The sequence below is a fragment of the Mauremys mutica genome, chromosome 9 (genome assembly GCF_020497125.1).
Source record: "Mauremys mutica isolate MM-2020 ecotype Southern chromosome 9, ASM2049712v1, whole genome shotgun sequence".
NCBI lineage: Eukaryota > Metazoa > Chordata > Testudines > Geoemydidae > Mauremys > Mauremys mutica.
In genome coordinates, this window is record NC_059080.1 from 47,908,898 (window position 1) to 48,150,777 (window position 241,880).

The 241,880-nt window shown below is 49.7% G+C and overlaps 1 protein-coding gene across 6 annotated transcripts; it reads right to left on the reverse strand.

The window, feature by feature from the left end:
- Positions 1–6,233: 6,233 nt before the first annotated feature.
- KIF1A (kinesin family member 1A) lies at positions 6,234–198,373 on the reverse strand. Of its 6 annotated transcripts, XM_045029647.1 has the most exons (49): positions 198,309–198,373; positions 166,570–166,738; positions 128,080–128,156; positions 125,439–125,618; positions 123,980–124,045; positions 122,893–123,071; positions 122,117–122,228; positions 120,985–121,062; positions 120,516–120,581; positions 119,394–119,411; positions 118,045–118,120; positions 117,587–117,665; positions 116,869–117,011; positions 106,632–106,765; positions 98,959–99,038; positions 96,732–96,807; positions 90,691–90,770; positions 89,868–89,974; positions 87,003–87,086; positions 86,511–86,691; positions 86,289–86,361; positions 85,859–85,952; positions 80,145–80,293; positions 79,407–79,585; positions 78,634–78,771; positions 77,371–77,625; positions 70,846–70,964; positions 68,943–69,028; positions 68,108–68,246; positions 67,702–67,870; positions 67,015–67,105; positions 64,796–64,914; positions 64,238–64,293; positions 55,169–55,277; positions 51,201–51,267; positions 50,987–51,071; positions 49,852–49,957; positions 46,566–46,592; positions 28,819–28,933; positions 22,168–22,301; positions 20,261–20,322; positions 19,554–19,699; positions 13,055–13,267; positions 12,515–12,592; positions 10,957–11,081; positions 10,427–10,573; positions 9,845–10,037; positions 9,102–9,220; positions 6,234–7,571 (listed from the first exon to the last, which is right to left on the reverse strand). In XM_045029647.1, the coding sequence occupies exons 2-49, from the start codon at positions 166,673–166,675 to the stop codon at positions 7,529–7,531; spliced, it is 5,358 nt and encodes a 1,785-aa protein (XP_044885582.1). In that variant the 5' UTR covers positions 166,676–166,738; positions 198,309–198,373; the 3' UTR covers positions 6,234–7,528. The 6 variants fall into 6 exon arrangements, with proteins under 6 accessions (XP_044885582.1, XP_044885578.1, XP_044885579.1 ...); XM_045029643.1 differs by lacking the exon at positions 77,371–77,625 and having other exon boundaries at positions 68,919–69,028; positions 87,003–87,083; XM_045029644.1 differs by lacking the exon at positions 77,371–77,625.
- Positions 198,374–241,880: the final 43,507 nt, after the last annotated feature.

The following is a 241,880-nucleotide window of genomic DNA, read 5'->3' on the forward strand; positions in this document are numbered from 1 at the left end:
CTCCAGAGCTCAGCTGCCAAGGCCCATCCCAACCCACACACTTGCACCCGCTCCCCACCAGAGTCCAGCTGCGGGGTGCACCGCAGCCCAGACTCCTACACCCCCTTCCCACCAGAATCCAGCTGTGGGGCACACCCCAGCCCAGACTGGGAGGAGGGGTAGCTCAGCGGTTTGAGCATTGGCCTACTAAACCCAGGGTTATGAGTTCAATCCTTGAGGAGGCCACTTAGGGATGTGGGGCAAAAATTGGTCCTGCTAGTGAAGGCAGGGGTCTGGACTCAATGACCTTTCAAGGTCCCTTCCAGTTCTAGGAGATTGGTATATCTCCAATTATTACCTATTATTACCAGACACCTACACCCTCTAGCCCCCAGGGATCCAGAGGGAGAAACAGCCTGATGCTGGGTCCTGAGCTTGTGTGGAGATTCCTGCAGGCTGCCTCCTTCCTTCAGGATGTGCAGGAACTGCAGCTTCCAGGAACCCTCCAGCTCCTTCCCCCTCTCCCCAGCACTGTCTTTTATTTGTGAGCTGTGCTCTGCTGGGTCCAGTGACTCCTAATAGCAGCTAGCAGCTCTGCAGCCTATTTCTGTGGGAGAAAAAGGAAATTCTGCATTCACATTAATTTCTGCGCAAATTCTGCATTTGCAATGGTGCAAATTCCCCCAGGAGTAATGTGCTGAGCACTCTGGTCCCAATCTAACAAAGCACTTAAGCTTGTAACCATTGATGTCAGTGGACTACTCACATCCTTAAATGTTTTGCTGTGTTGTGGCCAGAGATCTGAGCATTTTGTGTAAGTGAGCACTAAATGAGAGGGCAATTGAACCCATTGTGATTATCACCTTAAGTGCTACTGTTCTTTTACTATATACTAGTATGACAAAGCTCAAATGGTATAAAATATCTGAACATACATATAGGCATCCCCTTGAAGCTACAGCAACATAGAATCATAGGATTAGAAGGGACTGCAAGGGTCATCTAGTTTAACCCCCTGCCAAGATGCAGGATTTGTTGTGGTTAAACCATCCAAGACTGGTGGCTATCTAGCCTCCTTTTAAAAATCTCCTGTAAAGGAGCTTCCACAACCTCCTGAGGCAGTTTTTCCATTGTCCTACTGTTCTTCAAGTTAGGAAGTTTTTCCTGAGATTTAATCTAATAGACCACCCTTTATTGGGTTGAGAAGAGAATTCATTTGTCACACTAATTTATCTCTAGAGATATGTTGAGTTAAAACCTTATTTCATTTTATTAAACCTGACCTCACCTATTTCTTTAAGAAAAAAAAAGACCAAGGAGCCATTGTCCGGTATTTGCATAAATGCCACATTTATTTCTTAACCGAACAATGCCTTAAGTATACACAAACAGTTTAAGACCCTAAATTCCAACACTCATAGTTTAAGACATCGAGAAAACTAGACTCATGACTTCAGTAGTTTCGTTATTATACAGTAGTACAGGATGTGCCCACAGCAATCACATATATACAAAGCAAGAGAAACGGTCTCCCAGCACTTGGGGATGGCATCACAGGAAGAACTCATGTGGACAAACTAGATAATGGAAGCACAGGCAAAAACAAACAAAACAAAACCCTTAAAACAAAACAAAAAAACCCCAACCAAACTAAAATAAAATTAACCACAATCGCCTTCATTTTACAGTAAGGTCTTAATAACAAGTTGAATCTCATGAAGAGTTCCTTCATACAGCTCACTGATTACCAGACAGAAAGAGAGACAGTAAGAGCATCTTAGAAATCTGTTAGACTTATGGGCTGCTGATGCTGCTGTTTATGACATGCAGTAGCACGTTTCCTTCATCATTAGCAACAGCTGGAAATGTTTATGTGAGCTTCTCCAGTTCTCAGTCAGGTGCCACCTCCTTTCCCACTGTAAAAACTCAGTAATTTCTTGCTTGTTTCTTTTGAGGTCAATTTGGGAAATCTTTCTCTCTGGTTACCAGAACAGCAGTTCTCTGAGGGCCCTTTGAGGGCTGGTATTTTTCTTTTGAGTGAGCACCTCATTGTTGGCTGAAGATCTTTAGGATGGGTGCTTCATACAAAAAACTTAATGTAGACAAATGACTGCCCCTTGCATGATTACAAGAGACCAGGCAAAGAGAGTCAATTGATTTTGAAGCTGTTTCCCCATGACAAATTTGTTCCATGAAATTATCTTATCCTAACTTCCTGTTAAGTCATGATTAACTTTGATGACATCATTGTATCTCACTGACCTCTGTTACACCAAGGAAACAGTATGATTCTATTACAGTACAACTGCTGTTACTTCTGAGTGACCAGTCTACATCTCAGCTGTTTAACACTGAATTCAATTAGTTTTCAAATTCATCTACACATATTGAAACATACTAGATGATTTATCCAAATACACCCATTTTGGATTCTTTCTTCATTATAAGGACTATATGGGTCTTTTCCTATGCCATTCTTACCCTCACAACAAAGTTTCTATGCCTCAGCTTTGACCGAAGCTAAAAGATTTACCCATTCTTTAATGTTTAAATCTTGAAGACCCTTTTCATCATCTAGGCATTTTGCCGCCCCAAGCACGGCAGGCAGGCTGCCTTTGGCGGCTTGCCTGCTGCCCTCGCGGCCACCGGCAGACACCCCCAGTGGCTTGCAGCCCCAAGCACGCGCTCGGCGTGCTGGTGCCTGGAGCCGCCCCTGCTTTTCATCCTCAAATCCAATGGAAAGAACAATGAATAGAATTTAATCTCAGCTACTCTAAGGGCTGGTAAATGTATCCTCTATTTAAATTTTTGAGAATGCATGTCTCTCTCAGTGGGACTCTCAACAGCAGGGATGCTAAGTGAGGAAGGGTGTGGGGTGTCAGATATAGAAGAGGACTCTCCAGATATAGAAGATATAGAATTAGGACTCTCCTGCCATTCCTCAGATGGTACTAAAGAAAATAACCCTTTGTGGGAATCCACATGAACAGCAGATGGCTACTATTTGGATATTTTATTGGGAGCCAGTATAAGTCCCATAAGCAGTCATTACTCCTCAACTCTAGATCTTTATATTTGCGGCCTGATCCAAGCCCACTGGTGTCAATGGAAAGACTCCCACTGACTTTGGATCAGATCTCAGTCTCTAACTCAGAAAAGTAGTGTGCTCTGCAGATTTGCTGGCCTCAGGCACACAGCACTGACTGAGTGAAACTAGATGTCTTCTCCATAACCAAACCATCAAGACCATGCTCTTCAGGATCGCTGACCTAAGGCATGACCCATAACCGTATCACCCACAAGCCATCCTTCCTCTCTGACCTGACAGGGATTCCCAGAGGACCCAACACTGGCATTTGTATCCCTTCCTCATTTTTCTCCTGTGATTCTGTGTCTAGTCCAAAACAAATACAGGCATGTATATAAGGAAGCATGGTGATATACTTTTATAACCTAGCTACCTCCACTCTAGACTGCTCTAACCAGGGGAAATCTCTGAGAAGACTGAATAGATTAAAAAAACCCAGAAGACCAAGAATGTCTTGATTTACCCTTAAAATCCAGAGTTCAGTTGGGATGAGAATGGAAATTTAATAAGCCTGTTTTACCAAATGAAGGGGCTTAAAATTTCATATGCTTCCTAAGATTGGCTCCAGAAGACTTTGGTTTACACTAGCTCTTGATAGAACTGTACTAGCCATTCAGGAATTTTCTTAGAAACTGCATCTAAACAACAAGTCTTTGACTATGAATTATGTTAAAATAAATACTCAAGCTAAGTGGTCTTTACCAAGGGCCTGATTCAAAATGCACTGAAGCTGATGGGAGACTTTCCATTGGCCATCATCAGGGCCTCAGTGGAAGGATCTATTTGCTGCCAGAGCAGAGATTACTGAAATGTATTTTCACCAGCTGACAATCAGTTCTTTGAGTTGAGGTTTAGCAGTTAGAATGAGCCCTAGTCCTTTCTATGAAAGCTCCCCTATACAGTCAAGCAAAGCTGAGAGATAGAACAAAGAATTAAGAATTAAAAAACCCTAGAATTTAAGACTGATTAATATGGATATATACACAAGGGGAGGAGCGCGCTAACTGTTCTAAGTTTTGATTCAGCAGTCAGCAAAAAACTGCGGCATGTACTAAACATTAAATATGTGCTTCATTCCATTCAGTGTGATTTAAGCACATGCTTAATTGCTTTGCTGGATAGGGATGGACATAAGCATGTGCTTACGTGCTTTTCTAAACTGGGGACATAGTTTGGAGTTTCTCTCTTGCAGATTCTCATTGAGGGCAAAGCATCTCTCTCTGTGTATATAACAACACATAAGATTTATTTGTATGTATAAAGCGCTTATCCCAGGCATTAGGCATTTAATCTAATTATGAAAATTTAGTCCTGGATTTAAAAAAATAATTCTAAGGCCATAAGGAATAGCTGTAAAAACAAGAGACCTTCACCTGGGTCAGCAAGTTGCTGTCTAACCCATCTACCCATGTAGGACTGGCACAAAGAAGAAAAGCCCACTGAAAGGAACAAGCACTGGCACCTGCAGGAACCCACAGTGCCATCCAGGTCAGAGAGATAGAATGAAATTCCCTGGGAATGGGAGTGATGCCGTGGAGCTGGTCAAAAGCAAATTGGGGTCCAGAGGGGAAAAAAAAGCACTGGTCATGCAGCATGAGAGCTGAGCTAAATAGTGGCTCAATACAAATGTGCTGTCTCTGTGCAGACAGGAGGCAGAGGCTGGGGAATGAAATCTTTCTTCACACTGCAGCATCGTGATGGGCAATTGCTGGGAACTTTTGTGTGTGTGTGACATATCTACCAGCCCGCTGAGGTTGCATGGAGGCTTTGTTGGGCTCCCCACATGTCCCCTTATCCCATGCCCTAGCCTCCCCAAAACAAGAAAAAGCGAAAGAAGAAATACAGTGCATAGACCATCTCCACTGGAGCCACATATACAATACTCAACAAGCACAACAGAGAGGATGGAAAAGTGCCGAAGAGAACCAAGGCACAGCCGTGCTGTGCAAATTAAAGTCAGCATGAAGTGTGACGATGAAGCATGGACCAGTGATGGTCCTGGGAGATGTATGGAGGGAGGGGGAGCTCCCCATGTTTCTGCCTGGAGTTGGGTGCATACAACCAACTGGAAATCTTAATTAAACAATCTGGGTAATTAAAAATTAATAAAGATCTTTGCTGCTGAAGTTACTTTAAAAAGCTTATAGCAAGGTCAGCACCAGCTGACCAGGTCCTTCCCATGGGAAGAGGGATTATTAATGATGCCATATCTCTACTTTGGTATGCTTCCCCCACCAACTTAGCTGTTCTATGTAGACAGTCTAAGCCCAATAGAGAGGTGGGGCAAGGGGAAGGAGGATGAAATTAATGTTTTAAATGGGAGAGGGGAATAAGAAAATGTCATCATATATAAAAGTAAAAAGTCTCAATTTCTCTCATCCTTGCCCATCTTCATGCCATTCTCTCTGCTTCCCATTCAGGTGCTGCAAACAGATTCTTCCCATAAGAAAGAGAAGGGAAGTAAAAGCCCTTTCAGAAAAGGACAGTGAAACTCAGCCATCTGGTTCGAGACAACTGTTCTGAATTTAGACTCCAGTATAATTTTAAGATCTAGCTTTAACCCCCACCAGTAACAACCCTTTATTAACTCTGACCATCTGCACAGATGTAACTATACAGGCACCTCCCCAAGATTCACTAATGAACCAGCATTTGGGTGTAGTAGCCAGTAGCCACCTGATAGCCCAGAACAAGCTATTGCTAGTTAAACACAACGCAGGTCTGCAGTAATGCACACGTCAGGTCTGTCATCTCTCTCCGTATTACACTTGCTGGCAGGATGCAATCCCTCCTGACCTCTCCCCACTTCCCAACTGGGTGGGTTTGATCAGAGAGGATTCTTGAGCTCCATCTACAGTGAGTCCCTGTGACACTGATTAATCCTTTTGGAGGTTTCCCAGCTAGAGATTAGTACAGAACAGTATAGATGGACTGCATACTTACTAGAACAGGGGTACGCAACCTATGGCATGCGTGCCAAAGGCGGCACACGAGCTGATTTTCAGTGGCACTCACACTGCCCGGGTCCTGGCCACCGCTTCGGGGGGCTCTGCATTTTAATTTAATTTTAAATGAAGCTTCTTAAACATTTTAAAAACCTTATTTACTTTACAAACAACAATAGTTTAGTTCTATATTATAGACATAGAAAGAGACCTTCTAAAAACGTTAAAATGTATTACTGGCACGCAAAACCTTAAATTAGAGTGAATAAATGAAGACTCGGCACAGCACTTCTGAAAGGTTGCCAACCCCTGTACTAGGTGACTGAGGATATTGAGAGACAGGCTGCATTGTACTCATTTGGAGCATTCAAACAGCACCCCACCCCAAAAGCGAACTGGCAGAACCATCTGCCTTCCAGAACTTCAGATCCCCTTTCCATCCCTTTCACCCCATTTGAAGTTGGGCCCTGAAAACAGACAGACTAGAGGGTAGAACCAACCAGAACCTGTCGTCATTGCATTCTACCTGTCCAGTCACTGAACCCTACATTGCTGGGTTTCAAGCACTTGGGGGAATGGAGGGGATGGGATACACACACACGCACACACACACAAAGTGCTTTGATAAGTGCGGTGACTTGTCCGTGTGCATGTCTTTGCTGTGCTATGTGTGGATTGCCTCGTTTGGGAGGGCACAGTGCACTATCCAATCACCACGTGGAGGAAAAGTGGTTTGAGCTCTGGAGACAAGGCTAAGGAGATAGGGTAGGGGCAGGAGAGTGAGAGTTCTGAAGTCAGTGTGTATGTGTTTGCACAGAGGTGGGAGCATGACCTCCTGAATCCATCCAGACCTCCCAGTGCTGGGATAGAGAAAGAAGACAAAGATGGCATCACAAAACGGCCTGACAACCCCCTCCCCACTGGCCCACCGTCCAAGGCCCTGCCTTCCCTTGGGGAGGCTTTATGTATGCAGACATGAGCAACAAATCGGGATAAACTCAATGTACAGATTTCAGCGAAGTAAACAGAAATAAATACTTTATAAATATAATCTCAAACTACCATAACTTAATCTATCTTCTTTTAAAACGTCAATAAGTTAAGAAGTATCAGTACTTAAATCTATCACTTTCTCTTCACATGGAAGCAATTCCTCATGACTAGTAATCTCTGATCTTTCAAATGCTCCTGCCTCCTTAAATTGAAGCCTTGCTTTAAAATAAAAAACACAGCTCCTGCTTTTGAGAGTTACAGGTCATGTGATACCAAGGTCACTCAATGAGGAGATGGGCAGAAGATCACATACGCACAAGAAATCATGACCAGGCTGTACCAGGCTTTTGCAGATACAACAGAAATTTTCCCAGTGAAGGTAAATCAAGATGGATCCATTTGTGGAGCAGGCAGCTAGGGTGGTGGATGGCATGAAAGATTTGACGTTAAGATAAGGACTCTTGTATAGAACCAGCAATCTTGATCCTGCTGGCAGGCAGATGAGGTGGAGAATGGTTTTAGGTTAGATTCTCATCTGGGCTGTTCTCCTTCTGGACAGCTTGGATCTGTTTTGGAAACCAGGAGACAAAAGGAGTCAAAGGACTAGAAAAGGAATGCGGAGAGAAAGAAAGGGAGGCAGACACTCTCCTTGTGAGAGACCCTGTCATGGAGGTAGAAAGGTGCCAGACAGACAGAAACTATGGGGTGAATTAACATCGGCACAGACCAGACAAGACCAGACCCATCCACAGCCCATCTAATCCATTTGTACCTGACGGGTCAGCATCAGCATTAATCAAAGAGAGGGTGGGTAGGTATGTTTCTTTATACAATGACTACAGGGAATTTCTGTTTATTTATTTATCTTCTTTTAATTCTACTACTGAAATGATGATGATTTGTTCTAGGGATTAGGGATCAGATCCTCAACTGATGTAAAACTGGGTTCAAAAAAGAACTAGATATGTTCACGGAGGATAGGCGCATCAATGGCTATTAGCCAGGATGGGCAGGAATGCAAAACCATGCTCTGAAGTGTCCCTAGCCTCTGTTTGCCAGAAGCTGGGAATGGGCGACAGGGCATGGATCACTTGATGATTAACTGTTCTGTTCATTCCCTCTGGGGCATCTGGCATTGGCAACTGTCGGAAGACAGAATACTGGGCTAGATGGACCTTTGGTCTGACCTAGTATGGCTGTTCTTATGTTCTTATAAATAGTGTCACTCCATTGACTTCAATAGACTGATGCCTAGTTACACCAGCTGAGGATCTATCCCTGAAATTCTGTGTTTATTTCAGTGGGGGGGGAGGGGACGACAGTGTCCTTGTAACATTAAGGTGGCACAGTTGGAATCACAGTTAAAATGAACTCCTAAATGCTGCACAAAACAATGAGGCCACCAGAGAAGTGCTTGTACAGCCTACCCCATGGTGTACCCCAATCCAGCTGGACTAAACCATCATCATTAAGGTTCAGAGTTGTGGAGAAACCCAGCTGTTCTGGGATTTGGAGCAAAATTTTGTATTGTCAGTGGAGATAGAATAGAGCACCACCATGTTGCCCGCCCGTAATTTTAACCCCTTATGATGCAGTGTCTGCATCTGCATAGAGTCCGTGAAGCAGATTGGGCTATATAAAGGCAGCATTTGAATTTTATAAGCAATGGTGCTGAGAGCAAGGAAGAAGATTTCAACATCCAATTTGAAATACAAATGGAAGGGACCAAAAGTAGCACCATCTCTTTGATAGAAAAAAATTAAACCAAGAGCCCTTCTCACAAGGCTACTGAGCTGAAGTGGATGGAGGGGAAAGAGTGTCTGGAAATTGCCCTATTTTGCTCATTTGATGCTGCCAACCCCTTGCAATAATGTTACAACCACCAGACAGCAGGCCTTGCTCCCTGCAGCTCCACCTTCAAAAATACATGGAAGATGCTTGATAACTGGGTAGGAAAAGGCATCACAGAGCAGATTTGGGGAGCAAGAAACCAAGCTGGAGGATCAAAACCAAGCTTCTGCTATAGCAGCCTAGAGTGTTACTAACAGGTTACCATGCTGTCTCCTTATGGAATGGTTTAAAATGTCCCCAGGTACCTTATGGATCCAGCTAGCAGAGGGTTAAATGCATACAGCCAGTCGTGCATATCCTTGTCGCTGCTCGCCTGCAGCAGGATTCCACGATGCTCGGTGCATACTGCAAATGTGTTGGGGGTCTGAAACAGAACAATGCCATGAATGAGTCCACAGGGCTACCTGAGATGACACTGAGCAACATGCAGCACAACTTGGAGCGTGAAGGGACATAGAACAGGACCCAGACGATGCCAGAGAAGACACTATCACAGTAGGCTACGTTTCCTTGAATGTGAAATTTCTCTGCTTTTCTGAACAGTCACAGATCAGAGCTCTGTTGTGGCTTCTCTGCAGAGGGGAGAGTGGATTCTGACACCATGAGAACATGTCTCATTTTTAAAGGTGCAATTTCATCCTTTGGCACCCTGTGCCGACATGGAAACTAGGTGTGAGCCGTCGAGCAGCACAGGATCTCCCTAAAGCTGGCTCTGTGGGGAGTATTAGCACACCACTGTGCTCCTAGACTCTCTTCTCCCTTCACCACCATGTTGTGAACGTCGCTGTTCCTTTCACGTTCCAGTTTCTGATCCCTATGGTTTTTCCCCATCCTCGGCCCAAAGCCATCACTGTAGCCCCTCCCTTTTACTTTTAACATGGTTTCAGACGTGCTGCCGTTCTGGTTCCCCCCCTTGCACTTGCAGCACAGCCTTGGACACAAGCTGTGCTTCCCCTGTTTTGTCCGTGTCACGACCTCCAGCAATTACCTTGAGCATGGCCTGCTGGTCCTCACTGTACTCCACCTGAGCGGAGGAGAGGTTGAGGATGGCTCTCTCCACAGAATCCTTGTCCGTGTTGTAGATGTAGACATAGGGGCGCCTCACCACCACATAGCGCTTCACCCAGCCATTGGTGTGAGGCTCGAGGAAGTGCAGGTAGCCTTTCTTTGAGACAATGGGACTGCAAAGGGCAAGACAGGGCAGCCTTATGCTTAGTGACTGCAGAAAACCACCCAGCGAAAGGGTTAAAACCCCAAGGACTTGTCCCTACTCTTGCTGTTTTGCAGATTGTCCCTCACCTCCTTCCTGCAAATCCCGCCCCCTCTCCTGATGCAGACTGCCAGCCTTAAACCTCTTGCCCTGTGACCTTCTTGTCACTTGGCAGCAGCTACTATGAACACCTTCCATCTTCCTGTGTCCCCAGCGAGGCTTCCAGCCATTTGAGAAGGGAGCTGTATGTGGCTGTACTGAGACAGGAACACCTGCCCACTCCAGCAGGGAGAGCTCCAGCCATGAGGGCATTCAGAGCACACTGACACCTCCTGCTTCAAATAAACCAACAGCTCATACCTCACTCGGATCTCCTGAATATCGGGGACCAGTAAGCGCTGGGTCTCTTTCTCATCTTCAGGCCCATGTGTAGGAGACTTCTTCTGTTCTCCCTCCACTACAGGTTCTGGCTCAGGGCTTTCTGCCCTGGAAGAGAGATGGGAGGTTCTGGAAGGGGAAGAAAGGTATTTAATCACAGTGATGCCTTCACAGTGACTTTTGCCAATAGCCATCTCTGATTTTCTTCTGAAAACTGGCTAAATTGGTGCACATGAAAGTGACCTACTGATAGCAGTGGCTAGACCCAGGTATAGCTATATCCCTGTGGACATCCCCCCTCCCCCCCCAAATCACTGTCCATGCTCGTCACTTCTGGCCTTCAAACCTCCCGTGATGTTGGCACTGTTCCTCTTTTGCACAGAGACTGATGGTCAGGCCAATCTCATGGTGGGTTGGTGTCTGGACTAGCGATCAGGCTGACCCTGTCCATGTTTGTTTGGGCCTCAGTTTGCATTTCTCGGCCCTCAGTGGTCTGGCTGCATCTCTCTTACCTGACCTCAGTGGCATTATACCGTCCTTCTAGCAGTGATGGACAGGTGGAAGAGGGAGTCAGGGTGGTGACACCAAGAGCTGGCATAGAGGAGTCTCTCAGCAGGGTCACAGACATTTCTGACAGCTGCAGGAGGAAAGGAATCATTTCCTGGAGTCACAATCTAATCTGAGCTATAGGACATGGGCCTGAAGGGCAAAGGCCAAAGTTCGGTCTGGTGAACTGAAGACAATGGAGTTTCACCTGCTTATTCATAGTATGAATTTGGCTCTAGCTGGGTAACGAGAGCTCTCCCGTGCTGCAGAGACAATTCCTATTCCATATTTGCATGGTTACTGGGGTCTTTTAAAGGTCACAGTGAACAGATGAGGGACAGCTTCTCAAAGTCAGTGTGATCCCTAGAGGAAAAGGGAGCTAGGCCGATATGACACAGTTGAGGGTGCTATATTTTATAGCTCTTGCCCTTTGGTTAGAGAAGATATTTGATATACTAATGCCCTTGATTCCCCCCCCCCACCCCCACGTTTACCAGCTAGGGAAAGTTGTACAGCCCCGCTAGCAGAGGCAGACTCCAGGGACGGGGCAGGTCACCAGACCTTCCTTCTCCCCACATAGGTAATCTTCAGGGCAGGTCATCTGCTCTTTCCCATACCTTGCCTACATCTCCCTCCATCTTCCTTTCCCTTCCACTCCTGGGTGCTCCCAATGGAAAAGACATCAGGGACTGGAAGGGTCAGACCCACTGGCCCCTGCCCTCCTGTGCTCTGCTCTGGAGAAGTAAGTGGGAGCCAAAGTGGGAAGCTTTGTCACAGTGCTGACACTGGCCTCCTTCTGGAGCTGGCCCTAGTCCTGAGGTCCCAGAGCACCGGTGTTTCTAGGCTGGTAGCTGGGGGGTGGGTTTCTGGAAGCCGCTAGATTAACAAGACTGATCCCACTCCAGTCCCATAAGGGAGGAACTGCAGTCAGGCCAGGAGACAGATATTAGGAGAGGCAACTTCTCCTCCCATCCTTCTCTGCTCAGCCAAAGCAGAGAGAGACGTGGAGGTGGTAATCTCGTGGAATGCAGCACCATGAACCTCTCTAGTAGTGATGACTGTGGCATGCCATCAACGTTAGCACACAAAGCATGCTTAAAGTGGAGTGAAATGGCACCCTGAGGCCTTGTTCACATACCAGCGGGAATCTCCTTCTAAGACAGGGGTTCTCAAACTGGGGGTCGGGACCCCTCAGGGAGTCATGAGGTTATTACATGGGGGGGGGTCACGAGCTGTCAATCTCCACCCTAAACCCCGCTTTGCCTCTAGTATTTATAATGGTGTTAAATATATTAAAAAGTGTTTTTAATTTATAAGGGGAGGTCGGACTCAGAGGCTTGCTATGTGAAGGGGTCACCAGTAAAAAAAATTGAGAGCCACTGTGCTAAGATTCCTGATGCAGGACAGGCCAGGAGCTTACTATCAGCAGGTGTCACTGTCTGAGCAGAACCTGCACTTCCATACTGCTTATCACATCATTGTCAGAGGCAGGGAGTGCTAATGGTGCTGGGAAGCTGATCCTACCTTGCTCTCGCTGGCGCTGATGCAGACATGGCTGTGACTGTACTCCCTGTTAAATGTATGTGTGAGGAGACGCAAGCACTGCAGGGGAAACAAAAGGCAACATCCAGTTGGCAAGCAAGACCTCTCCCCATGAACACGTAAACATCTTCCAGTCCCGCCAGTGACTCTCCCCATCTGCCCTTCTCTGCCAGTCCTGAAACGCACGGCTCTGTCTCAGCTTCCTCAGGATAAATATTTCAAAGGCAACATTCTGCTGATCAGGAGGAACAGCTGTGAGCACCAAATCCATCTAATGGATTTCCCTGCTTGCCTCAGACCTTCCATGAATTCTCCTTCCACATCTCCTGCCCACTGCCTCCTCCCCTAATCACTGCCCCTGCTGAAACCCTCCTCCATGCTGTCACCTCCTTGCACCTTGATGAGGGCCACTCCCTTCTCTGTGGCCTCCCACGCTTCACTGCAGCCTATGTAGGATGCTGCTGCTCATTTGCTCCCCAACGTCTAGCCTTCTAGAGGGGCTGGCTTGCTGCAATACAATACCTTGACGGCAAGCTCTTTCTGCCTCTCGCTGGGGGTCTCCAAGGGCGAGTTCCTGCCCTCTGAGGCACCATCTGCTGAGAGTGGAGAGGAGACACAGGAAGTGCTATGGGAGTCGGAATCCTCACTGGAACATGGGGACAGGGACTCCAGGCCTGATCGTTGGGTCGTCTCCAGTTTCTCACGTAGGAGCAGGTAATGTCTCGTCTTCTCAACCTGGACAAAGACATTCACTTTCCAGTTCAAGTGTCTGGCACTTAACTTCACTTGCATTATTCCCTTCCCACTGCATTGCCTTGTTCAAACACACGGTGATGAGTACCTTGGAGAGAACGAATGTCACAGATCCTACATGGGCTACTATGGGAACACTTTAAGAGGACGTTATACCACAACTATCATAAACTCAATAAAATGCCTACTAGTGGCCTACCAAAAAAACTCAGTTACCTAGCTTTCGTAACTGTTGTTCTTTGAGACGTGTTACTCCTGTCCGTTCCATGCTAGGACTGTGCACACTTACGTGCACGGCTTCCAAAGATTTTTCTTAGTGGTATCCGTAGGGCCAACTCTGGCACCTTCTCAGTTCTTTCGTGCCATTGACTCTGACAGTGGGGTAGGAGGGCAAGTCATGGAATGGACATGAGCAACACATCTCAAAGAATAACAGTTACAAAAGGTAGGTGACCATTTTTACTTCTTCGTGTGCTTGCTCATGTTGATTCCATGTTAGGTGACTCACAAACAATATCCCCGGAGGTGGGTTCGGCATTCATGCTTGTGCTGCTTGCAACACTGCTCTGCTGAAGCTGGCATCATCCCAGGCCATGATGGTGTAGTGGGACACAAAAGTATGCAGTGAAGACCAGATGGTGGCTCTACAGATATCCTGGATCAGTACCTGCGCAAGGAAGGCCTGCTGACGAAGCTTGCACTCTGGTGGAATGGGCAGTCACAATGGCTGGGGGCGACACCCCTGCTCTCTCATAGCAGAATCTGATGCACGCGATTATCCACAAGAAGATTCTCTGAGTGGACATGGGCAGACCTTTCATCCTGCCCGCCACTGTGATGAAGAGCTGCGTTGACTCAGTGAAGAGTTTGGTCCTCTTGATATAGAAGGCTAAGGCCTGCCTAACATACAAAGAGTTTAACTGACACTCCTTGTTCATCTTGTGAGGCTTCAGAAAGAAAACCAGTAGAAAGATGTCCTGATTATTGTGGAACTGTGACACCACCTTAGGTAAGAAGGCTGGGTGGGGATGCAGCTGGACCTTTTCCTTGTAGAACATTGTATAAGGGGGTTCAGATGTCAACGCTCTAATCTTGGAGGCCCTGAGAGCCAAAGTGGTAGCCACCAGGAAGGAGACCTTCCATGAGAGGAGCAGCAGAGAACACGAAGCCAGAGGCTCGAAAGGCGGGCCCATGAGCCTCGCTAGCACCAGGTTTAGGTCCCAAGGAGGAACTGGATCATGAACCTGCAGGTATAGCCTCTCCAGACCTTTCAGGAACCTAATTGTCATGTCATAAGCAAAGACTGATCTGCCCTGGACCGGAAGGTGAAAGGCTGATATGGCTGACAAGGAGCCTTGGTGCTTGAGATGGAGCAGGCAGTCCAAGGTGAATTGTAGTGATGACCAGGAGGGAGAGAGACCTGAGCCCGTGGCCCAATAGGTGAAGCACTTCCACTTGGCCAGATAAGTTGCCCTGATGGAGGGCTTCCTCCTACCCAACAGGATATGCTGGACTTGGTCCAAGCAGGCCTCTTCCTCTGCATTCAGCCATGCAGAAGCCATGCCGTCAGATGCAGTGATGCTAGGTTCAGATGGAGCAGATGGCCTCAGTTCTGTGAGAGCAAGTCCAGTCGAAGCGGGAGCTCTAGCAGGGTTGCTACCAAGAGGTCCAAAAGTGCTGGCGAGGCCACACTGGAGCTACCAGGATGCCTTTTGCTTTGTTCCTCTTGACCTTCAGTAGGACCTTGTGAACCAGGGGTATCGGCGGGAAGGCGTAGAGCAGTGTTCCCATCCAAATGAGCAGGAAAGCGTTGGACAGGGAGCCTCTGGCTAGCCCGCGAAACAAGCACAACTACTGACACTTCCTATTATGACTGAACGCGAATTGGTCCACCTGGGGAGTCCCCCACTTTCGGAAGATCATGCTGATGATCTCTGGGTGGTGACCACTTGTGGAGAGAGAAGAAGGACCTGCTGAGGAGATCCGCCCATGCATTTCAGGTGCTCAGGAGGGTCAAAGCATAGGCATTGACTCCGTGGGAGCTCTGGGGCTGGAGCACCCACGGGGAAAAATTAGTGGGTGCACCGCACCCACCAGCAGCCAAGCTCCCCACTCCTCCCTCTTCCTCCCAGTGCTTCCTGCCCCACAGCTGCCTAACAGCTGTTTGGCAGCAATTAGGACTTTCCAGGAGGGAGGGAGGGAGGGAGGGGGAGGAGCACGGACATGGTGTGCTATGGGGAGGGGGTGGAGAAGAGGCAGGGCAGGGGCAGGGACTTGGGGGAAGGGGGTGGAATGGGGGTGGGGCGATGGCAGTGCAGGGGCGGGAAGAGGTGGGGTGGGGCGGGGTGGGGGTTAAGCACCCACCAGGCAGAGGGGAAGTTGACGCCTATGGTGCAAAGCCTCGAGATGAATGACATGATGCTCACAGAAGTCCCACAGGTGAAGAGTCTCTTGACACAGGCCAATGAGTGGGCTCTGTCTTGCGTGTTGATGTAAAACATTACAGCTGTATTGTTCATTAAGATCTGTACCACTCTGGTCCTTAGATAGGGGAGGAATACCCGGTAAGCCAGGCGTATCACCTTGAGTTCCCTGACATTTATGTGGCGGGAACAATCCTCCTGAGACCAGAGGCCTTGGCCATCCCGGATCTGATTTGTTGGAGACCAACATTACCGATGGGAGTGGAACTACGAAGGGGACCCCATCCAAAACAGCTTGCGGTTCCATCCACCAAGACAGAGATGACAGGACATTTGACCACTAAGTCCAAATTGTGTCTGTTGGGAGAGAAGACCGACACCAGCCATGTCTGTAGAGATCTGAGCCATAGCTGCGCGTCAAGCCATGTAGGTATAGACTGCCATGTGACCTAGCAGCTTGAGGCATACCTGGGTAGTCATGAGTGGGTGGGCTCTGACCTGCTCGATGAGATCCAACATAACTCAAAATTGGGACTCCGGCAGGTAGGCTCTGGCATGGGTGGAGTTAAATACTGCTCCTATAAACTCTATTCTTAGAACGGGAGTCTGAGTCAATTTTTGTTTGTTGATAAGCAGGCCTAGATCCTGACATGTGGCTTGTATGAAAGAAAGGCCACACTGCACCTGGTCCTGTGACCCGCCTCTGACAAACCAGTCACTGAGGTATGGGTAGATCTGAATGCCTCAGTGCCTCAGGTAAGTGGCCACCACCACCATGCACTTCCTGTATCAGACGGGAGGCGCTGAAGTCTGCTCTCCCAGTTAGGCTGTGGATAACAGCCGGGAGTACAGTCCTGGCATCATAGGGAGCCCTCATGGGTTCCAGTTTGGCCAATGTAGTGGCCATTGACCTTGCAGCCAGACACTCGCTGCAGGGCCGGTACCGCAGTCATGGGCCAAATGGAACAAAATCCCCTTCTGATTCTGAGGAGGAGTTCTCTCTTGGGGACCACGGTGGCACTAACGGTGCCTCTCACTGCTGGCTATGGTGCAGGGCTGAGCGGTACTGAGGGGAAGGTGACCGGAGGCAGGGATACAAAGATTGGTGCCGCATCGGAGACTGGTGTCAAGTTGGTGGTGAGACACGTGGAGAAGGAAACCGAGGCATCGGAGATCAGGAACAGGGCATCAGTGAGCGGCGGTGCGATGACGGTGATCAGTGCTGGGAGGAGGGCAGCCAGTACCTGGGAGATTGGGACTGATGCTGTGAGGTTGGTGATCTGTGTCTCAGAGCTCGGGATCGGGAACGTGGGGCTGGGAACCAGGGACATGGGGTCAGAGACCACAGACGCGGTGCTGGAGACCAGAGACTTGGAGTTGTGCATTGGTGTCAGGACTGTTGCGAATGGTGATGACCAAGCAACACTGGGGCAACCCCATGGAAGGCTTTCCTTTGGGATGGGGAGGTCTTCACTGGCTCCACCGATGGAGGGAAGTTCCGTGGTGTATGCGGCACCAGTAGGGCCATGAGGTCCCTGGCCACTTGAAAGACCTGCGGCACTGAGGGCACCATAAGGCATATGGGACCCCTGCCGCTGCCTGGAGTCAGAGGCAGTTCCTGTACTGGGCTCGGAGCCCTGGGCAGAGAGGCTGCACCTTTCAGTCCTGACAAAGGCAGATGGGCCAACATGGGTCCTTTGCCTGCTGCCTTTCCCGTCCTTCTTCGAGACCAGGGAGCGCCCATGTTCAGCGTGCTGCTTCCTGTGGTGCTTCTATGGCAACGGCAATGGTGAGCAGTGCCGAGCTGAAGCCAGTGTCGGTGGGGCGCTCCGGACCAAGGCTGAGGTACTAGGCGCTGAGTCGGAGCAGGGGGGTTCCAAGGCTGGTCTAAGTGCTGCCTCCATCAGAAGGGCTTGGAGACAAATATCTCTGTCTTTTTGAATAACAAGGAGTCCGGTGGCACCTTAAAGACTAACAGATTTATCTGGGCATAAGCTTTTGTGGGTAAAAAACCCACTTCTTCAGATGCATCAAAAGCTTATGACCAAATAAATCTGTTAGTCTTTAAGGTGCCACTGGAATCCTTATTGTTTTTGTGGCCACAGACTAACATGGCTACCCCTCTGATGCTTGACACCATGCAAGGCTCTCTTTTTGAGTGCATGCTGTAGAACCCTTACAAATTTTGCACTTCTCTTTAACATGCGATTCCTCCAGACACTTCAGACAGCTTGTGTGGGGGTCACTGAATGGCATGAGACTTGTGGCAAACGGCACATGGGGACTGGGGCATGCCTAAGGGGACTAATGACTATTCTAACTTAACTAACTCTACTTAAGGTAATTATACAAAACTATATACAAAAACTATGAAAGGTAAATCATTAAGAGCACTTTGCGAATCACAAAGGGAGAAAGTCGTTCCAGCAACCATCATGGGCGGTAAGAAGGGACTGAGATGGCACAATGCCAGCGGTGCCTCATATACCAGCGCATGAGCACAGGGCTCCGGGGGGCGCCAGAGCCAACCCTACAGATACCACTAAGGGAAAAATCTCTGGCAGTTGTGTACGTGGGTGCGCACACACCTAGCCTGGAATCGACATGAACCATAGAAGATTAGGGTTGGAAGAGACCTCAGGAGGTCATCTAGTCCAACCCCCTGCTCAAAGCAGGACCAACACCAACTAAATTATCCCAGCCAGGGTTTTGTCAAGCCGGGCCTTAAAAACCTCTAAGGATGGAGACTACACCACCTCCCTAGGTAACCCATTCCACCCAACTAGTGAAATAGTTTTTCCTAATATCCAACCTAGACCTCCCCCACTGCAACTTGAGACAATTGCTTCTTGTTTTGTCATCTGCTACCACTGAGAACAGCCTAGCTCCATCCTCTGTGGGAACCCCCCTTCAGGTAGTTAAAGGCTGCTATCAAATCCCCTCTCACTCTTCTCTTCTGCAAACTAAATAAGCCCAATTCCCTCAGTCTCTCCTCGTAAGTCATGTATCTCAGCACCCTAATCATTTTCATTGCCCTCTGCTGGACTCTCTCCAATTTGTCCAAATCCTTTCTGTAATGGAGGCCCCAAAACTGGATGCAATACTCCAGATGTGGCCTCACAGGTGCCCAATAGAGGGGAATAATCACTTCCCTTCATCTGCTGGCAACGCTCCTACTAATGTATCCCAGTATGCCATTAGCCTTCTTGGCAACAAAGGCACATTGTTGACTCATATCCAGTTTCTTGTCCACTGTAGTCCCCAGGTCCTTTTCTGCAGAACTGCCACTTAGCCAGTTGGTCCCCAGTCTGTAGCAGTGCATGGGAGTCTTCCGTCTTAAGTGCAGGACTCTGCACTTGTCCTTGTTGAACCTCATCAAATTTCTTTTGGCCCAATTCTCCAATTTGTCTAGGTCACTCTGGACCCTAACCCTACCCTCCAGCATATCTACCTCTCCTCCCAGCTTAGTCTGATCTGCGAATTTGCTGAGGGTACAATCCATCCCACTTGGATTAATGAAGCAAGCACTCGAAGAACGTAAGAGACCTCTGCACAGCCCTCCCTGCTAAAGCTTCATAGGTCCTAACTGCCACAAAACAGTGCTTGATCTCTGCAAGAGAAGCCATGGGGATGGAGTCAAATGGCAGGAAAGTAGCACCAGCAGTTGCATGTTGTATCCGCTTCTAGTGTATCTCAAAGGCAAAGCATCAGACACACCTTAGTGGACATGGGTAGGAGAAGCTGCCAGTTAAACAGGATGTTTGACCTTGTATTTGGCCATTACAAGTCAAGGTCCATTGGTTGACTGAAGTTCCTGGCAATAGGTTTCTAGGGTGCAGTCTTACCTCTTGAAGGAGGCTGAGTTTCTCCAGTTCCCACTGATGATCCAGGATGAGGCTATCACTTCGAGGTCTCCACCCAGCCAGGTTCTCCTCACCCCGCACGTATGCAACAGAGGTGTCCAGCACACGCCTGCGTCGTCTCTGCATACCTGAAGGAGAGAAGCTCTCCACTTTAGAGATCATTGTTCATGCCTTTAGATTGGAGGCTGGGGCTGGCAAGATGGAGAATGGCCTAAGGTGATGCACATCTAATTGCAGACATGCTCCATATACCTGCACTGCAGCATGGTAGTGTGTGTGTGTGTGTGTGTGTGTGTGTGTGTGTGTGTGTGTGTGTGTGTGTGTGAGTGAGTGAGAGAGAGAGAGAGATATTTTGGGGAGATAACAACATGCATAGACTAGCCATTCTCCGACTCCCACACACCCACCATGGGACTGGATATGCTGGGTTGCTGCAGGTGCTGACCTTCACAACCTGTCATCTAATGAAGACAGAAAGGGCCACACATATTAATTCCCTTAAGCCAATGGCATTACACCAGGGATGGATTTAGCCCCCAAAGTTTAAGTCCTTTTTAAAAATAAGCAGCCAAAACTATCCAACCCCAAAATGAATCCCAGGGGTTTTGGTCCCCTTTAAGTTCCAGCAATGGAGTCCCCATGGGGAAAATAACCCTAAAGCAACCCAGAGGTAGAGATGAACTTCCCACCTGGACTGCCGGCATCAGCCACACGGCAAAGGCTGAGCTCATACACCCCAGTCACACGGTTACTGCAAGCAAACGGAAGGCAAAAGGTTACACACTGCTGAGGGCAGATGCTTCTCACACAGCCCCTCTTCTGAGGGAGGCAGTGGCTGAGAGGTGGCATCTAGGGAAATGGGGCTCAGGTCCCAGCTGTGACAATGGTGGGTGTGCCCTAGTTCTCATTACAAAGCGACTAGCCAGCAATAACAATGTGGTACATAATTTATTAGAAGAGCGTTGAACAAGCTCTTGCTCTGGCAATGTCCTTCAAATTCTCCTGAATGTTCATACTCATGTGGTGGGGCCTGCAGTCCTGGGACCGAGTCCACTTCTTGCTCTCTAGCACATTGCAACAAAGGGTTAGTAGTGCATTAAACACCCTCAAGTGATTCTTCTTTTCTCCCAGGGAAAATCCCTGGGAGCCCTATGCCTGCCTTCCAGCTGATCTCCTTTACTCTCCCACTCTCAGGTCAATGCCGGATGGACTAGTCTAGCTGAAAAGGACTGGACATTGGTCCCTTCAGAGCCCATCAGTGTTGCCTCTGTGCTGGCTGAGTGGCTAGGTGGGGATCATGAGGTACTTCCTTGCCAGCTTGAGAACAGCAATCCTACAGCCCCAGCACACTGTGCCACTACTAGATAACCAGGTTAGCCAGCATCCTCCCATGGAACACAGTATCTGGATCCTGGGGCTGTTATAATGCACTGACTTCTCTGTTTCCGGACAAGGGAGGAAGGAAAGGAGAGAAAGATAATTATAGACCATTCCAGAACCTCAGCATTAGTCCCTGTTCTCATGTCCCTTCTAGCAGAGAACAATGCATGTGAACACGCAGCACTGCACAATCACCAGGAAACACAGGGCCTGATTCTTCATGACTTTGCACTTTGTATAATCATTTTCCCCTATGCAGTGAGTACAATCATTTGCCCCATCCAGATCAGAACGGAAGCATTTCACACTCCCCCACTGTGCACAGATTTCACTGTCTACACAAGGTGTGAGGCTGTGGGGAACCAGGTGCATGATTTCTAGCTGTGCCAGACAGAATATATTTCCTGTGATACCCTTGTTAGAGGACTGCACTTGATGCAGTTTGTTCAAGGCTATGTTACCAATCCAACCCCTCAGAACAGGCTATGGCATTTAGTTTCTTACAAACATAACAAAGCCCTCACCCCATGCTCTGGGTGGCCCAGCAGAGTTTCATTCCACAGTGCAATAGCATGATAGAACAGACTGCTCTTTCAACCCTAATCAATACACACCAGCAAACAAAATAAATTTTTCCAGCCCTGAATCGCACCCTCAAGACATTTTCACAAAAAGAAATTCTGTTTTAGTTAATAAAGTTCAGGTTTTTGTCAAAAAAAACCAAACAAACTTTTGTTTGGTATTTGGTAACAGTTTTAAACCAAAACACTTTCTTGATAAAAACCTGAAAACTTTCAACAACAATGAACAAATCTTTTCCATCAACCTTTTTTGCAGGAGAAAATAATCATTTCCTGGCCAGCTCTGGTTATCCCGCCCTCTGCATGACAAACACAGAGCTCCTCTGGAATCAATTACATCAATAAATCAGGATCCTCTGATCAGGAACCTGCAGTGTGTGGAACTAGTTTATTCACTTAATAGAGTGGTAAGGGACAGATTTGCAAAAGTATTTGATGCAGATAGAAGCCTAGTGGGATATTTAAAAGCTGCTAGGTACCTAAGTACCTTTGAGGACTTGGGCCTAAGTGCCTTGGGAAGGTTTGGGGTGACCAGCACTATGGACAGCTAAGACATTGTCACTGTTAATAACCATTGCTAATTATTCTTCAGTGTCTTCCTTCCTCCTTTTGAAAAGGAAAGGAGATTCCTCTACCTCTCCGAGGCTCGCAGGCTCCCGCTGCCAAAGAGATTGCGGATGGAGCGAGATGCTGGAAGTTTGGCATCTCTGGAGTAGAAGACCATGCAGAAATCTTTGGTGATCACAGCTGGCTGGGTGCAGTTCTCCATCTGCAGTAGGGTGGAGAAAGAGGATGAAGGGAGAATTATGGAGACGGCTCGTAATGAGGCTAACGTCAACTCCTCCCCATCAGTTTGAGTGAGGGATGACAGCGTCTGTAATGTTAGTAAAGACCACTGTGTCTGAGTGGGCCATATTCAGAGAGAAGAGCACACTGTGACTAGACAATGCCGATTCCCTGGCTTTATCATATGTCATTTCCTAATATACATGCCTCAAACTATGAGGCCGGCCATTCTAGAATGACTCAAGCATGCCCAGGGAAAGTGGATATCAACTGGGGGATTACTTCTTTCCTGCTTTACACTTGGGACGTCGCAAAGGCCAAACTGCCTACTGTATAAAGAATATTCAGCAGAGGGGTGTGGGCTTGATTCTCCACTGCGCCAAGCCATTCTGCTCCCTTGGTCCTGGGTTTTTGCAAGAAGATTTCCCCACCACTCTGATAAAATGCTTTTGGTTGGGGAGGGACAACCTTAGAGAAAATGCCTGTCCTCACAGAGTTAATAGCCTTGAGAAAAACTAGGCCTAAACCAAGCAAGGGCACTTTAAAATGGGCACTGCCTTTTCAGGAACATGCTCAATGAATGTTAAGTAGCCCCCTGCCTTTCCCCTGCTGCTGATTATAACCAGCCCTTTCTTCTCTGTTACATGCAGTGACCTTCTTCTTTGTGTTCCTAACACCAGCTGTCTAGTTTTCAGCGTTTCTCCTTCCAGATGCTGCCCGGAGCTAAACTTTCCACCTACCTCCAAGCTGCACTGTTTATTTTGTCTGTTAGCACTGGGCCCCATCCCACCAGGTGCTGAGCACCCTTGACTCCCATTGATCTTGCAGGAGGCACTCTGCTCCGCACAGGACCACTCCTGCTGACTGAAGACCGGGCCCAGCCCAACAGCCCTACCCCGATGACAGCACTCTGGCACTGGAAAACAATCATCCGTGACACTGCAGGGAACTGCTGACCATCTGGAGGAGAACACAAGCTCAAAGAGATGGATACAGCATGCAGAGAAACACCATGTGCTGGACTGTCACCTGACAATGCAGCCTGAGGAAGGGCTTGTGTGTAGCTGTGCTGCTCTACAAGCAGGGCATAACTTAGGCCTGGTCTATACTAGGACTTTAATTCGAATTTAGCAGCGTTAATTCGAATTAAGCGTGCACCCGTCCACACCACGAAGCTATTTAATTCGACATAGAGGGCTCTTTAGTTCGACTTCTGTACTCCTCCCCGACGAGGGGAGTAGCGCTAAATTCGACATGGCTATGTTGAATTAGGCTAGGTGTGGATGCAAATCGACTTTAGTAGCTCCGGGAGCTATCCCACAGTGCACCACTCTGTTGACGCTCTGGACAGCAGTCCGAGCTTGGATGCTCTGACCAGCCACACAGGAAATGCCCCGGGAAAATTTGAATTCCTTTTCCTGTCTGGCCAGTTTGAATCTCATTTTCTGTGTGGACGTCGTGGCGAGCTCAGCAGCACTGGCAACGATGCAGAGCTCTCCAGCAGAGGAGTCCAGGGAATCTCAGAGTAGAAAGAGGGCCCCAGCATGGACTGACCAGGAAGTCTTGGATCTCATTGCTGTGTGGAGCGATGAGTCTGTGATTTTGGAGCTGAGCTCCAAAAAACGGAATGCAAAGACCTACGAGAAGGTCTCCAAAGCCATGGCACTCAGAGGATACAGCCGGGATGCAATGCAGTGCCGTGTGAAAGTCAAGAAGCTGAGACAAGGCTACCAAAAAATCAAAGCGGCAAACGGACGCTCCGGAGCCCAGCCCCAGACATGCCGCTTCTACGAGGCACTGCATGCCATTCTCGGTGGGTCTGCCACCACTGCCCCACCAGTGACCGTGGGCTCTGAGGATGGGATAGTGTCGACGGCCAGTTCCTCGGCGATGTTCACAGACGGGGAAGATGAGGAAGGAGATGAGGAGGGGGGGCAGTCGACAGCGCTTACAACGCTGATTTTCCAGACAGCCAGGATCTCTTCATCACCCTCACTGAGATCCCCTACCAACCCTCCCCAGCCGTTACCCCGGACCCTGAATCAGGGGAAGGATCAGTCTGTAAGTGCTTTAAACATGTTAACATTTATTTTTAATGGAGCAGGAATAGTTACTAGTTGAAAAGAAGGTCAATATATATGGGGATAGAACAGAAATCCTCTTGGGAGATCTCCGAGAAGCTCTCCTGGAGGTAATCGAAAAGCCTCTGCATGAGGTTCCTGGGGAGAGCTGCCTTATTGGGTGCTCTGAAGTAGCACACTTTTCCGCACCAGGCTTTCATCTGGTACTCCGGGACCATTGCCTCAACGAGCATGGCAGCATAGGCCCCTGGTTTGTGCTCGCTTTCATGCAGCATGCGCTCTCTATCTCTTTCTGTGACCCTCCTCAGGGTGATCTCGCTCGGAGACTCCTGCATTTAATTAGAGTAATTTGTTTACTATTAGTATTGGGAGTGCTTCACTGTTCCTTTGCATAACAAGAAGCGTCACTTTACAGCCACGTGGTGGAGGCTGCAGAGTGGCAGCATACAGGGATCTTTCCCATGGAACAGACGCGAGGGGGTGGAACAGGGGCAGAGTTTATGCTTTCAGGATTGCCTGCAGCAAGAGGACAGTGGTATACATTCACTTTTAAGCAGCCAAAAGTCTTTGGCTTACCATGCCTGGCTGCTCCACGGATTCTGCTGTCCTGCCCCACTTGTCTGATCTGCAGTGCAATCCCCCAGGCAATGAAAGCGAATTCCGAAAATTCAAACTTTCCCTGAGTGAGTGCGCATGAGATAGGTGCTGTGCATGGTCTTGTTCACAGAGACTGACTAGACTATGTTTCTTCTTTGCAAAAATGTATCTTTGTAAGGAATTCACTCCCTTTTTCCCATCACACAGCTGCAACTGTATCCCGACCTGCTCCAGCATGCCCCTCACAGAGGCTGGCGCAGATTAGGCGGTGCAAGAAAAAGACACGGGACGAGATGTTCGCAGAACTTATGGGCTGCTCCCGAGCCGAGGCGGCCCAGCAGAGCCAGTGGAGGGAGAATCTCTCTCAGCAGCAGCGCTCACACAGCAAACGGGAGGACAGATGGCGTCTGGAGGACCAGCAGGCGACTCAAACGCTGCTTGGGCTAATGAGGGAGCAAATGGACACGCTCAGGCGCCTTGTGGATGTTCTGCAGGACCGCAGGCAGGAGGACAGAGCCCCCCTGCACTGTATCTGCAACCGCCCTCCCCCGCCACAAAGTCCAATATCCCCCTCACCCAAAATAACAAGAAGGAGGTGCGCCAAGGGCCGGAACACTGTCATTCCACCCCAGCAGAGTGCTCAAGTACCAAAAAGCTCTCATTCGCTAAATTTTGAGAAGTCCTTCCCTTTCTGGGTCACCCAAGGCCAAATCCCAGTTTCATCCACTAACTGTGTAGTTGATTATTAAAAATAGTTTGCTGTTCATTACTGTTTCCGTCATTTTTCTTTACAGAAGACTTTGTGTGAAGTGGGGGGGAGGGGTTTGGTAATTGCATAGGACAGTCACCATTACCAGGGTACAGACACGGGGGCAGGATCTACAGCAGGTCACACACACAGTGCAGTCACTAGGTACCCTGGTCAGTCTGGGAGGTGTTTTTCATGTTCTGTGCATAGGCGGCAGGTGCCCTGCTCCAGCTATATTTGGAGCTGGGTCTCTCCCCCAGCCCTGCCTGGATCAGGCCCTGGCCCCCACGGGTCTCCCCCCGCCCCACCGCGCTGCATCCCTGCCTGACAGTAGAGCGGCTCCCCGCAGAAATGCTGTCTGCTGCCCCAGGGTCCTAGCGCCTGCCATCCACAAATGGCAAGGCAGGCTGCCCTTACCCTGCCCTTCCACCATAGCCCTGAGTCTCTCCAATGCCCCAAACCCTCAGCCCCAGCCAGAGCCCTCATCCCCCTACACCTCCTCCCCCTTCCCACACACCCCTCACCCCTTCCTACGCCCCCACCCCCAGCCCAGAGCCTGCACCCCTCACCCCTTCCTGCACACCCACCTGTAACCGTCCTCCCCCCAGTCCTCCCCCGCCACAAGGCCACATAGCCCCCGCACACAGAGTCCCGAAAAGGAGGGATGGCAGGCTCTGTTGAAACAACCAGTCCGGCACTGCAGACCGCTCTAGGAGCAGGAGCCTGTCATTCCTTGAGTGTAGAAGTGGTCTGTACATCACTGCACACCCTACCCACCACAGTCTGCGTCCCTGTTTCAACCCTTTAACGCGAATTCATTAGTAAAGAAAACGTTGTTAATTAACAATATTCCATTAGCTTTATTTTTAAACGTGTGTTGGAAGGGGGGATACGTGGTGAATGGGATATGTAACCGCAAAAGAAAGTCAACAGTAACTGAAACAGGGGCAGGTTCAGCTTCTCTGTAAATAAACTGAACAGTCACAGGTTACCCTGCAACCTGAGGAATCTATCTTTCAAAGCCTCTCGGATGCACAGCGCTTCCTGCTGGGCTCTTCTAATCGCACGGGTGTCTGGCTGAGCGTAATCAGCAGCCAGGCGATTTGCCTCAACCTCCCATCCTGCCATAAAGGTCTCCCCCTTGCTCTCACGGAGATTGTGGAGCACACAGCAAGCAGCAATAACAATGGGGATATTGGTTTCGCTGAGATCCGAGCGAGTCAGTAAGCTCCTCCATCTCCCCTTGAGACGTCCGAAAGCACACTCCACCACCATTCTGCACTTGCTCAGCCGGTAGTTGAAGAGTTCCTTGTCACTGTCCAAGGCGCCTGTACAGGGCTTCATGAGCCAGGGCATTAGCGGGTAGGCTGGGTCCCCGAGGATCACTGTAGGCATCTGCACATCCCCAACAGTTATTTTGTGGTCCGGGAAGAAACTACCTTCCTGCAGGCGTCTAAACAGACCAGAGTTCCTGAACACACGCGCGTCATGAACCTTGCCCGGCCACCCGACGTTGATGTTGGTAAAGCGTCCCCTATGGTCCACCAGTGCTTGCTGCACCATTGAAAAGTAGCCCTTTCTGTTAATATACTGGCTGGCCTGGTGGGCCGGTCCCAGGATAGGGATAGCCCCACCGCAGTTTGGAAATCCCATCGCGGTGAAGCCATCTATGATGACCTGGACGTTTCCCAGGGCCACTACCTTTGAGAGCAGGAGCTCAACAATTGCGTGGGCTACTTGCATCACAGCAAGCCCCACGGTAGATTTGCCCACGCCAAAGTGGTTTGCTTCTGACCGGTAGCTGTCTGGCGTGGCAAGTTTCCAGAGGGCTATGGCCACTCGCTTCTGCACACTCAGGGCTGCTTGCATCCGGGTGTCCTTGCGCTTCAGGGCAGGGGACAGCAAGTCACACAGTTCAAGGAAAGTGCCCTTACGCATGCGGAAGTTTCGCAGCCACTGTGATTCATCCCAGACCTGCAGCACTATGCGGTCCCACCAGTCCGTGCTTGTTTCCCGGGCCCAGAATCGCCGTTCCATAGCATGAACATGACCCATTGCCACCATGATCTCCACGGCGCTGCGTACCGTGCTTTCTGAGAGGTCTGTGCCACTCTGTGACTTCATGTCCTCACCGCGCTGCCAGAGCCTCCTCGACCGATTTCTCAGCATCTGACTGTTGAAGAGGTGTACAATAAGGTGCGAGGAGTTGACAACGGCCATAAGTGCAGCGATGATCACAGTGGGCTCCATGATCGCAGTGGAGTGCTGTGGCGTCCGCGCTGTCACTAACAGGAAAAGTGTGCGAACTGATTTCCCGCCGGCGGGAGTGACGGTTCAATGATGACAGTTACCCAAAAGCACCCTCAACACATTTTTTCCCCCAGCAGGCATTGGGGGCTCTACCCAGCATTCCAATGGGCAGCGGGGACGGCGGGAACTGTGGGATAGCTGCCCACAGTGCACCGCTTCTAAAGTCGACGCTTGCCCCGTTAGTGTGGACTCACAAAGTCGAATTAGTGTCCTTAGTGTGGACACACAAATTCGACTTTGTAAGGTCGATTCCACAAATTCGACTTAAGTTGAATCGAACTACTCTTGTAGTGTAGACATACCCTTAGATTCTAACTTTCTCCCAAGCATTGGTTCTGGTGTGCAGGCTGGCAAGTGGTGCACTCACTCCCTGCCCACCTGCACAGGGTGTGGAGTAGCAGCCTGTATGGGCTTTGGCAATGAGCACCCCTTACGCCCTGTTACTGCCAGAGGTGTAGCAATGTTCCCACCCAATGGTTCTAATTCTGCACTGCACTGATTTCAGTGGAGCTACTCTACTGTAAAACTGGCATGCTGGAGTGGGGACTTAGACCCCGCAGCTCTGGGTTGTCTAACAGTGTAAGAACTGTCTGCACATGAGGGATAGTGTACATTGCACAAACATCTTGAGTTACTTGGAAGAACTGGAGTAGCTCATGCAAGGGACTGGAGTAGAGGGGAGGTGGAAGAACCTTGCTCTCACAGACCATATTGCCTACTCTGTGTGCTGATGGGCAGGTTAAGGAACACGGGAAGGTTCTTGCCTCAATGTAAGCAGACAGGGTAATGAAGATTTTCTCTCTGTAAGGCGTGACTCGGTTCAACAGCAGGGAGTTATGCATGGAGCTGTCCCACGCTGCTTCAAACTGGTAAAATGTTCTGGAAGGAAACAGCAGAGGCTTGGTAAAAACACAACTACACCTTAAGTTAGAGCTGCAGAAACATGTAACATGCACACACAACACCACATTTGTGACAGATGGGCAGCCATTCTGGAGTTCTCAGGTTCAAGTCAACTCTCACAAGGGGCAGGCTGAGGGGAACCCCCCCTCCCCTCCCCCAGCTCTGAAAGATATTGTAACATTTCCGTGAGAAAGCTTCATTTGAGGGGTTTGCATTGCAAATTTGAGGAAGAATCTTCTGTGTGGATTAAACATGGACAGAGAAGATTTGAAAGCAGTGGGATGCAGCCTACTGGCAATACTATGGAAATGGGAGAAGTGCGAGAAAGAGGTGAAGAGAGAGCAAGAGAAGGACAGAAAGAAAGCTAGAGGAGGAGATGGAGAAAAGGAAATAGCTGTATCAGCACCAGGTACTGTCTCTAGCCAAAAGAAATGTGCAGCACTCCAGGACCACATCTGTGCAGTTAAACATGGATAACAAACAGGCTTCCTTCCACGTGAAGGAAGAATGACTTTCTGTGAGCATGGTCAGAACGGAAAAGAGTGAGGATGCTTAGTAGAGTTATTGCTGTCATCTCTCTCAGGCACTTTATGCTCTCTGTGATTTTTTTTTTTTTTTACCTTTTACCTGACACCAAATCCCACCACTTCCCTCCAAGATTAAGCTGTGAGCTCAAAGTGTCCATCAAAGCTTGGCAGTTAATTCCTTCCTACTGTTCATCTCTGGCACACAGCCACAGGCTCTGAGCCAATTCAGCATTGGCCTAAGCGAGTTCAACTCCAGTGAAGTCAATGGAGCTCCATAGTGCCAGGGTGAATTTGACCCTCCATGTTCATTGTCCCCTTGCTCTCCCTCATTTAATGTCTGTGCTAAATTAAGGGGGGCTGGGCTGACAGAGGAATTTAATATCCATGGCCCCAAAGCATTTAAACATGGGCTTAACTAAAGTACTGCTTAGGTGGCTTAGAAGTCAAGGGGATGTAAGCATGTGCCTAACATTAAGCATATATTTCCATGCTTTGCTGAATAGAGATGGATTTCTGAATCAGGGCCCAGGCTCATTCTTTCTAAACACCTCCACTCTGGCCACCAACATATCCACTGATTGTCCCTTTCTCCTGTGAAATTAGCTGCACTGATCTCAAGAAGTAAATATGTGCACATACTGGAATACAGAGCTAGGCTTTTGAGAAGTTTGCCTGCCAAATTAATGCAGTTTTGGGAGAGACAAGCTGGTACCATAAAATATATCAATCCTGCCCACAGGTAATCAGAACTGGTAGCAACTGTGCTCTGCTGCACTTCCTGGAAACACCTCTTCTAAAGACAGGACTCCCATGAAGGACATCACAGCCTCACACTTCTTGTCCTATCATTTTTAGGGTCAATATTTTCTGGCTGGAACAAATTAAGCTCAGGTCCCAAAATCCCGGACCTGTCCTGTGTCATTAGAAAAGCCCACTATGCTGACAGTCTCTTTGTTGAGCCCATCTGGCTCTCAGCTCTATTGTTTAGGGTTTACCTTCCAGCATACTGAAGACTACTTTTGAAAGCCACACTCAGAAGCCAATCAAAGATGACATCTACTCAGGACTCCCCCATATTTCCGTTTGAGCATACTCGAGAAGACATGATTCAAAATCATTTCCACACAGACAATCCATCATCACAGCTCACCAACACTCAGTGTCAAGACAGTCAAACATCTCTTTTACAAGATCCCAGGACTGTTCTTAGAAAACAATGTGTTGGATTGGATCCCACTTTGGGGAGCAGGGAAAGACTCTTGTCAAAGCACATTTGACCGTGTTTGTTGATACACTGTTATTATCTCATTTTAAGCACCACATTGTAAATAACATGAGATAATTGTCCTGGAACATGTCGCAAACACTGAAACTAAATGAGAAAGACCATCACCACTGTTAGAAACAAGTCACCGGAGGACAGGTAACTCCAAAGGGAAGGTTATAAGATAAGGAAAGGAGGATTATAAGAAAAAGGAGCAAAAAGCAGAGGAACAAGTCCGAGGAGAAAGAGAAAAGCAGAAGGGAACAGACCGAGCAAGTACACGTGAGAAAAGTGAGAGAGAAATACCTAGTGTAATTTCCCAGTGAAATGCTATAAGTGGAAGGCAACCCAAGACACAAACACAAACATACGCACACACAAAGAAATTTAAATGTCAGAAAGCATTGTTCATATGGGGTCTGGTAACAAGCTAACTCCACAGCTCCAGGAGGTGTGGGTGAGTGTGGAGAGGTGGCAGTCAGAGCTAGTTGTGAGTTTGCTGCTGGTGGGGAACCAGGAAGGAAACAAAGATCACATTCTCTCTCCATCCCCATGGTGGTAATGCAATAGGAGGAACCCTGGGCCAGACAGTTTCACAGAACCCTGGATATGCAAAGGATTCTCACACCCACCCTGCCCACAATAGGGGAATTTAGATTCTGTTCATTCAATTAATGGGCTTTCCTGCCCTGCTGTATCAATGGATCTCTGCCCTTGCCCGCAGAGAACACCCTCTTTTGTAACATGGGGCATGGACTACAGACCCTGCTGAAACTAGGTTCCATTGCCCCTCATGCGATCAGAGATGGGAAAGATTTTACCATGCATTTTCACTAATAGCACAACAGCCTTTCAGCTCCCTTCCAAGAAAGATGCCATTAGGAGTTCATCATTTCTATCACGCTAGTGGGCAACTGATATTATTAATGTCAAAGATGCGCCATCTCAAAGAGCCACAGACACAGCATGCTGTGTGGTTGAGAACTTGGGACTAAATATGCACCTTTTAAATGTAAGGGTGAGGAATGAGCAGTGCAGATCTTGTGAGAAACAAATGGACCCTCAGCATATATACCTGCTGCTGAGAGTGCTCTTTCATCTGGATGCCCCAAGGCAACCATTTGTTTTGAGAGCTCCTTCCCACCTGTTAGACCAAAAATCAACTTCAGCCCTATTCCCTCTGGAGAGGGGAAGGGTACCCAGTTTCCAGTTGTTCAGATTCAGAGTTTCTGCCAATGCACTTTGATCCTGAGCTGCAATCCCCTTGCTGTTCCAGTCCAGGGCCTCTCTTGAGTTGGGTCTCTCAATCCCAACAAACTGCACCGAGTAGTCGGGTGGTTTTGCAATATATCAAAATGTGGTGGATGAGGCCACCACACCCCCTTTTCACTTGTTAGCTGATCCAAAATTTGCACTCTGGTCCTTTGGCAGGGTAGTCACCTGCTCCCTGGTCTGGAAAAGGTTACAACCAGCCTGGAGAGAGGGCTGGGGCTGCGAGCTAAAATCTAGGCTGATTGGGGAAGCAGCCACAGCTGGGCCACACCCCAATCAGACCTCAGCTGACCCTGATAAAAGGGAGGGAGAAGGACCTGGCTGCTTGGAAGAGAAGGGTACTTGAGACATAGCAGTGCTGGGGAAAGGGAGGAGGAGCTGGGGAGCTCCAGCCTGGCAACTCCCCAGGTTGCAGGCCTTGATAGAGGCCTATGAAGGTACGGGGGCTGGGAGGAGCAGCCTGGGGTTAGGCAGAGACAGCTGGTCTGACCCCCACTTGCCAATGATGAGTGGCCTTTTACAGACTACAGTCTGCCCCAGTGAGTGGGGGCTAGATGATGACTGGCAGTAGCCACCGAGGCAAGGTGGGGATAGAGGGTTGGGGGTTCCCCTGGGAGGGGAGACCCAGACTGTGGGTTACTGCTGGGGCAGGATAAGGGGCACCGGGGTCCAGGAGGGACACGGGGGCCAGAGGCAGGCGAGACACCAGCCAACAGAGGGTGCTCCAAGCTGAACGAGAGCTAAATCCTGACATGACCAGCAGGAGGTGCCACACCAGTGAGTCGTCACATCGCTACAGGTCCCCAGACTAGTGAATTAGCCCAATGCACCGTGGAAGTTCTGTCATTGCTCATTCATGCATGCATCCTTTCAATCCTGAAGCCAACAGCTTTTTCATATCGCAGAACGAAGTTAAGGATAACTTGCAGTAGACTGAGCAAACTGTTAGTTCCAACAAAGAGAACAAGGGACTCTAGTGCAAATTGTTTTTAAAAGTAATATTTTGCAATGCGCTTCCCTAAAGAAACCAAATCAACCAGTCAAATGTTGTAAAGCACAAACCATGTCCCTTCTTGCCCCCCCCCCCCGCCAATACTGGAAAGACATTCTGATGTGCCTGCTCTGGTATGATCCCACTGGTTAGGGCCTGAGCAGGGCTGGCCTTACCATGAGGTGAACTGAGGCAACTGCCTCAGGTGCCAGACTGGGCGGGGCACCACTAGGACCCAGAGTGTAGAAAATAGTGTCTGCTGCTGGTGCGTATGTATTCTCTCTGCTCTAGATGCACAGAGATGGTGGAGTGCTGTGCTGGAGAAAGGAGGGCACAAGAAACATAATAGGCAGGCAGGAGAAAAGGTGAGAGGGAATAAGAGAAAGCAGCAGGAGCTGCAGGGACAGAGAGGAGGAGGAACCTCTTATGTACCTCTCTAGCACCCCCAGGAGCCTGGACTGATTAACACCAGCTCCTCAGGGAGCTTCCTGTTTCCTGCTGCTTCCCTGAACCCATTTGAGGAGAACAGGCAGTCAACTGAAGTAGTAGGAGCCACTTAGGCCCTTAAGACGCTGATCTCTTCCCTCATTCAGGCCCTACTACCACCAGCCTGCTTATTTGTCCCCTTCAACTGAGTGCTGCCACTGGGGCAGCATTCAGAAAAAGAAAGAAAGCAAAGGAAGCTTTTCTATCTAAGCAGGAAGGAGCTCTCCTGAGATACATAGACACAAATGTTCACGGTGAGCCTTCCAGCCCCAGTGAGGATGTGAGTGGTGAGAAGTGGTGAGAAGTGGGGAAAGTGATCAGGAACAGTCAGCATGGATTCACCAAGGGCAAGTCATGCCTGACTAACCTAATTGCCTTCTATGATGAGATAACCGGTTCTGTGGCTGAGGGGAAAGCAGTGGATGTGCTATTTCTGGACTTTAGCAAAGCTTTCGATATAGTCTCCCACAGTATTCTTGCCAGCAAGTTAAAGAAGTATGGGCTGGATGAATGGACAGTAAGGTGGATAGAAAACTGGCTAGATGGTCGGGCTCAACGGGTAGTGATCAATGGTTCCATGTCTAGTTGGCAGCCGGTATCAAGTGGAGTGCCCCAAGGGTCGGTGCTGGGGCCGGTTTTATTCAATATCTTCATTAACGATCTGGAGGATGGTGTGGACTGCACCCTTAGCAAGTTTGCAGATGACACTAAACTGGGAGGAGTGGTTGATACGCTGGAGGGTAGGGATAGGATACAGAGGGACCTAGACAAATTAGAGGATTGGGCCAAAAGAAACCTGATGAGGTTCAACAAGGACAAGTGCAGAGTCCTGCACTTAGGATGGAAGAATCCCATGCACTGCTACAGACTAGGGATCGAATAGCTGGGCAGTAGTTCTGCAGAAAGGGACCTAGGGGTTACGGTGGACGAAAAGCTGAATATGAGTCAACAGTGTGCCCTTGTTGCCAAGAAGGCTAATGGCATTTTGGGTTGTATAAGTAGCGGCATTTCCAGCAGATCGAGGGATGTGATCATTCCCCTCTATTCAGCACTGGTGAGGCCTCATTTGGAGTACTGTGTCCAGTTTTGGGCCCCACACTACAAGAAGGATGTGGATAAATTGGAGAGAGTCCAGCGGAGGGCAACAAAAATGATTAGGGGGCTGGAGCACATGACTTATGAGGAGAGGCTGAGGGAACTGGGATTGTTTAGCCTGCAGAAGAGAAGAATGAGGGGGGATTTGATAGCTGCTTTCAACTACCTGAAAGGGCGTTCCAAAGAGGATGGATCTAGACTGTTCTCAGTGGTAGAAGATGACAGAACAAGGAGTAATGGTCTCAAGTTGCAGAGCGGGAGGTTTAGGTTGGACATTAGGAAAAACTTTTTCACTAGTAGGGTGGTGAAGAACTGGAATGGGTTGCCTAGGGAGGTAGTGGAATCTCCTTCCTTGGAGGTTTTTAAGGTCAGGCTTGACAAAGCCCTGGCTGGGATGATTTAGTTGGGTTTGGTCCTGCTTTGAGCAGGGGGTTGGACTAGATGACCTCCTGAGGTCCTTTCCAACCCTGAGATTCTATGATTCTATGAAGATGGCCGATCTTCCAGTTAGTCAATGTGCAGGTGACCTGGCAGCTACTGCAGCATCCATATCTCCATCTCAAATTGATGCAACCAGGCAAGAAAAGTGTAGATCAGAGAAGAATATGGTGGAGGCACAAGAAACACTGCTGCTGAGTTTTGTTCCTTAAGTTTAGATGATCCAGGACTGTGGACCCACTTGAGCAGTAGCTTGAGGGACTTCCTTGTACTGCATGGGCCACAGCAAGTGAAAAACTTCATGTTCCCCAAAGACAATGAAAATAGAAGTTTCCATCCAACACATTACTGGCGTGAAATCCCCAATGGTGACAAAGTAGAGAGGCCATGGCTTATGTACTCAAAAACCCAGAATGCTGCATACTGTTTTTGTTGCAAACTCTTCCAGTCTAATGTTCCAGCCACATTGGGTTCTACAGGAACAAAGAACTGGAAAAATCTAGGCAGCAAATCACTAGAAAGCATTGCATAGGTGGAAAGAGCTTGAGATGAGTCTAAGTTAAAGGCCACCATAGATGATCAGCATCAAGAGAAGATTGCATCAGAGTCTCTTTACTGGAAAAATTTTCTGAAAAGGCTCATTGCCATTGTGAGAATGCTTGCTACTCAAAACCTAGCACTGCGTGGCACTTCAGATCAGCTGTATGTGCCAAACAATGGAAACTTCCTTAAAATTGTGGTGCTGATAGATGAGTTTGATGCTGTGCTCCAGGAGCAACTAAGAAGAGTCACCACCCAAGAAATGTACACACACCACTACCTTGGAAAAACAATTCAAAATGAGATCATACAGTTACTGGCAACAAAAGTCAAACAGAAGATTGCGGCAGATCTGAAGTCAGCAAGCTACTACTCTGTTATTCTGGACTGCACATCTGACATCAGCCATACGGAACAAATGACTTTAATGGTGCATTTTGTAACAACAACAGAACCTAGTGAAAATGTCCCTGCAATGGTGACTGTCAGAGAACATTTTCTAGAATGTATTCACATTGATGATACTACGGGAGTTGGTATGACAAATGTGCTTCTTAAAAAGCTGGAAGATATGGGAATTGTGATAGCTGACATGAGAGGTCAGGGCTACGATAATGTTGCCAGCATGAGAGGAAAGAACAGAGGAGTGCAGACACGGATCCGAGAGTTAAACCCTTGAGCTTTTTTTGTCCCATGCAGTTCTCATTCATTGAACTTGGTGGTCAGTGATGCAGCATCAGCGTCTAGTGAGGCTGCTGAATTTTTTAATGTAATTCAAAGCATCTATGTATTTTTCTCTGCATCAGCTCATCGATGGCAAATTTTGAAGCAACATCTGGGAACACCCTCTCTGACACTGAAACCACTGAGTGCCACATGATGGGAAAGTCGAGTGGAGGCGATAAAGCTTATCAAACACCAAATTGGGAAGATAGATGATGCCATAGTTGCCATTATGGAGTATAATGCTATGCAGGAACTGTTCATGGGAGAACAGTGGCAGAGGGAAATGGAATCACCAGAAACTTACATAACTTCACATTTCTGTGTGGCTTAGTGTTGTGGCATGACATACTGTTTGAAATAAATGTTGTAAGCAAGAGACTCCAAGGTGTTGACCTTGATCTATGTGGAGCAATGGAACAAATGGACAAAGCAAAGTCATACCTACAGTCTTACTGGTCAGATGAGGGATTTCAATACATTCTGAAGAGTGCACAGAAGATGGCAGAGGAACTTCACACTGAAGCTATTTTCCCACCCATTCAAGAATACAAGAGTCATCGAAGAAGACATTTTGATTACGAGGCACGGGATAATCCCATAAGACTCCAAAGAACAATTCAAAATTGAATTCTTTAACCAGGTGCTAGATTGTGCAATACAGTCAGTTGAGGAACATTTCATGCAGCTCAAGGAACACAGCAGTATATTTGGGATGTTGTATGATATTCCAAAACTCCTCACTATACCTGAAGAAGACCTACACCAGCAATGCAGGGCACTAGAGACAGTGTTAACACATGATGACATGTGCAATATTGATGCGAGTGATTTAGGTGATGAACTGAAAGCCCTTTCAAGATACATTTCAGCAGGATCAACTCCAAAGGCTGTTCTGGAATAAATGTGCACAAATAAGATGACCACCCTCTTTCCAAATTATTTTGTTGCTCTGCGCATACTTCTAACACTTCCTGTAACAGTTGCCAGTGGACAATGCAGCTTCTCCAAGCTGAAGTTAATAAAAATACATCTATGCTCCACAATGACACAGGAGAGGCTGGTCAGCCTTGCAAGCATCTCAATAGAGCATGAGCTAGCCCAGACTGTGGACCTTCAGGAAGCAGTTCAAATCTTTGCAACTAAGAATGCACGGAAAGCACCACTTTGATTATTCAAACAGATAAAAATGCCAGTGTTTACTATGCAGACAAGAAAAGTTATATTTGCTGTTCAGGTGTTTGAAAGTTAAGTGTTACTTAAAATTTTTGAACAAGGCATTTTAAGTTGTTAGTTCTCCTTTATTGGGGTAGGTAGCAGAGCAGTACCATGAGAGGAGTAGAACAGGAAGAAGGCAGAATTGAGACCTTTCAAAGTTTTGGCCCAAGCGAGGGGGTATGGGGGCGTCATTTGAGCTCCCTGCCTCAGGTGCCAAAATGTTATGGGCCGGCCCTGGGCCTGAGGTGCAGTTATGGGATAGGATTTCAACGCTTTCCCATAGCATGTGTTGAATTCCACCACAAGAGTCTGTGGCAAACCCCTTTGCAAAGACCTGAGAACCAGAAAGAGCTGGCATCTCCCACCCATGCTCTGGTTTGGTGACACAAAGGGGCTGTAAGATAGGCTTACCGAGCCAGCTGAGCATCCCAAGAGTGGGGAATCCCTGGGGGGCTAAAGCTATGTTGCCACTACACTAGCCACTCCCATAGTCCTCACTACAGGGGATGTTACCAGCGAGAGGCCTAGCCAGAGCATTCAGGAAAGGCCTGGCTGGCATGATGACACCCTAGAGGCCAAACTGTGGGTGGAAAGCCACCTTTGCCCCCCATGACCCTGGCAATGGGTCCTGCCCTGAGCACAAAGCTTGAGCAGACCAGACACCCAGATGTTACCTAGGCAATAATATTGTATTAGTCAAACAAAATACTGTGGGCCTGATTTTGATGTTAGTTTCACCTGTGTAAATCGGAAAACTGAATTCAGTGGCAGGGCACTGGGGTAAATGAGATCACAGTGATATCCAATATTTGAAAAACTCTTAAGAGTTGCAAATGCACAATGGCCATGTGACTTGTCTGTAATTAAAGAAGAGCTTACTTGGTAAAAAATATGAGCTGCATAGTAATTGCCTTGGAAGCAAATGCATGTTGATTTATGAGACAGAAATCATCATGTCATGTATTTAACAAGTAATGCAAAGCTCCACAAATGCCATGGAAAGCAAGAGCACTTGCATAATACAAATCCTGCTGGATTTTCAAAGTAGAATTAAAAACAAAACCTAAACCTAAACCCAAGTGGAATAGAGTGTCTCCTCTTTCTCCACTAAATAGAATGATGGCAAAGTTTCATTTCTAATTTAAAACTTGATTCTGAAACACTTCACTCATCAAAGGAAATCAGTCTCTAGTAGTTAGGAATACTTTAGATTCGGGGTTGGGGGTTTTTAGGCCATAGGAGAATTTGCTCTCAGTCCCTGTACTGGCTTCCACAGATCTCTTCCTAATGTTACTCCTGCCGTAAATGGGTAACTGCAAGATAAAGAATCAGACCAAAGACTAAGGATTCAGTAAAAGGCATCTCAGGTAGCTAGTCCATTACTCCTTTTCACAAATCTAGACTAGGGGTAGGAAAAAAACACTCCAAAATCAAGTTCCCAGGCTGCTGGTGCCCTTTACTCTGCCTCTGATGGCTAAAGAGTTAATTCGCCAAAGCCCACTGAAATCAATAGAAAAGCTCCCACCAACTTCAAGTTTTGGATCAGGCCCTTAGTGCTTAAATTCACTGCCCAAAACTTTTGTTGACCGAGAGTTACGGCTGAAGAGAAGTGCCTCGTATCCTTCCAGAACAGCAATTCTTAGGTCCCTGCACAGCAGGCAATTCAGAGTTAAAGTGCACACCAGCCCACTCCCCAACCTTAACTCTGCCCTCATTGAGTGATGCTCCAGTCTGCCCCATCACATATGATGACCTCTATCTTTCCAGGAGATACGGAGCACTGTGGGGACACTGGGAGAAACTGTCAGACCATGTCCTTACTAAGGCAAAAGAATAATGTAGGTCAGGTTTAGTGAGCAATAGCTGGCTATGCCTGGCCTGAACCATTTCACCTGCTCTGCACACACCACCCCATAGCTGCCAGATGTCACCACCCTTGATCCTTGTCTTAAGGAGTCCCTCTGGAAAATCATCTGTGTGACACTACACCCCATATTCATCATGGGATATTAAATGATTATGGCATAATTATGATGCATTTTGTACAAGATGGGTAATGTAAGGTGTCATTGGAAAAGTTATGATTTGCTGAATATGATTCCTATTTGTATGCATGTATCATTTTTGTATTTTAAGGTATGAATATTGACTATGTATCAGTATTCCAGAGTAAGCACATTTGAGAACACCCACAGCTAGCATGTCAGGTACAACAATGAAGGTAAACAGTGCTGATGGCCCATCAGCAAAGACAATGGACCACGGTGGAGCTTAGCCTTCCTGAGAACGCTCCAGCCAGCCTGTAAGTATTGGCTGCTTTTATCAGCAGGACATGCAAGGGCATGTGACCAGACCACATGACACTGAACTCCATTTTGATACCTGTATTTTTCCACAAGCTGGTCTGGGAACTGAGTTTGGAACAAAGGGTTCCTGCCATATGGTAAAGCTATATAACGTGGGGTGAGACATCATCTAGTGGCCTCACTCCCCACACAAGAGAACTCCTGGAAACACACAAGGAAAAAAGACTGAACTGGGGGAAGTGCTGGTCCCAGGCTAAAAAGATTTCTAGCCAGTGTATGGAAACCTGGTGAACTGCTTGTATCATCAGCCAGGGTGAGAAACTGCTAATTCATATCCAATCTATCTAGTATGTTAGGCTTAGTTTGTGTTTTGTTTATTTGCTAGGAAACCTGCTTTGATCTGTTTGCTATCACTTATAATCACTTAAAATCTATCTTTTGTAATTAGTGAACGTGGGTGTTTTTCTTTATCTAAACCAGGGAGCCTTTGAGTGAAGTGTCTGGGGAAAAATCTCAGCTTGGTTAACACAGGCTTGTTGCATTTCCTTCCCACATCAAGCAGAAGGCGAACTTTATTAAGGAGCGTACATTGTACCCTGTATGACGGTATTGTGATGGTTGGTGCCCCCATAAGGCTTTATAAAAATATGCTTATGTGTGTGTATATATATATATAACATAACTAGACTGTGTTGTATGCTACATATGCCATGTAACATATCTCTGTAAAGGTTATGATCTACTAAATCTATTAATCCTATTTGTAGGCATGTATCATTTTTGTATTTGAAGTTATGAATATTGGCTGCATACTTGTTTAATTCTAAGTAGGCTGTAGTGAAGCAGTTGGTCAGCTTCCTGAGAAAAGACTATTCTCAGTAAGTGCCCAGTCAAGAAACACTTAACAATGAACTTGGAGACACCAATTCACATCTGGGCTTTCCCAGGATTGTGGCTTGGCTGGTAAGGAACTCAGTCATGCATGGACATGTGATTTGCCCAGGTGACTCCAAAACTCCATTTTGTAGCTGGACTTTGCATAAGAGAGAGGAGGGGGTCTCCACCCACAAGAGAAAGTCTATTTAAGCCCGTGGGAGCCCCCTCCATTTGGTCTTCAGCTGGCTAAAGAGAGGGCCTCTCCACCCCCAAAGATACCTGAAAGAAACTGGAACAAAGGACAGTGACTGCAAGGGGTGTGAGTGATTGCTGGACCCAGACTAAAAGGAGATTAGTCTGTAAAAGGGAGCATTTTGTAACTGGAAAGGATCTTATCTCTATTCAGTTCCTTACTGTATTAGACATAGACTTGCATGTTCTATTTTATTTTACTTGGTAATTCACTTTGTTCTGTCTGTTACTACTTGGAATAATTTAATCCTATTTTCTGTATTTAATAAAATAACTTTTTTACTTATTAATTAACCCAGAGTATGTATTAATACCCGGGGGGGCGGGGGGAACAGCTGTGCATACCTCTCTATCAGTGTTATAGAGGACAAACATTTATGAGTTTACCCTGTATAAGCTTTATACAGGGTAAAACGAATTTATTTCGGTTTTAGACCCCATTGGGAGTTGGGCATCTGAGTGTTAAAGACAAGCACACTTCTGTAAGCTGCTATGAGTTAAGTCTGCAGCTTTGGGGCAAGTAATTCAGACCCTGGGTCTTTGTTGGAGCAGACGGGTGTGTCTGGCTCAGCAAGACAGGGTGCTGGGGTTCCAAGCTGGCAGGGAAAGAAGGAGCAGAGGTAGTCTTGGCACGTCAGGTGGCAGCTCCCAAGGGGGTTCTGTGATTCAACCCGTCACAGTGGCATAGTCGGCAGGATCTGTGCACAGGTGATTGCTTAGAGTTAGGTAGTGAATTTAAGTGAGTTTTAAGTGTGGTGCCTGGAGAACAGACATAGTGGTTACTGGTTTGTTATTTTCTGTTTGCTTATTTTGGGCAAGGAAAGTAGGGACAAAAAAGGAAGCAAAATAAATAAGATTAAAGATCAGAAGAAGCTAAAACTATACAAGTTGCAAATTGCCCAGAAAAGCTGAACACTGGGCGCTGGGAAAGTCTCCGATAACTAAGAATCCCCTGAGTTGAGTGTATCCCAGTTTCAGTGAACTGCAGAGGGGGTGTGGACCAGCACAAGAAAGCAGGAAAATGACGACCAGTGAGGCAGCTACTAAACTAGAGCTGGCTAGGCTGGACGTAGAAAAGAAGGCAAAGGACCGGGAGTTTCAATTGAAACTCAAAGAGGCAGAGGAAGCCAGGGAGATGGCTGCCCATAAAAGAGCAAGGGGGGCAGAGAGACTGCCCACAAGAAAGCTATGGAGGCTGAAACAGCTAGGGCGGAAGCTGCCCACAAGAGAGCTATTGAGGCCCAAAAGCATGAACTGGCTGTTATGGGGTTGAGGGGACAAAACCCTTCAGCTGGTGGCTCAACTTCCCCAAATGGGAGCGACTATGTCCACAGTATTATGAATCCAGCAATATTGCTGAATATTTCATCACCTTTAAAAGACTGTGCATCCTCCATGCGATTCCTGAAGATCAAAAGATAACCACATTGATAGCAAAATTGACTGGCAGAGCTCTGGACATATTCAATAAGACGCCTATTAATGATGCTTCAAACTATGGCAAATTTAAGGAACTGGTTTTAAAACAGTTTCAGGTTACACCTGAAACCTACAGGGTTAAATTCAGAAGTTTTAAGAGGGGATCTGGATTAAGTAATGTGGTTTATGTAAATAAAACAAATGGTTTGGTAAATAAGTGGGTGAGGGGGAAATGCATTACAAGCTTGGAAGAAATGTGTGATTTGGTTACTCAGGAACAATTCCTGAATATCTTCAGTGATGATATAAAACAGTATTTGTGGAACAAAAAGGTGGATGCAGTAGGTGAATTAGCTGGGTAGGCAGACTCTTATGAGCAAGCACAAGCTGTAATCAAACATAAACCACTGGCAGAGGGGTACAGGGTTGGGGGAAAGCAGAATTACCGTTTTACCCCTGAGGGGAAAAGGAGGCTGGGTGTTCACCTCCCCATTCCCCTGTTACTCGTCCCAAATTTTCTGTGCAAGCAGAGAAGCCCAAGAGGTGCTATCACTGTAAGTCCACTGAGCACCTGAGGAATAAGTGTCCCTTGCTGAGTGGGAACAAGCAGCAAGTAACACATAAAACTGCTACTTCTCAGAGTACAGCTGCTGCCTCTTTCCACACAGGATTTGTAAAGCTTGCTTCCACACAACAAGCAGTGAGCATATGCATGTTGTTAAACTGAATGGAAAAGTGCTTCTTGGCCTAAGAGATACGAGTACTAAGATTTCTGTGGTCAGGAGGGACCTGATCCAGGAGAAGGATTTATTGCCTGGGAAACTAGCAGAATTGGAGCTGGTGGGGGGTTACAAAGTCCTTGCACCTTCACCTAAAGTACACATGCGAACTGGTGGTTTACAGGCTGAACTGACCGTTTCAATGGTGGCACACAATTGTGCACCGTTTCTACTGGGAAATGATTTTTTTAATGTGGCCGAATCTGTCCCAAGTTGGTTAGCAGTGAAAAGGAATCTTGTGCTAAAAGCCCCAGGGTGTGTGTGGGGGGTGAAGTCGCATGGACTGCTAGGGGAATAGAAAAGTGTCCTTTAGATTCCTCTATAGCAGCAAAGAATGCAGCTTTGGGGGCAGGGATGGCTGTAGCCAGTTCCTGTAGCCCCAGGGCTCAAGGCAAGTCCCAGAGAGAGGGGCTGGACAAAGCCAGCTCTCCTCCTGTAATCAGCTCCCTGCGGGAGGGGGATGTACCACCTTAAAGCAAGGGGGGCACCCCAGCTGCTGACTGCCAGAAATTTGCAGGTCAGCAGGGGGCAGGGCCTGCCCTGGGGTGCACAGAGACATGTGTCCCGAAGGTGGAAGTTGGGGTCCTGGTGATTGCTGACAAGCCCAACCTGAGTGAAGATGGGGGAATTTTGCTGGCCAGTGAAGGGTCTGTCATAGCAGGTAGCTGTGAGCCCACAGCTGGTCCAGGGTCACCTTCCCTTTTGGGGGGACACAGAAGTGTCTGGCCCAGAGGGGAGCCCAAAGAGGAAAGTCCAGATGGAAGCGGGGAGAGGTGAGGGGGGTGGAAAGTCCGCCCAACTTTTGTAGGGAGGATCTTTCCCAGGAGGAGGGTGAAAAGTCTGCATTTAAAATGTCAGACCCCTCTCCTGTGAATCAGGTTTTAGGAAAAACTGGGGGTCAGATCTCCGGGAGGGGGGAGTCCATCCAGCTGACCTGTTGGGAACAGAAAGTGGGGTTTTACCAAACCAAGGCACTCCATTGGAAGATGTTGTTCTTGCAACGCTTGTAAGGGATAAAACTCTCTCTCCAAGACAGGAGGGGGAAATCTCTGCATGGGTGAAACTTCACAAGGGAGTGGGGTCCAGCCCAGAGAAATTCCAGAGGGAGGGGCCAAGGGCAGGCATGGTTGCAGTACACCCTTTCCTTGCCAAAGCCAGCCTCAGACACATGCCTGAATTAAAAGCCTTCTCCAAAGAGGCAAAAAAATCCTTCTGTACTTAATAAACTTGTTCTATTGTTTTATCTACACCAGTGTGCTTGGACTGAAGTGTCTGGAAAACTCTATTTGGGAAAACAGGATTTGTATGTATCATTTTCTAATAATAAATGATGGACTTTATATGCGCTTGTGTTGTCCAGGCGTGTTCTGGGCAGCACAAGATGCACATTTCTGCGGGAAAGTCTGGGACTGAAAATTTGCTGGTGTTGCCCTGCACTGTAATTCAAGAGTGGCTGTCTACGGCACTCACCCTGGAGGCTCTGTGTAAGCAGACCAGAAGTCGTTGCTCACAGCGAGGCAGTGTAAAAGGCACCCCAGGCTGGGGAATTGAGGGGACACAGCTGTTCAACAGTCCGGACTGTACCCTGGGTAATGTCACAATCCCATCCTCCCCCGGGAAGTTTGTTGCGTTGTTGTAGTCATGCTGCTCCCAGCATATGATCGAGACAAGATACGCAAAGTGATATCTTTTATTGGACCAACTTCTGTTGGTGGAAGGTACAAGCTTCCAACCTTCACAGAGCTCTTCAGGGATATTACTTCACCCACCTTGTCTTTCTCAACATGGGAAGCATAAGACAGAGCAAGAAGGCCAATCAAAGGTCCCTTCTCCACAATTTTTTGGCTTTTAATAGTCTCATCTTTCCACTTCTCCCATCTCCTCTTTACCTCTTCCTAGTTTTTGTTGCCTGCTTTTGTATTTCCAGCACCCCCACCACAATGGTATATATAGCATCTACACATATCTATATCCCACCGTCTCCCCTGTGCACCTATTTCCCTATAGCCTCCCCTCTGCCTTTAGATTTCTGCTTTTCCTCTGCCCCTCCCCACAAGTGAGAAGTTTATTAATGATATTGACAGGCACCAGTTACCCTTTGCTGGCTGGTGCCCATTAGTTATGGAACTGGGAACTTTTCTTTAAACAAAATTAAATTACATGCAAAAACCCCACAATTATCTAACAATTATGCACAGTTAGGCATTCAAAAGTCCAGAGAACCATTGCTACGGTCGAACATACCTTAGCACTGCTTCTTGTGTGTATGCATGTACAGAGGGCCATATCCCTAAATGGTATAAATTGGCACAGCTCCATTGACTTCAATGGGCCAGATCCCCCTTGGTGTAAACTGGCACAGCTCCACTGAAGTCAACTCAATAGTAAAACTATTACACGGTAATAAGACCCCCCCAGGATCCCTGCAGGCTGCGATCGTATCAAGATTTGACTCTGAGAAGAGAGTGCATTAACTTACAGTTCCAAACACTTTCCTCTGGTAATGTCCAGGGTTGTGAGTTCATCCTTGAGGGGGCCATTTAGGGATCTGGGGCAAAAATCTGTCTAGGGGTTGGACTAGATGACCTCCTGAGGTCCCTTCCAATGCTGATATTGTATGATGATAATCCTTTCTGACCTTAAAAACCTTGGAGCCTGATTTTCAGCTATGCCAAGGCCCAGTTATACTGATCTGGCAGTGGAAAGGGGCCTTAAAATGGGTGTTCACTTTGAGGTCCATTAAATTTGCAGAGGGATGCTAAGGGGCCTTAGCAAAACTGAGAATTCAAGCCAGTGAATCTGACTCCACAGAGGTTTCTTAGGTGGAAATTCTGTCAAGCAGGCCAGAGACTAACAAGCTTGGGTGAAATCCTGCCTCATTGGAGTCAATGGCAAAACTCCCACCAAATTCAGTGGAGCCAGGATTTCGCCTGTTATGTCCCTTCCTTCTACATGCAGCTTGTACATTGCTCCCAAGCTCAGCTACATTGCTTCCATTTCTCTCCCCTTTCTATCTTTCATACGGTATCTTTTCCAAAGTGCCCTCCCCATCCACGCACTGCAGTCCAGCCTTTCACGCAGCCTGGGTCAGCTCCCAGCTCCCCAAAACGCTCCTGGGCCGAAGCTGGGAGAGGGTACAAGAGGGGGAAGGATGGTCTTTGCCAAATGTCACAAAGTTACAACAGCAGCAAAATCGAAGGAAAAGCCAGCCAGAGGAACAGAGGCTAACGAGAGAGCGATCCAAACAAACAGGGAAGCCCAAGGGACAGAACAGAACAAAAGAGCAGCCCAGAGATGTGGAAGAGAAAGGGAAGCCCGTGGATGGAGTGTCTGGAAATTTCAGTTCTGTCTCTGAAGGGGAGGAAGAGTGCCAAGGAGGGGAGAGGAAGTGAAGAAAAAAACCCAAGGGAAACAAATACTACCTAGGCATATCCGAATCAAGAAACTGCCTGCAAAAACACAAAACAATCACATGGTTAGTGTGGGTTCAAATGGACGGCAGCAGCAGCAGCATTGTAAGGAAGTGATTCAGATGCCTAATGCCTCCACGCAGCCCCTGCTGCCCTTCCTTGCCTCATGCAGGGCAGCAGGGTTGCAGCGAAGGGGCCAGACACCTTGTAGGCATGCGTGCATGTGTGAGCAGCGTTGCGTGTGGCTTGGGTTGTTGTCTGGGGAGTTGTAAAGGGGAAGAGACCAGATCCCCTTCCTGAGGGTGGTGACAGAGTGTGAACAAGAAACATCCTTATCTCGGCTGGCTAGGGTGAGGAGGAGGAGAGACAATCCTAGCTACAGGGGCTATTTGCAGTGGAAACCTAAAGCATGCCTGAGCCTGTGGGGGAAGAGTCTGGGGCTGCTAGCGCTACAGGCTAAAGCCAACTCCTTGAGGGCCTAGCTAACACCTCCAGAGTGAGGCCTTTCCTGGTTCTCATCAGGAACAACTTACATTGAAACATCCGTGGTGGGGGAGAAGGGCAGCCCAGGGGGTGGGCCCAGGGCCTGCTTGCTGCAGTGAGGGCTGAAGGACATACAAGAGCAAAGCAGGGAGCAAAAGCAGTTCAGAAAGAGGGTTAGATGCATCCCATTCCATTGGCTCTCATCCCTTTGTCCCTACATGCAGGGTCTCCCCATGACTAAGGCCAAACCAAGCAAAAAGCCCATGCAGGGTTGAAGCAAAGGGAATTTGTGAAGATGTTTCCTTCCATTGTCCTGTGGAAATTCAATCCTCTTTCCCTTTTCACATGTTCCAGTTACCCCTTCTCCTCCCTGCACCACCCCTTCTGCCCATGCTCCTGAGGGCTTCTGGTCCCAGTTGTGGAGAGAAGCAGTGATCCAAGGTTTCCGTCCCTGGGAGAGAGCACTGCATTTTCACACACCCAGTTGAGATTCTGGGACAGAAAGCTAGATACAAACCTGATGCCCTGGGTCCCTCAAGTTGTAAGCAACACCTCCCCTTTGCATGGTAAACAGTCTTGTGACAAGCAACTCTGCAAACAAGCACCTCTCCACTCTCTGGAGAACTCCATGCCAGGGCTGAAATCCCCTGCCCAGAATGACCTCTTCCAGCGTGCAGTGCTCAAACGGGGAGGAAGAAGAGGGAGAGATTCCCAAGGTGCCACAGCATTGCTTTCGTGTGTGGAGTAGGGCAAAAGAACGAGCACTGTAGAACGGGCCCAGTCACACTGTGCTATGTCAGATTTAACGGGCCAGATCCCCAGCTGGTGCAAATCAGCCCTGGCTCCACTGGAGTCACTGAGTCAGATCCCCAGCTGGTGTAAATTGATGTGGCTCCTGATTTATACTAGTTCAGGATCTAGCCCTAATTCTTCCAGCTGTCGGTTACACTGTTTCTCAATGACCGGTCTGTGGACTGGCGCCGGCTCTGAGATTTCCCTGATACAGTTTAGGAAGGCAGCAAGCTGGTCCTTGATAGCGAAAGGTTGAGAAACGCTGCGTCTATTACGCTTTGTTTGTATCAATTTCTGTCTTGCTCAGGACAGGCAGGAACAAATGATCTGAGCTACCCAGAGAGGTGCTGAAGTGCAGCTGTTCTGAGTCCCTGCTACCTTTGAACACTGCTGCTGTCAGCCTCACGCAGCGTCACCTGCATGGTATCTGACAGCACACAGTGGAGCCTGCCCTACTGCCCTGATCCAATCCTTTCCTCAGGGTCACTCACTGCACAGTGACTCTTCAGATGCAACTGCTTGTCGTGTGACTCACGTTACGCCTGGACCACCCTTGCCCTTCCCCACTCCACTCATGTACTCACTCCAGCAACCTGCTGTCTTGCTCTTGCCCCCTCGGTCAGCCACCCAGCTGGCGAGGGGCTCTGCTGGCCTGGGGCAGAGTGCTGGCCTGTGGGCATTGCTGGGTGAGGCAGATTATGTAAGTGAGCACACAGGTCACAGTGGGACTGACCATTTCTCCTGCACTGAGCTTTCTGGATTTTAAACTGTATTCCCTCATTTATACCATGTGCCCATAGGCAGGGCAGCCCTGGCAGGAGGAAGGAAGAGGAGATGTCCCCAAGGATACAAGGAAGGAAGCTGTAACAGAGACCAGCTCAGTTTCCTTCCTGCCATGTTCCAAGGACAGGCAGTGCAATGCTTCACGATGGCCACACACAATGCGGATGTCCCCTGCATTGCCAGTGATGATCTCTCATCTCCTCTATGCGAATTACAAGCAAGCTCTGTGACTAGTGACTGCTCCCACTTCCTGCTGGATGTGCTCCCAATCTTCTCCTAAAACACACTGTGCAACCACTTCCACCCAGAATCCATCCCAGCGTGGACCCGTGACAGCTCTCCAGGCTAGACATCTTGCTGGGGCTGCCCTGAGATGCAGCAGAGACCTGGAGCTCTGCTCTGTGGTGCCAGTAGCAGTCGCTCCACAGCCGCTACTGACCTACTGACTGGTTATTTATTCCCAGGTTGCTGCTAGGGTTCCGAGTTCTGGTGTTTGCTGCCACCCCCTTACGACTTAGCCAAAAGCATCACCACTAGCAGAGCCCCTATAAGCATCTGACTGACACTGCAGCACACAGCTATACTGGGTCTCAGAGAAGCATAGGTGACAGTCTCAGCATCTAAAGGGAGGTGCATACAACATTGCCTATCAGTTGAATGTAGGGCCATGGGGCCTCACCACCCTGGGTCAATGCTGCTACAACACATGGACGGGGGATGGCATCTTAAAATCTACAGGTGGGTGAAAATCCAAAGACTCCTTTGATGTTGGTGTAATATTTTGAAAATGTCACTGGGAAGTGAGGCCCCCTTTGGCACATGCCCATGGCAGCCCTGGGTGGTGCAAGGAAGACCTGCCTCAGCAGCCTCGGGTGAAAGCTGTCAGCCAGATAATGATCTGAGACGCCATCAGTGTGTGTGTTTGTGTGTGGCGGGATTTGGGGAAGCCCACCTCGAATCCCTGGGCTTCTGTGGATTCTCCACTGTTCCTGCCTTGTGGTGCAGCCATGTCGCCATCCCGCCAGTGCCCTCTGAAATGCAGACTCAGCACAACCACGCCCCCCCCCCAAGTGGTCCTGCAGCAGCAAGAAGGCCCTGATGGGCATGACCTTGGGGGCAGGAGGGAGAGAAGCCCCCATAAACACAGACAGCCCTTGTCAACCTAACTGGACCAGACATTGCCTAGCGCCCCAGGACAGCAGGGCAAAGTGAAGAGATGGCAAAGCCAGGCCAGACCCACCGATCATCCTGGGAGGGGTTGACGTATCCAGACGACAGGATGTTCAGAGACAAGATGTTGGGGTCAATCAGAGACTCGTCCCCTTCTGGGGTGTTTCGGATCCGACCTGCCAACACACGTCAGAACACATTGTTTGGAGGCTGGGCAGTGGGGGGTGAGGGGGGGAAGGGGGCACAGGTCAATGGGGATGGTTCACAGTTCCAAGCTGCATAGCAAGGTAAATGGTAAAGGTGAGACTTGGGGAAGATGCTTAATGTCAGCATCATATCCTCCTTCAGCCCCTTGGGACAGGCCCCTATATCCATCGCCTCCTGCTAGAGCCTAGAGACCAAACTGCCCAGGCTCATCTCCATGGGTGGGAGGGTGCATGGCTCCAGGGGGACCACTAGGAGGAGCTCTGTGAGCCTGCTACCACACCCCTGTGCACGTCTGGCTCACTCCCTTCCACGTGGCCGGCCAGCCCCAAAGGCCAGTAGCTTCCAAAGGCCATGGAGAGGGGGAGGCATGTCCTTCCACCTTGTCCCCTCCCCTACCTGTAAGGACATATGGATGGAGCCACCCCTGAGCTCCCCAAAGCAGCCTGGCCTTTACATGGGCTATGCAATGAAAGAGGTTCCTTGCCCCTTCTCCTCCACTATGCCCTGGGTAGAGAGCAGGCACCGAGAGGGCCCCAATTCCCCAAATGGGGGCTCAAAGAGCTGGCAGAGGTCCCCCAGTCTAATCCGGAGTGTTAACAAGAATAATGGGGGCACAGCCTCAGCTGGTGGCAATTTCCATTAAAGTAAATGGAACTCTGACCATTGACAGCAGCTGAGGATCTGCCCCAGGACCCCTGCTGCAGCAGTAAGGGCCTAGCAGTGCAGCCTTGGCTCCTGGGGGTAGCCGGTACTCAAGGAGGGGGTGCCTTGCTGAGTGATGTGCTGCTGAGCATGAGTAAAGGGGTGCCAGCTGGCCCCCAGCGATCATCTGCCTTATTTCCCACAACAGGCCTGACAGAGTAGGAGGAATGGGAGCCCGGACAAAGCATGAGGGAGAAGAGATTATGGGAGAGAAGGGAATGGGAGGGAGCACACAGGTGTGAGGATGCAGGAGTGAGGCATCTGCTCAGACCCTGCCAACCAGCAACTCTACTTACCTACAACCAGCTCTCGCACTTCTTTCCAGCGGACGAGGCTGCTGTTTTCATGCACTAACGTCACGGTGATCCTCCTCTGGATTCCCTGTCAGCACCATGCCAGAGAGAAAAGGGCAGTGGTGAAAACCAACAGCCCAACACTCAGTTGTTATGGGGATTAGGAAGATGGGCCAGTGGAGCGGCACAGGGACAAGGAGCAGGGCAAGGACCATACCTGGTGGAGCAGGAAGGTTCCGAGGCACGGCATCCCTCCGCGGTGATCAACAATGGCAGGAATGTAACTGAAAAAGGGAAACTCAGTGAGATGTGATCTGAGATGGAGGTGCTCCTCCCCATGCCAGGGCCTGGACGATCTCACACATGCACCCCCCAAGTCCCTGGGGATCTCACACACGCTCCCCCCAGGGGATCTCACAAACGCACCCCCCTGGGCCCAGGGGATCTCACACACCAATCCCCCAGGGACCAGGGGATCTCACCCATGCAACCCCCAGGGCCTGGGGGATCTCACATTCGCATCCTCCAAGGGCCAAGGGGATCTCGAACTCGCATCCCCTGAGGGCATCGGGAAACTCACACTCGCATCCCCTGAGGTCCTGAGGGATCTGACACACCCACCCACAGATCCTGGGGGATCTCACACATGTCCCACTCAGAGCCCAGGGGATCTCACACTCGCAGCCCCCATTGCCTGGGGATCTCACCCATGCACTCCCCAAAGCCCAGGGAATCTCCCAAGGGATCTCACACATGTACACCAGAGAGCCCGGGGGATCTCACACATGCACCCCAGAGGTCCTGGGGGATCTCATGCCTCCTCACAGGGCTGGGGGATCTCACACACGCACCCCCCAGGGCCTGGGGGAATCTCACACATGCACCCCCCAGGGCCCGGGGGATCATACACGCACTCCCTAAGGCCCTGAGTATCTCAAATATCCACCCCCAAGGGCCAGGGATCTCTCACAAGCACCCCCCAGTCACTGGGGGATCTCACACGGACACCCAACAGGTCCCAGGGGATCTCACATACGGACACCCCCAAGGCTCGGGGGATCTCACCCTCCCACCCCCCAGCATAGGTGACGACTTCCCCTGTTCCCGGTGGGTGCTCGACCTCCCCTACACCCCTGGCCCTGCCTCTACACCACCCTCACACCGCCCCCATTCCACCCCCTTACCTCAAGTCCCTGCCCTTGCCCCACCTCTTCTCCGCCTCCTCCCCTGAGCATGCCGCGTTCCCGCTCCTCCCCCTCCATCCCAGAAAGTCATAAGCACCGCCAAACAGCTGTTAGGTGGCAGTGCAGCAGGAAGCGCTGGGAGGGAGGGGGCGGAATGAGGCTGTGGCGCGCTCGGGGGGGGGGGAGGAGTGGGGAGCTTGGCTGCCGGTGGGTGCAGCGCACCCACTAACTTTTCCCTGTGGGTGCTCCAGCCCCAGAGCATCCAGGGAGTCAGCACCTGTGTCCCACAGGGCCCGGGGGATCTCACATACGCATCCTCCCAGGGTCTGGGGGATCTGACAGACGTACCCTCCAGGACCCAGGGGATCTGACACACGGACCCCCCAGGGTCTGGGAAATTTGAGACAGGCACCCCCCAGGACCCATGGGATTGGACACATGCACGCCCCCAGGGTATGGGGGATCTCACACATGCACCCCCAAAGCCCAGGGGATCTCAGACATTTGCACCCCATAGGTCCTGGGGGATCTCACTAATGCACTCCATAGGTCCTTGGGGATCTCACACACGCATCCCCCAAGGGTCTGGAGGATGAGACTCATGCCCTCCCCAGGGCCCAGAGGATCTGACACACGCATCCCCCCAGGGCCTGGTGGATCTGACACATGCAACTCACAGGGTCTGGGGGATCTCACACATGCAACCCATAGGTCCTGGGGGATCTCACTATGCACCCACCAGGCCCTAGGGATCTCACACACGCACCCCACATGGCCCGGGGAATCTCACACACGCACCCCACAAGGCCCAGGGGATCTCACACATGCACGCCTAAGGGCCTGGGGGATGTCATACACGTATCCCCAGGGCCTGGGGAATCTCATACACGTATCCTCAGGGCCTGGGGAATCTCACGCACCCCACATGGCCCAAGTGATCTCACACAAGCACCCCACAGGGCCTGGGGGATCTGACACCCACCCCCAGGGCCCGGGGGATCTCACACTTGCACCCCCAGGGCCCGGAGGATGTCACACACACACCCCTCAGGGCCTAGGGATCTGATATACGTACCCCCAGGGCCCAGGGAATTTGACACAGGCACGCCTCAAGACCTGTGGGATCTCACACATGCACACCCTAGGACCTGGGGGATCTCACCCACCCACCTCCCAGGGCCAGGGGGAACTCACACACGCACCCCACAGAGTCCGGCGGATCTCACACACGCAATGCACCCCCCATGGCCTAGGGGAATCTCAGACTCGCACCCCAGAGGTCCTGGGGTATCTCACACACGCACCCCCCAGGACACGATGGCTCTCACACACGCACACCCCAGGACACGATGGCTCTCACACATGCACCCCCAAGGACACAAGGGTTCTCACACATGCACTTCCCAGGGCACAAGGTCTCACACACACATGCACATCATAGGACCCTAGAGCTCTCTCTCGTGATTCCCATTTGTGTTGCCAGTGCCATGCATGGAGGGTCCTGATGACTGGAAGAGATTCGGGCTCAGCCTTTCAGCTGGCAAAAGGGCATTCCAATGTCCTGAGCCCAGCCCAGCACACTGGAGACCAGACACAGGTGGGACAAGCCCAGACTCCATAGGGGCCATGCCTACGAGCGAACAGACTTTCTCCCGGAAGTAGCAGCAGGTGACTGGATGTCTCCGATCATCAGTGGAGCCCTTAGAGCATCCCAGACTCAGAGGTGCTTGAATCCTTTATTGGCTGAGTTTTGCCTGTTGGTCCTGGTTGTGAATTACCCACAACCAGACTGTGATTTTAGACATTTATTTGTTATGCCCAATTGCCCGACCAAGACTTTGTGCCAACATTTCTTTAACCTGTGGTTTGGTTTTCCAATGGATGCCTGTGAGAATTCCCTTTGGCACCATCTGACTGCTCCCCCAACTCCCATGGTGTTGTGTCTGCCTCCTGCATGGGTCACCTAAAAGCAGCCACATTTGCAAATTATCGATGAACCACCAACACCGAATCTCTTGTGTGAATCCCAAAAAGAGTCTGCTGTGGGAGCAGGGCAGATGTGAGACGTCTTCACTACCGGTGTGACACCAAACAGATGGGGAATAAAAAACTCCTTCAATTGAAAACTCTATGCTGGAGGTGAGAGTCTAGACGAGCCATTGCAAGCACTAGCCCAAGGAATTGTGGTTGGTTTGCAACTGCTTTTTTGCTACATTTGTCCCATGCTCCCCAGCTGCATGCTAGCACCAGTCCCATGTCCCTCATTTGTTTACTTGTGGCAAGCTATTTTTTGGCATCACTTATTGCCCCAACTCCCAACATCTTGTCAATCTTTCACCAGCAAATCCCACCTGGAATGCATAGGGAGGCCCACACACCTTCCGCTGTGGCAGTTCTGAAGACCCCTGTAAGATCCCTTAGCTGCACATAGGCTCATTAATGAGTGTGCTTTGGAAAGATTCTTCCCAGGCTCTTCCTACAGCTTCCAAGCAATTCAAAGCCTGCTGCTGATAGTGCAGGGCCCCCTACATGTGCCCTGTACCTGGCACTGGGGCAGCTGCTCCCACATACAGTAGACCTTTCATCTGGAAGAGCTGTAATTAAATCAACAGCTGTGGCTGGCTGCTGGGGTGGGGAGAAGGTAATTGTATTACTGTCTGATTTCCTTTTCTCATTGTTCTGCATGAGGCAGCTACATCAGCACAATTCTCATAGCTCTTTGGACCACACTGTGCTTTGGGGAGAAACTTGTTCCACTTTGCAAGGAACATCTCAAAAAGTGACATTGTGGTTTGGCACAGAATCATAGGCCTGGAAGGGACCTCAAGAGGTCATCTAGTCCAGTCCCCTGCACTCATGGCAGGACTAAGAATTATCTAGACCTTCCCTGACAGCTGAGCTCCCCAGAGTAGGATTCCCCCTACAGCTTCCCAGGATGGGATCCCCCGACAGTAGGACACTCTGGTTCCCTTGTCAGCCCTCAGCAGAGGACGGTACTTACTCGCCATTGGCCTCCAGCTCGCAGATCTCAAAGAAGACCATCAGATCGTATTTGCACTGGCAGGGCCCGGCGCTGGGGCGTGCCAGGGTGCTCAGCTTCGTCGCTGGCACTACGGCGGGCAGAAAATAAGACTTACAAACAGGAAACGAGAAGCTGCTGAAGTGTGAGCTGGACTCACTGCACCACTCAGAAGATGAGTGTCAGCCAGAGCCAGGACCACTGGCAGTGACTGTCTAAGAGAGCAGCTAGCTGAGATCTAGCCCCAGCTGGAGATGACCTCTGACCTCCAACATGCCAAAAGAAGGGGGGAGAACATGCACAAACACATGCACCCACTCAGATTCTGTGAATCCTTACTCCCATTGTGGTGCATACTCCTGTCCGTAGTCCCACTGAAGCCAGTCGGCCGATGTGGGGAGCAAGGGTACGAAGGATCAGGCCCACACAGTGTATATGAGAGACGAGACACATACAGAAGAAGTGACTGCTGCTTTTGCTAAGCTCTGGCTGAGCATCGCCCTCTGACAGGCCACCCCCCTCAGGCACTTCCAGCCAGAGGCCTGACCCCAAATCACAGAACGAGGAGGCACGACACACAGAGGCAACAGCAAACCAAGACACTAGGCTGCGAGGAAAACCACTGGGACTTGGGTGTCAGATGCTAAAATATTTGGTGCCCAATACGCTAGCCGGCTCACTGCTGGATGCGCTCTCTGGGCATGCTCTCTCTGCTGCTAGCTCAGGCACCTCGTTCCTTCCGCGAGAGAGGGAGGAGTCCAGCCCTGTCCCGTCCCCCCCGCCCCCATAATGAACTGTGCTGAAATGAAAAATGCAAGTACCCTCAGAAAGGTGTGCATTGCTTTGGGAACAGGCATGGCAATGCCATTCAGTACTGAGCTCTGTGGGTGTCCCCCAGGCATTACATGGACACATTCCCCAGGGGAGGCATGGCTAGAAACCCAAGGAGCAGTTGGATCTTCCACAGTGGTGTCCAGAAACCAACCAGGTTGCGGAGCCTTTCTCACAGCACAGTTCATTACAGGTGGGAGAGGAGGGGGGTACACAGGGCTGGACTCTCGCGGAAGGAACGAGGTGGCTGAGCTAGCAGCAGAGAGCGCATCCAGCAGTGAGCCAGCTAGCACACCAGGCACCAAATATTTTATCAGCTGGAGGGATTTTTCATGCTCTTCAGGGTGGAGGGAAGGGAAACAAACAGAAACCCCAAAACAAAGCAAAACAGTTGAGACACGGAGTGGGAGTGAATGGACATCGTGGGGACGGGGATGCAGTCTGCTTTGCCAATGCTGCACACTTCAGCCCTCTTTAACCACCCCCGAGCCCTCTGAGCCACTGCTTTAAACAGGTGTCCCACTCAAATCAATGTGTGTCAGGACAGAGCTGGTAGCATGTCTCTGCCCAACAAGGGGGAGGGGAGATGTAAGAGTGAAGGAAGGGGAGACACCCCGGGATGGGTATTCTGCAGTCTGGATGTGCACGCTGACGGGAGGCAATTTAATTTCAGTGCAGGAACCCTTTCCTATAACAAGTGGAATCAGGGCCATCCTTACCCATACACAAAATATGCAGCTTTTCCGGGCACCAGGAAATTTGGAGCACCAAATTTCCTGGTGCCCTGCGCAGCTGTGTGCTGCTCCAGCCCCTGCTACGACTCTTCTCCAGGGCCCCTGCCCTGCTCCGCCTCTTCCCCACCCCAGCCCTGCCTCTTCCCACCCCTGCTCTGCCCTTTCCCCACCTCTGTTCTACCCCAGCCCCGCCCCCACTCCCCTGAGCTCTGCAGCAGGGCTGGGTCTGTACTCACCAGCGGTGGGACACGCAGACCCGGCTCCAGCCACACCGCCGGTGAGTGCTGGGAGGTGGTTCCCCCCTACCCCACAACCCAGCCCCCCCCAGAGACCTGGGGCCTGCCCCCCCACCCCCACGGAGGCCTGGGGACAGCCCCCCTGGTCTCCCTCGCAGAGGCCTGGCAGCGGGGGGGTGGGGAGCTGCATAGGGCCCCAGAAAAGACAGTTACTCACCGTTGTAACTGTTGTTCTTCGAGATGTGTTGCTCCTATCCATTCCAGTTAGGTGTGCGCGCCGCGCGTGCACGGCTCTTCGGAAGATTTTTACCCTAGCAACTCCGGCGGGTCGGCCGGGCGCCCCCTGGAGTGGCGCCGCTATAGCGCTAGATATATACCCTTGCCGACCCATCCGCCTCTCAGTTCCTTCTTGCCGGCTACTCCGACAGTGGGGAAGGAGGGCGGGTCTGGAATGGATAGGAGCAACACATCTCGAAGAACAACAGTTACAACGGTGAGTAACCGTCTTTTCTTCTTCGAGTGATTGCCCCTATGCATTCCAGTTAGGTGATTCCCAAGCCTTACCTAGGCGGTGGGGTCGGAGTGAGACGCGGCAGAGTGTAAGACTGCTGAGCCGAAGGCTGCATCGTCTCTAGATTGTTGCACCAACGCGTAGTGGGAAGCGAAGGTGTGGACAGAAGACCAGGTGGCCGCTCTACAGATGTCCTGGATGGGAACCTGAGCTAGGAAGGCGGCAGACGAGGCTTGCGCTCTCATAGAATGAGCGGTGAGGCGGCTAGCTGGCACACGAGCAAGCTCGTAACATGTCCGGATACATGATGTTACCCAGGAGGAAATCCTCTGAGAGGAAACCGGCTTGCCTTTCATGCGATCAGCAACCGCTACGAACAGCTGGGGCGAACGCCGGAAGGGTTTTGTTCGCTCTATGTAAAATGCGAGGGCCCTGCGGACGTCAAGGGTGTGAAGGTGTTGTTTACGACTTGAGGCATGCGGCTTCGGGAAAAAGACCGGGAGGAAAATGTCCTGGTTCAAATGGAAGGCCGACACCACCTTAGGGAGGAAGGCTGGGTGTGGCCGAAGCTGTACCTTGTCCGCATGGAAGATGGTATACGGCGGACCAGCCGTTAGGGCGTGCAGCTCGGAAACTCGTCTTGCTGATGTTATAGCAACGAGAAAGGCCGTTTTCCATGATAAATAAAGAAGGGAACATGTGGCCAAGGACTCAAATGGGGCTCCCATAAGCTTAGCGAGAACTAAGTTCAAATCCCAAGAGGGTGCAGGGCGCCGTATCGGCGGGTACAAGCGATCTAGTCCCTTAAGGAAGCGGGAAACCATCTGGTTGGAAAAGATGGACCGTTCTCCTTCCCCAGGTCGGAAGGCAGAAATTGCCGCCAGGTGCACCTTCAAGGAGGAGACCGCGAGGCCTTGCTGCTTGAGAGACCAGAGGTAGTCCAGGATCGTAGGAATAGGGACTGTGAAAGGATTGAGACCCTTCTGGTCACACCAGAGTGCGAAACGCTTCCACTTCGCGAGGTAGGTCGCTCGAGTGGAAGGCTTCCTGCTTTCCATCAGGACTTGTTGCACCGCCACGGAGCAGTCACGTTCCGCTCGGGTCAGCCACGTAGGAACCAAGCTGTAAGATGTAGGGACTGCAGGTCCGGGTGGCGAAGCCTGCCGAAGTCCTGTGTTATCAGGTCCGGCCATAAGGGGAGAGGGATGGGATCTCGTACCGAGAGCTCGAGCAGCAGGGTGTATCAGTGCTGTCTCGGCCAGGCCGGAGCGACGAGTATGAGGCGGGCCCTGTCCCTCTGAAGCTTGAGTAGCACCCGGTGTACGAGGGGGAACGGAGGGAAGGCATACAGCAGGTGATCCGTCCAGGAGCGGAGAAATGCGTCCGATAGGGAGCCCTGGGAGCGACCCTGGTAAGAGCAGAACTGGTGGCATTTCCTGTTCTCTTTGGAGGCAAACAGGTCTATTTGGGGAAACCCACACCTTCGGAAAATTGTGTGCACCACATCAGGACGAAGGGACCACTCGTGGGAGAGGAATGACCTGCTGAGATGGTCGGCCAGCGTGTTCTGCACTCCTGGAAGAAACGACGCTACCAGGTGAATGGAGTGGGTTATGCAGAAGTCCCAAAGGAGCATCGCTTCCGTGCAAAGCAGGGAGGAGTGAGCCCCGCCCTGCCTGTTGACGTAAAACATCGCTGTCGTGTTGTCCGTGAAAACAGCCACACATCACCCTTGGAGATGGGCGTGGAAGGTGTGACACGCCAAGCGGATCGCCCGCAGCTCCCTGACATTGATATGGAGGGAGAGCTCTCGGGGCGACCAGAGACCCTGGGTGTGTAGGTCGCCGAGGTGTGCCCCCCACCCCAATGCCGAGGCATCCGTTGTCAGGGTGATCGACGGGCGAGGAGGGCGGAATGGGACTCCGGCACACACGACCTCTGGGTCCAGCCACCAGTTGAGCGCATCGAGTCGGCTTTGTGACTGTGACTATCATGTCTATGGAGTCGCGGTGCGGGCGGTACACCGACACAAGCCAAGTTTGAAATGTGCGAAGACGCAGCCTCGCGTACATGGTCACGAATGTGCATGACGCCATGTGGCCCAGGAGTCGGAGGCAGGACCACACCGTTGCCGTGGGAAAGGATTGTAGGTCCCGGACGAAGGAAACCATAGTCTGGTGCCGAGGTCGAGGGAGGCAGGCCCTGGCCAAATTGGAATCCAGGACCGCTCCGATGAACTCCACCCTCTGTGATGGAGCCAAGGTGGACTTCTCGGCGTTTATCATAAGACCTAGGCGCTGAAATAGGGCTAGGATCTCAGCCAGCTGACATGCTACCAGTTGGCGGGATGGTCCGCGGACCAGCCAGTCGTCGAGATACGGGTACACATGTATGCGACGACGTCGGAGGGCTGCGGCAACCACTGCCATGCACTTGGTGAAGACCCTCGGCGCGGTGGAGAGGCCGAAGGGTAGCACCGTAAACTGGTAGTGCATGTTGTTGACGACGAAACGCAGGTAGCGGCGATGAGGAGGGTAAATCGCGATATGGAAATACGCGTCCTTCATGTCGAGGGCGGCAAACCAGTCTCCCGGATCCAGGGAAGGAATAATGGTCCCCAGGGCTACCATGCGAAACTTGAGCTTGAGTAGGTATCTGTTGAGCTCTCGGAGGTCTAGTATAGGTCGTAGACCTCCCTTCGCCTTGGGGATTAGGAAATATCGGGAATAAAATCCCCTGCCTCGCCTGTCGGTCGGCACCTCCTCTATGGCACCCAAACTCAACAGAGTCTCGACCTCCTGCAGGAGGAATTGCTCGTGAGAGGGGTCCCTGAAGAGGGACGGGGAGGGAGCGAAACAAACTGAAGGCAGTAACCATACTCCACCGTGCGAAGTACCCAGTTGTCCGTTGTTATCTGGGACCACGCCGGGAGGAAGTGGGAAAGACAGTCGAAAAATAACGGGGAAGGATCCGGTGAATACACTGATGGGCCGTCCTCGGGCGTCCCATCAAAAGGCTTGCTTAGGCCCCTGAGGGGGCTTGGAGGGCGCTTGGGACTGATTACCCCGGTTGCCCGACGGTCTACGGCGGTTCATCCTGCCTCTGCACCTATTATCAGGTCGTGGCCTGACCTGATTAAACTGGCGGTATGGCTACCGGAAGGACCTCCGCTGGGTAGCCGGCGTGTGCATGCCCAGGGTACGTATGGCGATTCGGCCATCTTTGAGAGTCTGAATCCTCGAGTCCGTTTTTTCAGAGAAGAGGCCCTTGGTGTCGAATGGAAGGTCCTGAAGAGTGTACTGGACCTCGGGCGGCAAGGTGGAGGATTGCAGCCAGGAGATTCTCCTCATGGTCACTCCCGCAGCCAAAGTTCTGGCTCCTGAGTCTGCCGAGTCCAGAGCGGCCTGGAGGGATGACCGGGAGGCTTTCTTGCCCTCTTCAATAAGGGCTGAGAATTCAGGTCGGGAGTCTGTTGGTACCAGCTCCGTAAACTTTGAGAGTGACACCAAGGTATCGTAAGTGTAGCGACCGAGGAGAGCCAGTTGATTGGCAATCCTTAGCTGGAGGCCACCGGCCGAATAGACCTTCCGGCCCAACAGATCCATCCTCCGCGCTTCTTTTGATTTTGGCGCTGGAGCTGGCTGTCCATGTCGCTCCCGGTCATTAACGGACTGCACTACTAAGGAGTCTGGGGCTGGGTGCGTGTATAAATACTCATACCCGTTGGGTGGAACGGAGTATTTCCTTTCCATGCCACGAGCGGTGGGAGGAATGGAAGCTGGTGACTGCCACACCGTATTGGCATTTCTTTGTATGGTCCGAATGAAGGGCAAGGCCACCCGCAGCGGGGCCTCAGCTCCAATTTTGGTGGTCACCGGGTCATCGTCCTCCGCAACCTCTTCGACAGGGAGGTTAATGCTCTGGGCCACCCGTCGAAGCAGGTCCTGGTGGGCCCGCAGGTCAGTCGGTGGAGGGCCCGACGTCGACGCCCCCGCCACCACCTCATCTGGTGAGGAAGACGATGACAGGCCCTGGGTCAGGGCTGCCGGCGGGGGCTCGTCCATATGCTGCGAGGCCTCCGCGTCTGTGGGATGTTCTCCCCCTACAGGTGGCGGCGGTTCCTCCACCAACGGTGATGGAGGAGGTCCGCTGACTGTGGCTTCCGGCGCCCTGTGGTCGGAAGTCCTGGGCCGCTGAGTGAAGGGGACCCCTTGAGCCTCGTGGTAGGCCCAGGGGGTCCAGAAGCCCCATTGTTGGGGGCCGTGGTCCTGCCCTTGGGGGTCGGCGCGCCGATCGCCCACACTGCCCGCTTGGGAAGAGACTGAAGGCTGGCGGGAAGGCCACGGGGGGGGGCAGAGGCACTGTTGGACTGTGCTGTTGATGCCGCCGGTCTGTCCCTGGACAGTGCCGGGGAACGGTGCCGGTCGTCGCGGTGCCGGGAGCAAGAACGGGACCATCGACGGTGCCGGGAGGTCGACCGAGATCTCGACTGACGTCGGTGGGAGCGGCTGCGAGATGACCGGTAGTGGGAGCGGTACCGGGATCCGGACCTTCGTCGGTACCGACGGTCAGGTGACCGGGACCGGGATCTTCTCCGGGAGTGCGACCGGTACCGCGATGTGGAGCGGTACCGGGACTGCGACCGGTGCCGAGATGGAGAACGGTACCGGGATTGCGACCGGTGCCAGGATCTGGATCGGCGAGAAGGCGAACGTCTCCGGGATCGTGACCGGGACCTGGAATGCCTTCTATCTTGTCTGTCAGGGGAAGGAGGCGTCATGATGGCCGGTTTGCCCACTGACTTCACAGCCCGCGCCGGTGGTGCCTGGGGCTGTTGACACGGTGGCTCTGTGAGCTCAATCAGCTCTCTCGCCGTCGAGAAAGTCTCAGGCGTCGACGGGAGAGGCAGCTCGACCACGGTTTGCACCGGGGAGCAGGGCGGTACCGGACTCAACGGCTCTTGCGGCACCGGAGTCGACGGTACTGTGCACGGTTTGTGCACCACCACAGTCGGTGCCGGAGGTGGCTGGGTGAGCGGTCCCGATGCAGGAGGTTTGGAGGCCGTCTGCGCCGGCTTACGCTTCCTCGCCGGAGAGAGGGAACGGTGCCGGGACGCTGGTGCCGGCTGTTGTTTTTTCAAAGTCTCGGTACCGGACCAGCTCGGGACCGCTGGTGCGCTCCGCACCGAAGAGGACTGCTGAGTTGTTGGTATCGGCACCGTAGGGCTAAGTGCCGACTCCATCAATAGCTGCTTTAACCGAAAGTCTCTCTCTTTCTTTGTCCTCGGCTTGAATGACTTGCAAATAGGGCACTTATCTGCACGATGGGACTCTCCTAAGCAGCGCAGGCAGGAGCCGTGAGGGTCTCCAATCGGCATTGGCCGCTGGCAAGCCGAACAGGGCTTAAACCCCGGTGCCTTGGGCATGAGCCCGCACCGGTTCGGGAAAAAGAGGGGCTAAGCCCCCCCGATTCCCCTTAATCCACTAACGAACTAACTAAACTAACTATTTTAAACAACTATATACACTAAATACAACAAGAACCAGAGATAAGCTAGGGATGTGGAGGTCAAAGGAGCACTCCACTGTTCCAACGGCCGTCACGGGCGGTAAGAAGGAACTGAGGAGCGGATGGGTCGGCTGGGGTATATATCTAGCACTATAGCGGCGCCACTCCAGGGGGCGCCCGGCCGACCCGCCGGAGTTGCTAGGGTAAAAATCTTCCGAAGAGCCGTGCACGCGCAGCGCGCACACCTAACTGGAATGCATAGGAGCAATCACTCGAAGAAGAATAGCTAGGGATGGCCCTGAGTGGAATATCGACACTGAGGTTACAGTGCTAGTGAGACACCAAGGAATAGCTCTTCATGGATGACAACAGCTAGTGAAAGGATGAGAGCATCCCTGCAGGAAGGGAAAGGGATGAGGAAGGATTGCTGGAGTGCAGGAGGTACTCAGCATGCCAGTGGATAGGCCTACTTCCGAGCTAACCAGATCCTAATGAGCAGACTTGGAAGATTTAGAGCGCTGTGAATTATCCTGCGCTGATTTCTTGATACTGTCAAGATTTTCTGAGGTCCTGTTCTCTGCTACCGAGTTACCACAGGGCAGTAACCCTGGTCCAGTAAAAAACCAAACCGCCTGTGCTATCTATCACTTTACTGTGCGGCCCACGGGCCGCTCCAGCCAGCACCCTGCTTTACACTCAGCCATTGCCATCTGGGCTCCTTTCTGCGGCAAATGCAAAAGGGAAGGTGGCTAGCATCATCAGGCCTACCTGTTCATCTCACCACCAGGACTGCTCTCTGCTGAACATTCCCACAGAAATAGCTCCCCCCACCTGCAACACCCAGGAGTTCCCCAGACAAATGGTTTCTCTGTAGAGCTACACACCATGGCTGGCTCTATGGACATGTCAAAAAACCAATACGCCACGAATACCGGCTAGCCTGGAAAGGTCTCCTTCCCCCACTGGAGTGGCTTGATTTACAGAAGCCATCTTAAGAACGTTATGCAATGCATCAAGCAAAACAGCACGAGAACCCACAGACAATTCAATCTGTTATCAAAACACCATCTCCCATCACGCAGATCCTTACTGTGTACAAAACCAGGTGACTATGGTGTTATTGCAGAGCAGTCCAATGAGGAATGACCAATTCTCCCCCAATTCCCACATGCTTCCAAGTTGTGGCTTCTGAAGCCTAATGTACTTTAGAAGGGGAAAAACAATGGCCTACCTGGCTTGGACAATGGCATGACCCGGGGGAAGTGGCGTCGAGATGGTCTCAGTGGGCTATGGAGAGAAGAGACTCAGATGAAAGAATGCATGCAAAATAGATGACTGGTTCTCCCCATCTCACAACACAAGAACAAGGGGACACTCTATGAAGTTGGAAGATACCAACAAAAGGATATACTTTTGCAGGCAACATCTCATTTGACTGTGGAACTCACTAACACATGATGTTGAGGCCAAGAATTTAGTAAGATTCATCTTTATTTTCATACATGTTAGAGGAATGGAAAACTCTGGCTTCTTAGCTAACGCTTCAAGATGCTGCAGAATTTAGTACTGCTAAGCTGTAGATACCAGAGAGTGTTTGCACAGAATTTATAGACCTGATCCATAGCTCACAGAAACCAATGAAACAACTCCCATTGATTTGGATAGGTTTTATCAGATCCTAGGTCCACATTATATGAGGCTGCGGTTACAGCATTAAAAAATAAGTCTGAGTCAACAAGAGGGGTGAGCCCATCCTCTGGATGTTACCCCTTCCCTACACCACACTGACCTGAGCACGTCCTTGCAGAGAGGAGGGAAGGGATGTTGCTGATAATGCCCAAACACCTCAAACACAATCGGTTGGCTCTTGATGTACTCAATGAATGACTTGGTCACCTCCACCGCAATCTGAGAGAGGGGAGCAGGGGACAAGCAACAACGCTTTAAAATGACATACAGCAGAAATCCATTCGTCTAGGCCCCTATCCAGCAAAGGATTTAAGCATGTGACTTCCACGGGATTTCTCACACTCTAAAAATTAGACATGTGATGGACACAATACTTTGCTTACTAGTAAATGGTATTTCTCCAAGGAAACAGGCTCAGCTCACCCCTCTGATGGGTTTTTGCTTATGTCACACTTACACAATGATGGCATAATGCTGCTGGTTTAATTTCCCCAAAGCTAAGGCAGCCCTTTGATCTCTGCAGGAGGAAGCGGGGTGAATATTTCTGCATGGGAGTGGTTGGTCTTCCAGAGCAAAATGGTGAGACTGGTCTAGAGGCTCCACATAGAGACACTCAGTGTCAGAAAAATCTGGACCCATATTGCCAGGGGCTCCTACAGAGGTCTAGAGCTTTTCTACACCAGGTCCTTGAAGGAGAGGCTAATAATGTCAAAATAAATATGAAAAGCAGGAACCTCAGGATTAGGAGCCATGACCTTCACCGGAAGGACCGAAGGAACCTTAACAATGGCCTTTCTTCTTCTCTCTGGAGCTGGCTTTCCAGGCTTCACCTTTAAGCCGGTCCCAGGCTGTGACAGTGTTTGTGGTCATGTGAGAGTGGACACAGGGAAGAGAAGGGGGAAGGATAACAACCCCTAATGACCTGGTCTGCTGGCTCTTAGGCCGGAGGTGGCCTGCTATCAGCCTGTGCTGCTTCAGAGAGAGATGATGGTTCAGGGGCACGGCATGTTAGACACAATGGTCTAGAAAGTCTGGGCTCCTTGTCCCAAGAGAGTCTTTTGTTGGTTTTCTTTGTAGCACTCTTTGGTTTCTCTGCCATTCTCCTCTCACACAGATACCCTCTTGTCTAGAAGAGACTTAACTCGCTGACAAAAACCTACCCTGGGAAAGTTCAACAAGGAGGGTGTGACAGAGTGCTGGCTGTAGCACACTGGTCACTGAAGGCTGCAGGCGTAATTGGAGCATACCAACCTGTTACTGGTGGGGATTACTGACACTTGGGAGCCAGTGCTGAGCTAACAGATAACCGGCTTAGTTCCTGGGAGGATATACAATTGGGAGGACCAGGAAGTAAAAGGGGGAGCTTGGGGGACGGGGTGGGGGGGGAGGGAGAGGGCTGAGTGGACGAGAGAAGCTGTGTGCTCCTCCCACTCTGTAACTGTGCTGTGACCTGTCCTGTTTGGAAACAGAGGGCTACAGGGGCCTGTAGTGGGCCAGAAACGGATAGTTGGTGTTTGTGACGAAGAACCATGAACACAGGCGAGGCTGTGCTACTCACTGGGTAGCTGAAGAAGTGCCCTGTGACAGAGGAGAATGCCTGTGACAGTCAGAAGGACACACACATGGTTTTTTCCCCCACCAAAATGCAATCAATGCATTTTTTTCCAGCCGCTGATCAAGTGTGATATAAGTGACAACCTGTTAACTTGTGAGCTGAGCCGGTTCACTCAGAGGAGCACCCTGTATGGTCTCTGATCACGTGACAGCAACGGACACTGTAACGAGAAGGAAGTTCTCAGATCTCCAGTATAAAGCAGCAGCCCACTGCAGAGTGTGAAGTGTATTACCCCATGGGCAGAGAGGAGAGCACATTGCCATGCGACTGGGAGGTGGTGCAATTACTGCTGTCAAACTGGCAGTGGTAGAGTGGGATTAGACCAGTGGTTCCCAAACCGTAGGGCATGCCCCTTTCGGGGGGCACAGAGGAATGTTCAGGGGGATATGGTGGGGGTCTGAACCAGGCCCCATGGGGGGCAGGGTGGAAGTGCCACCCAGTCCCACTCTGCATCCAGCTCCACTCTGCTCCCACCTCCAGCCCCAGCAGCAGCTCCACTCCCAGGCCTGGCCCCAGCACTGGTTGCGGCTCCACTTCCGGCCCCAGTCCCTGAGCCCCGACAGGGCACGGACAGATTCCATTATAGGTAAGGAGAGGCACAACAGAAAACATTTGGGGAGCACTGGATTTGAAGGTTTCTATGCTCTGGGCAGACCCTGAATATTGCGGGGCAGAGCGAAAACAGCCTGGGCAGTGATACTAACGTTCTGGACATGATAGAACCCTAGAGGTGGTCCTCGTCCTGTGTTCTTCAAGGGCTCCGTTGAAAAGGCCTCATCGTGACGATGGATAAAGCTGCAAAGGGGGGAAGATTGTTACAGCGGCAGTGTGGTCGGCAGGGTGAACCGAGAATGACAGAGCTAGGTGGGAGCCAGCGTAGACTACCCCAGGTCTGAATGAAGATGACTCATTTCCCCTCCCCCCAGGGGGCTGCACTCTATAGGTTCAGATAGGCTGCTACAGAAAGCCAGCTCTCCATGGGCCTGATCTGCCGCACACTGCCGTCCATGGAAAGACGCCCACTAACTTTAGCAGGCTTTGGATCAGGCCTCATGTGAATGAACAGACTCATTTTGCACTGCGTGACTCTCTCTCGGTTCTTTCCCTCTTTCATGAGGCATTGGACAAAAATTCAGAAGTGAAGAGGACAGTGTGGCCAATCTAGGTCTGGGCACTTGCCCTTTCCCATCTCAGGGCTGCCCAGGGACCCCCTGCCATGTAGCTGAGATCCCATTTCATTTAGGAATCCAGCAAGGGCAGGGCGGTTGCATGCCCCTGCTATCTGTTCATGACGCTCCTTGGGGAGTGCAACCTTCTGACTGAGGCAAAGGCAGAGTGGGAGGAAGAGGGAACAAACACCAGCAGCGCAGAGGGATCTGAGGACATCTCACTTAAACTGGCAGAAGATATCTGCATATTCTGCAGAGATGCTGGAGGCTTGCAGAACTGTCACTCGGAAGGTGAAGATGCTGCCCAGTGTCAGATGGTCCAGAACTGCTTCCAATGGGTCGTCTAGAGCAACTTTCTCTGGACTGTCAAGGAGGAGATCATCTGGAGTCACTGGGGGAGGAGGAGAGCCATTAGAAAAACTCCAGACAGCATCCGTCAAGGCCTAGTGAACATCCAGCATGTCTCACACCAACACAAGCATTCCTTTCAATGGAGCTGGCAGTTCACACCCTGCTGAGACTCTGGCCCTTTGCAATCCAGTGAGCAGTGAAACATTCTTTTGCTTTCTACTAGGTACACAGCTCCCGCCCAATGCCACTTCCCCCTGGACTAAAACAACCCTTTCACCTGCACAGGTGTTGTTGTTGACTTCATCTGCAGAAGGTCCAATGTCAGTTATCTGCCCCTGGCCTTCAACAATCCGCAGTTCCTCCTGCGAGGTCCCTGAACGAGACATCCCCGCCATGGGACAGGCCTCAGACTGGAACTGTCAGGCACAAGGGGAAATGGAACAAAGAGGCTGTGTGTGTAGGGAGGCCGCAGTCCTGACAGCACGCTCACCCTGCTAATGGCCATGAGCAGCCTTTTCATCTCTTGCCTGGCATGCCTTCCCCTCTGTACTGCGTGGCAGACACCCAGTCAGGCATGAGAGGCTGCAGCTTTGATCTCCTCTACCACAGCAACATCTGAAGCCTCAACGTTAACATATGGCACACAGATTGGCCGAAGGGACAGGGTCAAGCAGCCCAGGGAATCCGTAATGAGAGAGGGAACCTTTGGCTGCTAAGACATTGTTCCAACCTGACCTAGGTCTGTACTGAGTGACCGTCATCTACCAGCTGTTCACTGGCCTGCATGAAATGAACCAGAGGCTCCAGTTCCATTCAGCAAGGGTAGTGCCCATGCCACTCTGCTAGCAGGCCACTGCAGTCACGGTGTTTGTACTGGTGTGGCTGAGGCCAACCTTCAGGCCCACGAGGGATGTGGTCATCACTCCCTCTCCCAACCCAAAGCGCATCATATCTAGGGCACTCCTAGTCTTCTGCCGTCTGAGACCAATAGGATAAAATACTAGGAACGGATTTGTTATCAGGGTATGAATAATAGCAGGACCCAATACGCTCCCCAGCAAGCTAAGGTCACAGAAAGATATTCTCACCTGGGGCTGGCTGCCATACTGTACCTTCTCAAAGTGCTGATCATCAAAGGATATTTTGGCTGTCCCTGACTGCCGTACTCCTGAACCATAATCCGGGGCTTCTTCATCCGCTGAAAGAGGACACATTACAGGAAGGCAAGACATTACAGGAAGGCAGAAAAAACTCACTCCCAAAGCAGATCGCAGCCAGAGTCAAGGTCTCTGGAATTGTGACCTTTCATACACGGCTCCCTGAGTTTCTTCTTCAAGGAATGCTTGAGTGGTCACTGGCTGCAGAATTTGATGAAAACCAGTGAATTCCAAAAGGCAATCATGGAAATGTTGCAAGAAGTGCTTTCCAGCCTCTGTTTCAGAGAGATGGTCAACAATTCTGCATTAGCTAACAGCCAACTATGTGCACACTCATCTATAAATTGGTACCAACAGCACCACACTAATGCCCTTGCTAGTTAAGCAGATGATGGTCCAGATCATAAAACCATGACATGACATGGCAGAGTTTTCAGTTCTTTGCAAGACCATCCTATTAGAATAGCTGTGTGTGCATGTGTGCGTTAGGGATAGTGGTTGTACTTGCAGAGCAGAATACGTACCTGAAATGAACAGTACCAGAAAAAAGTATTGCTATTAATTTTTCTCAGCCCTAGATTTATCATGAATAGAGCCAGATCCTGGTGGAATTGACCCCATCTGTGAATCACCTTGTTCAAGATGACTGATAATTCACATTTGTGTCAGTTCCACCAGGATCAGGTTCTATTCATGATAAATCTATGACAGGCCCCACTTCTCCTCGAATGCCATGAGTGAGAGGTCCTTCCGGATCAGGTTGGATCCAATTGATGGGGAAGCCTGGGACTGAATGAATTGGACAAAATAATTTCCTTCTCACCCCAGGAGACAGCAATTTGTCCCAGTAAGGCATGGATCTTGGAACATATTGACGCATGCACATGGGAACTGATGCTGAATTGATTTACACCATGTGTAACCCACTGAAATCAGGCGAGTTGCATGGGGTGGGAGCAGCACACAATATAACCCACAGCCTGATGAGTGCCCTCTTGTGGCACTTCTAATGACAGTACAGGAGATGCCTATTGGACTACAGCACCCACAATTCCTACCACAGGAAGCTTGATGTCCCTGTATTACTAGAGCAGGAAAACATTGCATGGTGGCCTGTGAGTGGCATACCTCCTGGCAAATCCTGTGTGTGTGCAATACTCCACTGGCCCACTTTGGGGAGGTGTGGGGGGAAGAGTCTTATGCACAATGCAACAGGGAGAGCAAAGTCTAAAGCTGGGGTGGCCAACCTGAGCCTGAGAAGGAGCCAGAATTTACCAATGTACATTGCCAAAGAGCCACAATAATATGTCAGCAGCCCCCCATCAGCTCCCTGCTCCCAGCGCCTCCCACCCACTGACAGTCCCGCTGATCAGTGCCTCCCCCTCTCTCCCCACACCTCCGGATCAGCTGTTTCGTGGTGTGCAGGAGGCTCTGGGAGGAAGGGGAGAGGAGTGAGGGCATGGCAGGCTCGGGAGGGGGCGAGAAGGGGTGGAGTGGCGGCAGGGCCTGTGTCAGAGCCAGGGGTTGAGCAGCAAGCACCCCCTGGCACATCCTGACACCCCCAGAGTCAGTGCCTATACAAGGAGCCACATATTAACTTCTCAAGAACTGCATGTGGCTCCGGAGCCACAGGTTGGCCACCCCGGTCTAAAGAAACGCTTAGACTGTGGACTAATGGATTAGTGCCACCAGCCTGAGCACACAGCATGGGACTCATCACACTCAGGAAAGGGCATATGTCCCCATGAAATGTAATGGCCCTGAGAACTGGCTCTCCAGACTCACTATGGCACTGGGGCAAGGCCAGTTCAGAGCATCTGCCTGCCACTGGAAACCCATTGCTGCTCACCCAATGTACCTGAAATGGCCTGGACTGCCACGCGCAGGAAGCCTTTCACCTCGCCCTTCTCGCTGACGATGGCAACGCGGTGCACGAGTGGCACTGGGTACAGCAGGTTGCTGAGATACACAAATGCCCTGAAAGAGTCAAGTAACACAGGAGAGGGGTCACTGTGCCCCCAGCCTGGGGTTTCCAAACACGCTCCGTGGCCAGATGGCAGCTGGGCTCACAGTTCACCGCTCACATCACAACATGGTGCTGCAAAGCAAAACTAAAGAAAGGCAGCCAGGGTCAGCCGGAAGTGTGTGTGGGGGGGGACTCAGCGTGCTTAGGACAGGCTGGTGGGAGGCAGAGCTACAGTAACGTCAGGTTCCTGCGAAAGTGGCAGCGAGTTAGTGAGCACCAGCATACCTCTCGGCCTGTCATCTCCCTTGGGCGCGACAGCGTCGTGGGGAGGGCTGAGGAGGGGGCTGTGTCGGTGCAACAAGGAAGCTAGAAAGAGGACCTCTTGCTGTGGAGAACTGGAGAACTAGGACGGAAGGTGCTGTGAAACAACCACGGGTCTGCTGCAGATTAAAGGGTATGGGGGGGGGGGACCGACAAGAGGGGACCAGGGTGGGTGCGGGGGAGAAAAGGCAGAGGAAAAGAGAGGCAGGAAGGAAAAGGGAAAAAGAAGAGGAGGAAGGGGAGGAGAGAGAGTGAAGGAAAGGAAGTTCTTGGTTAGAGCACAGAGCCTCCTGCAGACAGGCTGGGAAATGCAGACACCTGTCCAGAGTCTGAGACCGAGAAGCTATTGCAATGGTGGGTTTTCAGCCTGCTTTAAGAAAGGCCCGGCACATCCTCAGGATAGTGTACGAAAACCTATCCCCAAGAGACGCAAGCCTGCCTTCAACCAGGGGTCTGTGTCTGCACCAAGTACAGGGGCCTGCTCAGTCACTGCCCAGCTGGTAGAGCCTCCATGCAACAGCCAGGGGGAGGGGTTCAAGCTCCCCCCGGGCTGAGCCCCAGAAAGCACCCACCTTGTGAACACAGCTGGCTCTTCCGAATCAATCACCCTGTTGCATGCTGAGTAGTACCCTACTGCCATGGAAATCAGCACGGCTGCCTGCGGAGTAAGGACTACTCGAGGGGCCCTATGCAGCCGTGACACCAGACAGGGAGTGGACAATGCTCAGTGAGTCACACCCAGGAACCACAGGCCAGAACCTCAGCTGGTGTAAATCAGTGGGGCCCCACTTACTATGCCATTTACCCCAGCTGAGAATCTGGCCCTGCGAGTTCAATGCCCAGGCAGCAGGGCAGATGTGGGATGCCTGAATGCATGAGTGATGATGCTGACACCTCACTGTACCAGTTATAAACAGGGGCCAGCAGGAGGCAAACCTAGACCTGGAGCCCGCCCCTGAGCACTCCCAGAAGGAGAAGCTGCCTGTCAGGCTGGCGGGGAAAGCCCCTTTCCTTGGCCAGACTAGCGCCAGTTCCATCCCCCCACCCAGAAATCAGACACTAGCTCTAACAGGGCTTTCTTTATGCAAACGTGGTCCTCATGGAGGGTTCGGTTGTGCCCTGGTGCCACACAGCCATTTGGAGAGCACATGGGAATGGGGGCTGCCATCCCACTGCACGGCCACATCGGGCCCTTTTGGGTGCTGGGGCTGCCTGGCCACCAGCAGCCAGGGGACCCGGAGGAGGGGTGGCGAGTGAACACTGGCTCCACCCCCTATGCGTTGGCTGGCTGATGCAAGAGGAGGAGTGTGCTACATTGTCAATGGTTGCAGCAAATCACTCCCCCCCCACCCGCCCAGGGCAATCACATCTGCCTGAGTCGTGGGTGCCTTCCCTCTGTCCCCTGGGCTCAGCCTAGGGCTCAGTCTCACCCTAACTAAGCGAGCAAGCAGCGCAATGACTATGTTCATGTACACGGAGAAGCTGGAGGATGCCTGGAACCCCGAGATTTCCAGACAAGTGATCTGCTCCTGCTTCCCAGTCCGTGAGACCCCATCTGTGCTCAGCACTTGGGAGGCATCAGCTTTGGATGGCAAGTGGCTTCAATCCCTCGCTGCTATTGCCTCTGTACGGTGAGCCAGGACAACATTTTCAAGAGTGGCCAGTGCCTTGGAGCACTTCGGTTTCTGGTCGTCCAAGCTGGGGATCTGGTGCTGGCGAGAGTCACAAATGGTTACCTACTCCAATGCACCAGGAAGAACTGGATCAGTGGTGGAATGGAGTACATCTGGTCTGCACTGTAACACCTGAGTGAAACTGTACTCTGATGAGAACATTAATCCTGGACAGTAACTGAATCTTCACCTGGCACTGGTGCTGACTGAAGACTGCATCCCTACTCTCTGGCCCTTTACCTTGGGAAAGTACAAAAAGTTCTGAGAGAGAAAGGCAGCCAAAGAGAGAGGAAGACAGCTGCAGTTTGTGCTGTCTCTTTGGTGGTACTCACATCATGTAGGCAACCCCCATCCAATCTGAACGCATCCAGGACAAGAGAGGACACTGGGGTGGAGACAGGGCTGTAGGTGATCTTAATTCTGGGGGATCAGTTTTGCCTTGTGCAGGGCACACTCTGGAGCACACTATTGATATGTGTAACAGGTGACTTTTAACGTTGAAAACTTGCACATTTAAACTTCATCCTTAAAACCGTAGGCCTGGCATCATCACACTTCCCCTTTCAACGAGGTCATCGGAAGGCTATTACCAATTTACCGTCTCTTCTTGACTGAGGATTAAACTGCTAAGATTCTACCTGTAATTAGACCAGAATTTCGGAATGCAGCCCAGAGTCCAGTCTCAGCCAGATGCACCATCCCCTCTTTGCTGTTGAAAGGACAATTTCAGATGGCCATTACTGGAGCTAGAATCAGAACCTTGAAAAGGATTTGGAAGCCAAGGCAGAATGTGGTACACCCATCGGTCTGGGCTACCCAGAAGAGTCTGAAGAGTTTGAAGCCTCTCTGTGGTCTCCCTAGAACCACAGAAATATAGGGCTGGAAGGGACCCCAAGAGGCCATCTCGTCCTTCCCTCTGTGCTGAGATAATGTCGCAGGAAGCCTAGCCTTGCACTGGTGTAAACAAGTATCCCCATGACTAGGCCCACACTGCAGTCTGCTGGTCAGTCAAAACTGGGATAGGTTCTTGCTGGCCACTGCCTCTATTTAGGAGCAGCAAACTGTTCACCAGCGTCTCAGGACTGCACCTCCCCTTGACGACCAGAGGGCAGGTGCTCTCAAACAGTGGGCAAGGCCATGGATCACATCAGCTCCTCAAAATGCTTCCCCCTTTCTTATCCACATCACCTCTGACTCGTAGTGAGCCTGCTCAGCTGCCTTCCATCCAGGGGCTGAGTTCTTTCACAAAGCTGCAGCATGCCTTTGTCCAGGGTGATGAGAACAGGCAACAGAAGTGGGAGGTTCCTTTCAGCAGGAGTTTTGTAATGACCTCAGTCCATAGTGGCATTGTGTGTGGTCAGAATATTCCATCATCAGCACTAAACTTGGTACTGGTTGTACAAAATTCCTCCCCCCATAACTTTTACTGTTGTTTGTAGCTGGTCTCCAGATTGGAAAAGCAGACTGATAGGCATCCATCCCCAACCCGAGTCTGAAGGAGTGCAGTGTGCAGCTTCTACAGGACTGCATCATACTTAGGCTCTGATGAATGGAGTGGCATAGGTTTGAAGAAAGCAAAGCCACTATATTAACAATGTCTCACCATACAGAGTAGCTAGGGCGCTTCTTCAGAGGGAGGCAACCAAGAATCGGTGACTATCCCTATGTGAACAGCTTTGTTATCTGTACATTTGGCTCCAGCGCCCTCCCTCAGAGCAGAAGTTTGACTGCTGAGCTGAAATATCATCGTAAAGCCTGGGTGATTCCTGCAGAAAGGGCTCAATCCTGCACCCGGGGAAGTCAATGACAGTGATCCCATTGAATGCAATAGGTGCAGGGGGATCAGGCCTCAAATGTCCAGAGGAATTTATGCATCTTGGGGCCTGAGTCAGCTCCCTCTGGAGTCAATGGGAATCTTTCCACTGACTTCAGCGGCAGTTGAATTCGATCATTAAAGCACAAGGCAAGAACCAGCTTTAAACCCCAATCCTACAAGGTGCTGAGCCCTTCCTGGGAGATGCAGAGTATCTTCCGTTCCCAGTGAATCACCTCATAAGATGGAACTGTGGGGTCAGAGGATCAGAATCCTCTTGAGTGTTCTGGATCAGATAAGGTGCCATGCTCGGGGGAAGGAAGGAATTGAGTCTGGCGCCCACCTGATGCCCTGTATTGGAGATGGCTTTACTTTGGTGTCTGTGAATACAGATCTGACTTTGGGCATCTTGCAGAAGGAACATAAGCCTGTTAAGCTTCCATCATAACAGTATGAAAAAACAGGTGAGCACATCTTGAAGCAGACTGAAACCAGAAAGGTTGAAGAGGGAGGAAGAGGAAGAGAGGAATAGGGAGAGGGAGGGAATATGTCACTAAAGGAAAAGGAAGGAGGGCAGAGACACTAACCACAAGATTGGTGAGGTGCAAAGATGGCATGCTCAGACCAAAGAAAAGCCTTTCAAAAAGAAGACAAAAGTGAAATAACCCCCAATTTTTGCTCAAGCTTTGGAGAGAGAGACAGCAGCTAAAAAAGAAAAAGGACAAAAAAGAAAAAAGAATAAAGAAAATAGGGGGAAAACTAATCAAAGACAAGGATCCAATCATATACCAATCCAAGCACACTTCATGAGAAATGTGATCGGCACAGCTGCTGCGCAGGGAAAGCCAATTCTGTGTCTGACTCAAAAGAATTGGGAAGATTCAAATGGAATCCCAGGAACATCCCACAGGATGGGGGGTTCGGTTCATCTGGTAGTTTGTTTTGTTTTTAAAATCTGATTCCCCCAAGAGAAAAAAAAAGTGGAAGAACCCAGCTCTTTCAGTCTGAGGCTGCAGTGACTCTTATCCCATCTTCCTCTCTCTCTTTTCTGGTCCCTTCTCCTCCCCTTCTCGGTTCCATTGCCCAAGTCCCATTGGCTGGAAAGGAGAACTCAGCTTCTTGCCTAGGCTTCTTGCTTTCACAAACATATTCGCAGCTCACAGGCCAAACTACGACCCAGTGTAAATGGAAGCAATTCCACTGACTACAGTGAAGCTGCAGCTGCTTGCACCAAGTCTGAATTTGATCCAATTTTTAAAGGACAGGAGTCCCTGAGACAACTATGGGCAAAACCTCTTTTTTCCCCTTGGAAAAGTCTAAGCAGAACTGGGCTATCTGGTGCCGTGCTTGGCGATTTCAGGTGTTTTTCTCTGATTGAATCAAACATGTCACCAATTTCACAAAATCTGGAGTTCTTTTCCAGAATGAGCCATTGAAACATTCTGTTTTCACTAGCAAAAGAAAAAAAAACAATTCTCTTTCCCTTTGGGCAGAGTCCACCCCCAGCACTGCAGGGCAGAGAAGCTCTCCTCACTCCAGAGCTTTTCTCCAAACCACCTGAGAACTTCTGGCAGCTCTTCTTCCCACACTACACTTTTCTGCATGGCTCTAGTTCGAACCACTGCAGAAAACAGTTTCCATCCATGTGCTAGCCAAAAGCAGCAAGTGGAAATGTCACCACTTCACAGTAGTGGTGGCTTAAAAATATATGGCTTTTATAAAAAAAAAAAAAAAAAGATACAATCCTCTCCCTCCACAGCCTTTGGTTTTAGCTTTTGAAGCCAACCTTATTCCCCACAGCTCTTCCCTGAGTCATCTGGGGAAATCCCACTTGCTACCAGCTGGACCTGCCTGCCTTGTAGTACTGTGCTCACTTTCTGCACCTCCCATCTCTTCCTCACACACCGCTCAGGGCCACTGGCTGCCTCTAAATCCCTCTCCTAACGACCAGAACCAATGGGCCTTCTCTTACAGTTCACTGTGCTTGAGTTACACCTTGGTCTCTGGCCATTCCACCACTCCCCAGAAGCCTGTACATTCTCCTCTTGCTGGTGAGGATCTATGTCAGAGTCATGCATGGGATTTCCACTCCATGACTGCAAAGATGTGACTCTCACAATCCATGCAGGAGCAGAAGGCCACCCATTCTGCAGACATTTCATCATAAATGTTTCCAGCAGTAAATTAGAACTGAAACCCAATGCGTTAAAGCTAGGGGAATACTTTGGGTCAGTTCTGTGTTCCTCTGTGTCATCACCACACAATTCTCTATCACATGAAACTCTTCTCGTTAAAGAGACCATATGAATCCAGTGGCTACTCAATCCTGGTCCCCGTTGACTCTGTGATACCTGTCTTGAAGCTCACTCTTTAAAGATGAGCTGGCTAGAGTAGCCTCTCCCTTCTTTGTTTCCTACCGACACTTGCCTTACTATCACACTGACCAGTACACCTGCCCTGCTGGCCATCTCTTTAAGGACACTATTCAGCTAACCCATCCCGAGTGCCTGTGGAACGCATGCCCTCAACATGGGAACAGTGTCAGAAAGCAGTTCTCTCATACGAAAGAGCTAGTTCCTTCCCAGCATGCTCTCCTAAAACCTCACCAACCTTCCTACTAAACTGAACAGGGGGGAGCGGTCGTAAAATGGATCCCGGCCATCATACAGCGGGTACTCCGGAAAGATGTCTTCCTCCAGGTCCTCCTCCTCCTCCTCCTCCTCCTTCCCCACGTGCTGCTCGTCAGCAGGCTCGGTGATGTCGGAGTCGGGGTTCGAGAAGGTGGGGGAGGGGGTGAGATCAGCCATGCGCTCGCTCATGCATGTGTTGAAAAGAGGAGAGCTGTTGCAGCCAGAGATATCTGAACTAAGGTTAGTACAACAAGATAGAAGACAGGTTAACACCAGCTATTCCAAACAGAAGAGAGAGAAAGAATAGGCTTTTTCTTTTACACCAAGGACTATCGCTATTCAGGAGGGGAGTGGGAAATAAGACCTGCCTGTCCAAAGTGTATTACAAAGAAGCCCCCAGAGTCACCAGCTAACAACTGGTGTGAAAGATGGGAACTGCCACCTCAGACTTTGCAGAGGATTCAGCAAAGCAGGAACGTAGCTCTGCCAACTAAGGCCCCTGTAGAGTGCCCACTGGCATCAAGGAGAGTCCTTCCACTGCTGTTAGCTGGCAAGGATCAGGCCTTGACTGCACCAAGGTTGGTCACGTTCGGCGGCACCCTACTGACAGGTCCGGTCCCTTCAGCACCTCCAACTGACAGCACTGTGCCCTTCCAACTGGCAGGTGGGAAGCACATGAGGCGACATGGCACGTACAGTACAGCACACCGAGATGTTCAGATGCCAATGAGCACACCTGCGTGTGCGCACACAAACACACATTGATGGACGTGGAAACCTGAAAGCAGGGTTCTCAACCTGTCCCCTTCCACAGCTCTCTTTCCATCATGGGGCCACACACAACCCACCCAGAATCTCCCTCCCACGCTGCAGGATGGGAAGGGCAGGGGGCTGCCATCCCCAGGTTGAGAGCTCGTGCCTTGTGGTTATTAGGCACAGCTTCAAAGAAGGTGATGGGAAGTTCACCACCAACTCACTGTAGCAGGGCACCGAATGGCTGGCAGTAGTAGGGGTCCCAGAAAATCATTCCTGAGTACCCATGCAGAGAGCAGAGCAAAGTGATTGCGGAAAATAGCGCTCCTTGGATATTGGCTTGCTGCCTGGTGCAACCCTTTCACCCACAGCAGCCACTATGGTCTCTCTGCACCACACCAGTTGTCCCCATCAAACCAAGCAACATTTCCTTCTATGGGCATGTTTGGATTGCAGATGGATTTAGAAAAAGGAGGAGCAAGGCTCTCACCTGCCAACCAGTCTGAACCAGGGGAAGCGGTCATAGAAGGGATCTCCACCGGTCACGACATTGTCACAGTCCTCAAGGATGCTAGAAGGCACTTCTGCTGCCCTGTCGTACATTTCACGCATCAGGTCCAGCCGCTGTCTGCAAGAAGAAACAGAGAGAAACAGATGTACACAATGAGGTTTAAGGATCTAGATCAGCTTCCAGGCCCTTGAGCACTGAGTCAGAGACACACACACCAGCCCCGTAACACTGTACTTCTAAGGTATCCAATACATCACAGCCACACATACCATCCTCGTACCACTGTACTTCCGGGGTAGACAACACACAAACAACCTGAACTACAGGAACTGAATTCCTGCCCCCATGGTGCAGTTACCCTATGAAGGGAAAACCTCTCCGTCCATGCATGGTGTGGAGTGGGGAGAGCTGTAACAATAGAGCTAATGGAACCATGGGGATCATATGAGTGAGGAGGTAATCAGTTTAGCTTCATAATGGAATACAGATCTATGCTATTTTGCCATGTATTATTGCTCACTGATCGTTCTTGTTTATTTGTGAAGGCAGTGGTAATAAATGTGCAAGGGATAAACGCTCAGTGATAGGCATGTGCATGCAACTTCAAACCAAGGGGCTAGGACCACAAGACAGGAGACTCCACAACTCTACTCTTCTTGTCCTGAACGTGGCAGCCGAGCAGGGCTGCTCTCAGCCCCACCCGCCCACTACAATACATGTGGCTGTGTCCCAGTACCTCTGCTTCACTCTACCTGAGTTTCTCCAGAGTCCAGTAATGTGTTGCTCCATTCTTCTGGTCCTGCACCTCCACAGCCACAATGGTTCGTGGGAAGGGCCGTTTCTCTCGGTCTTTGGCAGCATTGGGGGGCAGCAGGTCAGGAGGCAGAGGGGAGTAAAGAGTGTCTGTGAGGAGGACGAACTGGAACTGGACCTGGGAATGGACAGAGGGTTGGAGAGTCAGTATGTGTGTGGAAGGCTCATGGTGAATGGGGATCCCCAGCCAGTGCCTTTGGACTGTTGGCATCCATCCACTCTGTGTAACTCCTGAAATGCACAAGGGGCCACCCCTGACCTCGGGGTAAGTGGGTGTCAGTGACTTCCATGGAGTTACACGTGCTTACGCCAGGTTCAAATCTGACCCATTATTTTTGGTAGAACCTGTAATATGGCTCATCTAGGAGCACGTTTTCTGGTCTTTGAGAGCCCCAGCCCTTGACCTCATTCACAGCTTCGCCATCTTGCTGGTATATGCAAGCTGATGAGACTCTACTGAAGCAGAGGGCTGCAGTTTCTGTCCCATGTGCTCACTGTTCGTGCACAAACACCTCTTGGTTTGGTAATCACTGGGAAATGCACGTGCTTAGCTCTGCAATCAGCAACCATGAGGAAGTGGAGGCATCCAATTTCCTCCAAAAAAATGGAAAGAAAATTCAGTTACATAACTCAGGGGTAAAATCCCAGAGATCCTGAGTGTGACAGAAGGTGCTTACTTTCTTCTTCAGCTCCACACTAATGGCATTGGCCTCCTTTAAGAAAATTGCATTGCCCCACAGCAGGTCCCTGAGAGAGGTGAATTGGTACCACTTCCACTTCCTGAAGGCCCAGAGGGCCAGCTCAAACTCCCGCTCAGTCCACTGTACTGTTGAGACAAAGAGACAAGGTCACTTTCTTCAAATGACACCTCCGACACTCCTCTGCCCACCACCACTAACACCAACACTCACCCAGCCTTGATTCCATCCAGGCTGTAGAGAGGTTTTCAGAGATTCCAAGGCAAGCAAGGACCACTGTGATCAGCTAGTCTGACCCCCTGTATAGCGCAGACCATAGACCTGCCCCAAATAATTCCTAGAGCAGAGCTTTTAGAAAAACACTTAGTCTTGATTGAAAACTTGCCAGTGATGGGGAATCCACCACGAGCCTTGGTAAATTGTCCCAATGGTTAAGTCCTCTCACTGTTAAAAAATCATGTCTTATTTCCAATCTGAGTCTGTCTAGCTTCAATTTCCAGCCATTGGCTTATGTTTGACTTTTTTCTGCTAGATTGAGGAGCCCATGATCATGTATTTGCTCCCCATATAAGTACTTATAGAATGTGATCAAGTAACCTCTCCACCTTCTCTCTGTTAAGCTAAATAGACTGAGCTCCTTGAGTCTGTCACTACAAGACTCTTCTCTGACACCGCTCCAAATTTATCAACATCCTTCTTGAATTGTGGGCACCGGATCTGGACACAGTGTTCTAGCAGCAGTCGCCCCAGTGCCAAAGACAGAGGTAAAATAACTTCGCTAATCCTACTAACGATTCCCCTGTTTATACATCCCAGGAGCACACTAGCTCTTTTGGCCACAGCATCACACTGAGAGATTGTGGCCAGCTGATTATTCACCACAACCCCCAAATCTTTTTCAGAGTCCCTGCTTCCCAGGACAGAGCCCCCGTCCTGCAAGTGTGGCCTGCATTCTTTGTTCCTAGATGTATACAGTTACATTTAGCTGTGTTAAAACACGTTTGCTTGTCTCGTTTACCAAGCAATCCAGATCTCTCTGAATCAGTGACCTGCCCTCATCATTATTTACCACTCCCCCACTTTTTGCGTCACGTGCAAACTTTACCAGTGATAATTTTATGTGATCGGCTCTGAACATGAGGAAATACAGTTTTCTCTTCTTGCCCTAGTAACTGTTCCACCCACAAGTCAGGAAGGCACCACAGTGCTAGGTCCAACAGAAATACCCCAGATACACAGGGTGGGCAACGTCCCCCATAAACCAAAACTAATTCCACTCTGTCAGCAGCCAAGGTAAATGAGGGATGGGAAAGGTTATTATGTGTATGAAACAGCAATACCAGCTCCCAAACATGGCTAAAGGTTCCCACCTCACTGCTAGAGGTGGGGGAAATAATTAATTACAATAACAGCACTGATTGTTTTAAATTGTAATGGCCTTATTCTCATTGACACTAATGCCCTTTGGCTGCCTTAAAGTGGGGTAATGTAATTTATATCCACTTTAATGCCCCTTTACAGTACCAGTGGGGTGTAAAGAGTCCTGGGTATAAAGGAGAATCAGGCCCTCTGGGTTATGCTGATACCCTTTCTCTGTTCTAGAAGTGTGACTTTCCCATCTGCCTTCCTTTAAAACAAAACAAAGAACCCACATTTTACCAGGGAACAACTGATTAATTTTCAATTAATGAATTCCCCACTGATTTATGCCAACCTTTCAACTACAGAAATTTTGCAATCTGACCTCATGCTTATTTCTTCATCTCTATGCCTTATTCATTTGTATGCTGCTTCTTGTTAACTGCACATCAAGAAGCAGTCGGCAGTACTACCATGAACGCAAGGAGTATGGAGAAGGGGGTATGTGGGTGCAGTATGAATATCTGCTATAACCATTATAACAGCTGTGTTTGAATTAGAGTTACAGTATCCAAAGCAGATACTGAAAATGCCAGCAAATGAGTAGACCTCCGGCCCCTGAATTCAGACGAGTGATTTAACAAGCAACAATCTTGACCCCCTGCCTCCTTCATTCAGCATTATTATCGTCCCCTTTGTGGCATTACACACACAGTGATACCACAGCTTTAGACACCTACAGTTATTTGATACTTTGATACTTAAATAGGGAAACTTTGGGGAAAGGGTGAGCCTATACAGGAAGGATGGGCTCCACCTAAACCAAAATGGAACCAGATTGCTGGCACTTAAAATTAAAAGGGTCATTGAGCAGTTTTTAAATTAAGGGCTGGGGGAAAGCCGACAGGTGCAGAGGAGCATGTGGTTCAGACAGAGACATCCCTTACGGGAGGATCTATTAATGGAGAATCTCTATGTCCTAGTGAGGAGCAGAGGATGGAAAATGATAAAATACAGGCAGGGTCTGATCAGAAACAGTCAAATAAAAGAGTCCCATTCAATGACATCGTGTAATGGCAGACAGCTAAAAGGAGACAAGTTTTTCAAGTGTTTATATACCAATGCTAGAAGTCTAAGTAATAAAATTGGTGAACTAGAGTGCCTCGTATTAAATGAGGATACTGATACAATAGGCATCATAGAAACTTGGTGGAATGAGGATAATCAATGGGATACAGTAATACCAGGGTACAAAATATATCGGAAGGACAGAACAGATTGTGCTGGTGGGGGAGTGGCATTATATGTGAAAGAAAGCGTAGAATCAAATGAAGTAAAAATCATAAATGAATCAAACTGTACCACAGAATCTCTATGGATAGAAATTCCATGCTCTAATAATAAGAATATAGCAGTAGGGATATATTACCGACCACCTGACCAGGATGGTGATAGTGACTGTGAAATGCTGAGGGAGATTAGAGGGCTATTAAAATAAAAAGCTTAGTAATAATAATGGGGGATTTCAATTATCCCCATATTGACTAGGTACATGTCACCTCAGGGAAGGGATGCAGAGATCAAGTTTCTTGACACCTTAAATGACTGCTTCTTGGAGCAGCTGGTCCTGGAACCCACCAGAGGAGAATATAGCTGGACTGCTTGATAATAGTGACCATAATATAATTAAATTTAATATTCCTGTGGCAGGAAAAACACCACAGTGGCCCAACACTGTAGCATTTAATTTCAGAAAGGGGAACTACACAATAATGAGGAGGTTAGTTAAACAGAAATTAAAGGGTATAGTGCCAAAAGTGAAAGCTCTGCAAGTTTTGTGGAAACTTTTAAAAGTCACCATAATAGAGGCTCAATTTAAATTTATACCCAAAATTAAAAAAAACATATAATTTTTTAAATTATAAATTAAAAAAAAAAAAGAGCCACTGTGGCTAAACAACAAAGTAAAGAAGCAGTGAGAGGCAAAAAGGCATCCTTTAAAAAGTGGAAGTTAAATCCTAGTGAGGAAAATAAAAAGGAGCATAAACACTAGCAAATGAAGTGTAAAAATACAATTAGGAAGGACAAAAAAGAATCTGAGGAACAGTTAACCAAAGATTAAAAAAAAATAGCATTTTTTTTAAAGTATATCAGAAGCAGGAAGCCTGCTAAACAACCAGTGGACAATCTAGGTGCTAAAGGAGCACTCAAGGATGATAAGGCCATTGCGGAGAAACTAAATGAATTCTTTGCATCGGTCTTCACGGCTGAGGCTGTGAGGGAGATTCTCAAACCTGAGCCATTCTTTTTAGGTGACAGATCTGAGGAACTGTCCCAGATTGAGGTGTCATTAGAGGAGGTTTTGGAACAAACTGATAAATTAAACAGCAATAAGTCATTAGGACCAGATGGTATTCACCCAAGAGTTCTGAAGGAACTCAAATGTCAAATTGCAGAACTACTAACTGTAGTCTGTAACCAATCATTTAAATCAGCTTCTGTACCAGATGAGTAGAGGATAGCTAATGTAGCACCAATTTTTAAAAAGGGCTCCAGAGGTGATCCCAGCAATTACAGGCCCATAAACCTGACTTCAGTACCGGGCAAACTGGTTGAAGCTATAATAAAGAACAATATTGTCATACATATAGATGTACATAATTTGTGGAGGAAGAGTCAACATAGTTTCAGTAAAGGGAAATCATGCCTCGCTAATCTACTAGAATTCTTTGAGGGGGGTCAACAAGCATGTGGAACAAGGGGATCCAGTGGACATAGTTTACTTAGATTTTCAGAAAGCCTTTGACAAGTTCCCTCAATAAAGGCTCTTATGCAAGGTAAGCTGCCACGGGATAAGAGGGAAGGTACTGTCATGGATTGGTAGCTGGTTAAAAGATAGGAAACAAAGGGTAGGTATAAATGGTCACTTTTCAGAATGGAGAGAGGTAAATAGTGGTGTCCCCCAGGGGTCTGTTGTAGGACCAGTCCTATTCAACATATTCATAAATGATCTGGAAAAAGGGGTAAACAGTGAGGTGGCAAAATTTGCCGATGGCACAAAATTACTATCAAGTATCAGAGGGGTAGACGAAGTGGGTATTCACCCACGAAAGCTCATGCTCCAAAACGTCTGTTAGTCTATAAGGTGCCATAGGACTCGTTGCTGCTTTTACAAAATTACTAAAGATAGTTAAGACCCAGGCAGATTGCGAAAAGCTACAAAGGATCTCTCAAAACTGGGTGACTGGGCAACAAAATGGCAGATGAAATTTAATGTTGATAAATACAAAGTAATGCACATTGAAAAGCATAATCCCAACTATACATATAAAATGATGGGGTCTAAATTAGCTGTTACCACTCAAGAAACAGATCTTGGAGTCATTGTGGATAGTTCTCTGAAAACATCCACTCAATGTACAGCGGTAGTCAAAAAAGCGAACAGAATGTTGGGAATAATTAAGAAAGGGATAGATTCTAGGACAGAAATATCATGTTGCCGCTATATAAATCCATGGTATGCCCACATCTTGAATACTGTGTGCAGATATGATCGCCCCGTCTCAAAAAGGATATATTGGAATTGGAAAAGGTTCAGAAAAGGGCAACAAAAATGATTAGGGGTTTGGAACGGCTTCTGTATGAGGAGAGATTAATAAGACTGGGACTTTTCAGCTTGGAAAAGAGACAGCTAAAGGGAGATATGATTGAGGTCTATAAAATCATGACTGGTGTAGAGAAAGTAGATAAAGGAAGTGTTGTTTACTACTTCTCATAACACAAGAACTAGGGGTCACCTAATGAAAATAACAGGCAGCAGGTTTAAAACAAATAAAAGGAAGTATTTCTTCACACAATGCAGAGTCAACCTGTGGAACTCCTTGCCAGAGGATCCTGTGAAGGCCAAGACCATAACAGGGTTCAAAAAAGAACTAGATAAATTCATGGAGGATAGGTACATCAATGGCTTTTAGCCAGGATGGGTGGGGATGGTGTCCCTAGCCTCTGTTTGCCAGAAGCTGGGAATGAGTGACAGGGGATGGATCACTTGATGATTACCTGTTCTGTTCATTCCCTCTGGGGTACCTGGCATTGGTCACTGTTGGAAGACAGGATACTGGGCTAGACAGACCTTTGGTCTGACTCACTAGGGCCATTCTTATAAGAGAGAGTCTCCTGCCGATACACCTGGATCTTCCGGACTTTCATCGTAACAGACCAGATCCCCGCTCCCCGGGCCATCAGGAAGTGTCATTGGCCAGCAAAACTGGAAAAGGCTCGTTCTCTCATGCACAATTTATTTCAGTCGCTCTCTGCTTTCACTGATCTTTTACCTTCATCTTCGGGTTCTTCCTCTTCCTCATTGGCCTCAGGATAATACCTGGAGTCCATCTGCTTCTGTAAAGCCTCCAGTTTACTCTCATAGTCCTGCGGGAAAGGGGGGAAGATAAGGAAATAATCCACAAACAACTGTCTTCTTTATTTTGACCACCCCCTTCCTGTACCAGGTCTCTCTTGATCCCCATAAAACTGAAAAATGGCTCCACTCCCTGTAGAAAACCAACCTACCCCCAGCTGTGTTCACTGGTCTAAAAGGCCCTGTGAGACGTGGACACACATGACATTTCCAGTCTAGGTAGCATCTTCAGAGGATGCAGATCCACCCTACTCATGTCAGCGCGCTATCCATTGTTCAGACTACAGACTCAATCCCAGTCTTGCTCTGATGAACGAGATAAGAAGCAGAATGTGTGTGCCACCTACCAGCCTCTGCTGCTCAAGAAGATAGTTGGCCTCTTCTCTCTCTTTGCGGTATTGGTCCTCCAGTTCCTGAAGCCTGGGAAGAATTAGGAAGGACAAAATGACAAACCTGGACAGATCCAGTTACTGGCTGACACCCCATTTCCTTCCCTTCTGCTCCACCTCTCCATATTCCCCCTCCCTCCATGATCCCTCATCTCCTCTGCCTCCCCCATGCCTACTCACCTCTGCTCCATCTCCTGCTTCATGTCAATGCCTTGTTTCTCCAGCAGCTCTCGCTGCGCGAAGGCCCAGTCCACTGGCTCCGCAGGGGTCTCTGCACATGGGGTCCGCTCCCGCTCCTGGCGAGCCTGCTCAGGGTGGTTGAATCGGAACACGTGGCTCTTCCCCATGATGATGCGGTTTCCTTGGGGAGGGCAGTTTAATAGTTAACCAATGAGGTCTCCAGTATACGCAGGAACCCCAACTCAGTGGCAAGAGTTGCACAGCAGGATTTCCACCAACAAGGCCTCTCGTGTCCCATGACTTATGCCCTGATTCAACAGAGGACTTGAGCATGAGTAGCCCACTGACTATCCCCCACTGTCACTGCACTGATGCCGCTAGACTAGAACCACCATCTGCCCTGGTATGCTTCTATAAGGGGATCGATGTGGGTCAGTGGTTAAAGCAGTCTGTCAGTGCTGAGTCAATCACCCCCTCTGAAGCACGACCTACCAGATCGCAGGACACTGGGTTCCATCACTTTTTTGCCATTGACGTAGGTGTCGGCCCCTTCGCAAGGTTCTAGTGTCACCACTACTGCGGGAAAGGCATAGGAGAGAGAAAGAGACAGGAGAAGACATGTGAAGGACAGCAGAGGCCTGAAGGGCTGCTGGTCTCTTGATCTCATTGGAAATGTTGGCTGTGCAGGCCCTATGGGCTGCGATAGGCAGGGAGGGCTGTTTGTTTAGCATCTTGATGCCAGTGGACACCCTGCTCCAGACGTGGAGCTGGGCCCAACAAATACAACAAGGTTGTATTTCAAAAGTGCCAGTGGAATTTAGGAGTGCGTCTTTCTGAAAATCAATGGGGCTGGTGCTCCTAAACCCCTGAGGTGCTTTTGAAGATCTCCCCCTCTATCTATATTTTAGTTATAAATATCAGGTTACTTTCCATATGTTCCCACAGAGCAGGCCTACACCACCTTCTTACCCCCATTATTTCACTGGCATTGATTGTCTCTTCCATGCCAAAGTCCAGCCTGGATCTGCACACTGCAAACTACCTGCCATCAGTCCTTGAGCATTAATCACGAGAGCCAGAATATGCCCCGCTCCCTCCCATGTCACAACTAGTCCCAGACAGCCTGGGGGCTGCTCACAGAACAAAGCACTATGTAGCACGTGTAAGAGGGGACAGCACATGATGCTGAGTAAACAGAGGGACCCTAGGATGCCCAGGGATCTGTGAGTTGCATTATTTGTTCTCTAGTCACTCGGTGAGAAGTACCCTCCAAACTGGACGTTATATTGTGATACTGCCACCTGCTGGCCAATTTGTCAAGCTAGGCTGCATGAGATTCCTCGACAGAGTGAAACAGGGATTGGGCCACTCCAGACTTTAACAATCCATTGCTTTTGCATGCCAGTGGGTTGCCCACCTCATTGCTGCTGCAGGTGGGAGGAGGGGCAGGAAAGCAGTCTCTATCCCTAAACCTGTAGTGATTTTATAGGACACTGCCAGCAAACCTGTATTATGTTGAGTCAGCCAGGCTGCCACTCTTCTTGGCGTCATCAATTTTATATTAGTAACAACCTCCCGTCACAGCACTGAGGAAACACCCACCAGTAACCTGAACCCGAACCCTGCTGCCTGCCTGTCTTCTCTCCTCTTGAGACTGCCCACTGGGTGCAGCAGGCTAAGGAATCTCTGTCTGCCGCACCACATGATTTACAATGTTTACATGAACTACAACCGTTCTGACTGGGCAAAGGGAAATGATCGTGCCTGAGCCAGACACATAGGTGCTGTAACTAGGGATGCTGGGGTCTAAGTCCCCTCTAAGCTACGAGGCTGCCCAGCAAGCTATCAAGTGCCGTACACTTCAGGTGTCCCTTCCCCCACTGTTGCGCTACTCCTGCCCTTTGCCTCTGGCCAGCTCCCGGGAGCCTCCTGCTTGCTGTGCAGAGCGTGGGGGAGGAGAGGAGACTGCTGATGTCAGGGTGTCCCCCGCCCCTGTACCCCATCTCCACAGAGCAAGGGGGGGACACGACAGGGCTCAGGACAATGCTGGCTGGCAACTGTTGCTGTGTCTGAACAAGCAGGGAGCAGGCTTCAGACTGCTGAGTGCCAATCTACTTAAAGGGGCAGCGTGTCTCTCTCTGTGTGTGGTTCAATGGCTCTCAGCACCCCCACTACACCAATTGTTCCCGCACCCCAGGCATAGTGTGGAGGGAGCCACAATTCAAATCTCCAGCCTCACTCCTACTCTACCAACACAGCTCCTGACCTAAAGCAGCCTCCACTGTTTCAGTCCTGAGCCCCCGGCCCCCCAACTCTGACAAAGCAGAGCAGAGCCCTGACCTGCAGTTTCACTTGCTGACTCATTTCAACCAATAGAATTGAAGTACTGAAATGAACTAGAGGGAGGGAGTGATGACTGGCTGTGCTACCTCTGATGTCACCACTGCTCCACTGCCTGAGTACCAAATGGGCACAAGGTGAAAATCAGGCCTAGTCGCCAGTCACCATATTGAACAATATGCTTCCCTGTGCATCTCAGACTGCGAACAGCAAAATGCCACTGAGCTGAGTGCTAGGCCTCACTCTGCTTGGCTAGTGACATCTACCACTGATTCTAGGGGTTGGACCATGCTCCCATCAAAGCTACAAAACACGTTCTGAAAGACTGTGCACAGGCACAGATTTGACAAGGAAGAGATTAAGAAAAAAACAGAGCCTGAGTCTCTGGCCTTTCCGCAAATCAATCCCAGAGATTTACCCCCCCGCTTCCTGTGAGCAGGCAAGTTTGCACTCGTTTTGCAGGAGGGATAGCCTCAGACAATGCAGAATGTCTTCAGCAAGGGATTCAGCCTCCCTTTCTTTTCTTTTCTTTTCTTTCACACCCATCTTCTCTTCTTCCTGATTTGCCTTACAGAATAGCCTCTATTAGCAATTCCCTTCACTTCTGACAGTGGTGCGGCTATGGAAGGCAACAGTGCCGTACCAATGCTCCGCACTGCTAGCTGCCTTTCAAGGGGTGTGACTGGGGAAGCTGGCACAGCCAGGAGATTGGTCTGACTGTGCTTCAACAAGTGCAAGAAAGGAAATAGGAATGACCCAACCCAGGAGACAGGTGGCGATATCACAGCACATCCTGCGAAGGCTGTATTCCCACACACCCCACCTTGACAAGTAGATAGAGAGGAGCTACTCCATGCCTCTTGACAGGCATCAGTGCCCCAGTCCTCCTGGATGTAAGTAGAAGCTGGGGTGCCCTGGCTGCAAACACTAAGAAGGAGCTGCAGGTAGCCAGGTATGTGACTGAACTGGGGAGAGAGCACAGAGTGTGGACGTGTGAGGCTGTCTGTCCGAGGGTACCTTCGCCACCGGCTTTGGTGTTGCTGCGGAAAATGCAATGCTCTTCCTTAATGAAGTGTCCGCTCAGCACGATGTCCTGCCTCCTCTCTGCGTCCTCTCGGCCGACCCTGCGGGCAGACACAGACTTAATGGAGTTCCCTGGCAACAATGCACCAGGTTTCAGGCCGCTGGCAGCAGCGCACTCAAAGGGCCTGATCCAAAGCCCACTGGTCATTCCATCTACTTAAATGGGCTTTGGATCCAGTCCTGGGAGATCCTCAGTGGGCAGCCAGGCCAACATCTTAATTGGAAGCTGTCATGGGGAAACATGACTTTTCACATGCCAGTATACACTAGCTAACGCATCCCTTCCAAGTGGTGGAATTAGACTCTGCATCTGCTCTCTCCCCCTGCCCACCCAGGGTCTGTTCCCCCTTCACAGTACGCCTGGGTAGTGTAGGGCCATGGCTTCTGCAGATCCCCAAGATGGGACATTCTTCCACAAGGATAGGCTGCCCAGCTCCCCTTCACAGGGCAGCACATTAAATCCATGGGAACACATCAATTAGATTCCCCTTCAGTTCACTTCTCTGGGAAGGCCAGCCTGACCCAGGGACCACGCAGAGGGCAGGTCTGCAATTGTTCTGTAGTATGAGGTCCCTTTGCCACTGGTGACCTGAGTTTGATAGCAACAGAGCACCAATACCTGGTTCAGCAGTGAATGAGGAGGAGAGGGCGATCCCATGCCCTGGGGCTGCCCTGCACTCATACAACCAGAGTCTGATGCTGTTCATTTCAGCAGACACACTGGTGCTACATGATTCTGTGGCGGTTACACCCTCACCTGGTTATCCCATCCTTAATGTAGTACAGAAGGCATTCAGACATCAGCGGGTCCTCATTGAGATTGACCAGGTGAGGCGTCTGGGAGGGAAAGAGACAACGGGTGTCAAAGGCATCCTCGGTATACATGCCAGACACAGAGCCATGTCCCAGGACAGCCCTGCCCTTGAAAACACACCCACCTGACAGGCTGCTCCACTGCCTTGAGCCCCCACTCCTGCCCCAGCATAATTCCGGGAGAGAACATTTGGGGTAGGGTGTGACACTGTGTACCTCGGGGGAACATCCAACACCCCATGTTCATCCTTGTAAAATGATTGTGTGGTATCCAATACAAAGTTTGTTATGTTGAGTGTCTTCAGAAGGCTCATGATGCACTGAGCATGGTTGTTATAGTGATGTTATAGTAGTTGTTCTAGTAATGTTATAGGTTATAATTTCATGTATATAGTTATGAGGCTGAAAATGTGTCCTCATGGTTTAAAATAAGCCCAGGCAAAAACTCTCCAAGAGGTGAGAGGCAGTTCAGACCTCATCACATCTGTATGGGACAAACCCAGCCCTAAAGGATGCTGACCTAGACAGCAACAAAAGAATCTGTTGGACTCTCGAGGGAGTCACCCTGCTGGGAGCAGCTTACATGCCAGAGGCTGTGCGTGAACAGCCCAGGAGTGGGGGTTCTCACAGCAGTGCAGGGTAAGGCTGGCTCCCAGAGCCAAGGATTGGAGTGGCCTAGCAGATCACCGGTCCAGATAACACCAGAGGGGAATGTCAATAAGGATTTTCAAAGGTGGAAAAAGAGAGTCAGATGCCCAACACCCACTGACATTCACTGGGCTTCTAACTCCTTTGACAGTCCCTGCCTCCCTGAACAGTGCCTCACAAGCTGATTAAAAATCAAAACAGAAGCAGGAACAGCAGAGCTGGGGCCTGGCTCCCCTGTGCCCTGCATCTCACCAGGCCATTTACTTTCATGCCAAGGAGGCATATCAGGCTTTCTATTCACAGCAAGCTACATTCACACCCGCTTTGCACAGGTGCCAGTGACGGTGCCACATGGGGGTGCAGGAAATCAGGTCTGTTCAGCATTGACATTGCTTCTCTAATTGGCTTGGAAAATGTTAAGAAATTTGCCTCAGCTGTCTAATACCACCCTGCATTTGAGTAAAAGTCAAGTGGGTCGTGTGAGCCAAGGGGCATGGACGTACTACTGTAACACAGGAGGGCCTACTACATCCTGGAGCCGAGATTCCTGAATTCACCAGCACATGGTACAGCAGCTTCTTTATTCAATTACAGCCAGCCAAGTCCTCCCATGGCACAACTAACGCACCCCCAAATGGCCAAGGAGCAACCGTACTGCTAGGAGGAAGCGCTCAGTGCTGGCATTTTAGCTGCCCGAAGCAGAGTACTTCTGAGAGTAGGCTCACACTGTTATAATCTTACACCTGATTGATCCCTTGTGGGAGATCCTCTAAAATCACAACCATAAAACCAGTCTAAATAGCATGCAAAGAGGATCGGAAACTGACCCTCATGCAAGGACAAACAGTTAATACACACTGAGGAGTGGAAGGGTTGTTTATTAAAAGATGAAGATCACAGACCTCAAGCAATTCCTGATTTATAGGATTAGGTGATTCCTGAGTTGGGTTCCTAGACCCTCAGTCCCTGCCTCACAGGAAGAGAGCCCCGAGATGCATAAGTAGAAAGAATCAGTTACTGAGAGCTTGGCTACACTTGCAAGTTAGAGCGCATTAAATCAGCCCCGAGCACCCTAACTCCTGAGGTGTCCACACTGGCAAAGCACTTAGAGCGCCTGGACCCCGCAGCTGGAGCGCCCCTGGTAATCCACCTCCATGAAAAGCATAGAGCTTGCTGCGCCCTGGCTGAAACACCGGAGTGTCAGTGTGGATGACGTGTTGTATTATTGCACTGTGATTGGCCACGAGAAATGTCCCATAATCCCTTGAAGTCAAGTGGCCACTTTGGTCATTGTTTTGAACTTGGCTGCAGGCATGTGGATATCCCCTTTCAAAGCTCCATTTCTGACAGCCGGCATGCTTATCTGCTCCGGGACACAAAGCAAACCATTACTGTGGAATGCTGCTTCTGCAGAGGCAGGCGTTTGTGCTTGTGTGTGAGAGAGAGGTGGGGGGGGGGGCTGATGTCAGGGTTTCCCCCTGCCACTGTCTGAATTTGCAAGACAGCATGCTGACACACTGCCCCCCAAAACACACTGTCTCTCCCCCCACATACCCACAACACAAACTCTGTCACATTCCACCCCCCCATTTGAAAAGCACACTGCAGTCACCTGCACACTGGGATAGCTACCACAATGCACTGCTCTCTGTGGCATTGCAAGAGCTGCTAATGTGGCCACACCCCTGTGCTTGCACCTGACAGTGTGAACACACTGTAGTGCTCTCTCTGCAGCTGTCTCCAAGGGCTGGTTTAACTCCCAGCATCTACATCTGCAAATGTAGCCAGAGCCTAGGTCTATCTGACAATTGGGAGTAGCCAAAATGTCTCTTCTGCATCCTCCACCCAATCTACTAAAGCCTGGTCGCAACAGATGATGAGGTCGCTTCTTTCCTCCTCCCCCTCACTGAGCTGGCTTCTTCCACTTCTTCCTCTCACTTTCTCATCTAGATCTTCCTGCTTTGCAGCCTGTGTTAAGCTAACCCTTGCAGCTTTGGCTTCGCCCTGGGACATCAGGTCTAACTTGGGGAGGACTGCTAAGGTGGTTTTTGTTAGGATATTGCACAAGTGTCTGTGGACAAGAATCTCTAACGCCTACATAAAATTCATCTCCTCATGCTGTATTGGGCATCTGAATAAGTGGCTTGATTTTCAGAGTTCTGAGCTCTGATTAACTACCCCACAACTCAACAGGAGTTGCGAGGTGCACAGCACTTTCTGATTTATCCAGATGCCCAAATATGGAGTTAAGTGCTTTGTTATAGGGATCCATTTTTGTAAAAGGCCTTGCTTTCTCTCTTTACCCATCTAGTTAAGTGTTAAATTAGACACCTGTTGCCTGGGTATCTAATGGTACTTATATGGCCCCTTTATTATAGCACCTAAGCACTCCACCATTTCTAGTGTATTTACCCTCCAAACACTGCAGGAGATAGATGTGACACTGTACCTCGGAGGAATACCCAGCACCCCCATGTTCATCCTTACAATATGCTTGTGTGGTATCTAATATGAAGTTTGTCATGTCAAGTGTCTTCGGAAGGCTCATGATCATAGAGAATCACAGTATACTGGGGTTGGAAGGGACCTCAGGAGGTCATCTAGTCCAATCCCCTGCTCAAAGCAGGACCAATCCCCCGACAGATTTTTGCCCCAGATCCCTAAATGGCCCCCTCAAGGATTGAACTCACAACCCTGGGTTTAGCAGGCCAATGCTCAAATCACTGAGCTATCCCTCCACTGAGCATTGTTGTTATGGTAATGTTATAGTAATGTTATAGGTTGTAATTTCATGTATATAGTTATGAGGCTGAAAATGTGTCCTCATGGCTTAAAACAAGCCCAGGCAAAAACCCTCCAGGATCAGAGGGGCAGTTCACACTTCATCAGGGCATGTATGGGACAAACCCAGCCCAGCCTCACAGGAACAAAGGACACTGGCCTAGGCAACAACAAAGGATCTGTTGGACTCTCGAGTGAGTCACCCCCCCGCCCTTTGGTCAGTTTGGCATTGCGATGAGGTAATGTTCACCTGACTCTGAAGGGTGGGGGGGCAAAGCCAAGAGGGAAGAAAGGACATGATAAAGGGAGAGACGTTTGCCATGCTCTTCCTCTCTCTTCCACCTCCATCTACAGACATCACCACCAAGCAACTGAAGCGCTGATCAAAGGGGAGAGCCTGGCTGAAGAGCAACCAGCCAGCCTGTGGTGAGAAGCATCTAAGTTTGTAAGGGCATTGAAAGTGTTAAGATCAGTTTAGGATGCATTTTGCTTTTATTTCATTTGACCAAATCTGACTTGTTATGCTTTGACTTATAACCACTTAAAATTTATCTTTGTAGTTAATAAATCTGTTTGTTTATTCTACCTGAAGCAGTTAATTTGGTTTAAAGCATGTCAGAGACTCCCCTTGGGATAACAAGCCTGGTACATATCCATTTCTTTGTGAAACTGACGAACTCATATAAGCTTGCAGAGTCCAGCAGGCATAACTGGCCACTGCAAGACGGAGGTTCCTAGGGTTGTGTCTGGGACCAGAGATATTGGCTAGTGTCATTCGGCTGCACAATCCAATCCAAGGAGCAGCTTAGATGCCAGAGGCTGTGTGTGACCAGCCCAGGAGTGGGGGTTCTCACAGCAGAGCAGGGTAAGGCTGGCTCCCAGAGTCGAGGACTGGAGTGACCTAGCAGATCACTGGTCCGGATAACACCAGAGGGATAACATCACAGTAGGAAAGTGCTGCTCCCCCATTTTAGACATGGCAACTGAGCCTAAATGAGCTACTTGCCCATGGTCACACAGGTGATCTGATGGAGCATGAAATTGAACCGGGTTTCCTGCATCCCAGGTTAGTGTTCTAACTCATCCTTCATCTCTGACCTCCCACCTCTCCTTTCCCCCCCGATTCTACAGAACCGTTATGTTGTAATTTCGAGGGGAGCCTCTTTCCTGTCTCACCCCATGCCAGCCACAGCTGGGTGGGCACAGCGTTAGTACACAGGAAAAGTGGGTGTCCTCTAGAACTTGAGAAGAGACCCTATAAGAAACATCTCATCCACCTGCCAGAGCTGCCTGTCGGGCCCCCACTCTGCCCCCGACCCTGGTTGAAGCATGAAGGGACATATGAATTGTTAGCGCATCAGGCATGTAAATCTCTTGTGACACCGGCTACAACAATCCCATGCAAATGCCTGTTCTCAATTTCAGATGACATTGTAAACAAGAAGCGGGCAGCATTATCTCCTGCAAATGTAAACAAACTTGTTTGTCTGTGCGATTGGCTGAACAAGAAGCAGGACTGAGTGTACTTGTAGGCGCTAAAGTTTTACATTGGTTTATTTTTGAATGCAGTTATTTTATGTACATAATTCTATATTTGTACAACTTTCATGATAAAGAGATTGCACTACAGTACTTGTAGTGGTGGAATTGAAAAATACAATTTCTTTTGTTTTTTACAGTGCAAGTATTTGTAATAAAAAATAAATATAACGTGAGCACTGTACACTTTGTATTCTGTGTTGTAACTGAAATCAATATATTTGAAAATGTAAAAAAAATCCTAAAATATTTAAATAGTATTCTATTATTGTTTAACAGCGTGATTAATCATGATTAATTTTTTAATCGCACAATTAATTGCGATTAAGTTTTTTAATCATTTGACAGCCCTAATAACAACAATAATGTATAATATATAGTGCCCAACCACAGCTCCTGAGTATGCAAGCGATTGGGGGCAGGAACAGAGGTTTCCTAGAAAGCCTGGCACACTTTGGGACACTTCTACGGCATTAATAATAATTCAGCATCTTAAACCCACGATTAAGGCCTTGCATACTCCATGGCAAATTGGACTTAAATCCTGCACTAAGGAATCCCTGGATTTTACATCAACCTGGTGTGCCAGACAGCTAATTCAGGGGCTACTTCATTTACACTGGAAAATTGAGGTTTTTAATAAGCTGCATCGAAAAAGAAATCATACAATCAATCATTCCAGGAACCCCAGGTTATTTTATTTTGACAGTAAATTCTCCATCTGGAGAAGTGTGGCAGGCATTTTAGGACTGGGAAGGGAAAATCAGCTGGATGTTTCTATTAAAACAATCAGCAGTGAAACAGTGAACAGGGTTGATGTTTAAAGTGTAATTTTTATATTTCAGAGTCAACTGAGCTAGAGGGGGCAGTTCACACGTCTCAGAGCTTTTCAGAAATGAGCTGGACTAATAGGAATTTAGCAGGGAGGTATTTTCCAAGTGCTGCTGCTGGGCAGTAGGCATATTTTTAGAAGGATCTGATTGGCCTGGTGGAAGAGATTAAAGGAATCCTACCTACCTTTTTAGGAGAGAACACACCCAGTGTGCCTCCATCTTCTCTCATGGCGACGCCCATTTCTGCCAGCAAAGCTTCCCTGAGCAACAGCAAAAGCAAAAGTCTGTCAAAATAGCCTGTGTTGTTAGTTTTTTGCATCAAAGCAGCCCCTAGAGAAGCCAACTGAGATCAGGATCCCACTGTGCTAAGGGCTGCACAGACACAGACCCTGCCTCGAAGCGCTCACAGTCCAACTGGAAACAAGGTGAATCTAGTGCATGGAACAAACCAACGGAAGGAGGAGGGTGAAGGTGGAGGAGGGTAAGCATGAGAGGAACATGTGTTTACACAGACTAGCTATGGGCTTTGCTAAATATTTGTATAGTGCTTAGGAAAATGACCCCCATTATGAGAGTTCAATTAAACAATTAAATCAATAAAGAATATTAATGATTTCAGTAATGCCAGTTCTTTGAAGCCCTCTAAATTAAGGCAGACATTCCATTTATAATATTTAGTTAGTACCAGCTATTTGAGGATCTGAAAGCACCTTATAAACATTAATGAAGTAAGACTCAGCTGTGAAGCAGGATAGTACTATTAGCTCCATGTTACAGATGGGGGAAAATCAAGGCAGAGAGAGATTAAATAACTTGTAGGAGGTCATGAAGAAAGCTTGTAGACTGATTTGGTGCCTTACCAACAGGACCATCCACCTCTTCCTTTTGGAGGGTTGATCACTGTATTGAAATGGTTGTACGGGGACTTTATCTTCTCTTTCTCTCATCTCATTCACTTCTAAAATGTACCTGTCCCCTCACCCCTGACTGCCTCTGGAAAAGGGGCTGTGGGCATTGTGACGTTGCACTTCATAATGTTTTATGGAAATATGCTTATGAGTGTGAATATAATATAACTGGAATATGCTTTATGCAAAAGGTCTCTTGTAAGGTATCATTACAAAGCTTATAATGTACTGAGTGTGTTCATTCTATTTGTATGAATGTATCATTCTTGTATCTGAAACTAGGAATATGAAGTGTAACTCTGAGGTCCTATTGTAATTATGCGAAGTGTGAGCCATTAATGGTGGTTTGGAAGCTTGATTGCTCCCATTGACTAGGACAATTGGTTGTAAATGGTCTGTTTACTTGCAAACCTTCCTGTGCATGTGTGGGCCAGCCCAGGAAGAATGGAGGCTGGGGTTTCAGAGGACATGTGACCATGTCACATGATGCTGGAATCCATTTTAAACCTGGTGCTTTTCCATTTAGGAGGAGGGGTGGGGACCCAGAGAAACAAAAGGTTCCCATCTTGTGCCAAAGCCATAAAAGGGGGAGGAACAGAACAAAGGGGGCTGCCAGTCATTAGAAAACCCCTAGTTTCCACCTAAGATGTCTGCTGAAACTAACAAGGGGAAGGGATTGGACCCAGACTAGGAAGGAGTCTAATCTGTGAAAGAAGCTTATTGGAGCATCTCTGAGGGTGAGATTTTACCTGTATCAGTCTCTTAATGTATTAGGCTTAGACTTGCGTGTTTTTGCTTGGTGACTTACTTTATTCGGTCTGTCATTACTTGAAACCACTTAAATACTACTTTTTATACTAAATAAAATCACTTTTGTTTATTAATTAACCCAGAGTAAGTGATTAATACCTGGGGGAGCAAACAGCTGTGCATTTCTCTCTATCAGTGTTATAGAGGGTGGACAATTTATGAGTTTACCCTGTATAAGCTTCAGACAGAGTAACTGGTTGTCTGGGTGCTGGAGACAGGTGACCTGCTCAGCAGTTTTTGGTTAAAGTCTGCAGCTTTGGGGGCATGGACCAGACCTGGGTCTGTGTTGCAGCAGACTAGTATGTCTACCTCAACAAGGCAGGGTTCTGGAGTCCCAAGCTGGCAGGGAAAACAGGCTCAGAGGTAATCTCAGCACATCAGGTGACAGTCCCAATGGGGTCTCTGACCTAACACGTCACAGGCATGTGTTGTGTCAGCATAGCTGGGTCTATGCAAAGCCCCCTACAGGAGTCATCAGTAGAGGAGGAGTGCCAGCCATGCTTTTGACAAAACTGGGGCATGGCCCGATGGTCTCACTATCCTGGCTCTTCCTGGCTGCTGACGTCACTACAACCAGCACAGGCAGATGAACTGACCCCAGGAAACCCCCATGAAGGGAAGGTACAAAGGTGACATAAAGTGAACTGGACACTGAGTGAATGGGTCTTGCAGACATCACTACTGTACACTCACCTCTCCATGCGGATTGCTTCTGTCCTCCGCAACTTTTCTTCCCAGGTCTCGTTCAGCTCAGCAATGATCTTCTCTGTTTCCTGGTGAGCAGAGTTTAAATGTTAGTATTTTGTGACTGCTGTCACCTTTGGTAACAGAACTGCAAATGCTCTTTTAGGCTTTGCTCCGGAATCTCTGTTCTACGGAAGTCACAGTCACAGCGGCATTTATTAAGTCACACCACACAATGATCTTGCATAACGGACACAAATGAGACAGCTCTGTTTCCTGGCTGCAGAATGTGAATCCCAGTTCCAGGCTGGTTTCAATGTAAAGCACCCCTCAGGGAAAAGGCAGGATAAGAGGTTTTTCAACAAACCCTTACACCAGTCACAGTGTTTGAAGACAACATGTTAGGAAAGCAGATGACCCTCGGGCCTGCCATTCAGCGCTGGGCAGGACTGGGCCCACACTGTGTCCTGATGGCTCTACTGTTAAACCAGCATCAGTGATGGCTTCAGCAAAACTCTCCCAATAGTGAGTTTGTTAGCTACCTGTCACTACCAAGCCATGAGGGGAAGTACAACCTCTCACCTTTTGGGAGTGCATCGCTAGACTCAAGATGGTCTTTTTAGCCTTCCAGCAGAGTAGCGAATAAAATACGTACATAAAACATCAGGCCAAGATTTTCAGAAGCGCCCACTGATTTTGGGTGCCTTGATTTTGAGTTGCAACACTTTAGAGGAGCCTGATTTTTAGACAGCATTAAGCACACTCCCTCTGAAAATCTCTAAATTCAAATTTAACTGTAAGAGGTCCAAAATTGGGCAATGAAAATCATGGGTTGCTTTTGAAACTTTTGGCCTAGAAAAAGACAGTTACTAAACTTTTTGTGACTGTTGTTCTTCGAGATGGGGGGTTGCACATGTCCATTTCGAGTTAGGTGTGTGCGCGCCCTGAGCATCGCTGTCAGAATTTTTTCCCTTAGTGGTATCCATCGAGCTGGCTCCAGTGCCCCCTGGTGCCACAAGCTCATAGCACTGGTACAAGGGGCCCTGCTGAGCTCTGCCGAGCCTGTGTCCCTCAGTTTCTTCTTACTGACCACTCTGAGAGCAGGGACGGTGGGTGGGTCTTGCTTGCACATGTCCAGTCCAAGTTAAGTGACTCACAAGCAGTTGCATCGGAGGTGGACTCGGAGTTCAAGGACTGCAACACCACTTGGCGAAAGCGTGCATCGTCTCTGGCCTGCTGGGTGAGGGCATAGTGCAATGAGAACGTGTGCACTGAAGACCAGGTTGCTGCCTTACAGATATCCAGAATGGGAACCTGCACTAGAAAGGCCGCGGAACTGGCCTGGAACCTCCTGGAGTGAGCAGTGAGATTCGGCGGAGGAGGAATGCCTGCGAGATCATAACAAGTTTGGATACATGATGTAATCCAAAATGAAATCCTCTGAGTGGGGATGGGGAGCCCCTTCATTCTTTCAGCTATCGCTATGAAGAGCCGCGGTGACCTGGGGAACGGTTTTGTCCTCTGCATATAAAACACCAGAGCCCGTCTAACACCCAAAGAGTGCACGCATTGTTCCTCCCTATATGTATGAGGCTTTGGATAAAAGGCAGGCAGAAAAATAGTTTGGTTGCAGTGGAACTGAGACACCACCTTTTGCAAGAACCTTGGGTGAGGCCATAGTTGCACCTTGTCCTTAAAGAAGATAGTGCATGGGGGCTTTGATACCCTCCTGGCCGAAATAATTGCCACTAGAAAGGCTACCTTCCATGACAGGTGAAGCAACAAACATGTCGCTAGTGGCTCGAAGGGTGGCCCTGTCAATCTGGAGAGAACCAGGTTCAAATCCCATGACACAATTGGCTTCCTCATCTATGGGAATACCCTCTCTGGACCTCTGAGGAAACAGATCATCTCCTCATAGGAGAATACCGGCTTGTTGTTGATCTTTGAATGGAATGCTGAGATGGCGCCAGGTGGACCTTAATCAAGGAGAGGGCCAGCCCCTGCTCTTTCAGGGACAGAAGGTAGTCAAGGATGAGTTGCAACATAGATTGCATTAGTGGGACTCCCCATTCAGAAGATCAGAGGGAGAAACGCTTCCACTTCAACTAGTACATTGCCCTTGTGGATGGCTTCCTACTGCCCAGGAGAACTTTATGGATCTGCTCCGAACAAGCCAGTTCATCAGGATTTAGCCATAAAGATTCCAGGTCCTCAGGTGCAAAGAGCTGAGGTTTGGGTGAAGCAAATGTCCATGGTCTTGCGAGATTAAGTCCAGATGAAGCGGAAGCTCGATCAGTGTCTCCCAGGAAAGATGGAGAAGCATGGTGTAACAGTGTTGTCTGGGCCACTGTGGCAGGGCAACGACTCATTGGCATGGCACCTCCTGCTGGTCGTCCATGGAATTAGCTCTTTCCAGCCCGGAGTGCTCTCTGCGGGCTGGCGTCTCACCTGCCGCTGGCCCCCGTGTCCATCTCGGACCCAGGTGCCCTTCTATGTCAGGGTTCTGCTCCCGCTGTAACCCACAAGCTGGGTCTCCCCACCCAGGGGAAACCCCAACCCTCTATCCCCACCTTGCCTCCGTGGCTACTGCCAGTCATCAACTAGCCCCTGCTCCCTGGGGCAGACTGCAGTCTGTAAACCACTCATCATCGGCAAGGGGGTCGGACCAGCTGCCTCTGCCTATATCTGGGCTGCCCCTCTGCAGCCCTAGTACCCTTTTGTGGGCCCTTAACTTGGCCTGCAGCCTGGGGCTTTGCTCTGCTGGAGCTCCCCAGCTCCCTCTGCCCTTCCCCAGCACTGCTCCACCCTAGGTACCCTCCTCAGCTTCCCAGGCAGCCAGGTCCTTCTCTCTCTAGAGCCAAAGAGAGAGTGTCTCCTTTGTCCTTCTGGCCCACTGCCCTCTTATAAGGGTCGGCTGGGCTCTGATTGCACTGACTACAGCTGTGGCTGGTTTCCCAATCAGCCCAGCTTTTCCCCTGCCACAGCCCTCTCCCAGGGCTGTTTTAAACCGCTCAGGGCAGAAGCAGGTTAACCACCCCGTTACAGCCACGCTGGAGCTATCAGTATGACTCGAGCTTGGTCCCGCTTGATCTTTGTCAGCACCCTGTAGATCAGCGAGATGGGTGGAAAGGCGTAGAGCAGATGAGATGACCAGGGCAGCAGAAAAGCATCTGTGATTGACCCAGGACTGTGACCTCTCAGGGAGCAGAACTGCTGGCACTTCCTGTTCATGTGGGTGGCAAATAGGTCTATATGGGGAAACCCCCATTTGCGGAAGATATCCATTGTGACATCTGGGTGCAGTGACCACTCATGGTGAGTGGAGAAGGACTTGCTGAGGTGATCCACGATATGGTTTTGAACCCCTGGCAGATATAAAACTTTGAGCTCGATGGTGTGGGCGATACAAAATTCCCATAGATCAGCTGCCTCTTGACATGGGAGGAAGAACGAGTCCCGCCCTGCTTGTTGATGTAATACATGGCTGATGTATTGTCCATGAGAACTGATGCTGTCAAGGTCATAATGTGGGGCAAGAACGCTTGGCAAGCAAGCCAGACTGCCCTGAGCAACTTGATGCTGATATGGAGAGAAAGTTCCTCCCTGGATCACAGACCTTGAGTCCTAAGGTGTCCCAGGTGGGCTCCCCAGCCCAGAGCCAAGGCATTGGAAAGCAGATGAAAAGATGGCTGGGGTCTTGTGAAGGGAATCCCTTCGCAGACCGTCCGGTGATCCAACCACCATGTCAAGGAGCGGAGGATGGGGGGTGGCACCAGGATTGCCCTGTTCAAGTGGTGCCTGGGAGGGCAGTACACCGTGGCCAGCCAGGCTTGGAGAGGTCTGAGTCTCAGCCTCACGTGTCGCGCTACATAAGTGCACAAAGTGTCTGAGGAGGCTCAAGCAAAGCCAGATGGTTGTGATCGGTTGTGATTGCAGGGAATGAATTAGCATTAAAATTGCCCGAAAACATTCCTCCAGGAGGAGGGCTCTTGCCAGCGGGGAGTTGAGCACAGCCCCGATGAACTCTATTCTCTGGATAGTTGTCAGGGTTGACTTCTGCACATTAATGAGACAACCCAACACTTGGCAGATCGACCGTATTAGGTCGATGTCAGACTCCACTTGTGCTTGAGACCAGTCCTTGATGAGCCAGTCGATAAATGGGAACACATGGACACCTCTTTTCCTCAGAAACGCTGTCACAACTGCCATGCACTTGGTGAAGACTCATGGGGTGGCCTAGAGACCAAAAGGCAAGGCCATGAATTGATAATGATCCTGGTTCACCACAAACCTCAGAAATCTTCTGTGGCCATGGAAAATCGAGATGTGGACGTAGGAGTCTTTTAAATTGAGGGTGGCATACCAATCCCCTGGTTCCAGTGACAGAATGATGGATGCCAAGGAGACCATGTGGAACTTCAGCTTCCTGAGATAGTGGTTGAGAGTTGACACATCTACAATGGGTCTGAGTCCTCCCTTGGCCTTGGGTACCATAAAATACCAGGAACTGAATCCTTTCCCCCTTCACGGCAGTGGAACCACCTCTATAGCTCCCACCCAAAGGAGAAACTGCACCTCCTGCTCTAGCAGAACAACATGAGAAGGGTCCCTGAAGGGAACGGGGAAGGTGAGTGGGAAGATGGGGTAGAAATAAAGTGAAGGTTCTAACAAAACTCTGTTGTGCTCAAAACCCAGCAGCTGAAAGTGAACCACACCAGGCCCTCAGAAAAGAGAGGGGTGACTGGATCCTGAGTAGGAATTGACAGGCTGTCCTCGATCAATTCATCAAAACAAGTATTTTGAGAATACCACGTGACATGGGGCTTTCTGAGAGGGTCCTCTAAAGGAAGAAGATGGCGGAGGTGGCCTGCGCCCAAACCCCTTATTCCTCTTTCTCCGCTGATCATGCCTGGCTAGCTGGGCATAGAAATGCCCATAATACTGAGGCCTATACGGTCTCCTGGGTTGTGCTGGAAAATGCAGGCCCAGGGATTTCAGAGTCACCCTACAATCTTTTAGGCCATGCAGTCTGGCATCAGTTTGCTCTGAAAAGAGTGATGGCCCCTCAAAAGGCAGGTCTTGCAAGGTCTGCTGTACTTCCTGCAGGCACCATGTAACCATGAGATCCTGTGCATGGTAACTGCTGTGGCCATAGATGTAGCTGCAGAGTCCATGGCATCCAGTGCTGCCTGCAGAGAGGACCCCATCTTGCCCTCCTCCACAAGGGTGGAGAACTCCTGCTGGCTGTCATGGAGAAGTCTGTTTTTGAACTTGTTCATTGCTTCCCACATGTTAAAGTCATAGTGGCCCAGCAGTGCCTGCTGGTTTGCTATGCGAAGTTGAAGCCCCCCTGGTGGAGTTGGCTTTCCTGTCCAGTAGGTCGAGCTTCAGGGGTTCCTTCATTTTCAGTGCAGACCCTGGCTGGCCCTGATAGTCCCTCTTGTTGGCAGCCACCACAACAAGTGATCCGGGGGTGGAGGGTGAGAAAATAAAAACCTCACAACCCTTGGCTAGCACAAAGTACTTCCACTCCATTCTCTTAGCAGTAGGAGGCTGGGTTCTGCCAGAGAGTCTTAATAGGTCCCATAATGGCCTCATGTAGGAGGAGAGCAACCTTTACACAAAATCGCTGCTGATAAATTGTCCAAGAAGCTGTCAGAAGGCTCCTTGGCAACTTCTGCCTGCAGACCCAGATTGGACGCCACCCGATTAATAAGTCCTGGGGGGTCCTCAGATTATCCTGAAGCAGGGATGTCCCCTTCACCATTAGTTTATCATCAGGTGAAGACAAAGAGGAGGCATGCACTGCCATAGCCGCCACTATATCCTCCCCTTGGGAAGCCTGCTTGCGCTCATCAGTACCAGCCTTGATACTGGCTTTGGTACTGGGATGTGCTCCAGATTTGGTGCCAAGTGCAGAGCTCAGGCCAGTCCCACTATCGATACCAGTGACAGGCGCCGATGTGGTACCAGTGGCATCCTACTCTCAGAGTATACTGAGTAGGAGTGTCTACAGCTAGTGCCGTGATCCAGGGAAAACCCCCACAGGTTCCAAAAAGGCCACTGTACCAGTGCCGGACTCCATGGGCCAAGTGTTCTAGGGCATCATGGCTTTCAGAGCTCCCGACAATGCCGGTGGGCGATGGGTGTGGCCTCGGCAGTGGCAGCGAGGTGAGGAGCCGGAACCAGAGTCTGATTCCAAAGGGGAAGAGGAGGAGGAGGAGCATGGGGACCAAGGCGGTGCCAATCCTCCCAGAGCTGGGAAACAAGGCTGTGGCGATGCCTCAGGAGAGGTGATTAGGGAAGGCTCTCCCCTAGAAAGCGGCCTCAGTACCGACCTGAAGCTGGTCGATGCTTCAGAGCTGGCAAGCGGTGCCTGCAATGCCGCTTCTTGTGCCCCTGGTGAACCCAGTACTGGCAGAGTTAGCAAGTCGCTAGCCATTGCGTAAGCCTCCTAATCTGTATGCTAGTGGGAAGGGGGTTGCACCTCCCTTCATAGGGTTTGTGGTGCTGGCGCAGGTGACAGTTTCAGCAGCTGCTACGGTGCCAGAAAGTGGGAGTGATGCGGTGCAGGTCTTGCCCTATCCCTGTCTGCAGATCTTGACTTGTCTACCCTTCTGTCTCCCTTTGGTGCGGAAGAACAGCTCTTCTCATCGTGCCCGCAATGCTTCTTCTTGGGCACTGGGGATGAGGAGCAATGCTGCGAGCTCCTAGCAGCGAGAGGTGCACTGCACTCCAAAGCTGATGTGCTCAATGCTGAGTCAAGCGCCAGCTCCGAGGCGGGTCTCAATACTGCCTCCATCAGGAGGACTTTCAGTCTCGCTCCCCAGACTTTTTGAGTGTGTGGGATTAAACTCGCGACAAATCTGGCAGCGACCTTTTCTGTATCCTTCTCACAATCCCAAACACTTGAGACAGCTCAAGAGAGGGTTGCTGTTGGGCACAGGCTTCCCACAGGTGGGGCCAGGCTTAAACCCTGGAGACTAAGGCATGCCCCAGCAACCAGAAGGAGGAACACCTCTCCAGACAAGGAGAGGTGTCCTAATTCCTATACTAAACTTACTAAAACTACATGAACTACTTAACTAACAACTATTTACAATAAAAACTACGCAAAAAAACACTATGAAAAACTTTGCCAAGACAGAGAGGAGAGTTCCAACAGCAGTCACGGGCAGTAAGAAGGAACTGAGGGACGCGGGCTCAGCACGGCCCCTTATACTGGCACTATGAGCGCGCAGCACCACGGAGCGCCAGAGCCAGCCCAACGGATACCACTAGGGAAAAAATTCCAACAGTGATGCTCAGTGTGTGCACACACCTAACTCGGAATGGCATGTACAAGCACTCGAAGAAGAACTGAGCTTCTGGAGGCTTTCTAAACCTGTGGGGAAATCTCCAAAAGGTCATCTTGGGGGCATGGACTCCACAAAGTGTCCCTGACAATAAAGTACTTGCTGTTCTCAATTGATTTCATTACTTCATAAGAAGCAGGAGGCTGCAGGAGATAATCTAGGAGGTGCACAAATAATAATAGCAGAGCATGGGCTGTTACAGTTGTTATCCGCAGGTTCAAATGCCACCATGGGGATATAAAATGGATGTTGCCAGATCAAGTGTGTTTCATCTTCCGCTAATCTCAATACAGCATGATGTCAGCATCGTCAGGCTCTTACCTTCAGCCTCTCAATGGCCTCTTCACTGCCTGGAGCAAACATGATGCGTTCGTGGAGGCTGGAGACAGAGGCAGCTCGGCTGGACAAGGCTGACAGCGAGGAGGACGGGCTCATCCCCACTAAGGCATTGGTCACTGTGGAGAGATTGTCAGGGCGTTGACTCAGTTCTGCCAGGCTACGGTTACCATTATTGTTCTCAAAGTCGGTCATGTCTATGGGGCAGGGAAGGGGGAAAGAGGGAGGGATGGACACGTGGACAGGAAGAAGGAAAAGGAAGATAGAGAAAAGAAAGGCAGTTGGGAAAAAGTGACATGATGTGGTGAGCAGAAAGCTAGAAATTAAAACACAGAAATACACACAGCATCATGTGCCAGTGACAGGGCTAGAGGCACTCACACCATCTCTCCGCCAGAAGGAGCATTCACACCACATCCAGAACAGCCGCGCTAACTGTTGCTACATGGTTCTTCGCCTCCCTTCCCTCCCATTATGTCCCCTGGCTTGTCAGGTAGAGAGCCAGGCAGAGGGCAGGAAAGCTTACTCATGACTGGGTTGGCTAATGGCTAAATGGGCATGTAGCAGGGTGGTTACCCGCTCCTGCCCTGCGGGGCTTGAAACAGCCCAGGAGAGGGGCTGTGACTGGGGCAAGAAGCCTGGGCTGATTGGGGGAAAGTAGGTTCAGCTGGGGCCATGCCCCAATCAGGCCCAGCTGGCCCCTATAGGAGGCTGTGAGCCAGAAGCCCAGTAAGTCTCCCTCTGGTTGTAGAGGGAGAAGGGCCTGGCTGCAGGGACCTAAGCAAGACATCTAGATTGGGAGCAGGGCTGGGGAAAGGCCAGAAGAGCTGGGAGCTTGGGCCTGGAAAGCCCCAGGCTGCAGGCCTGACTGTAGGCTGAATAGGTGCAGGGTTGCAACGGGGCAGCCCATGCGGAGGCAGAGGCAGCAGGTCCGAACCCCCTTGCCTGTGATGAGTGGCTTATACTGCAGTCTGTCCCAGTGAATGGGGGCTAGATGGAGACTGGGCAGTAGCCAAGACTGAGGCGAAGTGGGGATAGTGGGTGGGGGTTCCCCTGGGAGGGGGAGACCCAGAACTGTGGGGGTACTGCCAGGGGACAGCGCCCAATTAAAGGGGCACTGGGGTCCTGGGAGGGACACGGGGGCCAGCAGTGGTGGCGAGACACCGGACTGAAGAGGGTGCTCCGGAGGCTGGATGCTAATTCCCGAGGACAACCAGCAGGAGGCGCCGCAGGGGTGAGTCTGCACACACTTACAAGGCAGAAGACTCCAGTTGCCATTTTGGCCCCAATATGGCCTGATGTTCAGAAGAGCCTAGGGCACTGGGTGCTGCTCTCTTGTGAAAATCTGGCCATGAGTGTCACAATGGGAACTGCTGGATCTGTACAATGCTTAACATCACAGGATCCTGGGCCATGACTGGGGCTCCTAGGAGTTACCACAATCCAAAGATATTATCACAACAATGGTGGCTCTCCTCAAAACCTGACCCATGACTCAATCTTCCCTTGGCTGGGTTGGTTTGTGTTCATTTCCCCAAGAATATTTAAGTGACTGGTGTTTTGTTCCCTTGAGCATTAGTCTGAATATGGGAATCCAGGAAAGCATGAGATGATTCATGCTGGGGTAGCTCATGCAGCTGCCCCATATCTAACAGGTTTGTGTCTTTGAGCAGGAGGCTGTTGGGAGGCAGGAGGGAGAGCCTAAGGGAGTGAAAAAGCCAACCAAATGGAGTGATCATCACTCAGTGAGGGGCTGGAGAAGTAGAAGTAACGGAAAGTTACCTTTGCCTGGGGACCTGGTGCATGTGATCCAGCCCCAGAACAAGGAGTAAGGTGCCTGCTGTGCAGTCAGAGACTGAGGCTGAATAGTGGTGGGGTGACAGTACCTCAGGACATCTTCCCTATGGAACCACTACACATAGCACCGGCCACAATGGCACAGTGTTAGCGGGGAACCAAAGAGCTGCTGACATAGGGAGAGCCATCACCAGGGAGATATGGGGGAGCCAAGAAGCAACAATCACTTGATGCGATTGTGACAAAAGAAAATGAAATATCAGTCTGTTAGACAGCCCACAAATCTGCCGTTCTCCCTTAGCCAGGCAGGACCACAGCTATTTCTAAATCTGAGCCAAATGCTCTTTCTTGTACAAAAGAGGATGGGAAAAGGCCTTTAAAGTCTGAAAATGTCCCAATCTTGCACTTCTCCTGCTCTCTGCCTTTGTAGAGAGCTCCCTCCACTCTCTCTGAGACATGCAACACCCCAAAAGATTTTTTCTGCCACGGCTCCTCTTTATAAAGGTTACGTCATCCAATCAGAGAATAGAGCCCATGACCAGTGCCCAATCAAATGGAATTCCTCACATCAAGTGCTGATAAGTATGGCTCTACCAAATTCATGGTCCATTTTGATCAACTTCTCGGTCATAGGGTTTTAAAAATCATAAATTTCATTATTTCAGCTATTTAAATCTGAAATTTCATTGTGTTGTAATTGTAGGGGTCATGACCCAAAAAGGAGTTGTGAAGGAGGGGTCACAAGGTTATGGGGGGGAGGGGGTTGTAGTACTGCTACCCTTACTTCTGCACTGCTGCTGGCAGTGGCACTGCCTTCAGAGCTGGGTGGCTGGAGAGCAGCGGCTGTTGGCTGGGATCCCAGCTCTGAAGGCTGCACTGCCACCAGCAGCAGAGCAGAAGGATGGCATGGTATGGTATTGCCACCTTTACTTCTGCACTGCTGCCTGCAAAGTTGGGCCCTCAGTCAGCGGCCACCACTCTCTGGCTGCCCAGCTCTGAAGGCAGCAGAGCAGAAGTAAGAATGGCATGGTATGGTATTGCCACCCTTACTTCCACACTGCTGCTGGGAGGGCACTGCCTTCAGAGCTGGTCACCTAGACAACAGCCACCTCTCCCCAGTTGCCCAGCAATGAAGGCAGCTCAGAAGTAAGGGTGGCAATACTGTGACCCCCCGTTAAAATAACCTTGCAACCCCAATGAAATTCCCTTTGGGGTCAGGACCCCCAATTTGAGAAATGTTGGTCTTCCCCATGAAATCTGTATAGTATAGGGTAAAAGCACTCAAATGACCAGACTTAACGGTCTGTGACACGTTTTTCATGGCCGTGAATTTGGTAGGGCCCTACTGATAAAAGAACTGGGGACAGTTGGCAAACAGCCTGTAGGCGGATGTACGTTCATATAATTTACCTGTCCAACTATGATGCATAACAACCACCACATTTTTAGGAATCCTGGCCAGTTCATGGACAATGTGCAAACAGGAACGTGACGAGGGCCGACACAAACTGTCTCATGGGGGCATTCACACTGCAGCTGCGCTGTTTGTTCTAAGCATTAGTACCTTAATGCCACATCAGCATTGATACGTGATCCCCTTTCATGTGTTAGGATGAGGTTAATGTTAGTGACTACAGTTGTTTCTGATAATGGCCTGGTGTTGAGTCTGCATTGGGGTTAGTGCATACATCTACCTACATTTAGCATTTGGCCTGACACTTGGACTTCTAGGGGAGTTCTCATGGAAGCCTCCAAAGTCTCTTCCCTTCCGGTGGTGCACAGCAATGACTGCCATGGATCCAGGCCCCAGAGCCAAGAAAGTGATGGAGCGAGAGAGAGGGCCTGCCCAGGTGGGCTGTAAGAAAGGCAGCTCTGCAATGTTGGAGATCTGGCATTGTCCGGGGTCACTGAAAGCAGGGAAGGAATTATTGTGCTGCTAGTTTAAAAACTGCTCAGATGTACTGGACACCAGCTGTCTGATGAAATGCCTGAGGAAGAGGGCAGGCCAAAAGCCAGCTGAATGCACTGCCAGGCCTTTCCAGGACTGGCTGTAGGCAGGTACGGGGTCAGCGGTAGCTGCATACGAGAGTGGGCGGGAGTTTGCCAAAGCTGCGAGGTCTCATTGTCAGAGGTGCTGAGTTTGACCCCAGCTGAGGCTGTAGGTACTCTGCATCTCTGGAAGCCAGGCCCGGGGTGACTGACATGGGGCTGGCTTTCTGAGCTGGCTGTGGGGGCTTCTCTGTGGAGTCGCTATCTGCAAGTGTGCAGCGGCTACTGGTCTTGGCACTATGTGCCCCGCACTGACATTTGGAGGCTGGTCCTGACAACACCTGCTCTGATGGCAACCTGTTCAGGGGCCTGGCTAGAACACAGCACAGTCAGCCAGTTCCCTCTCCATTAAAACCCCATCTGCCTCATGATGCCCGGTTAGAAGTGACTCTGCTTCATCAAGCTGCTTGGCGCTTTTGCTGCGCCTTAACCTCTGCTTCCCCCACTCTGAACTACCTGAGGCACCAAGAGCAGGATGGTAGCCGCAGCCCCGCTCCAATCAGACACCCCCTTGTGGGCCGGGAGGTGCTGGCCAGCCCTTGCCCCCTTGCTCTCCACAACCACAGCCTGGCTGCTGCGGGGTGGGTGTATCAGGGAGGGTGGGATGGCCCTGCACACTCCCCCCACCCGCAGGGCACTCAGAATCTGGCCTTTCAGATTATGCCCACAAAGAGGACTCCGTGAGGGGCTAGGGCAAGGGCGGGCAAACTTTTTGGCCTGAGGGCCGCATCAGGTTTCGTAAATTGTATGGAGGGCTGGTTGGGGAGGGGGTTGTGGCCCAGCCCCCACCTCCTATCTGGCTCCCCCCCAGGGCCCCTGCCACATCCAACCACCCCTTCTCCCTGTCCTCTGAGTGCCCCCTGCCGCCCCATCCATCCCCCCTACCCCCTGACTGCCCTCCTGGGACCCCTGCCCCCATTCAACCCCCTGTTCCCCCTCCAACCGCCCTGCCCTCTATCCACACCCTGCCCCCTGACCACCAGCCTGAACTCCCCTGCCCTCTATCCAACCAGCCCTTTTCCCTGCCCCCTTACCGCGCTGCTTGGAGCACCAGTGGCTGGCGGTGCTACAGCTGTGGTGCCTGGCTGGAGCCGGGCCACGCTGCCGCTGCCACCACACAGCTCAGAGCACCAGGTCAAGCCGGGCTCTGCAGCTGTGCTGCCCCAGGAGCTCACAGCCCTGCTGCCCAGAGCATTGCGCCAGCGGCATAGCAAGTGTGCTGAGGCTGCGGGGGACGGGGGACAGCAGGGGAGGGCCCGGGGGCTAGCCTCCTGGGCCAGGAGCTCGGGGGCCAGGCAGGACTGTCCCACCGGCTGGATGTGGCCCATGGGCCATAGTTTGCCCACTCTGGGCTAGGGGCAGCAGCACAGTGCCTGGCAGGCCAAGAGGGGCCCCCTTAAAGCCACATGTTGGGGGCCCAGATTTTACTGACTTTTTTTTAATTTTTTTGCCCAGGATACTCATGGCTCCCCTCTCTCTACACTATGGCAAACCTCCAGCCCCCAGGAGGCATGCTGGCACTCACACACCCCATGGAGAAGGCGCAGAGACACATATGCAGCTTACGAAGAGGGCCTCCAACCTGGACACATTTGTTAGTAGCCCTCAGGTCCATAGGCACGGACTTTGTCCTTCCCCAGAGGTTCTTGACCCCTGCTCGGCCCCAGGCCCTACCCCCACTCCATTCCTTCCCCAAGCCCCCACCCCGCCCCACCCCACTTCTTCCCACCCCACTCCGCCCCATCCACCAAGTGCACCCCGCCATAGCTCCTTCCCCTTCCAGCGCCTCCTGCACACCGCTAAATAGCTGATCCACGGCGGGCGGGAGGCACTGGGAGTGAGGGGGAGGCACTGATCAGTAGACCCTTGCACAGATACAAAAATGTGCGGAGAAAAGGTGGAGGAGTTGTACTGTATGTAAGAGAGCAGTATGATTGCTCAGAGCTCCAATATGAAACTGGGGAAAAGCCTGTTGAGTCTTCGGGTTAAGTTTAGAGGCGAGAGCAACAAGGGTGATGTTGTGGCGTCTGCTATAGATCACCAGACCAGGACGATGAGGTAGATGAGGCTTTCTTCAGACACCTAACAGAAGTTTCCAGATCACAGCCCCTGGTTCTCATGGGGCACTTCAATCACCCTGACATCTGCTGGGAGAGCAATACAGCGATGCACAGACAATCCAGGAAGTTTTTGGGGAGTGTTGGGGACAACTTCCTGGTGCAAGTGCTAGGGGAAGCAACTAGGGGCCATGCTCCTCTTGACCATCTCACAAACAGGGAAGAATTGGTAGGGAAAGTAGAAGCAGTAACCATGGGCAGCAGTGACCATGAAATGGTCGAGTTCAGGATCCTGACAAAAGGAAGAAAGGAGAGCAGCATAATATGGACCCTGGACTTCAGAAAAGCAGACTTTGACTCCCTCGTGGAACTGATGGGCAGAATCCCCTGGGAGGCTAGTATGAGGGGGAAAGGAGTCCAGGAGAGCTGACTGTTTTTTAAAGAAGCTTCACTGAGGGCGCAGGAACAAACCATCCCGATGTGCAGAAAGAATAGCAAATATGGCAGGCGACCAGCTTGGCTTAACAGAAATCTTCGGAAACTTAAACACAAAAAGGCAGCTTACAAGAAGTGGAAACTTGGACAGATGACTAGGCAGGAGTATAAAAATATTGCTCAAGCATGCAGGGGTGTAATCAGGAAGGCTAAAGCACAATTAGAGTTGGAGCTAGCAAGGGATGTGAAGGGTAACAAGAAGGGTTTCTACAGGTATGTTAGCAACAAGAAGGTGGTCAGGGAAAGTGTGGGACCCTTGCTGAATGGGGGAGGCAACCTAGTGACAGATGATGTGGAAAAAGCTGAAGTACTCAATGCTTTTTGGCCTGGTCTTCACAGAGAAGGTCAGCTCCCACACTGCTGCACTGGGCAGCACAGCATGGAGAGGAGGTGAGCAGCCCTCAGTAGTGAAAGAACAGGTTAAGGACTATTTAGAAAAGCACAAGTCCATGGGGACAGATCTAATGCTGAGGGAACTGGCTGATGTGATTGCAGAGCCATTGGCCATTATCTTTGAAAATTCATGGTGATTCGGGGAGTCCCAGACAACTGCAAAAAGCAAATATAGTGGCCATCTTTAAAAAGAGGGAAGAAGGAGAATCTGGGTAACTATAGACCGATCAGCCTCACCTCAGCCCCTGGAAAAATCGTGCAGCAGGCCCTCAAGGAATCCATTTTGAAGCACTTGGAGAGGAAGGTGATTAGGAAGGTGATCAGCATGGATTCACCAAGGGCAAGTCATGCCTGACCAACCTGATTGCCTTCTATGATGAGATAACTGGCTCTGTGGATATGGGGAAAACGGTGGATGTGATATACCTTGACTTTAGCAAAACTTTCGATATGCTCTCCCACAGTATTCTTGCCAGCAAGTTAAAGTATGGATTGGATGACTGGACTATAACATGGATAGAAAGTTAGCTAGATCGTCGGGCTCAATGGGTAGCAATCAACGGCTCAATGTCTAGTTGGTAGCCAGTATCAAGCGGAGGGTCCCAGGGGTCAGTCCTGGTGCCCGTTTTGTTCAACATCTTCATTAATGATCTGGATAATGAGATGGATTGCATCCTCAACAAGTTTGCAGATGACACTGAACTGTGGGGGGAGGTCGATATGCTGGAGGGTAGGTATAGGGTCCAGAGTGACGTAGACAAGTTGCAGAATTGGGCCAGAATAATCTGATGAGGTTCAACAAGGATGAGTGCAGAGTCCTACACTTAGGATGGAAGAATCCCATGCACCGCTACAGGCTGGGGACTGACTGGCTAAGCAGCAGTTTTGCAGAAAAGGACCTGGGGATTATAGTGGATGAGAAGCTGGATATGAGTCAACAGTGTGCCCTTGTTGCCAAGAAGGCCAACGGCATATTGGGCTGCATTAGAAGGAGCATTGCCAGCAGATTGAGGGAAGTGATTATTCCCCTCTATTCAGCACTGGTGAGGCCACATCTGGAGTACTGCATCCAGTTTTGGGCCCCCCACTAAAACGATGTGGACAAATTGGAGAGAGTCCAGCAGAGGGCACAGAAAATAATTAGGGGGCTGAGGCACGTGACTTACGAGGAGAGGTTGAGGGAACTGGGTTTATTTAGTCTGCAGAAGAGAAGAGTGAGGGGGGATTTGATAGCAGCCTTCAACTATCTGAAGGGGGGTTCCAAAGAGGATGGAGTTTGGCTGTTCTCAGCGGTGGCAGATCACAGAACAAGGAGCAATGGTCTCAAGTTGCAGTGGGGGAGGTCTAGGTTGGATATTAGGAAAAACTATTTCACTAGGAGGGTGGTGAAGCACTGGAATTGGTTACCTAGGGAGGTGGTGGAATCTCCATCCTTAGACGTTTTTAAACCCTGGCTTCACAAAGCCCTGGCTGGGATGATTTAGTTGGGGTTGGTCCTGCTTTGAGCAGGGGGTTGGACTAGATGACCTCCTGAGCTCTAACCCTAATTTTCTATGAACTGAGACCAGAAATCCAGGCCAGCTTCTCACAAGGAAAGGAAATCTGACTCATAAGTATGTTCCCAATGGACCAAGGGACCCAGGAGTCAATGGGCTGAGATCATTCTACCTGCACTAGGTTCCCATCAGCTGTTAGTTCATCTGGGACCATAGCAGGGTAATTGTAGGCTGTTGCTCTGCCAAACTGACAGGGATTCTAGCTATGCCATTGACCAGGGATGTCAGCTGGACTGTTCACAGCTCTTTTACAAACAAGGCACAGACTGCAGGGCCTCCCAGCCTGCCAGCAAAAGCCAGTTCGCTTTGTCAAGTCTAGGAACACATGTTCAGAAGCCCTGCTGGTCCCAGTACAACCAGCAGCAGGATCAATGCTGGGTCACTGGGAACACTTGTGATTTTATATCAGTGGTGGGAAGCAGATAACTTAGTGCCCATAGTTAGGGTATTGCCAGCAGAACCAGTACTGGAATCGGTACTAGTCCCAAGCCCAGCAGAAGCAGCAACAGCACAGAAGCAGCAGAAACCATAGTTACAGCATGGAGAAAAGAGGCCCGGGAAGTTCACTTAGAAAATCAATTCCATCTCGCATGTTTTGGAGGAGAGCACAATGCAGGCAAATTCTTCAGCTAACCCCTGGCCCTCCAGTACATTGGCTCAAAGCCCAGCCAAGGCACTGACTGAGAAGCTGGCTAGCCTCAGTCTGACTTCCCCAGCTCAGCACCCAGGACCATATGGCTTGGGGCTGCACTACCTCTTGTGCAGAGCTGACAGAGTTTGATGGAGACTGGTGCATGGCCTCCCCAGCCCTTGCCATATGTCAATCCCCGCCCCTCTTCCCCCTCACAACAGACGGCACTGTGGAGGTCCCCTTGCTTGTGGATCTGGGAGAACCATCAAGCATGATAGCCGCACCTGAGGGCCAAGGATGAGCCTTCTAATGAGGAAAGGGAGCTCCCTGTGCAAAGAGGTTACTATGCCAATGCAGGCAGTTGCCCACCAATTCTCTTAAGTGATCTGTGCATCCCTTGGTCGCAGCAAAGTCCTGGCAGCTCTCAAGCTGAGCACTGTAGCAGGGCACTGCTGGGGAGGAGCAGATGACCACCTTAACACCTCCACAGCACAGCTGTGAGAGCACACAAGCTTCCCATAGCTGGGCCCTTGCTTATAGGCTATTGGACTCCTTTGCCATGCTGTATGTATGTTCCTTTGCTACAACCGAGTCTTGGAGAAGCAGTGAAGCACATAGAACACCCACAATGGGAAATACACACATTTAGGTCGTCCTGAAGCAGTGTTAGCTAAGAGAAAGAGAGGAGAGGGAGTGGGAAGAAAGACAAAGAAAACAGAACAAGAATAGGTTCATCTTTATAGGACTAAGGAACAGAGAAGCATGCCCCTCAGGTTGAGAAAAAAGGCCGTACATTGACCCAGCCTGGGGACATCTCCCTGAGGACAACACAGGGAGTGCTCACCACGCTGAGACTGGCTCTTTGTTGGGACAGGAGTCCTGGGACTGATAGCACAGAGGATGAGCCTGTACCCCTGGAGCCACCCTGGGGCTGGAGACTAGGGTTCATGGTCAGCATGAGGGGCATAGGCTAGAGTCCCCAGGATTATGGTGATCGCATGCATCTCCCTGATGTCGTAGGGGACTTTCCCAGCAGGCTGTGGCAGAGATGCAGTGTGAGGAACTACAAGGAGCAACAGGTCAGGGAATAGAGATGTCTTGGTGATGTAATGCCATTGAACAACATGGTGGGGATGAGGATGGCTGAGCCTGTCCTACCCCAGTAAACTGAGATTTTAGAGAGCTCTATCTTGCTTCTCCTAAGCAAATCCCGGTCCCAGCCAAGAGGCTGGAGAGGTACGTACTGTCAATGATGTCCCCAAGACCCTGGGAGTAGAGCAGATCTCTCAGACGAGCGACCTCATCCTTCAGCTCCCTGATCAGCTTATTGTTAGGATCCTCATTAATGACAGCGTTGCATCTGATCTGTTTGGCACGGTCAGCATACCTGCAGAAATGGGACACATGGCCAATCACCAGACTTCTTATCGCACTCACTCAGGTCTGAGACAGCATGGGCCAGGGGCTAGTGCATTGGACTGGCATTCAGGAGACCTGGGGTCTATTTGCATATAATAACATAAAGCATGGCTTCTGGCAGAGCCTTCCGGCCATGAGGCTCCCCATTCTACTCCCATCTGCAGGAACAGGCAGCAGGGGGGACGGGACAGAGCAAATCCAACAACACAAGGGAGAGCGTCACAGTGTAGTCTAGTGCCAAGCTGGGAGAGGGACTAGGAAGGCCAGTGGCTGGAGGTGGAGGAGAGTGCTCTGTAACGCTACGGACAGAACAAATGGTTAGGGACCCTCATCTGCTGCTTTGACATTGACACAGAGCAGTGATAAGCACTGCCCAGAGGGGAGCTCTCTATCAGTGAGGGGCTATGGGACAGTAGTGGAATGAAGGAACAGTGAAGGCAACAGGAGGGGAATGTCTAAGGCTGTGACTTCAGATGTCACACTCCATGTTCCCCAGCCCCTGTGCAGGGGACGTGGGGATGAACTGTTGTCACAAAGGCCTACCTTAAAGTACTGAGGGTCTCATCGTAGTTGATATCAGCAGGGCTGAGAGCAGCAACCATAGCAGTCCTGGAGTTACCACCTGCCAGAGAAAAAACCCCTTGGCTCCATGAAGTGGATCTGTTCCTGGGCCCTCTTTGTAACCCCCCTTCTCTCTGCTTTCCCCTTCCTGCCAGAGCATCCCTGTCATTCTGCCCACAGAGCACACATACCAAACAGTATCCCCACCCCGCAGCCCCCAGCTCACATGGTCACATAGAATTCCAGCACAGGAACATCCGGTGCTTTGAATGAGTTGGGAGGGTCCCTGACAGCCGGAGGGCAAAGGGAGGAGGAGGAGTTAAAGCAAGGAGACTACAAAAGTTCAGGAGACAGGGACCTCTGGAGGTCTGTTGCCTGGAAATTCAGTGAGTTAAGGCCAGAACCAGGGCAAACTAAGTGAACCAGACTCCTTCCCTCACCCAGGTTTTCCCGGAGAAGCCAGGTCAGCACGGAGTCCCGGTACGGGATGAAGTCTGTCTTTTTCTTCTTTTTGTTCTGGAGGAAGAGAGCACAGGAGGGAGATGAGACACCTCGTTCTCTTCAAAGGTAGTAGATTCTCAGTCAGTATCAACCAGGGTCATTTGCCTAGTGACTTCCAGCCACATCTGGCCAAAGGCACACTTTTGAGCTTCCCCTAGCCCAGAGCAAACCACCTACAGTTCAGAGGTTCGATAAGGACCCAAAGACTGTATGCTGTCCGAATTATCTACACCTAGTAATCCTGCAAGAAGAGTCTGTCTATGGAGATTTTCTGCTTTGGAGTGGACCAGAAACACATAAAGAACAACTCTGCCTCCCACTTCCAGCCCCCATCCTCCACAGCCAGGATGTGATGTCCAATGGATAGGACACTAGCCAAGGACTTGGGTCCAAGTCCCTGCTCTGCCCCAGACTCCTTGTGACACTTTGGCAAGTCACTTGGCCTCGGTACGCCCGACCTCACACAGGTGTTGTGAGGCGCCAGCTTCCATGGTAACAGGGGCCATACCAGCACCTGAGAGAGACAGAAGTGCAGGCAAGGCAGAGATGACTATAACAGACTGGAGGGAAGTGAACTGAATATTTTCAGACCTCAATAGAGGTGTTTGGTTTGGGTTCGGTTTGATTCTTATTGCAGCAGAACCAGTTTGTCCGTCCCTTACTCCCATCCAGCCCAGTTACACACCAGTGCCTAGGTCAGTGAACTATCCTCTTCATTCCCCCAAAAGATTTTACACAGAAGAATCAACAGTCCCCAGGTGACTTCCAGCTCTAGGCTGATCTTGCAACAATGGCAGCACAGTCCCAGGAGATGCCAATACACCTGAGAAACACTATGCTAAGCCTAATCTGCCTCGCTCCTCCCTCCATTTCCAGCTGACTCAGACTAGCAAAAGCCAGCCTGGCTCTCCTCTCCATCACAGCTGCTCCACTGAGATATTAATCTCAAACGCAGGGAGCTGAAGGGCCCCAAGGTTAAAAGATGCTCTGTGGGCAGTGAATAGGTACCATTTTGACTGGCTTTGCTGTTGGCCAGCTCTTTGGTGCACTGCTTCTGCTGTAGGTCACCAGTCAGTGGAGCCAAGGGTTTGCAGCACAGAACCTCATTGGAGGTCAAATTGTGCCTGAATTTCAGAGCAGAGCTGAAAACAATGGGGCACTCAGTTTAAAAATCCATGCAATAGCATGGTCCTGGGCTGCATCTCAGTAACCTCCCCCTTTCCATCCACAACACCCCTGCCCGTGTTTGATCACCCAAGCCAAGGAACAGAACCCTCAAAGCACATACCTTATTGGGCCCCGAATCCTGAAAGGAAACCAGAGACATTGTTTACCATCACATGAGCATGTGAGACAAAGAGAGGCCAAAGAGGACGACAGTTTGCTTCAGTCGGGACAAGGGGCTGTGGGTAACTGCAACTTCCCCTCCACCACCCGGGAGAAGCTTCTACCTCTCTGAGATGAAGAGCTCTCCACAGAGAGCAGGCTCTGAGCATGGGCACTGCCGTGCAGCTCCCAATGGAGGGATGAGCGTGGGGGGGGGAACCCACACAAAGGCTCCTCCCACCCCGCTCGCCCCTCTGCTAAGAGGAAGTGCAGGCTGTGGCACAGGACTTGTGACAGGGAGTTATTATTTAGATTGCCATAGCACCCTAAACACAGAGGGAAACAACCCCTCTCCTGGAGAGCATATACTGAGAAAAATCAAAGTCAGACAGAGGGCAGGGAAAGGGATCCCCATACCAACAAAGCGAACAAAGCGGTGAGAGACGCTCATGATCCTGGCTCCATTTCCTGTCCTGCCCAGCTGCCTAATGGCTCTAGCTCCTCTTAAAAACGTATCTGTTAATATATATCCATCAACGATCCCCAATCTCCATTCCCAGGAGATCCCAGCTCACCCTTCCCACCCACCAAGTGCCCCGCCCCACCAGGCGCATACAACCAACACTCCAGCCAGTCCCATGTAACATGGATCATTCTAAAGATTCCCCCACTCCAGACTGGGGGAGTCTGCCAGGCACCCACTGCTGCCAGAGTCCATCAGGAACACCTGCCATTCTATGCCAGCAAAGGGGTGTGCAAGAGGGAGTGAGCTCAGGGGCTGATGTCCTTGAGCCATGGGAAGAGAGGAATGTTTCCATCAAAAGCACCTTTGTTGGCTCGTTCCCGGAACGTTTGCCTCGGAGGATATTTCATAGTCACGGCACAAGGGACTACAAGGGCTGCTCATCCAACAGCATCACTGGGGCCTAGTGTGTGCCGCCCTAACTCATGGGGTGAGCACGGATTCATGTCAATGGGTCCATAAGTGTCAGTGGGACTACCTGTGAGTCAGTGCTTCAGGGCTGCACAGTGTGGTTCTATGTAATCAGCCCCACCTGTGGACAGACCTCCTTGGCCGACCTACCATTTCAGCCAGCGCAGAGATGACCTTCCCCAGTGTGGTCAGAGACTTGTTGATGTTCGCTCCCTCCTGTTGAAGGAAGACAGAAAATCTAGCCTCCAAAAGTCAACTGATAGAGAGGGTCCTGACACATGAATCAGCTTAAGGGCATGTGGGTGTCTGCAGCTCAGCACAATAGCCAGGCTCAGATCCACAGATGATAGCAAACATGGCCAACAGCCAGCTCCCTCCCTGCCAGGGTCCCCCTGGGGAGAGAAAAGACATGGCATGTGGCTGGTCCCCCAGAGAAAACCAGTGGGGAGCAGTGGTTGTGGTGGGTTTAGTGGCTGATGAGAGAGTTGTTACTGGCACTCCAGCTGTCTGAGAATCCACCAAAGAAATGAGCACACCCCTCCGTGGTTGGGGTGCACCAACAGCACCTCAAAAAGCACCCAGCACTGAGTGCAGCTCCTGACTCATGCTCTTCTCTTACCTTTAGCCTTGTGCCCTTGGCCCCTGTAGAGTCAGCCCGTTCACTCCCAGCCAGGTCAACCAGGCTGATTTTGCTGACCTATAAGCAAAGAGGGATGCCTGCCATTGAGGGCACAGCTATGACTTGCACCTATCCAGAAGTGTCCCCAAGCACTTGACACATTGCTATGCAAATGGTGCAAACAGGAATCACAATTCACCACTGAAATGCAACCACCTCTGGTGTGAAATGCAACAGCTGTTTAACAGTGTGCAGTCATGCTGCACAGCCGTTTGGAGGAGAAGTAAATACTTGGTTCAACTGAAACTGTTAGGGGTGGAGAGGTGGATTTGAGGGAGGAAGAATGTGCTTATCCAAATTGGAATAGGGCCTGGACACTACAGCTAACACGCCTACTCTTGCAAAGAGTAACTTGAGGTGCTTAGTGGCCATAAGTAGTCAGGACCTCATCAAAAGACAATCCTGGCAGCAGCACAGCACCCCTGGCACCAGAACAAGGGATTGGTTCAATATATGCCCTGATGGTCTCCACCGGGGTGAGCTTTATTTTTGCACTAACAGCAGTTTGGGTCCGAGTCCTGTTTTATCTAGAGTCAGGGAGAGCAGGTTTCCAGCTCTGCCCATTCAAGGAGAGATTGGCAAAATCAGGAGTTGGTCAACAAACAAAACTGCAGGGTGGTTGGGCTCCAAGTCCCTGTTTGTTTGAGAAGTCCGATAAGTGGCTCAAGCTGGGTCGGTCGCTCTGGCACTGACCCAGGGTCGGGCGTACACTAGGCTTTTGCGGGGAAAGCTGCCCGCAGTTACTGCCACTACAATGTGTAGCAAGGCTCAGAGGGGCCCCAATGTGCTGAAAACCCTGCCCAGAGTAGGACTGAAGGACCCAACATGGGGAGCGTACCTGGGGGTGCAGTATGGGAAGGGGACACTGAGAGTTGGGGTATGGCAGGCAAGGCTTGCAAAGCTCTCCAATAGCCTTCTCCATCTCACCTTCTAACAACGATGCTTATTATTTATCTACCTCTTATCTCAGCACCTTCAGCCCAACCGTCACACCCTCTCTCCACCAGCCAGAGCACAGGAACTGGGAAAGTGCTGCCCAGCCCCAATAAAGAAACATCCCCTTTGTGCTCACCTTCTCGGTGGTGACGTCGGTTTCTGCATCGTGCCGTTTCTGGGTGAAGATGATGTTGAAGACAGCGTGCGATCGGCTGCTGGTTTCATTCATGTTTGTGGCAGCGACTGTCCTGTGGAGGGAAGAGGGCAGGGAGGCATGGAATCCTGCAGCTTGGCAGCCACTAGCAGCACTTGCTCAGAGCACAGAGCTGGTGACGTCAGGCAGAGCTCGGTGACTCCGCAAGGCAGGACTGAGAAGAGTGTAAGCCAGTGGAGCTCACGCTGGAGCACCTCTTAATGCCCTGCTCTGGTTTGGACACCTCCGCCTCTAAGAAGCTCACACAAAGCCTGCTGCAGTCAATGAGGGTCTCCCCATTGAATTCAGTGGGTTCTGCGCCAGGTCCCACACGCCCAGTCCCACCTCCACAGCTCCCTGGGGTCAAGACTCAGGATTGGCTCCATCACAGGGCAATATCAGGCTAGTGGACAGCACTCAGGAGACAAGAGGAAAACAAACCTGGGTCGGTGAGTGGGTGCTGCAGTGTGGCTGCTCTCTCTGATCCTGTCTGCTTTGTGCTCGTTGAGATACAGAGGCAAGAGCACAACAGGGCTCTCACCAGCAGCCCACCTAGCCAGCTCAGGAAAGAAGCCGAGTGATTTCTGAGGCCCTCCCAGCCAGAAGACAGGGGCCTAAGATGTGGGGCACGCGCTGAGTGATGTAAAGCAGGGGATTCTCCGGACAGCAGGAGGGTGGGAAGGGAAGGAAAGGCAACCAAGACTGTGCCCCCCTCTCACCTGGCTTTATTCCCAGAGTCCATCAGGTCCTGGATGTCATTGTAGGAAGTGACGGCCAGCTTGGAGAGGTCCTCTACATAGGGACCCAGGAGGGGGTGCTCCCTTACCCTCAGGTTCCCCTTATTCTTGGGATTCAGCAGGTCCCGCACACGCTCACAATATATCTCCATGTAGCTCACCTAGGGGACAGAGCGCACAAGGTCCTTGTCTGACAATGGGGGGAGGGGCTCCCACATCACACAGAACACAGATCCAGTTGTCAACCACCGTGACACACCCAGTGTCTTGCTCTAGGAGCCGCCCCCTTCCAGGCAGTGATCCATTGATTTCAATGGCTGTGTTAGCGTGAATGAGGGCAGAGTCTGGCATAAGGGCCATGGGCAAACCCTGCCCAGCATGCAGCCAGCTTTCCACTGACCCTGCTGAGGCCCTGCACGCCTCATCTGCCAGTCTGCACAAGGGGCTATGGAAGAGCGAGTGACTTTGTCTACACACCAGAGTTGCTTAGTTAGCTAAACTGGATTCTAAATAGGTTTGTTACTGAATTAAGCTGAACTGATATAAGGCACTTTTAAATCAGTCAAAGTGTCACCAAGCTAATGTTGACTTCAACCCCATGTAGTTAAAGGGATGCCAGGGAAGGCAGGCTAGGCCTGGGTGAGATATGTATCTCGACAGCGATGTCAGATTCAGGCATGGGCCTGGAACCAGATCACAGCAGGACTCTCCCACTGTCCCATCCCAAGGGCTGCAGGCCAATGACTGCTGACCCATGAGAGCAGCTGTAGCTCATTAGACCTCCTCCCTTAAACCAGATGGGAGCAGGTCTCTGTGCAAGGGTACTAGGGCCTGGGAGTGACAGAGCAATGAAGGCAGGCCTCCTCAAGGGCCTGAGCCTGGAGCTGCAGGTAGTATTCCATGGGAGCTACTCTTTGGTTAATACACAGGGTAACTGACTCAGGAAAGTAGCAGGGCAGGCCCATGCAGTGGTGCTGGCAACGGCCCACCTTAACATATCGTCCCTGTCTCCTCAATAGGTGCTCTCCCCAGCAGAACACCCCCGCTGTCAGCGGGAAGGGCCCCGTACCTCCACAGAATAGGACATGTTGTCATTCGTGGTGTCGTTGATTCGGGAGAAGAGGTCCTCGCACAGCTGCAGCAGACAAGGAGAGACGGAGACATGGCTGCTCACATCCCCCATAATGCAGCCAGAGTCACTGGGGGGACGGCGCCAGGGAAACAAGGATTCTTCCTTGTACCCCAGAAATGGGAGCCGCAGAAAGGCAGGCAGGCAGAAGGGGAGCCTGTTCTCTGTGCTCACTCACACCCTGTTCTGAGTGACTCTGAGCGACATTTAGAGTAAGTGGCACAGTCAAAGGCACTGCCAGGACTGTGGATTTCAACTGCTTCAGCTCAGGGACGAATCAGACCTTTGTGGCCAGGTTAATGCCTGGTAGAACTCCCGCCTTGCGTGGAGTCAGAGCAGGGATCAGCCTGGCCAAAGCCTGCACTCGCTCACAGCCACTGGCTCTCGCAGGACTGGAGAGATGTATATGAGGACACAGTATGACTCAGTCATTCAGTCCAAAGGTTTCCCAGCCACTCAGGCATCTCTGCTTAGAGCCTCCACCTACTTCACCTCTAGGTTCTGTGGACTGATGCCAGGGCTGGCTTTAGGAACTGCGGGGCCCGATTTGAATACCTGGTGGCGGTACGGGTCTTCGGCGGCACTTCGGCGGCGACGGGTCTTTCACTCACTCCGGACCCCCTGCCGCCGAAATGCCGCCGAAGACCCAGAGCAAGTGAAGGACCCCCCGCCGCCGAAGTGCCGCCGAAGACCCGAACCGCCGCCGGGTATGTACAAAAAATTTAAAAGGCGCCTAAGGCGCGGGGCCCTCTTAGGTGTGGGGCCTGATTCCGGGGAATCGGTGGGATTGGCCTAAAGCCAGCCCTGACTGATGCTTTTACTGCCCCCTTTCTGTTCATGGCAGGTCTGGGATCTCCCTTGCTCTGCCCTGACCCTTTCCAGGTGACTCCCCAGATGCTTGATGGCCTGCAAGCAGCTCGTACCTTCTGCATTGATTCCCATCCCGGGCTCCTCGCTTCACATCCCCTCCCAACTGTAACTTTCCAGCTGCCCTGATTGGGAGAGAATCCAGGAGACCAGTAGCCATTCTTCCTCCCAGCCCTGCCCTTTGTCAAGTTCCAGGCAGCCAGTTCTGTGTTAATTTCCCATCTGGCTGGTAGCTCCTGTGCTCGCTGGTGCCACAGCCCTGTTGACTCCTCAGTCCTTGCTGCCGTCACCCTGCTCTCCCCTGGCAGGTAACTGCTCCCTGTCTCCTTGCTGGCACGCAGCAGCTATCAATGCCCCACATGCAGGGGGCGACAGCCTTTCACCCACATGGGAACTATTCATCTGCCCTGCCCTCCACCCCCCAGCAGCCTCCTTCTCCTTCACGCGCTTCCCCCCGCCCCAACCCAGCTATGAGTATTCTTTGTTCACACCAGCAGTGTGCTCTCCCCCAGGTGGTGATAGTCTCTGTTACCTGTGGGATGATGCCTTGCTGATCCTTCTCTTGCCTCCCCATCATGGTGTAGGATTTGCCAGCACCTGTCTGCCCATAGGCAAAGATACAGACGTTATAGCCCTCGAAGGCATGCTGCAACATTTCCTCCCCGATGTCCTGGTACACCTGCTTCTGAGATGCATAATTGATGTCTTCGGGCTGCGGGGAGGAGAAACCAGAGACAGAAGTCAGAAGGAAGGGAAGGTGTGAAAGAGAAAGTGGAAGGAAAAAAACCAAGAAAAATGGGAAACATCTGGCCCTCATTCTTCTCTCATTTGCACTGGTTTATCTGGGTGCAATTCCATTCATCTCAATGGAGCAAAGTTACTCCTGTTCCACCCTAGTGCAAGTCAGAGGAGTATCAGAGCCTGCATTATTTTCTCATACTACTGTTGCTGAGTCACTCGTGTATCAAGACCAGACGCACACTGGGGCATCCCTGGCAATGGTTCAGCAATTGGGGAGGGGATCCTTTAACTTCCATGGCATATGGCCACCAAGGAAAACCTCTCAGCACCAGTCTCTTGTGGCACTCCAATGCTGACACTGAGAGCTCTTGGCTTCCTGATCAAGGTACAGATAACGTGAATGGGGACGAGGGCTGCTCTGATGCACTTGGGGAATTGCTGGACAAGACTCCGCCTCACTATAATTGTGACACACCTGTCTGAGGATCTGAAAAGCTGCCCAGCTCTGGGCTACATCAGAGAGGGAGCTGCCAGTAGGGCATTCTCCACAAGAATCCCTGGACTTTGCCATTCAGACCTCTCTGGCTCTCAGAGCCTAGGCACAGTGCAAAGCCCCATCCTTTTGGGCAGTGTGATGGGGCATCCACCCCACACTGGCCAGTAAGGGGTTAATAGACCCCTAGGGAGGCTGTGTGAAAAGCAGCCAATGGGAAAGGGGCTGTGAGGAGCAGCCAATCAGGTCCCAGCAAGGAGCCTCAGGGCAAAGCAGGGCTCAGTAGCTGCCTGGAACTTGAGGAGGGAGGATTGTATCTGGAGTAGGCTGCAACCCGACAGCATCATGGACAGAGCAGTGCAGGAAGGAACCCAGGGAGAAGAGAAGGAGCTCCGGACAGGCTGCTGAGGCTAGGAAGGTCCATGGCCATGGGGAAGTGGCCCAAGGAAATGCAGCGATAGCAGAGGAAAAGGAGTTGCAGGTGGACTGTGGAGAAGGAGTGACGGTGCAGAAGGCAGACAGGAGTGTTGGCCTTCAGCTAATCCCTAGAGTGACCAGGGGGAGGCGCCAGTCTGGCGGTGAGTGACGCGCTCTGTGACAGGCAGGCATTTGGGAAGGGGTAAGATTTGTATTTGGGGGTTTAGGGCTGGAGGGGGAGATGGAAATTGCACTGCTGAGGGAAGCTGTTGGCTTGCTGCAGCCTAGCTGTGTCAGGTTGGATTGCACTAGTACCTATGCCTTTTCTGAGTTAGATGACTGAAACTGAAATAGATTGTTAAATAAGGAACTTGGCTCCAGCTGATGTGTCCTGGTAAAAAGCTTTCTCAGAAATGCTATCTGGTTTCTACCTCCAGTACAGCCCACGACCACTCCTTCCAGCCTTGTAGCTAACACATTTGAGGCTCTTTAGTGCCCACTGAGCACAGGGGACACAGTAAGGAGCCAGGAACACAGCTGGGCAAAGAATTCACAACAGCTAGTCAGATTTCATGGCTAGTTGTGTGTGAATTGTCTGGGAGCAGACTGTTACTGTGTCTCAGGCTGGTCTGTTATGTGAAATTACTGAAACACTTCCCATGAATTACTTTCAACCTGTAGCTTGTTTGGGAGCATTTTGTTGCAAGTAATGAAAATTCAAGCTGTGATTGGTCACCTATATTCCTACTTCACGCTGTGATTGGTCCCCGTGTTTCTGCTTTCTGAGTGGAGGAATGGAATGGATAGATGCCAGTTTCCTGGAAGCAATGCTCATAGACAGCCAGTAAAAAATGAGCTTCCAGACACTATTCATGTTTCAGTGAATACCCCAGTCAGTGAACTCCTTGGCTAAAACAATTGTGAAAAGCAAGTGCACAAAGGGCACAAACACAGCTGAAGAACAATTATTTAGTGAATGTATTCATGGCACAGGACTTTTCACTGCATTCCCTTGACCCCAGCTGTGCGGCTGGGCTACATTGTCATGGGATTACCACAGATTGTTTTTTAGCTTAGATCAGCAGTTCTCGACCTTTTCTACCCTGTGACCTTAGTCACAACAGAAAACAATATCAGGATGCTGCTGCTACCTATAGTTCTGGGAACCTGCTCCCATCTAGCCATAATGAAAGGGCTTGTGTCCCCGCCCTCGGACCTGTTTGCAAACCCACGGCTTGGGTTCTTTCACAGTGGCTGGAAGGGGGAAGGGTGACCAGCTCTGGTGCACCACCCAGTGGTTGATTTGGGACCAGATCAGCTAAGTCATCTCTAAGGAGGTGAATCCTAAAGTACAATGGTCAAAAAGATTGCCCCCTCTTTCACAGCTGGCAGCCTGTCTAGTCCTTATATCAAAACCTTTGGATCACTCCATCCCATCTAAGACCAGCTTCTTAACAAACTCCCCATTGCAAAAGGGCCTCAGGGCAGGAAAATCCACCTGGAACAGCAGGTTTCCACTTACCGTAGTGTGAGACCAATAGGAATAGTCAAAGCTGAAGCTTTTGGGCGTCTCTTTCGGCTGCTTTGGGTTAACAATGGCTAGAAAGAAACAGATAGATAAAAACACACTGTAGATGAGCTGTCAGCATTTGGCCACCCTCATTAGCAATCAAACCTTTCTGGAGACACCTGCCATAAAGAACTGGAAATGAACAGCACAGCAGGTCATGGAGATGGAGCTTGCTTGCCTCTAGATCACTGGCTTACACCAACATTGGAAGGCTGCTGCTGCCATCTGATGGCTGGGTGTGGTTAAAGGAGGTAGAATCATAGAATATCAGGGTTGGAAGGGTCCTCAGGAGGTCATCTAGTCCAACCCCCTGCTCAAAACAGGACCAATCCCCAGACAGATTTTTGCCCCAAATGGCCCCCTCAAGGATTGAACTCACAACCCTAGGTTTAGCAGGCCAATGCTCAAACCACTGAGCTATCCCTCCCCAAGTTGATGGTCTCAGTCCAGTTCTCAGTGTCCACATGACAAAACCGCCACCAAATCCCTTTTTGGCACTCTTAGCAGAGAGGCCAGGCACTGAACAGGCATGGAAACTGGACCACCTTTCCCCCTACAGATGGTCCCTACTAGCAAGGAGTGAGATGCAGGGGAAAGACAGGCAAATAGACAGTCCAATCTTCATCTGACTAGGCTATGTTACAGGCTTATCTCTTTGCCGAGGTAAGCACTCAGCAGGGAGGCGGGTAGGCTGCTGAGTCACAAGGAGAAAAAGCCTGGGTGTTCTTGGCTGGCTAGTTTGTTTCAAGTGCAATAGGACTGGGAGGGGGGAGCAGGGATTTATTTTGATAGTACGGAAATAATGGGGTAATCGTATATAATCAAATAATGGGGCATCATTTCAACCAGGAGTCCTGCTCAGGACAAGGTTTATTAATCGGTAATGGCTTCACTTAGCAAAGGCGTAGATGGTGGTATCTGCAGCTCCAGCAGGTATGGGATAGTTCCCTGAAGCTGTGGCTGATGGGAGGGGGTTAGAGCCAGACCTCCGTAAGCAGTCTGATGCAATTCCTGTGCACGTTGTCCACACCCCTGCCAGTTGGACGGGGAAAATGCTGGCATATACCGGGCTGCAGATGCATGGAAATCCAAACACTGCCTCCTGCTGTGAATCTCCAACACGCAGCTGAGAAATGCCATGAAGAGCCCATGTAGCCTGGGGCCCTCCAAATATGCCCAGAACCCCTCATTCATCTCATACTGCACAAAGGCCTGCGGATCACAGCAGCCACCTGGCTGACTAGAACTGCCTCCAGAGTCCATAACCGCTGCTTGTGAGCCGGCCGGAGCTGGGGCTGCAGAGCAACGCAAACATCAGCTGCACCACTGGTGCTGGACATGCTGCTGCAGAGCACTCCCTCCTCCCTGCCCCATGCCCCTGCCAGCCAATGGAGCAAGAAAACAACCCCGTCGCTTCTGGGTGGCTGGGTAGAGCACTATGGTCCCAGCAGCACAGAGAAGTCTAAAGGACACGGGTGTGATCTGGGCTCCTCAGAGCCTAGAGTGAGAGGATAGGAGCCCACCTTTAACCCTTTGCCATCGGCCGCTGTGACCCCCAAGCTGTTAAACATCATTAACAGATAGAAAAGGCAGGGTCGGGGAATGCATCTGTTACCAGGGACAGCCATAGAGCCAGCTCTACTGAGTCAACCATCTGCCGGGGACAGTAAATCACATACTATCCTCAATGTAAGCCAGCCACCCTTCCCTACACACCATGCAGCAGCCATTCTGCCCGGTTCTGGCTTCCTACAACCCAGTAACCTGCCTTACCCATTGTGTGTGTCGCCGGTGCTATGATCACTCCAGCACATCACTTCAATGCAGCCAGCAGGCCTAGCAGGGCGTTCCAGCCCCAGCAACCATAGGGGTGTCACGGGCCCAAGGACTCCCTCCCTCAGGAGGTCCCATGGGGAGGCAATTTAGCATTGTATGTTGCTAACACGGTTACAAGCATTGCAAGGCATTTCGGGGGAGGGTCAAAGGTGTGTGAGTGTAAACTGGAAGATTCCTTTACAGGTTGCAAAAGGCCAAAGGGGGAGGGAAGATGAGAACAGAGAACGGGTTAACTAGACACTTCAGCTAGCTCCATCTGAAAATAAGATACTGACCTCGGTCCAAGGTCATGGGCTTGACGAGAAATCTGCAGCTGCCCAGCCGTGAGAAGAGGAGAACTAAGTTGAGCATGGCTGCAGAGATTGCAGTGAGAACAGTGAGAGCGAATAAGATGGTGAAGGCCAACCGGGGGAAAAACAAAGTCTCTGAAGCTGCTGTGTTTTGGGAAAGCCGAAGAGACCACAGCGAGCCAGTATGGACTGGTACAAAGAGCACCACAAACAGAGGGCCCTAAACAAAAACAGCCCCAAATAACCCAGGACTTAAAAACCCTCCCAAGAGCCAAAGCAAGTCAGAGATCACAGTGGACCCTGGACAACCCGTGCACGGGACAAGAACTTCCATCCACCCCCTCCCTCTTCTTCTTCCAAACACCCAGGCTTGGCCAGCCTCTTGTCGTGCGTTTGTGAGTATGAAAGTGGGTTAGGGCTGGGGTACTAATGCTTTCTTGCTTCCTTTGAGTGAGTGGGAGCAGTCCCAACACTCACCACTGTTATTTTATTAATATAGCTTTAAAACTTAGACACTTGGTGTGCTCCGTCATCTCCTCCCCTAAAGATCCTGTGGCCTCAGCCTGATCACCTTACACCTCAGGCAGATTGGTAACGTAAATCTGTCACAGTTTTGGTGGAGATTTGCGGAGGGGGGCCCTGTGGAGCGCACCAACTGCTTTGCCCTTGATATTTCATGTTTGCTCTGTCTGGCACTGTTAGTATTACATGTTGAGGATTTTATGATTAAAGGTGTGCCCACTCTCAGCCTTATTGGACCGATAGCTCTTATTAGGTCTGAGAACCGGAGAAAGGTTTGGCATTCCTCTCTCCACCCCAGTTGGCGGGAGTAGGGTGCGTGTGGGTATACCTCAGAGTTGTAGAAGTCCCGGGTAATGGGAGGAGGACTCAAGGAGTCTCGCTCCACGCATATAATCCTCGGTGCATACACCCTCAGCCGTAGCATGCTTGAGTTGAAGAGGAGAACATAGGGTGTCTCACTCTGCCCGGGACGGGTTTTTGGTGTATGGACTCTTGGTGGTATTGGACCGAGTAATATAGAGGGAGGCTTAGCGTTTCTCCCTCCAGCCCAGGGGGCGTGAACATTGTAAGCCCCGGATAAGCCCCGGATTGTGATAACATGTTCAGGAAACAGAAGGGTACAGCTGCGGACTCAGCAGTCGCGCAGTCATGGGCAATGGCATCAACGATGGGGTCAAGGCTGGACGCACGGGCATTATGGAGCGCGGACACGGTAGTCCGGCCACCTGGCCCGCTGGTGTCACAGGAGGCAGGTGAACCTGATGCCTGAGCCATGGGGGAGGCAGCAAAGAGGGACGGAACCCTGCAGCCTCTTTCAAAGGGGGGTGAGGACCTCTCATGGCTGGAGAAGGCTCTCACAAAGGTGGGATACAATCCCTGGGATTCCGTGTAAAAAAAGCAAAAGGGTAAAAACCTAGGGGCCTTTGTGGGAGTAATTTGAACTGCAGCAGCCATGTGGTATCAAATGTTGTCGGGACAGAAAGAGGAGTTGGGGAAAAGGTGTGTACCCGACAGCTGGTGTAAATTGAGCAACTGAAAGCGCAGATTACTAACCAGGCTGCAACCCAAGCCTATACCCAGGACAAGTTGCAAGCCTTGAAACAGGACTTCCAGGAAAAGGCAGAATGCACCCGCATGGAAGCACTGGCTAAGCAAGTACCAGTTTGTGCTCAGCATACGCCGCAAAGGCAGTGTGCTTGCCATGAAAAGGAAACTGAACAGTTAAAATGTCAATTGGCCGTGCGTTCGGTCCAGGTGGCAAGCCTCACGGGGAATGATTCGGGTGACTCTTGTGAGGATCCTACAATTTTGGGTGGAACCTGCACCAGCGGGTGAAGGAGGAGAAGGTCATATGTATGGCACCCCCAACCTTGAGGACAGCACCCCATGGGGTGATTATGAAGAGAAAAGGGACCAGGAGGGACGGGGGCTAGTTAAGGAGCCCACCCTCCTTGCTAACTTGGTAGTGGAACAAGCCTGTGCCCATGGAAAGGGACAGTTCAATGAGAAAAACAGGTTTGGGCCCAGATAAGCAGGCAGGCAACAAATAAAGAAACTGGAAAACAGGTTGGAAGCCTTGAGGGCATAGTGGCAGGAGTAAGCAAAGGAGTAAGTGCAGATATGGGGAATTTAAATCCCTGAAACAGTACTTGGAATGGTAAAATCTAAATTGATTAAGGTGTCATTTTGGAAGATAAGCAAGTGATTTAAGGAAAGAGAGTGAAAAGTTAACTCTGCAGAGGTTGGAGGGAATTAAGCAGTTAAATGTTGTAAAAGTGTTCGAGAAAAAGAGAATTCTTGGTTTCTTTGCAGCTATTCTGAAGGAAAATGGGCCCTTTTCCAAAGGAATGTCTGTAAATAATCCAGGCAAAAAAGCTATCTAATGGAAATCATTTGACTATGGACAATTTATTACTCAGATTTGCTAAAAGAACATAAGGGGGTTCTATTGGAATTTAACTGCCCAAAATGTATAACGGGGATGTAATCTATGTATAGCTATGTAAAAACAAAGCAATGTAAAAGGAATGTGCATTTTCCCCAGTATATATGCGGTATATATTATAAAAAAGGTAAAAAAAAATGCAAACCTACCATTACACTTAATTAAAATCCTATAAGGGCTCCAAAGGGAGCCACAAAAGGTTGTGTTTTCCTTTTTAAAATCACTGTGTTTTAAAAGCAAAAGTTAAAAGTAATCAGAACTCTGGTGAAAGTTGATTGTGTCCCTTTTAAGACAGAGTCTCTGAGCTGCTAATGGCTTTGAATCCAAAAGCAAGCCAGAAAGCGTTTGTGTTAATGCAAATTACCTAACTAATAAAGATAGAAGCCATTAAAACCTGGCCTGCCTATAGAACAAACACCAAAAAATATGGGGGTAATTCCTCTGTTTTGCCTGCAATCAGCAAGGGTATTTATATAAAAAAAAATATTTTAAGCAAAAATCTGCCACCCCCCAAAGGGGTAGAAAGATGGGAATGCTGGTTGAAGAAGTGTGTGCTACAGATAGCTCTAAAGTCAGTGTGGTCTGTGGCCACCCTGATATCTCTGGGAAGTGAGCTTCGTAGCCACATGGAGATTCCTGGCCTGCCCCCGAGCAAGGCCTGCTGTGTGTGCACATGGGGTTTCCCTCTGAAGGCTGGCAGGCCTATTGGCTGGGCAGAGCGAGGCTGTCATGGAGACTCATCATTATACAGGGTGGGGTAGTCCCTTGAGCCACTTGGCCCAGGGCCATGGAGGGCTCTCGAGAGAGGATGTGGTGGAGCCCTGGAGCAAAGCCTGCGTCACTGAGCACACACTCGGCTGTGTCCCCAACCCGCTGCAGTTATTCTGAGGTCAGCGGTTGCACACCTAGGTATGGAGGACCCCAGTCACCAGGCTCAGAGGGGGTGACTGTATGGATCACCAAGGCCAGCTCTCCATCTGGCAGGAGGAGGAGGAAGCAGAAGTCTCCCTGCCAGCTGCAGCTAGGGTAGGCTGGATTTTGCCGCTGGGGCTGTTGGGGTACCCAGAAGCAAAGAGGAATCGAGGTGGATACCCAAGCCACAGACTGACTTAGTGGTTATGCGGGGTGGGGGGGGAGGAAGTGTCTTAAAATTGCTCCTCCCTCGGTCAGCCCAGCTTCGGCTTCAGCCAGAACCCTGGGCAGTGGTGCTGTTGGTGTCTGATCCGGAGGGGATGCCCTGCTGGCAGCTTAGTCCACACTGTCTCTCACTCTCCCCTAGGGGCTACCAAGAGAGGCTGAACCAGGCAGGACACCCACTTCTTGAGCTCCAGCAACAACCTGGCCCATGGCAAATCAGCACAATGGTGATACCACACTGAAAACCCACTGGCTAATGCCAACAGTGTATCTGTCCTTCACCCACTCGCCATCGCCCTTGGGCTCCAATAATCACGGAGATCATTCCAAAGTGCCCTGCATTTAGAACACAAGCTCTTCAGTTTGGATGGCCATGTCCCCTGCACACGGAAGCCAGGCAGCTAGCAGCACATCCTGGATCTTGTGCCTCGCCTCAGGCCTGGTCTGTAGGAGTGAAATCACACAGCACACAATTGGTCTGATCTGGAGAAGCACTCAATGCCCAGACTCCCACTGACTTCACACATTAACCAAGGCAAGTGTCATTTCAAGCCCTGTTCTGGGATGTGTATCTGACACCAAGCAGGAGTTCTGCGTGTTGAGTGCTTCCAGGATCAGACTTTAGTCTGGGATTTTCAAAGAAGATTTTCACAGAGAGTTAGGTGGCCAATTCCCATGGATCTGCACACCTAACTAGCTTAGGGCTTGGCTACACTTGCAGATGTGCAGCACTGGGAGTTACAGCTGTCTTCGTACAGCTGTGTAGGGAAAGCGCTGGAATGTGGCCACACTGACAGCTACCAGCGCTGCAGTGTGGCCACATTTGCAGCGGTGTTGGGAGTGGTGCATTATGGGCAGCTATCCCAGCGTTCAAATGGCTGCAACGTACTTTTCAAAAGAGGGGGGTGGGGTGGAGTGTGACAGGGAGTGTGGGGGAGAGAGAGAGAGAGGATTTTTGGAGCTGACACTGTGTCAGCAAATTCTGACCATTTCCCCGATGCCTCATTCACTCTTAAATGCAAACAGCCTGCAGACCAGATAAGCAGCTGCTCCGAGGGACTCCCTTCCCCCCTCCCCCTCCCCGCCATGCTGTTTCTCTCCTAAAGCAAACACTAGCTATAGACATTCATCCCCCTGCCTGCCTCATTCACAGCAAACAGGAGCTGTGTTTGTTTTTTAGATAAGCAGCTCCGGGAGCCCTGAGTTCACAACAAAACAAAGAGAGGCATCATAACAAAACAAAGAGTTCTTTAGTTAAAAGCAGTATGGGGAAATTCTGCTGGAGGCCAATTACAGCGCTTTTGGTGGCCACACTGGCGGAGCAGCGCTGCATCACCAGCGCTGCAATAGTTATACCCGAGGCAGAGCAGGAGTACAGCCAGCGCTGCAGCCAGGGAGATGCAGCACTGTATGTGCCTTGCAAGTGTGGACGGTGTGTAAGTTGCAGCGCTGTAAACCCACCACCAGCGCTGCAACTCTCCAGTGTAGCCAAGCCCTTAGGCTCCTTTGTAAATCAAGCCTGATGTCTACAGGCTGGCAGTGCCTACTATTACTTATCTAGGTGTTAGAATCATAGAAGATTAGGGTTGGAAGAGACCTCAGGAGGCCATCTGGTCCAACCTCCTGCTCAAAGCAGGACCAACCCCAACTAAATCATCCCAGCCAGGCCTTTGTCAAGCTGGACCCTAAAAACCTCTAAAGATGGAGATTCCACCACTTTCCAAGGTAACCCATTCCAGTGCTTCACCACCCTCCTAGTGAAATAGTTTTTCCTAATATCCAACCTAGACCTAACCCACTGCAATTTGAGACCATTGCTTCTTGTTCTATCACCTGCCACCACTGGGAACAGCCTAGCTCCATCCTCTTTGGAACCCACCCCTTCAGATAGTTGAAGGCTGCTATCAAATCCCCCCTCACTCTTCTCTTCTGCAGACTAAATAAGCCCAGTTCCCTCAGCTGCTCCTCATAAGTCATGTGCCCCAGCTCCTTAATCATTTTTGTTGCCCTCTACTGGACTCTCGCCAATTTGTCCACATCCTTTCTGTAGTGAGGGACCCAAAACTGGACTCCAGATGTGGCCTCACCAGTGCCCAATAAAGGGAAATAATCACTTCCCTCAATCTGCTGGCAACATTCCTACTAATGCAGCCCAACATGCTGTTAGCCTTCTTGGCAACAAGGGCACACTGTTGACTCATATCCAGCTTCTCGTCCACTGTAATCCACAGGTCCTTTTCTGCACAACTGCCACTTAGCCAGTCAGTCCCCAGCCTGTAGCAGTGCCTGGGATTCTTCCATCCTAAGTGCAGGACTCTGCACTTGTCCTTGTTCAACCTCATCAGATTTCTTTAGACCAATCCTCCAATTTGTTTAGTTCACTATGGACCCTATCCCTACCCTCCAGCATACCTACCTCTCCCCGCAGCTTAGTGTCATCCGCAAACTTGCTGAGGGTGCAATCCATCCCATCATCCAGATCATTGTTCAAGATGTTGAACAAAACCAGCCCCAGGACAGACCCGTGGGGCACTCCGCTTGATATTCCAATCCACCTCCCAATGACTTCATAAATATCTCCAATTCAACAGGTTAATCAATATTTGGAGGATTTTTCTGCCATGCTGTATTGGGAGAGGAACATCACCAGACAGACATTTAAATTGTTTTATTTTACTAAAACAACAATGTTATGTGTTCTGGGGTTTTTTTTCTTCAACAGCAAACATAATATTTTAACAAAACAAGCATATGAATTTTTGAATTTAGTCAAACATTCAAGTTTTTTTTAAATCAGGTTTGTTTTTATTTAAATTGTTTTTAACTAAAATAGTTAAATGAAATTTAAAAAAAAACACAAAAATTAAATCAATTATGTCAGCCAGCTCAACATGAGAAACTTAAAATATTAGCTTCTGTAGGTTTCAGAGTAGCAGCCGTGTTAGTCTGTATCCGCAAAAAGAACAGGAGTACTTGTGGCACCTTAAAGACTAACAAATTTATTTTAGCATGAGCTTTCGTGAGCTGCAGCTCACTTCTTCGGATGCATAGAATCCCCTGTCTGTGTGTTCCATTCTATGCATCCGAAGAAGTGAGCTGCAGCTCACGAAAGCTCATGCTAAAATAAATTTGTTAGCTTCTGTAGCTAACTCAATCGTCTTCACCTTCCTTTTCCTGTTTGTTCATAATCTGGAAAAGAAAAACAAGCTTTCTTGCTTTTTCAGGTCCCAAACGATTTCTCAATTTGAGATGAATTAGTCCAAAGGAAGAAAATATTCCTTCTACACCAGCAGAAGAAGTTACTGCTGTTAAAAGTGAGATTATCACTTCAACAGTCTCTGAATCCAAGTGCTTACGTGACTTCCATCAGTTCACTGGTGTGACTTTCTTTAAAACATCATCAGCAAACATCTATTTCTTGAACGGTTCACCCTAGCTCTGAAGTTTATTATAGTTGGCATTATGGAGAGATGATTGCTGGATGTCCATGTCATGGCCAACTCCTCTGTTTCAGCAGTTAAGGTTTGACCCTGGTACCGAGCATTGAGAATATTTGCAAGAAAATGAGCTGGAGATAGTGCTTGTCCCATTCGTTTTTTAAGGCTTGTAATTTAACTCTGTCACTGCATATTTCTCTTTTTAAGATATCTCACTCAATTCCTTCCAAATTTCAACAGCATCAGCAATAAAACAGCTATTTCCCCTGCATTTTGTTCAAGGCTACAGAAATAGGCTTCAGGGTACTCAGTATGTGTTCAACATTTCTCTTAAGCCCAATGTTGAGAACTTTGGCTGAGACAGTGCCATCTATTTTTTCACGATTTTGTTCAGACTGTCATCAGATTAGGCCAGTTCTTGATTTAGTGCTCAAAACAGTCCACTACTGAGTTCCATCGCACGTCTTGTGGGAGAGTTAGTTTGGACACTTTTTTCAGAGCAGCTGGTTGTTACGGAAGTATTTTGCAATTTCAACAACATTAGCCTTTATTTCTGAAACACTGCAGTCTTTGGCTAAGAGGTGCATCAAATGAGCACTGCAACCGTATATTATTAGCTTGTGACTCTCTTCATTCTCTTCTAAACTTCTTCTCATCTTGGATACATTTGTGACCAAGCTGCGTATTAGACATTTTAATTTTTTTTTCAGTCTGTGATAGCTTTAACTGCTACTTCTTGTAAGTATTCTGCTGTCTGTGTATTTCCTGATGTATCAATTGTTTCTGTAAGGAAGACATTCCCTTCTTCTGTTGTCACACAAGCAACAGGATTATTGTAGACACTGCTCTACCCATCAACGCTCAGGTTAACAATTTCACCCTCTAGACCTTTTGCACACTGCTCAATTTCTCTTTCATACACTTTATCCAGCAATTTGCCTGTGACACCTGCTCTGTTGAGTGGACTGTATCCTGGTCTTAATGACTGAACCATGTTAATGAAGTGTGGGTTCTCAATCATACGGAAAGGAGAGTTTGTTGCATAAACAAACCAGGCAAGTTTTTAATCAATTATCTCTTTTTGTAATCTGCTGGTTCTTATCACAAACTTATGTATGGTTGTTTCTGGATGATAGAGATTTTTTTTCTTTTTTCTACAGGTGATATACTGTGGCTTTGTGCCATATATGATGTGACTGAAACACTGTCATTGGCAGATAACTCTGAAACTATAGAAAATGGTGGTGATCTTGAGGGTAGATAATCTTCAGAATCCTGTATGTTGAGGATGGATTCTCCTAAACAAAATAAGTCAATACAGTTATTTAATTATTATTACCATACTGCTCATTTAGTATTACTCATTGCATTCACCGACACTCAGTACTACTTTAAAGGTGAAATTGTAAAAGGAAGATCTGCCTATTTCAGCTATTTATTTTTTATCACAACTGCATCTAAAATGATAGTACCATAGAGTAACAACTATATTTTTTTCCTCAAACATGAGAATTCAAAAATAGTCCATAAGGAAGACTGGCAGTCCTTAAGAAAGAAGTATGAAATAAAAAAGTTGACCAACCTGAAGATCCTGCGTATTCAGACATGTTGCTTTCATTATCTTCAACGCAGCTTCCTCCTGAGAAGGAGCATGTCTCATGATGTTGTTTCATTCGGGCAGCCAGGTCTTGCACTTCTTTGTTGCACTGTCTGCATTTTGCACACATGCCTGTCTTACCCACAGGTAGAGGAACTTCATTAAAATATTCCCAAACTTGGTCTCTTACAGCCTGCTGCCATTACAGGTTTTCCCTTCTAGTGAAAGAATGGTATGGTAGATATCAAATCAATGAAGGCTACACTCAGAAAGAGCTCAAGACTTCTGGAATATGCTGCTCAAACAGTTTCACTTTTGTTTCAACTGCCTGTCCCTCCCTTCTAACATTTATCTCCAGACTTCTTCTCCTTGTCCAGTTCTGTTCCGCCCAAACAATCTTCTATTCATTGAACTTTTTGAAACTTTGCACTTTTAGAGAGAGGTAAGGGATTGACTCTGTGTACACAAATTTGCAGAGGGACAATAGGGTTGAGGTCTGTTATTTCTCACCTCTATTTATTTATTTTAAAATATTTTTGCTGTTAACAAGCATGTTATTTCTGGAGACACAAATCCACGGTTTGAGAACTGCAAAACTAAGCATCTCTGATGATATCTTCTAGATCGGTGGTTCTTAACCTGGGGTGCGAAATGCCCATTCCGGGGGTGCAAGACATGCTAGATTTTTTTACAAATTAAGCACAGGCACATAAGTACAACTACTTTGTTTCATCAAACCTATGTATTTATTAACATTACACTTTTTTTTACGATTACTGCGTTAAATTTTAACTGTGAAATTAAAATAAATATATAATTCTCTCTCTTTCATTCTATAGTTATGATATATCTAGGTTTAAAGAACTGACCTACTTCAACGATTTTTTATAAGGAATGCGAGAACATATTTTTGAGAACCAAAGGGATGCAGGCTGCAGTAAAGGTTAAGAACCACTGTTCTAGACTGAGCACTGAGTCCCATTGGGTAGACAGAAAAATTAACCTAAATAATCTATACAGAAGCCCCTGGAACCGCATAAGATTGGGTCCCTAATCCATGAACTATTGGAACTCATTTACAAAACTCTTCTTAAACATTACATGAATATATTGTCTCATACTATAGAATTAGAATTTATAATCCCTATTCCATGAAAAATTATCTTTGAGCTATAATGTATCTTTAGATAGGTTTTTCCCCCAAAAAGCATTTTTATCAAAAATTCAGATTTAAATAAAAAAAACTGTGTTTTTTTTTGTTTGTTTGTTTGTTTTAAATCATTGATTTTTATCCACCCTGGAGGTAACCAACACCCAGGTGGGTGTTAAACAGACATCACCAGCCATTGTCCAACAGAGGCATTACAATTCAATGACTCACCCACAGGAGACACACCTGGGTATTGCTTCACCTTGGGACTCAGCAATGCCCACCAGACATGCCTGGACTTGTATTCTTCAAGTACACAGTGGCCCCATGCTTGGCCTTTTCTCCTTCCCCCACCAATGCTGCAAGCAACAAGGACACTCTGAAGACTCCAGCAGAGGAGACTGGCCCAGGTTTCAAGGGTGAAACCTATGTACTATGAACTGCAATATCCAGTGGGGTGAGGAAAAAGTCCAGTTAAGTCAACGGAAAGGCTCCTATGGACTCCAATGGGCTTTGGATCAAGTCCCTATTGCCTATGTCTATGAATGACCCTTCTCTGAAATCTGCCCTCTCTCTAGCCATTCTGACCCTAAAGCAGCAATGGACTGAATCCCCAGGCCAGAGTTTCATATGACTCCTTTAACCTCCTTGCTGCCTGAGCCAGGATTCACCTTGGGCTTACCAACTTCATCAGCTTTACCAGTGGGAGTCACAGATCCACTAGCACCAGTGGCATACACAGTCTAAAAGGGGCAGAGAGAGAGAGGATATCCATGGAGACCGAGCTATGGAAACAGATGAGCCTGCAGGATTCATAAGAGGGGAGCACAGAGTTAGAAATAACCCTCCAATTTATGATGTCCCCAGAAATGTCATCCAAGAGTCTCAGCTGTGCTGCCGTAAGAGCCGCCAGCTTTCACTGATTTAAGCAGCAGGTGATAGCAGATTTGATGCATGCAGCTACTAATTACCAACAATTCTGTGCTGCATGCAGATGATGCCCTGCACAAACTCCTGCCAGGCTCTTTTCCAGCCAGACCAGTGAGCAAGCAATAGAGGGGCAGGAGCACCCCCTTCCCTTTGGTGGCACCCCTTCCAGTCCTCCTTCAGGGATCAGTACCCACAGGGGCTCTGCAGAAAGGAAGTCAGAATGCAGTATTTCTGGCCCCTCTGCTTCCCTGCCCTGCCATGAAAAGAGGCAGTACAATGTTGGTCAAACCTGCTTCCTTGGGCTTTTAGGGGAGGGAGATTTTTCAGATGCTCAAAACCACTTCTAAATATTATTTCAGGGTGGTCATGGGCTGAGGGTCCCCCAGGTTTAGGGTGACAGTATGTCTCTGAAAGCTGCAAATGTCCCTGTATCTCTGGTGGCTTTGCAAAAACTGGTTGTTTGTCCTGGCTTCTGTAACCCGCTGCAGAATGGCCAGTGAAACTGACAGCAGGCTGACATTCACCTCAAAGACTGCCTCCCAAGTGACCTGGAATACCCTGCCACCCTGCCCTTCCTCCCCAAGGCCTCCAAGTGAGTCCGCAAGCCAGCCAGTCAAATCCAGATGGAGGTCAGAGGCTCCCTGTGCCTCTGAGCTGTGATACAGACAGACAGGATACTGGGAGCCCAGCACACAAGATGCAGATGGCACCTGAGCAAGCCTGCACTGGTGTCTGCCCTTCTCCTTACCCTCCCATTGCCACTGGTCTGCACTAGGAGACTCGCTCAGAACAGCGCTTAGGCATGTGCTTAACGTTAAGCAGCTGGGTAGTCCCAGTGGAACTTGAAATTAAATATCTACTTAAGGGCTTTGCTGAAACGGATGGCATTTTCTCCAGGTGTGCTTTAAGACTCTGCTGAATAAGGGTCAAAATTCACTTGCTGGCAGGAATATATTAGTGTAGTAATTAAAAAACAAGCTCTGAATTTATTTAATGTCCATTTCCCCCCCAAATGGCAAAGAGAACAGGAGGTTGGGGGTGAGGACACAGACGTTGCAGGCTTTTCCATACACCAGTATGTGCACGTCGGGGCGTGTTGATAGGCAGCATTACTCAGTCAGCTTCTCATACACTGCAGAAGGATTTGGTGTTAATTAATAAACAAGCAGCTGCACTCACGGCAAAAAGGGTTCAGAAGTAATAGCTCCATAGCAACTACACATCATATATCAATCAGGCCACAAGCCGCTCATGAATTTAGTCCTGAGGGAATTCTGCGCCAAAAAAATAAAAATTCTGTGCACAATATTTTAAAATTCTGCATACAGTAAAACCTCAGAGTTACAAATACCTCAGGAATGAAGGTTGTTCATAATTGAACAAAACGTTATGGTTGTTCTTTCAAAACTTTACAAATGAACATTGACTTAATACAGCTTTGAAACTTTACTATGCAGAAGAAAAATGCTGCTTTCCCTTTATTTTTAGTAGTTTACGTTTAACACAGTACTGTATTTGCATTTTTTTCTTTTTTTTGGTCTCTTCTGCTGCCTGATTGCGTAATTCCGGTTCCAAATGAGGTATGCGGTTGACTGGCCAGTTTATAACTCTGAGGTTCTACTGTATTTTATTTCCCAATAAATAAATGTAGAGGCTCCAGCATGGCAATGGAGAGCCCAGGCCACTGGCTGCATGGAGGTGGGAGACACCCTGCAGCCCTCCCTTCTCTCCCACCCCAGAACACAAACTCAGCAGTAAGGCTGCACCTGACCCTGACACAGCCCAAGGGCCAGGCCTGCCCCAGAAACACCCCGGGGCCCTGCCCCTCCATCAGGTGCACCAACATAGCAAACGGGAAGGACAGTCTTGAATGCACGCCCAGTCCTGGCCTCCAATCCAGGTGTGGGGCAAGCAGGCTCAGCCTGGCAGGATCCAAATGTGTGTGGGGGGGTGGTTAATGTGAGGGGGATCCCGGTTGTGGGGTGAGAGGGTTCTTTCTGAGGCAATCTGGGTGCAGGCAGCTCAGTGGGGGGGTCCAGGTGTGGGGGAGTCCTGGATGCGCAGGGGCTTGTTGGGGGGGTTCCAGGTGCAGTAGGAATGGGACTCTGCAGGGGAGTCCATATGAAGGTGTTTGGGGCTGAGCAGGGGGGCCTCTGGTTCTGGGGGCTGGAGTTTGGGGGGGGCTGGGTGCGAGGGGCGGGTCCAGGTGCTGAAGGAGTGGGGCTTGGCGGGATGGAGGTCCAGGTGGAGCTGGTTGGAGCTCATTGGGGTGCTCCAGGTGCAGGGGAGGGTGCTCATCAGGGTGTGATCTAGGTGCAGGACTGGGGACCCAGATGCAGGGGGGGAGGGGCTCAGTAGGGGTCTGAAAGCAGATGAGCTGGGACTTGAGGGCTGAGTTCAGGTGCAGGGGGGCTCAGCAGGAGGGGGTACAAGGGGGCTCCAGGTTCAGGGGCTGAGGCTTGGTGGAGGGATCTGGGTGTGGGGGAGGTCCAGATGCACGGGGGTTGGGTGGACAGGGGAGCAGTTCCCCGCACAGTGACCTCTCCCCCTGCAGTTGAGGCTCAATGGGGGCAGGAAGTGGGGGGGTGCAGAGTTTCCTGCAACTGGGGAAGGTTTCCGAGGGTGGGTCTGACCCAGCCCCAGCCACCTTTTCCGGGGAAGAAGTCGTCCCATCCTCCTCCTCCAAACCCAGCTCAGCTGGGACTAGCAGCTGAACCCAGCACAGGGTAGCAGTCACCAGCCTATGCGTCCACAGCCCCGCCCTCCCAGTGATTTACTTCTATGCCGGCAGCTTCAGGCACCCAAACAACATGCCTGTGCTGCTGGGGAGGGGCGTATGACCACTCTTGCAGTTTCTCTTTGCTTCCCTGTCCAAAAGTCATTTTTCTGCAGGGAAGCAAAAAAATCGGCAGTGGACATGAATTGTGTGTGTGCACACACAGTGGCACAGAATTCCCCCAGGAGTTCTAAGGAACAGGTAAAATGTGTATCCTTGGTGAAATCCAAGATATAAACCCACAACACCTGTGTGTTCATTTGGGAGGTCTAACATTCAGTCTCGGTATTTCTGTATCTCTAACTATGTACAAACTTGAAGCATGTGCTTAGGTCCCAGTGACTTCACCAGGCCTTCTCAAGGGATACATACCTCACACATCAAAGCTGGAGTCAATGCAATGTTAAGATTACAGGTTTAAGCTCTCCCAGGTCAATGGGCTTGATTTTCAGCTGCTGTAAATCTGCACAGCTCAGCTGATTTCTGGCCAAGAAATGCAAATTGTTAGGTAACCATCGAAACTTGCCCACATTGCACATTCAATGTAGGGCCCAATTCTGCCCTCAGATACCAGTGACAGGTACTGCACATGCATATCTGAAGGCAGAACTGGGCCTTCTGTATACTAAAGTTCCAATTTAACTCACTGTGCTTAGCAATGCAAAACATCCCACATGTCCCATCGACCCTGTTTAGTTTATCCAAGTTCTTCTATACCTTCAGCATGACAGTAGCTGAGTGCCTCCTGAAATGGATATGTTCAGGTTGCCATGGTAACTTTCACTTCTGCATTTTCTGGCCTTTGAATGATCACAAATGAACGGACAGGGCGGTTTGTGACAGAGTGTGAACTGCCGTGCATTTGCCAACAGGGATGAAATGATTCAGGACACCATGATTTGGGACTAATGCATCCACAGTCTGCAGAAAGCTGATAAATCAGAGTGCTACGCTTGACTCTGATGAACAATTGACATCATGAGAATGTGTAAAATGGCTAAAGCTCAGCTAACATCAGTGACTAAGAAGAAGGGAGTGCATGGCATAGCAAAACCTCCCCATGCTTCAGGCAACCAACAAATCAAGATCTAGGGTGAAATCCTGGCCCCACTGAAGTCAGTGGGAGTTTTGCACAAATGTAGTGAACACAGAGGGTCTGCGGCAAAGGCAGGGAAAATGCACAGACCTGGGGAGCGGTCAGGACAAATGTCACACATATAAAAACCAGAGGTCGTGATGTAGCACTCAGCAAACCCAAAGGTGGCCATGGGGTGAATGAGTAGCCACAATGCAGCACAGAAGGTGCCTCAGAGGACGCCAGCAGTTGTACAATGGTTCCAGTGAGCACAATGGGCCATGAATAAACATAGGCTGGAAATCAGAAGGCAGCTCCCAACCATCAGAGTGCTGAGGTTCTGGCACTGCTTCCCGGGTGGGGGCAAACAAACTCAGTAGTTGAAAGATGGAGCTTGGTAAAGTAATGAAGGGGCAGAAAAGGGAGAAAAAGAAAATAATCTGATATTTCAAAAATTTGCATTTTGACAAAAAACAATTAAAATCAAACTAAAGCTTGTCACAAACATTTTCCCCTTGGAGCGAAGGAAGGCTTGTGCTGGGGACACCTGCAGTACAGGCAGGCAGCAGATACAAGCTGAGAGCATGGGTGGTGGTGGGAACCCCCCTTCGGGGAGGCTAGCCCGCAGCCCTGTCCCTTCTGCATGAGGTTCTGCCCCCCACGGCCGGAACCCCAAGCCACCACCTACCACCCGTGGAGCCCTGAGCTAGCCCCAGCCCAGCATCCCACAGCAGTGGCTGCAGCTAGGGAAGAGAGAGCCTTACCAGGCCTATTATACCCGCTGCTCATGGCTGGAAGTGATCTGGCAAAACATGTTAGCAAGGGGAAAGCCATGGCTCAGTCTGGCTTCTTTGGTGGCCTGGGATGGTGGCCTCTCTCTGACTGGATTCAAGATTAGTGGAAACAGCAGTGTGATGCTGTATGATTGAATATGACCATTTAGATCATTGATATTACAACAAATCTTGTACAAAGTATGTCATGTAAGGTGTCAGTGGAAAAATTACAGCCTGTCAAATAGGATTATCCTATTTATATAAATGTATCATCTTTGTATCTGAAGTTATAAATATTGGCTCTGCTCTGGCACCTTATTATATATTATTGCCCTTATATAAATCTATGGTACGCCCACATCTCGAATACTGTGTACAGATGTGGTCTCCTCACCTCAAAAAGGATATTCTAGCACTAGAAAAGGTTCAGAAAAGAGCAACTAAAATTATTAGGGGTTTAGAGAGGGTCCCATATGAGGAAAGATTAAAGAGGCTAGGACTCTTCAGTTTGGAAAAGAGAAGACTAAGGGGGGACATGATAGAGGTATATAAAATCATGAGTGATGTTGAGAAAGTGGATAAGGATAAGTTATTTACTTATTCCCATAATACAAGAACTAGGGGTCACCAAATGAAATTAATAGGCAGCAGGTTTAAAACAAATAAAAGGAAGTTCTTCTTCACGCAGCGCACAGTCAACTTGTGGAACTCCTTACCTGAGGAGGTTGTGAAGGCTAGGACTATAACAATGTTTAAAGGGGGACTGGATAAATTCATGGTGGCTAAGTCCATAAATGGCTATTAGCCAGGATGGGTAAGAATGGTGTCCCTAGCCTCTGTTCGTCAGAGGATGGAGATGGATGGCAGGAGAGAGATCACTTGATCATTGCCTGTTAGGTTCACTCCCTCGGGGCACCTGGCATTGGCCACTGTCGGTAGACAGATACTGGGCTAGATGGACCTTTGGTCTGACCCGGTACGGCCTTTCTTATGTTATGTTCTTATATACCGTATTGTCCCGAGTATAGGCCGCACTTTTTTCCCCTAATTTAAGTTTTTTAACTAGGGGTGCGGCCTATAAGCGGGATCTTGCTAAAAAAAAACCAATAAAAATACTTTCAATCCCAGCCGCGGCTGGGATTTAAAGAGCTCTGGGCTCCCCGCCGCAGCGGGCAGCCTAGAGCCCTCTGAGTCCCGGCCGCGGCTGGGATTGAAAGGGCTCTGGGCTCCCTGCCGCGGCGGGCAGCCCGGAGCCCTCTGATTCCCCGCCGCGGCTGGGATTTAAAGAGCTCTGGGCTCCCCGCCGCGGCGGGCAGCCCAGAGCGCTCTGATTCCCCGCCGCGGCTGGGATTGAAAGCGCTCTGGGCTCCCCGCCGCGGCGGGCAGCCTAGAGCCCTCTGAGTCCCGGCCGCGGCTGGGATTGAAAGGGCTCTGGGCTCCCCGCCGCGGCCGGCAGCCCGGAGCCCTCTGATTCCCCGCCGCGGCTGGGATTGAAAGCGCTCTGGGCTCCCCGCCGCGGCGGGCAGCCCAGAGCGCTCTGATTCCCCGCCGCGGCTGGGATTTAAAGGGCTCTGGGCTCCGCGCCGCCGCGGGCAGCCTAGAGCCCTCTGAGTCCCGGCCGCGGCTGGGATTTAAAGGGCTCTGGGCTCCCCGCCGCGGCGGGCAGCCCAGAGCGCTCTGATTCCCCGCCGCGGCTGGGATTTAAAGGGCTCTGGGCTCCCCGCCGCGGCAGACAGCCCAGAGCCCTCTGAGTCCCGGCCGCGGCTGAGATTTTCTTTAAGTTAAAAAAATTAAAAATTTAATTTTTTTAAAATAGCACCAAACTTTAAGGGTGCGGCTTATAATCAGGAGCGGCCCATACTCGGAACAATACGGTATGTATTGTATTCCAGGGTAACACCCACCGAACAGAATTTACGTTAGACACCTATGTGCTGATGGACCATTAAGGACACTTCACTGTTAAAATGGGCCATAGAAGAAACTTATCCACAGTAAGCCTTTCCTGTGGACACTTCAGAAAGAATATGGGCAATGGCTACCTCTGCAAGACATCAAAGCATGTAAAGACATGTGATGTGCTCATGTGACCCTGAACTCCATCTTGGGCCAGTAATTTTCCAGGCATCTGGGCTGCGGGCTTTGTTTGAGATAGTAAATTTCCAGGCACATGGCAGAGTATATAAAAGATCCCTGAGAGATCTCCATTTTGCCTCTTTCCTGCCCTGATTCTCTGGATTGTGGATTTACAACTAAAAGGAGCATTTTGAATTATGGACTAGATCTTCCAATCTTTTAGAAGTTACCAGAAAGACTTCACAAGACAGCAGTCTAAACCATCACTGCTACAAACCTGATCTAGGGATTTTGCAATTATTTGTATGTATATGATCTATTAACCATTATTAACTCTTCTTTTCTTTTGTTATCACAACTTTAGTTTTTAGTTACTAAAGGACTGGCATCAGTGTGATTATTGGGTAGGATCTGAGTTATATATTGACCCGGCTATGTGGCCGATCCCTTAGGATTAGAAGGACCCTATATTTGATTAAGTTGGTTTTCAGTAACCATTCATCACAGAGTCCAGTGTCTGAGTGATGAGCCAAGGGCTGGAATGCCTAAGGAGACTGCATCTTCGACTACCTATTAACCAATGTGATGAGACAGAAGTTCATTTTGTTACTGGCTCAGTATAATCTAATAACAGAATAACCACCAGTTTGGGGTGAGTCTACCCTATTTCTCAGCAATTTGTCCTAAATTTGGCCTCCTCAGCTGTAACGCACTGAGGCACGGTGACAGGCAGTTTGAGAGAACTCTCTGCCCGTATAGGGCAAATAACCCTGAGGGAAGACACGAAGAGGAGGTTACTCACCTTGTGCAGTAACTGACGTTCTTCGAGATGAGTGTCCCTGTGGGTGCTCCACTCCAGGTGGGTGCACCCCTGTGCCTTTGATCGGAGATTTCTGCAGCAGTACTTGTACCGGCCACGTATGCACAGAGCCTGCCCCCCTCCGCTCTGAGTATACCTCTTAGTGAGCATGCGCGGCCGGTTCCCTCAGTTCCTTCTCTACAACGGAGGCTACCCCAACTCCGAAGTAGAGGGGAGGAGGGTGGGTAGTGGAGCGCCCACAGGGACACTCATCTCGACGAACGTCAGTTACTGCACAAGGTGAGTAACCTCCTCTTCGAGAGAGAGATGTTCCTGTGGGTGCTCCACTCCAGGTGACTTAGAAGCAGTATATCTCAAGGAGGTAGGGACTTCGGATCTGGTAGGAATGCAGTAGACAATACTGCTCTGCCTAATCATGTGTCAGAGAGCGGGCCCTGAGTAAGGGCGTAGTGTTTAACAAATGTGTGTTTGGAGGACCAAGTGGCTGCTTTACAAATGTCAGTCAATGGCACTTTACATAAGAAGGCTACAGAGGTAGATAGATACAGATCTAGTGGAATGGGTTCTGATGGATGCTGGAGGTGTAACTTTTTTATCCGATAGCAGAGTCATATGCAATCGGAGATCCACTTTGAAAGTCTCTGGGTAGAGATAGGCATGCCTTTGGAGCGCTCCGCGATGGAGACAAAAAGTCTAGAAGAGTTTCTGAAGGGTTTGGTTCTGTCCAAATACAAGGACAAGGCCCTGCGCACATCAAGTGTGTGCACTGTGGCTTTGAAGGAGTTTGCATGTGGTTTTGGGAAGAAAGTTGGTAGATGTATTGACTCATTAATGTGGAATGAGGCATGAACTTTTGGAAGGAATTTGGGGTGTAGCTTCAGGGTAACCTTGTCCTTGAAAAAGAGTGTATATGGTGGATCTGCCATGAGGGCTGCTATTTCTCCTGCCCGTCTGGCGGAGCTAATCACCACCAAAAAAGCTGTTTTCATCGAGAGGTGCAATAGGGAGCAGGTGGCTAAGGGCTCAAAAGGTTGTTGAGTTAGACAGGACAATACTAAGTGAAGATCCCACAGAGGGGTAGGTGGCTTAATGTCTGGGTATAGGGTTTGGAGTCCCTTAAGGAAACACTTGGTGATGGGATAAGCAAAGACCGAGGTATTGTCGATTGTATCATGAAAGGTTGTGATGGCAGCTAAGTGGACTCTGATGGAGCTGAAGGAAAGGCCGGATTGCTTAATGTCCAATAGGTAGTCGAGTATGCGGGGGAGGGGTGCGGATGTAGGAGAAAGTTGTTTAGTTGAACACCATTCTGTGAATTGCTTCCACTTTCGGAGATAGGTGGTACGGGTAGATTGTGTTCTGCTGTGTAGGAGCACTCTTTGAACTTGGTCGGAGCAAGCTAGTTCGTTTTGGGAGAACCATGCAGGTACCAGGCTTTGAGATGAAGCATGGAGAGATTGGGGTGAAGAAGCCGGCTGTGTTGCTGCGATAAAAGGTTCAGGATAAGAGGCAGCGAGATCGGTGGTCGAATTGACATTCTGGTGAGGAAAGGGAACCACGGTTGTCTCGGCCATGAAGGTGCAATCAAGATCACCCTGGCAAGGTCCGTTCGTATCTTTATGAGGACCCTGTTGAGAAGTGGTATTGGGGGAAATGCATAGAGTAAGTCCCGGTGCCATGGGATCATGAATGCGTCTCCGAGGGAGTGTTTGCCCAGTCCCGCTCTGGAGCAAAAATTGGGGCATTTCGTGTTTTTCACAGTTGCAAAAAGGTCTATGGTTGGGTGACCCCAAGTGCGAAATATGTTGTAAATGATTCCCTCATCTATCTCCCATTTGTGCTCCCAGGGAAAACATCTGCTTAACTCGTCCACAGTGGTATTCATCACCCCGTGGAGATAGGCAGCTGATATGCGGATGTGGTTCGCAAGGCACCAATTCCAGAGTTTTATGGCCTCTGAGCAGAGGGAGTGGGAGAGAGCCCCTCCTTGCCTGTTTACGTGGAACATGCAGGCAATGTTGTCTGTCATTATGCATACATGCTGATTCTTGATTAGTGGCAGGAAGTGGCGGCAGGCATTTCGTCTGGCTCAAAGTTCTAGGACATTTATGTGCAGGGAGGTCTTGGAGGGACACCATAGCCCGTGGACTGTTTGGTGAGAGATGTGGGCACCCCAACCTCTGAGAGATGCGTCGGTAGCCATTATCAGAGTTGGGGAGGTCTGGAGGAAGGGGACTCCAGAGCAGAGGTTGGAGGGGACTGTCCACCATAGGAGAGAGTCTTTGACTCGGAAGGGTATGGCCAGAGGTTTGTTTAGCGAGTGCACGTTTGGTTTGTAAACCGTGGCCAGCCAAGCTTGGAAGCACCTCATGTAGGGACGTGCATTTTGGACCACAAAGGTGCACGAGGCTATGTGCCCTAGTAGTTGGAGGCAGTCTCGGGCAGTGACCTGGGGGCTGTTGCAAAGTTTTGTAGCCAGCAGTTTTATGGTATTGAATCGGTCGGGTGGGAGAGATGCCAGCCCCGTTCTGGAGTCGAGGTCTGCTCCTATAAACTCCAGGTGTTGGGTAGGACGTAATGTGGATTTGTTTCTGTTTATTTGCAGGCCCAGAGATAGGAAGCAATCGATGGTGAGTTGTGTGAAGTGGAGAGCTTCGTCGAACGTGGAGGCCTTGAGAAGGCAATCGTCGAGGTAAGGGAATATTATGACCCCTTTTTTCCTGAGGTAGGCAGTGACTACCGCTAGGAGCTTGGAGAAAACTCGGGGGGCAGTGGAAAGGCCAAAGGGTAGAACTCTGTATTGGAAGTGCATTGAGCCGAGGGTAAAACGAAGGAAACATCTGTGGGCCGGATGGATAGTGCCGTGAAAATAGGCATCTTGTAGGTCGAGGGCTGAAAACCAATCGCCCTGCTCCAGCGCTGGAATTATGGTGGTGAGAGTAACCATCTTGAACTTCTGCTTTTTGATAAATTTGTTGAGCTGCCTGAGGTTGAGGATCGGTCGCCATCTTCCAGTTTTCTTTTCTGTTAAGAAATATTGGGAGTAGAACCCTTTCCCCTTGTGGCATTCGGGCACGAGTTCTATAGCCCCCAGTTGAAGGAGATGTTGCACTTCTTGCCAGAGGGGTAGCTCGTGAGAGGGGTCCCTGAAGAGGGACGGGGAGGGTGGGTGGGTGGGAGGTAAGGAGAGGAAGGGGATAGAATACCTAATTGTGACGACCTCTAGAACCCACTTGTCGGTGGTAATGTCCTGCCATTGGTGAAAAAATGGCCGTAGGTGATGCATACGCTGAAGTCGAAACGATGTTTTCGAGACCCTCGACCAAAGGTTCAAATCTACTTATTAGTTGGAGGAAGTTGAGGCGCCCCGGAAGAACTGGGGCAATGACACTGATATCTGGATCTCTGGCGTTGGTGTTGTTCCTGAGATCTATTGAAATGCTGAGTATATGGGGGCTAGCGTGGATGGTGGTAAGGTTGATATCTGTACTGTCGCCTTCTGGTCGTAAGGGTTTGGATTCCTAAAGACCGGAGGGTTGCCCTTGAATCCTTCATTGAGTGAAGCACATCATTCGTGATGGAAGCAAAGAGTTTATCACCATCGAAAGGAAGATCCTCTATGGTACTTTGAGCCTCGTGAGGAAAAGAGGAAGAGGAGAGCCATGAACCTCGGCGCATGACCACTGCAGTAGCAGTGGATCTTACTGTGGTATTGGCTGCATCCAGAGCTGCTTGAAGAGCCGTGCGTGATATGATTTGGCCCTCGGAAACTAAAGCTGTGAATTGCTGTTTCTTTTGCTCTGGAATGTCTTCAATAAAGTCCATGAACTTGTTATAGTTTCTGTGGTCATACTTTGCAAGAACTGCAGTATAATTGGCAATTCGAAATTGTAAGGTTGAAGAGGCATACACTTTGCGACCAAGGAGGTCCAAGCGTTTGCTTTCCTTGTTGGCTGGGGCGGAGCGGAAATATTGTTGTTTGTTCCTTTGATTGGCTGCGTCCACTACCAGGGAGTTTGGCGCAGGATGTGAGAAAAGGAATTTGGAGCCCTTAGAGGGAATGAAGTATTTACGGGCCGCTTGTTTCAGGTAGGCTGGCTTGTGGCTGGAGCCTGCCAGATGGACTTAGCGTGTTCCAGAAGGGCTGCGTTGATTGGTAATGCCACTCTGGATAAAGAAGAGGGTTGCAGGATGTCCGTTAACTCATGTTGTTGGTCAGGGACTTCCTCTAAATTGATTCTAAGCTCGCTGGCAACCCTTTTAAAAAGGTCCTGGAATTTCGAAAAATCGTCTGAAGATGTTTGAGGGGAGGGAAGTAAAGCTTCTTCAGGCATTACTTCAGTCGCTACTGGGTCAGGAGCAGGAGTTGATTGATCCTGCAAGTGGGAGGGTGCTGCCAAGTGTGTCATATCATTTGGACGTTCGTCTCTGGTGGTACTAAGCAAGTGCCGCGCCTCGTCGAAGTGGAGTAGCAGGTGTGCTGCCAAGAAAAAGATGCCCATGGGGCCCAATACTGCCATGGTGGTGGGAAGGGCATAGGTGGTGCCATCCAGGGGTTCACACACCAGGAGGCAGGATCTCAAGGATAGGCTGAGGTAATTTTCCTGTGCCCACGGGTGATAGGGGTCCGAGGATGGGAGTCTGTATACATTGAAAAATCACCCTGTATTCCAGGTTCCTTCTCACTGGAGGAAGGCTGTTCGGACCCTGAATCATTCATAGGGGAGAAGCAGTCCTTAAGCAAGAGTGACTGCAGCATAGGTGACACTAAGAGATCGCTTGACTGGGTAAACTGCAGCGCTGAGGCAGCTGAAGGTGAAGGCTGAAGATGATAGAACTGCTGTGAGGGAACCCGGGTCTGCACCGGTGTTCTGAGTTTTGGCTCAGTGCCAGACAGCGCTGTTAATGCCGGTGCTAGAACCGGTGCTACGCTATTAATAGCAGTCTGTGGTGTCTCAGGGAGGTCCTGGTATGTCGGCACCACGTTCGTCGCAGTGCCGATGGATGCCATGAGCGAGGCAGGCAACTGGAAGCCTGAAGCCTCGGCATCGGAACTTCGCGCTGCCTCCGCAGCCACAGGCGGGTTTGGTGCGGTGCCGGAGGAGCCCGGCTCGTCGAAAGTGCTCAAGCGGGGGAGCACAGGTAAAGAAATAGTAGATCTGACTGGAGAAGGTTTGTGTCTGAGGGTTTCCTTTGAGTTTGACAGAAGGTGCCCTCTTTTTGCCGTTTTCTTATGCCTTTTTGAAGCGGAAGGGCTGTGGCGGTGAGCGAAGGCAGAATCCGCGCCAGGGTCTGAGGCTGACCCTAAGGATTTTTGAAGTAGTATGAGTTTCAGTTTAAGCTCCCTGTCTTTTCTCGCTCTGGAGCTTAGTTTAGTGCAGTGGGCACACTTTTGGGGGATGTAGGCCTCCCCCAAGGATTTTATGCATTGTGAGTGTCCATCCGAAAGAGGAATAGGTTCCTTACAGCAGGGGTCCCCAACCTTTTTAGGTCCAGGGACCGGTTTCGTCTGCCGGACCCTCCGCAGGCGTGCCTGCGAGAGGTCCAGCTGAGCCGCGGGACGAGCGCTCCCTCCGCAGTCGTGCCTGCGGGAGGTCCGCTGCTCCCGGGGCTCAGCTGGAGCCGGTGGACCTCCCGCAGGCGTGCCTGCGGAAGCTCCAGCTGAGCCCCGGGAGCAGCGGACCTCCCGCAGGCACGACTGCGGAGGGAGCGCTCATCCCGCGGCTCAGCTGGACCTCCCGCAGGCATGCCTGCGGAAGCTCCACTGGGTCGGTTCGCGGCCCGGTTTCTAAGAGGCCGCGGACCGGTACCGGGCCGCGGACCGGGGGTTGGGGACCCCTGCCTTACAGGACGAGCAGTGCTTAAAGCCTGTGGAGGCCAGGCATGTCGGAAGCAGCTGCGGCTGAGAGAAATTTTTTTTTTAAACGGTAAAAAAAAAAAGGTAAGTAACACTAACTAACAACTAACTAACAAGAAACTAGCTAACTAGAAAGTTATTTTAAGATGAGGAAAGAAATTCTTTAACGAATCTGCTGAGCTCCGTCTCAAGCCGGGGACGGTAGAGAAGGAACTGAGGGAACCGGCCGCACATGCTCACTAAGAGGTATACTCAGAGCGGGTGAGCAGGCTCTGAGCATGCGTGGCCGGTATGAGTACTGCTGCAGAAATCTCCGATCAAAGGCGCAGGGGCGCACCGACACCTAGAGTGGAGCACCCACAGGGACATCTCTCGAAGAAGAAGGGAACAACGTGGTGGATTCCCCGGCTTTCAATTCAGCAGTGCACTCGCTCTCAATGAGACCCACGTCTGGAAAGAAAATGTTAATGTACTTTTGGAAAGCAAGCAGTTATCTTTTCCTCTCAAAGCTTGTGTATCACGTGTTATACATGGGGGAAGGTAGGAAGGGAGAGATCAGCTGCTGTTCTGTTCTTCAAAGTGGGAACTCAGGGTAAGTGCGATTCAGAGCTGCTCAGAAAGTTGATGGGGGCCATTGAGCGGTAGGGACAAAGCACCTCCCAGAAACAATGGAAAGGACAGAGTCAGCAGAAGCGCAGAGGGAGGGATGCAGCAGAGCGAGGGAGGAGCATTCAAGACAAACAAAGAAGTGATGTTGGGCAGCCAAGCTGCTGAAGTGGAAGCCAAGTGGGCAGAGCTGCAAGCTGGAAATTTGGTGAAGACTGATTACAGAGAATGTCTCTCTCCTTTCCTCCCATCCCACCTCTTTCTCCATCTTGCTGCACTCAGTAGTACTTAACCAATTACACACAAGATAAACATTTCCCACGACATTTAGTGAATTGTAATGCCAGGCTGTGATCAGTCCTCCAAATGGAAATCTTCCCCGCCCCAAGGAATTATTGCTTTTCATCTGCAGGCAAGGCCGGTGCAAGGAAGTTTCGCGCCCTAGGTGAAACTTCCACCTTGCACCCCCCACCCAGCTAACCCCGCCCCCTCATGGCAGCTAACTTAGCCCCCCACCGGGGAGCCCTCCCTGCAGCAGCTACCCCCCCCATGACAGCTAACCCCTCTCCACCCCCATCCCCCCACAGCAACTAACCCCACCCGGGGAGACTCCCCCTGTCTCCCCATGGCAGCTAACCCCACCCGGGGAGACTCTCCTCCGTCCCACCGTGGCAGCTAACCCTGCCTGGCCAAGGATAGGTCACACGTGCAGCATAGATATATTGAATTATTCCTGAATTCATCTCCAAAAAGAAAACAAGATTGCTAGTGACAGTGGCACAAACCCAAATTAGGATGAAGCAAGAACTCGTTTGCTTATCATTCTTTGAGCTAGAATACAGATGCTCTTGTTCAGTAGCAAAGATAAACCATAAAAGACATTGTTTTTTCAAAGGCAATTCAGTCTGTATCTAAAATTATTCCCCCCACCCCGGCAGCTAACCCTGCCTGGGGAGACTTCCCCCCGCCCCCACCCCAGCCACGGCAGCTAACCCTGCCTGGGGAGACTCCCCCCCGCCCCGCCACGGCAGCTAACCCTGCCTGGGGAGACTTCCCCCGCGGAAGCTAACCCTGCCTGGGGAGACTTCCCCCTCCCCTCCCCCCCGCCACAGCAGCTAACCCTGCCTGGGGAGACTCCCCGCAGAAGTTAACTCTGCCTGGGTAGCCCGCCCCAGCTCACCTCGGCTCCGCCTCCTCCACTGAGCACGCGGGTTCCGTTCTAATTCTCCTCCCCGCCCAGGCTTGCGGCCGCGATTGGAGGAGACTTAGAGCTGGGCTGTGTGCTCAGCGGAGGAGGCAGAGTGGAGGTGAGCTGGGGCAGGGAGCTGTTCCCCTGTGGCCCCCCCCCCGTTACTGCAGGCAGCCCTCCCCGCATGCCCCCACACCCAGCTCACCTCCACTCCACCTCCTCGCCTGAGGGGACTTTTAGGCGCCCGCAACCAAACTAGGCGGCCGCCTAGTTTGCCTAAATGGTTGCACCGGCCCTGTCTGCAGGAATTTTAATACCTGCTGCAGGCAGCTGGCCCCTTGGGGTTTTGAGAGAGGATGCTGCCCTACAGCAAATCTTATTTGATTACTGCAGCAAGGAGTATTCTCCAGGCAGAGCCGCCCATTCACACCCAGAGGAGAAGCCTTCCGTTTGACAGCAATTGGGGAAAGGGTGGCACACACCTGGGCTCCTGCCCCACTGGAGAAAGAGGAAACGGTTTTTGTAGGACAGACTCTTGGAAGAAGGATGGAGAACGTGCATGAGAGAAAAAGGAAAAGATCTGAAAACTCTGTTGTGGGATTTGGACACACTCATTTGGCAAAGGGGGTTTGGTTCCCAGAAAAGTTGGGAATTGGCAATGGAGAGGGACAAGGCACCTTTTCCCTGCAACAACAAGGGGCCCCAAAATGCAGAGCTGATTTAGCAAGGAAGGGCCACTGCAACACAACAATATAAACCATCAGACCACTGACCTGGCGTCTCGCATGGCGAGTTGGTAAAACAGCACCTGTGCCTCAGGCTAGGACAGAGGGCATTCGCTCTGCTTCCACCTGCTTCCACCTGAAGCAAAGACTGAGGCCTCTTGGGCAACTAAATCAAGGGAGAGATCAGACCGCCTGCATCTTGTTCAATATTCTCTCAAAAATCCTACATGTGCAACCTGTCAGGGCAGCCCTGATCCAGGCTCCTTCAGGATTGACTTCAGCTACAATAATATATCATTCCATTGCCAGTAGAATTCTTATCTCACACACAAGCCCAAACAACAAGTCTTTACCCTTCCTGAAACTATCTGGGATGGGATGGAACGTGACATTGGCCAGCAAGCCCATTACCTCATTATCTAAAGCAGAAACTCAAAGAGATGGGACTTGATAGGCTTCAGAGCATCTCGTTGGCCGATGGGGGTTCTACTGATTCCGCTAATGTGCCGGCAAAACCGACAAAAGCACACAGGCTGAAAATAGCTATGAAACAGCCGCTTTAATGGAGAAATGCAACAAGCCTATTGAATTGCCTCTCTGCCAACAGAGGCAGCAAGCATGCGTGTGAGGCCAGTGCAGAGAGGCACATGAATGCAGTTAGCTCAACTTTCAAGGACATTGGCGGAGCATCCCTCTAGAAATCCTCTGCTGTTACCATCTCCTGACAGAGCTACAGTGAAACTTACAAGTGCACCACAGAGCAGATGGTCCTGCAGCCAGTGCAGCAACAGAGTTGACTCTGTACATCCATAGACAGCACACACAGGGAGCAACCATGGGCAAGTCCTCTAGCAATCCTCCAAGCACTCCCCAGTGGAGTCCCACCAGGCCAGAACTGGTGTGACTGAGAGGCTAATCAGGCCCAAGACCTCCCTGCACGTACATCATTCCTTCCACACTAGGCCTCCTCTCTCTCCCTCCCTGCCCAAATGCTAAAGAAGCCCTCACTGCCCTGCGCACTACAGCTGTCACGCTGGCCTACCCAACAGGTCTGATGAGAGGCTGACAATAAACAGCTCTCATGCCTAGCTGAGGGGATTAGCCACTCATTTGCTATTCGGGTTTCAATGGCTGCTTTGTTTGGTGGATGATAAAAGCCTCCCTGTCAGCAGGGCTTTGGCTTCACTGCTTCTCTTGTCAGGAAAGCTCCCACACCAGCACCACTGACCAGAGACAAGGAGCTCTCACTCTGCAGCTGCCTGCAGGGTCAGCTTCAGCCTGGCCAGGAAGGCTAGAATCCTTGGGGGAGAACCAGCTCTCTCTACTGACGCAGAGCTGCCACCTGTTCCGTGCCGCTGAAAGATCCAGCCAGCACTTCTAGGGACAGGCATGGGATCCCACGGGCCAGAGAAATGTGTGTGTAAGCACAAGATGAAAGAGAGGGGGCCTGGTAGCCATGTGTCTGCATCCCAATAGCCCCTTCATGGTCTGGGGTGGCTCTGTGGTGCTCTGCTTCTGTTTCCCTTTCTCAGGGCTTCTCAGCCTGGTTTGGCTGCTCCAGTGACCTGGCCATCCAGCTGAGTCGTTTAACAAAAACCTTTCTGAGGTACACCAGTCCAGTCCAAACAGCCACAAAAACCCCTCACTGAGGGTCTGGTCTGTCTTCCTGCTGTTTGACGGAGCAGAAGCTCTCAGCATATCCTTCCAGAAGTCCTCCTCTTTCTCCCCAGCCTGGAGAGGACAAATTCCTCAGGGGAGAGCTCCTCTGCTCTTCTCTTCCCCTAAAAGGCTTAGTTAAGTCGCATGACCTACAAGTCACATGACCTTACTGCTTCTCACTACTGGGGATGGGACTGAATTTGTGTCACAGCTGGAGCTGGGCCTGACCTCTTTAAAAGGGCCAACCACAGTCCTACATTCCATTCTCCTTCCAGGACAGGGCAACAGTGGTAGGACAGGAGGCTACACTGGCACAACAGTGTGACAAATCCTGGACTATAACACACCGGATGGAATTAATTCCCGTGGCATGTTGGGACAGGCAGGGAATATAGGGATTTCCTGTTACTGGCCTGTCTCCATTGGGTTTGATCCCCTCTCTAGAAGATTCACATCTAAAGGGGTTTTCTGACCTCCTTCCATCACAAAATACCCAACTGGTACCAAATCATTCACACTATAAAACCTGCCTCTTTCATGATGCCTACAAGTCACCCTCATCTGGCATTGGGGTTAGGCGAGGGGCCAGCTGGGATTTCTGCTACATTCTCTCTGTTTCATTGTTACCTCCCACTTCTGTCTCCATCCACCTGTTGGATGTATAGACTGAGAGCTCTCTGGGACGGGGCTACCTTCTTTGTTACCTTTCTGTACTGCACCTAGTGCAATGGGGCTCAATTGAGATTGCTAGGTGCTACCGTAGTACTAGAATAATAAGTAGCACCCAAAAATGTGCGATTCACTTTATAGGATATGAAGAACTGCTCCGAGCAACTTCTGAGCTAAAGTCAGAGATGACACAAGTGAACATGGTAAACAAGAAGAGCAGAAGGAATTGAGGTGGGTAAGGGGTTGCAATAATATGACTATACGGACACTCAGTGAGGCATGTGCTCATCATGATGGGTCTGTAATCAACTCACTTACAAGCCACATGGCAGAGGGAGGTGTTTGCAGGGAGGAGGCGGTTGCATGGGAAAGGCTCTGGGGAGATGGTTCCATGCCTGGAAGCACAGACGTGGGAGAAGGGAAAGAAGAGATCCTCCAGGCACACATCATTGGTGGAGTGGAGGGCTGGGTGGGCATGTAAAAGGATTCAAGGGCACAGACACAAGGAACTGGATACACAGTGCTTTGGGAGCCTACACCCCATTCATGGATTGCAAACCCCTACCTCACAGCCAACACGGCAAAACTGAAGTTCTGCCTGACCCCCATGACTCAGGCTGAGCTTGGCAGGGCAGGCATGGCACCTGACCCACCAGGAGGTGGGTTCAGGATGTGCTGATGGAACTGGTGCACCCTAGCCCCTCTTGTGTAAGGGGGAAGAGTTCCTGGAGCTCTCTGGGGCCCATTCCAGAAGGTAAGCGACCTCGTCAACATCATCTGGGCCAATCTGCCCACGAGACTTCCTGAGACATTCACCTCACAACAAAAGCTCTATGTTGTCACGGCAGCAAGACTAGTGCTCTCAGCGTGAGCTAGTCGCTTCTGCATCCACCCAGACCCAAAGCTTGTGACGTAGGATGTTTCATCCAGGAAGGAAGGAAGGAGTCTATTTTAATCACTCCCCCATATGGCCATTTGTATCCAATTCTACAGAAGTTACATGGAGAGCTGTACAGAATGCTGGGAAGGACAGTCCCTTTTGGCTGGGTCTTTCCTCAGCACTTTTAAAAGAGACCATGTCAGCAGACAGCCTACTTCTGGGAGACTGTGATGCTCTTTACTTCGAGGGAACACCCTGCACCCCCATGTTCATCCTTATAATATGCTTGTGTGGTATCCAATGCAAAGTTTGTCGTGTCGGGTGTCTCCGGAAGGCTCATGATGTACTGAGCATTGTTGTCATAGTAATGTTATAGGTTATAATTTCATGTATATAGTTATGAGGCTGAAAATGTGTCCTCATGGCTTAAAACAAGCCCAGGCAAAGCTCTCCAGGATCAGAGGGGCAGTTCACACCTCATCAGGGCATGTATGGGACAAACCCAGCCCAGCCTCACAGGAACAAAGGACACTGGCCTAGGCAGTAACAAAGGATCTGTTGGACTCTCAAGTGAGTCACCCCCATTCCCTTGGTCAGTTTGGGATTACGATGAGGTAATGCTCACCTGACTCAGGGAGGGGGGGGGCAAAGCCAAGAGGGAAGAAAGAACATGATAAAAGGGAGAGACGTTAGCTATACTCTCTCTCTTCCACCTCCATCTACAGACACCACCACCAAGCAACTGAAGTGCTGATCAAAGGGGAGAGACTGCCTGAAGAGCAACCAGCCAGCCTGTGGTGAGAAGCATCTAAGTTTGTAAAGGCACTGAAAGTGTTAAGATCAGCTTACAATGTGTTTTGCTTTTATTTCATTTGACGAAATCTGACTAATTGTGCTTTGACTTATAATCACTTAAAATCTTTGTGGTTAATAAGTCTGTTTGTTTATTCTACCTGAAGCAGTGCGTTTGGTTTGAAGCCTGTCAGAGACTCCCCTTGGGATAACAAGCCTGGTAAATATCAATTTCTTTGTTAAATTGACGAATTCATATAAGCTTGCAGAGTCCAGCAGGCATAACTGGACACTGCAAGACAAAGGTTCCTAGGATTGTGTCTGGGATCAAAGATATTGGCTAGTGTCATTCAGCTGCACAATCTAAGCAGCGGCTGGCCAAAAGTGCTCACTCACGTAGCTGGGAGCAGCTTACATGCCAGAGGCTGTGTGTGAACAGCCCAGGAGTGGGGGTTCTCACAGCAGAGCAGGGTAAGGCTGGCTCCCAGAGTCAAGGATTGGGGTGACGTAGCAGATCACCGGGCCAGATAACTCCAGGGGAACGTTACAGAGACACTGCTCTCCAAAGCTGGAAGAGTCTGAGTCACATTCTCAGGAGTCATGTGAACTCCATCCCTTCCCTTTGGCAGATAAGAGTGTAGGTGCCTCATGCCCGGTTTAAAAAGCTCTCTAACATGCCTGCTGCATCACATTCAATTCTGTTGAACTTTGGGCAACACTCCAGAACCCCAAGGATGGAGGCCTATGTCCTCAAAGGTATTTAGGTGTAGTCAATGGGAGTTAGGCACCTTCATGCCTCTGAGGATTTGGGCCAAAGTTACCATTATTACATTTGCTATCGACAAAGCATGTCAGGCTCAAGCAGAGGGGATCTCCAGCCCAGCTAGGTAATGTGCTGTTCAGCAGTGCAAGCTGGTTCCAAGGGGTCCAGGACTTAACATTGCAGCTATGTCATTGTGGGTTGATGGGCAGAGCTGTGGTAGAATCACATTGGGAGTAGAGGGTGGCTTCCTCCAAATTTTCAGTTTTTGTCAAAATTTTCCACCCAATTCTAGACCAGAGTCACAAACAGGGCCGCCCAGAGGGGGGGGCAAAGGGGGCAATTTGCCCCGGGCTCCGCAGGGGCCCCCAAGAGAACAGCGGAGGTTCCCGCCTCCGCCCCTCTCCTGGAGCCTCAGCGCATCAAGCGCCGAGTCTCCGCCGGGGCCCCTGAGCCCCGCCCCGCTCAGAGCTGCGTCGTCAGGGGGCGGGGCTGGGAGCTCTGGGCTGAGCTCGGCTCCCTCCGCTCGGCGTGGAGCTCCCAGCCCCGCCCCCTCACCAAGCGGCTCTGAGCGGGACGGAGCTCAGGCCCCGCCGGCCACACGCTGCGGCTGTTCCGGTGAGGCGCTGAGACTCCGGGCGAGGAGGGAGCCGGGGGTAAGAGGCTGGGGCCGGGGCGGGGGGGGAAGCGGGACCTGCCGCCGAAGCGCAGCCCGGTCTTCGGCGGCGGGGGGCCCCTTCCGTTCCGGGACCCGCCGCCGAAGTGCCCCGAAGACCCGCAGTGGGCCCCCCCCCGCCGAATTACCGCCGAAGACCGGGCTGCACTTCAGCGGCGGGTCCCGCTTCGGCGGTAATTCGGCGGCGGGGGGGCTCCCGCCGCGGGTCTTCGGGGCACTTCGGTGGCGGGTCCCGGAACGGAAGGGCCCCCCACCGCCAAAGACCCCGGGCCCCCGGAATCCTCTGGGCGGCCCTGGTCACAAACCCCCATCCTGGGCTGTGCCCCCCCCAACAATAATTCATGCTAACAATCTCCCACCTGATCTATTCCAACAGGTAATAAACTGCCCGTACTCAGTACCTAGCCTCCTTAAGACCAAATGCAGAGTCCCAACAGATGTCGCTCCTCCAGTGCTCAGCAGAAGAGCTGGGACTTGCAGCACAACCAGAAGGTTAACTACTCTGCATTTGGGTGGACCAAGGAGGGGAGGTGCTTTCCATAATAAAAGACTCTCGTGATGTAGGGGAATCACAACAGTTCTCAATCGTGTCTATACAGGACAACTCCTTCGGAGTGACCACTTCTCCCACTCTGGCCCTTCCCTGCAGCATCCGTAGTGACTGTGTACTCATGCTAACGCGGCAGGGCTCTTTGTCCCCCTGCTGGTGGCTGGACCATGTATAGAGGTCTATGAGTCTGATACTGCCCTTGAGCTCCCTGACCCGCTCCTTTAGCTCAACCAGACCCTGCAGATGACCTGGCCAGGGTTGCCATTATATTTACTTACAAACAAAAATATATTAAGAGAGCATAGAGGGGATAATATGGAAACAAACGGCTTTACTGCAGTCTGGCTGGCTGTTTGATTACTTCCCCCCACCTATCATGCATTCTGTTTCCCCCCTTTTTCTCAGCAAAGGACAAAGGCACTGACTTTCTTATTTCTCTGGGGGGGTAGAGGGGGGGTGCTCGACCCCCGGATCCGTCCCAGGCCCCGCCCCCACTCTACCTTTTCCCCAAGGCCCCACCTCCACCCTGCCTCTTCACGCCCCCGCCCCACCTCTTCCTGCCCCTGCTCCTTCCCCTCCCCCCCCCCAGAGCCTCCTACCCACCGCTGAACAGCTGGGCGGGGGGGAGGCGCTGGGAGGGAGGGAGAGGAGCTGATCCGGCAGGGCTTGCCGATAGGTGCTGAGTACCCACTATTTTTTTTCCATGGGTGCTCCAGCCCCGGAGCCCACGGAGTCGGCCCATAGGCCACCTCTGAGAACCACTGATGGGCCGGGTCTTCAGCTGGTGTACACGGACGTCATTCCACTGAAGCCAATGGAGTTATGTCAAGGATCTCTCCCATAATTCTGCCAAGAATACAGTGTTTAGAAATCAATTCCTATGTTTGTAAATCTCATATTTGGAAGTATGCTAAAGATCATGGTACTCAGTAACCGTAGAGCCTCACTTCTGAAAGCCTCCACCCCATTTCAAATGGCTTTGCTGTTAAGAGTCTTCTCAGGTCCCAGCCATGGGTGAGCAAATGGACCTGAGTTACTCTGCTTTATTACCACAACCATGATACATTTGAATGCAAGCCAACACTGAGCACACTCCCAGCCCCGGTGGGAGAGAGGCCCTTCCCCCAGAGCTCCGGGAGAGAGGCCCTTCCCCCTGAGCTCCGTGCAGGGTGGGAGAGGGCCCCTTCCCCTGGAGTCTGTGCTACTGGTGGGAGAGAGGGACCCTTCCTCCAGAGCTACCTGCTGCTGGTGGGGAGAGGGCTGCGGGGAGTCCTCTGGACCCAGCCCTGGGGCAGTCTGGCGGCACTCCAAACTCCTCATCCCTGGCCCCACCCCAGAGCCTGCACCTCCAGCCAGAGCCCTCATCCCCCGCATCCCAAACCTCTGCACCAGCCCTGAGGCACCCCCCCGCCCCCGCATCCTGAACCCTTCATCCCCGGCCACACCCTGCAGCCCTCCCCCCGCACTCCACCTTCTGCCCTACCCTGGGCCACCTCCCACACTCCTTACCATAGGCTTACTAAGGCTAGTGTCTAGTGTTAATTATGTAAAGTGAGTTAAGCTGGAATGTATTACAATATTATAATTTTATTAAAACTCTAGTCAAAAGATATAATTATGTTGGGTCACAGGCATCAACAATTTTCTTTAACTGGGTGACAAGGAAAAAAGTTTGAAAACCACTACACTAGTTGACTATCCAGAACATCACACAGCCTTGTCGTAGAGGTGACTGTATGGACTGCTGCACTAACTATGAGCATCCAGCAGTGCAATACAGCCATAAGCACCCTCCAGAGATGCAGGGATGGTGGGAGAGGCATGATTTGACTCTGCACCATCAGGAAATACTCCTTTGATTTGTCAAACATCCACTCCAGGTGGCACTGGTGGCAATGGCCAAATGACCATAAGGCAGCAGCCACCACCAGAGTGCTTCCATGAATGGGAAAAAGTGGCAGATACACCATGTCCCAGACAGCCCAGTAAAGTTGATGCCCATATATATGTGACAACATTACAGCCAGATGACCCAGTATAGTCACCTGCATTGTCCAGCTCTGCAGTGGAGGGAACATGGTGATGTTACAGCTTACATGAGATGGTGTGAGGCTTTGGTTGAGCCAGGACAGCTCTCTGAACTGGGAGGGGGAGGGGCCTGACAATTTCTGTGCAGGAAAATACTCTGAGTCCCCCAAAGGAGAAGAGGGGTGATCTCCAAAAGCCCTCAGCCAAAGGGCCAGAGTCAGAACCTCCTGCTGGAAGTGCTGGTAGGTATATAGCCATTAGGAATCAAACGTCAGGGTGGTGTCCTGTGCTAGATGGCTGTGGTATTTTATAGTAACGCTGCACTATGGTCTAGTTACCAAAGGGGGGTAGCTGCACGAGGGAGACTGAAATGAGAAATTACGTATTGTCAACAGCAACCCATGACGGCCCTTTTCATAATGTGCTACAAGCAAATGAATCAAATGGGAGAGTGAATCCGAAGGCTCTCCCTAGGGTGATAGTTCAACAATGCCTTACAGATGCTCTGACTAGAAGAAGAAGAATACTTAGCACTGCCCATCTGTAGATCTCCAAGTACTTTCCAAAGGAGGGCAGCACCATTATCCCCATTTTACAGAGGAGGAAACAAAGGCAAAGGGAGATAAAGTGACCTGCCCACAGTCACTCAGGAGGACAGTGGCAGAGATGGGAACAGAGCCCACCTCTTCGGAGTCCCAGTCTAGTGCTCTAGCTGCTAGGCCATGCTGCCCCCCCTGGAGTGGACTGCTGTGAAGAAAGAGCCCTTCCACTGTCACAAGAATGACACAACATCGACTCCCCCATCTAACAACAACAATACAAACCAGCAGTAACCAGCCAACCAAAACATCCCCCAAGCAGAGTTTATACCCCAAAAAGTGAGGAGAGCCAGAGGCTCCATGGAGTCCACTGGGGATTTCACTATTGGTATCGCTTTTACATGGAAGATGCTGAGATACCACAGTGATGGGCGACAGGATAAAACCCCTGAGGTGGCAAGAAGAGAGTTTATCCAACATTAGCACCACCATGAGCCCAAGTCTCCACCGCCTTGCGCCTGCAGAAGTGAGGTTACATCTGCGTTCAGCAAGAGCAAAGATGATATAAATTGCTACCAGAATACAATTCTCTGCTCCTTCACCAGTGCTGGTATTTCACAGCCATAACTGATGCCACACCGTACAACACAGCAGACAACCAAACTCTATATCTGGAGTGTGAAGTTCAGATTTTATCACCAGGCTCATTATATTTGAGGCTTTTTTAAATCCCCAGCTCCTGGATGCTTGTGATCACTCAAGAATCTCAGCTTTTATTGGGAAAAGAAAGTAGCTTTCTGGCCCTCACGGGTCATGTTTTCAGGGTTTTCTCAGCACCCATGTGTATTTGAGAGGCACAAAAGCCAGAAGGCAAAGAAAAATAACCCAAAATGTGTGATTTAAAAAAAAAACTCCCATGATTTTCAGACTCACGATTCTTGAGGGACTGACTCATGACATTGGGGCTAGCAATACTGGTGGCAGCAGGGGAAAGAGGGCCCCTCCCGAGCACCGGTAGGACCTCAGGTGGCTATTTTGCCATTAGCAGCAGCCAGCCCAGTGGAACTGAATGCACATCTGGGTGTAGCCTGCCTCCTTCCTAGCCCCCAATGGCGTTTGTGCGCAGGGCCAGGGCTGCTACTCACTGGTGGTGTTTCCTGTCATCTGGATGATGCATTTGGAATCCCGGCCCATCTCACGGGAGTTGAACGGACGCACTCGCACCGCCACCTTCACAGATGCTCCCGCCATCTTGCTGGCCTTAAAGTCGCTCTTTCCAGCAGGAGTTGCACTCCTGGCAACACAAGGAACGCCCTGGAAGGACCCAGAAAGGCATGTTAGGAAAAGTCTCTAAGCTCTGCAGGATGCTGCTGTAGGGAAGCTGTTGAAGTGTCCCTGAGACTGGGGCTCCCTTGCAGCAGCACCCGTTGAGCTCTCATCTGACATGGGAGGCTCACCATTTCCACGCTCTCAGGGAGCTGAGACCCAGTGACAAGCATGAGGCTAAAGCTTTCCAAGCAGCCAGAGAGTACACCTTAGCCTCGACTTCCCTGGGCCATGACCAGAACAGCCCGCTAGCACTGGGCTTGCCGGGCTCAGAGCAAGGGGAGCCGTGAAAGCATCAGGCAGGCAGGGACCTGCAACCCCATCCTCCTGGCAGCAGCTCATTGCTGCATGCCCCTTCCTAGTCTGATTTATTAGTCATCATCAGAGTAGCACCCAGAGGCCCAGGCTGAGATCAGGGCCCCCCTGGGATGGGGCTGCGCACACACCCAGACCGTGTCTCCACTAGGAAGGAAAGGAGTGTTCTTAACTCGAGCTAATTGTCTTAGTGAAGACGAGGCCATGTACAGGTTTCCCATGAGCCAGCAATAACTGAGAGCCTCTGCAATAACTGCCCATTCTCACCTCCCAGAGAGCCATGCTCTGTAGAGCACACATTGAGGCAAGGACGGAGAGCACTTTCCTGCAGATATGCTATACTTCCAGCCTCCTGGACCCCTTTCTATGCTGCTCCACAGACAGAGGGCCCCCGCTCCCTCACCCCGCAGACTCTTTACCCTATGTTAACGCCACTGATTTCAACAGAACAACTCCTGGCTTGCACTAGGGTAAGCGAGAGGAGAATCAAGCCCAGAAAGCATGCTACCTTGCAGAGCCTTCTCCAGATCCTGAGGCTCCTCCCACACCTGATGAAATCTCATAGGCAACAGAGCAAAACTAGTGTGAGGTCAGAGCAATGCCTCAGATGCTGCTTCTTCTTACATAGCCCCTCAGGACCTCAGCTCTGGCTAACCCCAGGCAGCAGAGATGTGACAGAACACAAAGGCAATCCACAAACAGAGCCCTGTCCTTCATATGGTGTGATAAGCACCTCCCTGTCACACCCTGGCAAAGTGAGGGTGGGAGAAGGGTAGCTGGGCAAAGGAGGAGGGGAAAGGAATGATTTGTTTTGATTAGATGGGAAAAATTAAGCCCTTAGAATATCAGGGTTGGAAGTGACCTTGGGAGGTCATCTAGTCCAACCCCTTGCTCAAAGCAGGACCAATCCCCAGACAGATTTTTGCCATAGATCCCTAAATGGCCCCCTCAAGGATTGAACTCACAACCCTGGATTTAGCAGGCCAATGCTCAAACCACTGAGCTATCCCTTCCCCCCTTCTCAAGGAACACTATTATTTGACACTCATTCGGCTGTTGTGAAAAGGACTAAGTCATCCCAGTTTTCCAACAGGGGGCACACTATATAAACGGGTGTAAATTCTGTAGGGAAACTGCACCCAGATTTTATGGTTTAGTGCATGGCTTATTCTCAGCACCTTTTCCCTCTCCAAATCCTCTGTGGGTTTGGTTTGTTTTTTACAAGCCCAGTGAATGCAGAAGTGCACGCTTGTCAAACGAGCTCCAGCGTGTCTTGAATGGAGATGCTGCTGGCATGCTGGTCTTTGCACTAAATTGTGCATTCAGGCACAAGGAGGCAGCACAGTGTTGCACGTTGCTGGTGAAGGAGCAAGCACCCATTGTGAGTGCATGCCTACATCTCAGCTAGGCTCAGCAAAGTGCCGGATACAGTGACATCTCAGTATTCAATATTTTGGCCCCTTTTCTATTTCAGCCCACAACTGGATTCTTACTGTCAAAACTGTTGTGAGTAGGTTGGGTCCAGCAAAGTCAAAGCTAAGAAAAATTGAGCTGTAGTCTGTTCTGCCTCCTGCATGATCAACAAAGTCATCAGCTGAGTTCTGCTTCCAGAATCTCTGCTCTCACTGATTTTGGAAGCAGAAAAGGTATGTTTGATTTTCAGAGGCCAGTTTCAGCTCTCAGCTAAACAAACCTTGCTTTGCTGAAACTCAGCACATTCAATTGTAGAAACTAGCAATACACATGGAACACAAACATGTCCTTTTTATAGTCATTTGCCTGACCCTAATCAGATCATTTGGCCTAGTGGACAGGGCCTAGCCTGGCAGGCCTGACACCCTAACTGCTGACTGACTGTGAGAACATCTCTTTTCTTTACCACCTTTTGTCTATTTAGACCAGAGTGGCCCGCGGGACCGTCCTGCCTGGCCCTTGAGCTCCCAGCCGGGGAGGCTAGCCCCCAGCCCCTCCCCTGCTGTTCCCCCTCCCCAGCAGCCTCAGCTCACCAAGCCACCAGTGCTCTGGGTGGCGGGGCTGCGAGCTCCTGCCGGGCAGCACGGCGGCGGGACTGGCTCCGGCGGGGCTGTGAGCTCCTGCTGCTCTGAGTTGCATGGTAAGGGGGCAGGGAGCGGGGGTTGGATAAGGGGCAGGGAGTTCCGGGGGGCAGTCAGGGAGCAGGGTCAGGGCAGTCAGGGGACAGGGGGGGTTGGATAGAGGGTGGGGTCGGTTAGGGGCAGGGGGTCCTGGGAGAGGACTGTCAGGGGACAAGGAGCAGGGGGGTTAGATGGATCAGAGGTTCTATGGGGGGCAGTCAGGGAGCAGGAAGTGGGAGGGGGCAGATAGGGGGCAGGGGCCAGGCTGTTTGGGGAGGCACAGCCTTCCCTACCCGGCCCTCCATACAGTATCACAACCCCGACATGGCCCTCGGGCCAAAAAGTTTGCCCACCCCGATCTAGACGCCAAGCTCTTTATGACATGGACTGTCTCTCACTATTAGAATTCTTTGAGGGGGTCAGCCAACATGTGGGCACAAGGGATACAGTGTACCTGCACTTTCAGAAATGCTTTGACAAGGTCCCTCACCAAAGGAGGGATGGTCCTCTCATGGATCAGTCACTGGTTAAATTATATGAAACAAAGGGTAGGAATAAATGGTCAGTTTTCACAGTGCAGACAGGTAAATAGCAGGGTCCCTGTGGCAGAGTGCTGGGCAGGAACACCTGAGCCAGCCCTCTGTCTCAACAGCTCTGATTAAGGGAGGTAAATTGGAGCTGGCTAGAGAAACCTGTGCCTGATTGGCAAAGGGGAAACAGCTGCCAGCCTCATTAGCCTGGGGCTATATACAGGCCCAGATAAAAGAAGTGGGGGTGAAACATGCTTCCTGCCTGGATACAGTAGCCAAGCAGTCCTCAAGGCTGAAAACCCCAAGCTGTATAGGGTGAGAAGGTGATAGGACTGCACCCTGTAAATACTGCACTGGTGATTGCTGAACCTGAGGGTCTCTGAGTGGTTTTTGGAGCAGAGGCAGGACACCTGCTATGTCCTGTTACAGTCCCCAAGGATCTGTGCTGGGACCAGGGCTGTTTAACATATGAATAAATGATCTGGAAAATGGGGTAAAAAGTGAGGAGGCAATGTTTGTAGATGATACAAAATTATACAAGATAGTTATGTCCAAAATTGACTGACAAGTTAAAGAGATCTTGCAAAACTGGGTGACAGGCACAGTGGATTTGATTTAAATCAAACTGATTTACTTCACTAGTCAGGAAAACTCAATTTAATCATGGATTTCTACATAAAAGTGCATTCTTGTTGGTTGTTATAACCTTAATACATATTCTTCACAACTCAGAGATGGATGTAGGTTTCATTTTTAGAAGGTACACACTATACATTTGAATGAGTTATTTCTAAAACTTCAGATTAGTTTTACAGCTATATCAGAAAATAAATGATTGTTTGGTTATTTCATTTACCAAAGGTAATTGAAGCAGATATTTATGAAGTAATTGGGAAGTGAACCATCTCCAATTCAACAGGTTAATCATTAATATATGGAGGATTTTCTTGCCATGCTATATTAGGAAGAGACCATCACCAGACAGTTAATGTTGCTTTAGTTAAATAAGAATTTATGTATTATGGATTTTTTTTCTTCAACAGCAAACATAATAATATAACAAAACAAGCATATGAATTTTTGAATCTAGTTAAAGTTTTTAAAATCAGGTTTGATAAAATTGTTTAACTAAACTAGTTAAATGAAGTCTTTTAAAAAAAAAAAAATTAACCATGTCAGCGAGCTCAACGTGAGAAACTTAAAATATTGGCTTGTGCAGCTAACTCAGTTGTCTTCACCTTCATTTCACTGTTTGCTCATAATCTGAAAAAGAAAAACAAGCTTTCCTGCTTTTTCAGGTCCCAGGTGATTTTTCAATTTGGGATGAATTAGTCCAAAGGAAGAAAATATTCCTTCTACACCTGCAGAAGAAGCTACTGCTGTTAAAAGTGAGATTATCACTTCAACAGTCTTTGAATACAAGTGATTAAGTGACTTCCACCAGTTCACTGGTGTGACTTTCTTTAAAACATCAGCAAACATATATTTCTTGAACGATTCTTATTCCCAAACTGGGTCTCTTTTATGGCCTGCTGCCATCATAGGTTTTCCCTTCTAGTGAGAGAATGGTATGGTAGATCTCAAATCAATGAAGGCTACACTCAAAGACCTCAAGACTTCTGGAATATGCTGCTCAAACAGTTTCACTTTTGTTTCTACTGCCTGTCCCTCCCTTCTCACATTTATCTCCGGACTTCTCCATGTCCAGATCTATTCTGCCCCCCAATAATCATAGAAGATTAGGGTTGGAAGGGACCTCAGGAGGTCATCTAGTCCAACCCCTTGCTCAAAGCAGGGCCAATCCCCAACTAAATCATCCCAACCAGGGCTTTGTCAAGCCTGACTTTAAAAATCTTTAAGGAAGGAGATTCCACCACCTCCCTAGGTAACCAATTCCAGTGCTTCACCACCCTCCTAGTGAAATAATGTTTCATAATATCCAACCTAGACCTCCCCTACTGCTACTTGACATCATTACGGCTTATTCTGTCATCTGCCACCACTGAGAACAGCCGAGCTATATCCTCTGTGGGAACCCCCCTTCAGGTAGTTGAAGGCTGCTATCAAATCCCCCCTCACTCTTCTCTTCTGCAGACTAAACAAGCCCAGTTCCCTCAGCCTCTCCTTTTAAGTCATATGCCCCAGTACCATGATCATTTTCATTGCCCTTCGCTGGACTCTTTCCAATTTCTGTACTGGAGGGCCCCAAACTGGATGCAATACTCCAGATGTGGCCTCACCAGTGCCGAATAGAGAGGAATGATCATGTCCCTGGATATGCTGGCAATGCTCCTACTAATGCAGCCCACTATGCCGTTAGCCTTCTTGGCAACAAGGGCACGCTACTGACTCATATCCAGTGTAATCCCCAGGTCCTTTTCTGCAGAACTGATGCTTAGCCAGTCCATCCCCAGCCTGTAGCGGTGCATGGGATTCTTCCTTCCTAAGTGCAGGACTCTGCACTTGTCCTTGCTGAACCTCATCAGATTTCTTTTGGCCCAATCCTCCAATTTGTCTACGTCACTCTGGACCCTATCCCTACCCTCCAGCGTATCAACCTCTCTCCCCGCAGCTGTGTGTCATCTGCAAACTTGCTGAGGGTGCAATCCATCCCATCATCCAGATCATTAATAAAGATGTTGAACTATTCATAAACCTTCTGAAACTTTGCACTTTTAGAGAGAGATAAGGGATTGATTCTGTACACCAATTTGCAGAGGGATAATAGGGATGAGGTCTTTTTTATCGCAAGATATTTATTTAAAAACATTTTTGCTGTTAACAATCATGTTATCTCTGGAGACAAATCCACAGTTTGTGAACTGCAAAACTAAGCATCTCTGATGGTAGTGCTCAGTCTAGAAGATGAGTCCTATTGGGTAGATAGAAAGATTAACCTAAATATCTGTACAGAAGCCCCTGGAACCCCATAATCCATGAACTATTGGAACTCATTTACAAAAACTTTTCTTAAACATTACATGAATATACTGTCTTATACTTTAGACTTTATAATCCCTATTCCATGATAAAATATCTTTGAGCTATAATGTATCTTTGGATTGGATTTTTTTTTAATAAAATGCCTTTTTTTAAATAAAAAAAACGATTTAAATAAAGAAAAACCAGATTTTGATTTGATTTTTTTTTTAATCTTTGCTTTTTATCCACTCTGCTGACTGGGCAACAAAATGGCAGATGAAACTCAATGTTGATAAATGCTAATGTACATTGGAAAACATAATCCCACCTATACATATAAAAAGATGAAGTCTAAATTAGCTGTTACCACTCAAGAAAGAGACCTTGGAGTTATTGTGGATAGTTCCCTGAAAACATCCACTCAATGTGTAGTGGCTGTCAAAAAAAGCTAACAGAATGTTGGGAATCGTTAGAACAGGGATAGATAAGGCAGAAAATACCATAATGCCACTGTATAAATCCATGCTACGCTGCCCCTTGAATACCACATGCGGTTCTGGGTGCCCCATCTCAAAAGAGATATATTAGAACTGGAAAAAGTGCAGAGAAGGGCAACAAAAATGACTACAGGTATGGAACAGTTTCCATATGAGGAGAGATTAAAAAGGCATGAACTGTTCAGTTTAGTAGAGAGACAACTAAGGGAGGATATGATAGGTCTATAAAATTATGAATGGTATGAGAAAGTGAATAAGGAAGTGTTATTTACCCCTTCACATAACACAAGAACCAGGGCTCACCCAATGAAATTAATAGGCATCAGGTTTAAAACAAAAGGAAGTACTTCTTCACAGAGTGCACAGTCAACCTGTGGAACTCATTGCCAGGGGATGTTGTGAAGGCCAAAACTAGAACTGGGTTCAAAAAGGAATTAGATAATCATTGATGCACATACTATCCTTGAACTTATTAGCCAAGATGGTTAGGGACACAGTCTCATTCTCTGGGTGTCCCTAGTCTCTGATTGCCAGAAGCTGGGACTGGATGACAGGGGATGAATCACTCAAATTGCCCTATTCTGTTAATTCCCTCTGAAGCACCTGGCACCAGCCACTGTCGGAAGACTAGATGGATCACTGGTCTGACCCAGTATGGCCATTCTTATGTACATACAGTGCCTTGCACAGTGGGGCCCCTGGCGCTACTCTTGCATAAGTGACAGTAATTTTAGGACAGAAACAAGTTCCAGAAACAATAATCAAGAACACTGCAGATTGATCCTGCAGCTGTTACTCCTGGGGATGGGTTGAGATTATGTTGCAGCCTCCTAAGGTATCTCTACACTGCATTGTAAAGCCAGGCTCAGATCTGGTATGAGCCCAATCCCCAGTACTATCCACACACAAATCTTTCTGACTCATGTCAGCAAGCACTCAGGGCCCAAGTCCTAGGCCCCACCTAGGAGAGTGGGTCTGAGCTGGAGTCCCACCGTGACTCAGGTCCAAGCCCTGTCATTGTGCAGCTCAAGTCGCAGCCCCTAGTCAGAAGGGCTGTGTAGTGTAGTATGAGATCCAGGTCCAGCAATCAGAAACCCAGGCTTACAATGCAATGTTGACACTCAAGCACAGGCTTGGAAATACCAAGTCCTCAAGTGCGGGTCCCACAGCCCCTGGTTTACAAGCAGTGTAGACATCCCCCTAGGGCCCTCCCAGTCGGAGAGCAGCCTTTATCAAGAAACAAAATGTACCAGTGCTGCAGGAAAGATATATTTGTACTGGGGATTCAGGTGACTATCAAATACTGAGACACATGGCCTGATTCTCCACTGTCCTCGGCAGTCACTTACTGCCAGGTATTCCAATCTGGTAGTGGTGTAACTGACCACACGTGGCAGCAGAGACCCTAGCCCACAAAGTCTGGGATGCTGTGTGCAGTGCTGTGCAAGCTTCCCCCCATCCAGCTCAGCCAAGTCACTCCTGCTATCCTCGTGCTGGCCCCCACCCAGATCTGCCAGTGCACGCCAGCGGTTCCTCCCATTCTATCCCTCAGGTACAGTGCTGGGTTAAAGGGCCCTGGCCAATTTGGGGGCCCCCACAGAAGCACCAGAACCTGAGTAGAAAGGGGGGGCACTGGAACTGTGGCCCAGCCCCCTGCTCCTCCTCTTTCCCCCAGGGCCCTGAACATTTGTTTTGCTTGGGGGTGGGTGGGAGTTCTCTCACTTTTTAAACTTTCTTTCCACTGGAAAAAAAAGCAGGAGAAAAGTTAAAAAAAATAAAAGTGAGAGAAAATGGGGAGTGGGGGGGGGGCCCATCAACATAAAATAGTTTTTTCACTGGAAAATGAAGGCACATGATTTTGTGGAAAATGGGGGGAGGGGGATGAAATTTGTTGAAAAAGTTTGGGGGGGGAATCCAGAAAGTGTCAGGAAAATTGAGACCCAAATGAAAATCTCTCTCACACACACACACACACACACACAAAACCATTTTCTAAAACAAAAATTATAATGGAAATTTTTGATGGGCTAGCTGCATGCCCATGTTACAGAACACTTTCTAATGAAGGTGCTATCCTTTAGAGATGCGCTGCCTGTTTTTACATTGTGCTTGCATTATAATGATACAGCTTTATTTGGAAAAGTACAAATTATTTTTGGATTGAAGCAACACAACATAGTCTCATCACTGACAAATCTAGGCCCCAATTTAGGAAAGCAGCTAAGCGCAAGTGTGCATCAGTGTTCAAGCACACGCTCAAGTACCTTTGTGAACAGGGGCCCTGGAGAGCACAATCACATTTTCAAACATGTCTCAGTCTCAGCTGTTTTATTGATTTCTTTAATGGAAAAAATAAAATTCTATTCCATGCCAAAAGCACTGTTCATGTACCAAATGACAAAAATTTATTCCTGGATCATATCAGTAAATTCTCACCAAAACCATCTGCTTGAGCCTACAAATATGGAGACGTGGTCGTTTAGCCCAGTTCTATTCTGAGCGGAGAGCTGGCCAAACTCAGGCGCAATTTATCATTTCTTTAAAAGTTAAACAATTCCATGTGGCACTTGACAATAGCTACTTTCAAGCTCTTCCCCATCCCTCCACTCGTGTAACTCAAAAATCCGTTTTAAAAATCAAATAAATACCACAGATCTTTTGTCTGGCTAGCTGGTGCCTTTGTTTACAAAAAAGGCCTATTCACATCTGAAAAATGAGCTTGCAGTGAGGCTCAGTGACTGCTGTTCATCTCTGCTTTTTATACACCCTGCAATGTGATGGCCCACAGTGAATAAGATCCTGAATAAGGATTTATACAGGTTCAAAGCTTAACCAGCCCAGGTGAGCGAGTTAAGAATCTGTTTTAGTACGTAGATAGCTCCATTTCCCTGACATATGAGCACCTCACCACCTTTAACAGATTTATCTTCCTCTTTACGAAGAAACACAGACAGGATCAGACCCAAAGTCCATCTAGCCCAGTATCCCGTCTCCGAATATGGCCAGCACCAGCTGCTTCAGAGGGAAGTGTAAGATCCCCACAGTAGCAGATGTGGGATAATTTGCCCCCAACATAGGTCTCATCCTGGTCTCTAATCATGTCACCTTGGTTTATGGCCTGAAGTACAGTGGCTAACATGCCTTCCCAAGTATTGATTATCACTAGTTATGACAATTGTGTCTATCAAGGGAACACCCCTGGGAGGGGATGCCTTGCTGTGACCCTCATTGGGCAGGTGGGGAACTAAGGCACAGGGAGATGAAGCCCCAGCTCCTTGAAGGTGTTTACTCACCTAACTCCCATTGATTTCATGCCTAAGTGACAGAGAGGAAGCCTGTGAGAGCAGATAATGGAGCCTGAGTCTCCAAAAGCCCAGGCTAGTGCTGTGACCACTGAACCATCCTTCCCCATCTATTTCACTTAGAGTTTTCCACTACAGGTTTATGAATAATAAATACTGTACAAAACAACTACATCTCTACCCCTGCCAACAATGTTAGGGTTGGAACACAGACACACCAATGCAGTGACATTCCAAGTTGAAGCTCAAACAATGGGCCAGATCCCTGCAGGACAAAGCAGGCAGAAAGCTGCTCTACCAGAGCAGCTGGGATTCCCTTTGATGGTACAAAGCCAGCCATTCACACCCACCCTGACATAAGGTAGGAAGGGACATAGCCAGAGTGCCTTGTGTTCCAACAATCCTCAGCCAGCGGAACAGTCCCCAGGGAACCATTCCAGCCAGGGTAACTTAGTGCAACCCTTAGGCTGCTCTAAGCTACACCAGGAGTTGAATCAGATCATGAGATCAGAGAGGTGTTTTATAGCTACATCTCCACCCTCCTCTCTTCAGCTGAGACCAAACCATCAAGCCACCTATATTATTCTTCTGTGACATCATATCCCAGAATCCTTTGTTTGAGCCAAACCAAACACACACAAACAAGTCTCCCATCCTCACCTACCCCCAAAAAAAGACCCAAAAGCCAACATTCAAAGTTAAGCCATACACGATTTCTAAAACTGACAGTTAATGGAGCCATATATGGTAAAAGTAGAAATTTCCATTCCAGCCAAAATACCTTCACCTTGAAGAGAAACTGTGGTATTGAAAGCAGGCACCAACAGCTCTGTAGCTTGTATGGTCTTGTATTCAATATTGGTAACAATATTCCCGTATCATTCGTTAAAGGTGAGGGCTAGGAAAGGACAGAGATGTGTACTTCTGTTTAAACTAGGGAGGGGGCAACTTCTGCTGGGTACACAGGTTCAGGGAGCCAATATTTCCAAATATCAGTTGGGAAATATGCAGCTGCTGACGAGTCCACTGGGCCAGGATTATCAGCCATCAGCAAATTGACAGGCAGCCCGTAAAAAGCCATGAGCATTGGAGCAAGTCTGCAGGAAAAGGTGTCTGGGATCATGGAGAGGACCCGAGGCCTTCATGGGCCCACCGTGCATATGCCTTAATCCTGCCCTGGCCTTGATCCAAAACGAACACAGCTGTGGAAGGCAGTAGGAAAGGAACACAGAAAAGAGGCAGGGAGACCGGTGACAGCTTGGGGTCAGAATTAAGGTGGTTTGGATGGCAATGGCTGTGCATTTCCTTACTTGCTAACATTTGGGATTATGTTTAACCTCACCTGGCTCTCCCCTTGACATTACTGACACATTATATACTAACCCTCCCCTCCAGCTGAAGGAGCGGTTTTCTCTGGGGCATTCATTCGCTTACATTTTGGCCCAGACGGGAAGGAAAAAGAAAGCAAGAGACTTTCTCTCTGTTGCTAGCTAGCTGCATGCAGAGCTCTCCTAAAAGTGCAGAGGGAATGGCGGCAGCAGCAAGGAGCAGACAGGCCCAGGCCCATGTACCGCAGCAGCACACACCAGATTTACGGCTCTCTCCTGTCACCGTCTGAGCTACAATTCCTGGACAGTGCTGCTGTTGCTTGGCGGCTGCAAAGAATCAGCACAGATGCTGGAGATGATGGCCCATGGGTACAATACACACAGCAGATGTCGGGGACTCAAACCCCAACAGCGAAGTTCGTTGTCTGACCGCAGAGAGACAGGCAACACCAGCAAGGTCCGATCAAAAGTTCTTTATTGACAAGTGCACGTGTCAGTAAAAGAACAGCTCGTATCCGAAGAGAACCAGCCCCTCTTTACAGCTTAGTATTAGCTTATATAGACAGTTTTATTACGTCATAGATCATTCACTAGAGCAACCCACCCCCTTTGTCTAACAACTAGAAATTAGACACCTTTTAATATATACGCATGCCTAGTCTCTACAGCATTAAATTGTTAATATCTCAACAAGCGCCAAAGGTTAGGAATGCGAGGGAGTTAAAACACACCGAACACTAAACCAAGGAGTTAGAGTCAGAACTGTGAGATGCTTGTGTGTCTTATCAGTTCTTCAGACAGTGTTTCTCAATATAACACAGCTGGTCCCAGCCCCTTCACTGATCTCACTGTTTCCCAGGGCTTTGTGAGACAATGCTGCTTCTCAGTATTTTCCACTCTGGGATTACCCAGAAACCTCTAGATGCTTGACTTCAGTCAGGTTGGCACAACTGGTTTTGTGCTACATCTTTATTCAGGCCTAACACAGACACACTGTAATGCTGCTAAGCCTAGCAGGTTTTCAAACCGATGGAAGGGGGAAAAGCAGCATTATTAAATTGCACTGCTAATGGAAGGCCTGGGCTGCACGATTTGAGACCAGGAGCTACAGATATAGAATAAGGGTATGGCTACACTTGGGAGTTGCAGTGCTGGGAGTTACAGCACTGGTCGTACAGCTGTGTAGGGAAAGCGCTGGTGTGTGGCCACACTCACAGCTACCAGCGCTGCAGTGTGGCCACATTTGCAGCATTTGCAGTGCTGTTGGGAGTGATGCATTATGGGCAGCTATCCCAGCGTTCAAGTGGCAGCAACATGCTTTTCAAAAGAGGGGGGTGGGGTGGAGTGTGACAGGGACCGGGGGAGAGAGAGAGAGTGGCTTTTTGGAGCCGACACTGTATCAGCTCCCTGCCTTGCAAAATCAGAAAATTTTCCCGACCCCTTACTCTTAACTGCAAACAACCTGCAGACCAGATAAGCAGCTGCTCCAACGGACTCCCTTTCTCCTCCCTGCCCCCGCTGTTTCTATCCTCAAGCAAACACTCATCCCCCTGCCTTTCTCATTCACAGCAAGATAGTGGGTTATCTCATTTGATTGTTCACAGTCAGTTACAGATTGATCACAGCAAACAGGAGCTGTGTTTGTTATTTAGATAAGCAGCTCCCGGAGCCCCGAGTTCACAACAAAACAAAGAGAGGCAGCATAACAAAACAAAGAGAGTAATTTAGTTAAAAGCATTCTGGGATATCTCCTAATACCCTAGAGGCCAATAACAGCGCTGGTGTGTGGCCACACTGTACGAGCAGCGCTGCAATCATTATACCCCAAGCAGACCCAGGTGTACAGCCAGCGCTGCAGCCAGGGAGTTGCAGCGCTGGATGTGCCCTGCAGGTGTGGACAGTTACTAATTGCAGCACTGGAAAGCCTCCACCAGCGCTGCAACTCTCAAGTGTAGCCATACCCTAAGACTGGGAAGGGCTCAGCAAAGTGCATGGGCAACAGATCCTCTCAGCTGAAAGTGGCTATGGCTCAGTTTTCTCCCTTTCTTTGCCAGCTCTGGCCAGCCACTGGTGGCTGTTATATCTGCTCCTACACTTCCCATTACCTCTTCTGGATTCCAGAGAACTCCTGTAGCTGCCAGTGCTGCGAAGGGCAGAAGTGTCTCTGATCACTGCTGTTGGTCTCACGATGGCAAGGAGAACTCTGGCAATGCTGTTTTTGCTTTTGACTCCATTCAGCAAGCTCACCCCTCTGAATGCTCCCACACTCTGGTGCACATCAGATTAGGAACCTCCAGCGAGAATCCTCGGCTCCTGCACAATGCGTGTCTCTGATCCTGGAGGTCACATGTCCTAGTGCTCTCTTGAGGCTTGGAATTCTCCCTCTAATGCTGGCTTGGTGCCTCTTTTCCCAAACGCCCAGCAGCCACACAGCATCCAGTCTGATACTGGTGCTGCCACGCTACACTGCTGGTTCCAGCCCACAGCCATGCAGCGGGAGGCCACCAGCGCAACTGGGTTGTGTGTGCTGCTACTACTGCTGGTTGTCATTCATGGCAGAACAAAAAATGAATCATATTTGCAAATGCAGTTCCTTAGTGCAAGAGGAAGCCTAGCTCGGACAGAGAGGAGAAAGTAGTCTAGGGAGTGGAGTGAGTGTCTGATCAGTCTCTTATGAACAGCTCAGAGACACATGAGCCAAATTGGACAGCCTCTGGGACCAAACAGGGAGAAGATAAACTAGAGGTAGCCAAAGTCAAAGCATCTCCTGCACTGTTAGATTGTTTTATTGATACTGGATTAATTTATTATGCTCAATAACTATCACTGTTTCAATGGGAACTGCAGGTTCTCTGAGACAGTACATGAATAGAATGGTTGTAGTTTTCCACCATCCTCTCTCTCCAGTTAGCACCTGCTCAAAGGGATTCTGTTTGGATACTGCTACCACATTCTAGCTTAACGCTGAAGACTCACTTCTTTTTCCTTTGCTTTCACTCATTCACTTGGCAGCACACACTCACTTCAGGCTTGATCAGTCAGCGGGCATCTTTCCACTGGCTTCAGAGGGCTTTGCATCATACCCTTATTGCATTTCCTTTTGGAAGGTGCCTGGAGATTTCCAGACGCCGTCAAGTGCTATCGACACTGAAGATGTCTACCCTAACTGCCCGCCATGTATCTCTTGTTGTGTAACTCCTTATCACACTGCTCCTTGAGTCATCACCACAGATAGCCCTTTTCCTCTGACTTCCTCTTCATCCTCCCATAGCCTCAGGTGCAGATGGTACTCATTTTCTGCCACGTATTTCAGTCTTGAGCTAGTCCATACAAGCTTCTGGGTGTCATGTTGATGGATTTGGAGTCTGTGTCTGCTGTTCTGCATAATGTTCCTCTAGGTCACTCTCTTCTTTTCTTCCCACGTGGTGTCCGTATTGTCACTTGATATGAAAAATGTGTTGGGGGCATCCTTAAAGCATATCCTACATATGTCCATCGTCGTCTTCTTACCATATTTGATGCTTTAGGCTGGTTTGCTCAAGAATGTCTGATGTTGCAAGAAACTCTTTCCAATGGAGTCTGAAAGATCTTCTGCAGGCATTTACTTTAGAATGAATTGATCTTATAAATTTCTTTTGTAGATGTCCATGACTCTGCTCCATAAAGGAGGACAGACGCGATGCCAATGTTAAAAAAGTGTATTTGTGAGTCAGTGCCAATCATGCTACTATTCCAAATCTTTTCAAGCTCATACAAGCTGTTTGCTGCTTTTGATATTTGTTGCTTAATATCTAGCACAGTTTCACCATAATTACTCATCCCAGTCTAGACAGGTAAAATGACTTACTTCTTCCAGAGTTTCTCCTTTTACTCCAATGGTTGCTTTTGGGACACTGATAGCCATATATTTTGTCTTCCCCTTGTTGCTAAACAAACCAACTTGTTTTGCCGTATCTGCCAAAGGCTGGGTCTTTTCTTCCACTGAGCGATGTATTGCACTAAGCAAGAACTAAAGGGATACTAGGGAGTCTGTTATTCTTCTTACTGTAGGAAAGAAAAAATACTACTGCCACAATAGCATGCTTCAATCAAGGCACAAGTCATTTCTACACTAGTACCACTTAGGCCTAAAAAATACCACCTCTGAGACACTTATGGAGGGGAAATGAAGGCTGTTCGCAGGGAGTAACTGATTGATGGGATATGTTGATTGATTCATGCTGTATGTCAGATGCAGAATGACCAGAACTCCAGACAACAAAGTCACAGATCTATGATTAAAACAGGTGTAGCTGGATGTAAATGGTTTAGTCTATTCCTGCTAGTATGGGATACAAGGCAGATGAATTTGTAAGGCTTTCCTACGTCCATTTATTAAAGCAGGATGTTAGGGCCAGTCCTGAGCATTTTACACAAATGATTTAAATTCCCCAAACCCAATTTAATAATCATATGAAACCCCTAAAATAAAACAAATGCAGTGTCTTGTTAAACCTTCAGAGGAAAGGCAAGTTGCAAACTTGGAGTAGTTCAGGGAATCAGATACATATAGGTGCGATGGGAGAGCAGAAACAAAAAATGCTGTGCCAAGCTTCTTTCACTGGAAATAAGCTGGTTTGTAGGGGATTATCATGGACAGTGCACAGCTGATGAGTAGGCCTATAAGAAAGGAGGACCCGACAAACATTGCGGGGGGCCACACCCATAAAAAGATATAAACAGCACAGAGTTAAAATTATATCAACTATCCTGGATGGCCCTGCAAGATTGATTGAAATCAGAGTGAAAAGTTGCTTCAGGGCTGGGTGAGTGAGATATTGCCACTATGCTTCCTGATTTGGAACAAACAAATTTCCTGTGTATCACCCCTTTATTTGAATAATATAAATCATGTACGTGGTCTATACAATATCCTACATGCGACACAGAAAACAAAGTTGATCTCATATCTTATAGAGCAAGAAAGAATTAAAGTTATAGATTAAGTATATTAAAACTCATATTTTAATTCACATGCTGTTCAAGTTATATTTAAAATAGAAGCATCAAGTCCTGCAGTCCTTACTTGGTTTTTACCCAGTCCTTACACTAGGCAAAATTCCCATTTGTTTCAAACAAAAATTTGACTGAGTAAGGCCAGAAGAACAGAGAAGAACAGAAAAAGGATATCAGGATTTGGTCCTGTGCTAATATTAGAGCTGGCCAGGAAATGATTTATTTTCTCTGCAAACATTTTTTATTAAAAATAAATAAATAAATAAAAATTAAAAAAGGAGATTTTTCACTAAAATATTTTAGGGTTTTCATCAAAAAAACAAAACTGTAGCTGGTTGGAAAATGGAATTCCCCTCTCAGAGGAAATTCCAATGTTTCAACATTTATTTTTGTGCTGCTGCTTCTTCTGCATGGTGATAGGGGAACAGTGAAAACAATACTGTGACTACAGTTGGATCTTGAGGTCTCTTGTCCGTTCCAGAGCTGGGGGGGGGGTAGCTATGTGAATAGCTGTCATACCTTCAGGATGAGCATAGATTGGGCAATTGTCCCTGATGTGTCCAACAGTTTGCAGTTTCTTGTGCTGAATCAGCATGAAACATCAAAATAGCAAAAATTTTCACATAATGAAAAGCCGAGAAGAAAATTGATTCAGAAATACTGAAATGACAAATACAGACTTTTTCAATGAAAAGCAAGTGTTTTGTTTCAAAATGTAGATTTTGAACTTTTGTTCAGACTTGACAGCTTGGCTTAAAATGACAAAAGCAAAATTTTCCTGTGGAGCAGACATTTTGAAATGAAAAAAAAATTTGTGAATGTTCATTCAAGATGAAAATTTTCATTGCATTCTTCTAGTGCATATTTTCTCACAGGAAATTTAGGTGAAACCAGACAAACATTTTGGCCAAAATATTTTTTTTTAAATGGAGGTTTGTTTTTTCAACAAAACTCTGCAAAATTAAATAAAAACTGACTTTTTTTGCCAAAAAATCTGTTTTGTAGAAAAGTATTGAGCAGATCAATTAATACAGTGAGGGTCATACCTTTGTAATGTACATTTAGCCAAGTACTGTACCACTTCTACCATAAGTACATAGGTTTCGGACAAGGCTATCCTTGTCTTTTGCACTGACAGATGCCTTTTGGAAGAGAAGAGAGGGAAACAAAAGTTGTCACTCACAGCCCTCATTCCCCATCTACTAGCAGCTGTTTTAGGACACCCCTACCCAGGGATGAGCTGGAGCCGGTTCACACCAGTTCGCACGAACCGGTTGTTCAATTTAGAAGCGGTTTTAGAACCGCTTGTGAACTGGGTTCCCTGCGAGGGAAGCTTTGATGGACTCTGGCCGGGAAGTGTGTAATTCCTCCTCCCAGCCGCCGGGGAGGCGCTGCGCTGCTCTGAGGGAGCCATGTGAGCTGCCTCCTGGCCCTGTTGCTGCTGCTGCTCCTTGGACCTCTGGCCCTGGGGCTCCTGCTGCTGCCTGGTGGGTCCCCGGCTGCTCTGCTGGGCCTGAGCTGCGTCCTGCTGCTCGGGCTGCTCCCAGCCGCTCTCCCCGTGTGAGTGTCTGCACCCCCTGCCCCCAGCCACCCCCTGCCCCCAGCCCCTGCCATCCCTCCTGCCCCCTGCCACCCCCCTGCCCCCAGCCCCTGCCCCCAGCCCCTGCCATCCCTCCTGCCCCCTGCCACCCCCTGCCCCTGCCACCCCCCTGCCCCCAGCCCCTGCCCACAGCCCCTGCCATCCCTCCTGCCCCCTGCCACCCCCTCCCCCCGCCCCTGCCATCCCTCCTGCCCCCTGCCACCCCCCTGCCCACAGCCCCTGCCATCCCTCCTGCCCACAGCCCCTGCCATCCCTCCTGCCCCCTGCCACCCCCCTACCATCCCTCCTGCTCCCTGCCACCCCCCTACCCACAGCCAGCCCCTGCTGCACCTCCTGCCCTGCCCGCTGCCACCCCCTGCCCGCAGCCACCCACAGCCACCCCCTGCCCACAGCCACCCCGTCTTAACCCCCACCCCCAGCCCCTGCCACCCCCCCTGCCCACAGCCAGCCCCTGCTGCACCTCCTGCCCTGCCCGCAGCCACCCCCAGCCCTCAGCCACCCACAGCCACCCCCTGCCCACAGCCACCCCGTCTTAACCCCCAGCCCCTGCCACCCCCCCTGCCCACAGCCAGCCCCTGCTGCACCTCCTGCCCTGCCCGCAGCCACCCCCAGCCCCTGCCGCTCCCCTGCCTGCAGCCACCCCCTGCCCACAGCCACCCCGTCTTCACCCCTGCTCCCATCCCCTGCCACCCCCCCACCCCCTGTCACAGCCCCTGCCACCCTCCCTTGCCACAGCCCCTGCCACCCTCCCTGCCCCCTGCCACAGCCCTGCCCACAGCCAGCCCCTGCCCCCTGCCTGCCACAGCCCCTGCCACCCCCCCTGCCCACAGCCAGCCCCTGCCACCCCCCCGCCACAGCCCCTGCCCGCAGCTCCTGCCACCCCCATGCCCCCAGCCACAGCCCCTTTCCCCGCCACAGCCCGTCTGCACCACCTGCCCACAGCCAGCCCCTGTTGCAACCAGCCCGTGTCACACTCCCTGCCTCCAGCTAGCCCTGCCCCACACCCCCGTCTGCAGCCAGCCCCATGTCCACTGGTGCCCTGCAGTTCCCAGGGCAGTAACCCTGCACACCTGCAGGGAGCAGCTGCGACCCAAACATGTGCACACCCTAGGGTGACCAGACAGCAAGTGTGAAAAATCGGGACGGGGGTGAGAGGTAATAGGAGCCTATATAAGAAAAAGACCCAAAAATTGAGACTGTCCCTAGAAAATTGGGACATCTGGTCACCCTGGCACACCCCAAGGGAGTGGCGGGGACCCACACATGTGAAACGGAGCTCATTTCCAGTTCAGGCCCATCTTTTTAAAAAAGAACTTTAGGTAGGGGTAACATACATCTGTATTTTCCCAGAGATGTCAGGCTTTTAGGTTCTTAAATCGCTGTCTGGGTGGTAAATTTTAAAAATTCCTCCCGGGGAAAATACGGATGTATGGTAACCCTATTGGTACAAAAAATACATACAGTGGCACATCCCTTAAATCAGAACTTTTTATAGGGAACCGATTAATAAGATTTTAGCAGCTCATCACTGCCCCACCCCCCACCCCACCCCCCGACTACAGTTCAGAGGAGAGCCCTTTTCATCTGCTTGCCATGATGCAGCCACATGGCAAAGAAGCAGGGCCAGCTCCAGGCACCAGCGAAGCAAGCAGGTGCCTGGGGTGGCCAATAGAAAGGGGCGGCACTCCATCCGTTGTTGGGGCGGCACGTCTAGGTCTGCGGCAGCAATTCGGCGGCGGGTACTTCAGCGCCTCGCTTCCTCTTCGGCGGCAGCTCAATCGCTCCACTTCAATCGGGTGTTTTCTTTTTTTTTTTTCTTCGCTGGTTGCGAAGAAGGGCCATAGCAGAATGGCAGCACAGAGATCGATGAAGCAGGCACAGGGCCTGTGTCGATGCTGAAAGGTGGCACTGTCAGTGGCACAGTGACCCAGCACCCTTTGGTGGCACTATTCAGTGCTGGCTCTGAGGGCAGCGTGCCACCTCCTGAATTCCAGGGGCCCCTTCCTGAAGCATATGAGCTTTCCTCGGGGGTTTCCCAACCAATTGGGCCCACAAAAGGCTCCACCCAGCTTAGCTCATGAGATCTGACACAATCACAACCTGAGATAAGGACCTGTCTGTGCGACACAGGGACATTTTATGGCTGGAAGATAAACGACAGGCCTATCAGAGCATGCTGATTAATCCTACTTGATCTAGTTAATTTAGGAGGGATTAACTAACAAGCTTTCCCTTAATCCATGGCACTGCCTGCTCACAAACCCCACATGGCTCAGTCCACTGGGGGACAAAACAAGGGAGCAAGATCACATCCTGGACCCCCGGGATCAGGCAACAACTGCTCCCATGTAAAAGAGTCTTTTCTGCCTGCATTGCTTCCTGACAACTGTCCTTTGTCAACAGTTAATAAGAGACATTGGGGGGCGGGGGACGAGTGGAATCAGAGAGATGCCGAGTCAGCAGCCACTACTCCTTTAACTGGAAAATTCACTCTCACATGCCAAAGAGATGAGCTGTTCTGACCCCTGACAGTGCTCGCACCTTTCCTTACAACTGTGTTGCATCCTCTGAGGAAGGCAGCCATTCCGCAAGAAATCACACCATCATCTAACTCCGTCAGGCATCTCTCCTCCTCCCCTGCTACCGATGGAGCTCGGTTCCAGAGTCTGAATTCCCCTAAACGCTGCATGACGCAACAGTCCTACACCCGACAGCACTCACAGCAAACATTGTTCAAAAGGCAAGAGCACGCTCCGGGAAAACAAAAACTCAATGGTGAAAATCTCTCTCTCATCTCCTCTCTTTTGTGCCTAAGCCTCATTTTAGCAGATTTGGTAAAATCCAGCCAGCTGCCTTTCCTGCCCAGCCTCTATGCAGAGGAGCCCATAATGAGTGCTGTTTTCCAAATCAATAATTCAGTAATCTGAGTGCAGCGCTGAAGACAGTAGTGGCTCTTATCACCATCCAGACGCTGGGCTCTCCGCTTTCAGATGGGAGGCAGACAGCGCAAGAGGAACGGCGATCAGGAGTAAGGGGGAGAGGTTGGACCAAAAAAGGGACAGGGCCCAGTTTCTGCAGCCTTGAACCAGAAATCACTAGGCTGTCACCGCCAGGAGCCCACAAAACCAATGGCCACTGCCTTTAAGCAACCAACATCTTTAACTCTGATGCACCCGATCCTTTCTAAACTGACACTCACTGGGGGCTCCAGACTGCAATACAGCACGCCCTGCCTGAGCCAGGGAAACACGGTTAAAGATAAGCACATGAGCACTCCCATTGAAGTCAAGGGACTATTCATGTGCTTAAAGTTAAGCACGTGATTCAGTGTTTCACTGGATCGGGCTAGAGCTCTCAGCACCGTACAGGATCAAGCCCTACACCCAGAATGTTAGCTGCCCCATTCAGGGCCCCTTCCCCAGTATTCTAGGGGTGGTGTTTCTGGAACTGAACACAGTCTGTTCTGTTGGATGAGCTGGAATCAGCCTTGCAATCCAGCAGCAGCAGGACACAAATGCTCCTGCCCTTTTATTTCCACAGCTACCGCCACCCCAACTCAGCTCCGTGTGACATTGAAACCACGATCAGATATTCAGATTTCTGAATACATTGCTTGACCCAGAAATTTGTTTTTGCATGCACTGGCCTCCAACTGAACCGGTATATCTAGGGGAGGCATTAGAGTGACAGGGAAGTGCAGGATGGAGATCCAGCCCTTGTCTACCTTCTGCATATGCTCTGGAGCTGTCCAAAAATCAGTAGCTTTGAGAGAGGTGTGCTTTGGAGCTCACTAACAGGGCTTTCTCTTTGTGTTCCAGCCAGAACTATTCTTACTGGGGCTTCCCAATCCAAAGCTCTCACATAGGGGGCATGCACCTTTGGGGCTGAGCCCTATTTGGAGAGCTCCATAACTGGTGCCAATGCCTCCCGCTAGCCCTGGGCACAGGGGGAATTTCACCCGCACGGATTCACAAGAGCCCTGCTTCCTACGTGACAAACGACTGATGCAGAAGCACTGGAAATCCCTGTCCACATCCTGACACAGAAAACTAGTCCAGAGGTCACATGACATGGCATCGCTTGAAAGAGCAGTGTTAAGGGGCAGCATCACAACTGGGATGGCATTTGGGATCAGCTCCTCAGCTAGTGTAAACCAGCTGTGCTCTGCTGAAGTCAGAGGAGCGACACTCTTTTATCCCAACTGGGAATTAGGCCCATCACCTCCAGTGGAGCAATGCTGGTTTACACCAGCCAAGCATTTGGCCCATTGTCTTTAGTTCTGGGTTTGTTCCCATGACAGATGACTGAGTGAGGAGTACAAGGCGCTCCATTGTTGGGCTTTATTAAACAGCACCAGAGACAACTGTTGGTTGATGTCATTGTTCTGTGATGACAATGTCCTGGCTCTAGATGGCATCTATTCTCTGGGACCTGCTATGTGCCAAGCATCAGCTCTCCTTCGTTTCCTGGGTCTTACACTCTCTCATCTCATCGCTTTGGTTTTCTCTGCAACACAAAGCCCGGAGCAAGCACCAGCCAGCCTCGCATGAGATGATGAATTTGGCTCTTGTGACAGAGCACCCCATAAGGCTTCATGGAAATATGCTTATGAATGTATATATATATATATATATATATATATATATATATATATATATATATATGACACAACTGGAATATGCTTTATGCTACATATGCCACGTAACATATCTCTGTAAAGACTATGACCTACTGAATTTATTCATCCTATTTGTATGCATGTGTCATTGTATTTGAAGTTATGAATATTGGCTGTGTACTTGCTTGATTTCTAAGTAGCCTTAGTACAGCATTTGCTCAGCTTCTTGAGAAAGGAATGTGCAAATTAAGTGCCCAATCAAGAAACACTTAAAGGACAATTAATCTTGGAAACTTCCAATCCACCTAAGAAGTCTACCTGAGGACATTCAGGGTAGCATGTAAACAATGGCTGCTGCCTGTAAAAAGTGGGTCATGCATGGACATGTGACTTGCCCATGTGACTCCAAAACTCCACCTTGGAATTGGACTTTGCATAGGAGAGAGGAGAGGGTCTCCACCCACAAGAGAAAGTCTGCTTAAACCCTGGGAGACCCCTCCATTTTGGCTTCAGCTGGCTCAAGAGATAGCCTCTCCACCCCCAAGGATACTTGAAAGAAACTGGAACAAAGGACAGTAACTACAGGGGGTGTGAGTGATTGCTGGACCCAAACTAGAAGGAGACTAGTCTGTAAGAGGAAGCTTACTGGTATACCATGGAGTGTGAGATTTTGTCTGTATTCAGTTTTGTGAGTTTACCCTGTATAACTTTTATACAGGGTAAAACGGTTGTATTTGGGGTTTGGACCCCATTGGGAGCTGGGCATCTGAGTGTTAAAGACAGGAACACTTCTTAAGTTGCTTTCAGTTAAGTCTGCAGCTTTGGGGCATTTGGTTCAGACGCTGGATCTGTGTTAGGGCAGACTGGCGTGTCTGGCTCAACAAGACAGGGTGCTGGAGACCCAAGCTGGCAGGGAAAGCCGGGACAGAGGTAGTCTTGGCACATTGGTTGGCAGCCCCAGGGGTTTCTGTGATCATACAGTCCCCTTTTTGCATTATTTATTCTGTCATGTTTGCTTTTTTTGTTTTACTCCATACAACAAAAAAAATATTTAATTTTAAAACAAACGTGCAAATATAATGAATAGATGTTAATTCATAAGAACATAAGAACGGCCGTACCAGGTCAGACCAAAGGTCCATCTAGCCCAGTATCTGTCTACCGACAGTGGCCAATGCCAGGTGCCCCAGAGGGAGTGAACCTAACAGGCAATGATCAAGTGATCTCTCTCCTGCCATCCACCTCCATCCTCTGACGAACAGAGGCTAGGGACACCATTCTTTACCCATTCTGGCTAATAGTCATTTATGGACTTAACCACCATGAATTTATCCAGTTCTCTTTTAAACATTGTTATAGTCCTCGCCTTCACAACCTCCTCAGGTAAGGAGTTCCACAAGTTGACTGTGCGCTGCGTGAAGAAGAACTTCCTTTTATTTGTTTTAAACCTGCTGCCTATTAATTTCATTTGGTGACCCCTAGTTCTTGTATTATGGGAATAAGTAAATAACTTTTCCTTATCCACTTTCTCAACATCACTCATGATTTTATATACCTCTATCATATCCCCCCTTAGTCTCCTCTTTTCCAAGCTGAAGAGTCCTAGCATCTTTAATCTTTCCTCATATGGGACCCTCCTCCAAACCCCTAATCATTTTAGTTGCCCTTTTTTGAACCTTTTCTAGTGCTAGAATATCTTTTTTGAGGTGAGGAGACCACATCTGTACACAGTATTCAAGATGTGGGCGTACCATGGATTTATATAAGGGCAATAATATATTCTCAGTCTTATTCTCTATACCCTTTTTAATGATTCCTAACATCCTGTTTGCTCTTTTGACCGCCTCTGCACACTGCATGGACATCTTCAGAGAACTATCCACGATGACTCCAAGATCTTTTTCCTGACTCATCGTAGCTAAATTAGCCCCCATCATGTTGTATGTATAGTTGGGGTTATTTTTTCCAATGTGCATTACTTTACATTTATCCACATTAAATTTCATTTGCCATTTTGTTGCCCAATCACTTAGTTTTCTGAGATCTTTTTGATCTGCTTTGGTCTTAACTATCTTGAGTAGTTTAGTATCATCTGCAAACTTTGCCACCTCACTGTTTACCCCTTTCTCCAGATCATTTATGAATAAATTGAATAGGATTGGTCCTAGGACTGACCCTTGGGGAACACCACTAATTACCCCTCTCCATTCTGAGAATTTACCATTAATTTCTACCCTTTGTTCCCTGTCTTTTAACCAGTTCTCAATCCATGAAAGGACCTTCCCTTTTATCCCATGACAGCTTAATTTACGTAAGAGCCTTTGGTGAGGGACCTTGTCAAAGGCTTTCTGGAAATCTAAGTACACTATGTCCACTGGATCCCCCTTGTCCACATATTTTTGACCCCTTCAAAGAACTCTAATAGATTAGTAAGACACGATTTCCCTTTACAGAAACTATGTTGACTATTGCTCAACAGTTTATGTTTTTCTGTGTGTCTGACAATTTTATTCTTAACTATTGTTTCGACTAAATTGCCTGGTACCGACATTAGACTTACCGGTCTGTAATTGCTGGGATCACCTCTGGAGCCCTTTTTAAATATTGGCGTTACATTAGCTAACTTCCAGTCATTGCGTACCGAAGCCGATTTAAAGGACAGGTTACAAACCTTAGTTAATAGTTCCGCAACTTCACATTTGAGTTCTTTCAGAACTCTTGGGTGAATGCCATCGGGTCCCGGTGACTTGTTAATGATGAGTTTATCAATTAATTCCAAAACCTCCTCTAGTGACACTTCAATCTGTGACAGTTCCTCAGATTTGTCACCTACAAAAGCCAGCTCAGGTTTGGGAATCTCCCTAACATCCTCAGCCATGAAGACTGAAGCAAAGAATCCATTTAGTTTCTCTGCAATGACTTTATCGTCTTTAAGCGCTCCTTTTGTATCTCGATCGTCAAAGGGCCCCACTGGTTGTTTAGCAGGCTTCCTGCTTCTGATGTACTTAAAAAACATTTTGTTATTACCTTTGGAGTTTTTGGCTAGCCGTTCTTCAAACTCCTCTTTGGCTTTTCTTATTACACTCTTGCACTTAAGTTGGCAGTGTTTGTGCTCCTTTCTATTTGCCTCACTAGGATTTGAGTTCCCCTTTTTAAGGAAGTCTTTTTATCTCTTACTGCTTCTTTTACATGGTTGTTAAGCCACGGTGGCTGTTTTTTAGTTCTTTTACTGTGTTTCTTAATTTGGGGTATACCTTGAAGTTGGGCCTCTATTATGGTGTCTTTAAAAAGCGCCCATGCAGCTTGCAGGGATTTCACTTTAGTCACTGTACCTTTTAATTTGTTTAACTAACCCCCTCATTTTTGTATAGTTCCTCCTTTTGAAATTAAATGCCACAGTGTTGGGCTGTTGAGATGTTCTTCCCACCACAAGGATGTTAAATGTTATTATATCATGGTCACTATTTCCAAGTGGTCCTGCTATAGTTACCTCTTGGACCAGCTCCTGCGCTCCACTCAGGATTAAATCTAGAGTCGCCTCTCCCCTTGTGGGTTCCCGTACCAGCTGCTCCATGAAGCAGTCATTTAAAGTATCGAGAAATTTTATCTCTGCATTTCGTCCTGAAGTGAAATGTTCCCAGTCAATATGGGGATAATTGAAATCCCCCACTATTATTGGGTTCTTAATTTTGATAAGAACCCAAAACACCATCTTAACATTCAAAATAATTAAACAAATTGATGGGGGAGACTGAAGGACTGGGGAGGTTTGGGTAATAAATAGGGGGTCACCAGCTTGTCAGGTCTGCATGGTAGGGACTGCATGTCGGTACAACTCCTAGCACAGTCTGGCCCTGAACCTGACTACAGCCTCTGGGAACTGCCACAATATAGCTAGCAACTAAAGAAGCAGCATGGTCTAGTGGGTAGGGCACTGGACTGGCAGACAGGAGGCACAAGTGCCAATCCTGGCTAGGTTAATAGCCTGCTGGGTGAATTGGGCAAGTCACTTCACTTACATGTGTCTTTCCTGCCCACTGCCTCTCTTGTCTAGTTAAACTGTCGGTTCTCTGGGGCAGCAATTGTTCTAGTCTCATTCAGGGCAGATGCTGCTGAAACATGAATAAAAGCAACAGTGACCATAAAGAAAAACAAAACAATGCCACCTAAGTAGCAAAAGGGTAGCTAAGATGGGTGTCAAGGGGGAGGGAGCCAGGTCCAGAGGCACCTCCTCAATGAAGGTTGTGTGTGTATGTGAGTGCAGTCACCTCTCCGCTCAATGAGGAGTTAGCCCAGCCCAGCACTGTGGAGAATTCAAATGTATTCAGAGCTTTCAAAACCAAGCGCACCAGCAGGAAGTCTGTCACTGTGTAGGCAGACAGTGTAAGGAACGCACACTGGGTGTGGTGGGGTCACTGGCTCCCAAGCCGGGGGGGGGGGTGGCTACTGTTCACCACAAGCCACTGGGCTTGGCAACAGCCCTGCTGAAAGGGGTAGACAGTGCCAGTGCCCTTTGGTGCAGTGGAAGATCCAAACCGGATCAGCAGGGGCGCAGCCTGCGCTGGCCATGCAGCTGAGAGAACACCTTGGAGCCTCTGCTGGTTACATGGAAATGTTATGTCTGAAAGCCATGCCAGGATTCCTTACACCCAGCACCCAGTTTACACCCAGTGTGGACAGCTGCCATCTCAGTGAATTAAAATGGAGGATGCTGGAGTTGTGGAGTCACACCCACCTACCCTAGGGCTGGGCCAGGCCCACTAACTGCAGACACCAGAAGAGAGACTAGACCCCTGCCCAGGAGCAGGGCTTTGTTCTCCTGGAATGGAGGATGAAGCAGCCCTGACATAAAGCTGCTCCACCAGAGTGCAGACCAAGCGCAAGGTCCATGGGGCAAGAGATAGACAGTACAGGTGGGTATCACTCTCCTGATGATATTTTGCCTCTTGTTTCGAAACAGCCTTGCCAGGAGGCCTCCTGTGTATGTTGGACAAGAGAAGTTATGATTGATACATGAGGTCTCTCAAGAATCTGATTCCCCACTGGTACCAATGGAGTCCTATAGCTATGGCTGGGGACAAATGGATGGTGGTTCAAGATGACCCCAGTATTTAGTCACTGGATGTCGCTGCCCCAGCTGATGCATGGCTGACAGGCTTTGAGGGAGATGTCACCAGCTCCCCACTTCACCATATCTACAATAGTTTAGGAAGTCACTATGGATCTGAGTCCCCATTGCCCAGCCCATGTGCAGTCACCAACCCCCACGCAAAGGTCAGAATGGTAACATGTTCTATTCCCTTTGCATGGATGTGAAGGGCTGCTCATGGGCCAGGGCAATGGGGAAACAACCCTGTGGGTGCCTACAGAGGGTAGCACTAGTTCTAGGCACAGGTACTGGACATGTCGGGGATTTGCTCAATATGCAGTGGGCCCAGCTCTGAAAATTTCATAGACCAATGGGCCCACCACTGCAACCCTCCCTCATGGTGGCTAGTACTTACTCACCCAGGAACCTCATGGGACACAATGGCTGTGTAAGGATGCAATACTCAGTGGAGCCAAAGGCTGCAAGTTTGGCCCTTTACTTGGCTCTGCCGAAGCTTTAGGTGCTGTGTGTCCTGGTGAAGTGAGGATCGGGGGGCGGGGGGAGGAGAGAGAAGCAAAGGCGGCAACTAGGCGGAAGGACTCCCAGTAAAACAAAGGAAAATAATTAGGGCTGAAATCTGACAAACAAACATCTTTGGGCACCCTCCCTTCTTATACTTAATGTTCAGCCAATCAGCTGCCTACCGAGAACTTCGTATCCAGCTGTACTTGAAGTTTCCTGCTCTCTACCTTCTACTTGTCCCCCAAGCCATAGGACCTGGGCCTGCGCTCTTGTCAACTTTCTCAAGCTATGTACAGTCAGTACTTGGATGGGCAACTCCAAGAAAAATTCAAGGCTCACTGGAAGTGGCACTGGTGATTCAAGAGCAGACATTCCCCCTGCCCCCCGCACATGCGCACACACACACACACACACCCCTGCATCTGAGCCAGTGGCAGCAGAGGGCACCAAGTAGGTGGCTGAGGTCCTGACCTGCTGGCATAATTAGAAGTCTTCTGACATTAATTACAAGTGTTAGAATGGTGCTAGTGTCGTGTGTGTGTGCATGTGCACCATGATGTCTCAACCAAACTTGCCATTTTGGAGGTTGCGTTCTGCCTGCCTAAATGTCCTTTTCACTAAAACCAAAAACATTTGCTGTCCTAATCCAGGGGAACTGAATTGAGCCAGCACTCTGTGCGTTGTGCTGACACTGCTGCTATTAGCATTTGAAAAATAGTACCCAGCCCTTCTGATTGGGAAATAAACCTTTCCAAATTAACATGGCATTACACTGACGCCACTGCCAACCCTCAAAAGAATAAAAGCGTCAGCATGACCTTTCCTGGCATTTCAGGAGCCATTTACCCATCCACCCCCCTACAGAAGTGACGCTAGGGAGCACTGCTATAAGAGGGACAGGGGAGACAAGGCTGAGCTGAAGGGCTATCTTACAAAGTCTGCAGAAAAGCAGACCCGCTAGCTCCAGTGTGTATCATTTTGTCCATCCATCTCTGTTGGGGTTGATAATGAAACCTAACGATGACAGGTTAAATCCTATTTGCAGTGTTGCTGTAGACATATCAGTCCCAGGATATGAGACAGACAAGGTAGGTAGGTGAAATCTTTTACAGAACCAACTTCTGTTGGTGGAACGGACAAGCTTTCGAGCTACGCAGAGCTCTTCTTCAGGTCTAGTGCATTTTAGCAGAAACACCCACCTGCTCTGTGATTGTAGGGGCAGCCTGCTACGACTGGTGCTGCTTTCCCCCTGCAATCTGAGCCCTGAACTACTGCCAAGTATTTGCTCTCCATGGGGCTAGACTTATAGGACTAGACTGTGTTAGAACAGTCTGTTTCCCAACAGGGCTGAAGCTGATAGCTACAGGTGTCTGCATTTAAATGGTACCTGTAGATAAAGTAAAAACTAGGAGTCCGGTGGACTGTTAGTCTTTAAGATGCCACTGGACTCCTCATTGATTCTGTGGATACAGACTAACATGACTACCCCTCTGATACGTAGATAAAGTAGAATCTGTGGAATTATTTGGGTTTCTTTGGAGTGAAGGTGCTGTAGGAATGTCAGATACTAGGTGTTGTTGTTGGGTTCCCAGTGAGCAGACACACCCAAATTCACAGAGTGGGACAGGCAGGAATAGCGTCTCCCAGCTCTCCTTCATCCCAGCTACAGACAGCAACTGCAGAGCTGTGCCTGGCCTCAGCAGAAGAGAGAGGAGCCTGAATTCGGCCCACTAGATCTTCCCCAGTGCGTGCCCAGGCACTAGCCATGCTCAGTGCACTTAGCCATGTCCACAGGCAGCCATGTTGTTCCCAAGATGGCCTTGAGTGACAAAGCAGGCAGCATGCTCTGAACCCTGACCCTCCAAGTCTGGAAGCATTCCCTCCCACACACCAATGACCCAGGGTGCCAGAGGCGCAAGATCATTCTCGAAGCTGGACTCTGGCAGGCCAGGGCACGCTCCCAGCTGGGGCATGTCCCTCTTCCCTTTGTCTAGAAGGATGAGGACATTCAGAACGTGGACTGTGAGCCATCTGACCTTTTCAGCTCAGTTAGCAGAGCAGGCTCGAACCACGGAATAGCACTACACACCCTCCCTCTTTCTCCTAACATCCAACAAATACACACGTGCTGCCAGCCCTACCACGACAGCAGCACAGCCTCAAAAACCTGCAAAATGGCCGACACCCAGCCATGGCTTCCCAGCCAAACCCTCTGCCCAGCCCCTTGGAATTTTGGAAAAAGGAGAAATGAAGACCTCTCCCTGGTGAGTAACATCTTCCCCCATGTGCATCGGATGAGAGCATCCACTGCAGCTGCTGCTAGGGACACTCTGCATTCCACCATACAGAGCGACTCTAACATGCACATCCATCTGCAGCTTCCCTTGAAGATGCTTATTCGTCAAAAAGCCTTTTGGTCAGTGCCCCTACCACATTCCCAAGGCAAACTGAATGTGGAAGGCAGATAGACAAGTCACCAACAAACCCAGTGACAGACCTGGACAGCAAGATGGACATTTTGCTTACACTCTCTCTGCCCCATTATGCCTCTCTGGAAAATGCCATTTATCCCAAGGAGCCCGGTTTGGAATCGAACCCAGGGCACAGGGTGTTGCCAGATCCCACGGCAGCCTGGATCCCATGACTTCTGCCCACTGGATGGCAGCCCCGGATCCAGGCCCCATGACTCTGCATTCTCTCCATCACTCTGACACGAACAGGGTGGGGTGATGGTTTGTATTGAGGCATGGCTGCCTCCTAACCCTTCTCGCTGGATTTCTTTCTGTGATACATGCAGCAATGTAGCTATGGTGGTAAATAACAGGGAGCACCCAGGGCTGAGGCGCTGCCCAGGACGGGAGAGAGGATCAGGAGAAAGGGCTGGCAGAGAAGAGCCATGAGGAACTGCCATCCCTATTATTTAGGAGCAGATCCCAGCAGAATTCACTAGCCCAAACCCCTACTTCAGGGACAGGAACTTTGGATAGGGCAGGCAGGTACACACAGCCTGGGGGTAGGGTGACCAGACAGCAAAAGTGAAAAATCAGGACGGGGGTGGGGGGTAATAGGAGCCTATACAAGAAAAAGACCCAACAATCGGGACTGTCTCTATAAAATCAGGACATCTGGTCACCCTACCTGGGGGAAGCATCCGAGAAGCAGGGAGATGCTGGGAAGCTACATGGATTCCTGATGAGCAAGCAGCAATATTTATTTTTTACTAGAGAAGCAACGTTCTCCCCCTGCCACACCCGACACTCGGCATCTCCAACCTTCCCTTGCCTGTTTTCCACTCCTGCCTCGCCAATCCCCTAGGATTATACCCTCCCCTCCCCACCACCATCTCCCCGGCTACTCCTGTTCTCGCCAAGGGTGGCAAGAAACCAGCCGTAGCGGGCATAACATCGGCTGATCCGCCCCTGCTCCCCGCACCCAGGGAGGGCTTGCACCCTGTTTCACCTGGGTGGGGTGGGAAGGTCTCATGGGGCTTGTCTCTCCCCCCACTGTCCCAACCCCGCCGGGGGTCCAGCCCAGCCAGGGGACAGGGCAGGGTGCGTGGCCCTAGGGGGTGCAGGGCGCTGCGAACCTGCTCCATTGTTCTCCCCGCAACGGCGAGGGAGCGGGGGTCTGACCCAAACGGGTCTGCCCAGGCTGCTGCCCAGAGGTGACGAATCCCAGCGACAGCTGCTGGGGCTCCCGCCTCTGCCCGATGCACCTGCCGGGCCCGGGGCTGGAGGATGCTCTTACCTCGGCCGCGGCTCAGCGGCTCCCCGCGATCGCCACAGGCATCGGCAGACTGCAGCCGGCGCTCCGTGAGCTGCTCTGCGCCGCCGCCGCGCCGGGCTCAGGGGTGCGCGGCCCGCCCCCCCTCGGCCGCTGGTTGGCTGCGCTGGACGCCCGGCCAGCGAGCGGGGGGCCGCTGGGTGACATCACGGCTGGGGCCGGGCCGTCACTGCGGCAACGGGGGGGCGATCTCGAGGCACACAGCCCCTCCCCAAAAAACACTGTCCCTGGCACCGCCCCCGGGACCCCCAGCCTCCTTCCCAAGCCCCTCCCAGGGACCTGCAGCCCCCCCGCACCGGCCCCTGGGACCCCCAGCCTCCTTCCCAAGCCCCTCCCAGGGACCTGCAGCCCCCCCCTGCACCGGCCCCTGGGACCCCCAGCCTCCTTCCCAAGCCCCTCCCAGGGACCTGCAGCCCCCCCCTGCACCGGCCCCTGGGACCCCCAGCCTCCTTCCCAAGCCCCTCCCAGGGACCTGCAGCCCCCCCGCACCACCCCCAGCCTCCTTCCCAAGCCCTCCCAGGGACCTGCACCCCCGGCACCGGCCTCCGGGACTCCCAGCCCCCTTCCCAAGCCCCTCCCAGGGACCTGCAGCCTCCCCCACAACCCTGGCTCCCACACCGCCCAACTCCTGCCCCGCTGGGATCCCCAGCCTGCAGTCCCCACTCCAACTCCTCCCCCCCCCCCCGCGCACAGACACAGCCCTCTATGGAGCCCCCCCAGGACTCCCAGCCCCTCCCCAAACTCTGCCCCTCCCAGGGACTCCGAACCCAGCAGACCCCACCCCAACTCTTGCCTCCCCAAGGATACTCAGCCCACAGCCCCCATCCCAAATCCTGCCCCCCAGAGACCACTAGCCCATCAGCTTTCATCCAAATCCTGCCTCCCAGGGGCGGCTCTAGGAATTTTCCTCCAGGGCAGATTGGCAGTGGCCCTGGAGGTTTTTCGCCTTCCTCCGAAGCATGGGGCAGGGGTCGCTTGCTAAAGGAGTGGGTAGATCGGCTTATGTGGCCTGCATCTTGCAGGAGGTCAGACTAGATGATCATAATGGTCCCTTCTGATCTTGAATTCTATGATTCTATGATTTGCACTGCCCCAAGCAGGGCGGCACGCCGCGGGGGCGCTCTGGCAGTCGCCAGTCCCGCGGCTCTAGTGGACCTCCTGCAGACATGCCTGCGGAGGGTCTGGTGGTCCCGCGGCTTCGGTGGACCTCCCGCAGGCGTGCCTGCGGATGCTCCACAGGAGCCGCGGGACCAGCGGACCTTCCGCAGGCATGCCTGCGGGAGGTCTGCCGGAGCCACCTGCCGCCCTCCCGCGGGACGCCGCCCCAAGCGCGTGCTTGACGCGCTGGGGTCTGGAGCCGGCCCTGCTGCCTCCACAACCTCCAGAGACCCCCACCCAGCAGCCCTTACCCAAATCCTGCAACCCCCAGCCCTACTCCAAATCCCTCCCCCCTCCACCACACCTATGCAGATCCCCCCAAAGCCCTCAGCCCAAATCCCACCCCCAGCCCAGCAGCCCCATCCTAAATCCTGCCCCTCCAGACCCACAGCTCAGCAGCCTCCACAGCTCAGCAGCCTCCACCCCAAATCCTCCCCCCACACTCACCACCCAGGCACATCCCCTGCAACTGCTGCACCTGCTGGAGCCCCAGCATAATCCCCCAAGACCCTCAGTCCAGCAGATCTCACCTGCTGCCCCAATCCCCCATGGAGACAGGGATGGTCTCGCCCCCGCTTCCCTCTCCCAGCCCTTAAAGGAGAAATAGCCTCACAGACACATAGCTGTGTTGTTAAAAAGATGCCTGTATGCAGGGAGCAGCATGGTCCAGTGGATGGAGCACTGGGCTAGGATGCAGAAGACTGGACTTCTGTTCCCAGCACTGCCACCCACCTGTTGTGTGACCTTGAGCAATTTCCCCTTTCTGGGCCTCTTTTTCCCTGGTGTATTTAGGCTGTATGCCCTGCCCTGAAGAACTTGTCTCTCACTATGTGTATAGCAACTAACGCAATGGGACCTTGTAGCGAGTCGGTGTGGCTCCCCTCCTGCCCAGCAGAGGGCGCCCCCTCCCAGAAGCCCAGCTGGGCTGAGCCACCACTTCCTGTCCCCGCCCCCCGGAAGTCAAGGGGCGGGACAGGAAGTAGAAAAGGAGAACGCCAGAGCTCAGTCAGGAGCCAGCCACCGCCGCGAGCAGACGTGCCGGCGGGAGCTCCCGACTGGGAACCCTCCAGGACCCGAGGCGGCGATCCGGACTGGCCCCCACTGCCCCGCGCCCGGTACGAAGAGGAACCTGCGGAACTTCCCCGGGATCGGGACCCGGAGCAGCCGCCAGGACTTCCTCCCTCCCGGTACGAGGGGGAGCCGCCGCCGCCGCTTCCGCCCTGCTGTTACCCGGAGGAGCCATCAGAGGCCGCCGGACCGGACTTCCAGCAGGAGTTGCCGGACCTGCCTCCAAGCCCTGGTCCCGAGGAGCCCATGCAGATGGACTGGCCCGACCTCCCGGCGACCGAGGAGCAGGTACCCACGGAGGGGGAGATGGACTGTAGCCCGGGGATAGCCGACCCCTGTCAGGCTATAGGCACCGAGGTGCCCATGTCGGTGTGTTTCGGTCAGGACCCCACTGACCAGCGGCCGTGCTAGCCGCTAATAGGGCCCCGGGCTGGGACACAGTGGAGTGGGTGGGCCTGTGTCCCCCCCTGCCACCCCACTCACGGGTGGCAGTCTCCCCCTCACCCCAGCGCTCAGGCTTAGGCTTACCTGAACTGCTGCTCAGCCCTGTATAAGGGTCTGAGCCCTCTGTATGTTGCTGCCCCGCCCTGAGCTAGGGCCTGGGCCTATAAACTGAACTGCTGCTCAGCCCTGTATAAGGGTCTGAGCCCTCTGTATGTTGCTGCCCCGCCCTGAGCTAGGGCCTGGGCCTATAAACTGAGCTGCTGCTCAGCCCTGTAAAAGGGTCTGAGCCCTCTGTGTGTTGTTGCCCCGCCCTGACTGTGGGCCTGGGCCTCCACAAACTGACTGGGTGCCTTGTGTTCAGCCCCTGCCTGAGGGTCTGAACCTGTGAACCTTCTAATTGAGACTGATCGCTGTTGCCCAGCCCCCTGTTCCAGAGGGCCTAGGATTGAGACTGATTGCTGTTACCCCAGCCCCTGCTCCAGAGGGCCAGGGCTTATCTGAACTGCTGTTGCCCTGCCCTGCTCCAGAGGGCCAGGGCTTATCTGAACTGCTGTTGCCCTGCCCTGCTCCAGAGGGCCAGGGCTTATCTGAACTGCTGTTGCCCTGCCCTGCTCCAGAGGGCCAGGGCTTATCTGAACTGCTGTTGCCCTGCCCTGCTCCAGAGGGCCAGGGCTTATCTGAACTGCTGTTGCCCTGCCCTGCTCCAGAGGGCCAGGGCTTATCTGAACTGCTGTTGCCCTGCCCTGCTCCAGAGGGCCAGGGCTTATCTGAACTGTTGTTGCCCTGCCCTGCTCCAGAGGGCCTGGGCCTATTTGAACTGCTGTTGGCCAGCCCCTGCACCAGAGGGCCTGGCGCTCTAACGTTGTTCCCTGTGACTCCTAAAAGACCAGCAGAAGAAAAGAAGCGAGTCGGTGTGGCTCCCCTCCCGCCAGCCGGAGAGTTGAGCCCCGACCACCAGCTTACAGACCTCTAGGCCCCACTGTGATACAAACAATACTTTCCTTGGTCTGCTCATATCCCTCCCCCTTTCTCTACCTCCTCTCTTCAAGTTTCATCACCTCACCCTTACCCCAAACACTCTATTTCAGTGGTCCCCAATGCAGTGCCTGTGGGTGCCATGGCACCCGCCAGGGCATCTATGTGCACCGGTGTACTGTCTGGCGGATGAGCATCCGCCGAAATGCCGCCCACAAACAGTGTCATCCAGAGGCGTCGCCGCTGAAATGCTGCTGTTTTTCGCCTATTGACGTTGCCACTTCTTGGCAGCATTTCGGCAGATGCTTGTCCGCCGGCCATGGTGGCTCGTCATCCAGCACCTGCCAGACAAAAAAGGTTGGGGACCACTGCTCTACTTTAATTCTACCTTGCCAAAATCTCTGACCTTGTCTCTATCACATCCCCCAATCACTAATGCCCACCTACCTTTGTGTGCACCGTTTCTTCCATACCACTCCCATCCACCCAATAACTCCTCCTCATTCTCATCCTTTCTAATGATTCACCTCATCCATGCTGCCTGGGAGAAGTGAACCAAAGAGAACTACTAGTAGGAAATAAGGCTCATGCTTTCAAAGTTCTATTCTACCCTAGGGTTCTGCTCATTGCAATACCCCCCCCACACACTAAGTCTCTCCTCCTAGGGGAACCCCCAACCCTCTCACCCACCTTGCCTCTGTGGCTACTGCCAGTCATCATCTAGCCCCCACTCACTGGGGCAAACTGCAGTCTGTAAAGACCACTCATCATTGGCAAGGGGGGGTTGGACCTGCTGCCTTTGCCTAACCCCAGGCTGCCCCTCTAAAACCCCGGTACTGGCTTTGGCCTTTGGCAAGGCCTGCAGCCTGGGGATTTGCCAGGCTAGAGTTCCCCAGCTTCTCTTGCCTTTCCCCAGCCCTGCTCTACTTCCCATATCCTGAGTTCCCAGGCAACCACATCCTGAGAGAGACTGACTCCCTGCCTGCTTGCAGAAGCCCTTCTTATACTGGTCCAGCTGGGCCCTGATTGGCTGCCTCAAGCCCACCCTTATTGTCTCTCAGTCCCAGCCCTCTCCAAGGGCTGGCTTTTAACCCTTTCAGGGCTGGAGCGGGGTGACTGCCCGCTACAGTGAGAGAGAGCCCAGGCTGGTGGGTCAGAGGGCTCAATGGTACCCCAGTTCCAAGGGGCAGCCTGGTGGGGGGGAAACCATCACAGTGTGTGAGGAGAGAGTTTATTTTGGCTCTCAGACCCAGAAGCTCAAGTGTATTTAGACTCCTAACTTCCTCTGAAATCAATTGAGTTAGGAGCCTGGAAGGATCTGGTCATCAGAGCCGAACCTGAGTTTGCATGACTGGTAGCTAAAAATCCAACCCGGGTTTTACTTGGAAACTGAGAACATCTCATCCGGAAATCACAAAGGGCAACAGCATGGAAACTCACTGTGCCCTCTCAACAATCCCCTTCCAGAGCAGAGCCGAACTTCAACTGAACCCTGTGTGCATGGCACACTCAGTAACTACATGAACTTACTGCTAACCCTTGGTATTCCACACCCCATCCCTGCTCTGCTGTCTGCTGACCCCATGTCTGACTCAGGTTTAGAGGTCAGCAGTAAGTGCTTAAGGGCAGGGAACCTGGCTTTTTATCTGCAGTGGCAGGACTTGGTTGTGCCAGATGCTCAGCATTCTGTCCATGCCCTGCACATGAATCATGTCATGGAATTCAGTGGTCACATCCTTAAAGCTGAACATCTGTGCAAGGGTTCTGGAACAATTTTTATAGCAGGGGTGCTGAGAGCCATTAAACCAAACTGTAAATCCTGGATATAACGGAAACCACTTAAATCCAGGGGGTGCTGCAGCATCCCCCGCAATCCTAGTTCCAGCACCTATGCATCTGTGTCAATGTTTTACTGGCTCAGGCCCAGCATGCTCAGCACCTGGCAGGATAAACCCCTTGTTGGGAGACTGGCTGTATGCTTCTGGCCTGCAGTATCACCTAATGGCAATAGTTTGGGGCATAACGCCTAACAGTGAGAGTCCAAGGGTCGGTTCCCCTGGCAGTTGCGGCTTGGGGTAGCATCACCCCTGCTGAGAGTTCCAAGGCTGCCCTGCCTAGCGGCAATAGTTTGGGGTAGCATCACCCCTGGTGAGAGTGGGGGTAGGGGAACCTGGGCCTACCCTACTCCACTGGGTTCCAACCCAGGGCCCTTGAAAGCAGTATCCCTTATACAGGGCCTGAGGCCTGATACCCCTGTCAGGGACTCTAACCCCGACAGCAAAGTTCGTTGTCTGACCGCAGAGAGACAGGCAACACCAGCAAGGTCCGATCAAAAGCTCTTTATTGACAAGTGCACGTATCAATAGAGAGCAGCTCGGCTCCAGAGAGAACCAGCCCCCCCTTTACAGCTTAGTATTAGCCTATATAGACAGTTTTATTATGTCATAGATCATTCACTTGAGCAACCCACCCCCCTTTGTCTAACAACTAGAAATTAGACACCTTTTAATATATACACATGCCTAGTCTCTACAGTATTAAATTGTTAATATCTTAACAAGCGCCAAAAGTTAGGAATGTAAGGGAGTTAAAAACACACCGAAAACTAAACCGGGGAGTTAGAGTCAGAACTGTGGGATGTTAGTGTTTCTTATCAGTTCTTCAAACACTGTTCCTAACATAACACAGCTGGTACCAACCCCTCACTTATCTCACTCTTTCCCAGGGCTTTGTGAGACAATGCTGCTTCTCAGTATTTTTCCACTCTGGGATTACCCAGAAACCTCTGTTAGCCTGACTTCAGTCAGGTTGGCATAACTGGTTTTGTGCTACATCTTTATTCAGGCCTAACACCCCTAAACATGCTCCTTGAGTCCCTTCCTACCCTATCATCTTGGGCTAGAATTGGGGTCCCTCCTGTGTACCCTGCTGAGCTGCCTCCTCCGCTGGCAAAAGCAAGTTGTCACCTTCAGCTTCCATAGTTGACAGGCTTCCAGTGGCTTGGGTCTGAGGCTCAGTCTTGGCAGCATGGAGCCCTGGTGGCTTCCCAGCAGGGGGCTGCCGCACCCAATTGCTCTCCTCCTGGAGACTGCCAGCCCAGACTGAGCTGAGTTGCTCCCCTTTAATTCTCCCTCCACCAGGAGCATGCCCAGCAGCAGCAAGGAGGCATGGCCTCCTGGGCCCAGAGTAGGTCTTTAACCCTTGCCTCACCAGTGTGGGGCTGGTATACCCCATCACATCCCTACAGCACCTAGGCTCTGGGTTCTGTAAATATAAAATAATTATAACAGGACTCCTCCCCAGTACAATCTCATCTCTCCCTACTTGCTCCAATCAGACACAGACAGACATCTTAGGAGCCTTCTTTCCCGGCATTCCTTCACTCAGTCCCAGTGAAGGAGGCAGTGGTAGCCTGTGATTAACCAGCTTGCACTGTAGTACCTGTAGGAAACACCATGGCCAGGCCTTTGTAAGAGATTCATTTACCACCAAGCCTTTCATTCTCCTATCCCTGGCATAGCAGAACTGTCTTCCTGACATAGTTTCATAGATTCTAGTACTGGAAGGGACCTCGAGAGGTCATCGAGTCCAGTCCCCTGCCCTCATGGCAGGACCAAATACTGTCTAGACCATCCCTGATAGACATTTATCTAACCTACTCTTAAATATCGCCAGAGATGGAGATTCCACAACCTCCCTAGGCAATTTATTCCAGTGTTTAACCACCCTGATAATTAGGAACTTTTTCCTAATGTCCAACCTAAACCTCCCTTGCTGCAGTTTAAGCCCATTGCTTCTTGTTCTATCCTTAGAGGCTAAGGTGAACAAGTTTTCTCCCTCCTCCTTATGACACTCTTTTAGATACCTGAAAACTGCTATCATGTCCCCTCTCAGTCTTCTCTTTTCCATACTAAACAAACCCAATTCTTTCAGCCTTCCTTCATAGGTCATGTTCTCAAGACCTTTAATCATTCTTGTTGCTCTTCTCTGGACCCGCTCCAATTTCTCCACATCTTTCTTGAAATGCAGTGCCCAGTCACAGTCTGTCAATTCCACAGAGACATGAATGGGAGATACAAAACCCAAGGAATGACAAATATTAGCTGGGTCTTTTTACTTAAAAACTCGAGTTTTTCACACACATCTGCTTTTCAAAGTCTCCAGAGATCAGATGTGCCATAAACAACAAGCCACAATGGAGCTTCATCCACAGCCCAGTGAAATCAGGAACCCCTGTCCATTCACTCTGCTGGGCTTAGGAGCAGGCCTCTGCCACCTAGTGTTTGCAGATGCAAATTCCGAGGGAGGGTCAAGTTTCTTTGGAAATTTATATCAGTCTTAGTTTTGTTTCAAAGGACTTTAAAACAAGAGGCAGATCCTCAGCTGTTATAAATCAGAATTGCCCCATTGATTCCAATGGGCTTTGGAGGCCAGGGGCTATGGACCAGATTTCTAACACATCTCAGCACCCACAAGTGCAGCTGGATTTTCAACAGAGATCAACTCCCCTTTGACACAATCGGAGATACTGGGTGTAAGGCTAGATTTGCACATCAACTAGGAAGTGAGTGACCCACAAAGAGACAGTCCCAACAATAGAACACGATGCCATTGTACTTTGATTGTACATTCTTACTTAGGTTTCAGAGTAGCAGCCGTGTTAGTCCGTATCCGCAAAAAGAACAGGAGTACTTGTGGCACCTTAGAGACTAACAAATTTATTTCAGCATTAGCTTTCATGAGCTACAGCTCACTTCTTCGGATGCATAGAATGGAACACACAGACAGGAGATATTTATACATACAGAGAACATGAAAAGGTGGAAGTATCCATACCAACAGGAAGAGTCTAATCAATTGAGATGAGCTATCATCAGCAGGAGAAAAAAAAAACCAAAGGTTAGCTCATCTCAATTGATTAGACTCTTCCTGTTGGTATGCATACTTCCACACATATATTGGAATTGGAAAAGGTTCAGAAAAGGGCAACAAAAATCATTAGGGGCATGGAACGGCTTTCGTATAAGTAGAGATTAATAAGACTGGGACTTTTCAGCTTGGAAAAGAGACAGCTAAGGGGAGATATGATTGAGGTCTATAAAATCATGACTGGTGCAGAGAAAGTAGATGAGGAAGTGTTGCTTACTACTTCTCATAACACAAGAACTAGGGGTCACCCAATGAAATTAATAGGCAGCAGGTTTAAAACAAATAAAAGGAAGTATTTCTTCACACAACGCACAATCAACCTGTGGAACTCCTTGCCAGCAGATGTTATGACGGCCAAGACCATAACTGGGTTAAAAAAAGAACTAGATAAATTCATGGAGGATAGGTCCATCAATGGCTATTAGCCAGGATGGGCAGGAATGGTGTCCCTAGCCTCTGTTTGCCAGAAGCTGGGAATGAGTGACAGGGGACGGATCACTTGATGATTCCCTGTTCTGTTCATTCCCTCTGGGGCACCTGGCACTGGCCACTGTTGGAAGACAGGATAGTGGGCTAGATGGACCTTTGGTCTGACCCAGGAGGGCCATTCTTATGTCATGAGCACTTTATCCACCTCCACATCCTTCCTCAGACCAGACCTTTGCTGCGATGCCTACAAAAAAATTATGCTGACTGATAGTGTCTCATTGTTTCCTTGTACTCTCCTGCCTGTCTTGTGTATCCAGGTGTCCTGAATCCCAGTCCAGTGCTCTATGCACTAGCCCTCCTCACCCCCAACTTCTTGTGGCTACACTGAAAACAAAGTGTACACCTTTCTTACCTGCAAAGGGCACTTCTTTGCTGGACACAGCCAGGTTCTAGATGGGGTTTAAAACTGGCTGAAAAAAAATTTTTTTTTTAAACAAAAAAGCTAGGGATAAATTTTTCATGGAAAAAAAGTCTCTCTTTTAAGCCAGCTGTAAGTTTCCTTTTTATAGCACTTGATTAGATGAGTGTGTGACCCAGGCATAATTGTAGATTTATTAAAATATTATTTAGATACCAAAATAAAGATATTTTTATCCTGGGAAACGTCAAATATCTATTAACTGAGAGCACACATTGCCCATGAAGCAGAACTGATACTTCTTGAGAGTAATGTCATACATACAGTTTGGTACTAAAAAGGATATAACCTAAGTTTATGGTGAGATGATGTATGTGGACTTCTATTTCAGAGCAATCAATGTGTGTCATTAGTATACCCATGTATAAATAAATGAATATTAGCATGTAGGGACAAAATCAGGAAAGCCAAGGCAAAGAATGAAATACTGACAAGGAATGTTAGAGACAACAAGAAGGGGTTTTTCAGATATCACTGACAAAAAAGAAAGATCAAGGATCAGGTGGATTTGCTGCTCAGTGGAGAAGACAAGCTGGTAACGGAAGAGGATAGGAAGGCAGAGCTGCTCAATGTCTACTTTGCTTCAGTCTTCTAAAAAAAAATAACATTTGACTGCACGACTGGTGAAGTTACCACAGACAATAAAAGGGAAGTGATGCTGATTGGAATAAGTAAAGAACACATCAGAGATATTCTGACCAATCTGAATTAATTCAACTGACTGCTGAACATAGCTCAGTGGTTTGAGCATTGGCCTGCTAAATCCAGGGTTGTAAATTCAATCCTTGAGGGGGCCACTTAGGGATCTGGGCAACATCAGTACTTGGTCCTGCTAGTAAAGGCAGGGGGCTGGACTTGATGACCTTTCAAGAAGGTCATCCTAAATAAATAGGATATCTTTATTTATTTATAATTCAGATCAGTGGGGCCTGATGCTATTCATCTCAGGGTACTGAAGGAATTAGCTGAAGAAATCTTGGAGTCACTGGCCATAATTTTTGCAGCCTCATACATGACAGAAGAGGTCCTGGAAGACTGGAGAAGGGCTAACATAGTGCCCATCTTTAAAAGGGGGGAAAAGGAGGAGCTGGGGAACTATAGACTAGTCAGCCTGATTTCGATACCTGGGAAGCTACTAGAGCAATGTATAAAACATTTGCAAATATCTGGAGAATGAAGGGGTTATCACTAGCAGCCAGCATGGATTTACTAAGAATAAATCATGCCAAACCAGCTTGATTTCCTTCTTTGATAGGGTAACTGGTTTGATGGATAGGGGGAACACATAGGATGTAATATACCTGGACTTCAGCAAAGCTTTTAACACAGTCCCACATAGCTTTCTGGTACGACAGCTGGAGAAATGCGGGCTTTGCAGAACTACCATTAAGTTGATACATAATTGGTTAAACAACTGCAAACAAAGAATAACTATTAGTGGAATGATGTCGGACTGGAGGGAGGTCTCAAGTAGTGGGTCTGGTGTTGTTTAATCTCTTTATTAATGCCCAGGATGTAGGAATAGAGAGCACACTGATCAAATTTGCAGATGACACAAACTTGGGGGCATTCCCAACACTTTGGAGGACAGCTAAAATTCAGAGGGATCTTGATAAACTGGAGAACTGGGCTATAGACAACAAAATTAAATTCAATAAAGATGCTGATGTGCTACACTTAGGGAAGAAAAACCAAATGCATGAATACAAAATGGGGGCTAACTGGCTTGGCAGCAGCAGTGCTAAGAAGGATCTGGGAGTTATGGTGGATCACAACCTCAACATGAGTTACCAATGTGATGCTGTTGCAAAAAAAGCAAATGCAATTTTAGGTTGCATTAGCAGAGGCATAGCATGCAAGTCACGGGAACTGATAGTACTTTTGGCGCTGGTTAGGCCTCACCTGGAGAACTGTGTCCCGTTTTGGTCACCAATGTGTATAGAAAGAATGTGGAGAAACTGGAAAGGATCCAGAGGTGAGTGACAAAGATGATCAAAGGGATGGAATGCAAGCCATACGAGCAAAGGTTGAAGGAACTGGGTATGTTCAGTTTGGAAAAGAGGAGATGAAGAGGCACATGATAGCAGTCTTCAGATACTTGAAAGGCTGCCATACAACAGATGGAGAAAGGTTGTTCTCTCTTGTACACAGGGCAGGACAAGAGGCAATGGGGTCAAACTACAGCACAGTAGATTTAGATTAAATCTCAGGAAACACTTCTTAACTGTAAGAACAGTAGGACAATGGAACAGATGCCTAGAGAGGTCGTGGAATCCCCTTCACTGAAGGTTTTCAAAAGGAGGCTGGAGCCATCCGTCTTGGAGGCTTAGACACAACAAATCTGGCATCTGGGCAGGGGGTTAGACTAGATGATCCTTGCGGACCTTCTAACCCTGTGAGTCTATGTTTCTAATACATTTCAGTCAAGACTGGCTGTTTTTCTGAAAGTTCTGCTCATAGCACAAGAACTAGGGGTCACCCAGGAATTGTTTTGGGACAGGTCTCTGGCCTGTGTTATGCAGAGGTCACACTAGCTGATCACAGTGGTCCCTTCTGGGCTTGGAATCTGTGAATCTATGAATGTCTATGGATCAAACCAGTGCATCTGACCTGAGTTGGTCTGCCCAGCACAAAGAAGATCCTGAACCCAGTTTTTCAGGCTAATAGAGGGGTCCTGCAGTGTTGGTATAGGGCAACCACAGCAGTTATTATGCCACTTCCCCTCCCAGACCCCACTGCAGGGGATGGCTGTTCCCCAAAGGGAAAGAGGTGTGGCAGGGCTAGGGCCAGGGCCATGGCATCCTGATGACCTAACAATTTTGGCTGCTGGAAGAGTCCTTGGAGGCCACAGGCAGTCAGCATACTTCAGAGCAACCCTGAGGCTGTTCTAAATTACACCGGGAACCTGGCTACCGTAGAGGGATCAGGGGTGTAAGCAGCTTCTTTCCACACTCACCCATCTCCTCTATGCCCAGAACAGGCTGGGAACTGCTGAAGCTCAGGCCCTGTGATGCTGTTTCAGAAGGCTTTTGTGCAGCGTTAATGCTTTGAGACAGGCGGCAAATTGTATGGGCCTATGGTGCCTGGGCTCCAGGGTCTGGGGGCCCGGCTCCACCAATGTTCGGAGACGGGTCTCTCCCCTGGCCCTGCGTGCCACCCCCGCATGCCTCCCCTCGGCCCCAGAGCGTCCCTGCCTCAAGCGGGCAGCTGCCCTGCCACTCCACACTGTGCTCCCTCACTGCCGGCGCTGGCCACTGCTGCCTACAACACAAGAGCGGTGCCAGCCGCAGGCTGAGGCGGCTGGTGCACCAGCAGAGGGCAGAGGGGAGGAGGCGCACACATGGCAGCCCTCCCCTCCTCCGGGACCCACCAGGAGGCAACGCTGAGGGGATTTCTGGGAGACGGAGTCTGGACCTCACCTGAGCAGCTGCTGGGGCTTGGGTGAGTGTCCAACTGTGTGATCCGTGCCCCCCACCCCCACCCACCACTCCTGCCCCACGCTGGGCAAGGGGCAGCCCCATCCCCCGTGAGGCTATGGTGAGGGGTAGCAGGCTGCAGCAGGGGAAGAGGCCACAAGTGATGGCAGCCCCTTCCCCGCCCATCACCCACCACAGGGGAGGTGAGGGGGCTTCCTGGACCTGAGAGGGGCCCGGCCCCTAGGAGCATGTGCAGTGACACTGCCAGGTGAGTGTGCTGCCAGGAGGGAGAGGAGGACCCACCCCTGGGAGCTTGCTGCTGCCGGCGGGGAGAGGGCTGGGAGGACTGTGGAGTCCTCCTCTCTGGCCCCAGCCCTGGCGCAGCCTGCCTGTACCCCAAACTCCCCAGCCCCGCCCCACTCCAGAGCCTGCACCACCAGCCAGAGCTCTCACCCCTGCACACCAACCCTCTGCACCACCCGGAGCCCCCTCCTGCATCATGAACCCCTCATCCCCTGCCCCATCCTGCAGCCCTCACCCCCTCACCTCAACCCTCTGCCCTAGCCCTGAGCCCCTCCCACACCCCAAACCCCTCATTCCCAGCCCCACCCCAGCGCCTGCACCCCCAGCCAGAGCCCTCATCCCTTCACACCCCCCACATTGTGCAGTATAGGGAAACTGTTAAATGCTTACTGTTTCCAGTCCATGTTTACGTTATTTTATATATGTAAGCCTCTCTCTCTCTCTCTCTCTCTCTCTCTCTCTCTCTCTCTCTCTCTCTCTCTCTCTCTCTCTCTCTCTCTCTCTCTCTCTATATATATATATATATATATAAGGCAGGTGTGTGTCAGTGGTGGGGGGACTTGGACCCGTTCTGGGCACCCTCAAAAAATTATACAAACCTGCCGCCCCTGCTTTGAGATGCTGAGTAACTGGCTGTGTTTGTTCTGCTTCCAAATGAAGGCTCCATTCCTGCAAACATGCACACAAATAACTGGATGCACCTGAGAGAATAGCATGGCCTGGCTAACTGTGCCCGCTGCAGAGCCCTGCTTCGTGTGATGGGCACAGTCACCATGTAGGCAAGGCAACACACAGGGATGTATTGTACAGGACAGCCCAGCCCACCTGCAATCCCCAGCACTGGCAACAAAAAAAGGCCAAAAAATAAGTCAGAGTCATGACTAAAGCCTTGGTTTCTAATAAGTGCCTGACCCCTGCATCTCAGCACCTCCCAGCCCAACACCCCACTGCTCTGTTTGCCCCAGCCTGGTGCCCCACTGCTCCGTGTGCCCCCCAGCTCCACATGCCCCAGCCTGACGCCCCACCGCTCCACGCACGCCAGCCTGGCACCCCAGTGCTCTGCACGCCACACAGCTCCATGTGCCCCAGACTGGTGCACCACTGCTCCACGCACCCCATAGGGTTGCCAGGTGTCCAGTTGTTGACCGGAATGCCTGGTCAAAAAGGAACCCTGGCAGCTCCAGTCAGCACTGCTGACTGGGCCGTTAGAAGTCCAGTCAGCAGCGCAGCAGGGCTAAGGCAGGCTCGCTGCCTGCCGTGGCTCCACGTAGCTCCCAGAAGCAGCGGCATGTCCCCCCTTCAGCTCCTATGCATAGGGACAGCCAGGGGGCTCCGTGCACTATGCCCGCCCCAAGCACTGGCTCAGCAGCTCCTATTGGCTGGGAACAGTGGCCAACGTGAACTGCAGGGCAACGCCTGTGGATGGGGCAGCGTGCAGAGCCGCCTGGCTGCAGCCTCTGCGTAGGGTGAAAGGTGGGGACATGCAGCTGCTTCCGGGAGCTGCCTGAGGTAAGCGCTGCAGGAAGCCTGCACCCCTGATCCCCTCCTGGGCCCCAACTCCCTGCCCCAGCCCTGAGCCCCCTCCCCCCTCCAAACCCCTCAATCCCAGTCTGGAGCAACCTCCTGTACCCCAAGCCCCTCATCCCCAGCCCAACCAAAGAGCCACATCCCGGGCTGGAGCCAATCGGTACCTGGCTTCCTGCTACAGGTTTAAAGAAACTCAGACTTTCACACCACTACCATGTTCACTCTTCTCCAATGCCCCTTCCTGAGTTTGCAACCCCCTCCTCTCCCTCCTGGCAGCACACTCATCCACCCCGTGCTCTCTACCCAGTCATCCAAACAGCTCCCTTACTACTGCACTCTTCCTGGTGACTCCTGCACCCCAATGCACCTGCTCAGGAACTCCTGATTTCCAAGCTTTTGCCAAGTTTTATCCTAACTCTTGCAGGCTTCCCAGGGGTTGCTTATTTAAACATCAACATCTGGAAGAGATTTTCCCACTTCAGTAATTGCTATGGGCCTGATTCAAATCTCCCTTACACCCGGTATGATTCCATTGACTCATGTGGAGTTACTCCTGACTCACACTGATGGTAGCAAGATCAGGCTTGAGTCTTTAGAGACTTATCTCCAGCATAAGGAGATTTCCTTGCCTTTTTTGCTCCTGTTTTCAAATTAAAAAGACCTAGCAGCCAGGCCATCTGAAAGTATTTAGACCAAAGAAGACTGTATCGTAGCTGACAGCTGTTTTAGGCAGCATATCTTGGACCTTCTGCTTGCTAGAACAGTATCTGCAAGTTTTTACATGTATTTTCAGTTTTTTTTAAACCTTTTAATGATGAACTACAAAGGGGAAATAAAATTGTGTGCTCTTTTTTTCTCTATATATAATGGACAGAGGCTCAAAAGAGGGTTTTGTTTTGTTTTTTAAAAAGGTTTCTTTTCTGCTTGCTTTTTATCTTCGAAATATCAAGTTTTTTCTCCCTTGTTTTTTTAAATGGAGATCTCCTTGGAGGACTAGAGATCTGATTTCTTGGCTTTCAGCTGAACGAGTGTTGTTTAATCTTTCAAAAAAAAAAACATTTCCGAAGTGTATTTATTAGGAATTTGAATGGTTAGCAATAATAGAAACCAACGTGTTTTTAACAGTCTGGATAAAACTACTTACCCTATGCCACTGCTCAGGTTTCAGTCTCTTACTAGGTCATAATCCTACTGGTTCTCCAGAATCCATGATCGGGCTAAGACACAGACATGCAGCAGTTTAGACTGGGAAAGGACTTTTCACGAGCATGTTAGAGAAGGATAAGAATATTGTAATCAAAATAGTAAAGATGCAAGACTAACAATGTTATTGGCATAAAATATCATCCTGGGCAACACAATATAGGGAGGAGGTGAGCAGCCCTCAGTGGTGAAAGAACAGGTTAAGGACTATTTAGAAAAAACTGGACATGCACAAGTCCATGGGTCCAGATCTAATGCATCCAAGGGTGCTGAGGGAATTGGCTGATGTGATTGCAGAGCGAGTGGCCATTATCTCTGAAAACTCGTGGCGATTTGGGGGAGGCCCCTGATGATTGGAAAAAGGGAAATATAGTGCCCATCTAGAACCCGGAGAACTACAGCCTCACCTCAGTCCCTTGAAAAATCATGGAGCAGGTCCTCAAGGAAACCATTTTGAAGCACTTGAAGGAGAGGAAGGTGATCAGGAACAGTCAACATGGATTCACCAATGGCAAGTCATGCCTGACCAACCTGATTGCCTGCTGTGATGAGATAACTGGCTCAGTGGATATGGGGAAAGCAATGGATGTGATATACCTTGCTTGACTTTAGCAAAGCTTTTGACATGGTCTCCCACAGTATTCTTGCCAGCAAGTTAAAAAAGTATAGATTGGATGAATGGACTATATGGTGGATAGAAAGCTGGCTAGATCGTCAGGCTCAACAGCTAGTGATCAATAGTTCCATGTCTAGTTGGCAGCCGGTATCAAGCGGAGTGCCCCAAGGGTCGGTCCTGGGGCCGGTTTTGTTCAATATATTCATTAATGATCTGGAGGATGGCGTTGACTGCACTCTCAGCAAGTTTGCAGATGACACTAAACTGGGAGGAGTGGTAGATATGCTGGAGGGTAGGGATAAGATACAGAGGGACCTAGATAAATTAGAGGATTGGGCCAAAAGAAACCTGATGAGGTTCAACAAGGACAAGCGCTCAGTCCTGCACTTAGGATGGAAGAATCTCATGCACTGCTATAGACTAGGGACCGAATGGCTAGGGGCAGCAGTTCTGCAGAAAAGGACCTAGGGGTTACAGTGGACGAATACGAGTCGACAGTGTGCCCTTGTTGCCAAGAAGGCTAATGGCATTTTGGGCTGTATAAGTAGGGGCATTGCCAGCAGATCGAGGAACGTGATCATTCCCCTCTATTCGACATAGGTGAGGCTTCATCTGGAGTACTGTGTCCAGTTTTGGGCCTCACATTACAAGAAGGATGTGGAAAAATTGGAAAGAGTCCAGCGGAGGGCAACAAAAATTATTAGGGGGCTGGAGCACATGTCTTATGAGGAGAGGCTGAGGGAACTGGGATTGTTTAGTCTGCAGAAGAGACGAATCATAGAATCATAGAATCTCAGGGTTGGAAGGGACCTCAGGAGGTCATCTAGTCCAACCCCCTGCTCAAAGCAGGACCAAACCCAACTAAATCATCCCAGCCAGGGCTTTGTCAAGCCTGACCTTAAAAACCTCTAAGGAAGGAGATTCCACCACCTCCCTAGGTAACCCATTCCAGTTCTTCACCACCCTACTAGTGAAAAAGTTTTTCCTAATATCCAACCTAAACCTCCCCCTCTGCAACTTGAGACCATTACTCCTTGTTCTGTCATCTTCTACCACTGAGAACAGTCTAGATCCATCCTCTTTGGAACTCCCTTTCAGGTAGTTGAAAGCAGCTATCAAATCCCCCCTCATTCTTCTCTTCTGCAGACTAAACAATCCCAGTTCCCTCAGCCTCTCCTCATAAGTCATGTGCTCCAGCCCCCTAATCATTTTTGTTGCCCTCCGCTGGACTCTCTCCAATTTATCCACATCCTTCTTGTAGTGTGGGGCCCAAAACTGGACACAGTACTCCAAATGAGGCCTCACCAGTGCTGAGTAAAGGGGAATGATCACATCCCTCCATCTGCTGGAAATGCCCCTACTTATACAACCCAAAATGCCATTAGCCTTCTTGGCAACAAGGGCACATTGTTGACTCATATTCAGCTTTTCGTCCACCGTAACCCCTAGGTCCTTTTCTGCAGAACTGCTGCCCAGCCATTCGGTCCCTAGTCTGTAGCAGTGCATGGGATTCTTCCATCCTAAGTGCAGGACTCTGCACTTGTCCTTGTTGAACCTCATCATATTTCTTTTGGCCCAATCCTCTAATTTGTCTAGGTCCCTCTGTATCCTATCCCTACCCTCCAGCGTATCAACCACTCCTCCCAGTTTAGTGTCATCTGCAAACTTGCTAAGGGTGCAGTCCACACCATCCTCCAGATCGTTAATGAAGATATTGAATAAAACCGGCCCCAGGACCGACCCTTGGGGCACTCCACTTGATGCCGGCTGCCAACTAGACATGGAACCATTGATCACTACCCGTTGAGCCTGACCGTATAGCCAGTTTTCTATCCCCCTTACCGTCCATTCATCCAGCCCATACTTCTTTAACTTGCTGGCAAGAATACTGTGGGAGACTGTATCAAAAGCTTTGCTAAAGTCAAGGAATGGAGATTCCACCACTTCGCTAGGTAACCCATTCCAATGCTTTACCACCCTCCTAGTGAAATAGTGTTTCCTAATATCCAACCTAGTCCTCCCTCACTGCAACTTGAGACCATTGCTCTGCAATCTCATCGGCCAACTCCTTTAGCACCCTCGGATGCAGCGCATCCGGCCCCATGGACTTGTGCTCGTCCAGCTTTTCTAAATAGTCCCAAACTACTTCTTTCTCCACAGAGAGCTGGTCACCTCCTCCCCATACCGTGCTGCAGAGTGCAGCTGTCTGGGAGCCGACCTTGTCTGTGAAGACAGAAGCAAAAAAAGCATTGAGTACACTAGCTTTCTCCACATCCTCTGTCACTAGGTTCCCTCCCTCATTCAGCAAGGGGCCCACACTTTCCTTGACTTTCTTCTTGTTAAGAACATAAGAACATAAGAATGGCCGTACCAGGTCAGACCAAAGGCCCATCTAGCCCAGTATCTGTCTACCGACAGTGGCCAATGCCAGGTGCCCCAGAGGGAGTGAACCTAATAGGCAATGATCAAGTGATCTCTCTCCTGCCATCCATCTCCATCCTCTGACGAACAGAGGCTAGGGACACCATTCTTACCCATCCTAGCTAATAGCCATTTATGGACTTAGCCACCATGAATTTATCCAGTCCCCTTTTAAACATTGTTATAGTCCTAGCCTTCAAACCTCCTCAGGTAAGGAGTTCCACAAGTTGACTGTGCGCTGCGTGAAGAACTTCCTTTTATTTGTTTTAAACCTGCTGCCTATTAATTTCATTTGGTGACCCCTAGTTCTTGTATTATGGGAATAAGTAAATAACTTTTCCTTATCCACTTTCTCTACATCACTCATGATTTCATATACCTCTATCATATCCCCCCTTAGTCTTCTCTTTTCCAAGCTGAAGAGTCCTAGCCTCTTTAATCTTTCCTCGTATGGGACCCTCTCCAAACCCCTAATCATTTTAGTTGCCCTTTTTTGAACCTTTTCTAGTGCTAGAATATCTTTTTTGAGGTGAGGAGACCACATCTGTACACAGTATTCGAGATGTGGGCGTACCATGGATTTATATAAGGGCAATAATATATTCTCAGTCTTATTTTCTATCCCTTTTTTAATGATTCCTAACATCCTGTTTGCTTTTTTGACCGCCTCTGCACACTGCGTGGACATCTTCAGAGAACTATCCACGATGACTCCAAGATCTTTTTCCTGACTCGTTGTAGCTAAATTAGCCCCCATCATGTTGTATGTAAAGTTGGGGTTATTTTTTCCAATGTGCATTACTTTACATTTATCCACATTAAATTTCATTTGCCATTTTGTTGCCCAATCACTTAGTTTTGTGAGATCTTTTTGAAGTTCTTCACAATCTGCTTTGGTCTTAACTATCTTGAGCAGTTTAGTATAATCTGCAAACTTTGCCACCTCACTGTTTACCCCTTGCTCCAGATCATTTATGAATAAGTTGAATAGGATTGGTCCTAGGACTGACCCCTGGGGAACACCACTAGTTACCCCTCTCCATTCTGAGAATTTACCATTAATTCCTACCCTTTGTTCCCTGTCCTTTAACCAGTTCTCAATCCATGAAAGGACCTTCCCTTTTATCCCATGACAGCTTAATTTACGTAAGAGCCTTTGGTGAGGGACCTTGTCAAAGGCTTTCTGGAAATCTAAGTACACTATGTCCACCGGATCCCCCTTGTCCACATGTTTGTTGACCCCTTCAAAGAACTCTAATAGATTAGTAAGACACGATTTCCCTTTACAGAAACCATGTTGACTATTGCTCAACATTTTATGTTTTTCTACGTGTCTGACAATTTTATTCTTAACTATTGTTTCAACTAATTTGCCTGGTACCGACGTTAGACTTACTGGTCTGTAATTGCCGGGATCACCCCTAGAGCCCTTTTTAAATATTGGCGTTACATTAGCTAACTTCCAGTCATTGGGTACCGAAGCCGATTTAAAGGACAGGTTACAAACCTTAGTTAATAGTTCCGCAACTTCACTTTTGAGTTCTTTCAGAACTCTTGGGTGAATGCCATCTGGTCCCGGTGACTTGTTAATGTTGAGTTTATCAATTAATTCCAAAACCTCCTCTAGTGACACTTCAATCTGTGACAGTTCCTCAGATTGTTGCTAACATACCTGAAGAAACCCTTCTTGTTACTCCTAACATCTCCGGCTAGCTGCAACTCCAAGTGTGATTTTAGCCTTCCTAATTTCACTCCTGCATGCCTGAGCAATACTTTTATACTCCTCCCTGGTTATTTGTCCAGAGAGGGGATTTGATAGCTGCTTTCAACTACCTGAAAGGGGGTTCTAAAGAGGATGGATCTAGACTGTTCTCAGTGGTACCAGATGACAGAAGAAGGAGTAATGGTCTCAAGTTGCAGTGGGGGAGGTTTAGGTTGGATATTAGGAAAAACTTTTTCACTAGGAGGGTGGTGAAACACTGGAATAGGTTACCTAGGGAGGTGGTGGAATCTCCTTCCTTAGGGGGTTTTAAGGTCAGGCTTGACAAAGCCCTGCCTGGGATGATTTAGTTGGTGTTCGTCCTGCTTTGGGCAGAGGTTTGGACTAGATGACCTCCTGAGGTCTATTGCAACTCTAATCTTTTATGATTCTATTATTCTATAAAATATTGGAGATTCCAGGGTAAGTGTTAAAAAAAAAAAACCTCACCAAACTCATAGCTTAAAGGTACAGTGTTATCTGCACACACTGGGTTTGTTGTGTTAACCACGGGATTGTGAAAGCAGAGGGGCTTTCCTTTTGTGTTTCAAAGGGGGAATACCTGCCCAACACCCAGGCCCCTTGGACAGAGCATGAGCTTTCATACATTTGGAACAAAAGACGACTCTGGTGAAGGGCTGTGGCTTAGGGCTGGGAACAGCGTTGTCTGGAAAAGTTGTTTTGTGCAATCTTTTTGGCTTGAGAACCTGAACACAGAGCTGAATTTCAGTTGGTGCCCTGTGTGACCAGTCATCTCCCCCAGCATGCCCCCTTGGGGCCCGGGGTGCTGCTGTAGCAGTCCTGCCTCAGTTTCCCCTGCTCAGCCCACTGCAGCAGCTGTCATGGCTTGCTGTTGTAACCTGATGCAGCGAATAGCCCTGTGGTGAAGTCTTTAACAAAAGTCCACCCCTTCCAGGGAAACAGAGTTTCTGTGTCCAAGTTCAAAACAAAAGATCTTTGTCCTGTCTCAAACTGGGCCCAGCCCCTCTTTCCCAAGGATTTGTCTTCTCTCCTCTAATTCTTCTGCCTACCCTCTAGGCTCAGCTTTCAGCTCTTCCTGGGCTCTTTTCCATCTCTCCTCTCAGCCCCTCCTTTGGGTTGCTTCCTGCTCTTTCCCATGCAAACCCTCCCAGGAGTCATCCACAGCTCTCAGGCTACCTTGTGCTCTCCACTGGCTCCACAGAGCCTTTCTGTGGTGCCCTCCACCACTTCCTCTTTCTTCCCAGGGCCAAGCCTCTGGGCTAGGTAAGGGAGAGGCCTGACTGAGTCAGGTCAGATGACCCACCAGTCACCAGACCGTCTTCATTTCCCCCACTTGGAGCCAGCCCACCTGTGCCACCCTGCTACATGGCTCCATGGGCAAGCTGCCTCGCTGCTTCTACTGTTGCAGCTGCCACAGTTCAAGGCAAACAGGCTTTGAGGTGTGTCATGACTAAATCAGTCTAGGTGGCTGACATTTTTGAACAAAAAGTGTTTAGCTGAACGTCACCTTTTCCCTGCCTTGGAAATGTTCTGCCCCAAAGGGCCATTTGATGACATATTTAATGAAAATGGCATCTAGGCTTTGTCGTCGTTTTCCATTTAGTATTTTTCAATTCTTAAAATTGCCCACTGTCCAGATTGATGCCTGTTATTTCAAATAAACCAATTTTCAACCATCAGTAATAACAAAAAATAGTTTGGGTTTTTTTGCTTTTATATATATATATAAATATAAAATAGCAATAAAAAAAGCTTCTTGGGGAAAAAAATCATCCCGGTCAGAAAAAGAACAAAACAAAAATTAGTCTGAAAAATATTGAGAGCTTTCCCTTTGTTTGACTAGCTTTAAAAAGCAGCCTAAGGAGAATAGCCTGACTCTGCCCCTCTTTTCCCTTCCAATGTGAAATTAACCAACTCCAGTGTGATGTGTTCAGTCACAGATACCCCCTTGGGACTGTCACCTGATGTGCTGAGATTATTCCTGAACCCGTTTTCTCTGCAAGCTTGGGACTTCCAGAACCCTGCCTTGTTGAGCCAGACACTCTAGCCTGCTGCAACACAGTCCCAGGGTCCAGGCCACGCCCCCAAAACTGTAGTCTTTAAGTGAAAACAGCTCTGCAGGTTACCTGACTCCAGCACCCAGACAACTAACTCCCAATGGGATCCAAACCCCAAATAAATCCATTTTACTCTGTATAAAGCTTTACAGGGTAAATCCATAAATTGTCCATCTTCTATAACACTGATAGATATGCACAGCTGTTTGCTCCCCCAGGTATTAATCACTTACCCTGGGTTAATTAATAAACAAAAGTGATTTTATTAAGTATAAAAAAGTAGGATTTAAGTGGTTTCAAGTAATAACAGACAGAACAGAGTAAGTCACCAAGCAAAATAAAGCAAAAACACGCAAGTCTAAGCCTAATACATTAGGAAACTGATTACAGATAATATCTTATCCCCAGAGATGTTCCAATAAGCTTCTTTCACAGACTAGACTCCTTCCCAGTCTGGGCCCAATCCTTTCCCCAGTACAGTCCTTGTTAGTTCCAGCAGACATCTTAGGTGGAAAACAGGTGGGAATCTTTTGTCTCTCTGGGTCCCCACCCCTCTTTCTAAATGGAAAAGCACCAGATTTAAGATGGATTTCAGCATCAGGTGACATGGTCACATGTCCCTGTGAGACCTCATTCTTCATTACCATGGGCTGGCCCACATGTACACAGGAAGGCTTGCAGGTAAATAAACCCATTCACAGCCAATTGTCCTAGTCAATGGGAGCCATCAAGATTCTAAGCCACCATTAATGGCCCACACTTTGCATACAAATAGGATGAACACACTTGGTAGATTATAAGCTTTGTAATGATACCTTACAAGAGACCTTTTGCATAAAGAATATTCCAGTTACATCATTCACATTCATAAGCATATTTTCATAAAGCATATGGAATGCAACATCACATCCAGATCCTTCTCCACTGTGTGCTTGGAGACTGAGCAATACCAGCTGGGATGGTGGGCTTCCTGTCACCAGCTCACTAGGGGCTCACCTCATATCCCTGCCTAGTATCTGTAAAAGTAGATGGTTGGATTCAGGGGAGAACACTGCAAAGTGTCTCCTGCTCACTCCACTGGAGCAGCAGGCAGAGGGGGCTGTCTGTAAAGAAAGGTCTCATCAAGGAATGAGGCATTCCCAAGGGAAGCGGTCTGAGGTGTCTTGACAGGGGAAAGCTGGCACTGTTCATCAGAATACAACCAGGGCAACAAGGAAGGGAAGTCATAAATCTTTAAAGCAGTGTCCATATCTTTATGGATCGCAGCACTTACAAGTTCAATAACTAGCCTGTTTCTCCCGTTACCATAACAACCACAGGATATGCATCTCCACTCTTCTTATTTTGGAATTTGACTGCATTTTGTCAGAAGGCCAGTCGTCATGGTAACACAGGCCTGCAGTTTCGGGCTTTCTTGCTGAAAAGCTCAGCTACCTGCCCTTCATTCAGAGGGGCTGAAGGGACAGATTGGGCTAGGAAAACATCTGGAAGCAAGTGAGATCCCTCAGCTGGGGTCAGCGTGGGATGGATGGGTCCCACCAGGGTGAATGGTGGTGCCTCAGTACAGCATCACGTGCACAGAACTCACTTGCCTGTTCTCAGCACAACCATGCTGTCTAGCTCCTAAAGTCCAAGTACTTTTTGGTAAACCCAAGACCCCAACACCCACATGGGCTTGATTCTTTGTTGCCCAGCATCTTTATACCTGTAAAAATACACCACCACTCTGACTTCATAGCACTTCCCCCACACACTGTGGTAAATGAGTACATGAGGCATCGGGCAACAGAGAATCAGATCCATAGCCATTGTAGTGACATCAAACAGTGCCTGGATGGTTTTCTTTATATACTCCACTTTGTCAGCCACTGGCTGACATGCCTGTGGCATGAATCTGATAGCAGGGATGTGCGTGTCACATACATGCCAGCCAGGATACATTTGATGAAATGGAATGTTTGACATGCATGTGTCTCTGCTGTACCAATTCCACACTTCATAGAATCACAGAAAGGTAGGGCTGGGAGGGACTTTGGGTATGGCTACACTTACAAATCTGCAGCGCTGGTAGTTGCAGAGCTGGTCGTCCAGCTGTGCAGGGCCAGCGCTGGTGTGTGGCCACACTCACAGCTACCAGCACTGGTGTGTGGCCACATTTGCAGTATTTGCAGCGCTGTTGGGAGTGATGCATTATCGGCAGCTATCCCAGCATTCAAGTGGCAGCAACGGTGCTTTTCAAAAGAGGGGGGTGGGGTGGGGCATAGTGTGACAGGGAGCGGGGGGAGAGAGAGACAGTGGATTTTTGGAGCCAACACTGTGTGTTAGCTTCCTGACTTGAAAAATCAGAACATGTTCCCGATCCCCTACCCTTAACTCTTAACTGCAAACAGCCTGCAGCCAACACGACTCCCTCTCTCCCCTCTGCCCCCGCTGTTTCTGTCAAGCAAACACTCACTCCCTGCCTGCCTCATTATCTCATTTGATTGTTCACAGATTGATCACAGCAAACAGGAGCTGTGTTTGTAGATAAACAGCTCCAGGATCAACGGAGCTACGGAGCTCGGAGTTCACAACAAAACAAAGAGAGGCTGCATAACAAAACAAAGAGAGTAATTTATAAAAGCATTCTGGGATACATCCTTATACCTTGGAGGGCAATCACAGCGCTGGTGTGTGGCCACACTTGATGACCAGCACTGCAGCACCAGCGCTGGAATCCTTATTCCCCATGCTGAGTGAGGTGTACGGCGAGCGCTGCAGCCAGGGAGTTGCAGCGCTGGAAGTGCCCTGCAGGTGTGGCCACTTACTAATTGCAGCGCTGGTAGAGGCTTTCCAGTGCTGCAACTCGCCAGTGTAGCCATACCCTTTGAGATCATCAAGTCCAGCCCCTTGCACTGAGGCAGGACCAAGCAAACCTAGACCATCCCTGGCAGGTGTTTGTCCAACCTGTTCTTAAAAACCTCCAGTGATGGGGATTCCACAAGCTCCCTTGGAAGCTTGTTCCAGCGCTTAAGTACCCTGAGAGTTGGAAAGTTTTTCCCCTAGTATCTAACCTGAATCTCCCTTTGCTGCAGATTACGCCCAGGGGCGGCTCCAGGCCCTAGCATGCCAAGCACGTCCTTGGGGCGGCACGCCGCGGGGGGCGCTCTGCCGGTTGTTGGGAGGGCGGCAGGTGGCTCCGGTGGACCCCCCGCAGGCATCCCTGCGGAGGGTCCGCTGGTCCGGTCCACTGGAGCCGCGGGACCAGCGGAGCCTCCGCAGGCACGTCTGCGGGAGGTCCACCGGAGCCGCGGGACCAGCGACCGGCAGAGCGCCCCCCGCGGCATGCCGCCGTGCTTGGGGCGGCGAAATGGCTAGAGCCGCCCTGATTATGCCCATTACTGCTTGTTCTACTTTCAGTGGACATGGAGAACAACTGATTCCCATCTTCTCTATAACAGACCTTCACATATGTGAAGACTGTTCTCAGGTCTCCCCCCCTCAGCCTTTTTTTTCTCAAGACTAACCATGCCCTGTTTTTTTAACCTTTCCTTACAGACAGGTTTTCTAAACCTCTTATCATTTGATAAGAATTTATCATTTCATAGTCATAAGGAACTTCAGACTGGCTCAATAATCCACAAGGGGCTTATTTTAAGCATGGACTTCAAAAAGTTCTCAATTCTGGGACTGGAGCACAGGATTTTATTCAGAGAACACTGTGTGCCCACATTTCCACCTGTTTACACCATGCACCAAGACTGCCCAACACCAACAGACGGACAGGTCATCCTTTGCCATGTTCCTTTCCTTCTGTACCAATAGCTGTTCAGGTTCTAAAAGTCACATATATCAATACTGAGGCTGCTATGGGGGAGAGAAAGAGAGAGAGAGAGAGAGAGAGAGAGACCTCATAATGGAAAGGTGCCAGAATTTGTCTTTACCTTGACCCTGCCTCCTATGCAATCTGTGCATTTGGTGTTGAGGACTGCATTCTCTTCTGTGCTTCTCCTAAAGCCCCACCCTTTGTAGTTCAGGGAACATGATCTCCACAGCCAGCCTCCTGTCTCTCTCTGAGAAACAGGACCAGTGACCTTCCCTGGGTCCTGGGAAATTTCCCTACTGGTGTCCAAAATGTTCAGAGGATTTCTACACCATGCTTCCTAATCCTGCTCCCCCACAGCCTGAGCCAAAGCTCATTGAAATCAATAGGAGTCTTTCCACTGACTTTGATGGGCATTGGATCAGGTCTCCAGCTCCGCCCAGACCCTTTCCGTTCTTTCCCCTTGACTCTTCACAGGACTCTGGGGAAGTGATTCACTACTGCTCCCTGATTTATGGCACCTGTGGCCACTTTGCCTCCAAGCTTCACTTCAGCTTACAATGGACTCTGTGTCATGGTGCAGTGAATTAAGCGATACACAGATAAACAGTTTTATAATATAGTTCAGTCCCTCTGCAACAGAGGGAAGTTTTTAGAAGCTGAGTGAGTAACCGTGGTCTTTTGAAAAACTGGGAGCCCTATTAACCTTCTGACTGAAGACTGAAAATGTCATTTTCAGTCTAGAGGGAATAAGATTGTTCTTCTCATTGCTTCTCCCTCTCAGAGACTTGATGTCCAGGGGCATGGCAGGACACAGGGATTAGCAACTCATAAAGGCAAAGGCATTCTTCTCAAAATAGATCAGTAAACCACGCTGACAGGGATATCAGTTGGCAAAGCTTCTTTTTCCCAGAGAGTCACTTTTGTCTTGGTTCAATATTACCCAGGAATGTTGATGTGATTCAGGGGTGGACTTGGATGGAATGGGTTTCTGAGAAACAATTCTCAGCATTCATTCAATAACAGAACACATCTCTCTTATCCAGCACTTTTCACCCATAAGTCTCAAAGGACTTTGTAAAGGAAGGTAAGTATTACTGTAGATGGTGAAACTGAGGCACAGAGAAGCTGGATGAATGGACGGTAAGGTGGATAGAAAACTGGCTAGATGGTCGGGCTCAACGGGTAGTGATCAATAGTTCCATGTCTAGTTGGCAGCCGGTATCAAGTGGAGTGCCCCAAGGGTCGGTGCTGGGGCCGGTTTTATTCAATATCTTCATTAACGATCTGGAGGATGGTGTGGACTGCACCCTTAGCAAGTTTGCAGATGACACTAAACTGGGAGGAGTGGTTGATACGCTGGAGGGTAGGGATAGGATACAGAGGGACCTAGACAAATTAGAGGATTGGGCCAAAAGAAATAGGATGAGGTTCAACAAGGACAAGTGCCGAGTCCTGCACTTAGGACGGAAGAATCCCATGCACTGCTACAGACTAGGGACCGAATGGCTGGGCAGCAGTTCTGCAGAAAAGGACCTAGGGGTTACGGTGGACGAAAAGCTGAATATGAGTCAACAGTGTGCCCTTGTTGCCAAGAAGGCTAATGGCATTTTGGGTTGTATAAGTAGGGGCATTTCCAGCAGATCGAGGGATGTGATCATTCCCCTCTACTCAGCACTGGTGAGGCCTCATTTGGAGTACTGTGTCCAGTTTTGGGCCCCACACTACAAGAAGGATGTGGATAAATTGGAGAGAGTCCAGCAGAGGGCAACAAAAATGATTAGGGGGCTGGAGCACATGACTTATGAGGAGAGGCTGAGGGAACTGGGATTGTTTAGTCTGCAGAAGAGAAGAATGAGGGGGGATTTGATAGCTGCTTTCAACTACCTGAGAGGGGGTTCCAAAGAGGATGGATCTAGACTGTTCTCAGTGGTAGAAGATGACAGAAGAAGGAGTAATGGTCTCAAGTTGCAGAGGGGGAGGTTTAGTTTGGATATTAGGAAAAACTTTTTCACTAGTAGGGTGGTGAAGAACTGGAATGGGTTACCTAGGGAGGTAGTGGAATCTCCTTCCTTAGAGGTTTTTAAGGTCAGGCTTGACAAAGCCCTGGCTGGGATGATTTAGTTGGGTTTGGTCCTGCTTTGAGCAGGGGGTTGGACTAGATGACCTCCTGAGGTCCCTTCCAACCCTGAGATTCTATGATTCTAAGCCAAATGACTTGGCTGGTTCTGTTCTGTTCTTCTGTTCAGGTACTTTTATCATGGCAATCACCATGGCATGTGGCCATTTTCTAGAGTTAAGAGTAAACAATGACAGGAACATCTGTCCCCATTCTAGAGGAATGAAACTGGGTTATTAGTATGTATTTGTATTAGAATAGCACCTAAAGACCCCAATCAAGACAAGGCAAAACAAGAGCCTTGTTGTGCTTGGTGCTGTACCTGCCTTAAAGAGCTGGAAGGAAAATCAGAGTTGTCACTTGCCCAAGGTCTCACAGCAGATATGAGTATGGTGACCGTATTTCCCTATGCTGAATACGGTACACCTGGTAAAATAACTTGTATTCAAGCAAGTTCAATGGCAATCAGAACTATATAGTACAAACATTCAAATTAACATCAAGTTGACTGAGCCCCCGGTAAAAAGAAATACTGAGTAGTTGGATTCTTTTTATTTATCTTAGTATTTTTAAGGCTTTAGGGTTCATATGGGGAGAGGTGACACACACACACACTCCCATTTACCCCTCACATAGAGGGAGGAGAGGGGTGTGATCGACCGAACTGACCCTCTCTGCCTGCTTTCTTCGCTCTCCCATGCCCCTGGGATGGACCCGCGTCTCCTGGTATCTGGCACCACATCTTCCTGAGGCAACATGTGGGGGGGGCACTTTTTCAGTACGGCACTTAGCCATGGCATCCCATTGGCTCCTTTGCTGAAAAAAATGCGCAGAGCAGAGGTAGCTCATGGTGCTGTTTTCCATTTGTGGCTGGCCAAGAGACAGCTGTTTTCACCTTAGCACTTGTCACACTTAGCCTGGCCCTTTCCTTTGCATGCTGGGTTACTGAGATGCCCTCTCTGCACAGCCTTATGGAGCCTCTGCAAGCTGCTGGAGGACTCAGGAATGTCTGTTGTTAGCAAACAAAGGAATAGCTGAAAGACAGGAGAATCATAGGGTACGTCTACACTACGGAATTATTCCGAATTTACATAAACCGGTTTAGTAAAACAGATTGTATAAAATCGAGTGCACGCGGCCACACTAAGCACATTAAATCGGTGGTGTGCTTCCACGGTCCGAGGCTAGCGTCGATTTCTGGAGCGTTGCACTGTGGGTAGCTATTCCGTAGCTATCCCATAGTTCCCGCAGTCTCCCCCGCTCCTTGGAATTCTGGGTTGAGATCCCAGTGCCTGATGGGGCAAAAATCATTGTCGCTGGTGGTTCTGGGTAAATGTCGTCAGTCATTTCTTCCTCCGGGGAAGCAACGGCAGACAATCATTTCGCGCCCTTTTTCCCTGGATTGCCCTGGCAGACGCCATATCATGGCAACCATGGAGCCTGTTTTGCCTCTTGTCACTGTCACCGTATGTGTACTAGATGCTGCTGACAGAGGCGATTCAGCAGCGCTACACAGCAGCATTAATTTGCTTTTGCATGATAGCAGAGATGGTTATCAGCCGTACTGTACCATCTACCATGCCATTGTAAATTGGCAATGAGATGATGGTTACCAGTCCTTTTGAGCTGCACCATCTGCTGCTGTCATAGGTGCCCCTGGCTGAGATCGGCCGGGGGCGCAAAAGACAAAAATGGGAATGACTCCCCGAGTCAATCCCTCCTTTACGGTATCTAAAAATAGAATCAGTCCTGCCTAGAATATGGGGCAAGTGTACTAGAGAACCAGTGTATCAGAGAACCAGAGAGCACAACCGCTCCGTGTCAGATCCTGCAGAAATGATGAGCTGTATGCCATTCACAGGGGGTGCCCCTGCAACAACCCCACCTGTTGATTCCCTCCTCCCCCAGCCTTCCTGGGCTACCGTTGCAGTGTCCCCGCATTTGTGTGATGAAGTAATAAAGAATGCAGGAATAAGAAACAGTGACTTGTTAGTGAGATATGAGGGGAAGGCAGCCTCCAGCTGCTATGATAGTCCAGACAGGACATTAAGCAGTGTGGGGGAGAGGAGCCCAGCATCCCGCTGCTATGATAGTCCAGGCAGAACAGAATCTTTTCTTTACACATGAAGGGTGGGGGCTGATGGAGCTCAGCCCCCTGTTGCTATGATGAAGATGGTTACCAGCCGTACTGCACCATATACCAGGAATGATCAGGAGTTTTTTACCCAGGCGCCCCCAGCCGACCTCACCGGAGACCAGCCAGGAGCACTCACGGGCTGATGATGGGGACAGATACCAGTCCTTTTGTACTGCACCATCTGCCACAAGGCTGATGATGACGATGGATATCAGCCATATTGTACCATCAGCCACCCATGGGGGGGGCGAGGATGCTGCCGTTGACTGCTGCAGCATCGCGTCTATCAGCAGCATTCAGTAAACATAGGGTGACATTTAAAAGAGTCAAGAGAGGATTTTTTCTCTTTTACTTCTGGGAGTGGGTGAGGGGGGTAAATTGACGAGCTATGCCCTGAACCACCGCGGACAATGTGTTTGACACTACAGGCATTGGGAGCTCAGCCAAGAATGCAAATGCTTTTTGGAGACTGCAGGAACTGTGGGATAGCTTGAGTCCTCAGTCCCCCCTCCCTCCCTCCATGAGCGTCCATTTGATTCTTTGGCTTTCCGTTACGTTTGTCACGCAGCAGAGTTCTGAGTCCCTGCTGTGGCCTCTGTCTGGAGATTTTTTAAAAATGCTTTGGAATTTCGTCTTCTGTAACGGAGCTCTGATAGAACAGATTTGCCTGCCCATACAGCGATCACATCCGTACGGTCCACGCTGGAGGTCTTTTTGGATTTTGATTTCGGACTGCATCACCACCCGTGCTGATCGGAGCTCCACGCTGGGCAAACAGGAAATGATATTCAAAAGTTCGCGGGGCTTTTCCTGTCTACCTGGCCACTGCATCCGAGCTCTGATCTGATTGCTGTACAGAGCGGTCAGTGGTGCACTGTGGGATACCGCCCGGAGGCCAATACCGTCGATTTGCGGCCACACTAACCCTAATCCGATATGGCAATACCGATATTAGCGCTACTCCTCTCGTTGGGGAGGAGTACAGAAACCGGTTTAAAGAGCCCTTTATAAAGGGCCTCTTAGTGTGGACGGGTGTGGCATTAAATCGGTTTAACGCTCCTAAAACCGGTTTAAACGCGTAGTGTAGACCAGGCCATAGAAATTAGAGCGAGAAAAGAGGCAGGGAAGTGGGGAGATTTCAGTTATTCAGTTCCCTCCAGCCACTTTTGCAACCGAGTTCATCCGACAAGCTTTATTCTTTATGGCCCCAATTCAGGAACATATTAAGCACATGTCTAGATGCTGTCCTGAACAGAGAGAGTTTTGTTATCCTCTATGTAGTTACAGATTTTTCCTTTCGATATGTTTTCCATTATTGTTTTACAAGAGCAGAAGTTAGAATGACTGGACAGTAGTTGCCAGGGTAAGACTTAGTTCCAATTTTTTCTAAATAAAATATCTTAATTGTGATGCTGGCAGACCAGGTGCCAGCTCATGCCAGAGCCCCAGGCCAATTCTCTTGTGTATCAGCATAGACCAAAGAGGTTGTTAAATGAATGAGAGTGTATTTGGTGTTTGAACTTCATGAAAACTAGTGGGAAGTTACTTGCATTGTTTTCGCTTATCTGTATTTTCTTATAATGTAGTCACAAACAGTTTGTAACCCCAGCACCTCTGGGTTTGCCACATCAGTTATGAATGTAAAACAATTGCTTGAGCCCTGGCACATCTTGCATTACAAATTAAGCGCTGGTAACAAACATTTACATTGTGCATAACCCTGTAACTAAATAACCCATCAAACACGAAAGCAGCTTTGTGGAATGCAAATGAAGAACTGTAACAGAAATGTGCTAATGTCAATGCAAGTGACAAATTCAAAGCAAGTGTGTGTAATCATTGGAGGTCACAGACTCTAAGTGCATTCCTCACTCACCGTCATCAAAGGCAAGGCCCACATGTGAGTGATGCTGTCAGCTTGTTTTCTGGGAGAAGCAGCTGTAAGTATGGATTCAAGGATGGATCCTGCATCTCTGGACTGTTTGGACTCTTATTGGGAAGGGTACCAGATGCAAAGCAGGGAGCCCCAGAAACAATCCGGGTACCCTGAAAAGTCTATTGGGAAACTGGCAGTTTATTACATCACTACCACCATTTGGAATTACAACTGTGACTCACTTGTCCATATATTTTACCTGCTTTAACCTCCCAATAACTTCCATTTCCTTTTCTTAGCTAATACACTTTTAGTTTGTTTACTATAGAATTGGCTGCCAATGTTATCTTTGGTGTTGGATCTCGGGTACCAATTGATCTGGGGGAAATGACTGGTCTCTTGGGACTAGAAGCACCCTGAGGTGGTGTGATTTTTGGTTTAAATGACCTTTTGTCACAAAGTCCAATTTGTCTGGATGGCAAGATAGGCTGGAGAGTCTACGGAGACTGTGTGTGACTCCATGGTGAGACTGTTACAGTGATCCAGAAGTTCACATCTGTACTGGCTTGAGGAAATCTAGTTGTAGAACACACCACCAGCTTGGGGTGTGCGCCCTGCTTACTGACAGTCTGCCCTGAGGTCGGCACTCACAGTTGTGAGCCACTCCAGACAGTGTGACATCAATAATGTACTGGCTTTTCTGGTATCTCCCTGGCTCTCAGTGACTTTTCAAAAATAATTGTCCAGATTCTTCAAGTTCATTAGCTACTAATGCCCTCCACATTCGAGAAGGAATGATTCCTCCTTTAGAAGAAGGGCTTTATTATGTTTTTAAAAAGACCCAATGGAATCTCCAATCTTGAAATAACTAATGAAACAATTAGTATTTTGGGGCTATTCTCCAAAGCCCAAAACCAGCAAAGCACTGAAGCACATGTTGAAGCCCCAGTCTGAAAGGACTGAAGCATGCGCTGACTTGCTTTCCTGCATAGGGAGGGATGGAAGATGATAAATGCTTTGCCAAAGTGGGGCTTAATATATTGTAGTAAATAGGCAGCAGGAGAACTGTGCCTGGTACAATCTGATCATGGGAGCAAAGCATGAGGCCTCATTTCAGATTTTGCAGAGATAGGTGTCTGCCTGGAAGCTTTTTATTTTGTCTCTGGCCAGGAAGGGATTCTCTTAACTGCTCCAACCGTTCATGTCAAAAAATCCCAACATATGCCTGAAGCCCTGCTCTCTATTCTGTCCAGACCTCCAGAGCTCTGCAGGACTGTGCTGCTGCTTTAATGTGATCTCTTTTCAGGGTCAAGGTCAAGCACAGCCTTTGTGGGCTAGACTCTCCATCGCCCTGCACATTGTGTAATTGTGTAAAACGCTACTGAACCAGTCTTTGCCTCTGTGCAGTGTGAAAAGACGACACAAGGTGTGGGTGTCAACGTGCCTGTTCTGTGTATCTCAATACACTTTTGCAGCATCAGATGACAGATGCTGTAATGCCCTGGAAAACTCTCCCTATCCCACCTCTACACTGAGCCCAGAGTATGTGGGGACAGCACTGTGGGCATTTAGCTATGTTTAGTTTTGGGGCAGATTCTCCCAGGCTCTGCCCCTTGTGCAGCCATTTGTAAAGCCAATGTAAAATGCTACCAAATCAGAATGTCAAAAAGCAGCCGTAGTATGACTAATTATTCACATTCAGTGGCCTCTCAGTGGAAGCCTGGGAATGGGAGTGTTCAGCACTTGCTGCTGGTGGGAATCCCATAGTTTTACTTTTATTGCAGATCACCTTTGATAACTACTGAGTCAGGCAAAGGAGAAATCTGGTCAATAATGTGTGGTAAAGGTCTGGGCAAAGCTGCATTTGTAGGAGATAATAAACAAGAGATTGTGTTTCTGTGGGGAGGGCAAGCTGCCAACCACAATTAAGTCAGCTGCGGCTAGCTCCTGGCTCAGGAAACGATCTTTGGGCATGAATACCCTTGCTGATTACTCTCCCACCTCAAATATTTTGGAGAAGGTGGTGATGGGGCCACTCCATCTATAACTGGATCCTATAGATAAGACAGAAGAGCTCCATCATGATGTTATCAACCAGCAGCAGTCTTTGTGATATAGTTGTTCTGGCTGTGGGATCCTGACACTTCATATCCTCCAAGGGCCCCGATATATGTGGGTTCAGCAGGGTTCATTTGGCCATCCCTCCTGTTCAACAAGTCCAGTGACTATGGATGATGATGATGATACGCTTTTGGCTTCAGTATCATCCACCTGATGCCAAGAGGTGCTCAGATGCCATGGGAATGATATAAGTGACTAACTAGACAGATGAGTAGACAAACACATCAGTGGTACTCTCCTCTACATCTCCTTTTCATTCCACTCACATTCTGCAGCTTCCTGGCTTTCCTGCTGCCTGAGCACCAGACAAATTTGCCTGTGGCTTACAGAAGTGATGGCTTTTGGCAGGGGATATCAGTAAGAGGAATGGGCAGAGGCAATGTTTGCACTGCCTCTCAACGATGCGTGTCCTTCTCCAGGGACCTCCAGAGTCCATTGCAGCATCTGGAGTCTCAGGCTGTGCCTCTCTCATGTGGATCTTCCAGTGACAGCTCACATCTTTGTCACCCACAGACTAATATAATCTACCCCAGGCCCAGGTGTGCAGAACACCACAGTCTGTCTCCTAACCCCAGGGCTCTTAGTTGTGCAGCACTAGCTTCCATCACCTCCTGGATGAATAGTCTAGGGAGTGGTTATCTGTACCTCATCCGTTACTGCAGCTAACAGATCCGCTGGCCTAGACTGGCTGCTACAAGTCTAGCAGCAGGACCTCCTCAATACAGGGCTTCCAGCTTTGAAATTCACTCCCCGTGGCCAGCTGCCAGAGTCCAAGCTGCATGACCTTTAAGGGCAGGATGCACTGCATATCTATTTGCTTTGGCTTTTGTTTGCTTTTTATTTCTTATTTGTTGTACTCTGGTTTAATCTCTTGTCCTGGCAATAGGATAGCTAACATTTCTGAAGGCAGCAATCATGGGTTTTAAGTGCTACCCACTGGGGATGGCTTTGGGTATTTTGTTTATGGTTAGCTTTGTACATGAGCGTGTAGATGCTGTGGTGATAATATATAGTAGTTCTGCGTTTATTATAATAATCTAGTGATTATGGCCCTGATTCTCATTACACTACGATTTCTTTACACTTTACAGATACTGAATGGCACTGCATATAGATGTACAATAGATCTTGTAGCTGATTCTACAAGGACCTTTGTAAATGTAAGCAGAGTCTGAATGAGCTGACATCTAGTGATGAGCTGTGGAAGAGGACTTCAGGAGCTGATCTCGTTTGCATGGGCACACCCACCCTGCCTAGGTGCTCAGCATGATGGGATTGCTTGCCCAAATTATCACTTTTGACTAGTGGTGTATCCCCTGTCTCCTTTTTATTGGGGCAGGAGAATAAAGTGTTGTTATCCTTATTGTGTGAATCGAGGGCAGCAGAGCTGTACTTGGCATATCCATATGGAGGGACTCACCCTCACTTAAATGGCACTTGCTAGGCAGGTGGTGGTGGCTGACAGGGTATTTGTTGTGTTGCAGCCCTGCTTAAGGACCCTAGGTACAACTTGACCCATCTTCTCCCCATTGTGTAATAAAAGAGGTAATTTATACTCAATTGAGAGTCTTGTTACATACCACAGAGCTGAAATCACTGATATCTAGGTCTAAGCATTAGATCTGCTGTGGGACAGAGTCTCTGATGCAAGAGACTGTGCACCAGCAGTGAGGCTCCCCCACTAATAGCAGAAATCACTGAAAGCTGTATTAAGTGGTAGGACCTGAAGACATCTTGGTGATCATCTGGCAGGGTGGCCAGTGGAGAGGTGTGACAATTAGCTGGCAAGGGAGCTAGTGGAGAGGGCCAGAGCCAGGGCCGGCTCTAGGTTTTTTGCCACCCCAAGCAAAAAATGTTTTGGCTGCCCCCGCCCCCAGACATGAGCCCCCCCCCGCCCACCAGTACCCCCCACTCACACCCCCTGTTGCCCCAGCACTGGCCTCCCCCCCAAATGTGGGATCCGCTACCAGCACACTGCAGCCGAGCCCTGGCCCAGCTGTGACTCTGTCCCCATGTGGGTGGAGCTGCTGGGCGGCGTGGAGCGGGAGTACTTCCAGGTGGCGGCACGGCTACGGGGTGGCGCAAAGAACACGGCCCCCTCCCTGGGCTTTGCAGCACTGCTGGTGGCCAAGGTGGATCCGTTCGCGCTCACCGCCCTCACCCTCGACATGCTGGCGGCCAAAGACCTGGAGAGCTCCCTGGACCTGCTGCTCTTCAGCCTCACGGTGCCCTGGCCCAGCCCTGGCAGGAGGGAAGGCGAGGATCTCTGGCTGCGGGGCTACCTGCTCAGCACCGACGAACCCAGTCGGCCGCTCACCTCCTCACACACTCCAGGAGCCCCTCGCCACCATCGCAGCCCGGGCTCGGCTCCAGGGGACCCCGTTTCCCTCCCTCCCCGGCTCCTCACACACACTGGGTAGGGCCGCCCAGAGGATTTAGGGCAAAGCAATTTTGGGGGCCCCTTCCATAAAAAAAAGTTGCAATACTATAGTAACATGTATTTGGAAATGTAAAAAATAACTAGTGAAAATTAATTTGTAATAATTTGAAAATACACCAAATACATTATTTAAAAACATTAAATGCTTTACTGGTCTGTATACATTTGCAATTACAAAATGGGCTGTTGCTGGGTGATGGTGATGGTTGGTGCCAATGGGCTGTCACTGCCTGGAGGTGGTGCTGCTGTTGCCCAGGGCTGGGTGGGGAGCTGGGCTCTGGGGGGTGCCCGGCTCACAGGGGCTGGGCTCAGGACTGTGAGGAGATGGGGTCGGAGGTTGTCTGGCTCAGAGGGGCTCACCTCAGAGCTGGGGGTCTGGGGTGGGGGGATGGGGTCGGAAGGTGCCCACCTCAGAACAGCTGGGCTCAGAGCTGGGGGTCTGGGCAGTGGGGGATGGGGTCGGGGGTGTCCGGATCAGAGGGGCTGGGCTCGGAGCTGGGGATCAGGGCTGTGGGGGGAATGGGGTCAGGGGGGTGTCCGGATCAGAGGGGCTGGGCTCGGAGCTGGGGGTCAGGGCTGTGGGGGGAATGGGGTCAGGGGGGTGCCCAGCTCAGAGGGGCTGGGCTCAGAGCTGGGGGTCAGGGCAGTGGGGGGAATGGGGTCAGGGAGGAGTCCGGATCAGAAGGGCTGGGCTCGGAGCTCGGGGTCAGGGCTGTGGGGGGAATGGGGTCAGGGGGGGTGTCTGGATCAGAGGGGCTGGGCTCGGAGCTGGGGGTCAGGGCTGTGGGGGGAATGGGGTCGGGGGGTGCCCAGCTCAGAGGGGCTGGGCTTGGAGCTGGGGGTCAGGGCTGGGCCTGGGGGGTAATGGGGTCGGGGGGTGCCTGACAAACACCTCCCTGAGACCCCCCCAATCCACCCCCCCCTTCCCTGGCCCCTGACCGCCCCCCCCCAGAACCTGTGCCCCCTCCCTGCCCCTTAGCCACCCCCTCCCCCGCCCCGGCTGCTTACCCCAGGCAGCTTACCCCCGGCTCACTGCGCGGCAACCGCATGGCTCCGGAGGGGGCTGAGCTCTTCCCCGCTCAGAGCCGCGTGGGGAGGGGGCGGGGCCGCAAGCTCCAAGCTGACCTCAGCTGCCTCCGCTCGGCCCGGAGCTTGTAGCCCCGCCCCCTGACCACGCGGCTCTGAGCGGGGCGGGGCTCAGCCCCGCCCCCCCCCAGCCAAGCGGCTGCCGGGCTGTTTAGGACCCGGGGAACAAGCGGAGGAGGAGCGGCCCGTCTTCTGCAGCCAGGCGGGGCCGCGCTACCGGTAAGGGGCCCCCCTCTCCCCCAAGCGGAGCCGGTAGCGCGGCCCTGCCTGGCTGCAGGGGACGGGCCGCTCCTCGGCTCGCAGGGGCAGGATGAGCTGGGGCCCCAGCCCCAGCCTTTTGCCGCCCCCTATATTTTGCCGCCCTAGGCAGCAGCTTGTTTTGCTGGTGCCTAGAGCCGCCCCTGGCCAGAGCAGAACCCCACAGAGAGGCTCTCTCTTGATCGGAGTCACTCCTTTAAGAGGCCACACTGGGCTTTCCCCAGCCATTGGGGCCCCCAAGTAGCCTAGGAGCTAGGCTGTTCTCAGTGGTGGCAGATGACAAAACAAGAAGTAATGGTCTCAATTGCAGTGGAGGAGGTCTAGACTGGATATTAGGAAACACTATTTCACTAGGAGGGTGGTGAAGCACTGGAATGGGTTACCTAAGGAAATGGTGGAATCTCCAGCCTTAGAGGTTTTTAAGGCCCAGCTTGACAAATCCCTGGCTGGGATGATTTAGTTGGAGTTGGTCCTGCTTTGAGTAAGGGGTTGGACTAGATGACCTCCTGAGGTCTCTTCCAACCTGAATCTTCTATGATTCTATTATTCTAATTTCCCCTTTCTCTCACAGCCTTTAGCTGCATCTCAACTGTTTTCCTGGATGCAAACAAATTTGCATCACCACTCCCAGCAATGCAGCCTGAACAGTAACCTGTAAATGGTGGGAGATGGGCAATGCTAATCCATGTAGGTAACTACCAGTGGTGCTTAGGAAATAGAAGGTCTTACTTCAAAGCCACAGTGATGGCCTATTGTTCACCCAAGGACTGCATGCTGTCAAGAGCCTGCAAGAGAACTATACAAGGAACTCCTGGGCCCTGATCCTGTTATCTCAGATCTGCTTAAGCTTCGTCGGGGGAAGTTTGAGTCACAAGCCTGCAGTCCTCAGCTCCACACTGGGTCACCCTGATATTGGATGTTGGACTATGACCCCTGGAACTAATTCTGAAAGAACTCTTTGCAACTCTAAAGCGCACCATCTATACCATGAAACTGACCTAAGAACTTTATTCATGTCTGTATGAATAATGATCTTTTAACCAATACTCATTTCAGACAGACACATCCCTTAGCCGAGGATTTATTAAAGGGGAGACTCTATAGTCTAGTAAAGAGGAGAGGATAGAAGTTGACAAAATACAGGTAGGAGCAGAAGAGAAACAGTCATATGAAAACGTTCTATTCAATGACATCACATGAAGGCAGACAACTAAATATTGTCACATTTTATAAGTGCTGCATACAAATGCGAGAAGTCAAATACTAAGATGAGTGAACTTGGGTGCCTGGTATTTAAGGAGGATATTGAAATAATCACAGAAACTTGGGGGAATGATGATAATCATAGACTCATAGGCTTTAAGGCCAGAAGGGATCATCATGTGGAGGCCAGGAAATAATTAATAAGGATTTGAAGGGATCTTAAATGCATGTTAGTTAAGTTAGCATGAGTTAGGCTAGCTGTGATCCTAATGATGTGAGATTTGTAGAAGTAAGATAATGTGAGACAGAGTGAACTGTGTGAAAAGTTATTACGACCTTGCAATGTGCAGTCTTGCTTTTTTTCTAGTAGTGAGACAAATAAGATAGCAGAGAGGCTTATGTATAAACAAATGCAAATGTTTTCTTTTACTGTCTCCATTACTGTTAGCTATTGTCTGTAACAAAGGTATAAATGCTTGTAGTAATTGTTTACTAACTGAGAGAGACCTGTCTGGGACAAGGGGCAACCCTGTTTCCTAGGATACTCCCTCCCTCTATTGTAATTACTAGAGAAAGAATAAAGTATTTGATTTTGCTGCACCCAAACAGAAAGCGAGAACTGAGTTTTTCTTCGACAATCATGATCATCTAGTCTGACCTTCTGCACACTGCAGGCCACAGCACCTCACCCACCCACTCCTGTAATAGACCCCTAACCTCTGGCTGAGTTACTGAAGTCCTTAAATCATGATTTAAAGACTTAAAGTTACAGAGAATCCACCATTTACTCTAAGTCAAGCCTGCAAGTGACCCATGCTGCAGAGGAAGGCGAAAAAACCCAGGGTCTCTGCCAATCTGATCTGGGGAAATTCCTTCCCAACCCTAAACATGGCAATCAATGAGCATGTGGGTGAGACTCACCAGCCAGACACCTAGGAAAGAATTCTCTCTAGTAACTCATTGCTGTGTCCCATTGATGGGACATTAGATGGGGAGGGCTCTATCAGGGTACAAAAAATATAGGAATGATAGAGTCATGCTGGTGGAGGATTGGCACGTTACGAGACAGAAAGTATCAAGTCAAATATAGTAAAAATCTTGAATGAAGCAAACTGTACCTTAGAATCTCTCCAGATAGAGACTCTGTGCTTGAATAATAGGAGTAGAACAGTAGGAATAGCCTACCAACCACCTGACCAGGATCATGATGGTGATTCTGAAATACTCAGAGAGAATAGAGTCTACAAAAATAAGAAAACCCAACAATACTGGGGGATTTCAACTCTCCCCATACTGACTGGGAACATGTCTCCTCAGAATGTGATGGAAAGATAAGATTTCTAGACAACATAAATGACTGTTTCTTGGAGCCCTGAAAACCACAAGGAGTGAGGCAATTCTTTATTTAGTCCTAGGTGGAACACAGGATCTGGTCCAAGAGGTGAATATATCTGAACCACTCAGTTTTAGCAAGCATGGTGTTATTAAATTTAACATCCTTGTTAAGGGGCATATACCAAAGAAACCCACCAGAATAGCATTCCACTTCAAAAAGGGGAACTATACAAAAATGAGGAAGCTAGTTAAAGAGAAATTAAAAGGAACAGTCACAAGAGTGAAATACCTGCAAGTTGCATGGAAACTATTTAAAACAGCATAATAGAGGCTCAAACTAAATGTATACCCATAGCAAAGTGAGACTCACCCGTGTGGCGCCTCCTGCTGATTATTCTGGGAATTAGCTCAATTTCAGCCCAGAGCACCCTCTGCTGGCCAGTGGCTCACTTGCCTCAGGCCCCATGTCCCACCCAGACCCCAGTGCCCTTTACCTCAGGGTTCTTCTCCTGCAGTATCCCCGCTCTGGGTCTCCCCTCCCAGGGGAACCCCCACCCTCTAAACCCATCTTGCCTCAGTGGCTACTGCCAGTCATCATCTAGCCCCTGCTCACTGGGGCAGCCTGCAGTCTGTAAACCACACTGCCTCTGCCTAACCCCAGGCTGCACCTTTGCAACCCAGTTTTGGCCTTTAGCAAGGCTCGCAGCCTGGGGATTTACCAAGCTAGAGCTCCCCAGCTCCTCTTGCCTTTCCCCTGTCCTGTCCTGTCCTGTCCTGTGAGCTCCCAGGCAGCCAGGTCCTTCTCTCCCAAGAGCTAGGGAGAAACTAACCTAGCTCCTGGCTCACAGCCCTTTTATAGGGCCAGCTCTCTCCTAATTGGGCATGGCCCCAGCTGTGGCTGTCTTCCCAATCAGCCTATTCTTATTGGCTCTCAGCCCCAGACCTCTCCAAGGGCTGGCTTTTAACCCTTTCAGGGCCGGAGTGGCATGACTGCCCCACTATAATACCCCAAATCAAAGAGAGAGTTAGAGGACCAAAAAATGTCACCATGGCTGTTTAGCCATGTTTTAGAGTAAAAGAGGTGGTTAGAGGCAAAAAGGCATCCTTTAAAAATTGGAAGTCAAATCCTACTGAGGAAAAGAGAAAGGAGCATACACTCTGGCAAGTCATGGGTAAATTTATAATTAGGCAGGCCAAAAAAGAATTTTAAAAACAACTAGCAAAAGACACAAAAATGAACAGCAAATTTTTTAAAGTACATCAGAAGCAGGAAGCCTGCCAAACAATCAGTGGGGACATTGGACAATCTAGGTGCTAAAGGAGAACTCAAGGAAAACTAGATTGTTGCAGAGAAGCTAAATGAATTCTTTGCATTGGTCTTCACTGCACAGGATGTGAGGGAGATTCCCAAACCTGAGCCATTCTTTATAGATGACAAATCTGAGGAACTGTCCCAGATTGAAGTGTCAATAGAGGAGGTTTTGGAACAAATTGATAAATTAAACAGTAAATCACCAGGACCAGATGGTATTTACCCAAGAGTTCTGAAGAAACTCAAATATGAAATTGAAGAACTACTATGTGTGGTGTGTAACCTATCGCTTAAATCTGACTCTGTACCAGATGACTGGAGGATAGCTAATGTGATGCCATTTTTTTAAAATTCTCCAGAGGCAATCCTGGCAAATACAGGGTGGTAAGCCTAAATTCAGGCAAATTGGCTGAAGCCATAGTAAAATACAGAATTATCAAATATCAGAGGGGTAGCCGTGTTAGTCTGGTTCTGTAGAAGCAGCAAAGAATCCTGTGGCACCTTATAGACTAACAGACGTTTTGCAGCATGAGCTTTCGTGGGTGAATACCCACTTCTTCAGATGAAGAAGTGGGTATTCACCCACGAAAGCTCATGCTGCAAAACGTCTGTTAGTCTATAAGGTGCCACAGAATTATCAAAGACATAAATGAACTCAATATGTTGGAATAGAGTCCACATGGCTATTGTGAAGGGAAATCATGCTTCACCAATCTATTAGACTTCTTTGAGGCTGTCAACAGGTATGTGGACAAGGGTGATCCAGTGGATATACTGTACTTGGACTTTCAGAAAGCCTTGGACACAGTCCCTCTCCAGAGACTCTTAACCAAAGTACGCAGCCAGGGGACAAGAAAGAAGGTCCTCACATGGATCAGTAATTGGTTAAAAGATAGGAAACAAACAGTCTGTTTTGACAATGAGGAGGAATAAATAGCTGAGTCCCTCAAGGACCTGTACTAGGACCTGTGCTGTTTAACATATTCATAAATGACGTGAACACTGAGGTGGCAAAATTTGCAGACAGTATAAAATTACTGAAGACAGTTAGGACCAAAGCTGACTGTGAAGAGTTACAAAGG

Coding starts and splice junctions, on each gene's coding strand:
- KIF1A (XM_045029647.1), bottom strand. CDS start 166,675: ATGGCGGGAGCATCTGTGAAGGTGGCGGTGCGAGTGCGTCCGTTCAAC. Junction 55,278..64,237: donor CATGCCATTGTCCAAGCCAG/GTAGGCCATTGT, acceptor TGCCCGCCGTAG/TGCCAGCGACGAAGCTGAGC. Junction 28,934..46,565: donor CTTGATTCGGATATGCCTAG/GTAGTATTTGTT, acceptor GTTTCCTTCCAG/AACATTTTACCAGTTTGAAG.